A 259,512-nucleotide genomic window follows, 5' to 3' on the forward strand; every position below is an offset into this window, starting at 1 on the left:
AGGAAAACCTACGCATGTATGCACACAACTATATTCATACACACACACGGATAAATATATTGTTGCTGTTTAGTTGCCCAGCTGTGTCTGACTCTTTGTGACCCCATGGACTGTATATATATGTATATATATATAGATGTGTGTATGTATATGTCTCACTTTACTAGAAACGAAATAATGAATTAATGAAAAATAACCCAAAGGAAGTGTCAACAAAAGAAGGTAAAAACAGGTGGGAAAGATATAAAGCACTAAGTAAGAAAGTATACTTAAATCCCAATATAAGTTATTACACAAAATAAAGTTAACTAAGTATATCTTAAAAGAAAAGGCTCATCAGATAAAATTTTTTTGTTAATTTATTTATTTCTGGCTGTGCTGCGTCTTCGCTGCTGCTCAGGCTTTTCTCTGGTTGCGGGGAGCAGGGCTCCTCCTCTCGTGGGCCCGGCTCCTCCTCTCCTGGGCCCGGCTCCTCACGGCAGCGCCTCCTCTTGTCGGGGAGCACGGGCTCTGCGATGTGTGGGCTCGGAAGCTCCGGCTCATGAGCTTAGTTGCTCCATGGACCAGGGATCAAACTCTGCCCTGGCAGGGGATTCTTCACCATGGAAGGCCCCAGACAGGCTTCCTTAAAAATGCATCAGAGGCTGTTTTTATGAGAGAAACATCTAAGACAAAAGGGTAAATAAATGTTAGGAGGTAAAAGAAAAAGATTCCCTAGGTTAATACTAGTCCACGTGAAAGTTATAATAATTCCAGACAAAGAAGGCTTTAAGACATAAGAATTACTAGTGACTAAAGGGTTATTTCATAATGACAGTAGAATCAAGAACATACAAGAGCTTTCCATTTGTATGCAGCTAATAATATGGCCTCAAAATAACAAAAGCAAAAACTAACAGAACGACACGAGACACAAACCCACAGTGCTTGTGGGACTGCTTCACGGAGCTCCCTCCGTAGACGACAGTACTGGCTCGGGGGTCAGCGAGGACATGAAGTCTGAATAATGTGGGTGTGCAGAGGGCATACCTTCCCCCCAAGGACACAAGGAGGTCTTCCCAACAGCTTGACAGAGGTGAGTCTGACATGCAACAAACTGAACACATTTCTGGGGACAAACTGATAAGTTTATAAACATGTGTATGTCCATGAAGCCACTGTGATGAAGCTAAGTAAATGAGTCTGTCACCTCCAAAGTTTCCTTGAATCCCTCCCTCCCCCCACAACCACTGCTGTTATTAAAGGTAAGTTTGCATTTTCCAGTTTCATCTAAGTGGAAACATACAGAGCAAACACTTTTATTGGCTTCCACTCAGAAAAAAATGACCTTGTGAAGCATCTGTATTGTTGCTTGAATCAGTGGTCCATCCCTTTTTGTTGCTGAGAGATGGGAATACCAGACCACCTTACCTGCCTCCTGAGAAACCTGTATGCAGGTCAAGAAACAACAGTTAGAACTGGACACGGAACAACGGACTGGCTCCAAATTGGGAAAAGAGTACCTTAAGGCTGAATATTTAACTTATATGCAGAGTACATCTTCTGAAACGCCAGGCTGGGTGAAGCACAAGCTGGAATCTTGTGGAATATTGAATATTGCTGGAAGAAATATCAATAACCTCAGATACGCAGGTGACACCACCCTTATGTCAGAAAGCAAAGAGGAACTGAAGAGCCTCTTCATGAAAGTGAAAGAGGAGAGTGAAAAAGTTGGCTTAAAACTCAACATTCCAGAAACCTAAGATCATGGCGTCTGGTCCCATCACTTCGTGGCAAATAGATGGGGAAACAATGGAAACGGTGACAGAATTTGTTTTCTTGGACTCCCAAATCACTGCACATGGTGACTGCAGCCATGAAATTAAAAGACGCCTGCTCCTTGGAAAAAGAGCTATGACCAACCTAAACAGCATATTAAAAAGCAGAGACATTACTTTGCCAACAAAGGTCCATCTAGTCAAAGTCATGGTTTTTCCAGTGGTCATGTATGGATGTGAGAGTTGGACCATAAAGAAGGCTGAATGCAGAAGAATTGATGCTTTTGAACTGTGGTGTTGGAGAAGACTCTTGAGAGTCCCTTGGACTGCAAGGAAATTAACCAGTCAATCATAAAGGAACTCAGTCCTGAACATTCATTGGAAGGACTGCTGCTGAAGCTGAAGCTCCAATACTTTGGCCACCTGATGCAAAGAACTGACTTACTGGAAAAGACCCTGATGATGGCAAAGACTGAGGGCAGGAGGAGAAGGGGACGACAGAGGGTGAGATGGTTGGATGGCATCACTGACTCGATGGACATGAGTTTGAGCAAGCCCCGGGAGTTGGTGATGGGCAGGGAAGCCTGCCTTGCTGCAGTCCTTGGGGTTGCAAAGAGTCGGACACAACTGAGCGACTGGACTGAACTGCGTGCTTCGCGGCACAGCTGTACCAAGAATCGGTCACACGTCTGCCCATTGATGGGCATCTCGAGTGTTGACGGTTTTTCAATTCAGTTCAGTTACAGTTTTTACTGTGGCCAATAAATCTAGTTCATGTGGGTATTTACAAAAATTAACCAACTACTGGAGCACAAAGCAAGTTTCCATAAACAGAAGGATTAAAATGGAGGAGTAGGGGACCTCCCTGGTGGTCTGGTGGTTAGGACTCCACATTTCCACTGCAAGGGGTTCAATCTCTCATGGGAAAACTAAGATCCCACATTTGGCATGGCCAAAAAAAATTTTTTTAGTTTTTAAATGGAGTAAATGTTATCTGACCACAAAACAAACATAAATCTTCTTTAAAAAAATCTCTGCATGTCTGGTAATTAAGAAATGTTCTTCTAAGAACATTATAAATTACCTATAGTTCAGTTTTAAAAAAGGAAAAAATGAGGGAAAAAAAGTTCTTCTGAATAGTTGATGAGCAATTAAACAGGACATCAAGATGGAAATCAGAAACTGCTTTTATAACTTTATTTCTTTATTTTTGGCTGTGCTGGGTCTTGGCTGCCGCACAGGCTTCCTCGGTGTGGGGACCACTCTCTGGGTGCAGAGCCGGGCCTTGCGGCTCCTGGGCTCAGTTGCTCTGCAGCGGGTGGGATCATCCTGGACCGGGAATCAAGCTCCCGTCTCCCGCATTGGCAGGCGGATTCTTTACCACTTTAGCCACGAGGGAGGCCCTGAAGATATTTTCCACTAAACACGTTAGAAAACACTCTATGTCAAAGCTAGTGCCCCATCCCTGGGGCTGGCGGGGGCCCGCGGAGCCCCTGCCCGTGTTAGGGGAGCCGCCGGGGGAAGAGCTAACCGCCTCGGTCAGGAAGTGGAGAAATCGGCAGCTCAGCCCCGAGGGTGTCTCAGGAGGAAATAAGGCAGCGCGGCTACGACCCAGATGGAAAAACAGCAGAGCAGACAGCAAGGTCCCCGGCAGTTTCTGCAGCGGCTGGTCAGGTGGACAGACGACAGGCAAGGCTGCTTGAGGGAACGGCATGAGGAAGCAGGGAGGAAGGAGAGAGGCGGTGCCCACCGCCAGGCTGCACAACACTGCCTGAGACCATCCAGGGTCCCAGAGGGCATCACGGGCACCTTCACACGCCCAGGGGGAAATTTAGATGAAATGAGAAAATTCCAAAACAAAATACCTACTAACTGTCACACGAGAGCACAGAAAGCGGGAAAGGCAGAGACGCTGGCCACCGGGTCCCCCAGAACCGCAGACCAGACCCCCCACCCCGCGGCCGCTGCACTTGCCAGGACTCGAGGCGGGGGGGGGCTCGCCGGGAGCCCCGCTGCGGCTGGGCCAGGCTGCGAGGGCAGGACGGGGGAGGGGAGGGGCCAGCAAGGCAGAGCCCTCACCCCCAGCGCGATCCCGCCCGCGAACTAACGTCAGGCCAGCAGCAGAGACGACCTGCTGGAGGGCTGAAGCTCCTCCCAATAAAGGGCAGCGAGGGCAGACTCGCAGGAAAGGCCTCCACTGATCTGCAGGATCTTTCCGCTGCCTCCCAGGCACACGCGAACCTCTGACGGCAGTGGGGAAGGGCAATCTCCCCCGCAGGAAACCGGGGCCCAGCACAGCTGAGGAGATGCTGGGTCCCCGCAGAACCATCTACCATCTACTCCTTGCGCTCAGCCACAGGCCCACTGAATGCTCTGTTTAAAAAAAAAAAAAAAACCTGTAAAGTTAATCTCCAAGCACATGGGTGTAAAACACTAACAGGAGGAAGGAAAAACGCGAAGGCAGCACCAGCAAGGGCAGGGCCCCGGGGCGGCTGCCTGGTGCTCGGCCGGGTCTGGGCTGGGAGGCCCTCAACCCCGGGGGCCCTCCTTTCTCTGCAGCCGCTCCACCTCCTGCCCTCGGTCGGCCAGGTTTGCATCTGATGGACGAACCCGCCCCTCAGTGTCCAGGCAGCTACGTCTGTGCTGGCCCTGGTGCCACCCGCCTCTCCTGCAGGCGTGGACGTCCCGGGAGGCCCTCTGGGAGCTCCGTGCTTCCCCGCTGCCCTCCCGGCCGTTCTGTACAGAAACGCACTTTCGCCCTGACTGAGTCGAGAGCCCCATCCCTGGGAGGGCTGTCACAGTCTCCAGTTCAGTTACTCCCTGGCGGGGAGCCGGGCTGCGGCCACCCGGCCAGGAGGTGGTCACAGGAAGTGTTGATGACCGGGACCCCCGCACCCCTGCTCCTGTCCCCCGGCTCTGGGGGAGGTGGTGGAACACATCCCCCCATCCCTTAAGACAGAAGGGGTCCTCTGGGCGCTGCCCCGCAGTCACTGCCATCAGTCCCCACCCCCCCCACCCCCGGAAGCCAGCCCACAGATCCAGGCACAGGGCCTGTGGACGGGGTGTCCGTGGCAGGGCTGCCCTGCATGCTTTCCTCAGGGCAGGATGCCAGGGCCCGGGTAGGCGCCCCACGGGCCTGGACAGTGGACGTGGGCCCACTCGACATGGCCGGGTCACCAGACCCAAGCGGCTTTGGGGTAAGGCAGGAGGCAGGTGCCCAGCCCACTCGCCCCTTGTGTGGCCCCCACCCCGTGACCAGGCTGAGGGTGAGGAAGCGTCAGGCGGGGCGGGCCTGGGCGTGGGGCAGTGGCCGTGCGAAACTGGCCCCCCCTCGGGTCCCTGGGGCGGAGGGACGGGGAGGACAGGACAGGAAGGGCCTGTCCTGGAATGTTGAGCCCTGGGAGTGGCGATGGGACGTGGGAGCCATGCAGCTGGCCCGCTGTGGGCCCAGGCCCTGTGGGCGGCCAGATCAAGTCTCATGATCCTGGCCCCAGAGCCCCCAGCACCATCTGGGCCTGCTGGCCAGGGACCAGCCCCCTGGGGGCCTCCAGAGCTGACGCCGCCTGTTTTCTGAGACAGGAAGTGGGGGCGGGCGGGCTGGGGTGTTCAGGGTCCTGGGTGACCAGATCTGTGGGTACAGAGCTGAGTGGGAGCCCCCCCCCACCCCGCCCGCCCTCCTGGGACCATGCTGGTCCCAGGGAAGCACCTTTCCCAGTAGCCGCCCCCCAACAGAGTGTAACCTGGGCCTGGTTTCCTGACTCCCCAGGAGTCACCCCTCAGCCCCCCAACACACACACTGAGGACACGGGGCCCCCAAGGAGGATGGTGCCATGTGACTGGGGAATCCCAGTGTTGTGGGGGCACCCCACCCAGGTATGGCAGGGAGACCGTGGGGAGTCCTCCGGACGCCTGTGCTGGGAAGACAGGACCCGTGCAACCCCAGAGTGGTCATGGGACAGGTCGCTAGGGACAGGGCCTGGGTGAGGCCTCCAGGCCAGTCTTGTCCTGGGAAGGGGCCCCCACCATGCTGACCCTTCTGTAGACCCTCTGACCTGACCTGGGAGCCAGGCAGGGAGCCTGGACTCCAGCATGGAGGGAAGTGCGGTGCTGACAAGCCAGGCTCCCCCGCCTAGCCCCAAGCAAGTTGACCGGTTCCCAGGCGCCAAAGGGACGGACAGATCCTGGGGGGGAGAACAGGCCCCCACTCAGCAGGTAGAACCCTCCTGACCCCAGCTCCAGAGAACCCCAGAGCCATCACACCCCCCTTCTTTCCTCCCTGGGGGGCTTGCTGAAGGCTGGAGAGGCCAGGGTGCCAGGAGGCCGGAGCTCGGCCAGCAGGGTCCCCGGCTGGACATCAAGGTGTCCAATGTCACCCACCACCCGTGGCTGACTGCACAGCAGGGATCCTCCCGGGCAGCCATCTGGGGACCCCCCCCCCCGGCATTCTCCGGGCAGATGGGAAATGGGGGTGGGCTCGGGGAGGGTCATGGCTCTGGGCACCACGGATCCAGCCCAGGGAACTGCCTGCAGGACCCCAGGGTGTCTGATGCCCACCTCCCTTCCCTGGTGAGGAGGCCACAGTTCCCTGGGCTGCTGGGTGGGAGGCCACAAACACTGTTTCCGAGTGCACGCACCCAGACACGAGTGCACACGTGTGCACCAGCGTGCCTGCATCCGGAGGCTCACCATCTCTTGTGTCTTCAGGACGATCGCCCCGGGGGTTGGGCTGCTCGGGTGGCTCAGGCAGGAATGCTCTGGCGGGAAGCTGTTTTGTTTTGAAGGAAGTTATTGTATTTCTTAGGTCTGGGTGGATTAGCTGGGAGTCGGGTTTTTTCCACCCCAGCAATTACTGGAGCCCCTGGACAGCAGATGTCCCCTGAGGCGACTGTGCAGCCGGTCCCCTGGCCACCTCCCGGGGACAGCCAGGCGGGTGGGCTGGGATCAGTGTAACGCCGCGGTGGTCCCAGAAGCAGACCCCACTTTGGCGTGTCCAGCTGTCCTGGTCTCCGGAGCCCCACACCCTCCTTCCCCTCTGTCCTCACGGCTACAAGGCCCTTGGGGGTCCCTGTGTGCCCCCGGATGCCACAGCACCAAGCAGCATCTGTGCCCACCCTGCTCGGGCTGAGTGGACAGGGTGACTCCAGGGCAGGGAGCTGCCCCCACCCAGGGCCAGGCCTCCGAGACAGCTGAGCCCTGAGGGCGGGGCGTGAGCGCGGTGTGGGTGGGGCGTGGGCGGGGCGTGGGCGTGGGCCCGGGGTGCGGGGGTGTGGGCAGGGCATGGGGCATGGGTGAGGTGTGGATGCAGTGTGGGCGGGCGTGGGAGCGGGGTGCAGGGTGTGGGTGCGGTGTGGGCGGGGCGAGGGCATGGGTGAGGTGGGGGCGTGGGCGCAGCGTGGGCGGGGCATAGGTGTGGGCCTGGGGTGCGGGGGTGTGGGCAGGGCATGGGGCATGGGTGAGGTGTGGGCGCAGCGTGGGCGGGGTGTGGGGGTGGGTGCTGCCCTCTTTTCACCCCCGTGCTGGTTTCACAGACCAAGATGCTGCGAGCCCAGACCCCAGACTTGTTTGTTTCTGGGGGTGGGTAGGGGCACCCCACGCCTGTCCCGCCCCTGGCTGATTGGGGGGTAACCCTGGTCATCCCCTAGGGTAACCAGTCTGGTGGTGAGGAGGCACAGACACAGGCACACAGGCGCACACACGCATAGATGCACCCCCCAACACACACACAGGCGCACACACGCATAGATGCACCCCCCAACACACACACAGGCGCACACACGCATAGATGCACCCCCAACACACACACAGGCGCACACACGCATAGATGCACCCCCCAACACACACACAGGCGCACACACGCATAGATGCACCCCCCAACACACACACAGGCGCATACACGCATAGATGCACCCCCCAACACACACACAGGTGCACACACGCATAGATGCACCCCCCAACACACACACAGGCGCACACACACAGCTCCCAAGGGGGGGCGGAGGCGAAGGGGCAGGGTGAGGGGCCTGCAGCCCCCCAGGGGAAGGGCTGAGGGATGTGCACCCCAGACCTGCAGACCCCGGCAGCTTTGAGTGAAGGGCGAGCGGCCGTGCGCACCCAGGTGTGTGTGAGCAGGTGTGTGTGTGCCCACTTGTGGGCGTGAATATGTGTGTGTCTCCCCAGGACGGGGCGAGGGGCCACACCTAGCAGGAGGCAGGGCTGACCCAGACTGGGTTCCCAGCCCGGAAGAAGGGGAGGAAGGACAGCCCCTGAGCCCCGCAGCCCCTCCCCGGGCAGAGACGAGGGTCTTGCTCCGCCTGGGCTCCGGGAGGTCTGGCCGTCACCCTCAAAGGGCCCTGTGTTCTGAAGCCGTGTCTGCGCCCATCCGGTCAGTGTGATGGGACGGGGCCTTCCCTTGCCCTTCCCATGGCTGCTGCTGTCCAGGCCGAGGATGAACCACAGGGAGCTGGGGGTAGGCAGAGCCCCCCACGCCGACCCACCCTGGGGAGCCCAGGTCAGGGTCTCTCCCCCTGCATCAGGGCCTCGACTGGGCCGGCACCGAGGACTTTGGCCGGAGCTGTGGGCTGGGGAGGCCCCTCTGCATCCAGGACCACGACCTGAGTCCTTCCAGAAAGGCCCCTGTCCACGGCCCCACTGCACTCAGCCCTGCCTGAGGTCAGAGGACCTCAGGGCTGAGGGCCCAATGTGGCCGAGTCGGCCAGAGCTCTGAGCCCACATCTCGGCCACGGGGACCCAGCCTGGCGGTGAGGCCCCTGCTCAGCCCACCGCTCAGCCGCCCCGCTGGCCCGACCCCCCGGCTGGTCCAGCCTCCCTTAGGGCTGAGCCAGGGTCTCAGCCACCCCTGCGGCCAGGCGGGGTCCTGGCGTGACCGTCCGGGCAGCCCCGAGGCAGCTGGGAGCAGAGGCCAGGCTTCTCACTCAGGAAGGGCCGCCTGGCCAGGAGTCGGCAGGGCCTGGGTCCTGCTGCCCACAGCCCTGCTCTGGGCCATAACCCCTGACCTCCCTTGACCTCGGATCCCAGGGCCCAGTCTCTTTCTCGAGGCCAGAGCCCCGCGGTCCTCCCAGTCCCAGGGCCCGAAGCACACCTCGGCCTCCCCTCTCTGCAGCCTCTAAAGAACTGGTTCCTCTGCGTTGGGAGCTGGTGAGCCCCGGGCACAGGCCTCCAGCACCCCTCCACCCCACTCTGTCACCATCTGTGTCCACCCCGGGACCCCGCTGTCTCCTTTCTGCTCCTTCTGTGGGCCAAGGGAGCCCCAGCACCCCCACGGCCCCCTTTAGCTCCCCCAAGATCTGCTGACTGTGTCCCCCTAACCGAGGGTCCCCCAAGGACCTCATCCGAGTGCCACTGAGACAGGCCCTGGCTGACCCTTCCACGATGGCCCGTCCCACCTCACCTCTGCCGTGTGGGAGCCCAGCCAGCCGCTGCACGGGGAAGCCTGCCATGCCCCCAGCATGGCCTAGCCAGGGCCCAGGGTGCATGTGGAGGGCCTGATACCTGGGAGCCACGGAGTCACAGCCCAGAGACACTGACGCGCGTGGAAGGGGCGGACGGGTGTCCTGAGCGCCAGGCCTGCATGGCGTCTGGACTCTGGGAGGCCGGGGGAGGTGGGCCACAGAACACAGAGATCAGCTTCCAGGACCAGGGGCTGCCGGACCAGAGTGGGGGTGCTGGGCCCTGAGGCTGGGGGCCCCCGTCGACGCGGCCACGTCCTGGTGAGGCCCAAGTGAGCTGGCAACACAGCCACAGGGTGCAGACTGTGGCTCCTGGCTTTCTGGGCAGCTGGTCGTGGCCACATGGCTAACTCTGCACCAGAGATGCGTGCTGACTTCTGCACCTCCCTGGAAGTCTTCTGAGAGAGGGGCGCTCTGGCCCCTGGCCTCAGCGCTGGTGGGGAGACGACTGAGCCAGCAGCTCAGAGCAGAGGTCACCCACAGATGTGATGAGCCGGAGGGGGGGTCCCCGAGCCTCGAGGCACCACGTGGGCTCCGGCCGCCACCTCCGGGCTTTTACATAAGAGAGAAAACAAACTCGGGTCTCGTCTAAGCCACAGTCGTGCTGGGTTCTCGGCCGAATCCCAGCAGAGGAGCAGTCTACGAGACCCCTGCCCAGGCCTGCAAACGACAAGCTCGGGAGAGGCCAGGGGCGAGTGTGTGAACAGTCACAGCCCAGAGCGTCCAAGGAGCTGTGATTGTCAGCCATCATGTGTTTCCCGGGTGGGGTCCTGGGACAGGAAAGGAAGTTTGGGGAAAACTGAGAAAGTAGGATAAGCATGTCCGTATCCACGTCTCTGCTCAGCTGTGTCCAACCCTTTGGGACCCCATGGACTGTAGCCCGCCAGGCTCCTCTGTCCGTGGGATTCTCCAGGCAAGAATACTGGAGCGGGTTGCCATTCCTGCCTCCAGCGGATCGTCCTGACCCAGGGATGGAACCCTCGTCTCCTGTATCTCTTGCACAGCAGGTGGATTCTTCACTGCTCGGCCACGTGGGAAGCCATGGGATAAAGCATGGACTCCAGTTAACAGTGTTTCAGTGTTCGTTCATTACCTGTGACCAATGCTCTGCACTAGCGTGACATGTTAATAATGGGGGCTGGGGGCTCGATGCCCGTGAGTCTGAGTAAGCTCCAGGAGTTGGTGATGGACGGGGGGCCTGGCCTGCTGCAGCCCACGGGGTCGCAAGGAGCCGGACACGACCGAGTGACTGAACTGCACTGGGGGCTTTACGGGAGCCCTCTGTACCACCTTCACGGGTCTTCTGTAAATCTAAAACTATTCTAAAGCTTTTATTTTTAAAAATCTTACCATTGGAACACTGCCAACAGGCGCAGGAGGCATGAGTCAGCGAGCCGCCCCCCACGGACCGTCCGCGGGAAGGTTTGTGGACGGAGGCTGTCTCTGCTCGCTTTTCTTCTTGAATCCCCTTCGGTGGGTCTGCTGGGGAATTCCCCGTTTCTCCATGGAAGCTTCCTCTCGTTTTCCTCTGGATGTCTGCAGACTCTCTCTCCCATGCCCTGTTGATTTGTGCCTCCTCTCTGGAGCAATCATCCCGGGCTTCCACCTGCGTTCTTCGTCTTTCCTGAATCTCAGCGTTTGGCTCTCATAGTCTACCCTTTAATCCTTGGTCCTCACGGCCCCGCAGAGCACCCCGGCTGCCCGCTGCCCTGGGCCCACCCCTCCGGGCAGCAGCTCCCCCTCTCTGCTGGCCCAGAGCCCAGGGTCAGAAGTCAGCCACCCCCGCCCCCCTCCACTCCCGGGTTGTCTACAAGCCCCTGTGAGTTCTGCAGAGAAATAGGACCCACAGGATGTGGTCTAGAGGCCTCAGGGAGATCTACTCTGGGGACGAGCCCCCCAGTCTGCTCGCTGGGCCTGGGGAGTGGGGGTGTGACTCAGCCCAAGACCGAAGGCCTGGGAACCTGGGGGTGCGCGAGACCCAGGGTGCGGGTGTCTGTGGCGGGGGAGGGGAACACGGCTCAGGCCGGCCCAGTGACCCCCCACCTCCCACTCTCTCTGGGCCCTCAGGGCTGCTCTTTCCCAAACGCTCCCCAGACACAGCAGCAACGGGGTTCTTCCAGCTCTCTGGGTGCCCTTAGCTCGGGCAACTGGCCAGCATGGGGCATGGCCGAGCCCCCAGCCCCAGCCCAGGGGCTGCAGCTCCCTCACAGGCCAGGCTGCCCGGGGCCCCCGCTCCTCAGGGGGCCCCAGGTTTCTGGAGGAGGCCGGGGAGTGGGTGGCCGAGGGCATGGCCCTCGGGCGTGTGCAGAGACCAGGTGGGGCTCAGGGACACTCGGGTCAGTTCAGCCCGACTAAGCTGGTGCTGCGCCTGGGGCGGGGAGCAGGGGCAAGCTCTATGAGTGAGGGTGCCCTCCCAGAGTCCAGGCACCAAGCCCTGAACCCAGAAACTCCCAGGTTCCTCCCAGCCCCCAGCAGTGCTCTGCCAAGAGAGCGGCCTGTGGTCTCTCGGGGCCCCCAGCTGGGTCTGCCTCACCAGGGGCACCCATTTCAGGACTAGGGGAGGGGAAGGGGGCCTCCATGGCCAGCTGGCAGCCACCACGGGGCAGGGGGTGGGGTGGGGGCAGCGGCCCTCGCCACTCCGCTGGGCCTAGGGGCGGAGCTGGAGGACAGGGCGGTGGCCACAGGCAGCTCTGGCTGAGACTCGACCTCGGTGCAGAGCGGGCCAGTGCCCGGCCAGCCCGGCACAGTCTGTCTTCACCACCCACCCGCCCCCCAGGACCAGAGCACGGCTGGGCCGTCTCCCAGCGGGGGTGGCTGGGCCACGGCTGCGCCTGCCAGACCAGAAAGGGCAGGCATGTGTTCCAGGGTGGCCGTCCAGCTCTGGCGCTGCTGGTGAGGCCCCCCAGGCCTGGCTGGGAGCTCCCTGCTGCTGTCCTGGCCCACGAGGTCCGGATGTCCAGATGGGGTGCTGAGTGCTCAGACTGTGGGCGCGGGGGCAGGGGGCTCCAGAGTGTCAAGAGGCCAGGCCGGGGACCCTCCCACAAGCCGGGAGTCTCAGCAGGGGCCCCTCCCCACCCCCGTCCCCCCCATCTGGGACCAGGACCCAGAACGGGGCAGGCTGGGCGGAGGGACCCACGGCCCCCAACCAGGGCAGCCGCTGCCCAGGCCTCTTGGGAAAGGAGCCCTGGGCCCCAGTGGGTGGCATCATCCTGCCGGAAGCACGCAGAGCCAGGCCCCAGGCCCCGACCAGTTTCAGGGCTTCCATCACTCCGGGGCCCCAGCGGGCCTCTCCAGGAGATCTGTCCCAGGCACAAGCTGAGGAGGATGGGGCGACAGGGTACCCAGGCTGAGGGTCCTGGAGCAGCCGGGACGGAGGGAAGAGGGTGAGGGCAGGCGGACGGGGCCCATGGAGCCCCAGGGAGGTGGGACCATCTCTGCGCCTCAGCTCAGGGAGGCCAGGGTCGGCCTGTCCCGCCAACCCCGGGGAGCCTCTGGCCCCGGCCAGCACCTCAGGGCAGCCCCAGCAGGGCTCTGACGGCTGAGAGGGTCCCTGGCTCCAGGACTCCCGGGCGGGGTGGACGGGGCTTCCGGGACCCGGCCCAGCCCCAGCTCCCACAGTTTCAGAGGCAATGGTCCCCGCTTGGCCCAGCGGGCAGCTCCTTCAGGGAGGACCAGGCCTGATTCAGGACGACCTCCACCATCCTCAACCTCAAGGATGACCATCGCTTTCCCATCACTGCTCTCTGCTCGGAGCAGGCTGGATGCCAAGGGCCCCTGCCGAGAGGTGGGGCAGCCTGGGGTGACCCCCGTAAAGACAGGTGGGAAGGCTGACTGCCCCCGGTGGGGAGGAGCCAGGCAGGAGCTCGGCGGGATGGAGGAGGTGCCCAGGCCTGGGCTGGTGGCAGAAGGTGGGCCCAGTGACACAGGGACTTCATCCAGGGCACACCGACTTCATCCAGGACACCCTGACTTCATCCAGGACATCCCGACTTCAGCATCCACCAGGCTTCCCACCCTGACTTCACAAAGGACACCCCAACTTCATCCAGGACACCCCGACTTCACCCAGGGCACCCCGACTTCATCCAGGACACCCTGACTTCACCCAGGGCACCCCGACTGTAGCATCCACCAGGCTTCCCACCCTGACTTCACCAAACACACCCTGACTTCACCAAGGGCACCCCAACTTCAGCACCCACCAGGCCCCCCTGAGGGGCACAGTCCCTTGAGAAACATGTGGGCACAAGATCCTTCCTGAGGTGCCCAAGCCTCCCTGCCCCACTCACCCACCTTCACGCCGTCCCCAAAGCCCCTCCAGCCTGGAGCCTCACCCCTTCCCTCTGCCCACCTCTCTCCACTTCCCTCCCTGCAAGCACAGGGTCCACACCCTGCCCCCGGGGGCCTGGAAGGTGGGCCCCCACCCAGGAAGGACCCGGAGCTGCTCCCCAGGTCACAGAGCAGTCAGGGGAGGCCTGGGGGACACACAGAAGTGGGCGGTGGTCAGCAGCCTCACCGGCAGGAGGAAGTAGACAGGAGATGCTGTCAGCATCAGCCCAGCACTCAGTGTGGAGGTTGGGGCAAGTCCCCAAGGGCAGAAGGCGGGCTCTGGAGGGAGGGTCTTCCTAGGGCTCACCTCTCCTGCTCACAGGGCGGAGGGAAGAGCTGACCAAACTTGAGGGGGAAATTCATCAGGTTTGTCCAGAGCCTGGGCATCACCTGTGACCACGTTGCCTTCCTGCCCAAACCCTGCCCCAGGAGGCCGAGGTGGGAGGGGTGGGGGCCCAGGAGCCCGAGGGGCTGAGGCGCTCGGGTGGGGTGGGGTCCTTTGGGGAGGGACCGACAGTGGACCCCAGGCCCCCGTGGCCTGGCCCAGGCCCCCTGGTAAGGAGGTCATCAGGACCCAGGCTCGAGACTGGGTGCGGTAGCTCCAGCAGAGAGTCCAGGGCAGGACTGGGGCCCCTGGAGGCCCCAGAGTCAAGGACAGAAGGTCCCAAACAGCAGCCTGGGAAGGGCACCCGGGCGGGCGGCCTGGGGCGGGGGGCCGGGGGAGGGGCCGGGGAGGGCCTGGGGAGGGCCTGGGGGAGGGAGCCCGGGCTGGGGCACAGGAGGCCACCCTGAGGGCACAGAGGTCGTGTGTCTCTGAAGGAGGCACAGGCCCAGGGGACATATGCTGGGGGGCTGGGCAAGGGGCACTCTCGAGATGAAAGGTCAAAGCTACAAACGCAAGATTGGCTTCAGGGCCTCAGAAGAAACCCAGGAAGTGAGAGAGGGCCTGACCAGGCCTCACTGAGTGCATCAGGAATGTGGGGCGGGGGGCGAGGAGCCCCAGTTCGCCTGCCGCACCCTGCCCCGGGACCTGGGGCCTGTGTCTTTGCCCATAGGTCCAGATCCCCCCCGGGACGAGACCCCCCAGAACCCCCTCCCCAGCCAGGTCCCCCTGCCCCAGGGCCCCCTCCTGCAGGCCCCCTTGCCCCCCCAGAATCCCCTCCCACTGAGGCTCCCCTCCCATCAAGGCTCCCCTCCCATCAAGGCTCCCCTCCCATCAAGGCCCCCCTCCCACCCAGGTCCCCCTCCCCATCCAGGCCCCCCCACCGACCCGTTTCCTGCCCTTACCCGTGATAGCCACCAGCACACACCGTTCACACACCCACGCACGCACACGTGTGCACAGGAGGATGCCCTCAGGTACACACTCGCTCCCAAGCACATGCTCGCCCACCGCACGCCCACTGTGCCTGGACCCCAGGCCGGGCTGGGGGCAAGGGTCGTGTATCAGGGCCCTGCGCCTCTGACCAGAGCTCTGTCCCCAGAGGGGTGTGGCCCGAGCCCGGCCCGGGGGCTTCCAGGGCAGAGGCGGGACCTACTTCGAGGAGAGGGCGGCCTGGGCCCCCCACCCCCCAGGCCTCCTGTTCCCTCCAGGGCCTGTCTCCCCACCCCCGTCTCTTTCCAGCCTCCACCCTGTCTCTGAGGGGCGTCCGCTCCCAGATGGCCCAGGCGCGCCCCTCTCCTGAGACACTGGACCCCCACCTCTGAGCCCAGCCCTGGGCTGCCCCGCCCTCACCGCTGGTCGCGGCCTGGCCCTTGTCCTTCGCAGCCGTGGGTGCCCGCCCGCCCTCTGCGGCAGTGGGCGTGGTGCGGGGGGAGCGGGCAGCACCGCGCGACGGCCAACGCCGGGGTGGCCCTGGCCACGGAGCAAACCGCGGGGCCCCCGGAGCCCGAGCATCCTCTCCGGGCCTGTCCAGGCTGCCTTCTCTGGTCCCCACCCCGCGCCTGGGCATGCTCCCGGCTGTCCTGGGCTCTCGGGACCAGCAGAGCTGGGCCCTTCTTCACACACAGGCCACTGTCGCCAGCACCCAGCAGGAGCCTGGGGAATGGGGAGCTGGGGGCGACCCAGACAGAGCCCAGTGCCCCCCAGGGCCCCGAGTGGCAGGAGCACCCACCGCAGCAGTGTGTCCAGCCCAGGGCCCCGGGCCCAGACCTGAGTGCCCGCCTTGCAGCCCCTCCTGGCACCAGGGGACCCTGCGCACCCTCAGGTCGGCCTGACACGGTCAAGTTACGGAGGAGAGAAAAACGCCGGAATCTAGAGACTCCCCTGAGGCCCTGGAGGCGCAAGACCCCACGAGCAGTCTCGGCTTCAGGGCCCTTTCGGGGGTGGCCCAGGGGACGAGGTGCCCACAGGCCCCACCTTCCCGAAGACCACCCACGCGGCCTTCTGCAGGGGAGGAGACAAGCTTAGCTCCGACCACTCTCCACCAGGCTGGACGCTTCTGGAAGCCCGAACACTGAGTGTCACGCCCCAGGGAGGCCGGGACAGGTGGGGACGTGAGGGGCAGGCCGCGCTGCCGAAGCCCTGCCCACCCCTCTCTGGGGCAGAGCGCCGCAGCACCTTGGCCTCTCTGGCGGCAGCGGAGCGACCCTGGGCCCTGCTGGCCAGGAGTGTCCTTGGGCCCCCGGGCTGGGAAAAAACATGTGGACTGGAGATGTGGTCATCACTGGGGCCAGCGAAGGCCAGCCCAGGGCATGGAGCAGACAGAGACACAGATGGGACCGCCAGGGGAGAGTGGGCCCACGTGGTCGGGGCAAAAACTCAGAGACGGCCTCGCCTGGGGGCACCCTGAGTCTGAACTCTCCTCCTGAAGTCACATAGCAGCTGTGCTCTGGGGTCTGGGCGGGCGCAGCGGAGTCCTGAGCCCTCCGCTCGCCCGCCCTGGCGGTGCCCGGCTGCAGGCCCAGGGCCTTCGCTCCCTCCTTGAACGCGGCCATGCTGCGCCTCCGTCCACCTGGCCGCCCCAGGTCTCTCCCAGGGCAGCCTGGGGCGTGGGACCCATCCGGGAGCCGGGCCAGGGCTCAGGGAGAGGGGAGGAGGCCTACAGGCTTTTTCTGGAATGTTCTTTCTAGCAGTTTCTGGGTGACCCAGGGTTCTGCCCCTCTTCCACTTAAAATCTCTGTGCTGGGGACCCACTCACGGGAGGAGCATTTTGGAAGGGGGGAGCCCCGAGGGCTGTGAGCCACCTGGAGGGTGAGGGGCTGGCCTGAGGGGTGAGGTGGCGTCTGGGGGGGATGCCCCCTGCCCTTCAGCTCCCTCGGAGCCCCTTCCCGCAGTCTGGGTGAGGTGGGGGGCGCTGCTGATGGCCGAGCAGCAAGCAGGTGTGATCTACCAGGGCCCTATGAGTCCCCGTGACGTGGGTCAGCGAGGGGCCACCAGGGGTGGGGACAGCCTGGGCTCTGAAGGGCCAGCCATGTCAGGGGATGCAGTGCAGAGGCTGGGACCCGTCACTGCCCCCAGGGAGATCAAGTTGGGGCTGGGGCTTGGCTCCAACCTGCCCAGCCAGGAGGGGGATGGCGTCTGTGACCTCCCAAGGTCTAGGCCAACCCCTGGCATGCCTGCGGCCAGTGTCTACCCTCCCGGGCAGACGCCCATTCCCCCTCATGCCCAGACCCAGGGCTCCATGGAAACTGCAGCCTCAGCTCTGCTTATTGCTGACCTGCAGCTCACGTGCCCCTGGGGCCCACAGACAGCCCGGGTCCAGTCACGTCCAAAGCTACCGGGTACCGCGATGGGCCCGGAGGAGGGGAGGAGCCTAAGGGGGGCCCTGGGTCAGCCTCTGGGGGGCCCCTTCTGATGCCAGGGCTGGGGGTGGGCTCCTGAGAGGCCAGCTCCAGCCTCCCTGGCTCAGGGCAGCCACCCTGCCTTCCCGGGCAGGGCTGTGCCCTCTCAGCCGCCCCGCCTGCCTGTCCCTCGGAGAACCAGCGAGCGCGCCTGGGCTTCCAGGACTGGCGGCTCGACTTTCAGCGGGTGCCAGGAGGGGCCTTGCCCCCCTACGTCCCGCGCGCAGCCCCCACCTGGAGGGCAGAGGAGGCCTGGCCTGCAGGGCTGACCACAGGCAAGCCAAGCTCCGAGCAGAGCCACGGGAGCGGGACCGTGCGTGGGGAGCCCCGGTGCCCGAGACGCCCCCGCCCGCCCCTCCCCGGCCACCGTCCTGCACGGCCTGCAGGCGGGAAGGGAGGGGAGAGACCGTGCAGGCACCCCGGCGGGAGTCGCTGGCGAGGGTCCCACCTCACCTGGACCTGGCAGAACCTAGTCGCTGCCCCCCGGGGGGGGTTGGTGCCGTGTGCCCCCCATCAACAGCGCCCTCAGGGGGCCGCCTCCTCCCACTGTGGGGCCCAGCAGCTGCCCCGGCACTGCTTCCTGGGCCCTGAAATCATGCCCTGGGTCCTCCGGAGCAGGGCCAGGCCCAAGCCCCCACCCAACCGCACTTCGCTCAGGGTCCTGGAAGCCTGACTTCTGGGAGGACTGGGGAAGGGCCCCCAAGCCTCAGCCCAGCCCGGCCTGCAGAAGCCCCCAGCGCTGCAAAGAGGCTCCTGGAACAGAGCTGTCCAGGTCCACGCTCTGACCCCCACAAGGCCCACGGGCACAGCACACCGCGCTCCCGGGAGCTGCAGGGAGACCAGCCCACCCTGTCCTCCAGCCCAGGCTCACCCTGTCCACTCCCCCCGCCCCTCTCCTGGCCCCAGGCCAGGCTGCCCAGGGGTGCTGGCAGGGGCAGGGTGCAGGGCGTACTGGGGGCTCCGCCCAGCCCCAGCCCCTCTGCGGCCCAGCCTCTCTCTGGTGGGAAACGCATTAGGAAGACAGGCAGAAGCTCTTAGGCAGAAAGAGCTGCTCCTCCAGCCATCAGCCATCAGAGTGGCTGCCCCGCAGTAGTCGCTGAGCAGCCTGGAAGGGGGAGGCCACACTGGGGGATCCGCAGGGCTGGTGGGGGCGGGAGGGTGGGGCGCGGACTGGGGGACAGGGAAGGTGGGGCTGGTTGGGCTTGCGGAGGGGTCAGTAGCGCGGAGCAGACTAGGGCTCAGAGGGTCAGCCACTTGAGAGCGGACATGACAGGAAGGCATTGAGATGGGGGGCGGGGGTAGGGAAACCCCCCACCGCCCCGGGGAGCAGCCCGAGGAGGTCTGAGCAGGATCCAGAACCCAGGTCAGCAGGCCGGCCAGGCTCCGAGGGAAGACCAGGCCCATCTGAGCAGAGGGGGGCCTCCCGTGTCGTGGGCTGGGCGGGGGGCCCTCCAGCTGCAGCCCTGCCCCCGTCTTGCCTGGGCGGGCTCCCCCTCGCCCACCACCCTCATCTCGATCTTCAGGGTGAGAACTTTATCTCAAGGCCTCCACCGCCCAGATGGGCCTGGGCAGTGTGTGGGAGCCGAGCGAGGCGGCCTAAGTGTCCTTCCTCGCAGAAGCCCTGGCTGCTGTCGGCCATGGCTCTCGGGGAGAGGCCTGAGCAGGCAGATGGGGAGCCTGGCCTCCTGGCCAGACAGGGCTGAGCCCCAGCCGCCTGCCCCGCGGGGCCCTGGAGGGCGGCGTGCAGTGGGCACGGTGGCCGCCAATAGCCGGCGTTCCGAGGTGTTCCACGGGGGCCCTCAGGAGTCCTCAGCCCACCCCTGGAGACCCGGGGGAAGAGCGGCCACCCCCGCCCTGACCCCTGCAGACCCGGGGTTCCTGCTGAACATGGCCCACGCAGAAGGGGTCTGAAGCCCAGTTCCTCACTCCACAGTGTGGATGAGCCAGCCCAGCCGCCCACCTCCGTCTGGGCCACAGGGAGGCAGTTCCTGCTCCTCCAAACCCCCAGCCTCATCCAGGCTACGGTCAGCGGCAGTGGCCAGTCTGGGGGCAGGGGAGGAGAGGAGGGAGGAGGCAGTGGTGTCTGTGGGCAGAAGAGGGAGGCGGATGTACTCCTTAACCCTGGGCCTGGGCGTGAGCGCCCTGGGTGTCCGGAGCCTCTCTGCTCCCTTGAGAGGGACCCGGGGGACCCGGCCTGAGGGCCCCTCCTGTGGCGGGCGGGGCCTGCCCACCAGAGACGTGCAGGCCCAGGTCCGTGGTCCTCGCGTCCTGGGCCGCCTCCTCTGGCACGCTCTCTACCCTCCACCTGCATCAAGCCCCTGCCTTGCTCTGTGACACGTTTGCCGCTGGTGGAGGCGCCCTGGTCTTGGCGTGACAGGGGCTGGGCAGGCACGCAGCTCGGCCCCGCGGAGCCCGGAGCCTCTCCACGGCCAAAGAGCCGCCCGGCTCGGCATCGAATGGCAGGAGGCCTGGGGCCACACAGATGTCCCAGGCCTTCCACCCACGCTCCTCTTCCTGCCCCTCTGCCATCCTGAAAGGGGCCCCCTGCTCTGCCCCTGGGCCAAGCTACGGCCTGGGGCAGCCCCAGGGCGGTGCAGGGCCCAGGACCATCCCTCCAACTCCTGTCTGCTCCTGACAGACTGTCCCCCCACGGCCGTGAGCCTGCGGAGGGGCAGGGTGCATGGGAGGCCAGGGCAGAGCGGTGGGGATCTTAGGCCTGCTTGGGCCCGCCCCGACACCGCAGCCCTCCCCACCTCACCCCACCTCCCTTTGCCCCTGCCCTGCGCCCCCAGCCTCCTCTGCCGGCCCCACACATTGGCCTCTTCCGGGGACGGCCCCGCCAGCCCTGGCACCAGTGAGAAGGCAGGAGACCTTCATGGTGCCACTCAAAAAACCCGACTCTGCGCTCTGGGACCCTGGGCGGGGGCCCCCCCACAGCAGGGTCTGGCCGGGCCCAGGAAGCCGGGGGAACGAGGTGCAGGCACCCTGCCCTCATTAGGAACCCTGTGGGCCCGGGGCCCGCCATCCTGCCCCTGCGAGGTGGGTGGCAGGGCCCACGCCAGCTCCATTCAGGGAGCTGGCCCAGTCCACGCCTCCCCTTCCGCGCAGTTTCCGGACAGCCCTGGGTCCGGTCCAAAGCCAGAGGCCGGGCTGCCAAGTAGCCAGCTTCCGGGCGGACGGTGCCAAGCACCGGGAAGGGGCTGCACCCCGCGGTGGGCTGGGCCCCGGGGGAGGGCCAGGTCTGTGCCCCCAGCCACAGCCGTGTCCCCACTGTTTCTGCACCACACTCCACGCTCGGGACCTCCTTCCCCAGCCTCACCTCCCCAGCCCCCACCCCAGGTACGCGCACCCACCTGCTCACTGCTGCTCAGAGCTGCTGACCCCACTCGGTCCTGTGCTGAGGCCCCGGCTAGTCTGGGGTGGCCTTGGTCAGGACCAGAGGGACAGGGGACACTTGCCAGATTTGAACAGGGCCCAGGACCTCAGAGACAGCCCGTCAACACAAGGAGGCGGCCCTCTGTGCAGGGCGGGGGAACCTCACGTCCTCTGGCCCCTGGGGAGGCACCAGCTTGGCACCCCAGGTGATAGGACAGGCTGGGTGGGGCCACTGCAGATGTGCAGGTGTGGAGGTGTGCAGGTACAAGGAATGGGCCTCTGCCCAAGGCCAGAGGGTCCCAGGCTGGGAAGGACGCCCCGGGGGCTCCCAGCCAGACCCCGCCATCTGGCTCCGGGGACACTGTGTCGCACACCAGGCCCTCGGGCTCCACTCAGGGGAGCTTTGGCTTCCTTCCTTTGGCCCAAGTTTCCCATCACCCCCTGGCCTGCTGGGCCTTCCGGAACGAAACTCAGGCGGTGCAAACAGGGCCTTGTGTCGCCTCCCAGGGTTACCAGGCTCGGACACAGAACAATGGTGGGGCTTGTGAGGGGAGTCAAGTGACCAGAGACCCCAGAGGCAGGGCAGCACCAAGGCACTTGCCCCCTGCCCCCAACCAGGCTGCTTCCAAGGCTGGAGAAGGGGCCCGCCATGCGGGGGCCTCTGCCCCCCCCAGCTGGGCCTGGGGGGCAGGCGCAGGCTGTCCCAGTCGGTGCCTCTTACATAAGCAGCCCCGTGGGGGGCGAGGCCGCTGCTGCCCTGTCCTCCCCCCGCGTCACGAGCCTGCTGTGGGCTGTCCTTGGGCCTGGGTGGAGGCCAAGCCAGGCCCATAAATAGGGGTCTCCGGGTGGCCTCCCTGCCTCCTGCCTGCCTCTCTGCCTGTGCCGCCAGCCCAGTCCTGGGAGAATGGCCACTCTGAACAGGCTGTGGATGGGGCTGCTCCTGCTGGGGGTCCTGGGGGTCCTGCAGACCCCAGCCCCCGCCCAGGCCACCCTGCAGCCCAACTTCCAAGAGGACAAGGTGAGGGCTCCCTGCCTGGCGCAGAGACAGGACGGTGCCCATGGGGAGTGGGGTGCTCTCCCTGGGAAGGGGGAGCAGAAGAGAAGGAGGGCTCGCCTGGCGGGAGAAGGCTGACCGGGAGAGGCCTCCCCAGGAGATTCACCGACGGGCAGGGACGCGCCTGTGAGCGGGAGCGCGCGCTCGTCAGACCCGCGGGCCACCTGCGCGCCCGCCACCCCTAACCCAACACGGTGAGCCCAACGAGCTCACGACGCCCAGGGAAAATAGGCACACCTTCCACACCTGGGCTGGGGACACACCTCCGTGCGCGAGGGCGCAGATGACGGAGGAGCTCAGGGTGGCGCCAGGAATGGCGTCGGAACCGAGTGCGCCCCGGTGCGCGCCCCCTCCCCCCCGTGAACACGCGCGCAGAGGCCTGCGGGGGTTCTGCGGGGGCACGTCGGAGCGGGTCTTCCAGCCCCGCGCCCCGCGCACGCGCCCCGCATCCGACCCCCGCTAGGGACTGCCCGGCGCCCTCTACTGCCGGTCCCCGGGCCGGCGGGAGCGGGACCCCGCGAGGGGGCGGGGCCGGGGTGAGCGGGCGGGGCCGCGCCGGAGCAGGCGGGGCGGGGTGGGCGGGGGGCCGGGGTGGGACGCAGCCGCGCGGGCCGCCCACCCCCGGCGGGTCCTGGAGGGTTCCGGCCAACCGGGATGGGGTCCTCTCGCCGCAGTTCCTGGGGCTCTGGTTCACCTCGGGCCTCGCCTCCAACTCGAGCTGGTTCCTGGAGAAGAAGAAGGTGCTGTCCATGTGCAAGTCCGTGGTGGGCCCCGCGGCGGACGGTGGCCTCAACCTCACCTCTACCTTCCTCAGGTGGGCGGCGGGGCGGGCATCTGGGGCCCAGAGCTCCCGGCGCAGGGTCGCAGTCTGGGGACACCCCCAACGCCTGACCCCTGACCCCAGGATGACCTGCCCACAGGAAAGACCAGTGTGAGACCCGAACCTTACTGCTGCGCCCCGCCGGACCCCCCGGCTGCTACACCTACACCAGCCCTCGTGAGTGCGGCCAGCAGCGACACTTGCTGGCTGGGACTCTGGGCGCCGCCCTGCCCGGCGGTATGGGGGAGGGGGGGGTGGCCGCCCCGCCAGGGTCGGCCTGGGTCTGCCCAGCAGCCCCGCGCCAGGGCCGTGCAGGGCTCTCTGCAGCTGTCTGCGCCCCGTGCTCCTCTCACTCCTCAGGCAGCTCTGCACCCCAGGACCCCTGCCCTCCTTGCCCCTGCCTGGGGGTGACATCCCCCTGGCCATCTTTCCTCCTCCCCAGAGGGGTGTGGCTGTGGGGGTTTGTGGCGGTCCCATGCACCCCTGATTTTATGAGCCCTTCTGGTTTGGGGACACTGGGCCCCACGGGGCTGTCTCCCGGGTTTCCAGACTGGAGCAGCACCCACGAGGTGTCGGTGGTGGAGACGGACTACGAGACCTACGCCCTGCTCTCCACCGAGAGTGTCCGAGGCCCGGGCCAGGACTTCCGCATGGCCACACTGTACAGTACGTGTCCCATGCCGCGCCCACCACCCGGCCTGGGGCTCCACCCGTGGGGGTGTCTGGGGGCACCCCGGCCTCAGGAGCAGGGGCAGAGCGGGGATGCTGCAGACCAACGGAGGCTGAAGGCTTCTCCTCCCTGCCCCAGGCCGCACCCAGACCCCCAGAGCTGAGGTCAAGGAAAAGTTCACCACCTTCGCCAAGAGCCTGGGCTTCACAGAGGAAGGCATTGTGTTCCTGCCGAAGACTGGTGAGCACGCTAATCTGACGGGAGGGGATTAAGGTCAGGTTAGAGGCAGACAGACCGTCTCCTGATCCCTGATCCGGGGGAGGCCGAGGGGTGGAGTCCGTCCGGCCAGACTGCCCACTGACCGGGGCACGGCCTCCGGAGCGGGGGCAGTCTGTCCTCACACCGTGACCATGGCCTGCGGCTCCCGGGCCGGGCCCAGGAAGATGCTACCCAGGAAACACCCCCTCCCCGGATTCACCACGAGCCCACCGTGTGCCAGGCCCCGGGTGGGCCCCTGGGATGCGAAGGCCCCCAGCCTGGGAGGGGGCAGGGCAGGCCCTAGAAACGGAACCTGTGGACGGGCGTCCGCGTCGGGACATGGGGACAACCACACGGGGCTCAGCGGGCTCCCTGAAGCGCCCACGGCCTCCCTGCCAAGGCAGCCTGCTCTGGGCCCGGGGAGGGGACCGGATCTTCCTCTTGGAGGGGCGGACAGAGCCTGGGGGAGGGGCGGGAGTGATGGGGGTGACAGTCAGCAGTTAAGGGGTCATGAGATGCTCTCCACGGCTGCATCGGGGGCGGGAGGGGGCGGGCCTGGGGCACTGACCGCAGGCCTGGGCTTCTTTCTTGGCAGACAAGTGCATGGAGGAGCACACATAGGTGAGTGGGGGGCTGGGGGCCACCTTCACCCAGCAGGCCCCCCTCACTCGCTCATTCAACACGCGCTCACCAACAGCCTCCCATCTGCCACGAGGGCTGCTTCACGGAGGGGCCTCCGCTGGGGTTCAGCAAGGTCACTGGGAGCGGGCGGAGTGGTCGGCCGGGACAGGACTGGGGTGGGGTGACCAGGGGACGGCGGGGAGGCCGGCTCCCTCTGCTGAGAGGCCTCGGTGGACGGGCCCTCGCGACCTGAGACTGAGGGGCCGGGGTCCTGGGGTAGGGGGGCTCATGGCCAGCCCCACCCACAGGTCCCACTCTCCTGCCCAGGTGAGCCCGGCTTTCAGGACCTGGCCCTCCTGCCCTGCTCAGCCGTTTCCTGCAACACCCGAGACCCCAGCCCCTTTGCCATTCCCACCCTGCCTCAGCCTTTATCCCGGCTCTGAGAATAAACTCCGGAAGCAAATCAGCTCCTGGTTCACGACTGTCTGTCCTGCAGTTGGGCCTGGCTCTGGCCAGCTCTCCAGGGACCTGACTGCCCCCCACTTTGCTTTGGGCCTGGGTGTCCCTTCACCCTCTGTGAAATCTGCAGCTCTGCGGGATGCCCCAAGGGGGCGGGCAGGGACGCACTAGCTCGGCCCCTGAAGGCGTGGGAGAGGCGGCTGGCCGGAAGCCTGGACAGCCCAGGGAAGCTGTGTCCCCAACCACTCCACGCGGCCGGATCTCACCCACTGCAGCGCCTCCGGCCACCCCCTCCAGGCGCAGCTACAGCTGATGGCTCTGGGCAGGTGCCCACAGTCTGCCCCCACCCGGCCAGAAGAGGCCGAGGCCCAGGGCAGCTCTGAAGGAATGGGGTTAGCACCCTCAGACTGGGCAGAGAGAAGGGTTTGAGGGCGCAGAGAGGAAGGAGGCTGGAGTGTCCATGGACCCCAGACAGAACTGACCGAGTGGGCTGGAGACGGCCACCCCCCCATCTCCTGGGGCCGCCTGAGAGCCCCCAGCCCCCAGCCTCTGGCCTGGGCCTCAAGGGCACAGCCCTGCCCACTCACCCGCCTCTGGCACCCGAGCTAACCCAGAGCCTCATGCAAGGTCTCCCTCCCAGCCCGCCCTTCACCTCCTACTGTCCCCCAGGTCCTCCGCCTGTGTGACCGTTCTCGGGCCCTGTCCTGGGCCCTCCTGGCTCACAAGGTGTTACCCACAGCAACCTGCCCACCAGGCCCTGTCCAGGCACCCAGGTTGTGAGGGTCAGAGGTGAGGGTGAGCTTTTGGAATGGCTTCTCGAGGCTCTGCCTGAGCCCAGGGCTGGAGGCCACATCCCACAGGGCCTGCCAGCCTTCCCCTCCCCTTGCCCTGGGGCATCCGGCCCCCTCCCCAGGAAGGATGGGCGGGGTCTGGTGGGGACCCGCTGGGCCAGGGTGCTCCAGGGAGCAACCCGACCAGAGCCTATCACAGTGGGGCCTGTCCCAGGCGGGCAGACCAGCGCCCCAGGGAGCAACCCGATCAGAGCCTATCACAGTGGGGCCTGTCCCAGGTGGGCAGGCCAGCGCCCCAGGGAGCAACCCGATCAGAGCCTATCACAGTGGGGCCTGTCCCAGGTGGGCAGGCCAGTGCCCCAGGGAGCAACCCGATCAGAGCCTATCACAGTGGGGTCTGTCCCAGGCCGGTAGGCCAGTGTCCCAGGGTGTCTCAAGAGCATAAAGGCACAGTGGGAGAGGCCACCCCCACCCTCCTGTCCTGCTCCCGAGACCCGTGCCATCGACGAGAGCCACCTTCCAGGATGCTGCAGACGCTGCTGATCAGCGGGACACTCGCCCTGCTCACTGCAGACCCAGGCCAGGCCCAGGTCCCCATCCAGGCCGACTTCGATGCCAGCCAGGTGCGCACGGACGTGCCCAGGCTGGCCGCCTCTCTCTGATTGTGTTCTAGGAGACAGGCCAGAGGGCTGGGGGAACCCAGCCCAGCCCCCACTCTGGTTCAAGCTCAGCTCGAGGGGACCATCTGCCCAGCTGACTTGGTGGGGGGTGCTCTGCAGAGGACAGTAGGCCCCTCGGTCCCAAGTCTGACTTCTGTCCCCACCACTTGCCGGGCCACCAGCCAGATGAGTTGCAGCTGCCCCCCAAGTTCGGGTCAGGTTTGACGTGGCAGCCGGGGCTACCCCCAGCTCGCCCTGTTCCCCTGCAGTTCCAGGGCCCCTGGTACGTGGTTGGGGCGGTGTCGGACGACCAGGGCTTCCTGGATGCCAAGGACAACATGAAGATGCCCGTGGTCTTGGTGACCTCCTTGGCCAACGGCGACCTGGGCATCAAGTTTGGGTTTCCCACGTAAGTGATCCCAGGAGTCCCACCTTGGAATGGCCTTAGGCCCAGCCAGTGTGCGGTCAGGTGGGGGAGCCAGGAGGAGGCAGGGGTGTGCTCAACCCATCAGGGGTCAGAGCCAGGCCCCACCCGTGCTAGGCTGCAGGGCCAGCGAAACAGCAGCCCCGCCCACCTGCTCATCAGAGGGGCCCCACCTGAGGGCGTGGGGGAGCTGTGTCTGTGTGTGTGTGTGTGTGTGTGCACGCATGCAGGCATGCTGGTGTCTGGAGGGGAGACGGGGAGACCCCACAGGCCCCACGTCCCCTGGCTGTGTCCCTCTGCCCCGGGGTGTCTCCTCTCCTATAAGTGAATCATAAAGCACCTGTGTGATCAAGCGTTGCTCTGATGGGAGACAGGTGGCCCTGGGGCAGGCTGGATATCTCCCCCTACGTGGGGCAGTTGGCAGCAGCTAAGTGGCAGCCGTTTTTGTCGCGGTCAGGCAGTTTGTCTTCGGGACGCCCACTGGGGCTGGGCCGTGGGCGGGGGCTGCAGCTCAGGCCGCTGGGGTCCCCTTCCCAGGCCCGATGGCGGGTGCCAAGAGACGGAGAGCACCTTCACCAAGGGGGCCGTGGACGGGCAGTTCAGCAACGCGGGTGAGGCCAGCGCGTGGGGGGCGGGGCTGGGCAGCGGGACAGCTCTCGGGACCGTGGGGACGGGCAGGGGGCTTCCGGGCCGGCGCCCAGCTCAGTAGGCTCCCGCCCCCTCCAGCTATGGCGCAGACCGACATCAGGGTGGCTTTCACTGACTACAAGCACTTCGCTGTGATGTACTTCGAGACCCAGAAGGGGGGCGTAAAGAACGTCTGGCTGCAGCTCTATGGTGGGTGACGGGTGGTGGGAGACCCACCCGCCTGAAGGGCGGCACCACCCCGGCCCCATCCGGCCTTCCTCTGGGGTCACGTGGGCGGTGTGCCCTGCAGCGTCCCCCGTGCCTCCCCAGCGAGCCCTGGCTGGGAGGCAGGTGGAACCAGCATCTCCCAGCGCCTCCCTGGGCCCCTCCCCTGCCCCGGCCCCCCGCCCACGCCCGCTCTGCTCACGGCGCCCTGTCCTCAGCCCGGGCCCCGGAGCTGTTTCCTGAAGGCGCCCAGAGGATGCAGCAGCTGGCACCGCAGCTGGGCCTGAGCCCCGGCCAGGGAGTCCTGCTGCCCAAGTCAGGTGAGCACCATCTCCAGGCCGCCCAGCGCTGCAGGGGCAGGGGGACCCCCGACCCAGGCTGGGGTGTGGGGGGCGCGGGAGGCCCCGAGGCCCGCTCCTCTGGCGCTGGACGCACAACAGGAGCGCCAGAGGAGGGAGGAGGGGGTCGCAGGCGGGAGAGGGGCTTGGCCCCTCGGGGGAGGTGGGGAGGGGGCGCCGGGCGCTTCCTCAGGACCTGCCCTCTTCCACAGACCAGTGCGCGGAGGTCCTGGCCTAGGTGAGCGCGGGCCGGCCTGGACCACAGCTGCCCCGCGCCCCGCAGACCCGGGAGGCCCCACCCATCCTGGAGGCCCCGCCCACCCGGAGAGCCACGCCCACTACGGGGCGGGGCGGGCGAGGCGCGAGCACCACCCCAGCGGGGCCCCCGCGCAGGAGCTGGAGCGGGGCGGTGGTCCCGGGACCCGCGGCCCAGCCCTCCTCGAGGTGCGGCTGCCTCTCCACCCAGCCCCCAGCACAATAAAGAGTCTCCATAAGCCGGCGCGGCGCTTTTCTTGGACGTAGGGGCAGAGGGCCCGGGTGGGCCGCGGCGGGGGCGCCCCGCGAGAGGGGCCGCCTGAGAGGAACTGTGTGCGTCTCGGGTTCCATCCCCACCGGGGAGCGCTCCGCAGCTGGTTCCCGGGCCCTGGAGGGACAGGGCAGGACACTTGCCCGGCAACCCTGCCCACCGCCTGGGCAGACGTTAGGTCCGAGGGACGCGGCCTCTCTGGTGGCCGGACAAGGCGTCTCAGTGGCTTCCTTGAGTCCCCCTCGGACCCCAGGCGCCAGGTCAGGGGTGCAGACATGCAGCCGCCTGAGAATGTGACCCCCGACTCATGCCGGTTACGCACCTGGGCTCCTCGGTCCCCGGGGCCCCCACACCACAGCCCTGGGGGTCCCCCCACCAGGTCCCCACCACAGCCTGGGGGTCCCCCCACCAGGTCCCTCCCACAGCCTGGGGGTCCCCCACACCACAGCCCTGGGGGTCCCCCCACCAGGTCCCTCCCACAGCCTGGGGGTCCCCCACACCACAGCCTGGGGTGTCCCCACACTACAGCCCTCGGGGTCCCCCCACCAGGTCCCCCCCACAGCCCGGGGGTCCCCCCCACTGGGTCCCCTCCACCACAGTCCTGGGGGTCCCCCCACCAGGTCCCCCCCACCACAGCCTGGGGTGTCCCCACACCACAGCCCTGGGGGTCCCCCCCACCAGGTCCCCCCACAGCCCAGGGGTCCCCCCCACCGGGTCCCCCCCCACAGCCCAGGGGTCCCCCCCACTGGGTCCCCTCCACCACAATCCTCGGGGTCCCCCCACTGGGTTCCCCCCACCACAGCCCCGGGGGTGCCTGCACTGTATCCATCCCAGCCTGCCCTCTGGCACCCTTCTCCCTGACCCCTGCCCACAGGTCTCTGTCCCTCCATTGTGTTGATGAGGGAAACAGTGCTGTCCTTTCACGGCTGGCCCTGAATCGTCTCAGGGTGAAATGGCACGGCATCTGTGCTGTAACTCGTTCAAAAAACAATCGAGCAAGATGTAAACGTGAAAAGTGGACCGTGGTCCCGGGTGACAGCTAGCTATGCCACTGTTTCTGCTCTTCAGCTGGTTAGATGTTCTTCAGTAGAAACAGCCCGGTCCTACCAGACTAGCGTTCTCCCTCTGGGCCCTTCCGGGCAGCGCGGTCACTGGGAAGAAGAGCCCCCACGTCCCAGGGGCCCCAGACAGCCCCTCACCCCTGCACAGCTGGAGCCCCGCCAGTGCCCCTGCTGCCCGGCCGACCCGCCAGACTCTGGCCTGCTGTGGGCACCACAGGGTGGGACCTGTCCCGTCTCCCCCTGCCCCCAGCCTGACACCTGTCCCGCGGAGGCGGGCAGTAGGTGGGAAGGCCCAGAGAGCCAGCACCTCCCACCCAAGATGCCAGCTGCCCACAAGACAGGCGTCTGCAGAGGGACCAGCGATGAACCAGTTGATCTATTCAGCGTGCTTTCCGCCAGCTCCCTTGGTCGAGATGCACAGCTTGTGGGATCTTAGCTGCCCAGCCAGGGAGCACACCCAGGGCCCCGGCGGTGAAAGCGCCAAGTCCTAGACGCTGGGCCGCCAGGGAATTCCCAGTCGATCGGCTGATTCGTTGGTTGATATTTGGTTTCCACACAGACCGATAGAAGATGGCGTGGAAATCGCGTAAGAGCGGGATTCACCGTGGGGCGGGCGGGGGCCGCCTCTCCAGCAGGCTCTCGGCCCCTGCCCTCCCCGCTCACTGTCCCCTCCAGGGTCCCCGGGAAGGGTCTGGCGTGAGGAGATGCAGTCTGCCCTCACGGCCCCTGGCGCCTGCCGCTGGGCCCAGTCCTGCACGCCCGGCTCTGGCCACAAGGGGGCAGCCTTCAGCCAGCTGCCCACCCGCGTCCCAAGGCTGCACGAGTGACAGCGCGCCACTCCTCGGCCCACAGCCGCCCGTGGGTCCCCTCTCAGAGAGTAAAGGCCAAGGACCTTAGGTGGTCAGCAAGGGCCCCCTCCGCTGACCCCACCGGCATTGCAAAGAGCCAGATCATTGGGAAAATGTTCCACGCCTAGGCGCTCAGGGGCCTTCAGTTTCAGCCCCTCACCCGCCTTTCCAACGTCCTCCCGACCCCCAGCACCGGGCTCCGGGGAATCGCAGGGGCCCCTCGCAAACCTCCTCTCTGATCTTGGCCACCCCACATGGCATGGTCGCCCACCGGGGAGCCAGCCCATGCCCCCTGCTTTGGAAGCACCGAGTTCTAACCACTGGACTGCCAGCGGAGTCCCCCAACCCTCTCTCTCTCTCATTTTTTTTTCTTAAACTGTGTCTTTTCTTTCTTTCCAGCTGTGCTTGTTAATCAGCTCAGATTGGCTATTGATGATTTGCATTGACAATAGGAATAGAAAAGTTTTATTTGCGCCAAACTGAGGACTGTAGAGCAGAAGACCCAGATGGAAGAAGCACTGAGATATGCTCCGCAGTCTGCCGAATGGGAAGGGATGTGTATACAGGCAAAAACTGCAAAGACGCGTAAAGTGTCAGGAATTAGGACTGAAGCTGATAGGGAGAGTGTTGGTAGAGCAAGGTCATTTGGGGTCCAAATACATAGTTACAAGGAGAGACGGTGAGACCATAATGTCGCAGGTGGTGGTGACTAGCAAAGAACAGTTGGTGATGACCTTGAGTCTAATACAGTTTAAAAAATTCAAGCTCCCAGTGAACTGTCTGAAACCACATCCACAATGGCCACCCGGCTCCAATGTGGATGCCTGAACCACAGTTTTATATCTTGTCAGAACAACAAACACCAAACATGACAGGGATACATTTTCTCAAGGTTTGAAGACAGATTAGCAGGTTCACAGCAGGTCAGCATGACCTCGGTGTCTGGGAAGGGAACCTCATCTTCGAAGGAATATAGTGTCGTCACTGGGGAGGAGGGGGCAGAAGGTGGCATTTATCCCTGTATTCAGAGTGGACATTCTAAACATTCACGTAATGCATCTTCCCCCTTCTTCCTCATTCTGTAATGGTTAAAGCAGATGCACAGTTAATGTTGACAGGCTGCTCTAAATAGCCTAAAGTTTAAGTCAAATTATGTATAATCCAGAATCACTCCCCCATGCCTTAATTCCTGCATCAACTATGTCTCCCCAGAGTGCTGGTTTAATTCTCCCCGGGCCGAGCGTGCCCTTGCTGCATCCACTGTTCTAAGACACGGACTGCAGATGGGAGACTTCTGAGTGCTCCCTCCGACCCGTCCTTGCAGATGGAGTGTGACCTGAAGAGATCACCAGTATGTGCGTGCTCCCTTTCCCGAGGGACACAATATCCAAGAAGGGTCCTCCCTGGCATCAAGGGGAAAAGTTGCTGTATCTGGGGAAAAAAAAAAAAAAAACCTGCCAATTGATCAGCAATGCTTTCAGAGAAACATCTCCAAAGGAGGAAATGTAAAGATTAATAAATAGAAACCATATTTCAAATGGAGTCAGGAGGTTCCATATTAAGGAGAAGTGGCAAGAATACACAGAAGAACTGTACAAAAAAAGGTCTTAATGACCCAGATAACCACAATGTGTGATCACTCACCTAGAGTCAGATATCCTTGAATGCGAAGTCAAGTGGGCCTGAGGAAGCATCACTACAAACAAAGCTAGTGGAGGTGATGGAGTTCCAGCTGAGCTATTTCAAATCCTAAAAGATGATGCTGTGAAAGTGCTGCACTCAATATGCCAGCAAATTTGGAAAACTCAGCAGTGGTCACAGGACTGGAAAAGGGCAGTTTTCATTCCAATCCCAAAGAAACGCAATGCCAAAGAATGTTCAAGCTGCCTCACAATTGCACTCATTTCACACGCTAGCAAGGTAATGCTCAAAATGCTTCAAGCTAGACTTCAAAAGTATGTGAACCAAGAACTTCCAGATGTACAAGCTGGATTTAGAAAAGGCAGAGGAACCAGAGATCAGATAGCCAACATCCTTGGGATCATAGAAAAGGCAAGAGAATTCCAGAAAAGCATCTACTTCTGCTTCATTGACTATGCTAAAGCCTTTTACTGTGGAATCACAACAAACTGGAAAATTCTTTAAGAGGTGGCAATACCAGACCACCTTCCCTGCCTCCTGAGAAACCAGTATTCAGGTCAAGAAGCAACAGTTAGAATGGGCGTGGAATAATGGACTGACTCAAAATTAGGAGAGGAGGACATCAAAGCTGTATATTGTCTTATTTAACTTATATGCAGAGTACATCATGCGAAATGCCAGGCTAGATGAAACTCAAGCTAGAATCAAGATTGCTAGGAGAAACATCAGTAACATCAGATACGCAAATGACACCATCCCAGTGGTAGAAAGCAAAGAGGAATTAGAGATCCTCTCGATGAAGGTGAAAGAGGAAAGTGGAAAAGCTGGCTTAAAACTCAACATTCAAAAAACTATAATTATGGCATCCGGCCCCATCAGTTCAGTTCAGTTGCTCAGTCATGTTTGACTCTTTGTGACCCCATGGACTGCAGTATGCCAGGATTCCCTGTCCATCAACAACTCCTGCAGCTTGCTCAAACTCATGTCCATTGAGTTGGCGATGCCATCCAACAATCTCATCCTCTGTCGTCCACTTCTCCTCCTGCTTTCAATCTTGCCCAGTATCAGGGTCTTTTCTAATGAGTCAGTTCTCCGAACCAGGTGGCCACAAGTTTTGGAGTTTCAGCTTCAACATCAGTCCTTCCAATGAACACTCAAGACTGATTTCCTTTAGGATGGACTGGTTGGATCTCCTTGCAGTCCAAGGGACTCTCAAGAGTCTTCTACAACACCACAGTTCAAAAGCATCAATTCTTCGGCACTCAGCTTTCTTTGTGGTCCAACTCTCACATCCGTACATGGCTACTGGAAAAACCATAGCTTTAACTAGATGAAATTTTGTCAGCAAAGTAATGTCTCTGCTTTTTAATGTGCTATCTAGGTTGGTCATAGTTTTTCTTCCAAGGAGCAAGCGTCTTTTAATTTCACGGCTGTAGTCACCATCTGCAGTGATTTTGGAGCCCAAGAAAATAAAGTCTGTCATTGTTTCCACTGTTTCCCCATCTATTTGCCATGGACTGATGGGACCAGATGCCATGATCTTAGTTTTCTGAATGTTGAGTTTTAAGCCAACTTTTTCACTCTCCTCTTTCACTTTCATCAAGAGGTTCTTTAGTTCTTTGCTTTCTGCCATAAGGTTGGTATTATTTGCATATCTGAGGTTATTGATATTTCTCCCAGCAATCTTGATTCCAGCTTGTGCTTCATCCAGCCTGGCATTTCACATGATGTACTCGGCATATAAGTTAAACAAGCTGGGTGACAATATACAGCCTTGACGTACTCCTTTTCCTATTTGGAACCAGTCTGTTGTTCCATGTCCAGTTCTAACTCTTACTTCCTGACCTGCATACAGATTTCTCAAGAAGTGGGTCGGGTGGTCTGGTATTCCCATTTCTTTCAGAATTTTCCACAGTTTATTGTGATCCACACAGTCAAAGGCTTTGGCATAGTCAATAAAGCAGAAATAGATGTTCTTCTGGAACTCTCTTGCTTTTTCGATGATCCAGCGGATGTTGGCAATTTGATCTCTGGTTCCTCTGCCTTTTCTAAAACCATCTTGAACATCTGGAAGTTCACGGTTCACATATTGCTGAAGCCTGGTTTGGAGAATTTTGAGCATTACTTTACTAGCATGTGAGATGAGTGCAATTGTGCCATAGTTTGAGCATTCTCTGGGATTGCCTTTCTTTGGGATTGGAATGAAAACTGCCCTTTTCCAGTTCTGTGGCCACTGCTGAGTTTTCCAAATTTGCTGGCATATTGAGTGCAGCACTTTCACAGCATCATCTTTCAGGATTTGAAATAGCTCAGCTGGAATTCCATCACCTCCATGAGCTTTGTTCATAGTGATGCTTTCTAAGGCCCACCATGGTCCCATCACTTCATGGCAAATAGTTGGGGAAAAACTGGAAAATAGTGACAGATTTTCTTTTCTTGGTCTCCAAAATCACTGCAGACAGTGACTGCAGCCATGAAATTAAAACATGCTTGCTCCTTGGAAGAAACAGTGTGACCAACCTATACAGTGTATTAAAAAGCAAAGATATGACTTTGCCAACAAGTTCCATCTAGTCAAAGCTATGGTTTTTCCAGTAGTCATATATGGATGTGAGAGTTGAATAATAAAGAAGGCTGAGTGCCAAAGAATTGATGCTTCTGAACTATGGTGTTGAAGAAGACTGTTGAGGGTCCCTTGAACTGCAAGGAGACCAAACCAGCCAATCCTGAAGGAAATTAACCCTGAATATTCACTGGGAGGTTTATTGAAGCTGAAGCTTCAGTATGTTGGCCACCTGATGTGAAGAACCAACTCATTGGAAAAGACCTGATGCCAGGAAAAATTGAAGGCAAAACGAGAAAGGGGCAACAGAGGAGTCAATGGTTTGATGCTATCACTGACTCAGTTCATGGACATGAGAATGAACAGACTCCAGGAGATAGGAGAGGGCGGAGGAGCCTGATGTGCCGCCGTCCACGGAGCTGCAAAGAGGTGGACACGACTCAGCGACTGGACGACAAGGGGCTGGTGATGCCACACACACCTCCCGGCCTGATCGTCCAGACAAGAGCCTTGCAAGCACAGCAGCTTTCACTCACCTCCATCAGACATACAGTCAGGTCAGAAACTCAATGAACATGGAGAGGCCCCAGGTCTCCTCCAATCCTGCCCTGCTCCAATCATCTTGGGAAGGGCTTTTCTACCCTCCTGAAATGCAGGGGTCATCCGTGATCCATCCCCTCCTCCCTGCTACCTCTCTCCACTCCACTCTGAGCCCCTGGCCCCGCCTGCATCAGCTCTGCCCTAGGAACTCAGCCGCCCTCTACTATTCTCCCTGCTCTCCTCACCTTCATCCCTGCAGCCCTTGAGGCCACTGCCTCATGACGTTCAACATGGGCTTTATACACAAAAATCAGAAGTGCCACCTCCACCCCACCCCTGCTTAAATTGCCAACAGCTCCCCACTCTGCATTCATTCATTTGTTTAAAACATCTCTTTCAGTCATTAGAAAAGACCCTGATGCTGGGAAAGATTGAGGGCAGGAGGAGAAAGGGACAACAGAGGATGAGATGGTTGGATGGCATCATAACTCGTTGTACATGAGTTTGAGCGAACCCCGGGACATAGTGAAGGCGTGCTGTGGTCCATGGGGTCACAAAGAGTCTGACATGACTTAGGAACTGAACAGCAAAAATGTGCCAGCCACCGTTTAAACACTGAGAATACCGTGGCGAACGACAGGGACAGAAAGTCCTGCCTTTGTGAACCTCAAGTTGAAAATGGGCAAGAAAGAGAATAAATAACCCTATTAGTAACCTACTGCTGAAAGATTACCCCCAACACTGAGCGGCTTAAAGCAGCATGTACTGTCTGCCTGTTTCCGAGGGTGAAGAAGCTGGTCTCAGGTGCTCTGTGCCCTGTGGTGGGGCCGTGTTCCCATCAGAAGGCTCTGCCGGGAGACGGTCGGTGTCCGGGCTTCCTCGCTGCTTGTTGGCCAGGCCTTGGTCCTTTGCCACCAGGCTCCTCGTGCCGTGTGAGCAATTCCAGAGGAAGAAAGAAGTGACAGTCCATCACTTCTGCCACATTCTATCGGCTATCTGCGAGGGACTCCATCCAGGCAGGCTCAGGGGAGGGGTACTCAAAGGTGAAAACCTAGGAGGCACTCGGTTGGGGACCATCTTAGAGGCTGCTGTCACTGCACGTAAATCAGAAGGTACTTTGAATAGTGACAAGCTGGAAAACAAGTAAATTCAGAGAGAGGACTGAGATGTGGGGTGGGGTGTTGAAACCGGGTATAAAACAAGAGAAGGCCTCACCAGTGAGGGACCTTTGGGAGTGAGTCTGGGGAGGGGTGCCAGGCAGAGACAAGAGCGCATGCAGAGGTCCCAAGGCAGGAGCCTGGCGGGGGTGGGGTGAGGGTTGTGAAACAGGATGCATCAGCCAGGGGGCAGGCTTGGCTGCAGGTGAGCTTGAAATCCATCAGCACAGCTTACAAACCCACCTGCCAGCTACCCTCCGCAAGCCTCGTCCTGTCACCCTGGCCTCGCAAAGCCCTGAGCAGAGCTGATGTGCCCACAGCAGGGCGTCTGCAGAGGCCGCCCCCTCTGCCTGCTGCCCACTTTCCTGGCGCGCTCCATCCCTCTCTCCTTCCGGGTCGCGGCTCAGAGGACACTGGGCACGACCTGAGGACTTCACGCTTCATTGTCCCTTCCGTGGGCGCTCCCCAGCTCCAGGAGATCAGAGACCTGCCTACCGGTCAAGGTGAGCTCCGGGCCGGGACACCAAGGAAGGGGTGCTGGCTAAACACGGCGGAGCGAACGGACGAGGGGCGGGAGGCTGGCGCGGGTTACCATACTTTATTCTCTTTCGTATTTTGACTTGTTCCAGTTGACACAGGAAGCGGGGTGCGGAGGCCAGGGGGAGGCCGCAGGGACCGTCGAGCGGGGACAAAGCCATCTGAGGCCAAAGTGGTGGGCGGCCAAGCCTGCGCCTGCTCAGGGCTTGCGCCAAGGGGGGAACTCCGGACTCAGCGGGGACAGGGGGCGCGCAGAGGGAAGGTCCAAAGAGGCCCCCAAGTGTGCGCGGGGGGCCGAGCCCCGGACTGCGACCAGGTTCGGCGAGCGCAGCCCGGGAGCCGGAGCCGGGCACGTAGCCCCGCTCCACGGCGCAGGCTCCGCCCCGGGCTAAGCCCTGCCCCAGCCAGCCCCGCTCCGGAAGCCTTTCGCCCGCGCAGGCGCCCCAGGCACCAAGGCACCCCAGACCGGCAGGCGCCCGGGGTCAACAGGCGCGCCCCGGATCAACGCGCGCCGCGGGGCCGCAGCTCTGCCCGCCGGATCCCTCCGCCGGCCGAGGCGCCATGGTGCCGCCGCCGCTGTGGCCGCCTCTCTGCACGCTGCCGCCGGGCCCCGGGCCCCCGCGCTTCGTGTGCTACTGCGAGGGGGAGGGCGGCGGGCCCGGGGAACAAGGCGGCTTCAACCTCTGGTGAGTAGCGGGTCTCGCGAGGCGGCGAGGGGCGCGGGCGGCCCGGCGGGCGGCCCAGTCTGACTGCCTCTGTTCCTTAGTGTGACGGACGCCGCGGAGCTCTGGAGCACCTGCTTCACGCCGGACGGCCTGGCGGCCCTGGTGGGTAACGGGGCTCCTGGGCGGCTGGGAGCCCCCCGCACCACACACCTGCAGCGCGGACCGCCTGTGGGCTCGCAGGGGGCGGCCTGGGATTCGCCGGAAGCACCTGGGCACCCTTCCCACGGCCCTGCAGCTGTCCCGGGAGGCCCTGGTCGGGCAGATTGGGGGTGTGCCCAGAGGCTGAAGGATCTCAGGCCCCTGGTGACCAGCCCTTTTTCCCTGTAGAAAGCCCGTTTTGGCCTCAGTGCTGCTGAAGACATTGCCCTCCGATTCAGGTGAGCCTCTGAGCAGAGAGGCAGGGTGGGTGGGGAGCAGTGGATGTGGCCACGGTACTCAGCCCCGCTCCTTCCCCAGGGCAGCCTGCGAGCGGCAAGCTGTGACTCTCACCGTGCAGGAGGACAGAGCGTCCCTGACCCTTTCAGGGGGACCCTCGGCGCTGGAACTTGATCTGTCCAAGGTGCCAGGCCCAGAAGCAGCCTCCAGGTTGCAGGCACTGATGCTGGGCCTGGCGGAGCGTGTGTGCAGCTTGGAGCAGCGGCTGGCAGGTAGGTGGGGGTGGGCACCCCCTGCCTGGGCTCACTAGGGTCCCACGGCCAGGCCTGCATTCCTGCTTTCCACCCCCCAGCTGCTGCAGCAGAGATGGCCCCCAGCCCCAGAAAGAGCGCCTGGCAGGCGGGGCCTCATCTCTTCTTACCAGGTAAGGCCTGTCACAAGTGACTCGGGTTGGGGCCACGCTGACTCTGCTGGGACTCGGTTCCCCCAGAACAAGCCTCAAGCTTCAGAGAGAGGGTCTGTCCTTGTGGAGAGGGGCTCGTGGGCCTGGGATCTTGCTGGACTCAGGAGCCCCCTGCCCTCATCCTGTTTCCCCAGACCCAGATCCTCAGAGAGGTGGCCCTGGACCTGGGGTCAAGAGGCGGTGTCCAGGGGAGTCTCTCATCAACCCAGGCTTCAAGAGGTGCTCCCCCGCCCCCCGTCCCTCCTGTGCCCAGGGTCCAGCGTGGACCCCGCCCGCCCCTCCACACCCTGCAGCGTCATCCCCTCTTCTCTCCCAGTAAGAAGCCGGCAGGTGGTGTAGACTTTGATGACCCCTGAAGGCACTGCGGAAAGTGTGACGTCAGGACTGTGCCTCTGAGGGCAGGGCAGGGGCAGCCCCCAGGACCTCCCACCGGCACCTGCCCAGCCTGCTGCCAGGCTCGAACAAGGCCACTCCTCCAGCCCCTCGCCCATCAAATAAACATCTTCATCTGGCGAAAGTCACCAGGTCATGGCCAGGCACTGGCTCCCAGGCCCGCGGGCCAAGCATGGGGCCGTGTCAGGCTCTGGTTCCTGGTGAGACTGCCCGGCTCTCTCGCCCTGCCCACCTGTCTCACCCTGCCCACCTGTCCCTGCCTGGCACACCCAGGAGCCCAGCTGGCTGTGCAAGGTGGGGTGGGGCTCTGAGGCTAGAAATCTTGTTCCCGCCCCAGCGGGCACATGCCTGTGATGCAGACCCCACACGATGGCCAGGGAGTGGGGGGTGGCCTGCCTGCACCTGGGCAGAGCTGAGGAATGTGGGGCCCACCCTCTGGCCCGGAGTTGCTCAGATGAGGCTTGGCTCCACACCCTCCCCAGCCATCCTGCGGCCCCACCCTGGCCTGACTGGTTTGGGAGCCCAATCCAGTCCCGCCATCCCCAAGAAGTAGGGAGATGGACTGCACCCCGCCCACGGGCTTCTCTGCTGATCCTTGTGGGCTGTTGTCTGGAGCTGAGCGTCCCACGGTGGGCGTTTGGGAGTGGCAGAAACTGAGGGGCCTCTGATCCCTCTGATGCCCCTTCGCGCTCATTGGGGCAGAGGTGCCTTTATGGGGCTGCGGACGATTGGGCAGGTGGCAGGGGCGCTAGCGGGGGCGCACGACGGGCCTGTACGCCGCCAGGATCTCAGCGCTGGGCGGACACGTGTACTTGAACTCCTTCTCCTGCAGGGCGCAGTCCAGGTAGTGGTGGACGCCGCGCAGCTCAGCGGGGATGGGAGCCTGGCGGAAGTGCGCGCACACCGTCTACGGGAGAGGGGCGCCGTCAGGGTCTCCTGGAGAGTCTGCCCGCCTGGCCCCGCCCCGCCCGGTGCTTACGTTCACGATGTGCAGCTTGGGCAGCAGGCCGCAGTCGGCCAGCGTGAGCTGATCGCCGTCCAGAAAGCGGCGGCGGGACTCACGCAGCTGCGGCTCGCGCCCCAGCTCATGCTCCAGGGGCGCGCGCAGGTAGCTGTCTAACTTGGCGAGGGCGCGCAGCAGCTGCTGGTACAGGGCTGAGGGCGAGGGGCCTGGTGAGGACCGGCCAGGGCGCCTCTCCCGCCACCCTCGCCGCGCCTCCAGATCCTCACCGTCGTCCTGTGCAGGCACCGGGTTCTTGATGAAGGCAGAGAACTTGTGAAAGACGTCGTTGCCCGCCGCGGCAGACTCCCTGTATCTGGGCGCCAAGCTGGGGAATCTGGAGCGGGAGGGGGCTCGGGTCAGAGTGCGCTGCACCTTCCCGGCCCGCTCTGCCCTTCCTGGGCTCTGCCCCGGGGGTGGCCTGTCTGCAGGCCCCTCTGCACCCGGCCCTCACTCTGGGGGGCCCAGCGTCTCCTCCAGAAACTCCTCGATCTGCAGCGTGTCGGTTTTGGCGTCGCCGTCGCAGAGCAGGATGGGCAGCTGGGAGCCCGGAGCGAAGTCTTTCAGCACCTCCGGGGACCTGTGGGCACGAGGCAGGGCGGGAGGCGGCTGGCAGAGGAGTGTGAGGCCAGGGACTCGGGGCAGGGCTCACCTGCGGGTGTCCACGGTGGTGAGTGTGAAGGGCACGCCCTTGAGAAGCAGGATCATGAAGAGCCGCTGACAAGAGGGGCAGTGGCCCACGCTCTCGCCGTCCTCGCTGGCCTGGGGTGGGGGACACGGGGCTGCCAGGGCAGGGGGCACACCCAGGACCCCTGCGAGCTCCTGCTGCCCAGAGGCCAGAGCAAGCCCAGGGCTCCAGCTCTCTCAGGCACAGCCTCGACAAGTGGCTGGTGAGGGCCCTTGACTTGGTCCCTGGGAGGAGGGGTCTGCAGAGCTGCCAAGGGCCCGGAGGCTGGGCAGGGCGCCAGGATGAGGGGTGTGGGGGTGGGACCCTGGCTCTGGGGCCTGGCCCCTTGACCCTTCAGAGCCTGGGCAGAGGCCAGGCCCCTGGGCACCAGGCCCTGCAGGATGGTCACAAGGGTGGGTCGGGCCGATGGAGCTGTTTTCTGAGTGATTCATCCCGTTGGACTGGGCACCTTGCTGCCCTGGGCTGCAAGGGTGGGAGGAGGCCAGGACCTGGAAGTCCCTTCGCAGGGGTCACAGGTCCGGGCACTGAGCGGGCTGCCTGGCACAGCCCCTGAGCCCCGGCCTCGGGCTGTCTGCCTGGCACAGCCCCTGAGGGCTTTTTTCCCAGGAGAAGGGGGCCGCCGCGGCCCTTTCGGGGATGGTGCTCTCTCCCTTCTAATGCACCGCCCGCCCCCCCCCCCCACCCAGTTACACAGCCTCCAAGAGACAGCCTGAGCCCACCGCCTCAGAAGACACTGCTGCAGACCCCTGCCTCGGCCTGCCCCAGAAAGTAGAGCCCCACAGAGCACTCCTCCCCGGGACCGCCCCCCAGCCCAGGCAGCTTGGTACCTTGACGAACAGCTGGAGTTTGCCGGTCTCAGCCATGGTGGGGGCCGCGGCAGCAGGGCCTGGGCGGGCCCGGGAGCCCTCTTTAACGTTCTCCGAGCGCCCCGCCCTCCGCAGCCCCGGCCCGCCCTGTGGAGTCACCTCAGCCGGGACAGGCTGCCAGGCTCCTGCGGGGCGGGCACAAGGGTGCTCAGACCGGACCGCAGCCCCCAGGGGTCCCGGGGGAGGGAAGGGGGGCAGAGTGATGGAGGTGGAGGCACTGGACTGGGCGGGGGCAGCTCCGGGTCAGGGTCAGCCCCGCCGGGAACCCCACCGCCCTCCGTCCAGTGGACGCCCCGAAGGCCAGGGAGCGGGGGAGTTGGGAAGAGCCTGGCCACAGCCTCCATTTCCCCACCTGCCGACCAGGGCGCCGCAAGAGTGGGAAGCCACTTGGAAGGGACGCCCCCTTCCCACCTGTGAGCTGTCCCCGGGGCGTACCCACCCCACGCCCCTGCCGCTCCCCTGTGCGGTCGGGGTGTGTTTCTCCCGGTCCTTAACCTTTGAAAGGAAGAGCTCTTGGTGTTAGAAGCCGCAAGTTTCTGACCCTTGGGAACGGCCCTCCCCCCGGACTGGAAGGAAGGGCCAGAAGAGGCTGGGGGTTGGCCGCCCCCAGGTGCGCGCGCACCTGCCCGGTAGAGGCCGCTCGCAGCGCCCCCTGCCCGGGCCGGGCCTGGGGCGGAGCCTCGGGGAGGGCTGTGGAGGCGCCGCGCCACCTGGTGGCCACCGTGGGGTCTGCACGCGCCTTCCTCCAGGCCCAGGGCCCCGCCCCACCCGGACCCAGCCTGACAGCCCCTCTCCGGACCCAGAACTGGTCAGGGCCCCGCCACGAGCCGGGCTGACCTGGACGTACTGTGGCCTCGGGGCCTGGGCCTCGGACCCATATGCCGCCACCATGGGCAGCTCCGCAACCGCTGGTAGGGGGTCACCAGCTGGCTTCCTGCTTTGTCACACAACCCATCCTGGAGGAGGCCTGGGCCCTCCACACCTGGACCTGCTCACCAGATGGCCTGTGTGTAAAAACACCCTCACACGTCCGTTAGGAAAAGGGTGCAATGAACAGGTGGCTCAGAATAAAGGAAATAAAACACCCAGAAGAACACATGAGGGTTTCATTGCACACTTATTTCAGGAACAAATCAGAACAAGACAGATAATGGTTTGTGGTTCAACGGACAGAAATGTGGCAACCATATTCTTGGCAATGATGTGGGGAAACGCACTCCTGGGGCTGCCCCTGGTAAACAGCAGTGCCTCTGGGACGGCCCCGTAAGTACACGAAGGATGAATCAGTGGTCTGCAGTCCCCTGGGACTGGGAGCCTGGTGCATCCACGGACGCGGACAGAGGGCGGGTCCCACTAGCCCGAGGTTTCCTGGTGTTATGGCTGCCCCCTCTTAATTCACACGTTCGGGTCCTCCCCCCACCCCCCACCCTCAGAATGTGACTGGAGATGAGGGTGATCAAGATGAGGTCATGGCAATGGGCGTTAGCCCTGTATGACCATGTCCCCATAAAAAGGGCAGATATGGACACCTTCACACATGCAGATGGAGATCCCTGTGTGGAGCTGGAGGCAGAGAACCAGGCAATGCTCCTACTGGACACTGGAGACGGCCACAAGACCCCCAGCGGCTGGGAGAGCAGGGAGCTCTCACCACCCATGACCTCAGGAGGATCCAACCTGCCAGCACCTCGATCTTGGATTTCGGGCCCCAGAGGGTGAGAGAGCAGGTGTCTGGTGTTTAAGCTGCCTGGTCGTGGTTCTCTGTTAGGGTGACCCTAGCAAACCGGGCCAAGAAGGAGAGAGAAACCCAGCAAACTGAAAATACCATGCGTTCATACCTGTGACTCTGAACCTACGCGTGCATCCTGCAGAATGACCTCTGACACTAGAAACACAGACAGGCCATCTATGCTTTCTATCTGCTTGTGTTGTCTGAAATGCCTACCATGTTTTTAAAAAAGTGAAAACAAACCCATTTACCAACCTTAATAGGACCACAACCTCCCCGGGGCGCATGGATTGTCAAACCCTCCCCGCCACCCCTGCCACATCCGCAGAGCAGCCGCTGGAGGGGCCGGTGCAGCTGCCCACCTTCCCCTTCAGGGCCCCTGCAGGGCCTCACGTCTGGGGGAAACTTGTCTCTCTTGAGCCCCTGCCTGCGGGCCCTTCCCAGCAGCACTGACAGCTCTGCTTAGAAGGGACAGTGAGGGGAGAGGAGCCCAGCCCCTCCTCCAGGCTGACCCCGTCTTCTTCCCCCAGCCTGAGCCCGGTGCCTGCGGGCAGGTGCTGTGTCCTGGCATCCAGTGGGCCCCTTCACCCCGCACCCCACCCCTCACACACACCGGCTTGCATGGACTTTTTTTATTTATTTAAAACAAACATCTGTGCGCTATGTACAGGTCTGGCTCCCAGGTGGGAGGGCAGGGGGCGGAGCTGGGGGGAGGGCAACGGCAGCAGGAGGGGTGGGGAGGGGGTCAGGCCCCTCGCCTGGCCAGTGGGGCCAACTTCTCCACTCCTGCTGCCCGGCCCACTGCCCCTGGCAGCCCACTGCCCGGTCCACGACAACGGCCTCCCTGCAGGAAGCCAGGGTGAGGGAGCCTTATCCTAAAGCAAAATAAATAGGTGCCTTGGGTGGGGCCGAACCCACCCCTCCCCTCAGCCCAAGGCCGGCAGCAGCCACCATCCGAACTGGGTCTAAGAGCTCAGCCCGTGGAGACGCCAGGTCCCGCCAGGAGAGGTCGGACGGTCCTGGCAGCCCAGGGCACCCCGCGGCCCTGGGAGTGGTGGGCAGAGCTGGGCACGGGCAGAGGCCAGCGGCCGGCCAGAACCCAAGGCTTTAAGGCAGAGCAGGCTGAGGGTGTGCGCAGCCCAGGGCCGGGCCGGCCTTTGGCACGAGGGGAGGGCGGTGCGACGGCCGAGGGGGGCTGGAGGGGGCCGAAGCCCTTGGTCCTGGACCGCCCGCTCCAGGGCCTGGCAGGTGGGCGCGGGGTGGGGGTGGGGGGGCACACGTGGGGCCTCGGCCACCGCCTGACTTCTGTTCCCACTGCTAACCTCGACCCAACTCCGGCGGTCAGCAGAGCGTGTCCGTGTTGAAGGAGAGCTGGGCCTGGTGGACAGCGACAGGCTGGCTAAGGGGGTGTGAGCCCGCGCCCGCCCCAGGCCGGCCCTCTCGCCGGCTCTCCCGCCTCTGTCCGCCCCGAGCTGCCTCTCGGTGCTGCCGCCCCCGCCCCCGCCCCCAAACCCCTGGTCTGCCCCTGCCAGGCCGGTGGCTGCTGTTTCCAGGCTCTGCTCCGCCCACCTCAGCTCTGCCTGGATCCAAAACGCCCTCCGTTTCCAAGGTGCTAGGAGGTCGGTGTGGTCTGTCTCCCCTGACTGCACCCAGGCCTCCCAGGTCCACTCTACTCCGGACTATCAGGTGGGTCCCTCTGCCCCACAAGCTCACAACAGCAGGGATCTGAGGCCCCGCCCCTCCCGAGCCCGGCCCCCTGGCCAGCCCGCGGCCCTGACCCCAGCCCCCGGCTCACCCTCTCCTCCTCAAAGCTGATGAGGCCCTCGTCCTCCGTGTCCAGGTCCTCGGGTTCGTCGGCCACCAGCGCCCGCAGCTCAGTGGGGGGAGGCCGCGGCCGGAACAGGCTTAGCAGGCGGCCCAGCGGCGACTGCAGGCCCGAGGGCGGCTCCGTCTCCTGCTGCTCCAGGTTGTCGCTCTGCTTCTTGGCGAAGTTCACAAACACCTGGTGGGAGGGGCAGGGGGGTGGGCGGGGGGCCGGCCCGGGGGGAGGGTGGCCCCAGCCCGGGGCACTCACGTTGTCCAGGGTGGTCTGGCTGACCGAGTAGTCCTCGACGCCCAGCACGCCCACCACCTGCTCCATTTTGCTGAACACTTGAGCCAGCGAGATGTGCTCGGACTTGAGCTGGTACTGCACCTTCGTGTGGTGCCGCTCCTGGGGGTCACAGAGGTCAGAGGCCGCTCGGGCGGTGCCCCCTCCCACCCCCCAGGCCTTGCCCACCTTGAGGATGGCCTCCGGGAAGTTCCTGTTGAAGAACCGCACCACGTCCTTCACGTTCTGGCTGCTCTTGGTCCTCACCGTGATCATGTAGCCGTCCCCGAACCTGCGGGACAGGCTCGTGGCCACACCCCAGCCAGCAGAGGGGCCCAGTCTTGGCCTGGCTCGTCAACAGCCTGTGGCTCCCTGGTGAGGCCCTGTCTGCATGGGCGCCCACCCCTCCCCCTCGCCCCCCGTGCCCCCCCCCGTGCCCCTTCCCCAGACCCCGCCCCCCCGTGCCCCTTCCCCCAGGCCCCGCCCCCGTGCTACTCCCCCAGACCCCGCCCCCCGTGCCCCTTCCCCCAGGCCCCGCCCCCGTGCCCCTTCCCCCAGGCCCCGCCCCCCGTGCCCCTCCCCCCAGGCCCCGCCCCCCGTGCCCCTTCCCCCAGACCCCTGCCCCCAGGGCTCACCGGTTCTTCAGATGCTGGATGCTGCCCAGACAACGCAGGCGCCCGTTCACCATGATGGCCAGCCGCGTGCACAGTGCCTCACACTCCTCCATGCTATGGGCGAGACCCACAGGCTGGCACGGAGTGCGGGGGCCTGTGGGGGGGGCGGAGCGGGGGCAGGGACGGACCTGTGTGAAGTCAGCACCACTGAGCGCCCCGTCTTGATGAGGTCCAAGATGAGGTTCCAGAGGAAGCGCCGGGCTTTGGGGTCCATGCCTGTGGTAGGCTCGTCCTGGGGGTGGTGCCAGGCTCAGCCACTGTACCCCGTCCACCCCGGCTGGCCCCACCAGCTGCTTCCCACCCAGCTCACCAAAAACACAAAGATTGGGTACTGACCCTCATCCCACCCCCGGGCTCACCAGGAAGACGAAGGTTGGGGTACCTGACCCCCAAGCCACTCCATCCCCCATCCTCCCCCATCCCCCATCCTCCCCTATCCCCCATCTTCCCCATCCCATCCCATCCCCATCCTCCCCATCCCACCCCAGCCCTCATTCTCCCCATCCCCCATCCTCCCCCCAGTGCCACCCCTGGGCTCACCAGGAAGATGAAGGCTGGGTACCCAATGAGGGCGATGGCTGTTGACAGCTTCCTCTTGTTTCCTCCGCTGTAGGTGCCGGCAGGCTTGTCGGCGTATTTGGTCAGCTCCAGTTTCTCCAGGGCCCACTTCACCACCTGGGAGTGACGGGGACGTCAGGGGCCCCCTCCCCATCCCGACGCCGGCCGCCTCCCCGCCTCCCCGCCTCACCCGCGCCTCGTCCTTCCAGGGGATGCCCCGGAGCCTCGTGTACAGCTGCAGGTGCTCTCGGGCCGTGAGCTCGTCGAACAGGGCGTCAAACTGCGGGCAGTAGCCGAGGCTCTGCTGCACCTGGAGCAGGTCCTTGAGCACGCTGGGGACACAGCGCCGTCAGCACCAGGGCCGCCGCCGCCGCCCGCCCGCCCGCCGGCCCGCCCACACCTGTGCCCGTTGACGAAGGCCTCGCCCCCCGTCGTGCTCTCGTCGCCCGTCAGCATCTTGAAGGTGCTGGTCTTGCCCGCGCCGTTGACACCCAGGAGGCCGAAGCACTCTCCAGGACGCACGCCCAGGCACAGGCGGTCCACGGCCAGGATGCGGCCGATCTTCCGCGACTTGTACACCTGGTGGAGGTGAGGGGGTGGCCGCTCAGCAGGCCCCCCAACCTCCGGCCTGGGCCCCGGCCTACCCCAGGCCCCGCCCCCAGCTGCCCAGGGCCCACCTTGGTCAGGTTCTCGATTTTAACCATGTCATTGTCGGCGTCTCCCCTGAGAACTCGCTGCCGCTCGCTGGCCACGTCCACGTCGTCCTCCACGGGCTTTGTGGACACGGGCATGCGCCTGGGGGGCAGGAGGGGCAGCACGTGGCTGACGCCGCCCAGTGCCCACACGCCATGGCCACGCCGGAGGGCAGCGCCCAGCCCCGCCCCCACCCGCAGGGCCCCCGGCACTCACTGCGGCTGCCGCAGGAAGTTGTACTGACACATGATGGTCAGGAGGAAGCCCACAAAGCCCTCGATGGTCATGGCCACCAGGCCCCTGGTGACGATGTCCCACTCGAAGGGAGACTTCATCTTGTCAACCTGGCCTGTGGGGCAGCTGGCTCAGGGCCGGGGCCTCGGGAGCGCCCTCTCGCCCCGCCTCCCCAGGGGCCGTGCCGTCAGCCGCAGCCTCACCGATCTTGGCGTAGTACTCATTGATGTACTCGTTGTAAGCCATCTCCATGAGCCCATGGCCCAGGTTGTAGTTGGGGAAGATGAGGAAACAGCTCTTCAGGTAACTGTTGACGACCTTCAGGTCCTGGAGGGTCACAGGGGGGGTGTCAGGGCACAGCCTCAGCCCCGCCGCCCCCCACCCCACCACCCCGGGCCACCTTATCATGCTCAAAGAGCTGCAGCAGGAAGGTGGCCACGGTGGCGGTGATGCCGATGAAGAGGTTGATGACGATGAGAAACACGTAGGCCGAGCTGGGGACCTCGAACCAGAAGGAGGCCGGGTACATGATAGGGGTGATGGACCACCTGTGGGCGGCAGCCAGGCGGCATCACTGGGCCATCCGCCCCCCTGCGCAGCCCCGTCTGCCATCACCCCCCACACAGCCCCCGCCATCACCCCCTTACCCGTAGAGCAGGAACAGGGAGAGCACGGCCGGGAAGTTGGTGGGGGACGTGTAGGCCGGCAGGTCAAACACGAACAGGATGAGGACGCAGCAGGTGGCCGGGACCAGGTAGTTCAGCTACCAGAGCAGGGGTGGCAGGTGAGGGGCCAGAGGCGGAGAGGCCTGGGGGCAGGGGTGAGGGTCCCCAGGGCAGGACGGGGGGCCCAGCGAGGGGCGGGGGCATGGGGGGCGGCCGGGGGTCTGGGGGCACACCATGTCCCACACGTAGTTGGCCAGCCAGTAGATGACGGGGTTGCAGCCGCTGACAAACTGCAGATGCTTGGCCTTGGTGGACTTCTCGGCCACCAGAAAGACCACGAAGCTGGCCGGCACGAAGGACATGGCCACGATGATGAAGATGGCGATGACCACGTCGGTGCCCTGCAGCCTGGGGGCGAGGAGGCCCTCAGCCCTGCCCGGCACGCGGCCCCGCGGCGGCGCCCGCGCCCACCCCCGCCCGCACCTACAGGTAGTCCAGAGAGAGGCTGGCGCTCGTCCTGTTCATTGGGTGGTTGGTGACGCTGATGCCTGCAGCGAGGGGCGGCCTCAGGACTTGCTCTGCCCACCCGCCCAGCCCACCCGCCCAGCCCATCCCGCTCACCCACCGTAGGCCGCAGGGTTGCCCTTGCTCTTGGGCAGGTTGGCACGCAAGATGGCATTGTTGAGGCTGTTGAGGTAGGTGGGCATGCTGTGGTAGCCCTTGTTGTTGTAGAAAACCTGCGGGGGCACACAGGGACCCCCCAGAGCCTGTCGTCCCTGCAGACGTTGGGCGAGGGTGGGACGCGGCAGGGCCCGGGGCCAAGCGAGGCTCACCTGGGCAGCCCGGCGTACTGCAATTCTCCGCACCATAGCTGGGGCCCGGGCCCCAAACGAGGCTGGGATGGACTTCTGGACGTTGCCAAAGGTGATGGCCCCGTACCTGGGTGGCAAGCCAATCACCCATGAGGCCAGGCGGGCAATGGGGGTCTGCTCCCCATCCATGGCTGGCACGCCCCTCCCCTCTGCTCACCGGTGCAGCCGGAAGCGGTCAGAGGTGAAGAGCAGGTACTCAGAGACGTTGTGGCCGGTGATGTCGGTCAGGATGTCGCCCGTGACCACCCGCATCTGGGGCGGATGCCCACCCACACCGCCGGGGCAGGAGAAGCCGGTGCCCTGCCCAGAGCAGGTACAGCGGACGGGCTCCCGTACCAGGTGTGGAAGGGAGGGCGCCGATGTCCAGTTCTCTGCAGGCAGAGCACATGGTCAGCCCGGCCCCCGCTTTCCTGAGCCCCAGGCGGCCCCACTAGCCAGTACCTGGCCCGGAGGTGGGCAGCAGGTCCTCGTCCAGGGTCACGGGGGAGTCGGACGGGGCGGGCGAGGGCGGGGGCGGCACAAAGTTGGACAGCGGCAGCCCCTGTGTGAAGGACTCCAGGCACATGCTGTCGAAGAACCGCGCGGCCAGCAGGCGTGACTCACCGCTGCTCAGGTTCAGCGTGGGCCCCAGCGAGCCGTTGGCCGGAGACTTGAGCACACAGGTGGCGCCCACGCCTGACGGCAGCCGGAAGGTGCCCACCAGCTGCTGGGGGCCAGCGTCGGGGGACAGTCGCAAGCTGGGAAAGCAGACAGTGAGTCCAGGTGGGGGTCGGACCAGCCCCCAGCCCCCGCACTAGCCCCTGCCCCCCATGGCGGCCCCCACTGGTGGCTCACCGGTATTCCCGGCGCTCCTCGTTGGCGTAGGGGATGAAGTTGCCACGGGGCTGCGTGTAGTTGTGGTACTGGGAGGGGGACAGGACCAGCGGGGGCAGGTCGCCTGGTGGGATACATGGGGAAGCCTCAGCAAGTTCCTACAACCTGCCAGCAACCTGCAGGCCTGGGTCCCCTCTTCCTAGTACCCACAGGGGACCCAAGCTTGGGGTCTGCACCCCAACGAAACCCCAGAGTGTGCCCAACAGCCTCAGCTGCCACACCCAGGCCCCCCCGCCATGTGGCTCCCGAGCAGGCGGATGTCCAGGTGCCTGGCCAGGTAGCTGTACCGATCTCTGGGACGGAGAGTGCCACAGTCATAGCCACGCAGACGAAGAAGGCGGGGAGCAGGATCTGAGAGGACAGTGCCTTGGAGTTGCGCCGGGCGCAGTGGAAGCGCTTCACCAGGAGCCCATGGAACTGGCGCACCTTCAGCCACCAGCCCTCCAGCTTGCGGCTGCCCTGGCCAACCCGTGCGAGGGTCTCCGCCTCCGCCTCTGCATGGGAGGCAGGAGCTGAGCACGGGCCTGCTCCACCCTCCAGGGACCCTCCCAGCTGTACCCAACAGCCCCCACCTTGCAAGCTGACATTGTCAGGGTCCTGCAAGTTGTCGCAGAGGGGGCGGTAGTCGCCGTAGACATCGGTGTAGCCGGCCCCCTCATCACCACGGGCAGAGCCCACCGAGGACGCGGACTGCAGCGACGCCTGCGACTGGGCCAGCTCCGCGCACCGCGCCAGGTTGCCGGCAGGACCCTCCCCCGACACCGGGTCCGCAGCCCCCGGCAACACATCTTTCCTGGACTCTTTCACATCTGCAGAGGGGCCAGGGGAGACGCATGGGGACTCAGGGCAGCCTTCACTTGCAGGCCTGTTGGGAACCCCAGCCTCCACACTCACTCACCCACCCCAGGCCTCAGCCCCAGCCTGACCCTGGGGCATCCTGCTCCCTGTTTACACCTAAAACCCTTGGCCTCCAGAGACAGGGAAAGAGCGACAACCCCAGGCTCATGCTCAGAGCTGACGGGGCCAGGGGATGGGGGCAGAGCTGACCAGCAGCTCCGGAGTCCCACCTGCCTCACTGTTCTCCAGCGACTGGTCCTCCTCCGACACCTTGAGGAACACTTCCTCCAGCGTCGTATCCATCAGCCCGAAGCTGCTCAGGTGCAGCGCGTCCAAACTGAGCTCCAGGTGCTGAGAAAGAGCTGTGTGAGGCCCCCCTCTTGGGCAGCCCCGCCTCCTCTACTGGCCCCGCCCCAGACCCGCCCCCCGAGCCCAGTCCTGCCTCCTCCACCAGTCTCACCCCTCCGCTGGTCCCTCCCCTGCCACGCCCCCTCTGCTGCAGCCCCGCCCCCTCTTCTGGCCCCACCCCCGATCCCAGTCCTGCCTCCTCCACCAGTCCCACCCCTCTGCTGGCCCCGCCCCATCACGCTCCTCTGCTGGCCACGCCCCTGAGACCAGGGTTCTGGGCTCTTATGCTGAACACACCTCCTTGGCCGCCCCCATTTCCTACAGACCTCTGCCCAGAGTCCCACCTCCTCCATCAGCCCAGCCCGGACTCACGCACCTGAAAGAGGCGCTCAAAGGCCCCCTTCTTGGCGGCCTCGCTGGGCAGGATGTAGGAGAGCTCGGTGCTGGTGTCTGAGACCAGCAAGCAGGAGGCCACGTGTTTGCGGATGAACTGGGAAACCTGGGACTCGGAGCAGCTGCTCAGCTGGGCCAGACCTGGGGGGCTGGCTGTCAGCCCTGGCTCTGGGAAGTTAGGGAGGGCTTCGCTCAGGGGCTGGGGGAGAGGGTGGGCCAGGCCCAACCAGCACCCTGGGCCCACTGGGCAATGGTGGAGAGCCCAGCCCCTCAACCTCACTGGTCTTGAGGAGGGGTCTGGGGCAGGTGGCTTCCGCACAGACCTTGGGGGCCCCCGGGCTCGGCAGGCCGCTTGACCAGCGTGAGGCGATAGCCATCCCCGTAGGCGCCCTTGAGGAATAGCGGCGAGCCGCAGCACTTGAGCTTCCCGTGGGAGATGATGGCAATGCGGTCCCCAAGCAGGTCAGCCTCATCCATGTGGTGGGTGGACAAGAGGATGGTGCGGCCTGGGGGAGACGGGGATCAGAGGAGCAGCCAGGTGGGGCCAGGCAGGGGCCCACTCTCCCTACCCTCGGCATCCGCTCACCCGGCTTGTACTTCAGGATCAGGTCCCAGATGGCACGGCGCGCATATGGGTCCACGCCGGCCGTGGGCTCATCCAGGATGATGGCCCGGGAGCCGCCCACGAAGGCGATGGCCACCGAGAGCTTGCGCTTCATGCCGCCAGACAGTGTCTGCACCAGCGAGTGCCGTTTGTTGGAGAGCTCCAGGTCCTCGATCATCCTGAGGGTGGATGGGAGGTGAGCCGTGGGAGCAGCGGGTGCTGCTGCCTGCAGCCTCTCGACCCACCCAAGCCCCACCCACTTGTCCATCTCCTTGCGGATTTCCTCCTGGGCCATGCTCTTGAGCCTGGAGTAGAACCAGAGATGCTCCTCCACCGTGAGCCGGTCGAAGAGCACGTTGTGCTGGGGACACATGCCCAGGTTCTTGCGGATCTCGTCCATCTCGGTGCGGATGTCGTGCCCGTAGATGGTGGCCGAGCCCGACGTTGGTGGGAACAGGCCAGTGAGGATAGACCTGGGCAGACAGGTGAGGTCACAGCCCCGCCTCCTGCCGGGAGCCCTCCCTGCCACCCACCCACCAACACGCACATGGTAGTGGTCTTTCCAGCCCCGTTGTGGCCCAGGAAGGACACGACCTGATTCTCATAGAGGTTGAGGCTCAGCTTGTTCAAAGCCAGCTTCTTGTCGTTCTTATAGACTTTGGTGAGCTTGTCCACGCAGACCACCAACGGCAGGTGGGTGGGTTCCTCTTCCATGCCCCGTGTCTCCTCTGCACCGGGGCTTAGAGTCAGCACCAGGGCTGTCCCCAGCCCCCCCAAAGTCAGCAACTGCCCCAGTGCCCACCCTGGTGCCCACTCACCCAAGCGCCGGCTCTCCATGGCACAGGCTTGATCCTCCTCCATGACGCTGAGGCGGGGGGCGCGAGCCCACGGCCAGTTCCACTCCCATGCCTCCGTCCGCCCGCTGCCCAGCCAGTAGGACTTCTGCAGTGGGAAGTACCAGGGCCGGGGCAGCCCGTACATGCCTATGGGGAGAGGGGATTCTGACCCAGGGCCTGGGGTCACTGTCCCCCCAGGCCATGTGTCCCCCTAGAGGCAGCCCCCTTCTCCTATTCCCCTCCCCTCCAAAGGGCTCGGTACCTGGGTGTACAGCCTCTATGTACCACGTGAGCACCCCATAGACGACCGCATCTACCATCAGCATGGTGACAGCCAAGAGCAGGTTGAAGTCATCCCCTTCCACAGGAGACTGGCTGAACGTGTGCCACTGGATGCCCACGCCCGCCACCTCGTACAGAGCAAAGTACTTGGAACCCAGGCCAAAGGCCGTCGTGGACATCAGGGACTGAGGAGACAGCAGTGTCAGTGCAGGAAAGGAGGCCGGACACCCCCAAGCCTGGGCCACCCCGATGACCCTCACCGCGATGCACTTCTCGAAGGCGGTGATCTTGTCGTGGGCCACCTCCTCACGGATAGCCACGTACATGTAGGGCACGTAGCTCAGGAAGTAGATGATGCCACCGCAGGCCGAGGCCAGCTTGGCCTTGGAGTACAGCACAGACACCAGGAAGCTGGGGGCAGGCGGGGCCACGGGCCGTCAACCACCCCCGGTCCCGGATCCTCACTCGAAGCAAGCCCCCGCCCGCCCGCGCGGCCACACAGCGCTCACCAGAACATGATGGTGGCCACGGCGTAGACAGCCAGAAAGAGCCAGATGATGAGCACGTGGCTGTGCGCCAGGACCTGGCCGTACTTGAGGATGGCGGTCAGCGCCGTCACCGAGATGGAGAGCTGCACGAAGCCCGTGATGAACCAGGCCACCCAGTGCACCGCATTGTTCAGGCCCATGGTCTTCATCACCTGCGCGAGGGCGGCAGGGCACTCAGCCTGGGGAGGGAGGGCTGCCCACGCTGCCCCCACCTGCCCTCCTCTCCACCTCTCGCCTGTCTCCATCCCCCCACCGCCATCCCTCCCCTCCCCACCTCCCATCTCCCCCACCTCCTTCAGCCGGTGCTCCTTCTCGGCCACAATGTGCTGGATGGTCATGGCCACAGAGTAGACCCAGGAAATCACCATGCAGAGCGGCATCATGTGCTCGATGACAAAGAGGAAGCTGGGGGGAGGGAGGGGCGTGAGGCGAGGGAGGGGCGTGAGGCGAGGGAGGGGCGCGAGGCAGAGGCCCGCGGACGCGGCGCCCAGCGCTCGCCCAGCGCTCGCCTGCACTCACTCGTCCCGCGTGTAGCAGGGGTAAGGGAACATCTGCACGTAGTTGCCCGGCTCCACCACGTCGTGGCCCACGAAGGTGTCGATGATGGCGCGCTCCATCATGTCTGCGGGTGGGAGGAGCAAGAGGACGGCGGTCAGCAAAGGCTGCGCTCCGGCCCCCGCGGCCCCCCGTGGCCCCAGGGTCGGCCCTCACCCTGGATCCAGACGAAGCCATATAGAAAGTAGAAGCGGCCGCCGGTGTTGGGCCCCGGCCGCCAGTAGGCCCGGCGGATCTCGTTGGTTTTCTCCGTGAAGCTTGAATTCTGGCGGATCTTGTAGTGCACGTGGGGCGGCAAGGAACCGTCCTTGCGGGTCTGAAAGATCACACCTGGGACAGGAGGAGGGGTGGGGCGGAGGAAGGGGAGCTGAGGGGCGGGGCCGAGGAAGGGAGAGGGAGGGCGGGGGGCCGAGGGTGGGGGTGGGGCCGGGTGGGCGGGGCCGGGCCGGGCAGGCGGGGCGGGCCGAGGGTGGGGCGGGGCCGGTGACTGACCATAACGGGTTACTGGACGGGAAGGGGAGAGGCGGGGGACCCAGGCTGGGGACCTGCCCAGGGGGCTGGCTCACTAGCGAACACGGTGACATTATCCTGGTAGGCCTGGTTAAGGGTGTAGTTGACAATGCTCTCCTCATCTGGAAAACCCTTGAAGATGTCCACACTCACCTAGAAGAGCGGCGTCATGAGAGGCGACCTGGGCACCCGCAGGGCCCCGCGGGGCCCGCCCACCCACCTTGGACATGAACTGAATCCAGCCGCAGGCCGCATTGTCGATGGTGTCCAGCTGCTGCAGGAGGACTGAGCCGTTGGGCAGTGAGAAGTTGTCCTGGCGCAGGGCAGGCGGCAGCTCCTCAGGCGACAGCCTCAGTGCCTCCGGGTGCAGCCGCAGTTCGGCCACGTACTGGGGGAGGGGGAGACCGGTTCAGAGGGTGGCCTGGGCTGGCCAAGGTGGGTCCCTGCCACACCCAGCCCAGCCCCCCAGCACCTGTTGCAGCCAGCGCAGGTGTTGCTGCAGCCTTCCCTGCTCCAGGTAGCTGCGGATCTCTGCCGAGATGTTGAGCCACACCTGGGCGTAGTGAGTCACGTTGCCTACAAGGGCGAAGGTCTCATTGGCCTGCAGAGGGCGAGGGCAGGGCATGGGGCTCATGGAAGGACCCCAGCCAGCAAGGGGCGTTCTCACTCCTTACCTCCCTCCATGGCTGGAGGCCACCCACTGGCCAGTCCCCACCAACCACCAATCTAGGTCTGGCCAAATGGCCCCTGGAAGCTCCATGCCCTCCCCTCCCAGGCCCCTGCTCAGCGCCTCCTCTGAAACCCCCTCTGCCCGGCTCCCAGGAAAGCACAGCCTCCCCAGCCCCTGCCACCAGCGGTGTCTTGCTCGCCCCTTTGTGGGACCTCTCCACGTATCTCTTGAGTGGCCCTGACACTTGGCTTTTATCTTCCCCCGTGCTCATCCTAGAGACGCCCTCCACAGCCAATCCCCTTCCTGGGCCATCTCCAGCCCTGGTTTCTACTTCTTCCAGACTGCAACCTGGGAGGGCCACAGACACTGTGCCCTCAGCTGGTCCCAAACCACGCAGCTGCCCTGCCCTGGACAATGCTCTGGACGGTTTCTGCCTGTGGCCCTCCTCTCTCCTCACCAGTGCTGCCCAGCCCTGGCCATGCTCGGCCATCCTTCAAAGTGCCCCTGTACCTAGAACTTGCTCACAGGTCCCCTTACCCAGAGAGCCAAGCCCTGGAGTTCTCAAGAGCCACGGCTGCACCCCTCTCGTGCCAATTCTACCACCCACCGCCCCCCCACCGCCACCCCCAGCCTGCAGAAGCCTCTGCCCAGCTCCCTCAGTTCCCGCCCCAGAGGACACGGGCAGCCCGAGGTGCAAACCTTGAGAATGACACGGTCTGCCTCGGAGCCCGCGGGTGCGTACAGGATCTTGGGGTTGCTGGTCATGAGGTGCACGAGGAGGCCCAGGTTCCGCTGCTCCTTGCTCGTGAAGCCCAGGGAGCTCATGTTGCCCCTTCGCAGCGCCTCGGGCTCGATGGTGCTGGGGCAAGCAGGCGAGACTCGTGGGACAGGGCACCGGCAGGGAGGGGTGGGCGAGGGGCTTCCAAGCGGGTGCAGGTGGCAAACCATTGGCAGGGAGTGGAGGACCGTGGGCCGGGACCAGGGAGGGGGCGTCAGAGCCAGGCCTGGGGGCAGGCCCAGCGCCCCCCGCCTTCCTCACCCCTGCCCCCTGCCACCCACCTACCGGTTGTTGCCACACAGGATGGGCTGCAGGCCGGCCCAGAGCTGCACGAAGGCGGAGCACTGGCCCTGCAGCGCGTCCGAGGGGGCCGGGGCTGCAGCGGACGGGGCCCCCTCCTCGGCCGTGCTGTTGGAGCCGGGGCCCGCCCCAGCCCCAGTGCTGTTGGCCGCCCCGCCAGGGCCGCTGGCTGCGGGCCCAGGAGCGCGGCCTGCGCAGGCGCCCTGGGGCAGCAGCAGGGCCAGGGCCGAGAGGACGTCCACGTCCCGCAGCACCTTCTGGGCATCCAGCAGGTCCTCCAGGAGCGCCTGCAGCCGCGGCGGGGGTGGTGGCCGCTGCGGGTCGGCAGAGCCATTGGGGCCGTCCAGGCCCAGCTGCGGGGAAACAGGGTGAGTGGGCAGATGCAGGCCCGGGGGGGGGCGCGGGGTCTGGGGGCTGCTCTGCAGGGGTGGCTGAGGTCAGCGTGCAACAGGGAGGACACCCGCAGGAGACACAGGAGGCGAGCAGGGAAGCAGCCTGGGGGTCAGGGAGCGCCGGCCAGGCACAGGGAGAAAGGCCGGACTGAAGGCCCGGGGCGGGGGACCCAAGGACAGCCGAGCACAGCCCCAGGCCCAGGCACTCCCGGTAATGCCCAGGAGCCCTGGCACGCCGCCGCCCCCCTCCCCCCGCCCAGGTGCCAGATCCGCAGGCTGGCTGGCGGACAGGCCTCACCTGCTGGGCGATCTTGGCTGCATCCAGTTGGTTCCGGAGCTCAGCAGCCAGCTCCGAGAAGCGGTGGGCACGCGCCACAGCCTGCCCTCTGCAGACCGCGTCCCGATAACCCTGCAGCGCTGTCTGCTGACCCCGGGGCACAGTGAGGACCCGGCCCAGTTCCCTGGAGCCTGGCATGCACGTGAGCTGCTCTAGGAGGGCAGGAGCCAGCAGCAGCTCCTGGGGGCAGGGTGCAAGGGAACAGCTGAAAAGGCGCCCCAGCCAAGAGGACACCAAAGGCCTGGCCCAGACAGCCCAGAGCCTCACCCTGCCCCACCCAGCGGGCCGGGTTCGAGACCACCCAGGTCCTGCAACAGCAGATGGGGGCAGGGGGAGGGATAGAGACGCATTCCCACCCTGCCTCCCCATGACAGGCACCAACTCCAGGGGAGCCCTCATCCTGCTGGGGACCCCTCACCCTCCAGGGGACCCCTCACCCTCCTGGGGAGCCCTCACCCTCCAGGGGACCCCTCACCCTCCAGGGGACCCCTCACCCTCCAGGAGAGCCCTCTCTTCACCCAGAAGAAGGCAGCGTGTGCCCCTCACCTCCATCCGGAACAGGGGCTGCTGATTCCTGGGGGGCCCTGACCCTCCGTCCAGGCCAGGCGAAGGGCCGAAGAGCAGGCGGTAGACCTGAGCGCGAGGGGTCGTGGCTCAGCTGGGGCTCCAGCCCTGCACCCCCATGGGAGTCAGCAGAGCGCCAGGGCAGGGGGCCAGGTTGGGGGCTCCCCCAGGAGCAGACACAGAGTCCTGCACCCCCATGGGAGCCAGGGGAGGGCCAGGGCAGGGGGCTCCCAGGAGAAGACACAGGCGTCCCACTGAGGCTCGCAGCCCTCACCTCGGGCAGGTCCACCTGGGCGGCCAGCAGGGCTCGGGCCGCACTGTCAGGCAGCGACAGGTTCTGCGTCAGGAAGCGCCGCAGCTCCCGCCTGTCCCTGGCCACCGAGTCCAGAGAGAAGGAGGACACTGGACAGACAGATGGACGGGGCTGAAGGCCGGCCCCACCCAGGGCCAGAGTGCCCCAGAGGGCCTCCGAGCTGAGCTCCCAGCAGCTCCTACTGTGGCTGGGCCACAGTGAAGGGGAGCGGGCGCCTGGTGAGCGCTGGGCAGGGGTGTGGACGTGGGGCCTGCAGCAGGAAGCGCCTGAGCCCTGCTTCAAACCCTGCTGACCTCCGGCCCGCCCCGGGGCACACCTGCAGGTCGGGCAGCGGGGCCGTCCCAGGGGTCCGGGCCGGCGCTGAGGGCCTCCAGGTGCTGGCGCAGCACCTCCAGCTCCGAGCCCAGGCTGGGCCTCGCCGGGTCAAACAGGTTGCCCTCCTCCACCACGCGGTTGAGGCGCTCCAGCAGCTGTGTGACCCTGCAGCAACGCTGGCCGTCACCCGCAGGCCGCCAGGCCCGGAGTGGGCAGCCGGGGGTCGGGGCCCGGGGCGGGGAATCTGGGGGCGGGGCCCAGGCCCGGGGTGGGGCAGCCGGGGGCGGGGCACTCACGTGGAGTTGGCGTACTGAAGGAAGCCGAACTCGTCCCGCTGGCCGTCGGGGCACAGCGACTGCATGACCGGCAGGATGCCGGCGGAGGTGAGGGGCGCCGCCGTGTAGAAGGCTGGGGGGCAGGCGAGAGGGCCCAGGGCCGGGGAGGGACGGGGTCGGGGCGGGGGGGGGAAGAGACAGAGGCCGAGAAGAGAGATTTAGAGAAACTCAGAAAGAAAAGCAGCTGCAGGCAGCAGACAGGAAACAGACGGCTGAAGTGTTCTATTGCAGATGACCCCGGCAGGTCAGAGGTCAAAGGGCATCTCACCATCCCTTCCCCACAACTGCCAGAGCGTCCCTCTTCCCTCCGCCAGCCGAAATCAGCGCTGTGCTTCCCCCCCAGGGCTCAGGGGCCCCTCCTGGGCAGTGACCTCTGACCTCTCTGGCCAGCTGGTTAGTAGAGTGAATGCAGGAGCCCCCTAGGTCTGAGTGGACAGCGGCCAGGTGCTGCAGCCCTGCTCGGCAGGGCCAGGCAACCCCACCCTGGCTGACACCAGGGAGCCTGACCGGGGAGCCACTGAGGTCTAGGGGGCTCCAGCCTTGACCTCCCACCACCCCACCCCCACCCCACCGAGCCAGCTGTTCCTGACAGCAGGCAGGGGCCCTGCAAGACCCAGCTGTCCAGGAGACGCCGTTAGCACAAGCGAGGGGCGGGGGAGGGCGCAAGCTTCACCAGGAGGCCCCACAGGGCTCCCGAGGGTGCCCGGGCCAGCAGGGAGGCGACCGCACACTTACAGACTGCATGCAGGCCCGGGAGGAGGGCAGACACCATGCGGGGGGGGGGGGGGGGGCAGAACAGAACAGAGGAGACAGTGAGACCCAGCGCCGCAGTCTCCCCAGCCCGGCCAGGCGCAGGGTGTGGGGCCGCGGCGGGGGACGGGCACCCCTGTGCTGGGAGGAGCCGTGTGCACACGCATGGGTGTGCAAGACGCCGTGAGGGCCGCCTGCCCGCCCCTCCCGGCTGGGCCCCCAGAAGCCCCTCACCTTCCTTCACAGAGATGGTGGGCTTCTTCTGCCGAAGCCCCAGCAGGATGAAAAACAGGACGAGCGGGATGAAGATCTCGAAGGCCAAGACCCACTGGAAAGGGTGGGCGGAGTGAGGCCAGCTGCCCAGGGCACGACAGGACACACCCAAACTCCCCTCGCCCTCACAGACCAGGGCCAGCCCAGCCCCACTGGACCCTGCGTGCCCCCCCAGGGGCCACAGGTCCACCCAGGCCCCCCAAGGCCACAAAGATCACAGCCCCTTCCTTCCAGAACCTCTTTGAGGAGCAAGAGGATCAGTGTTCTCTGGCTCAAGCGACTGGGTCTCCACACCCAGTCCAGATGTGGTCACTGAAGGCTGGCAGGGACAAATCAAGCGGCTTGTGGCCCACGTGGACCCACAGGTCCGTCGCCCAGCTCCTCGCCTGCCTGCAGGGCCGCCTGGGCAAGATCTGAAAGTCTGGAGTGGCCTGCGACTCCCACCCTCCCCCGGACTCAGCCCTCCTCCCTGCAGCCGTAGCGTCATCAATCTCCCCGCCTGGAAAAGGCCTAGGAAGGTGAGGCCCCCTGTGAAGGCCCCCTGGCCCTGACACACAGGTGCCTTCTGCCCTGGCCCCCCTCCCCTAGGTGGCTCAGGTGGGTGCAGCCCTGCCTGCCTGGGGCCTCTGATCAGGGTTCCCAGGGCGACTCGGCTGCAGGCTGAGCTCCGAGGTGAGCCCTGCTGGGACCCGCCTGGAGCGGGAAGAAGTGCCCGGGGTCCAGACTTCCCTCTATTCCCACCTGCACCCCTCCTGGCTCAGGGAGGGCGCAGTGGAAGGAGGAGGAGGCCCTTGGGCTGGCTGCGCTTTGGGGGGCCCTGGCCCACCTGAGGGCACGTGCTGACCCCTCCCCTGCTGAGCCTCTGCAGACGCACCAAGACTCCTTCAGCCTCACCCCTCACCTCAAACACTCTGCAGAGCGCTGACCCAGCGGCGCACTCGCTGGCCCAGCGCCCAAGCCCCGGTCCCCCCGGGCGGGGCCAGATGCTGCTGTGTGTACTGGGTGGACAATAGGGCTCTGTGGTGTGGAACACCCTGCTGTGTGTCTGCACCCCATGCCCGCCCCAGCCCGTGCCAGCCTCCACCCCCGCCCCGAGCCAGCAGCCAGCCCGGGGCCAGCCCAGGAGGCATCATGGACCAGGACAGGCGCCTGCCGCGTGCACACCCAGCGCGGTTGGGGTCACGGCCGCTGAGCCGGCCCCACCCACCCCCGCCCTGCCACCGGGCACCTCCGCCAGTAACTGCAGCAGCAGGCCTGCTGCCTCCTCATTGCTATAGCAACGGCCGCACACGAGCTGCTGGGAGGAGGGAGGCCTGCCTGGCGGGCGGGTGGCCAGAGGGGCATCTGGTTACGACAGGCAGTGCAGGTTCAGCCCCACCTGGGCACCCCACCCAGCGGCCTGCAAGGTGGTCAGACCCCTGTCGCTGGAGATGGGCCAGTGCCCCGTGTGTCCCCACCGGGCCCCTCCCGCTGCATCCAGAAGAGAACAGGTGAGGCCTGAGGACGGAGGCGCTGCCCCTGACTCCAAGGACCTGGTCCCCCCACCAGGAGCAGCCAGAAGCCCCAGGACAGACTGCTATCCAGACCTAGGTCCACACCGACAGATGGAGAAACCGAGGCACAGAACTTGGGAAGATGGAGCAAGCCGGGCACAGAGATCCTTGGTTCCTATCCCCCAGCCCAGGCTTCCCCCAGGGTACATACGCACCCTCAGCGAGGCACGCAGCACACATGCCAGACCCTCTGCCAGCCAAGTCCAGGGAGCCAACCGTGACGCCCAAGACCCTCCTGGAAAAGTGGAGGAGTGCGCCTGCCACCTGGCCTGCCCCAGCCCCCGGCATGAGCGCAGCAAGGCCTCAGCCACCCTGGAGGAAGAATTCCTGCTGTCCTGTGGCCACAGGCCAAGGACCTCCACAAGCCCAGCCCTCTCTGGGGGCGCCATGGGGAGGGGCAAGGAAGGCTCTGGGGAGGCCCAGCCTGACATGCGGGGGCTACTCCTGGGTGAAGGTCAGTGGGCACCTCCCCCTGCTTGCCAGGTGCCCACGTCCCTGAGCCCTGGGGTGCCCAGGAGATGCTGGGGCCCTCACTGGAGCCTCTGCTCCCAGCTCCCATCCTCCCTGTCAGGAATTCGGGGGTGACAGTGACGCATGCCCACGTCCAGTCTCAATCCCTCCCCGGGCCCCGCCCTGCTGGCCCCGGTGACCCAAAACCTGCGGCGGGGAAGCAGCGCCAGAGGCTGCAGGTCTGATCCATGAGCCCAGCACCAGTCAGCCTGGGCGCCGCGGGCAGGGAGCAAACACAAGCCTGGCTCCCTGCCAGGGCCAGGTGCCCAGGGGAATCCTGCCAGGCCAGGGTGATGACGGCTACCCTGCCCATCTGCAGGTCTGGGTTTCCCGCTGTGCACTTTGAAACCCCTCTCGGGCAGGCAGGAGCTGGTCAGCTCAAGGGGCCCCAGGGCCAGGTGGGACAGGAGCCCCCAAACCCCAGAGAAGCAGGAAGATGCCGCCACCTCAGGTTCCATCTCCAGACCCCAACCCGCCCTGAGCCCCATCCTGAAAAATCCCCGGTGTCCCGTCAGGAACCCAAGCTGCCCATGGCTTGCTGCCTTGCTGTGATGTGGCTGGTGTCAGCTAGGCAGGCCAGCAGACGCCCCTGCCCTTCCCAAGGCCAGAGCAGTGGCGGTCAGCGTGGTGACACCCATACCAGCCCAGCCCCGCTCCTCACCAGAGCTTCAGCCCCTGAGTACAGGGCAGAGAGCTGGGGAGCATGGTGGTCACAGGACCCAGTCCCGGGGGGGAGGCCAAGTGGGGGGAGTGGAGAGTGGACCGCTTCAGGGAGGACGGCCCCAAAGGACAAAAGCGTGAAGCAGGGTCCAGGCTGGCCGAGGCAGGCACAGCAAGGACGCAGTGCAAGCCCGTGAGCAAGGGCCAGTGGATATGCGCGAGGAGAGGCGCCTGTCCAAGGACAGAGGGCTGCGCCCGGAGGAGGGACAGGGTCCCTGCAGGGGCGCCAGGGCTGGGCCCAGAGACTGCAGCGCCTCTGAGCCAGATCCAGATTCCCAGCCGGTCCTCTGCCCAGGGAAGCAGGGTCTCCCGCGCCCCCAGGGGCCTGGGGCCACCTTCCAGTCCTGAGGCTGGCCCGGGAGAGCGCGTTGCGGAGGGCGCCCGCCCCGTGACTCAGCCGAGCTCCACGAATGTCAGCGGACGCGGGCGGCGGGCCGGGTACAGCCGAGCCCCCTCTCCGGAGGCCAGAGCGCGGGCAGCGGCAGGGGCAGGCGTGGAAGGGGCGACCACCCGCCGCCCCGCCCGCCTGGGGTCCGCGCGCGCCCGGCCGGGACACCGCACGCGCGCGCGGGGAGCGCGCCGCCGGCCCCGGTGCGCGCAGACTCCGGCTCCCGCAGGCCCGCGGCGCGGGGGGTCGCTCACCGGGCTCCGGCGCTTCAGCGTCACGTTCTTCCAGAGCAGCAGCTGCAGCTGGTGCAGGAAGCCCATGGCGGGGCCGCGCTCCGGCCGCCTCCGCGCCGCGGCCCGCTCCTCTGCGCGCCCCGCCGCCCGCCGCCCGCCGCGCCGTTCGGCATCGCCCGCGCGGGGCGGGGTCTCGAGCCTCCGGGACGGGTTCGGCGCTGGCTCCGCCCCGGCGGCAGCGGCTCGCACCGCCCCCCGCCCGCGCCCTGCCCGCGCCCTGCCCGCGCCGCCCCCGCTTAAAGGGGCCGCCGGGTGCCCTCCGCCCGCCGCCCCTCCCCGGTCTCCTGCCCACCAGCGTTTGGGCGGTTCTCGGAGCTCTGACCCGCCACGAGAGGCTTTCTGCTTGCCCGCCTCTCGCTAGGCATTGAGGTGATGCGCCCAAGAGCCCACACGTAAACCGAGACCCCCGACTCAGTCCCAGGGCGCTCTTTTTCCAGAGACGCTGAGCCGAGGCGCAGCACCGCAGCCCCCTGAAATGGTCCTCCCTTAGAGGCGCTCCGAGGTCGACCCTGGCCCCGGCCCGTGGACCCTGGGGGGATGCTGGGGGCTGCTCGCTCCCCACCAGGTCCCCACCTCTGCCCGCCCTCCGCGCAGAAGAGCTGACGGCGGCAGGAATTTCATCTGAACCTGAGAGCTAGATCCCAGCGCCCGGGACACTTGGGGGCTGGAGGGGGACAGCCACCCACACTTGGGAGGGGGCGCGCAGCCTCGGATTCGGGTCCTACCTGTGCGGGGCGGTCACCTCTCTAAAGGTTCAAAGAGCTGGCTTTCCTGCCAGACTGGGGGCAACCCCACCTGCACCTTGGGGGGGGGGGCGTGCTGGCGAGAAGGCAGCAGGTGGACAGTCCTTCCCCTCTAAGACGTTGCTGTGCTCCTTGTGAATGAGCCACTCGGTGCCCAAGTGGCAGGGCGGCCCTGGCTGGGCTCAGCCGTGGGGAGAAGGGGCCCAGTGAACCACACCGGGCAGGCGAGCGGGCCGGTGCTCAGGGAGGCTGAGGCTGTGCCCTCTGTGAGGGGCCGCTTTCTCTCCCTGCGGGCGCGGCTGAGTGTGGCCTCTGCAGGGGGCGCCTGCGGCCGGTGCACCGCAGGCTTGGTTCAACGCCTGGCCAGGTCTGAGCCGGGTGGGGAGGCGCATTCCCGGGGAGGCCAGCAGAGAGCAGGCCCGCCCCTGCTGCAAGAAGCGTCCTGCCTTGCGCTTCTGTGGGCTCCTCCCAACCTCAGTTTCCCAGTTTGTGAATGGGAGGGGCAAACCAAGTGGTGTCGAGTCTGCGCTGCGGGGAGAAGGCTCTAAACTGAGCGCCGGGCCTGGGGCGCCCGCCGCTCCCCACCCCTCCCCCAGCGCCTTCCCTGCAGTGGGAGGGGGTGGGGCTCCATCCCCCGCCCCCCCCCCCCCCCACCGCAGCCTGAGGACACTTCCTTCTCCTCTGTCAGGACGCGGGGCTAGGTCAGGACAGGAAGCCACTGCCAAGGGGGAGGGCAGCAGCTTCCTGCTTCCACCTGCTGCCCACCCAACCTGGGGCCCTGGCCCCGCCGCCCAGAGGCTCAGCGCCAGCCCCCACCCCCCTCGCCTGCACACCAGACCCCCTGGTGCAGCAGGAACCTGGTGCCTCCCCGCGCCCACGCCGCCCCCAGTGAGAGGGAGCCCGCATCTAACCGGGCCTCCTCAAAGCCTGGATGCGCGCAGCCTGAGAATGAAGTCCCGGGGTGCCCACGTTTCTGAGCTGGGCCTCTGCTCCCCGCCCCGGGCCTTTCGGGGTGGGGGGGGGGGGCGTCAGGGCGGGCTCTCTGCTGCAGAGGCTTTCAGGACGAGCCTGGGGGCAGGGGGCAGGATCCGGCCGGGGCGCAAGGCAGGCAGATTCCACGCGTGCTCTGCTTGTGTCTTTATTGGTCGGTGTTCCCTCCCCAGGGGACGGCAGGCTGCTTGGCTGTCTGGGGTCTAGGCCACAGGGTCTGCATGCCGGGCTCCAGACTGCTCATCCGGGACAAAGGGACCCCAGCTATGGGCCGAGGGCCCGGTTTTTGTCCCCACAGATCTCAGGGGGCGTGTCGGCGGCCCTGAAGGCCCTGCCTCCAGCCTCTCTCAGCCCCTGCCCATCTGAGGGCAGCCCTAACCTGCCCGAGACATGATCAAGGTGGGGACGGAGGGCCTGTGTGGCCGTCCACCTGATGGACCTCAGCACCCCACACCCATTCCTCCCTCCCTGCTCTCGCCTCTGCCTCCAAAGAGTGACTCCAAGGCCCAGCAGCCTCCTCCTCCAGGCAGGCTGCCCAGCCGGGCCCTGCTACCCGGCCCCCCACCCCAGCCTCCACATCCGGCCAGCGGTTGCCTACGGGGGTCGGGTCAGATGCCGCTGGTTTGATTTCAACATTCAGCCCTCTACCCACATGTCTAGCTCCCCAGCCACCCTTCCCTGCCCCCCTCCGCAGGCGGAGCTCAGGCCTGGAACCAGCCCTCAAGGTCCTGGTAGACCTGGCCGCGAGGCAGCTGGGGGAAGCGGGTGCAGATGGCACAGAAGCGTTCTCGCCAGTCGCTGAACAGCCGCACACGGAACCGGTCTCGCCACGCGAAGTAGCGCCGATAGCAGCTCTCATTCATGCCAGCGAGAAGGCGGCCAGCTCGCGGGCCGAGCCGAAGTCGTCCACGTGCACGAAGGCGTCGGGCGGGGCGACGGCCTCGTAGGCGGCCCTCGGGGGGCCCAGCACCACGGGCACGGTGCCGGCCAACAGCGCGTTGCGCCAGAACTTCTCGGTGATGTAGTCCCGGTGCTCAGAGTTCTCGAAGGACAGGTAGAAGCGGTAGCGGGCCACGGCGCGCAGCAGGCAGTCGGCGCACAGGGGCTGCCCGACCGCCCGGCCGAACACATCCACCCGCAGGTGGGGCGCCAGCTGCCGGTACAGCTGCACACGCCGCTGCCGCTTCTGGAAGTTGCTGACCACCCAGGCGGCCACTCCACGCTTGGCTGGCAGCGGAGGCGGGGGCCCCTCTCGGGGCTCCAGGCGGCCGTAGGGCACGAAGATGTCCGAGTCACGCCGGTAGCTCAGCACCCAGTTGAAGACCCCTCGGAGGCGGCCGAGGCCGCGGGTGTGGCTGGGCGACTCCATGGAGGCCCACACCCAGGGCTGGCCCTGCGGCCGCTCGGCCAGGGGCAGGCGGGCCCGCTGGGTCTGCAGCTCTCGGTGGTGGAAGACCACGGCATCGGCGCCGGCCAGCAGGCTGCGGTTGGCGGTCAGGTGGCAGCGGGCCACCCCGTACCTGGCGCAGGTGTCCCCGGGCAGCTCTGGGGGCTGGCTGGCAAACGGCCAGTGCCAGACGAGGATGGTGATCGTGGGCTGTGGGGCCGGGGCTCCCCCGGGGGCCGCCCCGAGCCTCCACCAGAGCCAGACAGCCGAGAGGAGGGCCGCCACGGCCAGGCCCCCCAGAGCCCGGAGGCTCGGAGCGGGGCTGAGGCCTGCAGGGGACACGGGAAGAGAGGCTGTGTCCTCCAGCTCGCCACGGGCCCCGGGCTCCCAGCCCAGGCCTCCCCCAAGGCCAGAGACTCACCAGCATTCTGCATTCACGGCTCCTCAAATCACAGCCGCCACTCGGCAGGAACGCCCTGAAACCACAGCTGCTCCTCTGCACTGGGTACCGCCTGGAAATGCTCTCCTTTCATCTGCTCAGGAGGAAGGCCGCCAGAGTATCTTCCCGCTCCTGTCCCGCCCCCGCCCCCGGTGACCTTTGACACCGCCAGCATCCTAACCCCGCCTCCCCCGCGAGGCCCCTGGCTGGTGGGGGGCAGCGGCCCCCGGAAGGGCATCCAGCCAGGGTTCAGAGCCGTGTCCCCCACCCCTGCCGGCCTCTGGGAAGGCCTGGAGATGACCTGCCGGCAGGCCCGGGGGGAGGAGAGGGCCCACCTGGCCTCAGGGAGGGGGAGGCCATCGCGAGTGGAGGTGGCCCCCACCTGGAAAGGGCGACCCTGACGTCGAGGACCCAGTGGCCGCCTGCTGCCCTGCCAGGGGTGCCGCAGAGAGCAGGCGTGCTTCCTTGGGGCCGCCGCCTCCTCGGGCGCCGTGTCATCACCCACTTCCCCCGCTCCCCCCCTCGGCTCCGCGGTGGGCCCCCAGACCCTCTGGCTGCAGACGCGCTGTGCTCAGCTCCCCTCGGGAGGATGAGGTTTCTCCCATGCGTCGCTTCTAGCTGGGTCTCTCCACGCCACCCACCCCTACTGCCTCGAGGACACCTTTGTCCCGGAACCCAAATTCCCCGGGAGGGGCTCCGTCGCAGGGCCCACAAAGGGCCCCAGCGCTCGCCCTCGATGGACAGCGCCAGGCTGGGCCTGGCTCCTGGTGGGCTGTGGGGCTGCCACGCCTTCCTTCCCCACCAAGGGCGCCAGTCTGCAGGAGCCCCGGCCTGGGTGGCCTTGGGTCTGGCCAGGCCCGGAAGAGACGCGGGAACCTGGGCTGGGACGCTGCCCTTGGGGGCTCCGGGTCTCTTCCTCCAGGCTCCACAGCCCCGAGCGGGGGAGTACGGAGGGGGTTTTCCAGGCTGGAAAGGGAAGGAGTCGCTGTGTCCCTGACGTGGGCACCTGCGACAGGAAAAGGAAGGCTGCAGTCCAGAGGCCCTCTCCCCACCCCGCCGTCCGCCAACCCTGGGGCCCAGGCATGGAGGTCCAGTTCCTTCCCCTTTTGCCCTGGCTCCGGCCCACTCAGCTCTCGGTCACCAGCTTCCTTCACCCCAGCCGGATGTGGCCGGCAAGGCCCAGCCCTGGTGCTAGCGTCCTAAGGGCCTCAGGCCGGTCCAGTTCTTGGAGGCTGCAGGTTGGGTGTCATGAAAGGAACGCCGGCCTGGAACCTTCAGCAGGCCTGCCACCCGTGCCGTCCTGGGGGCTGCCCTTCACCCTGTCCGCTCGGGCTCCTGGCACTACCGGCCTGTCCCAGCTCCCGTCTCCCAGTAAGAACCAGACTGTATCCAGGACGGGAACTGAGGAGCCGTCAGCACACCCATGGGGGAGAGAGGCCGGTCCGGGAGAAGGGGGGCACTCTGGCCCCTCTGAGGCACCTCACCCCCAGCAGAGGCTTTGAGCGGTAGTGGTGAGGCTCTTGTGCAACGTTGGGGGGCGGGGGACGCGGGAGGAGGGCCATGGGAACTGTCGGAAACCATCTGGTGGCCGGTGGGGTGGATGCAGCATCGGGCCCCGGCCAGAGCGGAGGGCGGCTGGCACCTGCCCTTCCAGCACCCAGCGCTCAGGGAGATGACCACGGTGGCCCTGGACCTGGGTCCCACCCGGTGTCTCTTCCCTGGCAGGGGCGCCCCCAAGGACCCCACCCCTCTGCCTGTGGCAGGCGCCCAGAGGGCAATGGGGGAGGGCAGGAAGGAGCCGCCCCCCACAGACCGCTGGCGACCTGGCTCCTGGTGCCAGGGCCTCTGCCCTTCCTGTTTGCACTGCCAGGTGGCGGGGGCTCTGCCAGCGCCGCAGCCACACCCGTTGCCCGCTCCCTTCCTGGGTGGGCTCGCAAGAGCCGCCCCCACCCTTGCCTGGGGTGCCCCCCGGGGCCCCTTGCACACCTACCCGCTCAGGGAGCAGCCAGGGCCCCATTCATGAGAACATGCTTGCTGGGAAATGGGGCTCAGGGTTTGGCCCAGAAATGGGTCAGAATGAGAGATTCTCAGCGGAAAAAAGAAAGAGATGGGCAAGCCTGAGTCAAAGGGAAAGTGGGGCCTCTTGCCAGCTCGATGCCAGGCCCCAGGGTCAATGGGGCGCCGGCGGGCACTCACCTCCGGCGCAGCCGCCCATGAGCACCCGGAACACGCGGTCACCCCCGCAGCCCAGCTGCTCCAGGGCCAGCCTCCCGGGGGGGCCCGCCTGGAGGGTCCCTAACTGGTCTCCAGGGCCCAAGGGAAGAGGATCCCCCTTCCAGAGGCCTCTGCGGTGAAACCAGGGCTGGCCGCTGGTCAGGGATGAGGGAGCGGGGGCTGGGAGCGGGCCCCTCAGCCCACTCACCGGGCTCTCGGCCCCACAGAGCCCACTGCTCGCTCCCGCCACTGGCCCCGGTGAGCTCAAGCAGAGCAGCCAAACTCCTGCAGCTGCTGCTGGAACCAAGCCCCCTGCCAGCCCGTGGGGTGGGCGGGTCTGGAGCCCCAGTGCCGCACGCACACCTCTGCCGCCTCAGCGGCACCCGGGGCTGAGCCGGGGCAGGCTGTGGGGCAGGGCCCTGCGGGGGGCCCGGCAGGCCCTGGAGCTCCCCCTGGACAGGATGCGGCCAGGACCCCTGGCCAGGTGGGAAGGGCAGGAGGGCTGGAGGGGCTGGCAGCCTCAGGTGGTCCGCGGTGAGGCTGAAGGCAGCCGCTTGCTGTGACTGCCGCCCCCACAGCGCACCCGACCTGGGGCCCCCTTGGCCAACTGCCAGCCTCTGTGCACCCCTCTTCCCCAAGGGGCTCCCGAAAGCCCCGGCCTCACGCTCTCCCTGGAGAAACGCGCCCCCTGCTGCCCTCGCCCCCTCCTGCAGGAGCCCGCGGCCGAGCTCCGCCACCAGGGGGCGCGCTGGGCCCGTGGCCCCACTTGGCCGGGCTGGGCCAGCCCTGCGGGCAGAGAGGTGTGCTCTGGCCCTCCGGCCCTGAGGCAGCCCTCTGGCTGCGGCTGGGTGTTCCCTCCGCCCCGCCTAGGCGCTGCTGTCTGGAAGGAGCCGGTGGTCCGCCAGGGCACGTGGGTGGCCGTCCTCTACCCAGGTCAGAGCAGCACAAGGCCGCAGGGGCAAGTGCCAGGACTCCAGGGACAGAGCCCAGGGCTCCAGGGCAACCTTCGGTCCCGGGTCTGCAGGGTTCAGCCGGGGACTGGCCTTTACCCTTAAGGGAGGCCTTGACCTCTCTGTCCCCCTGTTTTCTTTGTGGCCATTCCCCCTCATGACATGGACTAAGTAACAGGGGTCCTCAACGCGCTGCCCACATGCCACCCTGCGCTCGTTCCCAGCTCCCTGTCCCCACCCCCTTCCATCTCCCAGATCAGCGCACCAGAGGGACACCGTGGCTTCCCGCTGGGGGCCCGCCCGAGGCCATAGCCCCAGAGACACACTGCTTCAGCAGAGCCACCAGCTCTGAGGACGGCCAACCCGGCTTCCGCTGCCCAGCCCCACCAGAGCGACCAGGCCGCCCCCAGCGGGCCGTGTCCACCCCCTGCAGGGCTGCCCCACCAGGAGCCAGAGGTCAGCAACCTCGGGACCCCGCCCTGAGGGGCTTCTGAGCCCCACCCACCCTTCCTCCCCAGGCTTGGTGGGGCAGACGGGCCTGACCCCCACCCTGTCTGCACCAGGCCCCCACTGCGCCCTGGGCCCCAGAAGCCCCTCCTTCCAGCCCAGTCTCATCGTCACTTCTGAGCACAAAACTTGGAGCCCACTCTGGGGCTTCAGCTGAAGGTCACCTCCCCCTCCACTGGCTTTCCTGCTCCTTGGCGGGGGGTTGGGGTCAGCTGAGAGGTGCCTCCTGACATTCGGGGACCCCACCACCTGTCGCCTCCGCTGCCCACCCTGGTCCACCGCCTGTGTCTAGGTTCCTCCGCCTGGCATGTCCCCTACACATGCTGCAGGGGTCCCCGTGGTCCCGCAGTAAGCCCACAGACAGGCTGCGCAGCCCAGCCCTCCCGGCCCAGGTGGACGCCGGGCGGGAGCGGAGGCCTCAGTGCCCACTCCCAGCCCTTCTCATCATGCACAAGATGGGGTGTTTGAGGGAAGAGCACCAACTCGACTGGCCTGGCCATGCACCCACACTCTCCCATCCCCAGCCCTCTTCCCCAGAGGGCAGGGACAGGGTCTTCCCAGGCTGGGGGTGCAGCAGAAGGCCCAAGGACCCACTCCAGGGTCCATCCACCATGGCCACCTGTTGGGGGCGAGGCCAGTCTCTAGCACACTCAGCCAAAGATTTGAAATGTACTTTAATTGGCTTGTCTCCAGCATTACCACCCATGCCTGGTCTCGGGTTCTCCTCCCCCCCTCGATCGGGGGTTTCCACACTTGAGGGGACAGGTGCAACAAGGGGGCACAGGCAGGCAGGAGTCTGCCCCGCGAGGAGTTCCTAGCCGCTGGGGCCCCAGCCACGAGCAGGCGCGCGTCAGGACACCCTCTCTTTAATGGGAAAGGCCGGGTGCCCTGCTCCTCCCCACCAGTGGGCATCACGTCCTCGAGAGGGTGAGCGAGAGGGTGGGCGTCAGCCTTCGGGTCACTGCAGCGGGGGCGCGGACAGCGAGGCATGGTCGAACAATGGGTTTCGAACCTCCATCTCTCCCGTCTGTGAACGCTGGCATTAGGTGGGCCCAGAGCAGGGGAGGGACCCCCGTCCGCCTCCCCCTGCACCCCTCCCCCCGCCCGTGCCCCCCACCCCCCAGCCCTGCACTCACTGGGGCCAGGCCTGGGCACTCGTACACCGTGAAGTCGCCGTCCTCGTTCTCCTCGTCGGAGGAGACGGAGTCCAACTCCTTGGGTGGCTCTTTATGCCTGGGTGGGGGGCAGGATCGCTGGCTGCCCCTTCACCCTGCAGGTGCCAGTGGCCCAGGGCAGAGGGCAGGGGCGGCGGCAGGCCGGCAGGCTGGGGTGGAGGTGGGCAGGGCTGAGGAGGAGGCAGCAGGCCCCGGAGTGGGTGGGTGGGCCGCGCTGGGCGGGGCTTCTTACCGCTCCAGGCATCGCATCTGCTGCCTCTGGTGTTGGTAGTGGTACATCTCGGCACTGTGTGCCAGGCGCTGATCCCCGGGCTGTGGAAGGGGGGAGGGGGGAGGGTCAGGCCCAGGACCGAAGGGAAGGGGCGGGGCGGGGCGGGGCCACGCACCGAGATCCCCGGCGGAGCTGGGGAGCTGGGCGCCTGTGGGGCCGCGTAGTCGGCCTTCTGGGTCAGGCGGATGTCTCGCTGCAGCCTGCGGGAAGCAAAGAGACCCTCGGGGTCATCCCCCTCCCCAGCCCCGCCCACCAGCCCCGCCCGTCACACAACCCACCCCTTTAGCCCCGCCCCTCCCCTTTAGACATCCCCTCCCACCCACCCGGCCCCACCCCGCCCCGTGCTCACCGCCACCAGAAGAGAGCCGCCACCGACAGCGCGGCCGCGCCGGCCACGGAGCAGGCCAGGATCAGCACTGCAGGGAGGGGGCGTGATGAGGGCAGCCTTCGCGGCAGGACCCCGCCTCCCCGCCCGGCCGCACCTACCAAGTGTGAGGCTGTCACCGCGCCCGCCCCGCGGCTCCAGGGGGGACACGTGCACAGGCCCGGACGACACAGCGGGGCCCAGGGAGGGGCGGGGTGTGGGCGCCGGGGCTCCCCGCGGGGAGGGTAGGCCCAGGTCGGGTCCCCGGCCTCGCTCCGAGAGCCCCAGGGTGGCAGCTGAAGAGAGACGGCAAGTCAGCGCAGCGAGACGGGCTGGGGCCCAGGGTGTGGGGAACCGGACAGGTGCACGGCTAAGGGTCTCACCCGCCTCCGGGGGCCGCTGTGGTCCCGCAAGCTGGGGTGGGGCCTTGAGCCCGGGGCGCCCCGCCTCCTGCCGGGCTAGCTCCTGGGCCAGGAAGTCGATCTCCTCCTCCAGTCTGGGCCGCGGCAAGCCCTCCCCTGGCGAGGGTTAGGGGCCATCAGCTGGAGAGGCCCTGAGCCCTTCCTGGCAAGACCAGCTACAGGTGGCCTTCCCAGAGAGAGCGGGAAGGCCCATCCGCTAGCCAGTCTCCAGGCCTGGGTCTCCTCCCCACAAGGCTCCTCCTAGGCCCCAGGAGCCAGAGGACCAGGTGCCAGCCCGCCGGCCCTGACCATCCTAGTTGCCATGGTGACAACTGTAGGAACTGTGTGTGCTGCAGTTCTCAGGAAAGTAGGCAGGGGGCAAGTGCCAGGGGAACACGCCAAGGCCAGGAGGTCAGGGCAGGGGTGCCGGCCCTCTCGCCACCCACTACCCACAAAGCAGGGACAGTGCATCACCGGGCCACGTGGGCCTCCTCGGCCAAGGGGGCAAGACTTCCCAAGGGATGCGGAGAAGCCCTGTCCTAACCCCCACCTCTGCCTGGTCATCAGGAGGAAGGGAGGGCAGCTGCCGGGGCGGGACTGTGGATGGGCCTCCCCGTCCCAGACAGAGACTCCCAGGAGACACTGGCGCTCAGCATCCGCAGAGCAGATCATGTGCCTTCAGAAACCATATACCTGTGGCTAGGAATGTGCTCCTCCGGGAAGCCCCTCCCACCCTGTCCAACTCTTCAGCCCCCACAATACCCTCTGTAATGCCCCATCACACCTGAAGTCACTCTGGCTGGCACCATCCCAACAGACACTGGGTCAGGGCAGCACCAGGGCATTCAAGCAGACAGGAGTGATGGAGAGAGAAGGGATGCTGGGCAAAGGGCAGAGGCAGTTCAGCGGGGTGGAGAGCTGGGTGCCTGACTCTGCGGAGACTCAGGCCTGGGGAACGCTGACCTTGTCTCTCCCGGGATCACCCTGGCACTTCATGCTGGGTACCTGTGGCCCTGGGAAGGGTGACTGCCCCAGGCCCCAGCCCACTGCCCAACTCCGCACTGGTGCCATTCAGAAAGGGTCACCAGGCCACTTGGAAGGAGATTGGCAAGTCCTGGCATCCCATAAGGTGCACGACACTCGAGCGCTGAGGAAGGGGGCAAATGTACCAGGTGGGGGGGAGGAGCCCGTACCCAGAGGCTGGCGCATCCTGGGCACACAGAGCCCCTGCCGATCCTCCTGGAAGGGCTGGAGGCAGGGCCCACAGACATGTGCACCCGGGGGGCACCGTGCCCGCCTCTTCAGGGCACAGTCCAGGCTCCCAGGACAGGCAGCTGCATCTGGAAAGGAAGCAGAGGAAGAAAAGGGTCTTGGCGGGCTTGACTCAGCCCCTGCCCAGAAGTGGTGCCGTCTTGGCCGCCCCGCCCCCACTCCAGAGCTGGCCAAGCCGGGCTCCGGCCATTGTTCTGGGCAGGCCCTGCCTCCCCCGCGTCAGGGATCAGAACCAGGAAGACAAACAGTACTGACACTTATCGGAACTCCCTCGCCCCACCCACTCCCCAGAGGCCACTGCCCAGGCTCAGGCCAGTTTTCTGCACGGAAATGTTCCTTCTCCTCCTGAGAGCACAGAGCTCTCCTGGGCCGTGCAGCCCTCCAAGCCCTGCTTCTGGCCTCAAGCTGACCCAGAGCAAGCCTCTCACCCAGCCAGGGAGTCCCAGACGGTGGGGCCCTGGTCTGTCTCTCATCCCCTCAGAGCTGCCACTCAAACCCCATCACGACATCCTACAGCCCTAGAAAGCCTGGCTGGGAGACGGCCCAGATCCAGTCGCTCCCACCACATCTACCTTCTGGCTCGTCCCGACACAGAGAGGGGCTGCTGGGCGGGGGAAGCCTGGGGTGGAGTCTGCCGGCCTCACTGGCTTCACAAACAGAGACCAGGCCAGGGCAGGCCTGCAGCCAGCGCTGCCAGGGGCTGGGGAGCCTGGACTACGGCTTGGAGGATGCTTCTAATTCGGGGCCCAGACGTGTGCCCTGTACACACAGCCGTAGCTCCCAGCCTGACGCTGCGGAGTGGAGGGTGGTGGCCCTCTCAGTCTCAGTCTCCTCTCTGGATGCAGAAGGTGAGGCATCTCCACACCGGGGAAAGTCTCAGGCCTGGACACTGGCCCCAGTCACTAGACAGCAGAGCCTGGGGAGCCACAGGGAGACCCAAGAGGACAGTCAATCATGCCTGGGGAGGTGGGGGTATCTTGGAGGACCAGGACTGGTTCCCTCTGCCCAGCGCCCCCTGCAGGAGGGTGACATGCCAGCCTGTCCTCCAGACTTCAGCTAGCCTGACTTGGTTCCCTCGGTAATCTGATACAGCCCCTTGGCTGTAGGTATTTCTTGGAGGAAGTTCCAGCAGCTTCTACAGCAGGTGGGCAAGTGGGCTGGGGCTCCCCTCCCAGGGATCCCTCCTCCTGCACAACCTGGGTCGGCAGCGCCAGTATCAGTGCGCTGGACGCAGGGCTGGGGCTGGTTAAACATTAAGCCTGCGCCAGCAGGTCTGTCTAGACCCCACCCACCAGCTGGGTCCCCGGGGAGCCAGGCAGTCCCAGCCCCTGGTGCTGAGAACCCGGGGTACACTGACCCGGGCTAGGGGCCTGCAGTCCAGAGCTGGCTCTCGGTTCTGGGCTCCAGGGGTCTCCCTTCACTCCCCGCCCCCCCGCCACAGGAAGCCACCGGCACTGGCTGCTGATCCTGGGAAGGCCCCCGCTCTTAGAGTGTGGGATGAGGCCCCAGGAACAACGGCACCTGGAGAGTGGCTGGCACGCTGCCCTGCATCTGGGCGAGCACAGGGCTGATGAGCTGCTGGGGCAGCACCCGGCCTCCCCGTCTCCTCGGGGGCCCCATGCTGCACAGCCTGGAGCCAGGCTGCCAGCAGGCAGCCTCCACCACTCCTGGCCCTCAGGCCTCCTTGGGCGCGCCTCTGGTCAGGCCAGGCCCCTGTCCAGTGGTGCTGTGCCCAGGAAGAAGCCTGCCCTGCTCTGGCCTCTTGATGCCACACATGCAGACCACACCGCCCAGGTTAGCATCCCAGCCGCATCACATACTGGTCACTTCACCTCTCTGTGCCTCAGTTTTCTCATCTGTGATATGGGCTAAAGGCAGCACCTCTCCCATGGAGCTGCTAGGAGAAATGGGGCCTGGGTACAGAGCCCCCCAGTCCTGCCTCCTGGGAGGGTGCGATCGGGATTCTGGGTTCCTGCAGAACTCTGGAGCCTCAGTGCCATCTGGGAAGCTGGCAGGGTCTCCCAGGACCTGGGCTTATCCCTCTCTGCCTGAATCTGCCCTGGGGGGTGCGCCCACCGCCAGGCACAGAAGACGGAATGCAGGGGCCCTGCAGGGCAGAGGCTGTGAGTTCCTCCCGCCCCCAGTGAGGCCAGAGCAAGCCCCAAGGCCTGGGACGAGCGAAACTTCAGACGCGGCCACAGCAGCAAAGCAAGGTGCGTGTCCACCACCCGAGCGGCAGGGACAGACCAGCGCTGCGGCTCCTGCTCCAGGACGGCCACCGGCAGGAAGGCCAGCAGGCACCGGAGACGCGCGCACAGAGAGACGCCCGTGGGACCGGCTCCAGGCCGCGGCCCGCTCCGAGACAGCCCGCCTGCGACACCGACCCACCGGCTCACGAACCCAGACAAAGACAAGAAGCGGATGGACTTCAGGTTCGCCGCCAAGGAGCCCGGAGAATCCCCGTCCAGAGGAGTCCCTCGGCGGTCCGGCGCCGCGCCCTTCCCGCCGGGGACTGTTTACCCGAGCAGGGCCAGGCGAGGCCGGCGCGGCGGCTCGCGGGCTGGGCCGGCGGGGCCTGCGAGGCCTGCGGGCCCAGACCAGGGCGGCGGCGGTGGCGGCGGGGAGGGTGAGCGTGGCGCCGCGCGGCCGAAGCCCCACCCGGCGACCCCCGACCCCGGGGCGCCCCGCAGCCGGCTGCCCAGGGCGTCGCTCACCGGAGCGGCCGGCGGCCGCACCGCGCAAGGCCGCGCCGAGGACGAGGCCGGACAGCAGCAGCCGCAGCAGCCGCAGGTGCCGCGGGGAGGGCGGGGGCACAGGCGTCGCCATCCTTCAGCGCCGCGGCCGGGGCAGCATGGCACCGCGCGTCCCAGGGCCGGGCGCGGGGTCGGGGCGCCGGGGTAGGCGGCGGCGAGGAGGGGGCGGAGGCCGGAGGCGGACGCCGAGGAAAACAGGCGGCGGCGGCGGCGGAGCTGACGCTGCGGCAGAGGATCCGGGCGGGGGCGGCGAGGGCGCCGAGTCGGAGTGCGCCTGCGCGCCCCACCTGCGGAGGCGGGACCGCCGTCAGGCTGCGCCCCCCTCCGATTCCGAGCCCCTCCTCGGCCCCCGGCCAGCCCTCCGGGCGCCTCCGCCTCTGCGGCCTCTGCAAACCAGACCTTCTCCAGGCGGCGCACTGGCTGGGGCTGGGTCCCCCGGGATGCGCTTCCCCAGCCTGTCCCTCTCGGGCTGATAACTCCCACCCACCGCCCCCCACCCTCCTGGGGCGGAGGATCCGCCTGGGTCTGGAGGGACACCAGGCGCACACAGCTGGGCAGGCGCAGGGGGACGCGCAGGTGTACCCGGAGGCCGACCGGGCATTCAGACGCGCGGCCAAGGCACACACAGGCGCACAGGGCTAGCGCGGTGCCGGCGGCCACTAGGACTGCAGTGGGGCGGCCTCTCCCGGTGAGGCCACCAGGGGGCAAGAGTGACCTGGAACGGCTGCTGACAGCCAGCTGGGAGCTGTCCACGGTGCCCAGGTGACAGCCTGTTAGCTCCGGGGTGCCCCACGACGGCAAGCACTGGGGTGCACCCCCTAACCCCACCTACTGCCTCCTAGGAGCGCAGCCTCCGCGTCCCACCTGGAAACCTCCCAGGCTCCCGTCCCTGAGAGATCAGGGCGGCCCCCCGCCCCCGCGCGGTGCTCCTCTCGGCTCTTTGAGTCTCAAAACTCCGAAGATGGGGCTGGCGGCCCTCAGGTTTGTGAAATACTCAGAATCTGGCAGACGTGTATGTGGGGTGTGCGGGTGTTGTGTGTGTGTGTGAGCAGAGCAAGGACCACCCCCGTCCCTTATGAGGCACTGATCAGACAGAAATAGTGTAGAGCTCACTTCCCAGAAAGTGGGGGGGAGGGGGGCGGAGAGATGCAGGCAAGACCACGCCTGCCTGCCACTCGCAGGAGACAGGGCCTGGGGAGGGGCTGCCCGAGGCAGCGAAGTATGTGCGATTATGCGGCTTGACCAGAGCCAGGCTCTCTGCAAGGCTCATCCTCCTGAGCAATGGAGCCCTGCGTCCCTCCTGGCCCTGGCTCCCCCCACACCACCCGCTCCTGTGGAGGGTTTGCCCCCTCCGTCCCCCCACCTCCCTCAGTGTCTTGAGCACAGCCTGTGAGGCCTGCGTGTTCAGTCATGTTCATGGGATTTTCCCTGGGCACGATTACTGGAGTGGGTTGCCATTTCCTCCTCCAGATCTTCCCAGCCAAGGGATTGAACCCACGTCTCCTGCATTGCAGGCAGATTCTTTACCACTGAGCCACCCGGGAAGCCTCCTTGAGCACTGCCTGCAACTTAGGCAATCGCTTGGCCCCATCACTCCCTCGTCTGCCACCCCCCCCCCCACCCCACCCCGGCCAACCTGAGACCAGGGTGCAGGCTCCAGTCTGGCAGGAGTCTCAGGGACTCTGTATTAGAGCCACCATCTGACAGCTACTCTAGGCCACGGTGGTGCAGCAAGGGACCAGAGTCAGCACTCCCCCAGCCTGAACCCAGAGAGGAAGGAAGTAGGAAGATCCAGGGTCCTCCCCAGGGACGGGGGGGGGGGGGGGGGGGGGGGGTGGGGGGACCTGTGCGGCCAACACAGCTGGGGTGGTGGAGGGAGAGAGGCAGCAGAGAGGCTCCGCCCCTTGGACATTCTCTCCACTGCTCTGCAAAAATCCTTTTATTCAATATTAAAAAATGTGTACAAGTAGGCCCTGGGCTGTGACCCTGACCGTCCCCCTAATACCCAATCCTGGGGTGGGAGGGGTCCTCAGAACTCCACTCCCGGGGACCAGACTCTGCTCTCACAGCCTGAGGACCCCCAACCTCAGTAAGAGGGGGAGCAGGAGGCCTCAAGGTGAGACCAAGGCTGGAGTTGGGGGGGTGGGGCTGGGTTCCATTCCCTTTGCCCATCCTGACCAGATATCGGTGTCGGCACTGTCTTGATTCTGGGCTGCATTAGGGACAGAGATGTTGGTGGCGGGGTGGGGTGAGGGATGAGGGGATGTAGAGATGGGGGGCTTGGTGCTGGGGGCCCCTAGATGGTGCCCGCCGACTTGGTGGCGCGCGCCTGGTGCAGCAGGAGGGCAAACGCGGCCAGGAGCATGGCGGCGAAGAGCAGGAGGAGGGCGACCCAGGAGCTGAAGTCTGTGCCTTTGCGCAGCCCAGGCGGGTCAGCGGGAATCAGGTTGGTCAGGTTCAGCATGTAGCCAAGTGCCCAGCCGACCGCAGTGTCCCCAGCCTGCGGGCCACAGGTACGGCCTGAGCTTCTGCACAGCCAGGGCAGCCCCGCCCCTCCGCTCGTGGGTTCCCACCTTTTTCTGGAAGGTCACGTCTCCGAAGGAGCGCTCGTCGAAGCCATATCCGCGGCTCAGCAGCTGCTGCACAAACATGGCCCCGGCACAGTAGTCGGGCAGGCGGGCCCGGTCGTCTGGCGCCCGAGCCTGCAGCTGGGATGCAAGTGGAAGACTCTAGGGCCAGCGACCACCCGGAGGTCTCTGCCCCAGCAGACACAGAAGGGCAGTGTGGGGCTGGAGACGGTGCTGCAGGTCCCAGAAAGAAGCAGGAGGGGCTCCCCCCGGGGAGGAGCAGCCTGACCTCTGGATGGCGCCGTGCCTGTGAGGCTGAGGCCAGGGGACAGCGGCATGGCCCCTGGGAGCAGGGCCTGCAGCGGGCGTGGAGAGGTCAGGGGAGCAGAAGCTCCCGGCTCGGCCCTGGGCACTGGGCTTGCCTTCTGGGCCCACTTCCCCACCTGCCCGAGTCTGCCTGGGACTAGACACAGGGAGGACAGGACGAGCCCTACAGACACGCGAGTGTTTCTCTGGAATCACCTCCTCCCCCGCGGGCCCAAACCCCTCCGTCTTACTTCACGTGGGACCGGCACAGCTGTTTTCCACTCCTGACTCCCCCAAGTCGTGCCTGTTCTACCTGCTGAGTCTCCTCGGGTCCTTCTACTTCTCCCCGGGTTGTCTGTTCTCCCCGACGCTCTCCCAGCCACACTCTTCCCTGCCCTGTCCACTCCACACTCCCTGCTGCCCCAGGGCCTTTGCACTGGCTGTCCCCTCCACCCTCCAGATCCTGGATCTGGAGTCAGGCCTCAGAGAGGCTTCTGTAATCCCATCTCATCTGACTGCTGGGTTCCCGGCTGTAGCCTGGCCACTTTTCAAGTCTGATTGGCACTGTGTCCCCACACCCTTCTACTCACAGAGCAAAAGAAAGACCGGGAGGCCTGATGCTGGCTGGCAGAAACCCCAGCCCCACCCTGCACAGCCCTGGTGGAGTGGGGGGGAAGGCCTCACCTCACTCCATGTCTGGCTACAGATGGTGACCACAGCCGCCTCTAGTTGCTGCAGAGTTGCTACGGGCAGCCCCATCACCGTTCTCAGGAAGTCCACCGTGTAGAAGAAAGCAGAGAAGGCCTGAAACGCGGGGACAGTCACACTGTGGCCAGACCCCAGGCACCTCAGGGCACGCCTCCCCCCCCCCCCCAACGCTTCCTGTCCTCCTCTGGACTCACGATAAACTTCCCAGCCACAGGGGGCTGGAAGACGCCGTTGAAGGAGCATCTGGAGAAGCGGCAGGAGGAGGAGTTAAAGAGCTGGGAGACGAGGCCGCGGCACAGGGCAGGGTTGCTGCTGCCCGCCAGGCTGACCCTGGCGCTCCTGTTGAAGGCCTGGGGCCGCTGGGCGGCGGTGCAGGGCGACTCATAGACGTCCTGGAGCATCACGTGGGCGGAATAGCCCTGCGGCCAGCAGGGGTGGGGCCCACGGGTCTGGGGAACGACGAGGGCGTGCATCAGTTCCGCTCGGAGCGTTACCAGCCACGCCCGCCCTAGGACCCCAAAGGACAGCGTTTCTTCTCAACACATGAGCTATCCATGGCTCCCCCTTGCTTGCCGGACAAAAACCAAAGCGCTTGGCCAGGCAGGTCCTCTGAGAGCTGGCCCCAGCCCTCCTTACTCACCAGGCCCACCCCCAGCCTCTGGGTCTTTGCTCATGCTGTATTCTCGCCCACCTGCCCTTCCAGCTGATCCAAGCATGACCTGGGTTCCTGGAGAAGCCCCGCTCTGGCCACACTTCAGGCTCTGCTCTGGGCCCTTGACCCCCACTTTCCCCGAGCCCTACTTCCAGGAGGACTCAGTAGAGGGTACCTGGACTGCACTGGCTAGCAGCGTCCTCAGGACCTGGTCACGGCCGTAGCAGAGGAAGCTGTGCGTGTACACTCGGTAGCGCTGGCCGTAGAGCCGGAGCTGAACCTCGTTGGCCGGATCCTCCGCGGGGCTGGCCGTCTCGAAGGTGATCTGTGTGGAGGCGCCCCCCAGGTCCATGGCCCCCAGCGTCCCCTTCCTTGGCCGGAACCACCGGCCCACCCAGCCGTACTGTGGGAAGTAGAGATTGGGGTCAGCCAGCGGGTGGTGCCCACACCCCCGGCTCATCGGGCTGGCCACTGGGCCCACCTTGATGAAGTTTTCCAGCAAGTAGTTGGTGGTCACCCAGCCAAACACACCCTCATCCTGGCCTGAGAGGATGCGGGCACCGCGGAAGTCAAAGGGGTACTGGGTCAGCGTCTGCGTCACGGCAGCGAGCACGTTGGCTGAAGCCTCTGGACTGGTCAGGCTGTGACACAGGGAGGACTTCAGAGTCCTCCCCAGGTGGCCGTGACCCTACTGCTGGGGTGCTCAGTGTCTGCCCAGCCAGCTGAGGGGCCCCAGTCCAGGGCTGCTGCTGGCGGTGTGCAGGGCCCACCCTGGGCTCAGGCTGCCGTGGTCCCCAGGGCCAGGAGGTCAGCAGCCAGGGCAGGACACTCACTTGAGCAGGCGCATGCCCGCTGTGGCTCCTAGGTAGAGCGGCGTGCCCACGTGTCTCTCCTTGGGCACGTCCCGAAGTGCCTGGTTCAGGCATTCCACAAGGCTCTGCCCGGCCCCAGAAGGGTTGTCAGCATAGCTAGAGATGCCCCCACCTGGAGGGAGGCAGCAGGATGGGCCTGGCGGGCAGCCTCTAGGTGGTCCACAGGCCAGCAGGACTGGGGGGGCTTGTGCTCCCAAGCCAGGTGGCAGCTTAGACCAAATTTCCCAACTTCAATTCTCAGAGACGCCCAGCTCAGAGATAAAAGGGCTGCCTGTGGGCCACCCGTGGTCTCCGAGCTGCCACACCCACAGCAGTGGGTGCGCACACAGGTGCTCGGACAAAGCCCCGGGTGTTGTCCGCCCGGCCCGGCCTCCCCAGGGGCCTGCCTGGGTGTGCCCACCAGCTCCTCCCGCTCTACCTGGGGTGTGGAGCCAATCTCGGGCCAGGCAAAGCCCAAACCTTCCAGATGTTCCCTGGGGCTTCTTTTCTGGGACCTGTCCACAGCCATTCCGCGGCCCAGGGATGCAGCCTCCCTTGGGGGGCTCCTGCAGCTCCTGCCTGGAGTGGCCCCCTGGCACCACGCAGAGGGGTCTGACGGCTCGAGTCTGCAGAAGCTGAGAGCGGGGCGGGCTCCCGAGGCCCCACAGGGAGCGGGTATGCAGGTCGGGGGTGTCCAGCGCCCAGGGGACTCTTACCTCGCACGTCACAGGAGCTGTGCTGGCCCACGATCCCTGTGTCGTTCTCTTTGTCCGCCGGCCACTTGTAGATAAACATGGACGTGTGGGAAGAGCCCGCGTCCAGGACGATGCCATACTGCGGGTGGGGTGGGGGTCAGCCTTAGGAGTGGGGCAGGGCGTGAAGCCATGCTCTGTGGCTCTCTCAGCTATCTGGCCCACCTTGCCCAACCCTGTGTCCAGACTGGAAGCTTCAGAATGAAGTTCTGAGGCTCCGAGAAGGCTGGGACAACTGCCGGGACACGGCTTGGTGGGCAGAGATGGGGGTGGAGGGCCATTGGCCGTGCCCCCGCTGACTGCAGGAGGCGCAGTCAGAGTCAGGGGTCGGGGGCTACCCTGGGAGCCCTGGCCGGGGGCCTGAGGTCCTCAGGCTGCAGTAAGAGCCCCTCAGACTGGCCCTTCCTTCCTTCCCGCCCTCCGTCCGGCCTCTCTGATCTCTGCCGCATCGCATCCGAGGAAGTGAAATGGAGGCCCCAGGGAAGCCAGGACCAAGGCTGATCACTGGCCAATGAGCAGAGGCCCCATCCCTGGGCCTCAAGGGCAGGGTCAGGGGAGCGCAGGGGTCTTTCCTGAGGGTCGGAAGATGACAGCACCCAGCTTGCCAGAGCTGCTTTCCTGCACCTGCCCCAGGGGCCTGCATTCCAGCAAGGGGAGCCTGCTGGGGAGCCTGCTGGAGTCCCTGGAACTCCAGGAGCAGAGCCAGCCAAGGGTCCGGCCTCGCCCCACCCCACCCCAGCCGGGAGTCTCCCCTGGCAAGAGAGCATTCACCCTGCATCTGCATCCCCAGCGCCTGGGTCTCCGAGTACCCGCCTCCACTCAGGCACCAGACTGGCCCTCAGTGCAGTAGAGGGTTAAGGGAGCCCAGGCTTCCGGAGGTCGAGTCTGGCGGGGGCGGGTGGGGGAATCAGGCCCAGTCCGTTCCAACTTTTTTTTAGGATCGGCCAGGGCTGCCCCCGCACCGTGAGAGCCAGCGGCGAGGCTGGGGAGGGGTCGCTGGGCCCAGCGCCTGTCGCACCCCATCTGGGCCAAACCCTGAGGGAGGCCGAGTGTGCTGGGGACGCAGGTCTGGCCACGGCCTGGGCGCCCTGGGGGTGCGGAGAGACTCTCCGTCTGCTGCTCCCAGACGGCTCCGCGGCGGGCGCAGCGAGCAGAGATCCCGGCACTTCGGCCTCCCGCACCGCGTCCCCGGGAAGCGCCGCTGCAGCGCCCTGGGCCGGGGCCGGAGCGCGGATGAGGGGCCCGGACCCCACCCCGCCGGGCCGGCTGCAGAGCGCGCGGAGTCCCGGCTGCCACGCGGGCGCAGCCCGGCCCAGCTCGGTCCAAGTCCCCGCGGACTGCGCTGGGCTGCCCGGGAGCTCGAGCGTGCACCTTGAGGGCGGGCGGCTCCCGGATATCGCGGGTGGGGACGCACAGCAGCAGGAGGCCGGCGAGGCCGACGGCGGCCAGCAGCAGCGGCGGCAGCAGCGACAGCGCCTTCCCGGCCATGGGTGCGCAGGCGGGCCCGGCGTGCACGACGCGGCGGCTGGCAGCCGGGAGGCCGAGCGAGCTCGGGGGACCGCGGGGTTGGCACCCGGGGCGGGGACCGGTCCGCGGAGGCCACGCCCACGGCGGGATGGCCCGCCCACCTCCAGCCCGCCCCGAGCGCAGGTGAGAGTCTCGGTTGTTGAGTCACCCGCGCCGCACAGGCGCCCGGCTCGCTGCCCCCTTTCCCCTTCCTGTCTGCTCTGCCCCAGAGCAATCCCTCCTGATCGGATCCCCACCCCAACCTCTAACAGCCTGCCAGCCACGCTGGGCCGCTGGGCACTCCCGCAGGACCCGGAGAACACCCTGCCCTCTGAGGCCTTGGCTTGGGGGCCTCCTGGGCGCGCTTGTTTGGAGGGTCGTTCTCCTGGAGAGCCGGCTCTCCCCTGGCCTGATCCTGAAGGAAGGAGGCACTACCCCAGCTACAGGAACCACGTGGGCTCCTGGCTGGGTCCCTGCAGGGGAGGGCCGATCTGCCTGCGGTTCCCACTCAGTCCTGGGCTCATGGCAGGGCACCGTGCCAGTCAAGCCCCAAGGCGCTGTGCTGACCCAGGCTGGGCCTGCCTGCCCTGGAGGTGCTGAGAGCTGAGAGCTGGGGGCCAAGCAGGGGGAAGCCAGACACATTTCACACGGTTCCAAGGAGACGGGTGAGGGTGCAAGCAGAGAGCAGAGCGGGGAGCCCTTAGTCCCACGGAGCCTGGAGACAGGGAGCCCTGTGCAGGGGCCTGGGGCCCCGCCACCACTCCTGCCCAGCGCAGGGCCCTCGCCCAGGGGCCCAGAAGCCTGGACCGGGGAGGAGGGGCCTCTGCACAGGAGGCCTCATCCTGTCGGCCGTGGGGCAGGGGGGAGACGGGCTGCAGGCTGGCCGGTGGGCACACTGGGGTGGGCAAGTGCTTGACTGGCCGAAGCCCCACCACATGTCTGGTTGCTATGCTCTGAGTCCCTATGCCACCCTGCGTGCCACCCTGGCCAAGCATCACCCCTTACCCGGGCCAAGGGCCACCCCCACTTTGTGCAAAATGGGGATTCCCACGGCAGGGAGCTATGTGGCAAGGCCACCCAGGAGTGCCAGCAACAGTGGAGGGGGCAGGGGGCCCAGAAGGAGAGCCTTTGATGGGCACAGGGTCTGGGCAGTGGCGCGGCCGGCTGGAACCGGAGGGGACAATCGGGATTGCCGGGCCGGCTGCCCAGGCTGAGGGTCTGGTGTCTCGGGCCCAGCAATGGAGCCTTGTTCCCAGCTCAGGACCCGGCGGGAAGGGTGGGAGCCCCAGGACCTCGCTTGGCCTCCCCAAACCCTCCTGGCTGGGGCCCAGCGGAGAGTCACTGGGTGCGGCCAACTCAGGGCTCCATGCCCTGGTTTCCCGCCAGCTCCCCCACCAGCCCTCCCACCCCAGGCCCTTTCTTCCACCCCGGAAGGTTCGGAGGAGGGAGAGGCCGGCCGTTTAGGCTGAGAAGGAGGAGACAAAGGCAGCCCAGAGGGAGCCTGGCAGACGCTGGTGTGCCGGCCGGCCGGCCCTGAGCGCCCCCAGCCCTCGAGGCCCGAGGGGAGGGGGCCGCGGGGACGCAGGCCTGGCCCCCGCGCTCATGCCAGGGGCCCAGACCAGCCTGGGGAAGAGCTGATGGGAGGAAGTGGGGGCATGAAACGGCCACGGCGAGACGGGAGGGTGTTCTCCCCACAGCGGCCGGGGCAGGACCACCTTTTGGCCCAGAGACTTCATTTGACCACGACCACTGGACTCCGGAGGGCGGGCTGGGGGCAGGCAACAGGGAGACCCTAGCAGGGGCCCGCCGGGCGGAAGGCGGCTCCGCCCTCCCCCGGGAACCTCGGCAGAGGTGGGGCTCCAGATGTTCTGCACATGCTTGGCCCTGGCCCCAGGCAGAGGAATGCGGCTGCAGAGAGGTGCCGGGAGAGGGCCTGGGGGAAGGTCCGCAACCCGCCGCCCTCGCAGGGCCCAGACCTCCCGGGGAGGGGTCCCGGCGGTCAGGGCCGCCACCGCCCCTGCCTCCGGCTCCTCGTGGGGAGTCACCGCCTCCTGTGGCTGAAACGCGTCGCCACTCACTGTGCTCGAGAAGGCACTCAGCAGGACGTGTGCGGGACCTTCTGAGGAGCAGGCGCAGCGGGCTGTGTGGCGTGCGGGAGGGCCGCCGCCCGTCGCGGAGGAGCGCCTCGCGAGGCGCCGCAGACACGGCGCAGGTGCGGCCCCGGGCCGGAGGCGGAGCGCCGTTTGGGGGCCGGCGTCTCACGGAGCCCGACCAGCCCGACCCGCCCGACCTTTGTGCTGCGGACTCGCTTGCTTTTGTTTATAGCTCTCCGCCCCTCGGTGCGTCTCTAAGTAATCGGTTATGCTGTTTTTCCCGTGTTTTTAATGTATTGGAATGCTCTTCTGGAGTTTGCTTCTTCCTCTGCCTTTGGATTTTTGAGATTTGTAACGCTGACAAGCGAAACACTGTCTTCTGGTACGAGGGTCACAAACCTCACATTTCATAGTGTGTTCGTGGTCCTGGCGTCAGGCTGTTTTCACTAAGATTGCTGCTACACACACTTGCACACGGGCCTTTCCCTGGGGAAGAGCTTAGGCGCTGGGGACCAGAGCCCGCGTGCGTTCGGCATCGCCCGCCAGTACCGCCGTTTACAGCATGGCAGCGCCACCTGGTGGCCTCAAGGGCGCGCGCCACTGTTTCGGTTGGTATTCTGCAACTCTTGGGGTTTTTTTAAAAACACTTGTGTATTTATTTATTCGGCTGCGTCGGGTCTCAGTTGCAGCATGTGGGACCGTCACTGTCATGAGGGGGTCTCCCACTGTGGCTCATGGACTCTGGTTGAGGCGAGCGGGCTTCAGGAGCTGCAGTCCGTGGGCTTAGTTGCCCGAGGCATGAGGGGTCTTGGTTCCCAGACCAGGGATCACACCCGCATCCCCAGCATTGCAGGGCATTCCTAACAAACATCATTTTTAAAATTTATATCTTTTATTCTTCACTAATCCAGGCAGATGTTTCTGCACTGCACTTTGCGAGCTTTCTCAGTCAAGTTTTTGCCCCTTTGTGGATGTTTTATATCACACACGTAAGAGCATGGGTCCCCAACCAGGGATCCAACCCGCACTGCCTGCACTGGAAGCACCAGGTCTTGACCCCGAGACTGCAGGGAGGTCCTTGGATGCTTGTTTTCTATTCCACTATTTCCTGCCTTATCTTTATTGTTTATACTCAGATATGACTTTACGTGAGCAGGAGTTTTCGTGTCTCTTTCAGGTGTTACCCAGCATCAAGAGAAATGTCAGGTCCATGTGCTAAGTCACTTCAGTCGTGTCCGACTCTTTGTGACCCCATTAGCCCGCTGCTAATGGGCTGCTCTGCCCATGGGATTCTCCAGGCAAGAATACTGTGGTGGGTTGCCATGCCCTCCTCCAGAGCATCTTCCCCACCCAGGGATCGAACCCCGTGTGTGTTATGCCTTCTGCGTTGGCCGGCGGGTTCTTTACCATGAGCGCCGCCTGGGAAGCCCTGTCAGGCACATATGTACACTCAACAAAAATGTTTTTAACTGACGTGTTACAATTTCTTCTATATTCTGTGCATTGGTTCCTTCTTCTTCCAGAATCTGAAGTTCAGCGCTTAATTCATGTTTTACAAGGCTTCTTCTTTTCTAGTGTAAATGTCTAAATGTCTCTGTACATTTCCCTCTGGTTTCTGCTTTTGATGCACTTTTTGTCTTCATTTACAATTTTTTTCCCAGTTTCATTGTGATTTCTTATTTGACACATGAATTGCTTAGATATGGGTGTGTTTTTTAAATTTCTTTTTTCATGTTTTTTCTTTTTTCCTTTTTTGATTGTTTCTTTTTGCTTTTGCTTTGTTTTGGATTTGTTTTTCTGAGGACGTGTGTGTGTCTTAAAACCCAGAAGTCTGGGCTTTTTAAAAAAATTATTTATTTGGCTGCACTGGGTCTACGTTGCAGCACGCGGGACCTAGTTCCCTGACCAGGGATTAAACCTGGGCCTCCTGAATTGGGAGCATGGAGTCTTCCCTGAATTGGGAAGTCCCTGGGCTTTTTTCTAAGGTACCTGCATCGTGGTTACATCATTTAGTCTGCTTGCAAGCAGTCTTCTGGTATCTGTTGGATTGGGTTTTGGGCCCAGTGTGTGTCATAGATATAAATGTTCCTCGTGTGCTGGAGAAGAATGTATGTTCTCCAATTAGTGAGTGCATTGGTCTGGATTTGTACACTACATCACCATTACCAATAACGTCCAAATCTACTATATCCTATCAATTATGAAGAGATATGCTAAAACTTCTCACTGTGATGATGAGTTTGCTAATTTTTCTTTACAGTTCTGACAAGTGTTGCTGTAAATATATATGTATAATATATATATGTATTATATATATATATGTATATATACACATATAAACACATGGTACAATAGCAAAAGGAGAGAGACGAGGGCAGCGGAGGATGAGATGGTTGGATGGCATCACAGACTCAATGGACATGAACTTGGGCAAACTCTAGGAGATAGTGAGGGACAGGGAGGCCTGGCATGCTACCGTCCATGGGGTCGCAAAAAGTCAGACACGATTCCCGTTGGCACAGGAATGGGTCATGCGTCACGTGTCCTTTCGAGTTTGGGTCTCACCACCTGGCATCGCTTCCCTGAGGCTCACCCACTTTGCTGCATTACCAGCAGTCCCTTCCTTCTTGTTGCTGACTTGCATCCTGTGGTGTGGATGGACCAGTGTCTGAACGGACATCCGGAGAAGGAAGGACATCTGAGCCGTGTCTAGCTGGGAGCGATGACCAGTGAAGCTGCTGTGAATCATCTTGTACATGTTCCTGTGTGAAAACAAGTCTTTGTTCCTCTGGGAAAAACGCCCAGGCATGCCATCACTGTGCATATGATGTATTAGTCAGGGTGCCCCCGAGAAAGGAAGGGAGCCAATAGGAATATATATTTGGGAAGGGAGAGGGGGAGAAACTGATTTTTATTTTAAAGAACTAGCTCACGCAGTTGTGGGAGCCAGCAAGTCTGAAGTCTGCAAAGCTCGTCAGCAGGCTGGAACCCAGGAAGACGTAATGTAGCAGGCTTGAGTGCAGAGGCGGCCTGCAAGCAGACCTCCTTCCTTTTGGGGGATCGCAGTCTTTTCTCTTAAGGTCTTCGACTGATTGGATGAAGCCCACCCACATTACGGAGGATAGTCTGGTTAACTCAGAGCTCACTGATGTAAAAGTCAGTCACGTCTAAAACATACCTTCACAGCAACCTCTGTGTTGTAACCAAAGGACTGGGGATCATACTCAAGTCAAGCTGACACGTGAAATTAGCCATCACATGTGGTGATTTCAGCTTTGAAAGGAATGACCAAATTATTTTCCAGGGTGGTTGTATCATTGGACATGCCTACCAGTAATGTGTGAGTGGTCCAGTCTCTCCAGATTTTCGCATTAGCCACTCTAATTGGGGTGTACCCATTCTCACTGTAGTTTTAATTTTCATTTTTCTAATGGCTAATAATGTTGAACATTTTTTCACATGCTTCCACGCTATGTCCTCCTCAGTGAAATGTCTGCATGTCTTTGTGAGTTATATTTTAGTTGGGGGAGTACAACTTTAGGGTTGCTGTATCTTCCTGGTAAATTAAGCTTTTTGAGATTGTTACTCTCTTCAATGTTATTAACATCTCTTGCCTTAAAATCTATTTTGTTTTAGATTAATACAACTGCTTGAGTTTTTCTTTGTTTTTGTTGTTTCGGTATCATTATATTTCAGGTGTGTCTCTTAAAACAGCTTATATCTGAATTTCTAAAAACCCAACCTGATAACTCACCAGAGTTAATCTATTCACATATTACTGTGAACAGTAATGCATTTCTTTGATCTTATGTGTTTTCTGATTTTTACATTTTTTTCTTCCAGATTTGAATTTCTTTTCCCTTTTCTCCTCCATTTTCCTGTCCCTCTTTTTTGAAAGGTATACTATTAGCTATTATCTTACCTGGTTCTCCCAGTTATTGTAACTTACAGACTTAATAAAGTAAATACAGTTGGTGTCTTTTCCCGCCTTGTAAACAATTATACTTGAGAATGCCTAGGCTCCCCCCACATTTGGGTTCTACTTGACTCCCTGAGGTCAGCACCCTCGTCCTCATTAGAATTACTGTCACAGCAGACGAGAAAGGGAGGAGGCCCCTGACGCGTGTGGATGCACCATCTCGGGAGCGAGTCCCGCCCCCCCCCCCCCCCCCCCACCCCGTCACTCAGCATCCGGGAAGACTGCAGTCCCGAGGACTGCCTCGCCGAAGCCTCGTGCAATTCCAGGCCAACGCCAGCGGTTCCTAACCCACAGAAATGGCAAAAAATGTGTTGCTTGCTCTGTGGTAAAGAACCCACCTGCTAATGCAGGAGGCGTGGGTTCAATCCCTGGGTTGGGAAGTTCCCTTGGAGGGGGAAATGGCAACCCACTCCAATACTCTTGCCTGGAGAATCCCATGGACAGAGGAGCCTAGCAGACTATTACATACAGTCCATGGGGTTCCAAAGAGTTGGACACCAGTGTGCATACATGAGCCACTAAGTTTTGGGTTTTAAAAAATAGTGACTTTGCTGCACATGGGATCTTTCAGCTGTGGCTACGAGATCTAGTTCCCCAACCAGGGATCGGCCCCAGCCCCCTGCGCTGGGGGCATGGAGTCTTAACCACTGGACCACCAGGGAAGCCCCCACCCTCACTCCTGAAAGGCAGAGTTTATGGGTGTAGGCGTCTGCGTTAGTAACATCAGCCTCTGATGGCTTTCCAGTCTCTGGACTTTGATATCACTGTGGTATCTCCTCTGAAGGTAATTGGCTTTGTCTCTGGATTCTTTAATGATCTTGTAAGAGAAAATGTCCTTTTTTTAAATTCATCTTTGCCTGGGACCCACTGGGAGCTCTGGACCTAAGGATGGGTTTTTTAAGATGATTCTGGAAAAATTTAAGCCATTTTAACTTCATATATTGTTCCTCCTCCCCATCCTTTCTTTCAGGAAATTTAATCAAACAGCCCTCCCCTTCTCAAGACCCTCCTGCCATTCATAGTTCCTGACTCTCTTAACTGAATGGTCCTCAAATCATTCCCTAAGCTCTGTTTCAATTCATTGTCTCCTTTCAGCTGTGCTGAAATTTTCCATGTCAAGCCCAGTCAAGTTTTAAATTTTATTTTCAAATTTCTAGTTCTATTAGATTCTTTTCATTTTATTGGCCACCTTTATCGAGCCAAGGTTGACATCACTGGAGTAAGAAACTACAGGCTATTCCATGTTCGTGTTTTCAAGCATCTCTTATTTCTCCAGCTATATGAAACATCGGTGTCTTCTCTGATCATCCCAGTATCTGAAATGGTCAGTCTGTTTCCTCCTGGCTCTCACGGTGGCTCCTTCCCTTGTGTGGTTTTAAACTGGAGATGCTCCTTTTCCTTGGGCCTCAGTCCACAGGGAATCCCCGAGGCCTAGTGTAGCTGCTCTGGCAGGGATGCTCGGCTAAGGGCGACTTCGCCCCTGCCCCCAACCCCCGTGCTGGCATCACACTGAGTATTGCTGGCATCTAGTGGACAGATGCTACTAAACATTCTCCAGGGCACGGGCAGTCCCCAGGACTCCCCAGCCCCAGACGCTGCCCATGTGGCTAACACTTGCTGCTCTGGAAAGGCTGTTTTGCTTCTGCCAGCCACCTGGGCTCACCAGCCTGCAGGCACTCACAGTTCTCCCCTTGGGGTCTCCAGGGCAGTCTCACTGCAGGCTGCAAATAAGGAGGGTGCATCTTCCGTCCTGCGTGAAAGGCCAGTATCATCACTAAAGGCCACTCTGCGAGTCACGGGTTTCTCCCACTCACCCTCCAACTGCAGGGACCGCCTGCAGTGGGTGGTACCCCTGGGGTGAAACACCGAGCTCTCAGCAGGGATGCAGAGCCCCTCAGGGCAAAGGCTGCCACCTCTGCTGTTCCGGCCCCCGCAGGCTTGGGCAGGGCTGGTCAGGTGAAGCGGGGGAGGGAGCTCCCAGAGCCAGGATGGCTTGCGGCCTGGGGCCTGGGCTAGCCTGAGTCATTCATGGGTGGAGGATTCGGAGCTGGGGAGGGCTATTTTCAGTTCTGGAATTAAGGGGACTCCTAGTGAGGGGCTCAGGGCCTGAGCTGGTGTGCGGGCTGGTCAAGGGCTGGCAGAGGGGGACGACCAGGGGAACCAGGAAAGGGGCAGCCTCCGGGCGGTCCTGGTGGGGCCTGGCCCAGTCACCGCGTGGCAAGCTGGCCTGGATGCTGGAGACCCAGTGCTGCCCTTCGGGTCCAGCTCCCCTTCTGCCTCACATCCCAGGGAACCTGCCCAGGTCAAGCTCAAGCAGCCTCCGTGCGGACCTGAGACAACCACCTTCCTCCACTGGCTGCCGGTGATGGGGAGGGCTCCAGCTGGCACAGGCAGAGCTGGGCCCCATGGGGGCAGCACCCTGGACCCCTCCTCTCTGGGCAGGCTGCCACGCCCATGCACGTGAGGCTGTGCAGTCAGCCCTCAGATTCCGGTTCTGTAAGCGCCCACGCGTGTCCAGGCCCCTGACCACACGGCCTGCCTGCGAAGCCTGGGCACCCTCAGCTCCAGGGGAGGGCCCTGGGGGCGCTCGGAGCCCCTCCTGGGGTGGCGACAGGCCACCTGAGCAGGTGGTCTCCCTGAGAGCAGGCCAGGCGTGGGGGCACAAGCAACAAATGACCCCCGGCGGGATCCGCTGCCAGGCTTTTCCAGCGTCCTTCAGGTCCCCCTTCCTCGGACCTGGACCCAGGCCCAAGCTGGGGGTAAGAATGGGGCAGCTGGTCTTCATTCCCTAGGAAGCGCGCATCTGGTGGGAGTGCTGCTAAGTCTGCTGGGTCTACAGGGCTTTCTGGGGCACGCCAGGGGGCTACCACCCGCCCTGAGGACAGGGCCCTCCCCGCGGAGGGGCACCCTAAGCCGCCCTGGTGACCATGGCCCTGGCCTGGTTACCTGTCAGGCCCAAGGAAGGCTCTGGGCCTGGGTCACAGTTTGCTCAGTGGAGTCTGGGCCAGCAGGGGTGACCGCCAGCCTGTCCGTCTTGCGTCTAAGGTCCGCGAGGAAGGGAAAGCAGGCCAGCTCTGGCTCAGGCAGGAATCCAGTGAACCTGAACACCATGCCCCAGGGCTCCCCTGGAGCTGGACACCAGTAGAAGCCCCTGGACTCCTGGCTGAGGTGGAACCCCTCATCCTGAGGGAGGAAATGTGCTGGTGGACCTGCGGGGCCAACCACCACTGGGTCTGAGGTGTCCCACCCCAGGGTCACCTACTCCAGGCCCCACCCGAGACACCCAAATGCGGGCTCCAAGGCCAGTTAGCAGCACAGTGAGCAGGGCCATGGATGGGAGACCCCAGGCGGAGGGGACACAGGCCAGCAGAACACGGAAGCAGGCCTGCCCAGAGCTGCTGAGGCCGGGGTCCCCACTCCCCACTGACATCAGTGGCTGCTCCAAGCTGTGTGCCAGTAAGATGGAGTCTCCCGCCCCACCAGCCCCGAAGCCCAGATGGAAAGGGAGGAGGGAGGCGACATCCAGGCACCTCTGCCTCAGAGCGGGGGGGCCAAGGAAGTGCCCCCCTGCCCGGAACTGAGAGACCGGCCAGGCAGCAAGGTCCCATGTCCGTGCCCAGGGCCGGCTACATGAAGGTGGAGTCCAGGGGCCCAGCGTCCTGCTGGCTGAGAGCACGGGCCTCAAACAGCTGCTTGATGAGGGCGGACTTCTCCTGCTCCAGCTGTGTGATCCGCTCGCTCTTGTCGGTCACCTCCTAGGCAGGTGGGAGGGCGGTCAGGGCCCCCGCCTGCACCCGGCCTCCAGCCCCCGCCCCGCCCCCGCCCCCAGCCCCACCCCGCACCCCAGTCCCCGCCCACACCCCGCCCCCAGTCCCGCCCCCGCCCCGCCCCCAGCCCCCGCCGGCACCCCGCGCCCCGCCCGCGCTCACCTGGGTCAGAAGCCGGTTCTGCTCCTTCAGCATGAGGATGGTCTGCTGCTGCCAGTCGGGCGCCGAGGGCGACTCAGGGCCCTGGGGCCCCGAGGAGGACGAGGGCAGAGCCTGCAGGAGGGCATGGTCAGGCGGGCCTGGCACAGCCTCTAGGACAAGGGTGAGGGTGGCACGAGCTGGTCTGGGAGACACTCACCCTGGCAGCACAGGCCGCAGTCAGCAGCTCCCCCAGGCACCGGGCCACCTCCTGCACTTTGGGCAGCAGCTGCCCCAACAGGCGGGGACTGCCCTCAGCCCCGAGGTCCTGGAGGAGAGTACGGAGGGGCGGTCAGGGAGCAGGGCCGGCCCAGGAGTGCAGGGGGGGCCCCAGGTGGGGAGTATCACGGCAGGGAGGGGTGGCCCAGCACGCTGGGTAGGGAGACACGCACTGTCCTCTGTCCATTGCTGCACCACCTGGGCAGGGGGCACTGTGGGGGGAGGGTCACTGTCCCACCCGGGCAGGGATCCCTGGGGGGAGGGTCGCTGTGCCCGGGGGTGGGGTGGTGACGGGCCCAGGGGGCAGCGTCACTCACCGAGGTGGCCCTGCTCTGGCCCAGGCGGCGCTGGCGCTCCTGCAGGCGCTGCAGCTGCTGCTGGTACCATTCCCGACCCCGCGCCATCATCTCCAGGCCCTGCAGCAGCACTTCCTGCTCCTGCTGCAGCTCCCTCATCTGCTTCAGCTGCCGCACACAGGCACGTGCCACGTCACCCGCGGGCACCACATGGGCACACACGTCACCCACGGGCACGTGCCACATCACCCGCGGGCACCACACAGGCACGCACCATGTCACCCACGGGCACACACGTCACCCACGGGCACGTGCCACATCACCCGTGGGCACCACACAGGCACGCACCATGTCACCCACGGGCACACACGTCACCCACGGGCACGTGTCACATCACCCGTGGGCACCACACAGGCACGCACCATGTCACCCATGGGCACACACGTCACCCACGGGCACGTGTCACATCACCCGCGGGCACCACACAGGCACGCACCATGTCACCCACGGGCACACACATCACCCACAGGCACCACATGGGCACACCATGTCACCCACGGGCACACACGTCACCCACGGGCACCACATGGGCACACACCATGTCACCCACGGGCACACACGTCACCCACAGGCACCACACAGGCATGCACCATGTCACCCACGGGCATACACGTCACCCACAGGCACCACATGGGCACACCATGTCACCCATGGGCATACACATCACCCACGGGCACGCACCACATCACCCGCGGGCACCACACAGGCACCACACGGGCACACATGTCACCCACGGGCACCACATGGGCACACACCATGTCACCCATGGGCACCACACGGCATGCAGCAGGACAGGATGGCCTGCACGGGCCTGTCCCTGGAACTCACTACCGGCCCGCGCGCACACCCCCGCTCACACACCCCGGTACCAACAGGAGTCCTTGTGAGCCTCTGCACTGGGAACACAGCCCTGCTCCTCCTCCCGGGGCTGGGGGCAGTCTTGGTCTTCCTCAGCCCCTCCACACAGCGTCCCCAAGGGAACCTTCCCCCCTCTTTATGGCACGTGGTCACTCTCAGCGAGTGGGCTGGCCTGATGTGCCAGGGAAGCAGGTAGGGGCCAGTGCAGTGCCGGGGAGGGGCTGACCAAAGGACTTGACCTGACCATGGGCCAGCTCCCAAGCGGGTTCAAACCCAGGATGGGAACTGAGGTTTAGAACCGCCAACATTCCTGCCACAGGGTCCCCCCCAGGCAGAGGAATGGCCTAGGAAACCACAAGTGTGGGGGCCAAGTCCAAACCCAGGAAAGATGGTAGAGCTCCCTTGGGCCCCGACTCACCAGGTCGCAGTCCACACCATTGGTGATGGTGTGTCTCCGCCGTTCCCCTCGAGCTCGGGGCCCCCAGGGGGCATCCCCCATGCCAAGTTCCCGGGCTCTGCAGGTCACCGCTCCTGCAGCAGAGAAGTGAGAGCCTGGCTCACTTCCAGGCCTGTGAGGCAAGCTTGACTCCACCAAGTCCCCAAAGATCCATCCAGGAGCCATGCCCCAACCAACCCTGGCTGCACAAAGCCAGGTGCCCAGGCCTGCGTGCCTCTGGGATCCTCAGCGATCCAGAGCCTCTGCTGGGGCTATGCCCTGCCGGGGCCTGGTGGAGTCTGGCCCTCTCTCAGCCCTCACACCTACTTTGCAGACAGCGTGCAGGTCCGCACTCACACCATCTGCGCGAGCTCCTGGGGCAGGGGCTCCATCTCATTCGTCTCTGCACACCCAGGGCCCACACCTCAAGGGCTCAAAAGCTGCTGGACTCGGAGCCAGCAAGGTGACTTCTGGCCTCCACTCCTCTCTCCTTGTCCACCCGGGCCCTTTAAGGGTGACTGGGGCTTCCCAGGTGGTGCTGGTGGTAAAGAACCTGCCAGCCAATGCAGGAGACACAAAAAGACTCGGTTCAATCCCTGGGTCAGGAAGATCCCCTGGAGGAGGGGATGGCAACCCACTCCAGTATTCTTGCCTGGAGAAATTCAGGGACAGAAGAGCCCGGTGGACTACAGTTCATGGGGTTGCAAAGAGTAAGACATGCCTGAAGCGACTTAGCACGCGCGGAGTTCAAGCAGGAGGGATGTAGGACATATAGGCAGCAGAGCCCAGCGTTCTCCCAGGGAGACCGCAGCACGGTCCCTGCACACCTGCACCAGCGGAGCCCCAGCAGTAACTCCTACGCACAGGCGGCCGCCCGCAGAGTTGGCGTGCGGCCAGAGAGCCAGGGGCTTCCCTGGGCAGACCTCCTGGAGGGCCACGAGCTTCCCTGGAGGACAGGGGGGTGAGCAGAGCCGCCTGTGAGGGGGAGTGGGGTGCAGGTGAAGAGGGCGCCCTCCCTGGGCTCCCGAGCCCTATACCCTGCCTGGCACGGCGGTGGGCAGGTGATGCAAGAAGCAGGCACAGGTATGGCTGACAGGGACACATCCGGAGGGCTGGCACCAGGTGGTCATGTGGGCCACCAGCCAGCCCTGGCACACAGGCTCCAACCAGCCAGCCCCGGCAGACCAGCTCCAGGCAGGCTGAGTTCACGTTCCAACCTGCCGAGCTGCGCTACAGGCAGAGAAGGCACAGCAGAGGGGTGCTGGGGGCACCCCGGAACATCTGGGCTGGTCTGCACCATCAGGTCTGCAGCCCAGGGCCCCCAGATGACAGCAGGCTGGAGGCCCGTCAGGGAGAGGCATCCCTGACCCCGCCCCGCCCCACCCCACCCCACCCCACCCCACCCCATACGAGCAGGATCTAGCAGCCTGTACCTATGGGGCTCAAGGCCAGCTTGGGGTGCATACTGAACCCCAACAGGGAGCAGGAAGGAGGGCCTGGATGGCGGGGAGGGCTTGGGGGGCTGTGAACATGGGGCAGCTTTCTCTTCCTGCGGTGCTAAGGATTCTCGGTCCTCCAGGTTTTGTACCCAAACAGTATGTCATGAGCTCCATCTGGGCCTCGGCCAGTGAAAGCTGACAGTGGACGCCGGAGCTGGACCTTAGAGCACTGCAGTGATGGACCTGGTGTGACGACAGGCCTGAGGCTGCAAACCCCAGTCCCATGGCGGATTCCCAACCGCATGCAACCACGCGGGCGGCACGGGCCGCACTCAGGGCTGCAGGCCCAGAAGCCCGCTTCCCCTTCACACCCGGGGGGACGCGGAGGCTGGGCAGCGAGGAGCCTGGATTCAGGAGCCCCTAGCCAAGGATCTGATGGGCTCGACAGGGAGGCGGGGGCCACCGCAGCTCCAGCTGGCAGTCATGGGGTTGGGCAGTATGTCTGAGCCTGGGCAGGGGGTCCAGCGAGGCTGGCAGAGTGGTGGGCAGTATGGAAATGGCAGCAGCTGCCCAGCAGAAGGCCTGCACCTGCCCAGGCTGAATGGGCCGAGGAGCCCCGCCCCCCTCCCCCATAATGCCAGTCTTGTTCCCAGGGCAGGCTCTCTGGGGGATAAACAGGGGACCATTCAGTCATGCCCTGTCCCTGCCAACTGGACCGGAAGCTGGGCCATCCCCAGGGGCTGTGGTTGATCCCTCCCAGGTGTCAGAGGCGCCAAGGCTCCAGGCCTGGAAGACCCGGCTGGAGACCCTCCACTCTCTGCCCTTTCTGGGGCCAGGTCCTCCTGCACCACGCCTGACAACTCCAGCCGGCCCTGGCCTCACGGGGGCGGTCCGCCCAGGCCCCTCCGCTGAGCTGCTAGACCGAGAAGGACCCAAGGAGGCGGCAAAGGCCCTTCACAGTCTGGGGACCCTCCCTCGACACCAGTGAGAACTGCCTATGCCTGACTCACCAGATGAGCCCAAGGGCCCGGGTGTGGACAAGTACTGAGGTGGAGAGCCCTCAGACTGCAACGGCTCCCCGCTCGGGTTTAGCTAGAAGTGGAATCCTGGTGGGGTCTGCGGGGGCTCCCACCAGCTCCTTGGCCGTGTCCCCGAGCACCCGAGGTGCGGAGGAACTTCTTTCCCTCCAGGAAGCCGGGGTGACCCAGGTTCACAAGCCTGCGGGGAGCTACGGGGCGGGCCCGTGGGCCGCCCCGTACTCACCAGAGTCCTTGCTCGGGCTCCGCTCCAGCGCCGCGCCCTGGGGCCGCTCGGGCTCCGTCGGACCGGGCGCCGCCTCCGCCGGGCCGCACGGCTTCTCCAGGTTCCGACTCGCGACGCCTGGGCCAGCCGGCGGGAGGCGCGCGCCCAGGAGCAGGGGCTTCCTCTCCAGGACCGTCCGCGGCTCGTCGGCCGGCGCGAACACCAGGCGCTGGGGCGGCGGCTGGCCCGCGGGCGGCGCCAAGCAGCCTCCCCGGGCCGGGGCGCGTGCGGGGGCCCGCGTGCCGCCGTCGGCGCTGGGCAGCGCGGTGCGCAGGCCGGCCACGAAGCGCTCGAAGGTTAAGTAGCCGCTGGCCGGGGCCACCTGGCGCAGGCCCTCCAGCACGCCGCGGGGCAGCTCGCGCGCGTCAGCGCCCCGCCAGCGGGACTCGATCTCCCGCAGGTGCACGAGGCCGCGCCGCCGGTCATCCAGGATGTCGAAGAGCGTGCGCAGGCTCTGCAGGAAGGCGCGCGGCAGCCCCTCCGTGCCGGGCGCCGGAGGCGGCCCGCCGCCCGTCTCGGCCATGGCAGCTCCGGCCATGGGCGCCCGCCCGCAGCGCTCGGGCCTCGGGCCGCCCCGGGTCGGCCTCCGCGCGGCCCGACGGCGGGCCCGGCGGCGCGCGACCCGCCGCGACAATAGCGGCGACTTTTTGAATGGGCCTCCCCATGGCGTCAGCGCTTATTAGCATTCTCGGCGGCCATTGGCCGAGGCTAGCTCGTCTCCTCTCTGATTGGCTGAGAGGCCGGCAGCCCCGGTTTGATTTTCCGGTGGAGGGGCCGGTGGCTCGCGCGCTCTCGCCGTGCCCAGAGGGGCCGGGGGCGCGCGGAGGCGCCCGGCGGCGCGGGGCGGGGTCCCCCAAGTCCGCCTCCCTCCCGAGCTTGCGGGTGGGGGCGGGACCCCCGAACACCCCCGTAGACACCCCAGTCCCCACCACGCCGGCCGCTCCCTCCGCGGTCCCGACCTCGCTGGCTTTGGCCGCCCAGCCCACCTTCCGGAGGGCGGGGCCCGGGGCCGGCGGTAACCTGTCCCCAGATGGCCTCCCGGGGTAAGGGGGAGAGCAGCCCTCCAGGGACCCCCCCCTTCCCCCTCGAGCTGCCCTGCGCGCTCTTCGCTGAGTGTCCCTCGGCGCAGCCCTGGGGCTCCTTTCTCTTGCGCCAGGCGGGCCCCGAGGGGATTGTGGGCTCCAGCCAGCTGGGCGCTTCCGCTCACAGAAGCCTCTCTGTCCCCGCCAGTGCTAGCTCCTCCGCCGGGCCCCTTGGGACAGCCTGGCTTTTCCTGCCGGCCGCAGGACAAAGCCACTTCTCCTGTGTCCCTAGATTCCTGTGTGCTCACAAGGGCGTCTGCTCTGGCCCCTTCCTCTGGCTGGACACCTCCTCCGGCTGCAACCAGAGTGCTTACGCCCCCCTGAAGCCAGCTAGGCAGGCCTGTGCACCCCCTTGCATCCGACCCACTGCCCCTGCTTCATTCCCTGGTCACTCTGGGAGGGGCTCATCTCAGGGCCCACTGATGGGACCTTCCCCAAATCAGGGAAGGACCCAAGATGCTGCCTGCTTGGGACCCTGCCCTCCCTGTAGCCTGACCTGAGGCTCTGCCCTGCTCCCTTTCCTCCACTGATGGTCTTCTCCATGTAACTGATACCCCACTTTGCCACTGAACAGAGCACTTGAGTTATCTGCTGCTTTAGAAGAAGACTGTTTACCTCGGCAGGTAAAAGAACAAAGAGTTGACCACCTCCTCCAGACAGGCTCCTGGTGCGGGGATGGGCTCCACCCTGTGGCTGGCCTGCCTACCTGTGCCTCTGTGTCCCTGGGCCCCAGGCACTGGTCTGAGTCTCAAGCTGTTGTAAGGGCAGCTGCCCTGGCCAGGGAGTGTCCTGGGTCCACTTCTCCCTTGGGGTTACCCCTCAAAGTGAGGACTCTTTTATGGTGAGGAATTTGGGGGGTACCTAGAAAGCTGTGAGCCTAGAGTCACCCCATGGAGACTGGTCTGTCCCTGCCTTTCCCTTTAGTGCCAGGACCAGCCAAAGTCCCCAGAGGCATTCAGGTCTTTTGTCCTGCAGTCCATCTCCCCTTCCTTCTCTGCTTCCAGCAACCATCCCTGCACCCCACCCCAGTCCCCTGTGCTCAGGGTCCTGGCGTTCCTTCAGCTCTGAGTCTCTGCACTCGGGGGCTCTTCTGCCAGGAACGCCCTTCTGCACTCCTGGCTGGGCCCTGTGCTCTTTGGTCCACAGTGGTGCTCAGTGGAAACCTTCCTGGAGGTTGCAGTGGAAAGAGCATCTTTGGGTGGGACGCTGAACCAGGGCGAGGCCTGTGGGGGGGCGGCCTGGGGACAGCTCTGTGGGGTTAGCGTGGGTGTGGAGGCCGGCGACTGGCAGTGGGCAATGTTGCTGCCTCTCAGACAGCATGCCCAGCGGGACCCAGGCTAGGCCATGGCCCTTGTGAGCCTGAGCCCTCTGTGCCAAGGAGGCAGAAGCCCCGCAGGGCTTAGAGCCGTGAGAAAGGTGAGCCCTGCTGGCTCCCGGTCCATGGGTGTTCGGATGGCCCCTCACTAGGCACTGGAGAAAGGCATGGGGAAGCTGGAGTCAGTGCCAGCTCTGGACGTGGGACTAAGGCGTGGTCCCCATGTCTTTCTGATCCTGAACTCTGATCGCTTCCTCCTTCCGTGTTGCTTTCCAACCTGCCCAACACCTTCCCACCTGTAGCTTTCAGGCTTGCTGTCACCCTGGTGGGGGATGGGGGAGGCTTCCCAGAGGCCCAGGCCAGGCAGGTCCTCTGCGGCCTTTAAACTTGTGAGGTACCCACCCTCGTAATTTTCTCTGTGGCAGCCAGGAGCTCTTTGGAGCGGGCAGGGGCACTGACCACGCCATCCTCTGCCGCCCTTGGCAGGTGGCCCAAAAAGCTGTCACCCACCTGCGCCTCCTAGGTACCCCTGTTTGTCAATGCCCCCTCTGCCCAGGTGGGCCGGCCCTGCTACTCTTGGCCCTGCAGGTGCCTCCAGCTACGTGGCCTCAACTCTCCAAATCCTTCTGACCTCAGCTGAGTCCCAGCCTCCCACGCACACTGTCCACTTGAAGCACCCACCACAGACCCTTCAGGGCCACAGACTGACGGAGCGGACCAGCCCCTCACGCAGCACGTGCACCCGCACAGCCGTCCGGCCCAGTCACGGTGCTAGGCCTGGGGCCCAGCACGACCATTCCATTAACACGCATTGGCTGACTGTCCACTGTGTGCTGGTCATGGATCAAGTGATGGCACGCAGCAGTGAACCAGACAACAGCCAGCTCTCGGGGGTTCAATTCCCATGGGGAAGCCGGGCAGGGGAGGGTGCAGAAAGGCAAGGAGGAACAGAAAAAGATAGAAGGGTCTCCCCAAGTGTGACTTGTGAGCAGAGATCTAGCAAAGTGGAGCAGGGAGTCCTCTGACTTTCTGAAAACAAGCCATTCAGGTGCAAAGGCCCTGAGGCAGGCCCACTTCTTTCAGGTCCCAAGCAAGTGCAGGGGGCCCTCAAGAGGCTGTTAAGCTCTGCTTCCTAACTCAGGAAGGGTACTTGGAAGGGATGGGGCTCGTACCTTAACAGGTGTTCGCTGGACAGGATGGAGGAGGTTTTTCTTTTCTTTTCTTTCTTTCTTTGTCTGTCTCATTCCTGCTGCACTGGGTCTTAGTTGCGGCATGCAGGATCTTTCATTGTGGCATGCGGGATGGTACAGGAGGCAGTGACCAAAATCATCCCCAAAGAAAAAGAAATGCAAGAAGGCAAAGTGGTTGTCTGAGGAGGCTTTACAAATAGCTGAGGAAAGAAGAGAAGTGAAAGGCAAGGGAGAAAGGGGAAAATATGCCCAACTGAATGCAGAATTTCAGAGAATAGCAAGGAGAGATAAGAAAGCCTTCTTAAATGAACAATGCAAAGAAACAGAAGAAAACAACAAAATGGGAAAGACTAAAGATCTCTTCAATAAAACTGGAGACAGCAGGAAAACATTTCATGCAAGGATGGGCACAGTAAAGGACAAAAATAGTAAGTACCTAAGAGAAGGAGGAAAGATTAAGAAGTGGCAAGAATACACTGAAGAACTGTAAGTTGGAAAACCATGATGGTGTGGTCACTTCCCTAGAGCCAGACACCCTGCAGTGTGAAGTCAAATGAGCCTTCAGAAGCACTACCATGAACAAAGCTAGTGGAGGGGATGGAATTCCAGTTGAACTACTTCAAGTCCTAAAAGATGATGCTGTGAGAGTGCTGCACTCAATATGTCAGCAAATTTGGAAAACTCAGCAGTGGCCCCAGGACTGGAGAAGGTTAAGTGTTTATTCCAGTCTCAAAGAAGGGCAATGCCAAAGAATGTTCAAACTACCACACAATTGCACTCATCTCACATGCTAGCAAGGTAAAATCCTTCAAACTAGATTTCAGCAGTATGTGAACGGAGAACTTCCAGATGTACAAGCTGGATTTCCAAGAGGCAGAGGAGCCAGAAATCAAATTACCAGCATTCATTTGATCATGGAGAAAGCAAGTGAATTCCAGAAAAAACATCTACTTGTGTTTTATTGACTATGCTAAAGCCTTTGTGTGGATCACAACAAATTGTGGACTGTTCTTAAAAGAGATGGGCATACCAGAACACCTTACTTGTATCCTCAGAAACCTGTATGCAGGTCAAGAAGCAACAGTTAGGGCTTCCTTGATGGCTCAGTGGTAAAGAATCAGGCTGCCAATTCAGGAGACTCCGGTTCCATCCCTGCTCTGCGAAGATCCCACATGCTGCAGAGCTACTAAGCTTGCGCACCACAGCTATTGAGCCTGTGCTCTAGAGCCTGGAAGCGGCAGCTACTGAAGCCCGAGCACCCTAAAGCCTGTGCTCCGCAAGAAAAGCCACCACAGTGAGAGACTCATGCACTGCAACTGGAAAGTGGACCCTGCTCTCTGAAACTAGAGAAGAGCCCATGCAGCAGTAAAGACCCAGCACACCCAAAAGTAAATAAATAAAATTATCTAAAGAAAAGAAAAGGAAGAAGAAGCAACAGTTAGAACCAGACATAGAACAACTGACTGGTTCAAAATTGGGAAAGGAATACAGCAAGGCTATATATCGTCACCCTGCTTATTTAACTTAAATTCAGAGTACATCATGGGAAGTGCTGGACTGGATGAATCACAAGCTGGAATCGAGGTTGCCAGGAGAAATCAGCAACCTCAGATATGCGGATGATACCATGCTAATGGCAGAAAGTGAAGAGAAACTAAAGAGCCTCTTGATGAAGGTGAAAGAGTGAAAAAGCCGGCATGAAACTCAACATTAAAAAACAACAGAAACAAAAGCTAAGATTATGGCATCTAGTCCCATCACTTCATGGCAGATAGAAGGGGAAAAGTGGAAGCAGTGACATATTTTCTTTTCTTGGGCTCCAAAATCATTGGGGATGGTGACTGCAGCCATGAAATTAAAAGATGCTTGCTCCTTGGAAGGAAAGCTATGACAAACCTAGACAGTGTATTAAAAAGCAGAGACATCACTTTGCTGACAAATGTTTATACAGTCAAAGCTATAATGGTCATGTATGGATGTGAGAGTTGAACCACAAAGAAGGCCGAGAGCAGAAAAAAATGATGCTTTTGGGCTGTGGCGACGGAGATGACTGTTGAGAGTCCCTTCAACTGCAAGGAGATCAAACCAGTCCATCCTAAAGGAAATCAACTCTGGATGTTCACTGGAAGGACTGACGCTGAAGCTGAATCTCCAATACTTTGGCCAATTCATTGGAAAAGACCCTGATGCTGGGAAAGATGGAGGGCAGGAGGAGAATATGGTGGCAGAGGATGAGATGGTTAGATAGTATCATAGACTCAATGGACATGAATTTGAGCAAACTCCAGGAGACAGTGGAGGAGAGGAGCCTGGCGTGCTGCAGTCCGTGGGGTCACTGACAGACGCGACTGATGACTGAACAACTATCTGGGATCTTTAGTTGGAGCGTGTGGGATCTTAGTTCCCTGCCCAGGGATTGAACTCAGCCTCCCTGCATCAGGAGATCAGAGTCTTAGCCTCTGGACCACCAGGGAAGTCCCAGAGATCTTTTCATTTCAGGTCCCAAGCACCATTTTAACTTGTTTTAACCATGGGTACCTATGACTTTTAGACTTAATGAAACTAGTTTCTAAAAGAAAATTTTGTCCCCTAGTGCCTGAAGCTACTCTTTCATATTTTTCACCAAGGAGGCTGTAAACAGCAAGAGGTTTAAAACCTGGTGGTTAAAGTGAAAAGGCAGTGCGAGGGGCAGCCCCTGCGTGCTTCCGGTCACACGGCAATGGGAAGGAGGAGGAATGAGAAGGAGGGGGCCCACTGGCGGGAAGGTTGGCCTTCTGGGGGGCCCTGCTGGTGATCTGGCTCTGTCCGCCCCGGCCCAGCCCTCAGTCTGCCGGCCCTGAGCCCCCGGACTGTGGTCCCTGGCGCGAGGTGTCCTGGTAGACGCAAACATGGCCACTGGCAGGGACGGACCCTAGCCTCCCCTGGGGGCTGTGGGCTAGGAGGTGTACTAAAAGTGAAGCCCGCCCTCCAGCGCCAGCGCGGGCAGGGGCGGGGTTCGGAGCGGCCTCCGGGGCTGAAGAGTGGCGGGGTGGGGCGGGTCGGGGGCGGAAGAGAGGATAAGTGGGCCGGGGTCTGCGACCCGGCCGGGCTGGTCCGGGGCGGGGTCAAGGCGGGGCGCCCCGGGCCCGCCCGGCTGGAGTCGGGGCCGCCCGCCGGGTCCCGTGACACCGGCCGGAGAGCGCGGGTCACAAGCGCCAGCGCGGCCGGCGGGGGCTGTGGCGGCAACATGGCCTCGGAGGCGGACCTGCGCGCCCGACTGCAGCGCGCCGGCCAGCAGCACCTCCTGCGCTTCTGCGCCGAGCTGGCGCCGGAGCCCCGCGCCGCGCTGCTGGCCCAACTCGAGGCCCTGGAGCCCGAGGCGCTGCGCCAGCACTGCCAGCGCGCGGCTGCTGCCTGCGCGCGTCCCCCGGGCCCGCCGCCCGACCTGGCTGCGCGGCTGCAGCCCCTACCTCCTGAGCGCGTGGGCAGCGCGAGCGAGGGTGACCCGCAGACCCGGCGGCTCTGGGAGGAGGAAGGTAGGCGGTGGGGGTCCGGGCGGCGGGTGCCGCGGGCGGCCGGAAGGGGCCACGCCCACGGAGCGGGCCGAGCGGGGAAGCGGAGATTGGAGCTCAGTTTGCCTTCTTCGTGAAACCGCCTGCCGTCTCGCGAGTACCGGCTCGGGCTAGTTCTGGGGCCGCCGCCCCCAGGCCGAATTCCCGGGGGCTGTGCTTCGTGCTGGGCGCCCCTGGATGGCCAGCTGCCGCTAACTAACAGCAGGGGATCCCTGGACGCTTGCACAGGCTCCTTTTCACAGCAGCGTTGGCGAGCTGTGCTCCTTGCCTCTGGGCCCGTAGCTGAGGCTGTTGCGCTTGGAGGGGAGTCGGCCCGGGTCCTAACAGGCCCGCGGGGTGTTTCCTCTGAAGGACTCAGGAGGGCGTGGCCAGAACCTCGGCGGGGTCGGGGTAGGGTTAGGGGTGGCTAAGGCCCCGGCCCAGGTCAGAGTGTCATCTGGAAAGTTGTGCGCTGTGGCTCGCAGTCCCAGGCTCGTTCGGTTTGCGCTAAAATGAAGCGGTGGTTGCTTGCTGGGTTTCAGGAACCCCTCATGGTGCCCCCTGCCTCCAGGTCTCCATCAGATCGCCCTGAACAAGGTGGCCGTGCTGCTGCTGGCCGGTGGGCAGGGCACCCGCCTGGGCGTGACCTACCCCAAGGGCATGTATCAGGTGGGGCTGCCCAGCCAGAAGACCCTGTACCAGCTGCAGGCAGAGCGGATCCGGCGGGTGGAGCAGCTGGCCGGCGAGCGCCACGGGACCCGCTGCACAGTGCCCTGGTGTGCCCCCGCTTGCACTCCCTGGGCCCTAGAGGGATTCCCCATCCCCCACCTTGTGTAGCCCCAGTCCTGCTCCGCACCGGGACTTGAACCCCAGCACAGCCCCAGACGGAGCCCAGCCCCCACCCAGAGGGAGGCCTGCCAGCCCCATCTGCCAGGGGGACCAGGCCCTCTGCAAGGCTGGCTCAACCTCGCCTCCCTTGCAGGTACATCATGACCAGTGAGTTCACGCTGGGGCCCACGGCCAGGTTCTTCAAGGAGCATGACTTTTTCCACTTGGATCCCAACAACGTGATCATGTTTGAACAGCGCATGCTGCCTGCTGTGACCTTCGATGGCAGGGCCATCCTGGAGAGGAAAGACAAGGTCGCCATGGCGCCAGGTACGCCCCCGTCTCTGAGGCAGGAAGGGTCTGCTTGGCCGAGAATGTGGAGCTAGCTCGGAGTCAAGAGGCCCGGCACAGAGGCCAGAGTATGCTGCCCAAAGGCTGTGTAGTCCTGAGCAAGTGAACTCCCTTCTCTGGGCCTTGATTCCCATCTGTCACGTGGAACAGTCACAGGGCTACTTGGATAGCGATAGAGCGCGTCCTTAGGCGCAAGGTCCAGCCCCGAGGGGCCTCCCCTGTCTCTAGCACACCATCAACTGGAGGCCGGCCGGAGCCCGTGCAAGGCCCTTTCTTCTCCGTTGGCAGATGGCAATGGGGGCCTGTACAGCGCGCTGGAGGACCACCAGATCCTAGAGGACATGGAGCGGCGAGGAGTGGAGTTCGTGCACGTGTACTGTGTGGACAACATCCTGGTGCGGCTGGCCGACCCGGTCTTCATAGGCTTTTGCGTGCTGCGGGGCGCCGACTGCGGAGCCAAGGTGAGCCGGCGCGCGCCCCGCCCTGCCCTGACTCCTCCTCCGGCCCTGACCCCGCCTCCTCCTCCAGCTCCGCCCTCTGCCCAGCCCCGCCCTCCCTGCCCGGTCCCGCCCCAGTCAGTGAGTTTATCGGCCCAGCCAGGCATCTATCCCCGTGTCGCGGCTGCAGGTGGTGGAGAAGGCATATCCTGAGGAGCCGGTGGGCGTGGTGTGCCAGGTGGACGGCGTGCCCCAGGTGGTGGAGTACAGCGAGATCAGCCCCGAGGTGGCGCAGCTGCGCGCGCCAGGTGGGGGTCTGCTGTACAACGCAGGCAACATCTGCAACCACTTCTTCACCCGAGACTTCCTCCGGAAGGTCACCAGGTGTGCGTGGCAGGTGGCTTCCCGGCCAGCCTGGCTGCAGGGCCTGGGGGCAGACCTGAGCTGCTGTGGGTTGCAGTGCAGAAGGGCTCTTGAGTTTAAACAAGCTGGAGGCACCAGAGAGCTCGGCAGCCAGTGCGGCCGAGTGGGCCTGGCCCTCCTGTGGAGAGGCTGTGCCGGCGGGTGCCGCCCACCCCGGGGCTTGCCCACCTCCACCCTGGGGCTTGCCGCTGCCTCTGTGCCTGGGCAGGGGTGAGGCTGATGGTGGCCGGCTCTCTGGCTCTGCAGAGACAGGGCTCAGCTGGGCCCTCAGAGCCCTGTGTCCGCTGTGTCCGCCTGTCCAGGTGCCCCGCCTGGCCAGGCGTGCGGGAGGCAGGCTGGGGCCCCGAGGCGTCCTGTCTGAACTGCGTCTTACCTCCTGTGGGCCTCGCGTCCCCAGGGAACTCGAGCACCTGCTGCAGCCACACGTGGCCGTGAAGAAGGTGCCCTGTGTGGACGAGCACGGGAACCCGGTGAAGCCGCTCCAGCCGAATGGGATCAAGATGGAGAAGTTCGTGTTCGACGTGCTCCCGTTTGCCAAGTCAGTGCAGAAGCCGTGTTTGTTCCTGCCCCCCGTGCCCGACTTGTGGTGGTTCTGAGGCCCAACAGTCAGGAAGATGGAGATGCCCCTTCACAGGGGGGCTGGGGGGCTGCAGGCGGGTTTTAGTGCGAGAAGCCTAGAGGAAGCAGTCCCTGGGGCGGGAGCGGAGGGCACATCTAGGGCAGTCGGACCCTCGGGGTTGTGGACTTGGGGAGACACCTGTGCTTCCTCATGAGCCCCCCTCTGCCCTGGCCTGGGGCCCTGAAGTTGTTTCCAGGGGAAATAGCTGGAGCTCCCAGGGTAGGTGGCCCCCAACTGGGGTCCCAGGTTCTGGGGGTCAGGCTGGTGGGAGGGGAGGGAAGATAGGACCAAAGATGGCTCCAGGGTCTTGGAATAAAGACTCATGTGTGACCGGGGGCCCAGAGAACAGACCCCCACGTAGTCTGCGTCACTCCGGCCTGGCTTTCAGCTGCTAGGGCCCAGGCTGTCTGGGTCAGCACGTCGGGTCTGCAGCTGTCTCCCCCGCCCCCCAGGAACTTCGTGGCCTTCCAAGTGCTGCGGGAGGAGGAGTTCTCCCCCCTCAAGAACGCCGACTCGGCCGACAGGGACAGCCCCTCCACGTCCCGGCGGGCCCTGCTCGCCCAGCACTGCCGGTGGGCCCTGCGGGCGGGCGCCCGCTTCCTGGACGTGCACGGGGCCCGGCTCCCCGAGCAGCCCAGGTGAGTGTGGGCTGCGGAGTGTGGCCCGGACAGTGGTGTCAGGGTGTTACAGGCCAAGCCTCACCCCGGGGCCCTGCTGGCGTGGCTGCTGAGCTGGGGTGGGAGCTGCTACCCTGGTACCACACTGAAAGCAGGTGGCCGTGTGCCCGGCCCTCGAGGTCTGCTCAGGGCCCCGGGGACGTGAGGGTTGCACCTTCCCAGGCGGGGCACCCAGAAAGCAGCAGGCAGGCCACTTGCCAGGGTGGGGAAAGAACAGGAACTTAGCTTCCACCCCAGTGCCCACAGCCACCTCCTGAGTCTGGCTATCCAGGCTGTGAGATGCCTGCAGGGGGCAAGGAGGGTTTTCCAGACCAAGTCAGGGCCTGTTGTTCTGGGGCGATGCCCGGGGCTGGGTGTTTAGAGGAAGAGGAGGTTGCCTGGAGGAGGGCTGTGGGAGGGCATGAACTGGCCAGCTCCCTGGTGGGTGGGGCCAGGGAGGGTGCTGGGACAGGACCCTGAGCTGATGCTGACGCATGCACCCCCCAGCCTGCCTGGCAGCACGGAGCCTCCGGCCATCTGTGAGATCTCACCCTTGGTGTCATACGCTGGAGAGGTAAGAGCCGGCCAGCCAGCAGGGGCTCCCCTGGGGTTGGGTTGGCGGGGTCAGACGGGGCAGGGTGAGCTGGGCGCTTGCCTGGGAAGTCACAGCTCTGCCATGGTCGACTGGCAGGGTCAGCGGTCCTCAGTGGCAGAGGACTGTCCAAGACCTGGCATGCAGCGAGCTGTCAGAAGCCTGGAAGGGTTGGGGAAGGCAGAGCAGGTCCATCTGGGCCTGGGGTTTGAGCCAGTGGGAGCCTCTCAGTGGGAGGACAGCTGCCCTGCCTCCCGTGGGCATTTCTGGCTGGCCCTGTGGGAGGGCCGCGTGGGCCCGGGGACCCAGGTGGCATCCAGCCCTTGCTCTCAGAAGCCTCTCTGGCCCTGCCTCCCGCTGGCTCCGGGCCGACCTGGGGCCTCGCCCGGTGGACCAGGATGTGGGATCCGGTCATCACGACCTGCTTGTCTCCAGGGGCTGGAGGAGTACCTGCGAGGTCGCGAGTTCCGGCCCCCGCTCATCCTGGACGAGGCCATGGCCAGGGAGCTGCAGCCCTGACCCCCGCCAACCCTGGGGCCCAAGGCTCAGGATGCAGCCCCGCCTGGGCTCCGGGCAGGAGAGCTGCTCTGAGATTCTGGCTGCAGACCGGGGAGCCCAGAAGGGAGCGGGCCCCCTCCACCAGGGTGGGAGGCCTCCCGCCACCCCGTCCCCGGGAGCCAGGTGACCTCAGGCCTGCGGGGCCCCTGGGGTGCTCTGGCTTCACTCCTGCTGTGGCATCCAGGCTGGAGGCAGAGGGACTGAGGGCACTGGGGTGGGGCCAAGACGGGTGCGGAAGGAACTGAGAGGCGCACGGGCCCGTCAGCCGAGGGGGCTCCTGGGCCCCTGCACACCCGTCTGGCGGGAGCAGCAGCAGCCACGCTGTGCTTTTCTGCAGAGATGAGGGGACGGCAGTGCCTGCAGGGCTCCATGTCGGGAGGGACAGCTGAGCCTGTGGGTCACACCCTGGCACGCCTTCCCTGCCGGCTGAGGCCCACAGCAGCTCCGGACCTGGCTCTCTGGGAAGCTTGGCCTGAATGCTTGGCGGGGTTCTCTCAAGTTCCGTCCAAGGCCTCAGCCCCCAGAAAACAGTGGAACCCATGGAGGGTGCCCCACCTCGCCGCCACCCCATGCTTATAGGGAGCTTCTGACAACTCAGTGCTCACACTCCTTCCCCCCACAGCCCCTCACTGCACACCCCCAGCCTGCTCAAGGCGGGGAGAAGCCGGCTGGCTCTGGTCTCGGGCCCTGCCTGCTTCCCGCCTGGAGAGCAGCACGGGGCACCTGCCCCCTCCTCCTGTGAAGAGCGTCCTAAGTGCGGCCGCAGCTCGGCCAGGCCCGCCCCGCCCCTCCCCGCTCCTCCAGCCCACGTGCGGCCGTCTCCCCCAGGAAGGGTGCTGTCCCGGGAGCTTCAGTGGCAGTGGCCCTTCCAGGGGCCTGGAGTGGACGGGTGGCTCGTCCACGCCTCCCACCCCCGGTGTGACGGCGGGGCCAGGGCCAGGCCCAGGGCCCGGAGGATGACTGCGCCTCCACCCATCCAGGCTCTGCCATCAGTCCTAACTTGTGCCTTACTTGCCTTCCCCCAGCTGCTCCACAGGCGAGCAGAGGGCCTGGGGCAGAGGGTCACCAAGGAGGAGGTTGAGGGTCCCGCCTGGCTCCTCACTGCCACGACGGGGCAACCTCTACCACATCGAGCTCGTTGGGTAAACTATTAAAACAGCTTGCTTTCACAAAACCTTTTTATTTGCAAATAATTGCACCTTCACGTGAGGTCTCGCTCAGCGCAGAGAGGTCCCTGGTACACCTCGCCGTCTCCTGCAGTGTCTGTCCCACTGCGATGCGCGAACGCCGTGACCAGGAGACCCTGGCCGTGCGGAGTCCTCTCTCCCGGCTGAGGCTCCCTGTGGGCCGCGGCGTCCCATGGCTACAAGCACCTCTGTCCTGCTTCCTTAGGAGCCACGTGCCCCCATTGTCTCTCACCGACAGCTGCTAACTGAAGCAACTGAGTTTTGAGAGATGGACAAGCTGTTTTCCCAGAATGCCGGGCTTTCCAGTAAACACAAGGTGCTGTGATCCAGCCCGGGCCTGGCGGGTGTGCTGTCTGACCAGCGAATGTGGTGGGAGCAGCGCTGGGTGTCCCAGGTCTGCGTCCGTCCAGGGGCTGCAGCCTGCTGGCCCGCAGGCTGATCTTGGTATCAGGAGACTGACTATAGTGTGTGGGCAAGTGGACCTGAGTTTGGTTTCAAAACAGATTCACTGAGGCAGCCTTTAGCTCTGTGTTCATTAACTGACTGAAAGAAGATCCTTCCCTTTTAGTTCAAAGGACTGGGATCAAACAGGAAACCATGTCTACTCCAGATTTAGCTAATTTAGCCTACATTATTCAACCAAGCGAGACCTCTCAAATCCTTAACCTTCAACTCCGGTGAATAATGGTCCCTAACAAAACCCTTTTAGTTTCTGCTAGTGTTGCAAAAAGCCAGGACACTGGAAAGAGACTGTGACAAGCTTAAGTACTTCAAGTGCCTTCAGGTTCCAACCAGCCTTTCCAGCGCCCTCCTAGCCCCCAGAGATGAGGCTTTTTCTAAACCTTATCATCAGCTCAGAGAAACAAGTTTCCAGTTTGGGAATGAATCTCTTACCACACTCAGCTCAACTGTGGTAAAGTAGCCCCTGTCTTGGAAAACTAAAGTGGTCCAAATGGTGGTGGTCCCTGATGAACCTCAACCTCTCTGAACCTGTTTCTTTTTGCTTAGGCTCACCAAGATACCCACCACTCCCTCTCCTCAATTCTTCCACCTCCATTCATTAGGCCAAGACATTCTAGAAAATACCATGCTGGAATTTCTTTCTTCCAAAAGGGGAAGTAATTCTAGGAATTCACAGTAACAATCAAAATAGCCAACAATGTGAACTGACTGTTCACCGCCTTTGCTTTGCTTTGTCCCACAGCCCTGGAGCTGCTTCTGGAGACACTGCCCATTTGTTCCTATTGAATCAGCAACCACCCTCCCTTGTGGGCAACATCTCCACCTGATACTGACAAAAGCCACAGTGCTCTTCCCGTCAAGACCCAAATTTAAGTCCCTCAAATCCTCTCCCCAGAACGAACTAACACCCTAAGTGGAGAAGCCCCTCCAGGTTTGAAGCCCGTGACAGGGTTCCAGGGCTCAGGGCATAGTGCCTGTAACACGGCTAAGCGGAACTCGTGAGGAAGCCCAGGGGCTGAGGGTGGAGGTCTGTCCAGGACCTGCAGGCCATAATCAACGCTGCTGCCCCTCAACAGCCTGTTGTTCTTAACCCCCACCCTCTGCAAGCACTCCTGCTGAAAGCAAAAATTTTCACTGTAGTTATGTTGTGCATTCTTTAGCACAGGAACACTGTGGGTCTCATTCAGGACCATTGAAAACAAGGACTCACAACAAAGCAAGTCAAATGAACCTTTTGGTACCAGTGCATATAAAAGTTGTTTATACTCTTCTGTAGTTTATTAAACATGCAAAGGCACTGTGTCTAAAAAACCAATGTATGTACTTCATTAAAAAATACTTCATTGCAAAAAACTGCTCACCATTAACAAGTTATAACATTTTAAAGTAACATCAAAAAAATAAAAATTAAAAAAAAAATAAATAAATAAAGTAACATCAAAAATCACTGACCACAGATCACCATAACATATAATAGTGAGAAAAGTGTCTGAAAAGTTGCAAGAATTACCAAATGTGACACAGACAGGAAGTGAGCAAATGCTGTTGGAGAAACGGTGCCCATAAACTTGCTCAATGCAGGGTTGCCACAAACCTTCAATTTGAAAGACACAGTATGCACAAAGTGCAATAAAGCAAAGTATGATAAGACGAGGTTCGCCTGCATGCCAGCTGATAAGGCTAGCCAAGACCTCTGATTCCACTTGGGAAGGACAACAACGCATCTGGACATGAATGCCCCGAGGTTTCACTGAAATTCCTTCTTTTCACAAGCCTTAAAGGCTGATTTGGATGATACAAGGTTTCCTGCACGCTCCACGCTATGACAGCATTGGGACGACTTACTACTCTGCTCTTCTCAAACCTCTTCACAGGAAGCCATCACCAATTTGTTAAAACTGTTCGGTTTTACAGGGACATAAAGTCTCCATGAAAAGCTGCATTTGATCAAACTCAGCATCGATACTTAGGCCGCCAGATCTTGGAAAACACCAACAAAAGTAATATTCCTCTCCTGGTCTCGACATAGCTATTATTTGCTAGAGTTGCACGTTCTTAACTGCAAACCCTTCGCCATGCCCGAACAAAATCATTTTGCTGATCAAACAGCTGGCTACTTTTACGGCTGACAGGTCCGACAGATGAAAATCCCCGGGCTCCTAACTCCGCGGCGGCCCAGCGTCTTCCTGCCCACCCAGGCATCAACTGGGTCACATCCACCCGGGGCGATTGGGTAGGGCAGGGTCCAGCCCTGGGGTCCGCAGCTCAGACGCTCCCGGCTGACGTCGTGGAGCAGGGGGACACCTGCCCGCGGCCAGCACTGCCGTGAGAAGCCCTGGCTGATCCTCGATGCCCACAGGCCCCGGGGGAGCCGCGCGAGGGCACAGGACCGCTCAACAGCCCTGAACGCCTCAGGAAGCCTATCGCAGCGCCGGGCAGCCATGGCAGTGAGCTGCGCGCAGGCGCGGCCGTGTGGGCGTGACGTCACCGCGCACGAGCGGACGCAGGAGGCGCAGGACCCGAGTCTGCCTTCAGCGGAGCCGCGACGACGGACGCAGGCGCAGTGGGGCCCCGGAGGCGCGGCAGAGGCGCATTGGCGGCGCGGCGCGATGGGCGGGGAGTTGACGGCGCCGCTATGGCCGGACACCCGACTCAGACCGACTGGTCTTTCAGCCCGGCTCGAAGTTGGGCTTCCTGACGCCGCCGGAGGGCGAGGCCCTTCGGGCCCCCGCGGCCGTCATGTACCCGCCGCCGGCGCCAGCGCGTCGGGACTTCATCTCGGTGACGTTGAGCCCCGGCCGGAGCTACGATGGCGGCCAGGGCCTGAGGCGTCGCTCGTGCTGGCGGGTGAGGGGCGGGCCGGGCGGCCAGGTCGGCGCTTCCCCGGCCCGGCGTCTAGGGTCCGGGCGCGAGCGCGGCCGGCTTCGTGGGGCCCAGGCGAGGAGGGCTGCGGGTCCCTCTCCGCCGTCCACTGTGGGCACAGACGGTCTCTGCGCGGGTTTCCTTTCTCCAGCTCTGACCAATGGGGCTTCACAGGTGGCTCGGCGGCAAAGAACCAGCCTGTCGAGAGGAGACGCGGGTTCGATCCCTGGGACGGGGAGACCCCCTGGAGAAGGAGGTGGCTCCCCACTCCAGGGTGCTCGCCGGGAAATCCCATGGACACAGGCGCCTAGCGGGCTACAGTCTATGGGGTTCCAATGGAGTGGGGCGCTACTAGCCAGGAGCACCCACGAAGCCGGTGCGGGGTGTCGACTGCACTACCGCTCCAGCCTGCTGTCCCCGCTTGGAGGAAACGTCCCCAGTTTGGAAGCATCAGAGCCCCACGCTGGGCCTCGGGAATTGCTCCTCGTCCTCCCGGAGTCTGAAGCGGCGGGAGAGAATTGCTCCTTGTGCCCCTTTCAGTAAAAAAGTCGTTTTGTGTCCCTCAGAAATGGAAGCAGCTGTCGAGGTTACAGCGGACGGTGGTCCTCTTCCTGCTGGTGGTCCTGATGCTCTTCGGCCTCTTGTCCTATGTCCACGTGGCCGATGAGTGGACAGGTACCAGCTGCGTGATCCTCGGGGGTCCTGAGGGCTGACTAAGGGGTGGCACAGCGATCTGGCAGCGGCGGGAGGTGTACACTTCAACGCATTGGCAGGAAGCGAGATGAGGAGATGCCTAGAATGTTCCCAGTCCCCCGCCATAAGGTGGCTGTTAATCTGCCGTGTGTGACTGTTTCCCAGACGTCTGCTATGAGAAGCGGCGTGTGGTCCCGGCCGTCTCGCACCGAGATCCAGGTCTGAGGGTACACGCGGAGTCTGCACGCACTGCGCTGCAGGCACTTCCTGGCGTGCACTGCTGTGCTGGGAGGCTAGCGCAGGTGCCGGGAGGAGGGGCAGCTCCCTCCTGGCTTCTCGGAGGAGGAAAGCTGCAGAGCCCCCGCGACTTGCTACGGTTAATGGCCTGTGTGCCATCGTGGGCCCTCCTTGAAGTGGAAAAAAGAAAAGCCAAGTGTTTGGGTTGTGGGCGGGGATAAAGACAGAAGCTGCCAGGAGCTATGGGCAGGGTTTGCTTCCATGTGACCACTCTGGAATTCCTTGACCTGCCCGTTTTGGAGGTCCCAGCCTGTCCTTTTCCAGGAGTGCTGGCTGTGTAGGTGCTGTTTCCGGCACCCTTTGGCTCTCCTCTGGGCCTTGAGGCGTATCTGAGATAAAATAGACTCTCCTGTTTAGCTGTGGACAGCAGGTCGGCGGCAGCATGGCAGGTGAGACCAGCAAATCCTCCCGTCTTGCCAGCTCCTCGGAAAGCAGCTGAGAACCCAGAGACCGTGGCGGGGCTGTCACCTCAGGTACTTGGAGTAAACTCAACGTGGAGTCGTAACTGGGGTCCAGGCCAGAAGTGCTTCAGCACAGCGTGGACTGTTTGAGAGGGACTGGGAAGAGTTCTGCTTCCTGCCCTGTGTCTGAGGTTTTAACCTGAACCTCCTTGCTCTGGGCTGGTGGGACGGAGGAGACGTGGGGAGAGGAGGAGGGCCGTTCTGCCCTCCGTCCTCTGCCCGTGTGGCGCTCCGGGTCCTTGGGAGGTGAGACAGACCGAGCCTTTTCTCTGGGAGCTACTGGCCGGGGGCGGTCAGGCGGGGGCTCCACTCTGGACCTGCCCAGATGGAGGTGCTGGGGCCTCAGCATCACAGTGGGGTCAGCAAGGAGGACTGGGAGTTGGCAGGTGCGTGCTGCCTGCCGTCCACAAAGCGTGGGGCGGGGTGAGGCCTCGTCCTGGGGGCCCGGAGCCGTCCAGGGTGGGAGGCGTGGGCGGGGAAGCACGTGGAGCCTAGAGGGTGATGGGGTCAGCGAGAGCCGGGGCGAGTCCCCCCCCACCGCCACCAAGGGAGCCGGCCTTTGAGAGCCCGGGATGCTCCGTGCGGGGACACACTCCCGCGGGCTGGGGTGTCCAAGTGGGCCCAGGCGCCCCCAGGGAGAGGCTCTGGGACTGAGGCCGGCCTCACGCCCCACAGCGTGCCTGGGGGGGACGGGAGGCTGCTCTCACCCCGTCTCTCTGGAAGGCCTGTGTGTGAGAGAGCAGTTCTCCCTTTAGAGCCAAGCGCATTCCTTCTGTCACTTCTGTGGCCACTCTCTTGTGTATTGACTTCACGGTCTGTGACACAGAACGTGGCTGTCTCCCCACCGAGAGACAGGTTTCCACACCTCAGCCTCCGTGACCTGGACTCTGGTGTCCAGGAGGGGCCTGGAAATGAAGGCGTGAACATCCACGTCTCCTGTGGAGCGAGTCTTGGGGCCCCTGCGCATCCTGAGGCCGCCGGCACCTCCTCTCTGGGTCCGATGCCGGCACTCGTCCCCGAGACCTGCTTCATCCGTGGGGCTGTTTTGGCCGCACCTGCTCTCGTGACCCGGGGGCCCGGCTCGGTGGGGTTTCAGTCTTGGAAGGGGGGTGTCTTCTCGGATCCTCCTCCAAGGTGTCCATGGGTGCTGCAGCCAGAGGCTTTTCCATTCACGAGTCTGTCCTTGTGAGCTGGAGGAGTCGCTGTCACAGCCCCTGTTGGGCGGCTGGAGCCAGGACGAGTGCGCCCTCCCACAGCGCTTTGCCACTGACCGGCTGCCTCTGCCGCAGCTTTCCGAGGCTGAGGTGGGAGTCCCGGGCGCAGGCCTGGGCAGGGTCCTCTGTGGCTCCATCGACGGGGATGGGGTGGCTCACCCCTGCCCTGCTACCCTTAGGGTCTGACTCCCAGACACGCTCTGGCCAGGGGCTTAACCAACCCTCCAGGGCTACGCTCGCCCGTTGGCAGAGCCTCCGTCAGGTAGTCAGAGCCAGGAGCTGCTGAGAAAGGGGCCCCTCCTGAAGCTGCGCATCGTAGGAAAAATGGAAATCATTTCCTCTAGGAAACTGCAGCTGCTCGGCCAGTCCACAGCGCTCCCTGTGTGGTTCCAGGTCTGACTGGGGAGGGGGAGCGTCCTAGAAGCAGGATGGAATCACTGCACAAGTGACCCTTGTCTCTGTTCAGAAGCCCCAAAGGCATCTCCGACGAGGACCCCCCAACCTGCAGATGAGAGCGCCCGATGGAGACGCCCAGGAGAGGAGGCAGGCCCAGGCCCAGAGGAGGGCAGAGGTGGTGGGAGAGGCTGGCTGGGGATTGGAGGCGCAGAGAGACGGCCTCAGGTACCGGGAGCTTCAGAGATTGTCTGAATGTGGGAACCAGTGTTTTCTGGTGGTGTTTTTTTTTTTTTTACAAAGAGAAAGTGCTAACAAGTGTTTTCCTTTGTTTCATCTGCGCACCCTGGTGGAGCAGGGCATCTGCTGGCTCGTTCACTCGCAGCCACCCGGGTGGCGTTCGCGTCTGAGCCTGAGCTCGGTGCAGCCTGCGGCATGCACACCCCTGCCCCTGCTCTGAGCATTCTCGTTTCTCTCCCTGCAGCTGGAGGGGCACGGGGACCAAGCCACCACAGGGCACTGAACCTCCTGGCAAGAAGGCCGAGCGCCCCCCCAGGCCTTCCCCGAAGGCAGTGAGGATGCAGGCCAGCCCAGGTAGGGTCTGCCTGCCCCCTCGGGCCTCAGCTGGGTGCGCTCCGAGGGTCACGGCGAAGGACACGTGCGAGAGCTGGGCTGGCTGTGCAGCTCCTGCTGTCCCTCTGAAGTCTGCTCAGCCGTGGACAGCCAGGTGGACCAGGCTCCTGTGCGTCAGGCACTCTCTTTAGCTTTGGTGACGACGTCTGGCTCCTTGACAGACGTCTTTCAGTGTCCAGTGCTACAGCTATTTTAGCTTTTATTTTGTATTCTAATATAGATGATTAATGGCGAACGCAGTGGCAGCCCACTCCAGTGTTCTTGCCTGGAGAATCCCAGGGATAGGGGCGCCTGTGGGCTGCTGTCTATGGGTTCGCACAGAGTCGGACACAACTGAAGTGACTTAGCAGCAGCAGCGTAGATGATTAACAGTGTTGTGAGAGTCTCAGATGAACAGGGAAAGGACTCAACCATACATATACATGTATCCATTCTCCGGCAAACTCTTCTCCCATGTAGACAACTATGTAGCGCTGAGCAGGGCTCCGTGTGCTGTGACGCAGACCCTTGTTGATCCGTTTAGAGTAGAGCATCATAGGTGTCTGTCCCAGACTCCCCGTCTCCTCCCCGGTTGCACTTCCCCGGCAACCGTAAGTTCATTCTCAGCCTGTGGGTCCCTTTCTGTTTGGCAAGTAAGTTTATTTGTATCATTTTTCTTAGCTTCTGTATATAAGGGATATCATAGGATACTTCTTTGTCTGAGTTATTTCATTCACTGTGACAATTTTTAGGTCCATCCATGTTGCTGCAAATTCCGTTACTTCATTCTTTGGAGTGGCTGAGTAATGTTCCGTTGCATGCATGCAGCACATTTTCTGTATTAGCTGACGGACATTTCGGCTGCTTCCTTGTTCTGACTTGTAAGCGGTGGTGCAGTGAACACTGGGGTTCTTGTCTCCCTCAGTCACGCTTTCCTCCAGATGTAGAGCCAGGAGGAGCTGGCTGGGTCATATGGTAGCTCTGTTACCAGCGTTTTACGGAACTTCTATATTGCTCAGACAAGGTTTTCTTGTCTGGGTCACCAGCGCCTGGCACGTTTGATGTCCACAAACCAGACTGCACACTCAGGCTTACTGGTTCCTCTGCTTCCGCTCCTTCGCTGTTTCCTGGAGGGTGGTCCCTGCCGGGACCTGGCGGAGGCTGACGAGCCTGGGCCGGGTGCAGTTTCCGCTTGGGCCTTCACTGCAGCCTAAGGTGCCCCCGCGACAGCCTCACTCACTGTGGGGCCACAGGGCAGCTCTGTCTGGGTGCCCATGCCCTGCGTTCCTCCTGCCAGCCTCCCAGAACGAGCGCCAGAAGGCCGTGGTGGATGCCTTCCTCCACGCGTGGGCTGGATACCGCAAGTTCGCCTGGGGCCACGACGAGCTGAAGCCCCTGACCAGGTCCTTCAGCGAGTGGTTCGGCCTCGGCCTCACGCTGATCGACGCCCTGGACACCATGTGGATTCTGGGGCTAAAGAAAGGTACCTGCTCGTCCCTGCGGTGGGCTCGAACTCGCCAGGCGTGACCCTCGGGCCCGAGTGAGCCTGGTCTGGGAGGTGACCACACGCCGCGTCCTGCTGAGCTGTGCTTCCCCCTGTCCCGGCTGCCAGCGTGGCTGTGCTGGCCGCGGGCAGTTCTCTGTCCTCACACGTCCGTGTGCCTTGCGCCTCCTGCAGGGCGCCGAGTGTGGCAGAGGGCGGAGTGCAGGGATGTTTGCAGCCCGTGTTTCTGTTGCGGTCAGGGGGCCCTGTGGTGGGAGGTGACACGTGCGCCGCTGCAGCGGCCGGCAGCGCCCTGAGCCTCCCTCTCAGTCCTTGTCGGTGCAGACAGGGTGAGCCAGGTGACATGCCCCAGATGTTTCTGAGCTGGCGCGCTCACGGCCCTGTCCGTCTTCCAATCGCACTGCAGCCTCCACCACTCACTGTCTTGGGCTCCTCGGTCGTGTGGCTTTGCCGTCGAGTGCTTGTGCTCACGCTGCACGGCCTTCCCCCAGCTGCCCTCTGGGCCCGTGTTTCCTGTGCGGTTGGAGGACTCCTGGGCTCCCCCTCTTGCATGAGGAGGTGATGCCGAAACCCTGCAGGGGATGTGCGTAGCCCCGGAGGGAGCGGCCAGGGAAATGCTGGGCTGTTAATTTGTTCTTGTGCCTCTGCTGTTCCACGTGGTAGAATTTCAAGAAGCCAGGAAGTGGGTGTCCAGGAGGTTATTGTTTCAGAAAGATGTGGACGTCAACCTGTTTGAGAGCACAATCCGGATCCTGGGGGGGCTGCTGAGTGCATTCCACCTGTCTGGGGACGTCCTCTTCCTGACGAAGGCTGTGAGTGTCCCGGCCTCAGGGCTGCTCGCCTCCGGGGGGGGCTGGGGTCTCAAGTGCTCAGCAGTCAGTGATTTTCTCGCGGGATTGGGCTGCGGCAGACGTTTATTTCCAGTTCTGCCGCCTCCCGCTCTTGAGTCTGCTTCCGAGCACATGGGTGGTTGAAGTAGTGTTGTGTCAGCCTGCTGCCTGCCCGTGAGGTCATTCTGAACTGATTGAGTCCACCTCGGGTTTTGTAGCTGGCAGGGTTAAGGTCAGGTGAAGCCAGCATACTTGGGTCTGTCCGCTGAATTACATGAAAATGGGTGTTGGGTTTACTGTCGTGTCATGGAACAAGGCCGCTGAGCAGCAGGAATCGTTGACTCATCGCTGTGTTGTGTATCAGGAGGATTTTGGAAATCGGTTAATGCCTGCCTTCCGAACACCCTCTAAGATTCCATACTCCGATGTAAACATCGGCACCGGAGTTGCTCACCCACCCCGATGGACCTCTGATAGCACGGTGGCTGAGGTGACAAGCATTCAGCTGGAGTTCCGAGAGCTCTCTCGTCTCACGGGGGATAAGAAATTTAAGGTATGGAGGGGCTTCTGCTTCCGGCTGGTGCGGGTTTTCTGCGGGGCCATCTCTGGCTCTTGGAGGCACGTGCAGGTCTGTGTGGTCATGGGTCCTGGGCCATGAGAGTCATGTCGGTTTTGGTTCTTGTCCCACGTTCTCCTGGAAAATCACGTTTTCTGGTGATACCAGAGGTGCAGACAGGAGACGTCCTGACCGGAGGCCGAGTCCTCTGCCTGGCCCGCCCCCGTGCAGTCCCGTGTCCTCAGGGCCCCGACAGCTGCCGGCTTGTCCTGCTGCGCTCGGCGTGGCCTGGAGTCCACTTGCCGTTGTCCTGGCCCTCCTGCAGTGGCGAGGCCCTCGTGCTCTGTTGTGGCTGAGTGCCACGGGGTGTGTTGGAGCTCTGGGCTTTGTAGTCAGATCAGTGTAGGTGACGTGCTTGTCCCATTGTGGTGCCCTGACTGGGCCCCGCATGCTGTCCTGGGGGCAGTATAGTGCTGTGCCGGCGTGGCCCCTGTCCCGCGGTGCTGACCGTGCATGTGGCGCCATGGCAGGCCTGTGTGTCTGTCTGGCTCTGCCTCTGTGTCTTCAGCAGCGTCTGCCACCTTCCTCCCCAGGGCCGCTCCTGTGGCAGGTCTGTCTGCGTGTCGGCATCCGTTCAGGTTTCCCTGTTCTCTCTGCTCATCCCCATCTTTTTTGTTGAGATGCTTGTGTTGAGAGGTCCCGCCCTCTCCAGTGACCGTGGCTGTCTGTGCTCACATGTCTGGCCGTCATCACCCCCTGGATCTGTTCCCTCCACCCGATCGACCGCAGCACTGTTCGTTACCCCAGAGCCCCGGGCACAGACACAGGCTGCTGTCCGGAGCTTCCTGCGCCTCGCAGGCCCCGCCCTCTCGTGCCCTGCCTGCAGTCTGGGCGCTCAGTGAGTCTGGGCTGTCTCAAGGGGCCGGGGCCGGCCAGGTCCTTCCGTTCTCAGCTTGGAGAACCCCTGACGTGGTGGACGCATTTATGGGCTGGCCACTGCCAGGCTGCAGCCGCTGTGCTGCTGGGGACGTTGGCAGGAGGGCTCCAGGCTGGGCCCACCTGTCCAGACGTGCCTTGGTTCACCATCCAGCTGTCAGCTGTCTGTCCACATGGGTGTGTGACAGTGTCTCCAGTGGGATTTGATTTTTTAATCAGTGGTATGTTGCTGTGTGTGTGTCCGTGTCTGTGTGCTGTGTGTCTTCCGTGTTGTGTCCGTGTGCCATGTCTTCCGTGTTCTGTGTCCGTGTGCCATGTCTTCCATGTTGTGACTCTGTGTGCCGTGTGTCTTCCGTGTTGTGAGTGCGTGCCGTGTGTCTTCCGTGTTGTGAGTGTGTGTGCCATGTGTCTTCTGTTTGTGAGGCCGTGTGTGTTCCACGTTGTGAGTCCGTGTGCCGTGTCTTCCATGTTCTGTGTCCGTGTGCGGGGTGTTCCGTGTTGTGAGTGCGCGTGCCATGTGTGTTCCACGTTGAGTCCGTGTGCCGTGTGTCTTCCGTGTTCTGTGTCCGTGTGCCCTGTGTCTTCCCTGTTGTGAGTGCGTGTGCCGTGTGTCTTCCGTGTTGCGAGTCTGTGTGCCCTGTGTCTTCCGTGCTGTGAGTGTGTGTGCCTTCCGTGTTCTGTGTCTGTGTACTGTGTGTCTTCCGTGTTGTGAGTCCGTGTGCCGTGTGTGTTCCGCGTTGTGAGTCCGTGTGTCGTGTCTTCCATGTTCTGTGTCCGTGTGCGGGGTGTTCCGTGTTGTGAGTGCACGTGCCATGTGTGTTCCACGTTGAGTCCGTGTGCCATGTGTCTTCCGTGTTCTGTGTCCGTGTGCCCTGTGTCTTCCCTGTTGTGAGTGCGTGTGCCGTGTGTCTTCCGTGTTGTGAGTCTGTGTACTGTGTATCTTCCGTGCTGTGAGTGTGTGTGCCTTCCGTGTTCTAGTGTCTGTGCCATGTGTCTTCCGTGTTCTGTGTCCGTGTGCCCTGTGTCTTCCCTGTTGTGAGTGCGTGTGCCGTGTGTCTTCCGTGTTGTGAGTCTGTGTACTGTGTATCTTCCGTGCTGTGAGTGTGTGTGCCTTCCGTGTTCTGTGTCTGTGTACTGTGTGTCTTCTGTGTTGAGTCCTTGTGCCGTGTGTCTTCCGTGTTCTGTCCGTGTGCCGTGTGTCTTCTGTGTGCTGTGTCTGTGTGCCGTCTTTCTTTTGTGTAGGAGGGCGCCAGTAGATCCCTGGCTGCCACGCACTGACTTGGGGGTCCTGTGCTGTCCTGTCGTTGGGACACGGTCACACCATGCAGGCCACTTGCTCCTAACCTGTCCCCCCTGCTCGGGGCTAGGAAGTGTCTCGAGGACGGGTTCAGTCCCGCGGTCGGCCATCGTGGCGCTGTGTCGGAGGGCAGCCCCCCTGCCCAGCCCATCTGCTCACCACCCCCTGTCATCTGCCCCAGGAGGCCGCAGAGGAGGTGACGAGGCGCGTGCACGCCCTGCGCGGGAAGCTGGACGGGCTGGTGCCCATGTTCATCAACACCAACAGCGGCAGCTTCACCCACCTGGGCGTGTTCACCCTGGGCGCCAGGGCCGACAGCTACTACGAGTACCTGCTGAAGCAGTGGATCCAGGGCGGGAAGAAGGAGAGCCAGTGAGGCCTGTTTCTCTGCCTTCGGGGTGGCCCCCGGGGCTCGGGGTGGCGGGGCCCTCTGCGGGGAAGCTGTTTCTGTCCATCCGTGTGCCGAGCCAGGACCGGCCACGGCGCACGGCTCCTTCTCGCTGGGCAGCAGGGTCTTCCTTGGAGTTGTGGCTGCTTGGTCACTGGCTTCAGCGGGAGGCAGCCGGGGAGATGTGGGCCTCCTTGTGCTCAGGGCTTGGACACTGAACACGCAGGCATTCCCAGGGAGCAGCCTTGTCCAATTATAAAACAGGGATAAACCCCCGTGGGGTGCTGGGTCCTCTCAGCCTCAAGCCTGGGGGTGACTGTGGCCCAGGAAGTGTTACTGACTGGAGAGCCCACAGGCTGGTTCCGGGTGAATCAGGCTGGCAGAGGCTGGTCTCCAGTGGCGCCTTGGGGCTGGTTGGGAGGCACTGGCCTCACTGGAGTGGGGGCGGCCCAGAAGTCCGTGAGGGTGACCCCCATGGGGCTGGCAGGGCCGGGCCTCATAGATCCCAGAACGGGGACCGCAGCTTGGGGTCACGCCCTGTTTGTGGAACTGAGGGCTGTGTGCCCACCTGGCCAGAGCACACAGGCCCCGCTGGTCTGCACAGGCTGCTGGAAGACTACCTGGAAGCCGTGGACGGGATCAGGAAGCACCTGCTCGCTAAATCTGAGCCCAGGAAACTGACCTTTGTTGGGGAGCTCAACCACGGCCGCTTCAGCGCCAAGATGGTGAGTGGGAGCATATTTCCCCGATCCGGCCTCAAGGCAGCTTGAGGACCCAGCCTCTGTGCTTGATGTCTGATGGCTCTGAGAGTGGGGATGACCCGGGGAACCTTGTGATCCTGGCCGTGGAGTGTGAGCGGTCCCGGGTGGACGTGGGTGTCCCGTGATAGCAGCAGGAGGGGCTGAGGTCTGTGAGGTGCCAGGGCCCCCACCACAGGGCCCCCACCTCCTCCGGGACCCCTGCCCTGCAACGAGTCTCCTTCCATGCTCTCAGGGAACCCCCACTCCCAGTTGCACCCCCTCCTGCAGCCAGGGCTCCATCGACCTTTGAGGTGGTCCTTCCAGAAGCTTCTCCCTGCCCGTGTGGGGCCCCAGGTGCTTGGCCTGCAGCTCCGTGCCCTGTCTGAGGCCTGAGGGTGCTGGACCCGCTGATGAGGTGACCCCGTGGTTTCAGGACCACCTGGTGTGCTTCCTGCCGGGGACACTGGCTCTGGGTGCCCACCACGGCCTGCCTGCTGAGCACATGGAGCTGGCCCAGGCGCTCATGGACACCTGCTACCAGATGTACCGTCAGATGGAGACGGGGCTGAGCCCCGAGATCGCACACTTCAACCTGCACCACACGAAGGCTGTTAAGGACGTTCAGGTCAAGGTGAGCTGGGCTGGGTCCAGGGCTGGGGCCAGAGGAGAATGCTGGGAAGCACCTCCTGAGTCCACGTGCCTCCCCAGGTGGCCGACAGACACAACCTGCTGCGGCCCGAGACCGTGGAGAGCCTGTTCTACCTGTACCGCCTCACGGGCGACCGCAAGTACCAGGACTGGGGCTGGGAGATCCTGCATAGCTTCAACACCTACACGCGGGTGAGCCCCCTGAGTGTTCCCGGGCCTCAGTGTCGCCTCCCAGGGGCTGCATGGGGAGGCCCTGCTCTGCCGTGAGGGCCCGGGGGGTCGGGGCGTCCGTGTTTCCTGTCTGGGGGACAGCTGTGCCGGGAGGGTCCCTGCAGTGGCTTGAGGCACACAGAACGTGTCTCTCCTGGGTCTTCTGTGCGGCTTGGGCAGCGTGTTTCCACCCAGCGGGTGGGTGACCTCTGGGCCGCTGTGCCCCAGGCCGGGGGCCACAACCAGCTCCATCCCCTGCTGTGCCCAGGGCCCACTGTTCACCCTGGTAGGGCTGAGATTTGACCTCCGCCCTGTGGCCCCTGAGGTGGACTCTACACCCCTCGGGTAGCCTTGGGGCCTTTGTGAGGCTTGCACAGGTTTTAGAGGTGGCACTTGGCATCTGATCACTGAAGGGAACCATGGCTGACCTCCAGGGTGGCCATTCCCCCTGTCGGCTTTGGTGTCCTCCCCGCCCCAGACCCTGCCCTGGGGGCCGTGTGTTCTGGGGCGGGCCAGGGGCCGGGGTGGGTGGGGGGCGGCACCTCTGGCCGGCAGCCCTCCAGAGGGCTGAGCCAGCATTGTGATGCTGCGGCCTCGGCTCTCGAGCAGGTCCCCTCGGGCGGCTATTCTTCCATCAGCAACGTCCAGGACCCCCGCCACCCCCAGCCCAGGGATAAGATGGAGAGCTTCTTTCTGGGGGAGACACTCAAATACCTGTATCTGCTCTTCTCCGACGACCCCGACCTGCTGAGCCTGGACACCTACGTGTTCAACACAGAGGCTCACCCCCTGCCCATCTGGGCCCCCTCCTAGGGCGGGACGGCTCTCGAGTAGGCGCTGCCCAGGAGGCTGACGTGTGCTGTCCGCAAGGATGCCTGTCGGCAAGACCCGGGCCCTGACCTTGGCTGCTTGGTGTCCCCCCAGCTGGCGGCACGTGGTCCGGGCCTGGCTGGTGACAGAGGCCAGCGGGCCACAGGGCCGGGATGTTTCGGGGCCTCATAGCTGCTCGGGGTGGCCACTGGGCATCCGGTGCTCTGCCGCTGGTTCTGTGCTCCTCGCCTGGTTCCTGTTGGATCACCGTTTGGAACACGTTGGAATAAATGGGCGGTGTGATTCTGGGGATCCTGTCCACTCAGCAAGTTTCTTCCTTCTTCCTAGAAAATCAAATCATGACTACATTCCTGAAGCCTGAACACTCCCCTGCTGCCCAGCAAGGGCTTCCTCGGGGTCCTGGGTGTCTGGTCACCCCAGGCCACTTTGGCCCAGAGCCCGCAATGTGGTCAGAGACGGGAGCTGAGGGGACGGCCTGGTGCAGCCCAGCCTCGGGGCCACAGCCTGTGAACACGCCCGACCCAGGGGCTCGGGGCGTCCTGACCTCACGGGAATTCGGGCTCCTGGCTGGCTGCGCTGTTTACACGTTGGACTCAGGGATCCGCTCCTGCCTTTGCAAGGCTGGGCAGGGCTGGGCGGCATGTTCACCGGCTCCCAGCCCAACAGACAGACTTCTAATCCATGATAAAAGTACACTTGTTCTGAATGGCATCTGCTTCGTCTATTTTCTGATTTCCAGTGTGAGGTCAGGGCAAGGGGCAGGGGCATGGGGAGGTCCAGGCTCCCCTGTGTCCAGACGTCGGCTTTGGCTCTGCCCGGGGAGTTTGGAAACGTCCTCCCACAGCACAGGTGCTGGGCGAGGCGGCCCCAGGGTGAGGGTGTGAGATGCTGGCTGTGGGCCTCAGTGGGCCTGTGCTCTGCCTGCTGCCCTAGGTGTGGGGTGTCAGCGCCTGTTGCTCCTCTCAAGGTGCCTGTCACGGTCCTGTGCGGCCGGCAGCACCCATTCCTTAGGGCAGCCCAGGCTGTGAAAGTGAAATTAAACGATGCCTGTGCGTTGGAAGAAAAGCTGTGACCAATCTAGATAGCTTATTAAAAAGCAGAGACGTTATATTGCCAACAAAGGTTTGTCTAGTCAAAGCTATGGTTTTTCCAGTGGTCACGTATGGATGTGAGAGTTGGACCATAAAGAAGGCTGAACACCAAAGAATTGATGCTTTCAACCTGGTGTTGGAGAAGACTCTTTTGAGAGTCCCTTGGTTCTGCAAGGAGATCCAACCAGTCCATCCTAAAGGAAATCAGCCCTGAGTATTCGTTGGAAGGATTAATGCTGAGGCTGAAACTCCAATGCTTTGGCCACTTGATGCGAAGAGCTGACTCATTTGAAAAGACCCTGATGCTGGGAAAGACTGAAGGCGGTAAAAGGGGACGACAGAGAATGAGATGGTTGGATGGCATCACCAACTCAATGGATATGAGTTTGTGTAAACTCCGGGAGTTGGTGATGGGCAGGGAGGCCTGGTGTGCTGCAGTCCATGGGGTTGCAGAGAGACACGACTGAGCAACTGAACTGAAGCGACAAGGGTGTGGCTTTCCAGCAAGAAGCCAGATCCCTGGGCTGGGCCCAGTCCCAGCCCAGCGCCCTTGTGGGCCGGGCTGACCCTTTCCCCGGGTGTGTGAGGAGACATGTTGCTGTTGCTGGCAGCCTCTGCATCGGCCGCAGCCCCCCGGCCTGCAGGGCCTCCCCCGCCTTGGTTCACCCGCGGTTGGCACTTGTCCTGACGGCCCTTCGGTGTCCATCCTGTGAGGCTGACGGCCCCCTCTTGCCCACGGGCCCAGCAGGGCTCCTACTCAGCGCCGTGCAGGGCCTGCCCTTGTGGCTGCTGGCTGCCTGTGTGCAGAAGGCCAGCCCAAGGGCCCACGGTGCGCCCCACCCCCACGCCGCAGCCCAGGAGCCGCTCAGGCAGTGGTTCATCCGAATCCGGACCGCAGGCTTCCTCCTGGACACTCCGCGGCCTGGTGGGGACAGTCGGCCCAGGGAAGCAGATTGCCCTCCACCCTGTGCAGGCCTGGCCCCGAGCACGGGGACTTGGGGGTTGCGGGGCCCCTGCAGTGGTTGGGGGGAGAGGACGGCTGAGGAGGGTGGAGGCTCGCTGGGGTTGCCGCAGGTCGTGTCCCGGGTTTTCCTGTAGTGGTAAGGGCCCCGCGCCCAACACGCAGGACCGCACGCGGAGCCAAGGACTCTGCTTTATTCAACAGCCGAGTTGAGGAGGTGGTGTGAGCCTGCCAGGGTCCTGGGCCTCAGACGGCACGGGGGTAGGACCCGGCATGCCTGACAGGCCAGCAGTGTTTGTCCAGCACCTCCTTGGGCAAGGCCCTGCCCACGAGGCATGGCTCCGGCTGCAGGAGCTGGGGCCTGGCGCCTGCCCCTGCCTCACCTCAGGCCCCAGCTGGTGGTCTCTGGCCCTGCGGCAGGCAGCCTTCATCCCCGGAGCCGCGTGCCCCTCGCCGCCTCCACCCACTTGCCGATGAGAGCGGCCTCCAGCCTGCGGGCCTCCACCACGGATGCAGGGTCATCTGGGTGGGAGGCTCTGGGGGCGGGCAAGGAGGTGCTCAGCTGGGCTGGCCAGCCCTGAGCCCTGCCACCCTCGCCCGCCCAGACCAGGCACCGCGCCCCCTCCCCAGGCGGGCCTCACCTGAGGTCAAGGTGGTGTGCCCCCCCGCGGATGGTGATGGCGAGCACAGATGCACTCAGGTTGCTCTGGATCTGTCGTTGGAGGAGACTGTGTTGGGGGCATGTGCTCTGGGCTGAGCCCCTGGCCCCCCAGCTGCTCGTCCCGGCAGGTAGGATGTGGCCCCCGCAGAGGCTTGAGGAGAGTGGCTCCGTTATAAAGGAAAGGTGACTGTGAACGAGTAGACGCCAGGCCACCGGAAGAAGAAGGGGAACCAATGGAGGGAGAGGAAGCAGCGATGGGTGGGGAGCGCGGCCAGGAGCCATGCCCGCGGCCTGGCTCCTGTGTGACTCACCCCGCCCCGCGCCCAGGGGTCCAGGTCTCCGTTGGAGAAGATGATGTTGCTGGCAGCTGCGAGGTCTGAAAGGGACGGAGGGAGCGTGGTGGGCACCGGGGGGCCCCCTCAGCCTGACCCAGGGGCCGGGTCCTGGAGCCTGGGAAACAGCCTGCTCAGTGCAGGGGGTGGAACCGCGCCCCCACCCCCGCCGTGGGCCTCACCGCCCCCCCCAAAGCTGGTCTGCAGCCAGTCCCGCCGGGGCCACACGCCCCACGTGTCCAGGCAGTACTGCTGGCGCTGGGCTTCAGTGAAGGGCAGCTCAGGGAACAGGTCTGACACGTTGTTGCTGGAAAACGTCAGGCTGATCTCAGTGCAGGCCTGCGGGATGCCGCACCATGATCAGGCTGGCCCATGCAGCCCCAGGCCCCCAGCACCCCCCGTACCCGGCCGCCCTGGACCCCCAGCCCCCCCGTACCCGGCCGCCCCGGCCCCCCAGCACCCCCGTAACCCGGCCACCCTGGGGCACCCCCCGTACCCGGCTGCCCCGGGTCCCCAGCCACCCCGTACCCGGCCACCCTGGGCCCCCAGCACCCCCGTAACCCGGCCGCCCCGGGCCCCCAGCATCCCCCGTACCCGGCCGCCCTGGACCCCCAGCCACCCGAACCTGGTAGTCCCAGGCCTTGGCGTCGCTGCCCCAGCCGCAGCCCGTGGGGTCGGCGCAGGCCTGGTACTGCAGGTAGATCTCATAGCAGGGTTCTGTGCCAGACGAGTTGTACACCAGCCCTGGGGGAGAGGGCTGCTGGGGCCGGGTGCCTGGGTGCCCACCCTGTCCGCTTAGAGGGGCTCTGCAGGGCCCCGTGGGCCCAGCGCGGAGTGGGGTGGTGGTCCCGGGGGGCGGGCTGTGCTGTCCGCTCTGTCTGGGTTGCTCAGGGCTGCGGGACAGCCCGCCTGATGTGCCCCTTGCAGCAGGGGGCCCTGGGGCGGCTGTGCCGCCCTTTGCGCTGGGGGCCTTCCAGAGGCCGTGCTCTGCGGGGGGATGGCCTCTTCCTCCCCAGGGGTCAAGTGCCGGCCTCCGTGTGCCCCGCCCCACACCGTCCTCCCTGGGCCTGGCTGCCCCCCACCAACTCGGGGCCCCTGTGCTCAGCAGCGGCCCGGGCAGGGGGCAGACGCACCGGCCAGCGCGCGAAGCCCCGCGATCCTCGAGCTCTCGCTCAGCAGCCGGCTGCAGCCAACCTGGGGAACACAGCACCTCAGCAGCCGCGCCCCCCCCCCATCCCGGGCAAGGCCCCGGGGCAGCCCGCTCTGAGCACCCAGGGTGGCCGGGCCCCCTACCCACACCCCCCCACCCCGGTCCCAGGGCTGAGCGGGCGCAAGGGCCCAGGGCGGCCCGCTCTGAGCACCCAGGGTGGCCGGGACCCGCCCCGGGTTCCAGATGGCAGGAGCAGGCGCCGTGCCTGGACGGGCTGGGCAGGAAGGTGGCCCACAAAGTCAGTGGCGTATGGGTAGTCCATCATGGCCAGCACAGTGAAGGCGTTCCGAGCAAAGCCAAAGAGCTGGGTGAGGTCCTTTGGTCCAGAGAGGGGCTGGCAGGTACCGAACTCCTGGCTGACAATGTGCGGGGCTGCGGGGGAGTGGGGGGGATGCGGGGCTGTGGGGGCTGCGGTGGGGGGGACGTGGGGCTGCGGGGGAGTGGGGGGGACGCGGGGCTGTGGGGGCTGCGGTGGGGGGGACGCAGGCCTGTGGGGGCTGCGGTGGGGGGAACGCGGGGCTGTGGGGGCTGCGGTGGGGGGGACGCGGGGCTGTGGGGGCTGCGGTGGGGGGGACGCGGGGCTGTGGGGGCTGCGGGCCCACGCAGGGAGGCGGTATGGTGGCAGGGTGGGGAAGCCGCCTCACCTCCCTGCTGGAACAAGTCCCTGATCTGCCGGAACGCGTCCTGCACGGCCCGGGCACATTCAGGGCTCTGGCCTTGGAAGTCCTGGAGGGAGGAAGGGTGTGGCTGCACCCACCAGCGGGGCTGCCCAGGGTAGGGAGGGGCCGGGGCCTTGGCTTACTGCGGAGACGTCCTGGAAGAACTGGTAGGGGTCGCCGAGGCCTGCCGCCGAGATCACAGGGGCACTGGCCGCCAGGGCACCCGCCACAAGGTGCGGGTACTTGATCCTCAGGTAAGCGCTGAGCATCCCCCCGTAGCTGGTGAGGTTGCGGAGTTAGCTCAGGGCACCCCCAGTGCCCCACCGCCTGCAAGGGAGACTCGGCGGCCCCTCAGCGTGCAGGCTGTGCCGACACCCACATCCTGTGCCTTCTCAGGGCCTCCCACCCTGTGCCTCCCAGGACCCGATGCGTCCCAGACCCACAGAAGCTCTGGGCGGGGCCGAGCATGCTTGCTGGAGGGAGAGAGGAGACACGGACACACCTGCCGCCAAAGGCGATGGCCGGGGCATCGGGGGCCTCGAGCTCCTGCCGCAGCGCCCGGAGCAGCTCTGCGAAGTCAGCCAGGGCCTGCTCCACCGTCAGCAGCTCCGTGTACCCGCGCCCCGTGGACTGCTCCCCGAAAGGCAGCGACTTTCCGTAGTAACGCTGCAGGCAAGTGGGCGGACTGACTCTGAGCCCCCAGGGCGACCCCCCCACGCCCCCCAGCCCGGCCGGTACCCACGTGCTCGGCAAAGACGACCAGGGCCCCCTGCTGCTCTGCCAGCTCCAGGATGAACCCCGAATTGTTGGCGAAGGACCACACGTCCCCCTCGTTGCCAGTGTAGAAGAATATGGGCCCCTCGCCCCTCTTCCAGAACTTCTCTGTCGGGTGGAGGCGGGTGAGGTGGGGGAGGATGCCCCCTCACCAGCAGTGGGCGCTGTCCCCGGGGCCACTCACCTGTCAGCAGGAACCGCTGAAGAAAGGTCTTGTTCCCAAACCTCTCAAAATTGAAATGGTCCAGAAGCTGCTCGAAATAGGCCTCCTGAAACTCAGGGTCCCTGAGTCTGTGGGCTGGAGGCCACCACGCTCAGCGGGGGTGGGGGCAGCCAGCAGGCCGCAGGGGATGGGGTGGGGGGGCCCGGGGGGCGATCAAGGTGGATGGGAGGGAGTGGGGGGGCCACAGGGGATGGGAGGGAGCCGGGTGGGGGGCGTGGGGATTGGGGCCCAGCAGGGTCTCGGGGGGATGGGAGGGAGCCGGGTGGGGGGCGTGGGGATTGGGGGCCCGGCAGGGGTCGCGGGGGATGGGAGGGGGCCCAGCGGGGGTCGAGGGGGATGGGAGGGGGCCCGGCGGGGTGGGGGCGTTGGGCCACACTCACCCCTGGCCTCCAGGCCTCGCAGCTGCAGTCCCAGCAGCAGGACCAGGGCCCAGGGCAGGGTCGGCCAGGGATGGGGGCTCATGTTCACCTTGCCCCACAGCTTCGGGTCAGGCGGTTGGGGTCACATGACCAGCGGGAACCCCTCACGTGACGGCTCGGGCGGGGCTGTGAGCAGCGTACCCGCCCTTCCGTCTGCGTCACCGTGGAGACAGTCACCGTGGGGGCAGGGGAGTGGGTTGAGGGCTGCAAGGTCCGTGCTGGGGCAGGGGTGTGCCTGCCCAGCCTCCCGTCCTCCACGGCCGCTGCGAGCTCGGGCGCCATGCCACGCGCGTGTGGCTGGGAGGGGACCTCCCTGCCGCCCGGCCTCCTCCCGGCCCAGCCAGTCTCCAGAGCCAGGCTGGGGAAGGCCTGCCCTTGAGGGGGAGGAAGGGAGACTTTGGAAGACGGGCCGGCGGGAGGACAGCTCTCGGCCCTGGGGTGAGGGGTGGGGTCGGCGGCCCTGGGTAGGGAGCCCAGCGCCTGAGAGACCTCGAGGGCCTCGTGGCGGGCAGAGGGCATGGGCCGGGCCTCAGAGCCCACGCAGGAGACGCCGCGCAGGAACCCGGGACCCTCTCCCTCCCCCTCAGGCCAGCCCCTCTCTGGCGCCCGGTACCCAGAGGACAAAAGGGCCCCCACTGCCCTGGTGCCAGTCCAGGGCCTGGAGGGGCCAGGCAGGCTGAGCAGGTGGCCTGCTAGGTCTCAGGCGGGGCTGTGCTGACCGCAGTCCTGCTGGGGACGCAGCTCGTGAGCCGGCCCGGAGCGGGTGAGTGGGGGGTGGCCCCGCACGAACGGCAGAGGGGAGGAAGCCGCCCGTCCCCACTCCCAGGATGGTCCCTGGCCCACGGGACCCTGGTGTCTGCCCAGGCTCGGGTGCTGGACCCGCTGGAAAGCAGCCGGCCTGGGGCTGGGCCGGGAGGGAGCCGCGTGCCCCACCCGGCAGCCCGGCCCCCCTCACAGCCCCAGGCCCCAGGCTGCGGCTCAGTGTGGTGACAATGACTGTCCACCATGTGACTCCGCCCTGTGGGTGTGGCCGCCCTGAGGTCACCCAGGGCCACAGCACAATCACCCCAGTCCCTTTCCTGTGTCCCCATCCCTACACACCCTTGGGTCCCTCGCACCCCTGCGCCCCCACCCCTGTCCCCATGCCCCTCTGCCCCTGCGTCCCCATGCCCGTCTGCTCCCGCCCCTGCGTCCCCACGCCTCTCTGCTCCCACCCCTGCGTCCCCGCACCCCTCTGCTCCTACCCCTGTGTCCCTGCACCCCTCTGCTCCCACCCCTGCGTCCCCGCACCCCTCTGCTCCCGCCCCTGCGTCCCCGCACCCCTCTACTCCCGCCCCTGCGTCCCCACACCCCTCTGCCCCCGGCCCTGCGTCCCTGTGTCCCCCACCTCTTATCTCTGCGTGCCAAAGTGGCCCTGCTCCCGCGTCCCCTTGGGCCTGTTCCTGTGCTCCCGGCCCTGCATCTAGGGGCGCCTGTCCTGTGTTGAGAGGCCTGCCTCTTCACCGAGGAGTCCCTTCCCATGGACGGCAGCCCCTCCTCTGTCAGCTAAGAGGCTGGGCCCCGACCCACCGCAGGCCCACCGCATACCCCCTGCAGATGCTCCAGGCAGCTCCTCCATGCCTGGGTAGCAGCGGGAAGTCCCAGAGAGGAGCATCTGATTCCTCTGAGACTCCAGCCATGACTTGTGGTCTTGGGCACGCAGGTACGTCTGGGGGACCAGATCCCTCTCCCCAACTGCCCGGGGCCACTGACTCTGGGGACAAAGCTGGGGCCTGATTCCCCCTCCACAGCCCCTGGATCTGGGAGCCAGGCCCAGCCCCTTACCAGAGCCTACCCTGCCCCCTTCAGACCTCAGAGCCACCAGGAACCAGAGGTGGGCACTTGGGATGCACAGAGATTCCCAAAGTAGGCCCCAGGGCGCTCAGCTCTGACCCACACAGCACCTGCAGTTAAGGCCATGCTCATCTGTGTGTGTGAAATTATACACTTTCAACCACATTTAAACACATCAGCTGTGAGTTCATCCATACTGTTGTGCAGCCACCATCATTGACTCTCAGACTGTTTCATCTTCCCAAACAGAAACTCCTCACTTATTAAACAGCACCTCCCCCAGGCTGCTGACGGTTCAGTCACCAGTCGTGTCTGACTCTGAGACCCCCAGGGGCAGCAGCCCGCCAGGCTCCTCTGTCCATGGGGGTCTCCAGGCGAGAACACTGGTGTGGACTGCCATTCTCTTCTCCAGGGATCTTTGTGACCCAGGGGTCGAATCCGTGTCTCCTGCACTGGAGGTGGATTCTTTACCACTGAGCCCCCTCCCCCCAATCCCGGGATGACCTCTGTCGTCCTGTCTCTATGAGTCTGCTTATTCTAGAGACCTCATACAAGTAGAATCATACACAATTTATCTTTGTATCTGGCTTTCACTGAGCATCAAGTCTTCAACGCTCATCCATGTTGTAGCCTGTGTCAGGATTTCCTTCGTTTTTTCCAGATAAATATCAATTATATTCCGTTTATGGACAGACCGCATTGTCATATCCATTGATCCATCAGTGGACACCAGATTGTTTCCACCTCTCACCTGTGTTTAAATCGCGGCTGTGAATTCGGGTGTGCGATGATCTCTTCAAGACCTTGCTTTCAGTTTGGGGGCGGGTACGCCTGGAAGTGGGAGTGCAGGACCACGTGGTAATTCTGTTCACTTCCGAGGAAGCTCCACTCTGCTTTCCACAGTATTTGCATCGTTATACATCCCAACCAGCAGTGCACAAAAGTTTCAATTTCTCCACATCTTCTCCAACACTTGTTTTGTTTAGAGATAGCATTGCCGCAGTGGGAGTGGTCTCTCACTGTGATTTTGATTGGCATTTTCCTGACTAGTGACATCACCTTTTCATGCACTTTATGAGCATGTTTGAGTCTTTGGAGAAACGTCTGAAGAGGCGAGGGGCGTCTCCAGGCAGGGCTCACTGCTCTCAGCTCTGACCCAAGTGGCGCGCGCAGGTGTGTCAAAGTTGATGTGTGTGTGCATGTATTAAATTATACATATAATGTGCCCTTTTAACATAAAAAGTGCTTCCACCGTTTATTCATTGTTGTATTTTTTTGTTGTTTAATTTGGGGGTTTTTTTTTTTTTTTAGTTTTTTCGTTTGTTGTTGAGTTTCAAGAGTTTTTGTTCTTGAGTTTTAGAGGTTTTAAAAAGTATATTTTGGTTATTAAACCCTTATTGGATTTGTGGTTGGAAACTATCTTCTCCCGTCTGTCCCGTGGGGCCTGTGAACTCCTGACAGTGTCCTCCAGCGCGCAGAGGTTATTTTGATGACAGCCAAGCAAACAGATGGGGGGAAATGGAAACAGGGACAGACTTTCTTTTCTTGGACTCCAACATCACCGCTATGACAAACCTAGACAACGTATTAAACAGCAGACACATTGCTTTGCTAACAAAGGTCTGGTCAAAGCTGTGGTTTTTCCAGTTGTCAGGTATAAATGTGAGGGTAGGACCATAAAGAAGGCTGAGCACTGAAGAACGGATGCTTGTGAACTGTGGTGCTGGAGGGCTCCTGAGAGTCCCTTGGAGACAAGGAGAGCAAACCGGTTAATCCTAAAGGAGATCAGTCCTGGGTGTTCATTGGAAGGACTGATGGTGAAGCTGAAAGTCCAACACTTTGGCCACCTGCTGCAAAGAGCCAACTCACTAGAAAAGACCCTGATGCTGGGAAAGATTGAAGGCAGGAGGAGAAGGGGACGACAGAGGATGGGATGGTTGGATGGCATCACCAACTTAATGGACATGAGTTTGAGCAAGCTTCAGGAGACAGTGGAAGAAAGGGAGGGAAGCCTGGTGTGCTGCAGTCCATGGGGTTGCAGAGAGTCGGAAACGACTAAGGGACTGAACAAAAACAACGACAAAAATCACTGCTGACGGTGACTGCAGCCATGAGATTAAAAGACGCTTGCTCCTTGGAAGGAAAGCTATGACAAACTAGATAGTGTATTAAAAAGCAGAGACATCACTTTGCCAACAAAGGTCTGTCTAGTCAAAGCTATGGTTTTTCCAGTAGTCATGTCTGGACGTAACAGTTGGACCATAAAGAAGGCTCAGTGCCGAAGAATTGATGCTTTCAAACTGTGGTGTTGGAGAAGATTCTTGAAAGTCCCTTGGACAGCAAGGAGATCCAACCAGTCCATCCTAAAGGAAATCAACCCTGAATATTCATTGGAAGGCTGATGCTAAAGCTAAAGCTCCAATACTTTGGCCACCTGATGAGAAGAATTGACTCACTGGAAAAGACTCTGATGCTGGGAGAGATTGAAGGAGGTGGAGAAGGGGATGACAGAGGATGACATGGTTGGATGGCATCACCGACTTGATGGACATGAGTTTGAGCAAGCTCCAGGAGCAGGGATGGACAGGGAAGCCTGGTTGCTTCAGTCCATGAGGTCACAAAGATTGGACATGACTTAGTGATTGAACAACAGCATAGCTCTTGTTTTCCGTGATCCAGGTGTCTATCCTAGCCTTATGAAAACACCACAGTTTTGAATACTGTGCCTTTGTAGGAAGTCTTGACCTTGGGAAATGTGTGTCTTCTTTTTTCAAGATTATTTTGGCTATTCAGGGCCCCTTGTAATCCCATATGAATTTGAGTATTGACATTTCAACTTCTGCAAAAAAAAAGTTGGAATGTTGATAAGGATTGCACTGAACCTGCAGATCGCTTTGGGTAGTACTGGCATCTTAAAATTAAGCCTTCCGGGGACTTCCTCGGTGGTCCAGAGGTTAAGACTCTCCACTCTCACTTCTGGGGCCAGGTTTGATCCCTGGCTGGGGAACTAAGATCCTGTAAGCTGAGTGTTGCAGCCAAAAAAAAAAAAAAAAAAAGCTTTCTACCCACGAACAAAGGATATCTTTCCACCTATTTAGGTCTTAATTTCCACTTTTACAGTTTTCAATGTACAGTTAAATCACCCCCTTGGTTAAATTGATTTTTAGTTATTTTATTCTTTTAGATGCGATTTAAAGTGAAATTGCTTCCTTAATTTCCTTTTGAATTGTTCATTGCAGGTGCATAGAAACGTAGCTGATTTTTTGTCTGTTGATCTAATACCCTGCAACTTTCCTGAACTTATTACCTCTAGTAGCTTTCTTAGAGACTCTTGTGTATGTATCTCACAGGTATTTTCTTTGGTTGCCAGGGAGATTACACTTAACATCCTAAGTTTATAACAGTGTACTTAAGTAGACAACTTCACTCAATCACATACATACACTATGCTTCAAAACAATTCCATCCTTTCTGCTTTATGTTGTCGTTGCAAATTATATATTCACACATTTGTGCACAATAACATAAATCTGTAATTGCTGTTCATGCATTTGTCTTTCAAATCCTATAGTAAATACAAAGTGGAGTCATAACCAAAAATACAATGCTGGTTTTTATACTTGCCCACAGTCTTGCCTTTATCAGAGATCTTTATTTCTCCCTGTGGCTTGGGAGGTACTATGTAATGTCCTTTCACTTAAGTCTGAAGGGACACGTGAGTAGTTCTTGGGGGCAGGTCTGGTGGCAACAAACTCCTCACTCTTGTTTGCCTGGGAATGCCTTTGTTGTTTAGTAGCTCAGTCATGTCCGACTCTGTGACCTCATAGACTGAAGTCCACCGGGCTTCCCTGTTCCTCCTCATCTCCCAGAGCTTGCTCAAACTCATGTCGATTGAATCAGTGATGCCCTAAATTCTTCACACTTGAAGGTCAATTTTGCTGGATATAGGATTCTGGTTGACAGCTTTATTCACCCATCACTTTAAATATGCCATTGCCTTCTGGTTTCTATGGTTTTCTATTTTAAATTAATTATTTTTGGTTCTGGCGGGTCTTAGGTGTGCAGGTTTGGTTGTGCACAGATCCCCTACAGCTACTGAATCTCAGCTCCTGGACCAGGGAACAAATCCACGTCCCCTGCATTGGAAGTCAGATTCATAACCACTGGGCCACCAGGGAAGTCCATCTCTATCATTTTCTGATGAGAAATTATCTGTTAATATGAAGATGGCTTGTATATAACAGTCATTTCTCTTGTGCTATCTTCAAGGTTCTGTCAACAATTTGATTATTAAAGTGTCTTGGTGTAAGTCTCTTTGACTTGATTCTTAGAATTCACTGAACTTCTTGGATTTGTAGATTCATATCTTTCATCACATTTGGTAAGATTTTAACTATTTTTTCAACTATTCATTTTCCCCTGTTCTCTTCCCACTGAAGCTACCGTACGGCATGTGTGGGACCCACCAGGATGGGGCCCCAGAGCGCTCTGGTCCCTGCTCACTGGTCTGTGCTGCTTTCTGTGGTTCACATGAGCTCCTCTCGTCGCGCACCAACTCCAACCCCTTCTTTCCCCTGCCAGCTTCAGTCTGCTGTTGAACCCCCGAGTGAATCTTCTAGTTATTGTGCTTTTCAGTCTGAGACTTTGCTTTCTTCTCATGATTTTTCCGTATTCTCATTCTCCGTATTATTTTTGGATTTCCTTTACTTCCATGTGCATGTTTTCCGTGAGCTCTCTCAGCATTTAAATAAAATCATGTATTTTGGACGGCACGAGGTCTTCGTTGCTGTGTGAGGGCTTTCTCCAGTTGCGGGGAGCAGGGGCTGCTCTGCATTTCGGTGCACAGGCTTCCGTGGTGGCATCTTTGTTGCAAAGCATTGGCTCTAGGGCACACAGGCTTCAACAGCCGTGGCACGTGGGCTTAGCTGACGCTCAGAAGGCGGCGCCTCCCAGACCAGGAGTCGAGCGCATGTCCCCTGCAATGGAAGGTGGACTCTCAGCTGCCAAACCACCAGAGCAGTCCTCTCCTAGCACTTTTAAACAACTCTCTTAGAGGTGCTTTCTAATCATTCTGATGTCTGAAATTCTTCAGGGATGGTTTCTATCAACTAATTTTGTTCCTTTGGGTAGACCACTTTCCTGCTTTTAAATTTCTCCTTGTGATTTTGCTGCTGCTGTCATTGAAAGCAGGCTGTGATTGGTTCTCTGTGTGTGCATGTTCCTCTCGGGGAACAAGAGCTGGGAGTTGCCTCCTCTGCCTTGTGGCTGACAACTGTCCCTTCTCTTAAGGTTTGCTGAGTTTTTTGCTGACGTTTTTCATTATACCTAACAGAATTAGGATTTCCAAAGTGGGGGAAATATGACTTTCAGTGGGCAGAAAATGGAGTTGGGACCTAAAAGCCTGGAGTCTCTCAATCTACCCCCAGTGTTTCAGAGACCAGTCCATCCACATGGAGATCCTCACAGAGCACATGTGCTTCTATCCCGACTGAGTCCATCTACTGGGCTGGGCGCCGGGAACTCACAACCGAGCCCTGCCCAGCCTTGCAAAGGCATGGGCGGATCCCTGAGTCCAACGTGTAAACAGCGCAGCCAGCCAGGAGCAAGAATCCCCGTGAGGTCAGGACGCCCCGAGCCCCTGGGTCGGGCGTGTTCACAGGCTGTGGCCCCGAGGCTGGGCTGCACCAGGCCGTCCCCTCAGCCCCCGTCTCTGACCACATTGCGGGCTCTGGGCCAAAGTGGCCTGGGGTGACCAGACACCCAGGACCCCGAGGAAGCCCTTGCAGGGCAGCAGGGGAGTGTTCAGGCTTCAGGAATGTAGTCATGATTTGATTTTCTAGGAAGAAGGAAGAAACTCGCTGAGTGGACAGGATCCCCAGAATCACACCGCCCATTTATTCCAACGTGTTCCAAACGGTGATCCAACAGGAACCAGGCGAGGAGCATAGAACCAGCGGCAGAGCACCGGATGCCCAGTGGCCACCCCGAGCAGCTACGAGGCCCCGAAACATCCCGGCCCTATGGCCCGCTGGCCTCTGTCACCAGCCCGGCCCGGACCACGTGCCGCCAGCTGGGGGGACACCAAGCAGCCAAGGTCAGGGCCCGGGTCTTGCCAACAGGCATCCTTGCGGACAGCACACGTCAGCCTCCTGGGCAGCGCCTACTCGAGAGCCGTCCCGCCCTAGGAGGGGGCCCAGATGGGCAGGGGGTGAGCCTCTGTGTTGAACACGTAGGTGTCCAGGCTCAGCAGGTCGGGGTCGTCGGAGAAGAGCAGATACAGGTATTTGAGCGTCTCCCCCAGAAAGAAGCTCTCCATCTTATCCCTGGGCTGGGGGTGGCGGGGGTCCTGGACGTTGCTGATGGAAGAATAGCCGCCCGAGGGGACCTGCTCGAGAGCCGAGGCCGCAGCATCACAATGCTGGCTCAGCCCTCTGGAGGGCTGCCAGCCAGAGGTGCCGCCCCCCACCCACCCCGGCCCCTGGCCCGCCCCAGAACACACGGCCCCCAGGGCAGGGTCTGGGGCGGGGACGACACCAAAGCCAACAGGGGGAATGGCCACCCTGGAGGTCAGCCATGGTTCCCTTCAGTGATCAGATGCCAAGTGCCACCTCTAAAACCTGTGCAAGCCTCACAAAGGCCCCAAGGCCACCCGAGGGGTGTAGAGTCCACCTCAGGGGCCACAGGGCGGAGGTCAAGTCTCAGCCCTACCAGGGTGAACAGTGGGCCCTGGGCACAGCAGGGGATGGAGCTGGTTGTGGCCCCCGGCCTGGGGCACAGCGGCCCAGAGGTCACCCACCCGCTGGGTGGAAACACGCTGCCCAAGCCGCACAGAAGACCCAGGAGAGACACGTTCTGTGTGCCTCAAGCCACTGCAGGGACCCTCCCGGCACAGCTGTCCCCCAGACAGGACACACGGACGCCCCGACCCCCCGGGCCCTCACGGCAGGGCAGGGCCTCCCCGTGCAGCCCCTGGGAGGCGACACTGAGCCCCGGGAACACTCGGGGGGCTCACCCGCGTGTAGGTGTTGAAGCTATGCAGGATCTCCCAGCCCCAGTCCTGGTACTTGCGGTCGCCCGTGAGGCGGTACAGGTAGAACAGGCTCTCCACGGTCTCGGGCCGCAGCAGGTTGTGTCTGTCAGCCATCTGGGGAGGCACGTGGACTCAGGAGGTGCTTCCCAGCATTCCCCTCTGGCCCCAGCCCTGGGCCCAGCCCAGCTCACCTTGACCTGAACGTCCTTAACAAACATCGTGTGGTACAGGTTGAAGTGTGCGATCTCGGGGCTCAGCCCCGTCTCCATCTGACGGTACATCTGGTAGCAGGTGTCCATGAGTGCCTGGGCCAGCTCCATGTGCTCAGCAGGCAGGCCGTGGTGGGCACCCAGAGCCAGTGTCCCCGGCAGGAAGCACACCAGGTGGTCCTGAAACCACGGGGTCACCTCATCAGCGGGTCCAGCACCCTCAGGCCTCAGACAGGGCACGGAGCTGCAGGCCAAGCACCTGGGGCCCCACACGGGCAGGGAGAAGCTTCTGGAAGGACCACCTCAAAGGTCGATGGAGCCCTGGCTGCAGGAGGGGGTGCAACTGGGAGTGGGGGTTCCCTGAGAGCATGGAAGGAGAGACTCGTTGCAGGGCAGGGGTCCCGGAGGAGGTGGGGGCCCTGTGGTGGGGGCCCTGGCACCCCACAGACCTCAGCCCCTCCTGCTGCTATCACGGGACACCCACGTCCACCCGGGACCGCTCACACTCCACGGCCAGGATCACAAGGTTCCCCGGGTCATCCCCACTCTCAGAGCCATCAGACATCAAGCACAGAGGCTGGGTCCTCAAGCTGCCTTGAGGCCGGATCGGGGAAACATGCTCCCACTCACCATCTTGGCGCTGAAGCGGCCGTGGTTGAGCTCCCCCACGAAAGTCAGCTTCCTGGGCTCAGATTTAGCGAGCAGGTGCTTCCTGATCCCGTCCACGGCTTCCAGGTAGTCTTCCAGCAGCCTGTGCAGACCAGCGGGGCCTGTGTGCTCTGGCCAGGTGGGCACACAGCCCTCAGTTCCACAAACAGGGCGTGACCCCAAGCTGCAGTCCCCGTTCTGGGATCTATGAGGCCCGGCCCTGCCAGCCCCGTGGGGGTCAGCCTCACGGGCTTCTGGACCGCCCCCACTCCAGTGAGGCCAGTGCCTCCCAACCAGCCCCAAGGCGCCACTGGAGACCAGCCTCTGCCAGCCTGATTCACCCGGAACCAGCCTGCGGGCTCTCCAGTCAGTAACACTTCCTGGGCCACAGTCACCCCCAGGCTTGAGGCTGAGAGGACCCAGCACCCCACGGGGGTTTATCTCTGTTTTATAATTGGACAGGAGTGACCATGCAGCTCTCTGGGAAAGGGTGCACTTTCCATGTCAAAGCGCTGAGTTCAAGAATACCTGCATGCCCCGGCTGTAGACACCCTTCCCCAAGCCCAGGGGGCCACCCCGAAGGCAGAAAAACAGGCCTCACTGGCTCTCCTTCTTCCCGCCCTGGATCCACTGCTTCAGCAGGTACTCGTAGTAGCTGTCGGCCCTGGCGCCCAGGGTGAACACGCCCAGGTGGGTGAAGCTGCCGCTGTTGGTGTTGATGAACATGGGCACCAGCCCGTCCAGCTTCCCGCGCAGGGCGTGCACGCGCCTCGTCACCTCCTCTGCGGCCTCCTGGGGCAGATGACAGGGGGCGGTGAGCAGATGGGCTGGGCAGGGGGGCTGCCCTCCGACACAGCGCCAGGATGGCCGACCGCGGGACTGAACCCGTCCTCGAGACACTTCCCAGCCTCCACCTGGGACAGTGTCTGAGGCCACAGCTGTGGGCCTGTCATCTCCTCTTGAAGATTACCCTGCGCTCCCACTTCCTGCTGGGCTGGCAGGCACATCTGTTTCCCAGCCCAAGGTTGCTGCTCATGATAACTGCCCCAAAGTCCTCAGCCAACAGGAAACATCTATTCCCTTCAAGACCCATCCCACCTGGGCTCCGGTCGAGCCAGGGCGGCACGTGTGTCTGTGCCCGAGGCTCCGTGCACGCTTCCTCGCTGTCCTCCGGGCCCAACAGTCACACGCCCATCAGTGTGCACACTTCCCTGGAGTCAGCTGCTTTACTCCTCTGCGGTCTCACAACCGCCGAGACATGGCAATACGTGTGTTTGCAAGTGACCCTTATGAGCAAGTGGCTCATTCCAGCCAGAACTGCCCTCGGGTGCGGGGACCTCACGTGAACGGTGTGTGTCCCCCCATTGTTAGCAGGGTTCCCGGACCTCGGGCGGCACCTGACACTTCATCCAGTGACTGGAACAGAAGACCTGCTTCGCAGGCGGCAAAACAGAGACTGACTCCTTGAGAATGAAAATCTCTTGTCCATCTAAGGACACCATCCACGCGGGAAACATGCAAACTACAGATGAGAGAAAAATATTTGCATGCACAAATCTGATTCAGGATTACTGTCCAGAATGTATAGAGAATTCCTACAACACAACAACAAAAATCCCAACAACCTGATTCACATGAGGGCCGAGGATTTTCATAGACAGTTTGCCAAAGACGACAGACAAATAAGCATATGAGAAAATGCTTACATCACTGATCTTTAATGAAATGGAAGCAGATACCATGAGAATCAGGTATCACCTCACGCTCACCTCAGTGGCTACTACGAAAACAAAAAACAGAAAACAGGTGGTGCAAGGATGTGTAGAAATTGAAACACTTGTGCGCTGCTGGTGGAAATCCAGACCGGTACGGCTTCCTGGGACAATGGCATGGCGTTTCCTCAGAAACACTGAGCACTGGTGGCCTCATGCTCTCATAATTTCAGTTCTAGGGATTATATCTAACAGGCTGGTATTCCAGCCATGTTCAGAACTGCACCACTCACTGTGGCCACAGTGTGGAAGCAAACCAGTGTCTGCTGATGGATGGATGGAAAAGCAAAGTGTGGTCCCTCCGTATGATGGAGTATTACTCAGTCTTCAAAGGGAAGGAAACTCTGACGTCACTCTGTGGGTGAACCCTGCGGACACTGCGCTGCATCAAACGAGGAGAGACACTGTTGGCCCCACCTGTGTGACAGACCTTCCGCAGCACGCTTCGTGCGAACAGAAAACTGAATGAGACGCGTCAGTGAGTAACGTGTGCAGAACTTCTGCGCGTCAGATGAGAAAGTTACGGGGATCCATGTCACAGCTGTCTGAGCAGACGGAACACTTATGAACTGGATGCTTCAAGATGGTTTTGCGGTGGCAAGTTCTATGTTCTGTGATTTTCTTACCACGATAAGAAAAGAAAGAGGCGAAATTTTTAAAAATGAAAGTATTTTTCATGGAGACAGAAGGTAGATGTTAGTGTCCAGAGAGAGTGTCCCAGGACACTCTCCAGTGTCCTGGGAGAGTGGGGAGTTACTGTCTAGCTGAGGACAGGGGTCAGTTTGGGGAGGTGGCGGTGATGGTCGCTACGCCACGGTCTGAACGTGCTGAGGCCACACGGCTGTTCACAGAGCGCAGTCGTTGTGCCCTATTCCGTGCTGTGTGTGCGTTTTAAGAAAGCGATGACAGGTAGAGCACCTTCAGATTTGGTATTCACTTTACATTCAATTTAATATTAAATACTGATATGGATAAAAAATAGAAGAAAAAAGACTCAAGGGTAGATCCTGTGGGTCTGAATCCCCCATCTCCCACTACCTCTGATCTTGCACAAGTAACCAGCACCCTTCCTGCCTCAGTTTCTCCAGTTTCAGCTCGGAAGGGCTATGGTGATTGCAGCAGGAACTACATTAGCTGAAGCCTCTCACTGTGCCAAGCTGCTCTACAAGGCAGAGTGGGGTGGGTAATGAAAGTCAAGAGGACTAGTGTGGGTCCCACCCACTCAGGTGCTGTCTGTCCTCTGGGCTCAGATGGCAGGGTCCCCGGAACACTTGAGAGAGGCATTTGGACACCAAGGAAGCCCGTAATGAATAGGAGCTCACGGCCTTGCAGACTGCTGTGACCACAGCAGTCCCTGACACACCTGAGGCCTTTTTCTGGTCCGGGTCTTCAAATTAGGACTTTTTCCCTGGGAGGAAGACTCAGGGGTCAGCATTGCCCCACTCCCCCATACCAAGAGCGATGCCACACACCACCCCAGCTGCCCACCCAAGACACTTGTGTGCAGGGCCCAGTCAGGGCACCACAATGGGACAAGCACGTCACCTACACTGATCTGACTACAAAGCCCAGAGCTCCAACACACCCCGTGGCACTCAGCCACAACAGAGCACGAGGGCCTCGCCACTGCAGGAGGGCCAGGACAACGGCAGGTGGACTCCAGGCCACGCCGAGCGCGGCAGGACAAGCCGGCAGCTGTCGGGGCCCTGAGGACACGGGACTGCACGGGGGCGGGCCAGGCAGAGGACTCGGCCTCCGGTCAGGACGTCTCCTGTCTGCACCTCTGGTATCACCAGAAAACATGATTCTCCAGGAGAACGTGGGACAAGAACCAAAACCGACATGACTCTCATGGCCCAGGACCCATGACCACACAGACCTGCACGTGCCTCCAAGAGCCAGAGATGGCCCCGCAGAAAACCCGCACCAGCCGGAAGCAGAAACCCCTCCATACCTTAAATTTCTTATCCCCCGTGAGACGAGAGAGCTCTCGGAACTCCAGCTGAATGCTCGTCACCTCAGCCACCGTGCTATCAGAGGTCCATCCGGGTGGGTGAGCAACTCCGGTGCCGATGTTTACAAAGGAGTACGGAATCTTAGAGGGTGTTCGGAAGGCAGGCATTAACCGATTTCCAAAATCCTCCTGATACACAACACAGCGATGAGTCAACGATTCCTGCTGCTCAGCGGCCTTGTTCCATGACACGACAGTAAACCCAACACCCATTTTCATGTAATTCAGCGGACAGACCCAAGTATGCTGGCTTCACCTGACCTTAACCCTGCCAGCTACAAAACCCGAGGTGGACTCAATCAGTTCAGAATGACCTCACGGGCAGGCAGCAGGCTGACACAACACTACTTCAACCACCCATGTGCTCGGAAGCAGACTCAAGAGCGGGAGGAGGCAGAACTGGAAATAAACGTCTGCCGCAGCCCAATCCCGGAGAAAATCACTGACTGCTGAGCACTTGAGACCCCAGCCCCCCTGGAGGCGAGCAGCCCTGAGGCCGGGACACTCACAGCCTTCGTCAGGAAGAGGACGTCCCCAGACAGGTGGAATGCACTCAGCAGCCCCCCCAGGATCCGGATTGTGCTCTCAAACAGGTTGACGTCCACATTTTTCCGAAACCGTAACTTCCTGGACACCCACTTCCTGGCTTCTTGAAATTCTACCACGTGGAACAGCAGAGGCACAAGAACAAATTAACAGCCCAGCATTTCCCTGGCCGCTCCCTCCGGGGCTACGCACGTCCCCTGCAGGGTTTCGGCATCACCTCCTCATGCAAGAGGGGGAGCCCAGGAGTCCTCCAACCGCACAGGAAACACGGGCCCAGAGGGCAGCTGGGGGAAGGCCGTGCAGCGTGAGCACAAGCACTCGATGTCAAAGCCACACGACCGAGGAGCCCAAGACAGTGAGTGGTGGAGGCTGCAGTGTGATTGGAAGACGGACAGGGCCGTGAGCGCGCCAGCTCAGAAACATCTGGGGCAGGTCACCTGGCTCACCCTGTCTGCACCGACAAGGACTGAGAGGGAGGCTCAGGGCGCTGCCGGCCGCTGCGGCGGCGCACGTGTCACCTCCCACCACAGGGCCCCCTGACCGCAACAGAAACACGGGCTGCAAACATCCCTGCACTCCGCCCTCCGCCACACTCGGCGCCCTGCAGGAGGCGCAAGGCACACGGACGTGTGAGGACGGAGAACTGCCCGCAGCCAGCACAGCCACGCTGGCAGCCGGGACAAGGGGAAGCACAGCTCAGCAGGACGCGGCGTGTGGTCACCTCCCAGACCAGGCTCACTCGGGCCCGAGGGTCACGCCTGGCGAGTTCGAGCCCACCGCAGGGACGAGCAGGTACCTTTCTTTAGCCCCAGAATCCACATGGTGTCCAGGGCGTCGATCAGCGTGAGGCCAAGGCCGAACCACTCGCTGAAGGACCTGGTCAGGGGCTTCAGCTCGTCGTGGCCCCAGGCGAACTTGCGGTATCCAGCCCACGCGTGGAGGAAGGCATCCACCACGGCCTTCTGGCGCTCATTCTGGGAGGCTGGCAGGAGGAACGCAGGGCATGGGCACCCAGACAGAGCTGCCCTGTGGCCCCACAGTGAGTGAGGCTGCTGCGGGGGCACCTTAGGCCGCAGTGAAGGCCCAAGCGGAAACTGCACCCAGCGCAGGCTCGTCAGCCTCCGCCAGGTCCCGGCAGGGACCACCCTCCAGGAAACAGCGAAGGAGCGGAAGCAGAGGAACCAGTAAGCCTGAGTGTGCAGTCTGGTTTGTGGACATCAAACGTGCCAGGCGCTGGTGACCCAGACAAGAAGGTCTCGTCTGGTGGTGCCTGTGTTCTGCCCAATCACCTGAGGGTGCTACCGAGGTGGAGAAAACAGGGAGCTGACACCCCAAGGCTGATCAGACCCCTCCCGGGGCTCAGAGCACATTCGAGGTGGTTCTTGCCGCATGTGAGGGAACCACGTGTACACACAGGGCTACTTCGCCTGGGGGGATCCCCGAAGGATAGACGTGCACAGCACCACCCAGGCCTCCATCACCGGGACACGGGTGGAGAGACCGGCCTCCTGCGCGTGTTAATTCTGCAGCTGTAGCACTGGACCCGGGGAGACAGCCGCAGAGGGGCTGGTGTCACCAAGGCTCTGAAGAGTCCCTGAGTCCCAGGACCCCTGGTACCCGTGCTCCGGGATGATGGGAGCTGCACGGCCAGCCCAACTCTCCAGCGTGCCCAACACTGCGCCCCTCAGAACAAACACCAGCTGAGGCCTGGAAGGCGCAGGCAGCCCTTACCTTGACTGGCCTGAGTCGTCAGGGCCTGCTGCTGAAAAGGCCAGCGGGGGACCTCTGCCTTCTTGGGAGGGAGTCTGGCACCCTGCTCCGCCTTGGTCCCTGCTCCCCTCCAGCTGGAGGAAGAGAATCAGACTCAGAGCAAAGGAGGATTGCTCTCCCTCCCACTCTACCCGAGGAGCCTCAAGTGAGCAGGCACTGACCCTGCCGCCCAGGGGCACAGTCGGCAACAAAGGAAAGTTATCCGCAGGCGTCAGGCTGGTTCTCTTTGTTTTTCAGGGGAAAAGCCACCAAAAGACGCCTCTGGGTTTCCCACGTTCAGACCATCTCTGAAGCTCCCAGTACCTGAGGCCGTCTCTCTGTGCCTCCGATCCCCAGCCAGCCTCTCCCACCACCTCTGCCCTCCTCTGGGCCTGGGCCTGCCTCCTCTCCTGGGCGTCTCCATCGGGCGCTCTCATCTGCAGGTTGGGGGGTCCTCGTCGGAAATGCCTTTGGGGCTTCTGGACAGAGACAAGGGTCACTTGTGCAGTGATTCCATCCTGCTTCTAGGACGCTCCCCCTCCCCAGTCAGACCTGGAACCACACAGGGAGCGCTGTGGACTGGCCGAGCAGCTGCAGTTTCCTAGAGGAAATGATTTCCATTTTTCCTACGATGCGCAGCTTCAGGAGGGGCCCCTTTCTCAGCAGCTCCTGGCTCTGACTACCTGACGGAGGCTCTGCCAACGGGCGAGCGTAGCCCTGGAGGGTTGGTTAAGCCCCTGGCCAGAGCGTGTCTGGGAGTCAGACCCTAAGGGTAGCAGGGCAGGGGTGAGCCACCCCATCCCCGTCGATGGAGCCACAGAGGACCCTGCCCAGGCCTGCGCCCGGGACTCCCACCTCAGCCTCGGAAAGCTGCGGCAGAGGCAGCCGGTCAGTGGCAAAGCGCTGTGGGAGGGCGCACTCGTCCTGGCTCCAGCCGCCCAACAGGGGCTGTGACAGCGACTCCTCCAGCTCACGAGGACAGACTCGTGAATGGAAAAGCCTCTGGCTGCAGCACCCATGGACACCTTGGAGGAGGATCCGAGAAGACACCCCCCTTCCAAGATTGAAACCCCACCGAGCCGGGCCCCCGGGTCACGAGAGCAGGTGCGGCCAAAACACAGCCCCACGGATGAAGCAGGTCTCGGGGACGAGTGCCGGCATCGGACCCAGAGAGGAGGTGCCGGCGGCCTCAGGATGCGCAGGGGCCCCAAGACTCGCTCCACAGGAGACGTGGATGTTCACGCCTTCATTTCCAGGCCCCTCCTGGACACCAGAGTCCAGGTCACGGAGGCTGAGGTGTGGAAACCTGTCTCTCGGTGGGGAGACAGCCACGTTCTGTGTCACAGACCGTGAAGTCAATACACAAGAGAGTGGCCACAGAAGTGACAGAAGGAATGCGCTTGGCTCTAAAGGGAGAACTGCTCTCTCACACACAGGCCTTCCAGAGAGACGGGGTGAGAGCAGCCTCCCGTCCCCCCCAGGCACGCTGTGGGGCGTGAGGCCGGCCTCAGTCCCAGAGCCTATCCCTGGGGGCGCCTGGGCCCACTTGGACACCCCAGCCCGCGGGAGTGTGTCCCCGCACGGAGCATCCCGGGCTCTCAAAGGCCGGCTCCCTTGGTGGCGGTGGGGGGGGACTCGCCCCGGCTCTCGCTGACCCCATCACCCTCTAGGCTCCACGTGCTCCCCCGCCCACGCCTCCCACCCTGGACGGCTCCGGGCCCCCAGGACGAGGCCTCACCCCGCCCCACGCTTTGTGGACAGCAGGCAGCACGCACCTGCCAACTCCCAGTCCTCCTTGCTGACCCCACTGTGATGCTGAGGCCCCAGCACCTCCATCTGGGCAGGTCCAGAGTGGAGCCCCCACCTGACCACCCCCGGCCAGTAGCTCCCAGAGAAAAGGCTCGGTCTGTCTCACCTCCCAAGGACCCGGAGCGCCACACGGGCAGAGGACGGAGGACAGAACGGCCCTCCTCCTCTCCCCACGTCTCCTCCGTCCCACCAGCCCAGAGCAAGGAGGTTCAGGTTAAAACCTCAGACACAGGGCAGGAAGCAGAACTCTTCCCAGTCCCTCTCAAACAGTCCACGCTGTGCTGAAGCACTTCTGGCCTGGACCCCAGTTACGACTCCACGCTGAGTTTACTCCAAGTACCTGAGGTGACAGCCCCGCCACGGTCTCTGGGTTCTCAGCTGCTTTCCGAGGAGCTGGCAAGACGGGAGGATTTGCTGGTCTCACCTGCCATGCTGCCGCCGACCTGCTGTCCACAGCTAAACAGGAGAGTCTATTTTATCTCAGATACGCCTCAAGGCCCAGAGGAGAGCCAAAGGGTGCCGGAAACAGCACCTACACAGCCAGCACTCCTGGAAAAGGACAGGCTGGGACCTCCGAAAAGGGCAGGTCAAGGAATTCCAGAGTGGTCACATGGAAGCAAACCCTGCCCATAGCTCCTGGCAGCTTCTGTCTTTATCCCCACCCACAGCCCAAACACTTGGCTTTTATTTTTTCCACTTCAAGGAGGGCCCACGATGGCACACAGGCCATTAACCGTAGCAAGTCGCGGGGGCTCTGCAGCTTTCCTCCTCCGAGAAGCCAGGAGTGAGCTGCCCCTCCTCCCGGCACCTGCGCTTGCCTCCCAGCACAGCAGTGCACGCCAGGAAGTGCCTGCAGCGCAGTGCGTGCAGACTCCGCGTGTACCCTCAGACCTGGATCTCGGTGCGAGACGGCCGGGACCACACGCCGCTTCTCATAGCAGACGTCTGGGAAACAGTCACACACGGCAGATTAACAGCCACCTTATGGCGGGGGACTGGGAACATTCTAGGCATCTCCTCATCTCGCTTCCTGCCAATGCGTTGAAGTGTACACCTCCCGCCGCTGCCAGATCGCTGTGCCACCCCTTAGTCAGCCCTCAGGACCCCCGAGGATCACGCAGCTGGTACCTGTCCACTCATCGTCCACGTGGACATAGAACCGGAGGCCAAAGAGCATCAGGACCACCAGAAGGAAGAGGCCCACCGTCCGCTGTAACCTCGACAGCTGCTTCCATTTCTGAGGGACAGACAATGGCTATTTTACTAAAAGGGGCACAACGAGCAATCTCTCCTTCCATGTCAGACTCCAGGAGGACGAGGAGCAATTCCCGAGGCCCAGCGTGGGGCTCTGATGCTTCTGAACCGGGGACGTTTCCCCCAAGCAGGGGCTGCAGGCTGGAGCGGCACTGCAGCCGACACCCCGCACCTGTGCACTTGGAATGAAGCCCATGGGGAGACCTTTCTGGCCCTGGCACGGGGTTGGAGAAGGCCTGGCCGCTGCGTGTGCTGGCAGTAGCCCCCTCCCACCTTCCCTCGGCCCTGAGCCCACTAGCTGGGCGCAGGCCCCCACCTCTCCATAGGTACAAGTTCCTTGCTTGGCATTAAAGGCCTCCTGTGAAAAACAACTTTTTAAAGGCCCAACTGGGCAATCCTTGGCAGTCCAGTAGTTCAGACTCCAAGCTTCCACTGCGTGGGGCCCAGTTTGATCTCTGGTTGGGGAACTAAGCTCCTGGGTGCTGCCTGACTCAGTAAAAAAAAAAAAAAAAAACACCTCAGGAAAGGCAGGTCCACAACAAACTAAAGAGGATAAAGGGACTATGGTAGTGGCTCCTGGATACTCCTGACCCATCAGGCCGTGTAATAGGAAGACATTGACCCCAGCAGGCATATTTTATTGAAGTGAGATCAGGTTCACAACTTAGGTTCTGGATCAGTGATGTGAAGGACTTAAAAACCACAAGGTCTGTCTGGTGTGAGACATGAGTTTTGTTTTTCTTTCACTTTCATGAGGCCATGAAAGTCAGAAGTCACAGAATTAAGGTGAGGGAGGTCACATTAGTTTCGTGTGTGTGTGTTTTTCCTTTTGGTTTCCTGATGTAGCTGGACAAAAACCTCCTGATTCCTGGCAGAAGTAAAAGAAAAGCACCTCTGGGGACCTATGCCTGAGTCAGAGCAAGAAGTTGTTATAAAGTTTTAAACGATGATGGGACAAAGTTTATCCAAAGGAAATGGGTTTCTGAATGTCTTAGCTCAAGAGGCCAGCTTGAGGAGGGAGTGACAGACAACACTGAAACCTGAGAAAGCAGACAGACTCTCCAATATTAGCAAGTAGATGTCCGGCCAGAAAAGAATGCTCCCTGACCAAACCACCAGTCTCATCAGATAAATGAAATCCCACCGAGGACTCCTTCCTAGGAACACACACACACACTCAATGCTGCGGGTGTCGGTGAAGCGCCAGAGTCAGTTCTGTGTGACCTTCAAGAGTCAAGGGTGGGCGATTCCTTCGAGAGACAGAGGCGCAAGGGGTCTCAGACGGGCCGCTGCTACCGTCTGGGGGCCTCAGACGGGCCGCTGCTACCGTCTGGGGGTCCCCATCCAAGCCCCTTGCGCCAGAGACCTCTAGAGACACTGGTCAATACAGCGGGCCCTAGCGCAGGCCCCGCGGGGACTAGCGGGGCCGGGGGCCACACGTTAGGGGTCGGCGCCCAGGTCGGGCTCTGGCAGGGTCTTGCGCGCGGAGGGCGGGCCGAGCCTCTGACTGGGCCTCCGCCGCGCCACCGCGACCCCCGCACCCGGCGTCTGCTGGCGCGGCTTCCGGGGCCGTGTTCGAGGCCGGGTCGCAGCTGTCCCACCCGCGGAGGCTGTCTCACGCCGCGCTCCGTGCCCTCCCGGCCCCTCAGGCTTGAGCCCGGCGCCGGCGGACGCTCACCCGCCACGGCCAGCAGGGGCCCCGGGCTCCGCTGCCGTCCGGTCTCCAGCCGGGGCTCAGCGCCAAGGCGCCCCCGGGCGGTGCGGGCCGCGGGGGCATGCCGGCGACGCGGCGCTGGCGCCTCGGGGTCGGGCGGCGTTGGTTGCCAGGTACGGCGCGAGCGCAGAAGCCCGCCCGACCGTTACCCGGCTCTGCCCCGCGGACGAGGATCCAGCTCTGGTCAAGCCGGTCCCCGCCCGGCTCTCCCGCGAAGGCCTGTGGGGACCGAGCCTTCCCGGGCGGCTCCGCCACGTGCGCGGGGCGCCCTGAGTCTCGGGGTGGACTTGACCCGGGTGTCTTCCCGGAGCCTTGGGGTGGGGCTGGGCTCAGTGAGGTCAGAGGGCTGCAAAGTCAGGTGGGCCCTCGGGGTTTTCATCGAGTGTGTGCGCGCGCGCGTCAGGGCGCACGACACTCAGTCGTATCCAACTCTGCGACCCCATGACTGTAGCCCACCAGGCTGTGGGCTCCTCTGTCCCTGGAATTTTGCAGGCAAGAATACTGGAGTGGATTCTATGCCCTTCTCCAGGGGATCTTCCTGATTCAGGGATCCAACCCGGGCCTCCTGCACTGCAGGCAGATTTTCTGCCCTCACCAGGAAAGCCATTGGACCTATACGTCTGAAAGTCGCTCAGTCGTGCCCGACTCTTTGAGACCCAGAGTCGGTATAGTACATGGGATTCTACAGGCCAGGATACTGGAGTCGGTAGCGTTCCCTTTTCCAGGGGATCTTCCCGACCCGGGAGTCGAATCCGGGTCTCCCGCGTTGCAGGCGGATTCTTTTTGCGATCTGAGCCACAAGCGAAGTCCACTGGACTTATTAAAATTAGTAAAGGGAGCCCTCAGTGAGTGAAAATCAGTCAAGGGTGGCCTCAGGGAGGCGCACTCAGGAGGCCAGGAGCGGGAGCTCGCTCGCTCTGCGGCGCAGCCTCAATTGCAGACCCCACAGAAAGGGGCTAACCTAGCCCCAGGCTGAGGGAGATTCCCCCCACCCCGCCCGGGAATCATTCAGCCAATGAGAGACAGCGCAGCAAATAAAAAGCCGCCACACTTCCGGCTCCCGGTTTCCTCCAAGGGACCCTTTGTTTAGAACAGGCCCCTTTCTCATCTACGAAAGGGTTTCTTTTGTTCTCAGCACTTGCTGGAAGGCCACCTTAGTTTGTTTGTCTTGGATTCCGGTTCTTAACTGTTCCAGAATAAACCCAAGTTGCTGGTAATGTAACTGGCTGATTTCTTGTTCCAGGTCAACAGCCAGTTACCAAGTACAATGGAAGAAGCATAACAGGAAAGAACCATCCATCACAGGCCCCCACCGGACAAGCGCATTGCTTCTTCTAGAGGAAGTCACCTACCTCAACAACTCAGCCGGCGAGAAACTATCCTCACCCTGAACGCACAGTCTTTCCCAGGAAGAGTTCATTAAAAAAAAAAAAAAACTCTCAACTTCCTCACTTTTCTCTATAAAGTAACCATTCCTCTCCTTTGTTTGTTGGACTTACCTAGGTCTTTTGCTATAGCCTGCGTGACCCAAATTGCAGTTCCTGTGATGTTCCAAAGTCCACTTCTGCTGCTAAAATAACTGTGCTTATTCTTGAGGTCAACACACTCCATAGTCTTCAGGCTGCGGCAGAGAGCGCTGCATCTTGCTGTGAGCTGTTTCCCTCGGCAAGCCAGGCACAGGAGGCCCGGCCTGCCCCGGACCGCTCCATCGGGACCTGCCCAGCGCTCTCTGCAGCCCCTCCCTAGGGCTTTCCAGGTCCCACTGCCCACTCCCCCCATGGGGGAGCCCACCGCTTCCTGCCATCCCAGCTGCGACCTTCCTGGGCTCAGGAGGTCTCCCCAGCACAAGGCCCCTACTGCTCAGCACCTAGGCCTGTCTGCCCCTGACCCAGAGACCTCGCTTCTTCCTCCCCTTCCTCTCTAGGGGTCATCTCGGGGTCTCTGCAGGTCTTCCACACACAGCTCTGCTGGTAGTTCCAGCCATGCCCTCAGGACTCCTCCCTGCACAACCAGTTACCAGGGAAACGGTGGCATCTGGAGGAGGGTTTTGTCATGGTTTCTCACAGCCCACCACCCCCGCCCCAGGAAAGCTGGTTCAAGGGACAGCTTCTGGACCAGCCCTGAAGGTGACTGATCCACTAGATCTTCCCAGGCTCCCCTGCAACCCTAGGAAAGAGCTGGATGCAGCACAGGGAGATTCCTGAGCAGCCCAGATTGGATTCAGCTCAGCCTGTGGGCTCTCGTTTCCGCAGGGCCAGCAGGCTGCAGCCCCTGGACGGACGCAGACCTGGGACACCCAGCGCTGCTCCCACCACATTCGCTGGTCAGACAGCACACCCGCCAGGCCCGGGCTGGATCACAGCACCTTGTGTTTACTGGAAAGCCCGGCATTCTGGGAAAACAGCTTGTCCATCTTTCAAAACTCAGTTGCTTCAGTTAGCAGCTGTCTGGGTGAGAGACAATGGGGGCACGTGGCTCCTAAGGAAGCAGGACAGAGGCGCTTGTAGCCATGGGACGCCGCGGCCCACAGGGAGCCTCAGCCGGGAGAGAGGACTCCGCACGACCAGGGTCTCCTGGTCACGGCGTTCGCGCATCGCAGCGGGACAGACACTGCAGGAGACGGCGAGGTGTACCAGGGACCTCTCTGCGCTGAGCGAGACCTCACGTGAAGGTGTAATTATTTGCAAATAAAAAGGTTTTGTGAAAGCAAGCTGTTTTAATAGTTTACCCAACGAGCTCGATGTGGTAGAGGTTGCCCCGTCGTGGCAGTGAGGAGCCAGGCGGGACCCTCAACCTCCTCCTTGGTGACCCTCTGCCCCAGGCCCTCTGCTCGCCTGTGGAGCAGCTGGGGGAAGGCAAGTAAGGCACAAGTTAGGACTGATGGCAGAGCCTGGATGGGTGGAGGCGCAGTCATCCTCCGGGCCCTGGGCCTGGCCCTGGCCCCGCCGTCACACCGGGGGTGGGAGGCGTGGACGAGCCACCCGTCCACTCCAGGCCCCTGGAAGGGCCACTGCCACTGAAGCTCCCGGGACAGCACCCTTCCTGGGGGAGACGGCCGCACGTGGGCTGGAGGAGCGGGGAGGGGCGGGGCGGGCCTGGCCGAGCTGCGGCCGCACTTAGGACGCTCTTCACAGGAGGGAGGGGGCAGGTGCCCCGTGCTGCTCTCCAGGCGGGAAGCAGGCAGGGCCCGAGACCAGAGCCAGCCGGCTTCTCCCCGCCTTGAGCAGGCTGGGGGTGTGCAGTGAGGGGCTGTGGGGGGAAGGAGTGTGAGCACTGAGTTGTCAGAAGCTATCAGCAGCCTTTTGCCTTCAACCTTTCCCAGCATCAGGGTCTTTTCCAATGAGTCAGCTCTTCACATCAGGAGGTAAAAGGACTGGAGCTTCAGCTTTAGCATCAGGCAAAAGGAGAAGAGGAGGGCAGAGGATGAGATGGCTGGATGGCATCACCAACTCAATGAACATGATCTTGAGCAAACTCCGGGAGACAGTGGAGGACAGGGAAGCCTGGCGTGCTGCAGTCCATGGGGTCTCAAAGAGACGTGACTTAGCTTAGCCACAGAACAACTATCGGCCAGCTGGGCAGGGGATGGTGCCCTCTCCTGGTTAGGCTCCAGATTTATCAACCAGCACAGAAGACTCATTGGAAAAGACCCCGATGCTGGGAAAGATTGAGGGCAGAAGGGGTGACAGGATGAGATGGTTGGATGGCATCACCCACTCAATGGACGTGAACTTCAACAAACTCCGGAGATAGCGATGGACAGGGAAGCCTGGCGTGCTGCAATCCATGGGGTCGCAAACAGTCAGACATGACTTAGTGAAGGAACAACAGGAGGCTGTCGGCATGGGTCCCACTGTTTTCTGCGGGCTGCAGCTTTGGACGGAATTCGAAAGAGCTCTGCCAGCTGTGCAGGCCAGACTTCCCGAAGAGCCAGCTCCAACCTGCCGTGGGCCTCAGCAGGGCAGGGAAGAGGGGCTGGGCTTCCACCCACAGGCTCAGCTGCCCGGGAGGGACGAGCAGCCCCTTCAAACACATCGCCGTGCAGGGGTTTGGATAAAATGGAAAAATTCCTAAAAAGATACAAATGAGCAAAACTGATGCAAGAAGAAATAGAAAATATGAATACATGTATAAGAAAATTGGATTAGTAATTTAACCTCCCTCCGAAAGAAAGCCCAAGCCCAGGTGATGTTGCTGGTGAATTCTACTGAACACTTAAAGAAGAATTAACACCAATATTCACAAACTCTTCCAGGAAACAGAAGAGGAGTCAACACTTTCCAGCTCATTCTATGAGGCCAATATTAACCTGATACAAAAACTGGAAAGAGGAATCACTAGAAAACTACAGACCAATATCTCCCATTAATATAAATGCAAAAATTCTCTACAAATTGTTCACTAACAGAATTCAGCAATATGCAGAAAACATTGTACATTTTGACCATTTTTTTTCAGGAATGTAAGCTTGGTTTAACAACCATAAGTTGATGTCATACACCATGCTAATAAAGCACCAAAACTGCACGATCATTTCAATAAATGCAGAAAATAAACATTTGAAAAATCCAGTACCTATTCACAATAAATACTCTCAACAAATTAGGGAAAGAAGAGAACTTCCTAACCTGCTACAATTGCCTGCAAAACCCAATAGTTGGAGAAGGAAATGGCAACCCACTCCAGTACTCTTGCCTGGAAAATCCCATGGATGGAGAAGCCTGGTGGGCTGCAGTCCACGGGGTCACAAAAAGTAGGACACGACTGAGTGACTTCACTTCATTTGACTTCTTTAGCTAAGAAAGTCCGCACCACAACAAAGACCCCACGGAGCCGAACGCCGCCCCCTGCCCCACCCCGCCCCCTGCTGTCCCCAACCAAAAGACTTCTCACCTGCAGACCTATGAGATAATAAATTAAAAAAAAACCCAATAGCTATTATTGTACTTGATAGTGAAAAATCAAATACTTTCCCTCTGAGATCAGAAGTAAGGCACAGATGTCTGCTCTAACCATTTTAGTCTTGGAACCAGAGGTTCTGTCTAGTTCATTCTCCCAAGAAAAGAAACAAACAGCTTCCAGACTGAGAAGGAAGAAAGGAAACTGTCTATTAACACACAGACAACATGATTTCTACAAAATGCTCGGGAGTCGAGAACAACCAAAAAAACCTACTAGCACTAATAAACAGGTTCAGAAAGCTTACAGACACAAGATCAATGCTGAAAAGTCAGTTTTATTTCTACATGCATATTACTGATGACCAGGCTAAAAATAAAGAAAATTTCATTCAAAATTGCAGAAAAAAAAACTTGGGGATAAATTTAATGAAATAACTGTAAGCTTTTGTACATTAAAATCTACAAAACACTGCTGAAAATAAAGATGTTCTAAATATTAATAAATGGATTAAAAGACTCCATTTTTTAAGACTGCAGTTGTCTTAATATATAAATGTGTTGCAATCTCTTATCAAATCTTAGCAGAAATTGACAAGATGATCCTAAATTATATCTGTAATTACGAAGGACCCAGACTAGCCGAAACAATCTTGAAAAAGAATGAAGTTGGAGAATTAACACTAGCTGATATCAAAACCTAGTGCAGAGGTTCAATAATCAAGACAGTGTGGTCCTGGCATAACAAGACACGTAGATCAACAGAACAGAACTGAGATTTTAGAAACAACTTTACATTCGTGGTCAATTGATGTCCTACAAAGATAAGAAAATTCAGTGATTAAAGGATAGCTTTTTTCAACAAATGGTGCTGTGTCAATTAGATACCTACATAAAATGAATGAATTTACACCTGGCCTTATACCATATAAAAAAAAGAACTCAAAATGGATCATAGACCTAAATGTGAGAACCCAAACTACATAACTCTTGGATGAAAATATAAAATAAAATCATTGTGGCTTGGATTGGGCAAAGATATTTTAGATATACCAGAGCACGATCAACTACCAAAAAATTTGATAACTGGACTTCATCAAAATGTAAAACTCTTACACGTTAAAGACAACATTAAGAAATGAAAACACAAGTCACAGACTTGGAGAAAATATTTTAAAACCTTATCTGATAAAAGAGCTTTATCTAGAATATAAGACACTTATAACTCAATACGAAGAAGAAAATTAACCCAGTTAATATGGGCAACATATTCAAATAAACATTTCTCCAAAAAAAAATATACAAAAGGCCAATAAGCACAAGAAAAGTTGCTAAATATAATCAGTCATTAAGGAAAAAATAAAACCACCCTGAGGAACATTTGCATTTATTAAAATACTGCATCCAACAACAGCAAAATGCACAATTTCCTCTAGGTTCATAGAATATTCACCAAGAAAAACCATCTTATGAACCATAAAGTAAGTCTCAATATATTTAAGATCATATAACATATATACTCTGATCATTCTGAAATTAAAATAAAAATCAGTAGCAGAAATACATTCAGAGAATTTCCAAATATCTGAAAATTAAACAACAGATTTCTAAATAACCCATAAATCAAAGCAGAAATCACAGGAGAAATTAGGAAAATATGCAACTTAATGAAAACAAGAAACACAGCATATCAAAGCATGCAGGATTTGTGGCTTAGTAGGAACTTTATAAGAAAATGAAAAATCTTGATTCTTGCTTCAGAACACCTCCTAGACCTGCATATGTCCATTCTTCGTGGTAGTACCGCCATTCTCTCAGCTGCTCAGGAGAAAAACTCCAGAGTTATCCTGGCTCCTCACCTTCTCGTCCCACGTCTTGTCGCATCCGTATCTCTTGACCAGAACATGAAACTTCCTGGGTGGCCTACCCTTCCGCTCTCATTATCCACATAGCAGCCGGATGGTCCTCTCTAAAAGGTAAACTGAGCCATGTCCCTCTCCTGCTCTAATCCTTCTGATCTCACAGAGAATAAAGCCGGGCCCTCATCGGGGCCCGACACAGGACCGCGCTCCCCACCTCCACGGCCTCCTTCCTGCCTCCCCCATCGTTCTCCTGCTCCAAGCTCTGGCATCCCCGCCCCTGGGACACTCTTTCCTCAGATATTTGCATGGCTTGCTCTGTCATTTCATTCAGAAAAAAAGCAACCTGTATTGATTATTTAACCATCCATTGATCAAAAGAACAATAAACATGTATTATCTCTTGCAGTTTCCACCGTCAGGGATTCTGGAGCAGTCTGCAGAATGGCTCAGGCCCCAGGTCCCTCACGAGGTGACAGTCAAGACATTGGCCCTGCTCGAAGGCTAGATGGGCCCAGAGGGTGCCTGGAGTTTCCAAAGGGGTTCATGCCCACAGCTGGCGAGTTGGTGCTGGCCACTGGCAGGGGGCACTGGCGGGAGCACCTGTCCACGCTGGCCTCCCTCAGAGCAGGCGACCCCGAAGGACGGCGCCCAAGCACAGCTGTTCCTCGGACCTCCCCTGGAGAGCCACACGTGTTCCTTCTGCCACACCCTTCTCGGAAGACGTCCTCCAGTCCAACCACATACAGAGAGAGGGACTGGGCGCCCTCTCGAGGGGTGCGTGTCAAAGCCGTTGCGGTGCGTGGGAACCACTGCAGCGTCCTATCCAGCCCTGCCCTCCCCTCCTGTGCTTCTTTTCCTCGGAGCACGCAACGCTGCAGGAAATGGTTTGAGATCCTTATTTGCTTGCCATGTGCTGAGTCAGGAATCTCCCTTTCCCACTGATGTCCTCCAATAATTTCGAGCAGTGCCTGCCACGCCATGGGAGCCCAGCAAATGTCTGTGGGTGAATTAAATGTGAAAGTCTCCCTACAGTGGGACCTGTGGGGACGTTGTAATGTTGAGAAGATGCATGAGTGCATGCTCAGTCGCTCAGTCGTGTCCGACTCTTTGCGACCCCATGGACAGCAGCCCACCAGGCTCCTCTGTCCACGGAATTTTCCAGCAAGAATGCTGGAGTGGCTGCCATTTCTTGCTCCAGGGGATCTTCCTGACCCAGGGATCAAACCCACATCTCTTGTGTCGCCTGCATTACCACTGTGCCACCTGGGAAACCTGTTGGGAAGATGGGCTTCCCGGAAAGTTAGGGTTTGGAAAGTCAGTGAGGACAAGGACAGGAGGATCTTGTGGGGGAAGCCGGCAGTAGAACCATCTGGAGGTGGTGTGCATTGGAAATCAGCGTGAGGGCAAGCAAGATGGCACCATGGGCGCCTGCAGCCACGGCTGCTGAGGGCGCGCGGGCTCCCCCAGATGGAGGACAGAGTCCCAGTGGCCGGGCCCGCAGACGGCCAGCCCCAGCTCCCCAGTCCAGGTCTGGAGGCGGGCCCTTGACTGGCCTCGGGCCAGGAGTCTGGACACAGCACTTGTACAGAGGCTCCGCCTGCCTGTCAGCGTCCTCCTGACAGAAGAGAGTCCACAAGTGACTCAACTTTCAGAGATCGGTTCTCATCCCCGGGGTCTGATTTGGTCAAAATCCTAGGGAAAAGCCCTGAGCCAGCCGCTTGAGCCACGTGATCCCCTCTCAGCCAATGGACCAAGGCCCAGGAGGGGCTGTGTGTGTGATTGACAGCCCTCGCCAGAGGCCCTGGGTTGGCGTCAGGGAGGAGGGGAAGCAGTTCCCTCCACGTGGGGAACCGGGTTGGGCTCGGGTTGAGCCCCGGGCCCGGCGGTGCAGCTGGAGGCTCCCCCGCTCCCCCTGGGATAGACAGGACCTCACTCCCACTGGGGGCCAGAGGCAGCACCCCAGCATTCCTCCGTCCTGACCACAGGATCTGATGCACCGTACTCAGGGGTCCAGTCCTGGCAGCGTCTCTGGGTGTCTGTGTGAGTCACAGGTACATTTAATCGCGCCCTAGGGCAGCAGCAGTGCTGCGAGTCAACACCACGTCCCACGTTCCCACAAGCCAGCCAGACCGACGTCCCACCTAAGTGAAGCCGGTTAGTGATGACCATGAGCAGACGCAGGCCTGGACGCTTTCAAGCCTTTATTTTTACGTTGTTTTTCTTCTCCTCTTTCTTTTTTTCCTTTTAAAATGTACTTCTTTGGCTGCACTGGACCTTCATGCAGCGCAGCGCATGGGCTGTCTTGTTGCAGAGCTCAGGCTCTCATGGGCTCCGAGCGTGGTTCCCGCTGGCTTGTCTAGCTGTGGTTCCAGAGCTCTGCTCCGCAGCGTGGGATGTGGAGTAAGCCTTCCCCTGTGTTGGACGGTAGACTCTTAACCATCGGGCCAGCAGGGAAGCCCCAGGCTTCACTCCTTTTATCAGCGCTCCTGATTTTATAAGCTGCTCTGCTGCTTAGTCACTCAGTCCTGTCCGACTCTCCATGACCCCGTGGACTGTAGCCCACCAGGTTCCTCTGTCCCTGGGATTTTCCAGGCAAGAATACTAGAACAGACTGCCATATCCTTCTCCAGTGCATCTTCCCAACCCACGGATCGAACCCCAGTCTCCTGTGTGTCCTGCATTACAAGCTGATTCTTTACCACTAGCGCAAGGAAGCCCATTAACCCCATTCCCACCCAAATCTCCTGGTAAGCTTGGATATAGTAGGACTTCATGGTGATCCAAATGTTCTTAATAAGGCTTTGAAGCATCTTGGCACAGGCAGGCATCTGCTCAGGCAGCCTCAACCCGCGGCAGGATCTTTCACAGCAAGAAGCAGGGTCGAGCCCTTCTGTAGCTGCACCCCTCTTGCTGGGGGTGTGGAAGAAGCCCATGAGGTGAAAGGGGGTGCAGAGCCCAGGAGAGACTCAGTATGGGAAAGACTGACCTGGCACATGCGAGGGCCTCTGGGCAGAAGCTTGAACGCCGACGGCCTGGGGGAGGCGGTGCTGGGTCGGTAACCAGGCCTCAAGGGCAGAAAGAGCCCTGATGTGCTTCGGATGGCACCCACGGTGTGTGTGCTCCAGCCGTGGCCATGTTCACGCTCCCAGCTGTGGAACCGCCAGCCCTGGGTCAGGGAATATTTAGAAATTCTCTTTCCAGGCCCCACAGGAGTCTCTCCAGCAACCCCTCCTGGGGGACTGATGTGGGTAGGAGGAGCCAGGCCCCTAGGGGGCTTTGGCCCCTGTTGAATTCCTTCTTCCCTGCACTGACCTGGAGCTGTCGGGGCCACACCAGAGCCAGCATTGCTGGCTGCCTGTCCCCATGCACCTGTGCAGACTCCAAGCTCTGAACCACCAGAGGCCACAGACCCTGTGAAGATGGGACCGGCTCTGGGCCCCTAAGCACACCCCCCAAGCCCTCCTAAGGCCACACGGCAGGCTGTGGACCTCACCCTCAGAACAGAGGGATGTGTGGGTGCAGCTGCAGGCGGGCACATTAGCCCCCAAGCAGCGATTTCCTCGCCTTGAGAGAGAAGGGGCAAGAATGAGAGCATGCCAGGCGCTGCAGCCCTCGTCTTCCAGCCAGGGTTCCCGCAGCGTCTGTGTTGAACTGGGGGCAGGCCAGTCAGAACAGGGGTGAGAGAGGCAGGGGACGGGGCCAGGATCCTGTCTGGAGGGACTCGGCCCCTCCCCTCTCCGCCGATTAGGACATTGCTTAGGTGTAGGGACCACCCTGCTTTGTCCCCACTGGGGGCTTCTGCTGTTGGATCTGCAGAATCCTCGGTTGCTATTGGAAACGGTGATGTCACTGGTAGTGGGCGGAGCTTCAGCCATCCTTTGCATTAGGGAGAAGGACGCACAGGGTGGGGGTTGAGGGGGTGAGGACAAAGAATTGGGATCTTGAGGACTGGAAGGACAAGGAGGTTTGTCAAGGGGCAGGAGGGGGTGCTGGGCGCCGGGAGTGCGCTAGGAGAGGGGAGAAGTGGAAACGGTGCACACAGGGTGTCTGCATCAGCAAGGCCTCCTCACCTCCAGACCTCCTCCCACCTGCTGCAGACACGACCCCCTCTGGCGTGTCCTCGCCACAGCTGGCTGGGGTTCAGACCCTCAGACTCTCCTGGAAGATGCAGCTCAACATGGGGCGGTCACTATCACCCTCCATTCTTCTCAGTTCTCTAGGAGGGAGCCCGAGTCACATGGCCAGGAGGCCGGGGCCTCGCCCCCATTTTTGAGCCTTCTGCCTCCCACAGGGGCGCGGCTGAGGGCCTCTCCGCAGGCCTTGCTTTCCAGCCGACAGACTCAGGCCCCGAAATATCACTGGCTGTGGGTGAGGACTCCTGCACGCTCGTGCGCGCGCGCACACACACACACACAAACTGGCACGAACACATTCGGTCCTATTAAAGGACACAGGCGGCCGCCCGCAGTGACACGAACTCTTCTCACCTCCTCATGCTCGACTCCCTACAGGTGCGAGACAGCCCAGGTCTCATAGTCTCAGCGACCCTCCGCACGCGCTCACACACGCGCACACGCGTGCGCGCACAGGCGTCCCCGTCTGGCGCGCGCTCTGAAAAACGCTCGCACGAACGCAGGCGCACAATCTGGCGCGGGGGGCGCCCCCGCTCCGGCTCCGCGTTGGGAAGCGGGGGCGGCAGGAGGAGCAGGCGACGCTGGCCCCGCTCGCCGTTCCGCAGTCGCCGCAGCCGCCGCAGCGTTGGGACCGGGACCAGCGAAGCCAGCGGAGGAGCTGCCGCCGCCGTGTCCTCGCGGCGCGGGGCACCCGGAGCGGCAGCTAGACTCGCTTCAGCACCGCGGACAGCGCCCGCCACCCGGGCCTCCGGCCCGGGGCCGCCCGGCTGGTCGAAGCCTCGCAGCACGCGTCCCTCTCGCGGGTGTCGCAGGACTAAGGCTCCCGGGGAAGACGCGGCGCCCTCCGTCCGCGGGATCGGGCGCGCGCAGGACGGCCGGGGCTTCCCGCTGGGGATGCACCGAGGGCCCCGTGTTTGCGCTGCCCAGAGTCAGGGCGCTGCCCGGAGCCCATGAGCACCATGCGCCTGCTGACTCTAGCCCTGCTTTTCTCCTGCTCCTTCGCCCGCGCCGCCTGCGACCCCAAGATCGTCAACATCGGCGCGGTGCTCAGCACGCGGAAGCACGAGCAGATGTTCCGCGAAGCTGTGAATCAGGCCAACAAGAGGCATGGCTCCTGGAAGATCCAGCTCAACGCCACCTCCGTCACCCACAAGCCCAACGCCATCCAGATGGCCCTGTCGGTGTGCGAAGACCTCATCTCCAGCCAGGTGCCCGCCCCCCCCCCCCCCCACCGCTCACGCTGTGTCGGCCCCTCCCCCTCCCCACCCCTCCCCCATCCTCCCTGCTTTACCCTCCGTCCCTGTCGCTGTCCCCCTTTCATTCCATCCTTCCCTCGCCCTCTCACTCCCCTTGAGAAAGGACCCAGAGGGCTGGTCTCGCCAGCAGCTGAACACCGGGGGCCGTCAGCTCTGCATATTAGCCCCAGACCAATCGCCTGCCACCGGGGCTTGTCCTCACCAGGGGTCCAGCTGGTGTGTGAGGACATGTGGCCGTTTTTCTGGGCACTGTGTGTCAGGGTGGTGGCGAGCATCCCGGGCCACCCGCGAGGTGCCAGCCCAGCCACTCGCAGCACGCAGGGCTTTAAACCGGATGGGGCCCGGGGCCATCTTTATTCCGTCTTGGAGACCTCCATCCCTTCACCCTCCCCTGCCCCCATCCACAGGACTGCCTGACAGGGGAAATGGCCCACGTGTTGAAGCAGGGTGCTCTCTAGGGTGGGGATGGGGACGATGTGTGTGGGAGGCACCAGGGCTCAGCGGCTGGCAGCCCGCACTGCGGGGGGGAGGACACGACTCCAGGGTTTTGCCTGCGGAGCTGTCCGCCCCCGGGCTCTGCGCCTGCTGCATCCCAATGAGGCAGCCCTGATCACTGCAATGCAGCCCTTTATGTAAGAGGCGGACCGACCCGGGTCCAAGTGCTGCTCACACACACTCACCTGACAGGCGTGCCACATCCACGGACACTCATGCTCACATGTGCGCACACATCCATCCATGTTTGTGCAGTGTTGCGTAGACTTAAACTAGCACTCACTCATGCATGTTGGCATTGCGCAATCCACTGCACACTCATTAACACAGACGCCCACCCCCGTGCATCTCCATGGGCACATGCATTCCTGTGCCACATATGCGAACATGTGCTCACACACGCTCAAACAGGCACCTACATGTACATACACAAGTGGACATGCTGGGGCATGCTGTATACATACACACACCCAGCACACACTCGTGAGCACCAGCATGGTCACACATATGCACATACATGCTCAGGCAAAGACTGACCAGCCACCTCTGGGTGCAGATGGGGGCAGGGAGGGAGAAGGGGTAGGGTGCTTTATGGGGATCCCTCCTCCAACTTACAGTTTTGCTGCCTGGGGGCACCGTTCTCCCAGGGAATAGCCAGTGCCGGGAGGCATGGTGACAGCAGGAGCTGTCACTCACTGTCACACGCTGTGGGCCAGGCATGGGCATGGTTGCCATCACCCCCACCACGTGGGGTCAGCACTCTCCCCATTTGCAGAAGCAGGCGGCTCTGTGGCTCAGACAGGGGAAGGCACAAATGGGACAGACAGGGCCTTCTAATCTGAGGGCAGCTCAGAACTACCAGGCCATCTGCCCCATCTCCCTGCCTTGGGGCTGAGCCACTGGTCCAGGTGGGAAGTCCAGGCCTCCTTGAGGATACGGTTGGTGCCCAAGTCAGCACTGCGTCTCGCTCAAACCAAGTGGGGCTCAGTCTGCCGCTGGTAGACACCAGCAGGAGCTCCATGCCTCTGGGTGACTTCTTGTCCAGCTTCTCCCACCAATTCCTAATTCTCAGTCTGCAATGCTCCATGCGGGCCTTCTGGAGACACCCTCCATCTCTGGAGCATTAGCCTCTGTCTCTGACCCAGGATGGGGGTCAGTGAGGGCTGTGGGTGTGGGTCTCCCCAGCCCACGGCGCGGCAGCATGTACAGCCCCAGACAGGACAAAGACTGGCGGTTCAGGGCAGCCCCCCAGTGTGAGGGGCAAGAGGGGAGGCCCCAGACAGCAGGAGCGTGGGGAAGGGTCTGCCATCTCCCTGTGTGTCTTCTTAGCCCTTGGAGTCTTGTTTTTAAATTATTTTTTGGTTTGGCTGTGCTGGGTCTTACCTGTGACACTGGGAATCTTTAGTTGCGACATGTGGGATCTGATTCCCTGACCAGGGATTGAACCCAGGCTCCCTGCACTGGACGCATGAAGTCCCAGCCACTGCACCACCAGGGAAGTCCAAGTCCCTGGAGCCTTGCTCTCTCTCTGCCTCCAGACGAGGCGCAAGTGCCCCCAGACAGCCCCTGCCTGCTGCGTTTTGCCCCTGCTGCCGCTGGCCGGTCGGCTCTGGGGCAGGGCCTCCCGCCCCCCGCTCGAACTGACTGTGTCCCCGTTCCTGCAGGTCTATGCCATCCTAGTTAGCCACCCGCCTACCCCCAACGACCACTTCACACCCACCCCCGTCTCCTACACAGCCGGCTTCTACCGCATCCCCGTCCTGGGGCTGACCACGCGCATGTCCATCTACTCAGACAAGGTAAGTCTGACTGCTGTGCCCCCGTGGGCAGACCCAGGGCCACCAGCAGCTGCCTGGGGAGGGGGCACGGGGCGCAGGCAGAGGGGCTCAGACCACGGGCTCTGGGCTCCAGATGATATATTCAGGCACACTCACAACTCACACCGGAATGCAGTCTCACAGAGACACACGAACTCACCCACACACCTGCACACCGGTACACACGCATAACACTCACACTCACACAAACTCAGATGCGAACATATCTGTCCACTCACGCCTACACACACACAGCCACACACAGCCACAAGGACATCCACATGCTCTTACACATACTGATGTCCACACGTATACTCACACCATCCCCCACACTCACGCCCCATCACACACTGTACCAGGCCCACACCCACGCACACTCTGACACATGCCCGCACACACTCAGGCACACAGCCCACTGACAGGTGCCAAAAGCAAACCCCGGGAAGCAGCAGAGGCCCTCATGGGTCAGAAGAGGGACAGACGGGGCAACTTCCCGGACAGCGAAGCAGGGGCCCTTGGAAAAGGGTGTGCTCCAGGAGGAGGAGCCGCCTAGAGGGGCCGCGACACCAGGGACCAGTGAGGGTGTAGTTTCCAGCCCCGCCACTAGAGGGCGCAGCTGGGAGAGGATTGCACTTGATGCTGGGTGAACCCAGGAGGCAGCTCACGGCGGGGCGGTCTCGGGGTGCGGCCCTCAGGGTGGCCTCCTGGCTCTCGGGCCGGGGTCTGGCTGGAGCCGTCTAATCGTGGAGCAGCAGCTGGGAGAGTCGAGAGGTCCCCGAGTCAGGCTGGCAGGAAACTCGCCCCCAGAGCAGCGGGGCCGTGCCCTGGCTCACACAGCTCTCCCGCAGCGTCTGCCCCAACTCTGGGAGGACTGGTCAGCTGGGAGCAAATGCCACCAGGAGGCTGGGGGGTGGTCAGCCCGCCGCATGTGACCCTCCAGGCCTGGGGCCACCTGCGTGCTCAGTCGTGTCCGGCTCTGCCGCCCCACGGACTGCAGTCTGCCCGGCTGCCCTGTCCACGGGTCCTCCAGGCGAGAACACTGGGGCGGCCACCTGCAGACAGACTGTGGACTCTGGCTCGGCGTCTGAGCCGAGGGGCAGAGGGCTGGGCTCTTGGGGGCCTTCCAGCTCTCCCCATCTTCTCCAAATTCATCCTGTCTGGAGCCCCGAGCTCTAGATAACACCGCCTGAGTCACAGAGGTCATCTCAGCCAGGCCCAGGGTGTCCAGGGAGGCCAGGGACGACGGCAAAGAGAGAGCAGAGTGAGGGGTCCCCCGGGATGACCCCGCGGGAGGAGGCCAGCGGAGGCCGGGGCAGCCCCTCTTCCCGAGGCTCTGGGAACCCGTCACAGCAGACAGAGCCTCCCACGCTGCTCAGAGGCGCTTACACCTCAACCGTGAGTGGAGGGCTCCCTCCTGCACCTTCCAGCCTCTGCCTCCCTCACCTCTCTGGGCACCAGGCCCGAAAAGTGCCTCCAGGGAGGACAGCAGCCGGGAGCACGGAGAGGCTGGGGTGGGGAGCTCTCTCCTAGGCAGGATGCGGGCCATCACCAGCCCCCACCCCAGATCCAGACCGTGGCCCGGCACGAGGGCACACCTAGCAGCCAGATCTTAGAGCTCCACCTTGACCCTACTCCTAGAATAAACCCCTGACCATCTGTGCCCAGCAAGCGGACCAGACCCACCTGGGTCAGAGCCAGCCCGACACCCCAGCCACAGTGCCCCGGCAGCCGTGCCATCTGCCGGAGGACAGACAGAGGCAAAGGCATTCTTGAGCCCAGATTCCAAGGCACGAAGAGGGAGCAGACGAACCCCTGGTTCGGGGTGGTCCCCAGGAGCCCTGCTCCCTGGACAGACACGGAGGAGGGCGGAGCCTGCGCAGCCCCCCGCCCACAGGTGGTGCCCTCAGAGAAGCAGGCAGGGCCAGGGCGAGGGTTAGAGCAAACACCAGACAAGGCCAAGAGACAGGAACGCAGCCCCAAGAGGGAGGTTTCCTCAGAAAGACTGGCCATTTAAATTCGAGGACCCGTGCGGGTCTCTGAGATGCTGCACTTCAGCAAGAACTTTCTGAGCCAGAGTAGCTGAGCTGCGGTGTCTGCGGGGAGGTGGGGGAGTCACCCCAGTAAAAATTCCACAGCCCGCCCCCCACCCCCGTCTCAGTCAGGGCAAGCCCAGCCTGTTTCTCAGATGAGATGATGTGGTGTGGGGAGAAGTCACAGTGGGCCGGGAGGAGTCGGGGAAGCTGAGGGTCCGGGGTCTGTACGCCGAGAGCTGGAGCAGCGCCCTGGCGGGGTCTGCAGCGCGCGCGCCTTGGCCGAGGTCTCTGGCCGCGCACTCAGCCTTCCTGTGCCCCGCAGAGCATCCACCTGAGCTTCCTGCGCACCGTGCCGCCCTACTCCCACCAGTCCAGCGTCTGGTTCGAGATGATGCGCGTCTACAGCTGGAACCACGTCATCCTCCTGGTCAGCGACGACCACGAGGGCCGGGCGGCGCAGAAGCGCCTGGAGACGCTGCTGGAGGAGCGCGAGTCCAAGGTGAGGCCCGGGCGGGGCGCCGCGCGCAGGAGCCGGCGAGCCGCCGCTGTGTCTGTGGCCCGTGTGAACACCCTTCTCTTTCCATCGTGCATGCTCAGCACCACTCCGTCTGGCGAGCGCCCGCCCCAGCCTGTCCTCGGCTCATCTCACTCGCTTTTGCCATTAGTCGAAATCTCCTTCGTGTCAGTCCCTGCGGGGCGAGGGCAGGACCACCTGGAGCTCCGCAAACACCCCGCCCCGCCCCCTCCCCTCCCCCAGCCCGCTCAGGCCCCAGGCTCGGCCCTCACTCGGGGCGCCGCCACGTCCCCTGCACGAAAGATCAGTCCCCTCTGCTGTGACCCCTCCCGTGTCCTCTTGCTGGCCTCACTGAGCAGCCGCCCTCGCCTGGCCGCTGCCGGTCAATCTCACAGAAGCCCCATCCAGGGACGTCTGCCAGCCCCACTCCCAGTCTTGGCCCTGCCCCTCTTTGGCCCCTTCTCTCCTCCCCGCTCAGGCTCTGGACCCCTCCTGGGGACCAATTAGGTGCCTGGTTCTAACTGACCATTCTTGTCCAGCTGACCCCCATCCCTGGGGCGGTGGAAAGACCAGAGTGGTGTTTCTGGGGGTCCAGGTGACCCCCACCCCCTCCTCACCCACCCCCACTATCAGAGGAAACCCAGGGTCCCGCTTCCAGCCAGCCCAGAGCCCCGGGCGCTCTGCACCCGGGCTGTGTCCCTCCCCGGGTTGGGTGGTGGCCAAGCCGGGCAGGGAGGCCCAGGCTGGGGAGGCCCCAGGAGGCCAGACCCAGGGGTGGCGGGAGCACGCGCTGTGTGCAGAGGCGGAGTTGGCTTCAATAAGCTGAGTGCCAACCCAGGCCCCCCAAGGTGCCATAGGCCCTGAAGGGAAGAGCGGCTGGGGGAAGCAGAGGGCAGACCCAGAGGGCCCTGGGGGTCCTGCCTTAGGGGATGGCCTAAACCTGGGAGGGAGGGCTGGCTCCCAGGACCTCAGGGCCCCCTCCTGAGACAGCACCACGCGGGCACGTCCCCTCCCGGGGTGGCTGCACATGTGCACACACACACATGCCCACACGCCCAGCCACACACTCCCTCTCACAGGCACATGTGGTTGCTCCCAAGAACATCCACTCCCTCCGTCGCAGACTCAGGACCCAGGCTCCCTCCGCCCCCATCTGCCGTGGTCCAGCAGGCTCACAGGTGGCCCGTGCCCATGAGCGGATTCACCCCGAATTCACACTCAGGTGCCTGCACGCACACATGCGCTCAGACGCGCTGACCCTCATCCCCCACTGCAACATGTTCACGTAGGCTGACACTCGCATGCGGACACCCACAGATGCGCCTGTGCTCACGAACTTCCGTCAAAACCACTCAGTGCACACGGGGGTGGCAGGGGCATCCGTCACACCCATCAGCGAGGGCAGGACACTGGACTTCCAAGAGGGGCAGAAGGGGGTGCTGGAGGGGAGGGAGAGGGGACAGGGCTGGGGGAGGGGACGCCACCCCATTCAGGGCTCACGTGGCTGGGGGGGTATGGTGGGCACCCCACGGCAGGTGCATGGCCGGGTTGGGGGCAGGTGGGATCCCCAGGGGGTGTGTTTCACTTGGAGGCAGACAGGGCCTCCCTCTCTCCTGAGTGTGACCATTTCCACGAGCGCAACTCCAGGCAGGCAGGGAGCCTCAGTGGCCCCGGCGCCGCACACCCCTGCCCTGTCCCGGCCCCGGCCCCGGCCCCGCCCCGGCCCGGCCCCGGCCCCGCCCCGGCCTAGGTGTTTGCGAGCTCCAGGTACGTGCCCGTCTGCAGACGTGCCGAGGAGGTGGTGTGATTGCTTTAGCGCCGTCATTTTCAACCGTTTATAATCTTCTTCTGTGTCTGCATATTTTCTCTGTGCACATTATTCATCAGAGTAAAAAAAGGAACTATGAAAACCTCGACCAACTGTCCTATGACCACAAGCGCGGACCCAAGGTATATATGCATGGACGTGCACGCCACCCACGACTAGGGAGCCCCGGCCGGGCGCCTCGGCCACCAGGGCTGCCGTGGGCCCAGCCGCGCCACGCCGCGGCCGAGCAGAGAGGAAGGAGAGCCAGGTCCAGAGCAGGCAGCCTAGGCAGGAGAGGCCGGTGCCGGCCGCCGGGCCCCCGCCCGCAGGTGGCCCGCAGGAGGAGCGGCTCTCTGGGGAGTGCATGTGAATCTCCGGGCCCCCGGGTTTCCTCGCGGAACCCAGGAGGGAGCCCGCCCGCCCGCCTGCAGTCCAGTCTGGGCCGCTCCCACAGGGCCGGCGGACCAGGCCCCGGAGGACCTCCCGAGGTTTTGGAAAAGGCGGCCCATCTCCGCCTTTTTGGATTGCATTCCAAAACTCTTTTCTGTTTCCTGTCCGCTGCACGCCTCTTTCTGAGTCTCGGTCCACTTCAACTTGCATGCTCAGTGCAAAAGTGAGGCCAGGAGTGAGAGGAGGAGAGAGCGGAGCGCAGAGAGCGAGCAGGAGAGCGAGCAGGAGGACGCAGGAAGGCCGGCGCAGCAGGGCAGGCAGCTGGCAGTGCAGGCGGCAGGCAGGCCGCGGCGGCCCTAGGGCGCGGCCTCGGGGTTCCTAGCGGCTGCAGCTCGACTCTCGCCCCTGAGGCGCTATGTCCCCCGCCCCAGCCTCCTGCTAACACTCCCGCTCGCACTGCAGGCGGAGAAGGTGCTGCAGTTCGACCCGGGGACCAAGAACGTGACGGCGCTGCTGATGGAAGCACGGGAGCTGGAGGCCCGGGTCATCATCCTCTCCGCCAGGTGAGGCCAGGCTGGGCCCTCCACCACCCTGGGGCCAGACCCAGGGTGTGCCCTGCTGATGCTGGGCCTTGCCTCCCAAGTGCCCCCCGCCCCCCGCGCGCATACACAGGGCCTTGGAGACGGCAGAGGGGTGAGCCCCTGCCCTTAACAAGGCAGAGGTGGCCCCGGGCAGTAGTGACTGACTGGGGTTCTGGGAGCTGGTCAGGGAGAGGGCCCCGAGAGGGGGCGAAGGGCCTGCAGAGAAAGCCCATGGCAGGAAGAGGGCCGGGGCCCTGGGGTGGGAGGGCTGGAGCGGCGACTGGTTAGGGACCCGACCCCCTGGTTGCTGCTTGAGGGGCCTGGCCCCACTGCGACCTTGGAGCTGAGCCCCAGTAAAAGCCTCCCTTTATGCAAATGGCTCTGTCCTCCTGCGAAGGGAATGGCTAGGCCGGAAATAGGAAATGGAAGCACCCTGCCCCATGGGACATGGGGGTCCTGGGGAGACCCACCCCACTGTCTGCCTGTCCCAGAAACTTTGCAGGCTCCAGCAGGGGTGAGACCCAGGGGTGCCCCACCTCCAGTCTCCCCGGGATAGAGCCTAGTCCTCGGGCTGGAAGACAGCAGGCACTAATCCCCTACACAGGCACACACAGCACACGTACTCACACGCATCCACTGAACACACATCACCCACAAGCTGTCTATACATGTACTGTACACATACGTGTGCATGTGACATGCTTCTCCACCCTTGTGTACACATGCATGTGCCATATACACAGGACGTTCATATACATACACAGGCACACCACCACACACAACACACACATGCACTCACAAACACGTGCTCACCTAGATACCTGAGCAGACACACCACACTGGCACACACATGCTCATGAGCATAGACATGTATGCCACATACTACACAGTGCGCAGGCCCCACACATGTACATTCACTGTTCGCAGAGGCACAGCATTCATCAACCACATGCCCACCTCTTGAATCCACTCACGGTCTCTGAATTTCAAGTGGGAAGGAACCCCTGCCCTCACACACAGGACCTCGGAGCAGAGAGGCCAGTGTCCCACCACAGGAGGAGACCAGCCGGCCTGGCACAGTCCACTCCTGGAGCCCAGGGGCGCCAGCAGTCCCCTGGGCAGGGCAGATGCAGCCCTAGGTTCACCCTGTCCCCAACCCGACACCCCCTGGCTCCTCCTCATGAAGCCTGTTGAGAGCATTTTGCAGAGAGACCTCATTAAGCCAGTCTTAGCTTTTGACCAGTTTTCTATTGAGCATGTCAGAATTTATGATTTGTTTCCAAAATTTGTTTTAAAGTAATCCTCCTGAAATTGTCTTTACTGGGATCAGTTATTTCCATAAAACAGTTTGATGTTGATCAGGCCTTTTCCACAACTGCTTTACTGAAGGTATCGATTCACACAGACACAAGCATGGGAATGTGCTCACCACCAATGCCAACCTCACAGACCTGGATGGTGTCAAGCAGATAGGCCTCTCCACCAGGCTTTGGGGGTACCGCGTCCCGATATGCACGCACTGGTGCTGCCGGCCATCTTGGCTGGATACAGCCTGAAGCACCTCTATTTTGGGTTGCGTTCTTGTTTAAAGCAAACACTGAAGGTTTGCATTTTTCCCTGAGAAAATTGGGGGCCAACCCCTTAGGGTTCCTAGGGCTGCCTGGGTTTCCCGCATCAGCAGTTGTAAAATAACCCCGCCCTCAGACCATCTCCCGAACTGCATTGTCCCCTGCTGCCTATGCATTAGAGAAGCAAAGTGTCCGTTGTGTCCTGGGTCAAGTTCCACCCTGCAGGGAAGAGGAGGTGGGAGTGCCATCAGGCCCAGGGTGCTTGTCCTGACCAGGGGGGGACCAGCCCAGGGGGGGCGGAGTCCACAGAGGCTCAGCTGTGACTCAGTCCACCAAGAGCTCAGGACAGCGTGTGCCTGCAAAGTGAGGCCTGTGCTCTGTCCTGCCAGGGGCTCTGCCCAGGGTGGCAGGGAGAGCACCCAGGGCTGGGCACCCAGAGATGCTTGTTCAGACTCCAAAAGGGAGAGCAGGTGCCCTCATCCCCCCAGTGGCTTCTGCTGCGAGGCTCAGGGCAGCACCCTGGCACTTGGTCCCAGCAGCATTCAGAAAGGCCCCAACCTCTCAGTTCACAAGTTCAGGCGTGGAACCAGAGGGGTGTGGCTTGCCCAGGAAGCTGTAGGAGCACGGGCTCAGGGGTGGATTATCAGGCACATACCCGACCCTCCGCTTCCCACCGTGTGCCCTGGCTCCTCCGGCCCTGTCCTGACAGGGATCATGTTCTGCCTGCCTCTCAGGGAGGTTGTGAGAATTAAATACAAAGGTGCATGGAAAGCATTCAGAATAGTGTCTGGGGCGGATGAGCAAGTTATCCATCAATAATGATCCATCACCATCCGTGTCACCCTAACCCTGTCCACAAGGGCGGGGGGCCAGCGAGAGACCTCTGGCAAGCTCTGGGGGTCTGGGCCCCACCCCATCACTTCGTGGCTGGTCTCCTGGCCCAGGTGCAGTGCCGGCTGGGGGAGGGGTCGGGGTAGGGGCTGCCCCCCATCTCTGCAGTGCCTCCAGAGCTCCCTGCAGACCAGGGGCTGGGGAAGAGGCAGGGGAAGGCCACGCTGTGGAGGAGGACCTGGGAGTCGAGCAGCCGTCGCCGGCCGCGGGTGGGGAGAGCTGGAGTCCTGGCCGTCACCCCGCTCTGCCCCACAGCGAGGACGACGCTGCCACCGTGTACCGCGCAGCCGCGATGCTGAACATGACGGGCTCGGGGTACGTGTGGCTGGTGGGGGAGCGCGAGATCTCGGGGAACGCCCTGCGCTACGCCCCGGACGGTGAGTGCTGGGCTCCCGGGTCCGGTGGGCAGGGGTCCCCCACGGGCTCTAAGCCAGCCCTCGCCCCAGGCATCATCGGGCTGCAGCTCATCAACGGCAAGAACGAGTCGGCGCACATCAGCGACGCCGTGGGCGTGGTGGCCCAGGCCGTGCACGAGCTGCTCGAGAAGGAGAACATCACCGACCCGCCGCGGGGCTGCGTGGGCAACACCAACATCTGGAAGACCGGGCCGCTCTTCAAGAGGTGGGCGGTGCCACTCTTCCAAAGTGGGCGGGGCCGCTCTTCCAGGGTGGGCGGGGCCATTCTTCCAAGGTGCGCGAGCTGATCTAATGAGGACAGGGTCTCTCTCTGAAGTGGAATCGCTTCTCGGCCTTTTGGCTAAGATCAAATGTAGTATCTCTCTGAGGTGGACGTGACCGCTCCGTCTGAGGGCATGGGGCCGCCCTTCCAAGGTGGGCGGGGCCGCTCGTCATGCGGCGGGCGTGGCCACTCTTCCAGGGTGGGCAGGGCCGTTCTCTGAGGTGGGCGGGACTGTTATTCAAGAGGTGGGCGGGGTCACTTTTCCAGGGTGGGCGGGGCCGCTCCGTCTAAGGGGGTGGGGCCGCCCTTCTAGGCGGGGCGGGCCACCGTTCCGGAACCGGAAGAGTCGCTCCAGCCCAGCGTGCTGCGACTACAGACACAGCCTCCTTCCCCTCTCCTCTCTGTTCCCACCTCGTCTCCATCCTCACCTCCATCCCCGCTGTGATAACCATCTGGTCCATTTCCAACGCTGACACCATCGCCTCGAATGTCACAGAAGCATGGCTGCCTCCATTGCCCCGTCCCCACCTATAAACACTGCAGCCAACCCTGAGAGCCCACCCCAATCCCCAGGATGACTGACAGCCCTGGGGCGGGGGGGGGGGGGGGGGCAGAATCCTGCCTCAGGCGGGCAATGGGAGCTTCCTCAGGCCCAGGAGGTCAGACGAGGATTTTGGGGATGGCACCATGCCTGCTTCCCTGGTGACTCAGATGGTAAAGAATCCGCCTGCAACGCGGGAGACCTGGGTTCGATCCCTGGGTTGGGAAGATCCCCTGGAGAAGGGAATGACAACCCGCTCCATTCAAGTATTCTTGCCTGGAGAATCCCCATGGACAGAGGAGTCTGGAGGGCTACAGCCCGTGGGGTCATAAAGAGTCAGACAGGACTGAGTGACTAAGCACATCCAAGCCTGCCAAGAGCCAGGGTTGGCCAGAGACACAGTGGGTGGCTGCAGCAAGGCAGGAGTTAACACAGAGAACCCTGGACACCAAGCCACTAGTATGGGGAGGTCCAGTCCATCACCTACACCCACCCCCAATTAGCAGGTGCAGAGTCCTGGTCTGTGGTGCCCACAGCAGGAGCACACACAACTGCAGACACGCAGCATATGTGCACACAGGTGCATGCGTGTATATGCAGATTCAGAGAGGCTCATGGAACATCACACCTGTGCCACAAGTACATGCACAGGGCTGCACCCCATACAAAGATGTTGTGTGTGCACACATATATGGCCCAGTGGACACACCACACACACACACACACACACACACACACACACACACACACACACCTGTGCACACCCAGGAAGATGAGACCTCAACGCAGCCTCCTCCACTTGCTGGTGAATGGGACACCGCGTCCTCCCTGGCCTTCTGGCACCTCATCTGTAAAGCTGTGAGAATCAAATGTCCCAGCCCACAGGAAGCCCTCAAAACAGGGTCTAGAGCCGAGGGGCTTCTTGGCTGACGTGGCTGTGCTGTCCATCTGGCACTGGCGGCTCACAGTGGGAGCGGGGACTGCATCCCTGATCGTTCCAACCACACTGCCCTCTCCAGGGTGCTGATGTCTTCCAAGTACGCAGACGGGGTGACCGGCCGTGTGGAATTCAACGAGGACGGGGACCGGAAGTTTGCCAACTACAGCATCATGAACCTGCAGAACCGCAAGCTGGTACAAGTGGGCATCTACAACGGCACTCATGTAGGTGGGGGTCATGAGGGGGTGGGGGCTGGGGCCTTAGGGTCCTGGGGCCGAGACCCCTGCGTGGCCACCTCCATCTCATACTCCCACCCCCAGGTCATTCCCAATGACAGGAAGATCATCTGGCCAGGCGGAGAGACCGAGAAGCCACGTGGCTATCAGATGTCCACCAGGCTGAAGGTGGGGGCCCCGCCTCCCTGCCCCAGGCTCCGCATGCTGTAGCCTCCATCCGTGCCACGGGTGCAGAAGGGACAGTGAGGGCCCTGAAAGTGACTAAAAGTCCTGGGACCTGCCCAGCACCCACGGCCACTGCACACACCTGGTGCGGCGGAGGGGAGGAGGGGAAGCCCTGCTCCCCAGCCCCTCCTGACCCCATTCCGCTTAAGCCTGGGGCAGCCATGTGGACCTGGGCTCCCCTGGGGACAAGGGACAGAGGGGTGGTCTTTCTGTGGACTTCAGCACTTTGAGTCCTGAGCCCCGGTCCTGGAGATGATGCCCCCACACTCTGGCACTCCTCCAGGTGGTCCCAGCCCAGCGCCCACCCTTGGCCTTCCTGGCTTCCTGCTGGGACTGGCTCAGACTGTCCTTCTGAGCCTGGTCTCCCTGTGCTGACCAGCCCCTCTGTGACTCACTGGGCCTTTGGGAGCCCCTCCCCCGGGACCTCATCTCTCACAGCTTCTCTTCCTTGTCCCGACTCTGCTGTGCTCCTTTGGGCTCATCCCAGGGTGCCTCCCAAGAGTCCATCCCACAGTGACCCACACCAGCATCAGGCTGGTACCTGAGCTCACCAAAGGCAAGGAGCCTCACACCATGCTTCTTGTGGTGTCTCCAGGTCCTCTCTTGACCTCCTCTGCTTTTTGAGTTACCCAACCCCCATGGCCTCTCACCTGGACCTCTTTGTCTGCACCTGCCCACAGGTCATCAACCCTCTCTATGGGCAGAAGGGAGTTTCCCCAAGCCAACGCTCAGGACAGATGCCTTGTGTTGAAAAGTCTGAGTGTAAAACAGACAGAACAGATGGCCAAGATGGTCCCCTATAGGCTTTGAGAGCCAGAAGGCCTTTGAGAACTTTTTTTGTGTGTCACTTATTTTTTTGACACTAAATTGTTTATTTCAGATTAATTTTCTTTGGAGGATAGTTGATTGACAATGTGTTTGTTTCTTCTGTACAGCAAAGTGACTCAATTATACACACACATATATCCACTCTTTTTAGGTTCTATCCCCACACGGGTCACTGAGTAGTCTCCTGTGCCATGCAGTAGATCTTAGTTATCTATTTGATGTGTCGTAGTGTACGTATATGTCAATTCCAATCTCTCAATTTACCCCTCCTCCGTCTCACTGATTTTTTAAAAAGCATGAGCATATTACTTGTATAATAGAAACTGTGATGAAAGTTTTAAAGGCAAATAAGCCTCTTCAGGCGCTCCCAATCCCCTGCCCTTGGGTGGGCTGGTCACCCTGCGGGAGAAGGGGCCTCTCTCACCAACCCCATTCACCTGGTAGACTCAATCCCAGCACTGTGTCCCCTGGGACCCCTCATCCCGTGCAGTGATTGGTTCAGCTCCTCTGCCTGTGTCTATCCTGCCTACTCCCAGCCTTCAGGGCTCTGAAGGAAAGAGAGGAGAGAGTGCCCAGCATGAGCCCCAAGGATCCCCTGGATTGAAGAGGCCACGGCAGAGAGGGCAGCCTCAGCGGGGGAGAGGCAGGGAGAGAGGGTAGATGATCAGACAAGGACTCCCTGTGGGTGGAGGCTGAGGCCAGGAGAAGCTGACAGAGCCGACAAGGGCAGCCCCTGTGTGTCCCTAGTCCTGGGCAGGCTCTGAGTGGACATGCCCCTGTCTTCACGGCAGGGGTGGGGGCAGGGGGTAGGCTCTGGGCTGGGACAGGGAGGTCCTCAGCCTCAACAAGTCAGAGAAGGAGCTCAGGGCAGACTAGATGTTCTGGCAGGCTCCAGTGACCGAGGGACTGTTCCCCAGGCCAGAACTTGAAGGAAAAGTGGCCGAGAGAGGGCACGGTGTTCCAGGAGGCCAGGCACCCTCTACGACCTGGGCGAAGCCTTGGGGTCTGGCGCCCCTGCTGGGGGCAGCAGGCTGATGGCTGCCTGAAGGGGGCCATGGCGAGGGGGTGGTGCAGGAAATGTCAGGGATCTGGGGAGGGGGGCTCCAGGGAAGTCTGGGTGCTGAGAAGAGGGCAGTGCCCAGGACAGCCCAGGGCTGGTGGTCCAGGCCATGTGTCCTCTTGTCCCCAGATTGTGACGATCCACCAGGAGCCCTTTGTGTATGTCAAGCCTACGCTGAGTGACGGCACGTGCAAGGAAGAGTTCACCGTCAATGGGGACCCGGTCAAGAAGGTGATCTGCACAGGGCCCAATGACACGTCGCCGGGCAGCCGTGAGTGTGGGGCGGGAGCCAGGGGCACTGGCTTCGGGCGGGAGGGCAGGGACCACGCGCCTGCGAGCCCCTCGGCTCACCGCGCCGCCCCCTCGCCCAGCGCGCCACACTGTGCCCCAGTGCTGCTACGGCTTCTGTATCGATCTGCTCATCAAGCTGGCGCGGACCATGAATTTCACTTACGAGGTTCACCTGGTGGCCGACGGCAAGTTCGGCACGCAGGAGAGGGTAGGAGTGGTCCCTGGGAGCCAGCGCAGGACCGGGTCCTGCTCCCCGGACGGTCTTCGGTGGGCGGGGCGCGAGCCTGGGAGGAGTCTGGAGTGGATGACCCCTGAGATGGGTCGGGCCTGGAGCCTGTCTGGGGAGTGGTGTCCGCGGAGTCCGCGTCCCCACCGGCGGGGTCGCCCCGCAGGTGAACAACAGCAATAAGAAGGAGTGGAACGGGATGATGGGTGAGCTGCTCAGCGGGCAGGCGGACATGATCGTGGCCCCGCTGACCATCAACAACGAGCGCGCGCAGTACATCGAGTTCTCGAAGCCTTTCAAGTACCAGGGCCTGACCATTCTGGTCAAGAAGGTGCGCGGAGGCCCGGCGGGGCGGGGCGGCGTCCCGGGAGGGCTGCCGTGGCTCTAACGGCCTGTGGCCCCGCAGGAGATCCCGCGGAGCACGCTGGACTCCTTCATGCAGCCCTTCCAGAGCACGCTGTGGCTGCTGGTGGGGCTGTCCGTGCACGTGGTGGCTGTGATGCTCTACCTGCTGGACCGCTTCAGGTGAGTGCGGCCCGGGGGCCGGGCTCCTCCCCCCGCGGGCGGGCGGAGCGGGCGAGGGCCGGGGCAGGCTGCCCCTCCCGCCCTCTCCCGCCCGCCCTTTGCGCCCCCGCAGCCCCTTCGGCCGGTTCAAAGTGAACAGCGAGGAGGAGGAGGAGGATGCGCTGACCTTGTCTTCGGCTATGTGGTTCTCATGGGGCGTCCTGCTCAACTCAGGCATCGGGGAAGGTGAGGCGACGCCCGGCCAGGGCCCCGTCCCGCCCCGCCGCCCGCCCCGAACTGACGGTCCTCTGCCTGCAGGCGCCCCCAGAAGCTTCTCGGCGCGCATCCTGGGCATGGTGTGGGCGGGGTTCGCCATGATCATTGTGGCCTCCTACACCGCCAACCTGGCGGCCTTCCTGGTGCTGGACCGGCCCGAAGAGCGCATCACCGGCATCAACGACCCGCGAGTGAGGCCGGGCCCGGCTGGGGGCTGGGGAGGGAGGTGCTCAGGCCCTCTGCCGCTTGGGGTGGGGCCGGGGAGCAGCCACGAGCCTGGCTCTCTGACCCCGCAGCTGAGGAATCCCTCGGACAAGTTCATCTACGCGACGGTGAAGCAGAGTTCGGTGGACATCTACTTCCGGCGGCAGGTGGAGCTTAGCACCATGTACCGGCATATGGAGAAGCACAACTACGAGAGCGCGGCGGAGGCCATCCAGGCCGTGCGAGACAAGTGAGGGGCGGGGAGGGGCGGGGAGGGGGGGAGGGGCCGGGAGGGGCCAGTGAGGGGCGGGGCCATAGGGGGAGGGGCCATCCAGGCCGTGCGCGACTGGTGAGGGGGCGGAGGCCAGTGAGGGGCGGGGAGGGGACCTGTGTGAGGGCGGGGCTATCCAGGCCGTGCGCAGCAAGTGAGGGGCGGGGCGGGGGCAATGAAGGGCGGGTAGGGGCCATCCAGGCCGTGCGCGACGAGGGGGCGGGGCGCTACAAATGAGGGGCGGGGCGGGGGGCAGTGAGGGGCGTGGCGGGGCGGCGAGGGCGGGGCCATCCAGGCCTTGTGTGACAAGGGAGGGGGCGGGGCCAGTGAGGGCGGGGCGGAGCCATCCGGGCCGTGCGGGACAAGTGAGGGCGGGGCCACCCAGACCTTGGGCGACGATTGACGGCGGGGAGGGCGGGGCGCGAGTGAAGGGCGGGCTGGACGAGCTGGGGGCGTCCACATCCACTGTCAGTGTCCCGGCCGTGTGGGAGCCACGGGGAGGGGACAGACAGCGGGTCCCCAGCTGGCAGGAGGAAGGCTCGCGGGGAGCTAGGGCCACCTGGAAGCGTGGCCCCCGTGACCCCGCCCCTGCCCTTAGCAAGCTGCACGCCTTCATCTGGGACTCGGCCGTGCTGGAGTTCGAGGCCTCGCAGAAGTGCGACCTGGTGACCACGGGCGAGCTCTTCTTCCGTTCGGGCTTTGGCATCGGCATGCGCAAGGACAGCCCCTGGAAGCAGAACGTCTCCCTGTCCATCCTCAAGTGAGCCGGCCTCACCCGCCCCCTCTCCGCCCCGCCCCGCCCCGCCCCGCGAGCCCCGCCCGGGCTCACACGCCCCGCCCACCCAGGTCCCACGAGAACGGCTTCATGGAAGACCTAGACAAGACGTGGGTTCGGTACCAGGAGTGCGATTCGCGTAGCAACGCCCCTGCTACCCTCACCTTCGAGAATATGGCAGGTGGGCTCCCTCACCCCCTCCCCCCCGTCAAGGCCCCTGCTGACCCTGGATGGGCACCCCTGGGGACCGCGGCCGGAGCAGCCACAGCTGAGGCACTGGGTGTCGCCCCCAGGGGTCTTCATGCTGGTGGCTGGGGGCATCGTGGCCGGGATCTTCCTGATCTTCATCGAGATCGCCTACAAACGGCACAAGGACGCCCGGCGGAAGCAGATGCAGCTGGCGTTCGCGGCGGTGAACGTGTGGAGGAAGAACCTGCAGGTAGGGCAGGCCGCCCTCCGAGGCCTGGTGCCCACGGCCCGGCCCGGCCCGGCCCTCCTCCATCCCCGCAGGCGGAAGCGCTGGCTCTGGCTCCCAGGAGCCCAAGTGGCGAGGACTGGAGCTGGGAGCCACAGCCAAAGCCGCAGTGCTGGGGGCCACTTGTGGGTGGCTGCCTCTGTGAAGCCGGGCTCCAAGCGTCCACCTGGCCCCTCTGTCTCCAGAGTCGCCCACCGAGGCCCATTCCATAGGAAGGCAAACTGAGGCAGGGTAAGACAGGGACCCAGCTGGGTGTAGCATGTGAGTCCAAGGCGCAGTCCGCCATCCCTCGCCGCCCCATGCCCCTCCAAGGACCCGGTTTCCTGCCACCGTGCTGTGTCCTGTGCTCCATGTAACGGCAGTCTGAGCTGGTCAGCTGGTCCTGCCGGGCACCCCAGGCTGCACCCGAGGGGCTTTGCCGGCAGCAGGGGACGGGCTGCCCACAGCCCACCTGGGCCACCAGGCTTGTGCCCCACAGTCCTGCCCCAGGCTGCCCCATCTCTTCTCTTTCTCTGGGTGCCTCCCCAGAGCCTGTGTCCTGGGAGGGAGCCGGTGTTATAGAGAGGGAGGGCCGGGGCAACGGGGTCGCCAGTGTACCCACACCTCTCATCTGCCCACTCTTGCTCTTGGGAACTGGCCGCTGCTCCCAGTGGTGGGCGCAGGGCCCACCCTGGCCATCAGACCCAAGGCCAGGGTCCCAGGAGCTGCCTCTGTCTCTCTGTCACCCCAGTCCATCTCGCCACCTGCCTTTGGCCCCCTCAGCCCCTTCCTAAATCTCGCTGCACTTCCTCTGGGGTCAGAGTGGCTGGTGGGGCCTGTGGGGGCAACTCACCCAGTGTTTAGGGGGCTCCTCCTCCCTGGGGCACCTGTACACCAGGGGCACCTTGGAGCCAGGGAACCAGGCGGACCTTCCTGGAAAAGAGCCACCTGAGGACCCTGCCCCGCCTCCCCGAACCCAGTCCCAGCACAAAGAAGGTCAGGCCGGAGACCCCGGCAGCAGCAGAGGCCGCCTGCGAGTGTGGGGCCAGCGGCTGGCCCATCCAGCACAGGGAGGCAGGCAGGAACGAGGGCCCAAGCGGCCAGCCAGGCTGGGCAGCAGCCCCCAGGAGCAGGCGAGGGCAGGTGTGGCCGCCACCCTCCGCCGTCTAATCACTTATACATATTCATTTTAGGATAGAAAGAGTGGTAGAGCAGAACCCGACCCTAAAAAGAAAGCCACTTTTAGGGCTATCACCTCCACCCTGGCTTCCAGCTTCAAGAGACGTAGGTCCTCCAAAGACACGGTAAGGGGAAGAGCGCCCCGTCCCACGTGTCCGACTCTCTCCTCGCCCCCGTGTCTGTGTCCCGTGCATCAGGCCCGCCCTCGCCCTGTCCTTGCCATCCCACCACCTGCCTCCGCCCGCTGTGGCCCTTCTGCCCTCACCGCTGCCCGCCCAGCACACGAGGGCCTCTCTCTCTGACTCTGGACCTCTCTCTGTCGGTCCTCTATCCCGCGGGCCCACGCCGGGTCCTCTTCCCCATGTGTCTCTGCGTTAGTCTGCCCCCCATGCCATGATGCCATGCGCCATCTTGAAGCTGTGTCCTGTCGCCGGTCAGCCTCCCTGCTCGAGGCTGTGCCTGCAGCCCTGGGTGCCCGGGGCCACCCCGTCCCGGGCTCCTCAGCCGTCAGGAGGCTACACTCCTCTGTCACGTCCGTCCCTCCAGCCTCTTCCAGGGAGAGGCCCGCTGCCCTCGCTCCCTCCCTGCGACGTCCGTGGAGGGGTCCCTGTGATGTCCCATCCGTCCATCTGTCTGGCCGCCAGCCCCGCCACCCAGACGCCTGTCTCTCGTGTCTCACCAGAGCCATGCCTGTTGCATCCCCTTCATGTGGTCTCTGTGTGGGCCGGGGCTGGGGGGCCGGGCCCGGCTCCATCTGGGTGGACGGCTGGGGCCTGGAGTTGGCACAGGACCCTGGCCACAGGGGCCGTCAGATGGGGAACGGGTGGGACCAGAGGCGGCAGCTCCCCCCCCAGGCCGAGCAGGGGCCCTGCAGGAGGCGTGCCGGCAGCACCTGGGGGTCTGAGAACGGGGAGAGGGGGGTGGCCCCGAAAGCTGTGGCTGGCAAGCCTTGGGCACCGAGGCTCAGGAAGGGGAGGCCCCCACGGAGGGGAGGGGTGCTTCAGCGCCTGACCCCCAGGCCCTTCAGAGCCTGAGCCAAGGATTCCCTGTCCTCCTGCCTGAGCAGCCTGTCACTGCCCCGGGTGTGTGTGCTTGAACCCCAGGCTCCCAAGACTGGCCTAGCCCTGCTGGGAGCGTCCCCAAGTGAGGAGGGACCGCCCAGGGCCAGCACAGCCCTCAGCCCAGCAGCCTCCCTGCGGTTCAGGGGTGGCTTGTCCTCCCATCCACAAGGAGACCCCAGTTCACAGGCAGCATCACCCCCCAGTCTTACGATCCAGGTGGAAGCAGGATTTGTAGCCCCCGCCCACAGCACAAGGGAAGAGGGGCAGACACAGGACAGACAGGGAGCGGCAGAGCCACCGAGTCCGGGGTGAGGCCGCCACCCGCCCCAAAGGGGCCTGTGAGGCCTGGCCACTCCACTCCTGGGGCTCAGCACAGGCAGAGTGGGGGGACGGGGACCCGAGGGGCTGAGAGCACAGGCCTGGAGCCGTGCGGCCCGGGAACTGGGTGGGGCCTGAGTCAGGGGCTCCACCAGGGGCTGGGAGAGCCAGCGAGGAGCAGCGGTGGGGCAGCGGGGGAGGAGGCGCCCGGCAGACAGAGCTCTGGGGACAGGCAGGCGAAAGGAGGGTCAGGAGAGTCACGCAGGCAGTGGGCCACTTTTCCAGGGCAGCAGAATCCCACCCCCGATCCCGGCCCAGAGCCCACTCACAAGCCCCTTAACTGGCCTGGGTGCAGCTCAGAGACCCTCATGGTGCCTTTCCCGGGACACGCTCCCAGCAGACTCCTTGCCCGAGCCTCCCCGGGGACCACCCTCCAGGCCAGCTCTGGTGCCACGTGGCATCTGGGGCTGGCCGGCCCTGCAGGGGTGACTGGGAACACTGCCAGCTGGGGGCTGGGCGGGGGAGGGCAGCCCAGCCCCCCACTGTTTCAGGCTGGGCACCTGCTCGGAGGGAGGCCTGGGTGGGGGGCTCTGTCGGGAGGGGTGGGGTCAGTCCGGCTGCTGAGATGCGCTGCCCCTGTCCCGCGGCTGGTCTGGGCCAGGGCGGCACTGGGCGATCAGGGCTGGGGTCCCTGGCGGCCGGCGGGGCCAGCGGGTATTGATTGTTGGTTCTTATTTATAGAGCACCGGGGGTGGACGCGGCGCTTTGCAAAACCAAAAAGACACAGTGCTGCCGCGACGCGCTATTGAGAGGGAGGAGGGCCAGCTGCAGATGTGTGCCCGTCATAGGGAGAGCTGAGACGCCCTGCCCGCCCTCCTCTGCCCCCCTCCCCCGCAGACAGACAGACAGACGGACGGGACAGCGGCCCGGCCCACGCAGAGTCCCGGAGCACGACGGGGTCAGGGGGAGGAGCGCCCCCCAGCCTCCCCCAGGCCGCGCCCGCCTGCCCGCCGGTCGGCCGGCTGGCTGGTCCACCCGTCCCGGCCCCGCGCGTGCCCCTGATGGCCGGGCTAACGGGCGCCTTGTCTGTATTTCTATTTTGCAGCAGTACCATCCCACTGATATCACGGGCCCGCTCAACCTCTCAGATCCCTCGGTCAGCACCGTGGTGTGAGGCGCCCGGAGGCGCCCACCCGCCCCGTTAGCCCGGCCAAGGACACTGAGGGGTCCTGCTGCTCGGGAAGGCCTGAGGGAAGCCCACCTGCCAGAGACTGCCCACCCCGGGCCTCCCGTCCGTCCGTCCGCCCTGCTGCCGGCGGGCAGCTCCTGCTGGACTGAGGCTCGGACCAGAGCCGCTGAGGACGGGCCAGAGCTGAGCTGGCTGGGCAGGGCCGCAGGGCGCTCCGGCAGAGGCAGGGCCCTGGGGTCTCTGAGCAGCGGGGAGAGCAGCTGACTCGGCCCAGCAGAGGGGCTTGGCGCAGAGACTGGAGCCCCATCCTTCCCGGCCACTCCCAGAGCCACGGTGGGCCTTGGCCCCGGCTGGCTGGGCCACCCCTCCCACACCCCCGCGCCTCACGGCCTCCACCCCACCTCCCCCTTCCTGCCTGTACCCCTTCTCCGCTTCACCCCATCCTCTGAGCTGGCCCTGCCCTTCCTGGACTGCAGACCCTGAATCCCACCCGATGGCAGCGCCTCCCTGGGGCGCGGTCGGGCCCCCCACTGCCTCCCACCTTCTCCGGACCCTGCGAGGGCTGAGCCTTCTCTTTGCCTCCTCCGCCCGCCGCCCAGGGCAGGCCTCGCAGACGCTGGCTGGCTCAGAACTGTCCTCAGCTCCGCTCGATGCAGGCCCGGCCCTTCCGCGTCCGGGCGCGCCGACCCCCGCCCCTCCCGGTGTGTGCAGTGGTGATGCCAAAAGGAATGCCACGAAAATTTCGAGCTGTGTCGCTTGTTGACGCCTGTCAGGGGTGCGGAGGGGGCAAGCGGGTGGGGGGAGGTTCGAGGGCGGCCGCAGCCCCTCAAGCTTGAGCGGCGGTGGCCGCAGGCGAGGCCGTGCCGGGGCCAGGATCCGGCGGCCTCCTCTGCTGGCGGCGGGCGGCGGCGCGGCGGCGGCGGCGGTGGCGAGCGCCGCAGGCGGTGAACGCGGAGCCCAAGGCCAGACAGGCGGCCAGGCTAGCGAGGAAGGAGACGGGCCCGAGAGCGTAGACCACGGCCAGATCCCGGGCGGCAAGGGACCGCGCGCAGTGGCTGAAGGCGGCCTCCGGGAAGGCGGTCAAGGGGCTGAGCGTCAGGCGCCCCGGCGACACGCAAAGCAGCGTCTCGGCTTCTGCGGGACACGGGCGCTGAGTCAGACGGTCGTGGGGGTAGCGGCCCGCCCGGCCCGCCCGCGCCCCCGAGGGCTCACCTGGCGCGTGCCGCGGGTGCCCGCGAAGCCAGGCGCAGAGCGGGCGCAGCGCGCAGCCACAGGTCCAGGGGTTCCCGCGCAGGCGCAGCGTGTTGAGATTCGGCAGGCCCTCCAGGAGCCCGGACGCGAGCGCAGGCAGGTCGTTGTCTTGCAGGCTGAGCGCGCGCAGCAGCGGGAGCGCGCCCAGCGCCGCGGGCTCTAGGCGCGCCAGCCGGTTCTCAGCCAGAGAGAGGGCGCGCAGCGCGCGCAGTGGCGCGAAGGTGCCGGGCAGCAGCGCCTCTAGCTGGTTGGCGCTGAGGTCGAGCTGCTCCAGCGCGCCCAGGCCCCAGAAGGCCCGCGCGTGCACCCAGCGCAGCCCGTTCTCGCGCAGGTCCAGGCGGAGCAGCGCGCCGGCGTCCGCGAAGGCGCCGGGAGGCAGCGCGTGCACGCGGTTGTGGTTCAGCAGCAGCACACGGACGCGCCAGTTCAAACCCCCCGGCACGGCGGGCAGCGCTCGCCCCGAGCAGTTTGCCTGGCCCCCCGGCGCGCACACGCACGCCTCGGGGCAGTCTAGGGCGCCCGGGGTTCCCCAGGAGGCGGCTGCGGCGGGCGCCTGGGCCCAGACTGGCCACGGCAACAGCAGCAGCAGCAGCTGCAGCGGCGGCCCCCACGAGGGAAAGGAGGGACTCCGCATGGGGAGAGTCGTGGAGGTCCGCTGTCCGCCTGTTACCGGAGCGGGTCGGTCCCTGCAGCTCCCGCACAAGCATTAACTCTCCGGCCTGAGCACAGGCAGTTCCTGTCCCACGGCTGGTCCCGCGCCTAGGGCGGAGGCTGGGCAGCCAGCCAGAGGCAGGGCACTGCCAGCCACCTGTCCCGAAGCTCTGGGCTCCACTTGGCTCCGGGCCAGCAGCGCTATAAAGACCACGCCCCTTCCTCACCTGTGTGGTGCGCCATCCCGCGACCCCAGGAGGCCTGAGCAACAGGACCACGCTATCCCCCACAATCTCTTTCCCGCTGAACTCACCACAGCGACACGCAACGTGAGAGCCAGTGCGCCCTGCTGGTACCCGCCCCCGCCCCCCGCCCCTGTCTCCATTCAGCGAGTGGTTCCAGGGCGCACACAGCAGTCCTCACCTAGAACGGCCCCATCCCTATGGTGGACGGTTGAGGGGCCCCTGAGCCTGGGGTCCAGGAGATGTGGTGGGGGGCGGGGGGAGGGTGGCACCCCTGAGGAAGCGGAGGCAGTCACCTCCCCCCCGCCCCCCAAGGGCTCTCCCGGAACCTCCAGGAGACAGGTGGGTGGGGCAGGGGCACCAGCCCAAGTCCTCTGGTCACATGCTGCTTCCCTGGACTCGGCCGAGTCACAGGTCCTGTCCTGGCGTTTTCCTGGGGTGAGGCGGGGGCGGGGGCCTGAGGGCTTCACTGGAAGAAGCCACAGGCAGAGGCAGGCAGCAGCAGGGCTGAGGCATGCAGGAAGTGCAGACACCCAGAGTGTGGACCCCTGCCCGGAGGGTGGACAGTGCGAGCCTAGAGCAGGCACCCCACTGAAGAGAAAGGTGTGTGCAGGCCCCCCTCCCCGGCAGACGCCCCCCAGAGGGGCCCAGGGAGGACTGCACAGAGTAACTAAATACTGTTTAATCCCCCTCCCCCCACGCCCGAAGCCCTACTCAGGCTGGGGGGGCGGCTCCTCCAGGGTCGAGTCCATGGTGATGGTCATCAGGCCATGCTCTTCCAGGGGCCGCATCATGGGGACCACCATGTCGGGGTCCATGAGGTGGGACTCCACATGCACCGTGCGCAGGTCCATATGGTCTTCCTGCACCCCGAAGTGCCCCACCATCCTGCGCACCACGGCCCAGTTCAGGCTGGCTGCGGGTAGCGCCAACCACCCAGGCCTCTGCCTCCCAGGTGGCCTCCGCCTCCAGGGGCCCAGCTCACCCTCGGGGCCCTCCCCTGGGGTCACTCACCTGCTGTCCATGTGCTCAGGGCACGTTTCACTGGGGTGGGGGGGACAAAGGTAAGGCGTGAGTCTGTGACCAACGTGGTTGCCTCCAGAGGTGCCCCCACACACCTTTCCCCATCCCAGCCTGGGAGACGTCCTTCCCAAGCCCCTGCTGACTTCACGCGGTGAGCCCGGGAGCCCGGGGGGACAGCCTGACCCACAGCCCCCCCCCACCTTGCCAGTCGGCCCTGGACTCACGCACCCCTTGGCTCGAATGACACCGACAGCCACGATGACGAGGGCACAGAAGCAGCTGGCGCTGATGCCCGCCAGCACCACCAGCAGGGCGATGAGGGCCTCGCGGCTGAGGCCAAGGCTGCACTCGCAGTAGGTTCCGGCTGCAGAGACACGGCCGGGCAGCCGAGGGGCCCGCGTCACTTGCCAGTGGCTGACCCCTGAACCCTGCCCCCGTGGCCCCTGGGCCTGGATGGGTGCGGGCGGGGCCCGGGCCGGGGCGGGGCTGGGGGAGGCCGCACCTGCAGCAGGGATGAGCAAAAGGGACAGACATATGAGGCCGAGGGGGCCGCTGAGCAGGCAGGAGTCGGGCTGGGGACAGGCGGCCATGTCCAGCCCGCGGCCCGCCGCACAGCTCTGGCCGGAGCTCGGCGGAAGGCGCTGACCTCACAATGGAGCTGTGAGGCAAGGAGGGTGGGGGCAGGGCCTCACATGGAGCTTCGCTGCCCTGGGTGCTGGGGGCCTCAGGGAGCCCCGGGTGGGCGGCCCCAGGATGGACAGGGCTGGTAGGGCGGCCTGGAGTGCCCTGGCCATCTGAGGAGGGGCGGCAGGGGGCTGCCCTGGCCTTGGGGGAAGACCACGGGAAGCGGTACCACCTGTACTTGGGCCCCTGGGGTCAGGGAGGCGGCAGCCTGGAAAGCCAGAGGGCCACAGCAGGCAAGCCCCAGCCTCCGTTTGTCAGAGGGCTGCAGCAGCTTGGTGGCGGGGGAGGGCAGTGGCCTGGGGTGCAGCTGACTGATGTCACCACTCTCCCCCCAAGACTGAGACAAGCAGGAGGCCTGGGCCTGGACCCGGCAGTGTGTGCAGAACACCCTTGAGGAGCAGGCAGCTCTGAAACCACTACGAAGCGTCTGGAGCTCTGGGTTATTTGTGTCATTAGTTAGAACTCATGGCCAGCTCTGCAGTCTGTTCCCTGTGTGACCTTCCCACACACTAGGCAGGTGCGGCTTGTGGGAGGTCAAGGTTAACCTCAGCCCTCCCCCTCTTCCCCTAAGGGCCTGCCAGGAAAACTCAGGCTGCAGGAGGAAAGGCCTGTCCCACACCTGACCTTCCAGGGCACTGGGGGCTGCAGCCAAGCCCTGGTCGCCGGGGCCCTCCCTGACCCTCGCACGGTGCCACCTCCTGGGGGCGGCTCCTGGCACACCTCTGCGCCCGATGAGTGAGGCAGGGAATTGAGACGCTGGGTTTCACCACACTCATCCACAAACTGAGTCCAGAGGGACTCGGGGCAGGTGTGTCCACGCCCAGGGGCCGGCAATGCCACCTGCCACCCTGCCAGGCCGGTCCAGCCAGTTTCACCCAGTCTAGGACGAGGACAGGCCCAGCCCAGTGCCAGGCAGGAAGTCCTCTTCCCGTGACCACAGCACAGCCCCCCAGCAGGCCGAGTCCAAGGGGGACACCTGCTGGCCTCTCAGAGTCCGCAGACCGCTCAGGCTCTGCTAGGCCCTCCACGTCCTCCTTCAAACCCCGCGGGAAGCCCCACCCTGGGGCATAAGGAGGCGTCCTAGAGCGAGCTCCTGGTGGCCCAGCAGTCAGGACTCCGGGGGCCCCTGCCACAGCTGGGGTTCAGCCCCTGATCGGGGAACTGAGACCCCAGATGACTCTTGGTGTGGCCAAAAAAAAAGAGAAGAGCCCTGGAAGCAGAACCAGCACTTGGCCCTCGAGCAGGACAGGATGGGTGGGGGCGCCGGGGCGCAGACTAAGGGAGCCAGGGGGTCCTGGGGGCCGGGGGTGCCCTGTGGAGGAGGGGGCAGTGGAGACACTTGTCCTGAAGGGCCTTGGTCACCTGGGGAACAGTGCCACCAGGCTTGAGCGAGTCCAGCCAGATAAGCTGGATGGATGAAGGTTGGGCTGTGGTGGCCAGCACAGCTTGAAGGCCTCGGGCCTGGCACCGCCAACACCCACCCCACCGCCTCCCGGGAGCTGGGCCCCCAGAGTGGCTGGAGAGGGCCTGTGCACAACCCTGGGGGTGGCTGCCTCCCTGGGCCCAGCCTCTCCAGAGGGGAACAGCCAGGCCCCCGGGTGCCCCCGACCACACCTCAGGGGTGTGGGAGGGGTGGGTCTTTCGGAAAGCACGCCTGTCAGACCCCAACACTGCCTGCTGGACCACAGCGGGGACACTGGCAACCGCTCATGCTGCAGACACGAGTTCTCGGCTTCCCAGGGGCCGCCTGTCTGCCCACCCACCTCACACGTTCTGACAGCACCCCGGGGCCACAGGAGCCACCCTGGGGCTCTCAGCCGAGCACTGGGGGGCTGGACCCTCAGGCCGGGTAGAGGGAGGGGGACCCCGAGGAGTTCTCTCAAAGGCCAGAGCTGGGGACCCTTGGGGGGAGATCCAGGAGGTCTGTTTCCCAGTTGGCCAGCCTCCCGTTGGCCAGAGCCACGAGCCTGACGTGGGCCTCCACTGGCCACGGTGACCAGACAATCACATGCCAGGACTCCTCCCGGCCTGGAGCCCACACAGGTGTGCAGCCCCCACCTGCTGGGGGAACCCGCTCTGCCTGGCTGCAGGGAGGCCAGTGTGCAGACCTGGAGCACACGCCCAGAGTCGGTGGCGGGGGAGGGCCTGAGCACGCGTCCCTGGGGCCACAGAACCGACAGGACACTGGAGGATGAAGAACCATCTCTTTACTCGCAGTCTGGGGGTGGGTGGGGCCTGGCGCGGCTCAGCCGCAGCTCTTGGGCAGGCGGTAGACGCCGGCGGAGTAGACAAGCTGCTGGTCGCGCACCTTCCTCTGCAGGAAGCCCTGGAGCTCCTGCAGGTCGATCTCGGCCAGCGCGGGGCCGGTGACCACGAACATGCGCAGCATGCTGTAGATGCGTTCCAGCGACAGGCTCTCCAGGTTGGTCAGCATGGCCTGGATGTAAGTCCAGAAGAGCTGGGGGAACAGCCTCGGTTAGGCCGACCTGCCCCGCCCCCCCCCACCCCCCCGCTCCAGCGGGCGGGCCAGGCGCACCAGCAGCTCCTCCTCCTTCTGGTCAGCCTGCGAGGCCAGGCCCGAGTCGCTCTCGTCATCGCTGTCGACCAGCACCATGCTGTCCCGGTCCTGCGGCCGCTCCTCCTCCACCACCGAGAAGATGCCGGCCGGCTCCTCGCGCAGCACGCCCTGCTGCAGCCACACGGACAGGCGGCGCCGCAGCAGCGCGGCCGGCATCTTCACCGCCTCACTCAGCTCCTCCAGGCCCCAGCTGGCTGCGGACAGGCGGCGTGGTGTGGGTAGGCGGGCTCGACTGTGCCCCTCGGCCTCACGGGCCCAGCTTGGCGGGACGGGCAGGGCCTCCTCCGGAGGCGGGGCGTGGCCGAGGGATGGGGGTGTGGCAGGGCTGGGGAGCTCACCTTGGTCCTGGAAATACAGCAAGACAACAGCCTGCACGGGGGTTACGGCAACGGACAGGGTGCGGTCAGCCAGCTCCACATCCATCGTCACCAAGCCCAGCGTGTGCTTCCAGCTGAGCGTGCGCATGGCCTGCGGAGGGCGGGGTCAGCGCAGGTCGTTTGGCGGGTCCGGGAGCAGGCGGGGAAGGGCTCCAGTCCCCACCCGGCAGGTGGCAGCTGCACTGGCGGCCAGACGAGCACCCGGTGGGGGTCCAGTTCCCTCCCCTCTGCCAGCAGCACCCAACAGCCACGCCACCTTGTCCCCATGAGACATGCCCACGTCTTGATCCCAGGACCTCAGAATGTGACCTGACCTGCGGATGTCAGTAGGGAAGACGAGGTCTGGGAGCGACGCGGCACCTAACCTAATAGACCGCTGTACCTGTCAGAGGGAGGGTGGTACGCAGACACGGGAAGCAGAGTGGAGGTGGAAGATGGGGGAGGGACTCCCCTGCAGCCGCGCCCCGCCCTCCATCGTAGACCGGGCCTGTGGGGCCAGGAGCAGGTCCTACAGCTCTGCCACCTGGCAAGCAGGCTTTGTCACGGCCCCACAGGACGGCAGTGGACTTCAGCGCGGGCGGAGGGTGCCACTGGAGCAAACACCTTCCCCAGAAACACGGCTGTGGTTGTGGTGCTGGAGGAGGGGAGGACTTGGAACGTTCTGAGCTGCGTGCTTGTGAAAGCTGGGTTTGCCCCGGGGAGACTACCGGGAGAAACACGACCAAATAGGCCCTTCCAGTGAGGCCTGTTGCAGTGCCACTGGAAACGACTGCAAGGCGACCGCTGAAAGAGCGGCAGAGACGAGCTCTGCTGGGGCGAGCAGGGCTGGAGGGAGACACGGAACGCTGGGCTGAGAGTTCCAAGAGAAGTGTGAGAGGTGCAGCCTGCGGCTTCCTCACTGCTTGTGTGAATCGAGGGAGAGACTGAGGAGGACCGGCAAGCCCAGAGGAGCACACCACGCCACGCCCTCTGCGGGCCACGGGCCCGAGAGGTGAGCTGTGTCAAGGCCACGCCCTCTGCGGGCCACGGGGCCCGAGAGGTGAGCTGTGTCAAGGCCACGCCCTCTGTGGGCCACGGGGCCCGAGAGGTGAGCTGTGTCAAGGCCACATCAGCCCATGGTGTCCCGGAGCCAGCACAGGGGCCCAGGAGAGGCGTGGGCGCCCCGGTCCGGGCGCTGGATGCAGACACCTGCATGGACACCCACAGGCTGAGGCCTCAGCAGCAGGCCAGGGACGCCAGCCTGGGTCCCTAAAGGCAGCTCGCTAAGGAGCGGTCACACGGAATGGGGCCTGGGGTCCTCGGAGGAAGAGGGAACTCTGCACACAGACACTGGGGAGAGGCCGGGGGACAGAAGCCGGGCTCAGAGTGACACACCCACAGCCAGGAGCACCTGGCGCTCGGCCACCGCGAGGCCAGAGGATCCTCTCTCGGAGCCTGTGGAGGGGGCGCGGCCCTGCTAACACCCTGACTCGAGTTTCTGCTGGCATCACAGATGCCCTCGACAGATGCCACCACTGAGGAAGCAGGTCTCCGTCATGTTTAAGGCACCTGTCTGTGGGCTCTGTCGCGGCTGCCACCGGGGACACCGGTGGGGTGACTGGGCCAAGCGCTGCCTACAGCCCCCACGGCTCTGAAGGGGGCATGACGCTGAAGCTCTCCACGGTCGGCAGCTAGCCAGGTCCTAACCAGGCGCTGCGGCTCCAAACCGTACCTTTTCAACTCCAGCTAGGGTCTGCGCGGAGCAGCTGTGTGGCCAGCAGCAGAGGGCACAGCACCCCCACACGTGCGGCACCTCAGGCAGGAGACCCGCTGGGGTGAGCAGAGGCCCCGTGGCATCGCCCCAGCTCCCCTCAGGCGCTCCAGCATCCAGCTGCAGGGCAGCCGTCTCATCAGGCGCACCAGCCTGAGCAGGGGCCGTGTCCGAGTCCGCCTTCAGAGCCAGGGGGACGCCCTGGAGGAAGCCGGCGGGGCCTCCCCTGACAGGTGGGTTGGGGCACAGAGGGAGGCTGGGGAGGGCCCCTCAGACGTCTTCAGCCAGGCAGGGGTGTGCGGGGCTGAGGTGGGGCGCGCAGGCGGGCTCCCCTGGCTCTGGAAGGAAGCCCCTGGGATCAGCTCTCCAGCGCTGAGCCTGTCCCCACTCAGGACCTCGGGTCCTCAGCCTCAGCAGCTGCACCCAGCCCTCCTTGGCGCCAGCTCGCAGCAAACCTGGAGGAGCCACCAAACACCCCAAGAGAAGCCAGGAGACTCCCTGGAGACACCCACGGAGGGGACTCGGCGGGTGTCCTGGGCTGAGCATGGCCGCCAGCCCCGGGTTCTGAGAACAAGCGGGTGGATGCTGCAGAGGCAGCGCAGGGTCGAGCCTTGCGCTAGCGTCAGGCACGGCAGAGCGCAGAGCGCGCACACAGACGGGCAGGCACACACGGAGAGGCGCGCGCACGCACATGCGGGTCCCGGGAGAGAGCAGAGGGCATGGGTCCCAGAGCACAGACAGGACTCCCAGCGGCGCGGCCCTACCTTCAGCTTCTCGTACTTCCGGCAATAGACCTCCAGGGCCTCCCTGATGTCCTCGGGGACCTCCAGCTTCTCGTCCTTGAAGGGCGGCCAGAACTCACTGGACAGGATGACAGCGTAGACTCCGAAGGGCGGCTGCTCCTCGGCGGGCCGCTTCTCGTCCTCCTCCCGGATGTTGGCATTGATGCGGCGCGAGTCCGCCATGTCCTGGGGAGACGGGCCTCCTGAGGGTCTGGGCGGGGGTGGGGACCAGGTGGCTGCGTGGAGCCCGGGCGCCCACCTTGAGCATGACCTCACAGAAGTGCATCGGGGCCTCGCCAAAGCGCAGCTTCAGCAGCTCCACGTTACGGATCTCCCTGCAAGGATGCATCTCTGAGGGGCGCAGCACCTCTGCCCCAGCCAGCCCCTGCAGGTAACACCCGCTGCCCTGCAACCCCGTCCCCTGAGCAGGGAGGTCCCCAGCCCAGGAGGCCAGGCGGGAGCCCCAGGAGCGGCCACTCCACGTTCCTGGGCGGTCCCCAGGCACCCGGGGCAGTGGTCGAGCACAAGCTGGTCCCTGCCAGGCCTGGGGACCGTGACAGAGGACAACTGTCTGGAGACAGGGCCACGCCTCCCTCGGACGCTGGTCACCCCCCACAGGCCTCACCGCTCGGGGCTGAAGCTGAACTGGTGCAGCAGGCGGTCGGCCAGCAGCGAGCGGTACTCGTTGATGAAGAGGTCCTTGCTGCCATAGATGCTGACCAGCAGGCTGATGATGTCCGAGGAGCGCCGCTTGGAGCTGGACTTCCCTGGAGGCCGGGCACACGGGCACCTCAGACACGGAGGCGGCACCATCTGCACCACTGCACCCCCATGTGAAGCCTGGCTCTGGGTCCCTGGTGCAGATATGCAGAAACCCACCCCTCCTTCAGCGGAAGCAGCAGGGCCGGGGCGGGGGGGTGTGGGGTGTGGCGTGGCAGGCAGGGCAAGCCCTAGGGCTCTGATGGGGGCACCGCCCACGTGGGCCCAGCTGGCCAGGGGAAACCCCTGGGGAACCAGGCCAGGTCGGGCACGGACCAAGGACCTCCTCAAGCTCAAGATATGCAACGACAACCTGGAGGCCAGAGCTCCAACCCGACTGGGTCCCCCAATGACCCCGGGGTTCGCAGGGCTGCCCGCCGCTGACCTGGATCTGCGTCCACGGGGTCAGGGACCCAGTCCTCCGGCTCGCCAGAGTCATCCTCGCTGTCCTGCCCGGTCTCCAGGCTCGCAGGGTCCGTCTTGGACAGCTCAACAGCCAAGTCCCCCGTCCCATCCGAGTCCCCAGTCAGCCCCGCCACGATTTGCCGCACCGTGTCCTCCCGCGTCCTGGTGGACACGAGCCCTCGCTGCCTGCTCCAGCTAACCCCGTGACCCCACCAACCCCCGCAGGCAGCACCCAACAGTCACGTGTTAAAGGCAAGACCATCATTCCATTGCCAACCCCAAAATTAAAAGGCCACTGTTTCCTGCATCTGGGGCTGAGACGACAGGACAGACCCGGGCCAGGCCACGCAGGGCCAGGGGGCGGCAGGCTCGTCTCTACTGCCCCCCAGGGGCTCCTGGCTGGCTGCGCTCCCTGGCCAACAGTCAAGAGGCTCTGTTCCTCGGGTTGAAAAGGCCAACACAAGACTGATCCTTCCTGTCAGCCCTGGGCCAGCTTGAAACTAGGGAAAGTTGAGCCTGTGTGTCTGTCTGTGCTGACCTGGCCCTGGGCCTGCATACGGTGTGGTGACCCTAAGCTGCAGGCCCAGAGCCAGCAATGGCAAAAGGAAGGTGCCCAACTTGGGCTGCCCGGCCCGGGAGGGCACCTGGCGCCCAGAGGACCACGTCCTCTCGCTCCACCAAGGCCTGCAGGGGGCTCAGCTGCACAAGTGGGGTTCCCTCAGCTGCCCCGCGCTCACCGCAGGTACCGGCGAATGGGCTCACAGGCCACCTCCAGGACAACCATGGACGGGTCCAGCACGCGCAGTGCCTTGATGGCGGAGATGTATAGGGTGATGATGTCACACGTGTTCACGCCTGCAGTCGGGATGGGAGACCCCGAGCAACACAATGACGCGGAGGTAGACACCCCAGTCAGGTGACGCGCAGGTCCCGGGTCTGGGCCCTGAGGGCGAAGGTGGGTGGGCCTGCTGCAGCACCTGGGTGGAGCAGCCGCGTCTCCAGGGCAGCCCTGAGGGACACAAGCAGCTGCGGCCTCTGGTCAGTCCTCTCCAGGCAGTACTTGAGGTCTTCCACAGCAGGCCTCGAGTCCGGGAAGTCTGTGGGCAAGAGCTGGTCCTGGTATGTGCACATGTGGTGTGCCCAGAGACAGCTGGATGGAGGTCTGGAGGGTGAGCGGCCACACCTCCACAGGCCACAGAGAGAGGCCCGGCGGGGGGCCTGGTGTGGCCCTGTGCCCTCAGGGACCCACACACTTGAGCACAGCCACCCCGAGGGGCAGAGGGGCGGAGCAGAGCCCAAGGGCCAGTGCAGAGTGAGGGGGCAGACACAGCGCCTCTCCTGCCCGATGCGGACGCTGTGCGGGGCCCGTGTGTCCCTGACCCCCAGCCCAGGCTGAGGGTGGAGGCGAGGGAAGGGGCTCCCGGCGGGCGGGCCAACCTCGGATGATGCTGAAGAGCTCCTCGATGCGCAGGCCAGCATAGATGCGGTAGAAGAACCTCTGCACGTGGCAGCGCCATCGGCGCAGCGTGGGGCCCGGCTCTGGGGATGCAGGCCTGCTGGGGCCGTCCTGCAGGAACACCCTGCCCAGCCAGCCGACCACTCTCTCGATCCACTGTCGGGAGAGCACAGGGGTGGGGCTCCAGGGGCCAAGCCCAGGGCAGAGGTACAGCTGCCCGCCGCGGGCTGGGCCTTGGGAACCCCAGGCCACCCGTCCGAGACCAAGAGCACAGTGACATCAGCAGCTGGGGGCCTAAAGGGGCCTCCCAGGGCCTCCCCCAACACACACCCAGGCCCCCCATGCACACTAGCAGGCTCATCTCCGGCCGCAGTACCTCTCACAGAGCGCTCTCAGCCGCGTCTGAGTGGATGGACGGCGCACCCAGCCACCGGCAAGATGGCCTGGACAGTCTGCCGCCCAGAACAGCACAGCTATCCTGGGGCCTCCAGGCGTGCGCTACACCCCACTGCAGGGACCCTCACACTGAACACCACCCCCACCCTCAGCATCGCAGTGCACCTGCGTCCTCAGGAGACAGGCGACAGGACACAGCAGAGTGGGGCGGGTGGCAAGCAGGGCAGGCTCAGAGCCCCACGGTTGGGCCCAGCTCTCCCACCAAGCTGTGCAGCCCAGGGCAGCCCCCAGGCCACGCCCCAACAGCATGGACACCCCAAAGCCCCTCGCTGGGACATCCCAGACCTTGGGGCTGCCTCTGGCCATGTGACCCTGCACAGATCTCACGAAGCACGTCACAGGTTCTTTCTTGCTGGTGCCAGGGTGGGCCCAGGATGACCAACCTCCACCCAGCACCAAGACAGCTTCAATCACCAGCAGCGTCCTGATTCACCCAGGTCACCACACTGCGCCCGCTTCTGAAGCAGAGGCGTCTGGTCGGCTGCGCCAGCAGCCCCTCCGCTCGCCCGCGGGCAGCGGGGCCTCACCTTGTGGAACTCACGCAGGAAGGAGCGTTCGTACTCGCCCCGACAGCGGTCCTCCATCCGCTCCCGAGTCACCTGGTGCAGGGTGCTGGTCACAGCCTCGGCGCTGACCCGCTCCAGCAGACTGAGCCTGTGCCTGGAGGAGAGGCCTGCCAGTGGAGTGCACAGCGCACGCACCCGCCCCGCACCCTCAGCACACGCCTCCTGCAGCCCTCCCGCTGGAGCAAAACTGCACCGGGGAATTCAAGGCAAAGCCGCTGAGATGACAAAGCACCGATAAGGCACCTCCCACTCTCCCCAAGGGGTCAGCATCTCTGGCTACTGAGGCCAAGGCCTCGTTCATCTCCTAACAACGGCCCTCAAACAACAGCTAAAGACGTCACTACTCCAGCCACGTGGACACAGATGTAGCAGTCTCTGCTTCTCAGTGCTGATCTTGACCTGTGATGGCAGAAAATCCCGAGAACAAAGCTTCTGTGGACATGCCCCACCCTCAGTCCCGGCAGAAGACTGACAGTTGCGCGGCTGCCACTTCACTCAAATTGACAAAATCATCATAAGGGGCCACGGGATGTCCCGATTGGTCCAGGGGTTAAGAATCCTCCCAATGCAGAAGATACAGGTTCAATTCCTGGTCAGGGAATTAAAATCCCATATGTCATGGGGCAACTAAGCTCCCATGTCGCAACTACTGAACCCCCATGCCACAACTAGAGAGAAGTCCATGCATCACAACAAAAGATCCCATGTGCTGCAGCCAAGACCCAACACAGCCAGATAAATAAAAGGAAAATAGATATCTTACAAAAGTAAGCACCCACGGAGAAATCAGGGACCCCCTACGACAGGATCTGGGTCTGACAATAGAATCCTTCCCTCCTCAGAAGGCTAGAAGGGCCAGCAGTTTGCCCAGCACACTGGTCTAATCTCTGACTTGCTCTACAGAGCAGAAACAGCAAGCGTACTTTTCTCAATTCCAAAACAAACATCATTCCACTTCTGAGAGCCTGCAGTAGGCACAGCAGAATTCTGCACAGTCCGGAAAACTTAGAATCATGGAATCTTAGCGTAAGCAAAGTACAAAATCCTGAGCCAGGGTGAATGACAGATCCACCTATGGCAAGGACAAGAGGTATAAACTCAGAGCACACACATCCTGAGAACTGGCGACCAAGGCGAGTGGCAGAGACCACCCCCAGCCAGCTCACCAGCTCTTTGCAGGGACCGGCTGGACTCAGAGGGGCAAGCAGGAGCCAGGAGGGACAGGGACACAGGACACGCAGGCCAAGTACTCACAGGACCTGGCTGAGCTGGTGGAACTGCTCCAGCGCTTGGCGGCACCAGCACTGCTGCTTGTCACTGCCGCACCCTGCGCACAGAGGGCTCTGCAGAAGGCGGTAGTACCGGCGGCGGGCATACCTGCTGTCCAATTCCCCCTCCAGTTCGGGGTCTGTGCCTCCTTCCCCCTTTCTCTTACTCTGCATGTAAACTCTCAAAAAGCGCCCATAGAGGCGCTGGATCATCTCCTGAAAAGCTCTGGGAGTGGAAAAGAACAGGACGCCCCGCAACGTGGTGTGGACCTTTTCCCGAAGCCCCTGAGCACCGGTGCCCATCAGCAAGCCCAGGCGAGTCCATTTCTCCAGGAGCTCTAGACTACGCAAGTAGGGATCCAGGCGGCTCTCCAGCAGACCGAAAGCATCGAGCAGCAACAGAAGGCACTGGGGTTCGTCCGCACAGTTCTCGCGCTGAGAGATGGCATTCCAGAACTCGAGGGAGATGTTGGCCTGCAGATCGTTCTGCAGCACCTCTACGAACCACTCCTCCAGGACCGAGTGCAGACCGTGGCCCCTGAGCACCTCCACCGCCGCCCGGAGCTCCTCCTCTTTTGGAGGGACGGCACCACTAGTCCGGGAGGACGCCTGCAGTACAGAAAACCGTGAGGAGAAGAGGACGCAGCGCAGAGGCGGAGAGGGTGGAGACAGGTGAGAACAAGCGGGAAAGGGACAGCGCGGATGGAAGGCCACGGGAACCCCGCCGCCATTGGTCGCAGGGACGCAGGCCCACGTGAGGGAAGGGCTGTGGAACACAGAGGGAAGCCAGGACGGGCGCCGGCGGGCTCGGGGCCCCAGGCACCCCGCGCCGGCCCGTCGCCCTCTACTCGGGCCTCACCAGTCCCAGCGCGGCCGGAGGCACCAGGCCGGTGCTCACGGTGTTCCAGGCCGCCAGCAGCTCCTGCGCAGGCCCCGCGTCACTGCCCGCCTCCTCCTCCGCCGCCGCCGCCGCCGCCGCCATCTGCGCCCACCAGCCTTCAGAGCAGCTCGCTGAGGCGCGCCGCGATGACGCCAGGCTGAGCGCGCGCGCGCGACGATGACGCACACGGTGCGCGGCGAGAGGCGCAGGGTCGGTGACGCGACTCGGGGGCGGGGCGAGCGGAGGTCGTGCGCAGGGGCCCAGGGGGGCGGCAGCGGCGGTTGGAGCGGCGGGGTCTGGCGGCTAACATGACCCAGCAGGGCGCGGCGCTGCAGAATTACAACAACGAGCTGGTCAAGTGTGAGTGGCCGCGCGGCGAGGCCGGCGGGCGGGCTGGGAGGGCGGCAGGGTCGCCGGCCTGTGGGCCCGGGCCGGCGCTGGCCCGCCGCGCGCGGCTGTTCCGGCCGAAGCTGCTCGGACGCTGGGCGGAGCCGCGGAGTGGCCGCCCCGAGAGCCGGCGTCTGTGGCGCGAGCAGGGTGCGTGGGCCTGGGCGCTCTCGGCCCCTCAGACTGTACTGGGGCTCGCGCGGGGCCTTCTGAGACGCCAGACGCCTCGGGACGCCGGACGCCGGCCTGGTCTGGGCGCCCGGGCCTACGCTGGCCGCTCGCCTCGCGCGCCGGGGCCGGCACTCCCGTTCCCGCCTCGGCCCCCGGCGCCCACTGCGCCCACTGCCCGCCCGCCCCAGGCATCGAGGAGCTGTGCCAGAAGCGGGAGGAGCTGTGCCGGCAGATCCAGCAGGAGGAGGACGAGAAGCAGAGGCTGCAGAACGAGGTGAGGCAGCTGACGGAGAAGCTGGCCCGAGTCAACGAGAACCTGGCGCGCAAGATCGCCTCTCGGAACGAATTTGATCGGACCATCGCGGAGACAGAAGCCGCCTACCTCAAGGTGGGGCTCGGGGTCCGGGTGCTGCCCCGGGGGCGCCTGGACAGGCCGTAGGCCCCCGTGGAGCGACAGCGCGGCCTGGGTCCTACTGTGGGCGCCTTGTCACCGTGTCGCTGGCTCCAGACTGAGCAACAGCAGGACCGGAGCCTACCTGGGCCTGGCTTCCCAGGGTGTGAGCAGTGGGCTTTGGGCTATACTCAGAGGGGAGCAGGGCGCCAGGCCATGGCAACTTTCTGATGAAAGGAAGAGTGTTAACTGGCTGATGTCTCTGTTCGCAGATCCTGGAGAGCTCGCAGACTCTGCTTAGTGTCCTGAAGCGAGAAGCGGGGAACCTGACAAAGGCCACAGCCTCAGAGCAGAAGAGCAGCGGAGGCAAAGAGAGCTGATGAGGCCCCAGGTGGGCGTCCTGCCTGTGGTTCGCACCCCCAGCAAGCCCATCTTCAAAGCATCTTTGTTCTTCAGGGAAGCAGCTTTCTCCGTTTGTTGTGTTTGGTGCCAAGAGAGGCAACTGCCAAGCTCCAGTGGCTCTGGGTGACAGGATGGCCCTGGGTGTGGCCCACCAGGTGGGGGTCTTAGTCCTGCACTCACGCAGGCTCTGGGGAGGGTAGCTCTGTGCAGGGCCCCCACACCCCCTGGGGCTGCAGGGAAGGCCCCGAGTCTAAACTCAGCACCGCGGGAATCCCGACTTCCTCCCTCAGCTGGTAGGTGCCCAGGCAGGTGGGGGAGGGGCTGGGGCCCTTCTTCACCTCAGAGCTTGCCCTGGAGGCCTGTGACTGTCAATAAAGTTTGTTTTTGTAAAGATGCATGCCACACTGCTGCCTGTGTAGAGTGTAGGGCTGCCAGATGCAAACTGCACCCCTTGCTCAAGTCAGAACACAAACCCTTCCCAGCTGTCATATGGCTCCTTTGAAGGAGAGAAGAGGGCCTGGGGTGACTTTCCCTCTGTCCAGGGTTTTGGCTTTAGGGACAGAGGTAAGGGTGCCCCTGAGCATTTCCTGTGACCCTCTGCCACACCCTTCCCCTGAGCCTATCATACAGGCCACACTTCAGTGAAGGTGCTGCTGGTCTTGGCGTCTAGCATAAGGCCGGGCCCAGGGGACTTGCTTGGCCTTAGAGCCCCCGGGAAGAGCTGCTTTCCAGCCCAGTGACTCCGAGTGCTGCCGGGCAGCACCTGTGCTTCCCAGTCCGGTCACGAGCGACCTCCGTGCAGCCTGGGGCCCAGCCCTCCATCCTGAGTCCTCTCCGGGCCCATCTCCTTGGCCTGTCAGCCCACTGGGGTCCCCACAACTGCTGTCTCTTAGGGCCGGGCCGATTGGGAAGCACGTGTCAGTTGAAAAGGTCTACAGAAGCCTGGGCCCCCTCCTCCAGGAAAACACCTTCCTCCTTCCCAAGCCTAGCCAGGTGGCATTTCTCTTGGGCTTTAACACTCCAAGAGGAAAAGACACGCCTTCGACTGCTGGATTGAGTGGCCTGGCTTCACAGGCAGCCAGTCCAGCCAGGAGCCGCTCCCGTTCCTTGTCACCTCTTGTCAGTTTTCCCTGCGGGCAGGACCCCAAGCGAGTGGTCAGCTTGCCACGGCCTTCCTGGTGGGTCCGAGAACCTTCCAGTCTAAACAAGCAGCAACGCTGCCTGCCCGGCCCCTCTCTGTGCACCCCCAGCCCTTGGCCCTTCAGGAAAACCTTCAGAACCGACAGCCGTAGTGCTCCCGCTCCCAGGCCCATGGAGTTCCAGCCCCCAGAAAGCTCGCCTGGCGTCCCGCCTCCCACCACAGCTCTCACTGAGCTGCTTCTAGGGGGCAGGGGAGCCCTAGAGCCCGGGGGTACTCACAGGGCAGGCACAGGGAAGACCCTTGCCCAGCCAAAGGGTGGCTGGGAGAGGAAGCGGGGCGCCAAGGGCCACAGGTGGGGAGGAGCCTGGGCCACACTACGCGGTGTGGGGTGTCACTCAAGGCCACCTCCCTGGGCACATGAGTCCATGCTGCTCCTCCATCCGAGCCCGGATGGGTGGCCTCGCCCATGCTGCCTCGATGCAGCCTTGCAGACCGCACCCCTGCGCCCCCTCTCCCCAGCCCAGGACCATGTAGGAAGGTAGAGGCGGCTCATCCAGTGTTGTTTATTGAGTCCGTCGTCAGAGGCGGGGAGAGACTTGCTGATCATCAGAAACAGTGGCTGACGTGGGGGTGTGGGCTGGGGAAACCCAAGTCCCGTCGGCCTCCACCCGGACATACCTGACAGGACCTACCCCTCCCCACAGGCAGTGGCCGCAAACCAGAGTCAGGAGTCCCGGGTGCCCCCCAGCTCAGGCCCTGAGCACCGGCCTCCTTGTGAGGCCCCAGGCAGCGCGTGCGGCACGTGGGTGGGCACAGCCTGGCAGGCTGGAGGGCGTCAGCCTTGGCCGTGCTGGTCGGGGGGCGGGAGGTCAGAAGTAGAGGGCTGGCTCACTTCGGAAGTCCGATAGGTCGTTCTGACCGGCAGGGGTGAGCTGAGAGCGGTGTGGAGGCAATCAAGGGCGCGTCCAGGCGTTAAATTCCCCCATCTCTCCCACCTTCCCTGGGTGCCCATCCACCACCCGGCCCTGCTCACCATGACCTCCTTGGGCGGGGCCTCCTCCACGCTTGGAGTCCGCTCCAGCACCTGCTCCGGCCACTTGCTGAAAGCCACGGAGTGCTTCGGCGTGTAGCTGGACAGGCCTGCAGGCCAAACGGGTGGACATGTGGCTGTAGTCCGACGACCTGGGCAGCCCCACCCCCCCGCCCGCCCGCCCTGACAGGCACTCACTGGAGCTGCCGTCTGGCAGCCGTGGGCTCTCGGGCCCCACGCTGCTCACGAATGTGGCCCGGGGCAGGAAGAGCATGAGGTGCTTCTCCGGCACGCCGTCGGGGCCGGAGGCCTCCGCATCCTCCTCCACGTCCCCCTCCTCCTCCTCCTCCGCCTCCTCTTGCAGGGAGCTCTCGGGGGGGTACTCAAACGTGGTCTGCAGGCTCTTGTCATTGAAGGAGATCTTCATCTGGGGGCAGGGGGCGCATCAGCGAAGGCCCCACTGCGGGCCTTGGGGGTCCTCCAGCTGGATGGAGCTGGGTGCAGGGGTCCCCCAGGGTACAGTGGGATGTCAGACCAGAGCAGGAGCCCAGCACTCCATCGGCCCCGCGGTGGGGGCTGCTCCTCATCAGAGAAGACCCTCCACTTGGACCCTCAGTCCGAGGGTGTCGCTTGCAGCCTGAGCCCCGCCCAGCCCTTCCCACGCCCCAGGGTCCCCTCACTCCTAGTGACCACCGCTTCCAGGGCCCAGACCCCAGCTGCACCAGGAGCCCTAAGCCAGGGGGTCTCCAGACAACTCCAAGGCAGTTCCCAGGGTCGCAGGTCTGCCTCCCGAGGGAGGCAGGGCACCAGCCACATCTCCCAGCTTGAGATTCCCAGCAGGAGCAGGTCCAGCTGAGGCTACACCTGGAGCCCACCTCTGTGCTTCCAGCAGCCCCTCCTGTCGTCTGGGGCCTTCCTCCAGGCCTGAGTTCATGTCCCAGCTTGCCAGGCACCGGGATGATCCTGCCTGCCCTGCTCAGCACAGACCACCGCTGCTGGGCCAGGCCCCCAAGGGCCCAAGTGAAGTCAGGCAACTGCCCTGTGCCAGGCCCGGGAAGGGGGCACCGAGTGCCGTCACCATTTTGCAGACAGAGGCAGCCAGAGGCTGCGCGGAGTGGGGGTCAGCGGCCCTCTTCTCTCACTAGGACTGCCCACACGGTCTTCGCCCACCCTGTCCACGCAGCAGGCCCCAGGAGTCCACGCCCAAGCAAGTCCTATCCTTTCCGCCCACAGGCCTCCGAGCCCAGTCTGTGCTGTGGGCGGGGAGGGGCCGTGGGGTCCGGACCCTCCCTCTCTGGGGCCCAGGGCCAGGCTCCCACCGCCTGCTCGTGGGGCTCGGCCGGCCAGGCAGGGTGGTAATGAATACGGGAGCCGCCTGCCTGCGGCAGATGCGAGCAGCCCTACTGGAACTCGAAATATTAAACTCCAGGGCACAGGACACCACAGTCAGCTCAAGTTCCTCCTCTTCCCCTGGAAGGAGCCAAGGAGGCAGCCAGGCCCCCGGGTGAAGAACACAGGGCCTGGGGACAGCAGGAGGGGAAGGGGTCTCAGAGGGTCGGGCCTGTGATCCTGGGCAGCAGAGGGTCCGGCCTCGGGGGACATGCGCGGGGCTGCCCAGGAGCAGCCGGCACTGCCCTGCTGAGCCAGGGTCCGGAAAAAGGGGTGGGGCTCTTGCCATCGCCTGTGGGCACACACAGCTGTGGGCAGCCTTGCCTGCCTCTGCCTGGCCCGCAGACACCAACTGGGCAGGTCCTGAGTCCAGGAGCCGCTGCCCTCGCCACAGCCGTCCATACAGATAAGCGGTCAGGGAAACGGGCAGACCACCACCAGGGCCGGGTAAAAGCAGGATCAAGGTGTTCTGTCCCCAGACGGGCCCCACCTGGACCTTCAGCTGCCCCCCTCCAGCCTGGGAGGCCAAACGGAACAGAGAGCTGGCACAAGGGTGGTTGCCAGAGTCCACAAGTGCCCACCCACTGCCGGGGACACTGGCGCAAACCTGGAGCCTCCTCCACTCAGCTTCCCCACTGACAGGGGTCTGCCCTGGTTGGGGGCTGCCCATGACTCGGAGCGTCCCACCTGGACAACTGTGTGCGGTGATTCCGTGGCCCCTGTGGGGATGGAGTCAACTGGCCACCCCTCCTCCACCACCCCCCTGAGACCTGGGGCCAAAGACCCCAGGAGGAGTCCAAAGCAGGAAGGGGCTTCTGGCACAGGGGCTGCCCGGCCCAGGCCCACAGGGAGCGTGCCCCTGGACACACCGTCCCCGAGGACCCGGGGCCCTCTGCGCCCATCCCCCCTCGCTGGGGACAGGGAAGGGCCCACTGCCAGGGCCCGGTGGATTAGCATGCTCTCATTAGTCCGCGTGACCAGCTGCCAGCGGGACACCGAGGGGGCTGGGCGCAAGCAGGCCTCGAGCCTGGCACGGCCTGGCCAGGCAAGGGCCGGACGGGAGGGGTGGGCCCACAGGCCTGGCTCAGACAGCTGGGGTGTGCCGCAGGGCACGTCCCACCCCCCTTCAGTCTCCAGGCTCCGCGTGAGCTCAGGTCTGTGGGTCACAGGACACCCTGGGGGGACCTTGTCTCCAGACCCCAGGCGGACAGAACAGGCAGGGGCTGCAGCCAGAGGCACCCGCACAAGCCCGGTCAGCTGACCGGCGAGGACTTTGCCCCGGATCGCCAGCGGGTGGGCCCTGGCTCCGCCTACATCACCCTCGCCACACCCAGTCCGGCACGCCCAGCTGGTTACTGGACGGTGTCCACCCTGCACTGTCTGGGCTGGGAGCTGGGCTCCAGCAGTCCCAGCCGGGGGTGAGCACCCACCGCACCCCACACCCCTGCACCCACCGTCTCCCACTCAGCCCAAGCTCCAGGGGCCCACAGGACCACCCCGCACGGCCCCAGAGGAGTTCCCACGATGGCTCAGGAGAGACCCCCGAGTCAAGGGCAGCCTCCCCCGCGACCGCCATCAGAGGAGGGTCCAGGCCTGCTCCAGCAGTCCCAGGCTCTAGAAAGACCACACGGAAGAGTGGGGGGTGGGGGGCAGTGGGGGAGCAGTGCCCCAGGGCAGTGGCACCTGGGGCCTGAGAACCAGAGGGGTGGGTGGTTGGAGGCTTGGGCCTGGACACGGAGGCTGAGGCCCTGGGGGCATCATGCTGGGCTGGGCAGGCAATGGGCAAGTGAGGAGGTCAGAGGGGAGGGGAGAGGCCCGCAGTGCCAACCCCAGGAGGCTGCCCCACCCAGGGAGCCTGGGCTGGGGCAGGGGTGAGAAGGGCGTGGCTGCCCCTCCCCCAGCAGCCAGCGGGCCCTGGGCCAGAGGTAGGCCTCTGTGCCTCTGCCCAGAGGCAGCTAACTGGGGGCCGTGTGCGCCCCCCGGGCACGGCTCCGGGTGCACGGCTGGCTGGGCGCCAACAGCCCAGGGCAGGGCTGCACCCTCCACGGACGTGTCACCGGCAGCCTCTGTCCCCTGGAAGAGGTGGCGATCTAGCCCCCACCCCGCCCGGGAGGCCCCCGGCATCTTACCGGCCTCCGGACCCCCACGTCCCTAGACTGCGGGGTTGGGGGGCGGGACAACGATGAAGTCCCTGCTGGCTGGAGCGTGCGAGCTGAAGCCAGGGCGCAGGGGCAGCAGGCGGGCGGGGCCACGGGGGCGGCCACGGCTGGGGTGGCCCAGCTCACTCTGAGGGGCTGGGCGGCCCCACGCCTCCGTCCCAACCGACGGGCGTTCCGCTCTTCCTGGAAAGGGCAGCTGGTGCTTGCCCAGGCAGAAACCGCCCGCAGCAGCGCATGCTGCTCTGACAGGGCCCAAGCCAGACTGCTCAGCCATGCGAAGCACCATCCATCTGGACCCCCAACCCCTGAGGCTGGCACCGGGGCAGGGACCAGGCTGGTCCGAGGGCCAGGCCAGGCCGGGGCCTGCTTCCTCCCATAAATCCTCCCATCCTCCTCACCCCAACTCAACCACCGACGACCCCCACAGCCCTGCCGCAGGCTTTGGGCTGCAGCCCTCCGGACCCAGGAAGCAGCAGGCAGGCTCCCAGTGTGAGGGCCGTGGGGCTGGGACGGGGGCTCACCAGAGAGCTCTGTGGCCTCCACTGGCCTCAGGCCCACCCTCTGCATGGCAGGGCGGGAGCTACTGCCTCCACCGCCTGAGGCCAGCCGGGGAAAAGAGCCTCCAGCAGCAGTTGGGGCCAAGGGTCAGGACAAAGGAGCAGGAGCAGACGGGGGAGAGGACAGGCATGGGGGTGGGGCTGTGACCGTGGCTGCCGGAGGGCCCGGACAGAGGGTGAGGCCAGGTCAGGCGGGCAGGACAGGGCAGGCGTGGGGGGCGCCGGAAGCGCGGCGGGGGACGGGCGCGGATGCCTGACAGGCAGATGGAGCGGCAGGAGAGGGTGATGCAGGGAGCAAGGGCAGTGCCAAGGCCGACCCTGAGGCAGGAAGTGGAAAGAAAGCAGGCAGGCGAGGAGCCACGTCTAATGAGACAGCACCATCAGGACAGCGGGCAAGGGGGCTCCGGTGACACCGCGTCAGCGCCCCCCATGGAAGACACTGAGGCGAAGGGCAGAGGCGGCCTCAGGACGAGCAGAGAAGGAGAGGCCGACCCGGGGAGAGTGCATCTGCCCGCAGCACCTGCGGACCACAGTCCTGTGGAGCTGGCCTTGGAATCCGCCCCAGGGTAACACACTGCTGCTGGAATGACTGGGAAGAATATGAGGATCATCTCCCTGTGCCCAGAGGGTGCCAGGCCACCAAGAAGCCGGGGCAGTGAGGCTCAAAGAAGGCTCCTGGCCCTGCACCTGGCCTCTCCTCCCCAGTGAGGGCAGCCTTTTCATTGCTCCCCAGCAGCTCAGCCCAGGCTCAGACCAGCCTGCCACATAGCAAGGGCTCAGTCAACCCTCACTCAAAGCCAAGTCCTGCTAAGCGCGAAGCCGATATGCTCTCTGGGGAGCTGAGAGTAGGAGTCCCACCCCATCCAAATCAAAGGGCTTCCTGCCCCTTCCCACTTCCACCCTGGCCCCTGCTACCTGCATAGGCCAGGACACAGGCCAGGACCCGAAGAACATGCCAGGCTACTCCTCGAAGCCAGGGCCCACCTGGGACAGGACTGCCCAGCCAACTCCAGAGAAAAGCCACGAGAGTCAACAGGAAGACACGGCCCTGGCTAGACCCACCGTCCCCACCAGCCTCTCAGTGTACAGAGCCCCTGGGTCCCTAGGATCCCACTGGAACCCGTGCCAGCGACTCCCCCAGCCCAGACTCTCCTGGAGTGCACACAGCCACCAGACCCCTCTGGTCCACGTAGACGCCATCCCACACCCAGCCCAGGTGTCCTGGAAGCAGGCCACGTGCTACACCCACAGATCTGTGACCTGCCACCTCTCCCCCTCCCTCTGTGGACTCTGCCCCCCACCACTCACCTTCTTTCTTGAGGAGCCGGCCTTGGTGAGACAAGACTTTTGCAGGGCCAGGTAGCCGCCGATCACCTCGATCTCATGCACAGTGGGGTAGCGCTTCTTCAGTGAGGTCCCTGCAGCAGCAGGGGGCTCCGAAACTCTGCCTGGCCCCTCTCCCTCAGCCTCCCTTGGCCCGGCCTCGCCGCTGGCCGGCACGGCCCCTGGCCTCCTCATAGGCACCACTGTGAAGGTGTTACCGCCCCGATGCTGGAGCTCTGACAGGTGCCCAGGCCTGGTCGGATGCGGGCGGTGCTGGGGAGGCGCACCAGCCCCGGAGCAGGGCAGTTTGGCTTCTTGGGGGGCCTCGTCCTCCGAGTCCACCTCATCAATGAAAGTGACGGGCAGCCCTGGCCGCCTAGGCTCCTTGCCGCTCTTGGCCAAGCCAGGAGTCTGGAAGCCCTGGGCGGGCTCAGCTTCAGCGGCGGCCCGTGGAGACGGGGGTGGTGAGGGCGGCCCCTGCCACCTGACAGCAGGGTCCACAAGGGCAGCGGCTGGAGCAGGGATGCCCCCCTCTACGATTCTGGGGGGGCTCCTCCCACCTGCAAACACACCATCCACTCCAGGTACCTGCTGGGCTTCATGCTCTGGGTGCTGGGAGGCCCAGCCAACTTCTTCCTCTGGAGGCGCCACGGACTGCCTCCCTTCCCCAGGAGGAGCCCCAGATGTCTTGCGCTTGGGGATGACTACGAAGGAGTTTCGAGAGTTCACTCGAAGGCTAGCCAGAGCCCGGGCCTGGAGGTTCTCGGCAGGGATTCTGCCCATGTCTGGCTTTGAGGCCGGCCGTATCTCGAAGGAGTCATTGGCGCTGGTGGCCGCGGAGACCCACTGGCGCTGGCTGGGAGTGGCACTGGAAGAGCTGAGCGTGGGCAAGGCCGGAGCCGCGGCTGGAGTGGCACTGGGGGTCCCCGGGCTGAGGGACTGGTGGGCGGGGGCCTCCCCCGACTCCACCTTTGGCTTCCACTCGCCTGGCTCAGGCGCGGAGCCCTCAAAGCCGTTGGCGGCGCCGGCCCGGGACTCCGGGGCCAGGGGCCCGTTGGGGAGTGGGCGAGTGCCCGCACTATGGCGCAGGCCCCGCGGGTGGACAGTGAAGGAGTTGCTGCTAGTCTTGTGCAAGAAGCCGCTGCGCCGGGGCCCGGGGCCAAGGCCTGAGCCGCAGCGCTCCGGATCGGACTGGAAGCAGGCGGCGCGCTCGCCCACGCGCGGAAAGGCCGGGCCCGGAGAGGGTGGCGGCGCGGGGCGGACGCGCTCCGGGCTCCCACGGCGGTGCGGCGCGGCCGGCGGGTCGAACTTCTGGAGCAGGCGGCTGACGCGGCCGGGCGTCGGCGGTGCCTCGTACACAAGCACCTCCGCGGCGCGGATACGGGCCGTCCCTCCGGGACCGAGGCCCGGGCTGGGCGCGGGCGCGGGCGGAAAGCCGGGCTCTGACTCGATGATGAGGATGTTGTCGGCGCGGATGGTGCGCACGCCGGGCACGCGGCAGTACAGCTCCAGCAGCTGCTCCGCGGGCCGCGCTCCGGGCCCCGCCGCGCCCGCGCCCCCGGCGCGCCGCGCCCCGTGCCGCCGCTCCGACTCAAGCCGCATGAATGGATTTTCGCGCAGCGGGCCCAGGCTCTCGGCCAGCACCAGCGGCTCGGTCACCGGCCCAGCGGTCTCCGTCGCGCCCGCCCCAGCGACCGGCGCCGCGCCCCCGCCCAAGGCCGCCAGCTTAGCCCGCTTTCGCTCGAGGATCTCTCGCTTCCAGGCAGGCATCGCGGCGCGGGGCGCTGGGCCCGGCCGTCCCAAGCCGGCCATGCTGCGGAGTGGCCGCCGGATCCAGCGCGCGCCGGGGACTGCGGCCGCCGCCCGCCGCCGGCCTTCGCGCAGCTGCCACACCCCCGGGCCACCGCCCATTGGGGGAGAGGCCCGCTCAGGCCCGCCCCAGCCCCGAGGCCCCACCTATGGCAGGGAGGCTAGCCGGCCACGCTGATTGGAGAGCGTTCTCCTCGACCCCGCCCTCCCGCTGACCTCAGTGGACATGGCCCAGCCCCGGAGTGGGTCCCTATTGGGGAGTCCCTTGGACACGCCCGTGACGCCTCATGCCCCTCCAGGGAGGCCCACACTTCCGCCTCTGCTCCCTGGGCTCGCCGCGCCCGGAAGGCGGAGCCACGAGGGGGCGGGTTCTGCCCCGCAGGCTGGCAGGCCAGCCGGACCCCTGGGCCCCGCGTCGCGGTTGACCTTGGCTGCTCTTGGTCTGTCCTCCTGTTATCCCAGGGAAAGCGCAGTGGAAGAAGCGCCAACCCAAGACTGGAAGGCTGTCCCGCTCCGTGAGCGGTACGCCGGTTGTACGCCAGCCTCCCTCTTCCTGGCCCAGGTGCCTATGGGTCTAAGGACTGCCCACCTGCGGTCCTGGGTCTCCCGCGGGACTTAGCGGAGATACCAACGGCTGAAGCCCCACCCAGTGCGGAGTAATCGGTTTCTCAGGAATTTCTGGTTTTTGCTGTCCCCTAGAATCCACTCTTGTTGCCCAGACAAGTAGTGGAAACTATTCACCCTTGGTCATCCAGGGCCCACCAAACACGAATGGGAGTGTGGAAGCCCGTAAGGCACATGAGCAGGCCCACAGCGCTCCAAGGCAGACAGGGCAACAATAGCCGGGACACATTCCATTCCCCTGATGAACCACCCCCATCCCAACGCTGCCCTTGAGGGCACACCTTCTCTGTGTACTTGCCATGAGGAAGTTCACCGCCCCTGGAGAGCTGCACAGAGTTCTTTCAGGCCTGCTGGAGCCAAGGAGAGGAGGGCAAATTGGGGGCATGGGCAAGGACAACCGTCCCCTGCCTTTCCATCACCTGCCTACATCAACAGATGTTCACAAATGACACCACTGCCTCCCGCTACACTCACTTTTCAGAGACCAGGCTCCAAGAGCACCTGGGCCTCTGCAAAGACCCAGGGCAGGTTTCAACTCTGAGGCCCTTCTCCACTTCTGTGCCCCGTGGCAGTCTGCAGCTATCACTGCAATAACAGTACTTGGAACAGCCCAGTCTATCCAGCTGGAGAAAAGAAACTGGATTTCAGCCTTCCAGGGCTCAAGTGTTCCGTCAGGACTCTCCTCAAATCACCTTCCCAGAAGGAAGCTGAACATTCTTGCGCTCATCCCTTGTATGCTGACAGGATTACCTAAACTACCAGAATTCAACAGGGCAGTGATAAAATACACAAACTAAAAATAACATTAAAAGGAATCCCAACCCCAAGGGTCAGTTTGTATCTGGTTTTGACACAGGTTATGCCGATGCTGGGTAGGAGACATTTCTGCAGCTGTGGCACAAACTAGACCAGCCTCCAACTCAAGCATCTCAGTGGTTCAGGCCATGAGGCATCCGTCCTAGAACAAGAGTCCAGAAAACATGGGCAAGACAGGGGGTAATTTAGTCCAGTGGTTCTTACTAGGAACAGCTTTGTCCTCCAGGAGATTTGGGAATGTCTGGAAACACTGGGCTGTCACGTGTGAGGGGCGCTTCTGGCATCTGGTAAGTGGGGATCGGGGGTGCCATTGAACACTCTATGATGCCCAGGACAGCCTCTCCCTGCACACACACACAACCAAGAGTGATCTGACCCAAAGGCCAACCGTGCCAAGATTGAAAGGCCCTGTACACTGCAGGGCACATTCATTTCTGTCATATTGCTTTTACAACCCTTTGAAAATATGTTATTTTTAGCTTAAGGGCAGTATAAAAACAGGCCCCGGGTCACAGTCTGCTGACTCCTGCTCTGCAGATCAGCGAGGCCTACAGAGACTCTGATATCACACAAGCTGCCTGTTAAGTCCTCAACATGGGTCCACACCCGGGGGGTTGTCTTCACTCTGGCTCCCCAGGGAGGAAGCAGGGATTCTCCAAGGGAACTACCCTCCCATTCACCCAGAAGGCTCGAGCCAACTTCCGGCCCTCTCTTACAACCTCAGCTCTGTAACCATGTACACCACACAGTAGGAAGCATCTCAGCATTAACCCTCAAAAGGTCAGGCAACCACTGTGTGTTTCAGCAAAACATTCTCTTATTTTATTTTCATCTCAGCAAAATGTTCTCATTTGGCACCTAACTGGCATCAAACCAAAGCCCTCAGAGTGACAAGTGTGGGCTGAGACCAACTGCAAACTTCCCACGTGTAGGTCTCAATGCCTATTCACATCAGAACACCTGTTCCTCTCTCTGGTCCCTTAGTGGCCTAAATGTCTCAGGTGCACTAACACTGCCGGCCACAAGGTGGTGGAAAAGCTGGGGACAGGAAGCCAAGCAGTGCCTTGAAAGCAAGTTCTTTTCTCAGGCGACAGATCTCTGGATAGGGTCCCGTCACGCTTATTCAACATCCTCCTGTCTGCCTGGACTGGAATGAAGAAAAAGCCATCCTCCCCAGTGCCACTGGGGAGAAAACACAAGCTGGTTTACACTTTTTAGAGCTCAAGCATCTAAGAAAGTCTTGTCTGGGGAGACAGGGACAGCAAGCACGCAGGTCAGCACTGCTGGCCAGGGCAAACCCCGGGGCCGGCTTTGCAGCCTTTGCACGCGGCGTACTTTGCCAGGATCCATGAAAATTCTCAAGAACCCATCAGGATATTTTACTTATATGCAGTTTCTGTCAGGAGTTCAGGATTGTCTGGCCTTCTCAGGATCCTTCTAGGGATCTCAGTTCAAGATTAGCTATTCAAAGCATGAAATAAGAGAGAATACGCTTTAAGAATCAAGGCTGCTCTTTTTAGCCCAGCTGAGGGAACAACTTCAGACATGACTGATCGAAAACCAGGCACGCAGCAGGGCACAAGCAGGCTCTCAGACTCAGATTTCTCCTCTGGTGCGGTAGACATGGGGACTCGGCGTGGGTCCCAGCATTCCAGCCTATCTTCTGCGAGGCTAGTTGACCCGGCAGGCACGGATCATGAGCAGCTGCAGGAGAATGAAGACCGGAGACGTGATCAAGCCGAACCAGAGCTCTCGCGTTTGCTCCACCAGCTTCTGGCACAACAACATCTCGAAGACGAACTTGAGGCTGAGAACTGTGAGGACCCAGAAAAGGCGGAGCACGGCCAGCCGCTTCTCTCCATCCTGGAAGAGTCGCACGGAGACGATGGTGGTGAAGTAGGTGCTGAGCCCGTCAGCAGCAAAGAAGGGCACGAAGACGTTCCACCAGGAGAGGCCAGGAGCCAGGCCGTCCACACGCAGGGCCAGCAGCACGGAGAACACCAACAGGGCCAGCAGGTGCACGAAGATCTCGAAGGTGGCGAAGCCCAGCCACTGCACCAGCTCCCGGAGCGAGAAGAGCATCGCGCCGGTTGGGCGCGGGCCGGGGCCCGGCCGAGCGTCCCAGCTGCCGGGCTACGCGGCCGCGCCCTCCTAGCCTCGCTGGCGCTCGCCGCCGCCGCGGCCAACGAGAGGCAGCAAGCGGCCCCACCTGCCCCGGCCCTCGGCCCCGTCGCTCGGCCGATCCCCCGGCCCCGACCTGGGACCCCTCACAGACCACCCGCTGACGCCCGCCGCGCTCGGACGCCATGCCCCGCCGGGCGCGGCCCTAGGGCGTCACTTCCGGCTAATGCCGGAAGTCGGAAGTCGGAGCCGGTCGCAGCGGCCACGGGCTGGCGGCGAGTGCTGTGGGTCACGTCAGGAGTTTGGGGTTCCCCGGGATCAGCCCATGCCGAGCGCACGGCTCCTGGTGCTCTTCGGCAGCCAAACGGGCACAGCCCAGGATGTGTCGGAGAGGCTGGGCCGCGAGGCCCGGCGCCGGCAGCTCAGCTGCCGGGTGCAAGCCCTGGACTCCTACCCGGTGGTGAGGGCTCCTCGGACCTCGGCGGGGACACCCGGCGGGCTTGGGGCGCCGACACCCAAAGCGCTCGACCCCAGGGGGCTGCGTTTCGTCTGAGAGCGGGCACTTCCGTTACGGCAGATTTAGGGGCCGGGAACGCTTGGGAGCAGCGGCCAGTTTAACGCATGGAGACGGGAGCGGTAGGAGGGGAGCCTGAAAGAGAAGGCAGGCCGGCCGCTCGCGAGCGCTGAGTCCCTTTGCCCCATTCCTCTGAGAGAAGGAGGGGAGCCAGGCTGCTGGGAGGATGCCTGGCCATTACAGCCCGAGGCCTTACGTGTGTGTCTTTTTGTTGAGGTGAACCTGATTAATGAGCCCCTGGTGATATTTGTTTGTGCAACTACAGGCCAAGGAGACCCCCCGGACAACATGAAGGTAAGGCTGACCTGAAGTGTGCTCAGGGGCTCAGATCCTCTCATTGCCTGGAAAGACTTGAGAAGCACAGTGAATAATTGTTCTCCTCTGGATTTTGGAGGAGATCTTTGGGTGGAGCAGGGGGTTCTGGGTATCCTTCCTAATAAACTCTGCACCACTTTAACTTTTCATGTTTTTTCCAGGGCTGTATGTAAATATGGTATGGGTCTCGTGTGTATTTCAAATCTCACTTCAGGGAACATTCTGCCATTCTTTGACCATCTTTTGAGCACATATTGTATTTCAAGCATAATCTAGTGCTGGGAATCCAGCTATGAACCCAGTAGTCACATTTCTACCCTCGTGAAACGCAAAACATAGCAAAAGTAAGAGTTTAATGGGCAGCTACAATGCCAGAAAAATGCATGCTGCAAGAGAAAGTGCTTGATGACAATGGGAGCATTAGTTAGGGCTGCCTTCCTCAATCTGGAGGTTCAGAGAGAGCTTTCTGGAACAAAAGAGGCTAGGCTAAGTCTTGAAAGATAATCAGGGCCAGCCAGGCACCAGGCAAGAGGGAGCAACCTCTGCAGAGAAGAGCCCAGCCGTGGAAGAGTGGAAAGCGGTTCAGGATGGTCGAACCAAGGAATGAGTCAGGCTTGGAGGGAAAAAAGAGGAGCAGGCAGCCAGGTTGGATCCCAAAGAGGTCAGCAGCCACAGGGAGGCAGGAGGATTTGAAATGAAGGGCCATGGAACCCATGGGGTGATGCAGTCACATGTGTATTCTAGCAAAACCAGCCCTTGTCTGCCGGGGGAGCAGGCTGCAGGAGAGCAGGCACCAGGGTGGTGGTGGTGGGAGGTGGGCACAACGCAGCCAAGAGCTTGAGGCAGGATGGTGGCAGAGCAGAGTGGAGCAGACGCCCTCCAGAGATGTTAAGAAGGTAGAGTTGATTGAACATGGAATTGTGGGATCGAATCTCAAAGATGAGAAAGAAGGTAGAATTAAGACAAGGATTTAGGCCTAGGTACTAGGATGGATGGTGCTTCCACACACAGAAGTAAGAGAATCAGGAGGGTAAGGTGCCCAGACGTTGTCCAGGTGGAGACGCGCAGTCAGCCTGGAGCTCCAGTGAGGATCCTTAGTGGACGCACATGTCGCAGTGGCCAAAATATGGAGGTGAGAGGAAGGAAGTGCCTCCCTCCCCCAGGACAGGCTGCCCTTAAACACAAAGGCGTGGAAGGTGGAGAAAAGCTGGTGAGGGGCAGGAAAGTGGCCCCAGCAGCGAGAAGAAGGAGTGGACCATCTCCAAGGTCGAGGGCAGAGGGGACTGTCTCCAGAGGATGGTCTCTGGCGCTCAAAGCTGCAAGGAAATGAAGTAAGGTCAGCAAAGGGACGGCTGGCAACCTTGAGCAGGGAAGCATTTAAGGACGTCTGCACATGAAACAATTGAAAAACGCTTAGGCTGTGAGTGGGGTTAAGGGGTTAAAAAGAATAGTTGTGAGATGGAGAAACCCAGGCGTGTTTAAATGCTGGTAGGTGCAAAAGGCAGAAGATTGAAGAATAGGCTTGGAGTGGGCATGCCAGCACAGGAGGAGGTGCAGGAGAAGAGGCAGTTCTGGGGAGATCAAGGCAGGAGGCACGTGGTGGGTGCCAGACCAGGGTGTGGGAGGGGCGGGGGATAAAGACCTCCATCAGGTCAGCTGGCAGAGGTCCTGACTTTACAGTGGAAGCTAACAGCATCAACGTGGTGATAGTCACACTGGAACGAGGGTGGTTACAGGAGGGCCGGATGCCAGGATGAATACCACTGAGGGAGTCAGGATGGGGCCCTCCCAACCCAGCACAGAACAGGACTAGGAGACCCCAGCCTCCTTGTCACCATCCTGGAGGACACTGGCTGGGCAAGCCCCTCCAGGCAGCCGAGCCTCGCCCCCTCTCTTGGCCAAGAAACCCACTGGTGACAGGCCCGAACTTGGGGTTTTCTGTCATCTTCTGAAGCACAGATAGACCATGAAGAATGACCACGTGCTTGAGGAAAGACCGCTGTGAAGGACGGGGACCACGAGAAGCACATGCAGAACCAGAGGAACAGGCAGAGCAGAGCTCCATCTGTGAGGGGTGGGCGAGCCTGGTGCCCTGGTGCCAGAAACGCAAAGCCTGGGCAGGGCAGGAGCTGAGGAGACCACCTTAAAATGATACCAGGTTAGAAGATAATGTTGAGAAAATCTCCCAGGAAACATAACAAAGTTAGGGAACAAGAAAGATGACATCAGGAGCCCAAGATTTTCCCAGCAGCCCTGCGACAGGAACGAGAGTGGTGAGGAAATCACCACGGAAAGTGTCAACAGGACTGAAGGCTGGGTCTCCAGCCCACACACCCGCCATGTGCCCAGGAAGGGCTGGCAGGGTGGAAACCGGGCTCCCGCTGACAGCCAACTCATGTGGGTTTCAGCTGTTGAAAGTGCAGAGTGCCCAGGTGTCTGGGGACAGGGCAGGGCACCGAGGGACACTGGCTTCCCAGCAGCGCCCACCCAGCTGGACCAGCTCAGAGCAAAACTTCAGGGGCCTGAAGAGGATAGTGTCAGCCTGAAGTGTGCCCCACTGTCTGCCAGCAGTGCAAGGGGAAGCCCAACATTTTCACACCTAAGCCATGAGAAGCTCATCGTCCCTGGACCCTTTCTCAGGAAGTACCTTGAGGCTTTCCACAGCCTTCAGGAGATAAGGTCTAAGCAGGAGATCTCAGAAACACCTCTGGGCCTGCAGGAAGACCAGGCCAAGGCGTGGAATGGGCGGTGCTCCCGCACAGGCTGCCCAGTGGTGACCCTATGGTCAGGGAAGGAGAGGGACTCGGGCGCCGACCTGGGGGCCAACCTGGGATGAGTGGCTGCATGGAGGTGAGGGTGCCCTGGGGGAGGGGGCAGTGTGGGACCTAGGCTGGCCCTGTGAGGGCAGGGCGTGGGCACAGAGCAGCCTGATGGCCGGCAGCTCCAGGCCCAGAAGGGAAGATTCCCCTGAGGGGGAGAGCCAGACCCAAGAGGGGCCTGGGGGTCTGCTGTGAGGCCCGAGGCGGGGCTGAGAGCTGCCCGGCCGTGCTGCCCGCACGCTGGGCAGTGGGGGGCAGGCCAGCAGCTGTCCCGCTGGTGACAGCCCTGCCAGGCTCCCCCAGCCCTCTGTGGGCAGCACTGGAGCCCAGCTCTGGCACTGGTGCCAGGGTAGCATTCTTCTGCTTTACCATTTTCTGCCTTTCCCCAACTTTTTCACTACTACAGTAGAACAAGAAGAAGCAGTCTTGTTGTAATAACAAAAGCATTAGGTAGGAGAGCAGAGCCCTGGGGAAGCCTGGGCCCTGTTGGCCAGGAGAGGCCTTGAGCTCCCCTCTCCCGCTGCAGAGTTTCTGGAGGTTCATCTTCCGGAGGAGCCTGCCGTCCACTGCCCTCTGTCAGATGGACTTTGCTGTCCTGGGTCTCGGGGACTCGTCTTACACCAAGTGAGTAAGGGAGGGTGGGCCTGACCCCGCATCCACACGGTGTCCTGGCGGAACGGTGCGTGACCCAGCCCCCAGGGCGCTCCCTCGAGGCCGTGGCCCTGGCCACACGTCCTGGCCCCACAGATGCTCCTTGGTGGCACCTTCTTCATGGCCTGAAGCCCTGGGCTTGAAAGACAGGCTGGTTCATGCAGAAAGTGGGCAGGGCAGCCGGTGTGGGGGCGGGGGGAGCCTGGCTGGGGCCACGCCCGAGACAAGGTCCAAGCAGGACCAGAGCCGGACCCCAGGGCCTGAGCCAGCATCCTCTGTCAATACATGATGTAGGGCAACGGGACCCTGGCTCACCCTGCCTTCATAAGCGGCCTTTGAGGAGGGATTCGAGCTTACCACAAGCACAGAGAACAGGGAGATGTGAGCAGGCAGGGCGCAAAAGAGCCCGGCTGCTGGGAGCCATTCCGTGGCCACCTCTGCTTTGCTTCCTTTCACCATTGTTGTGGCACGCCTGTGTCCTGAGCAGAGTGCTGTCGCTTTGCACTATTCCCAGGGAAGTACTGAGGGCTTTGTGTTCAAGGGTACACATAGCGTGGGGTTCCTGAAACATGAAAACCCCTAAGTCTACAGCTCAGAGCTGAGGGAGGGGTTGCTGGGTACAGATGCCTCCAGAACCAGACGCAGCCTGAGGCCTGCAGTTGTCCGGGTGGAAAGGACGGAAAGCGGGTGGCCTTGTGACCCTCGTCTGGGGAGGGTCTGGGGGTTTTGTTCAGTGCATAACGTAGACGTCTGTTCCCACTGCCGGGCACACCCATGGGGCGGGTGAGAGACGCTTCTGCTCCTCCCAGGGAGGCGCTGTCCTTCAGGGAGCCAGCGAAGGAACCTGCGGAGCCTTGGGAGCCTCCACCCTGTGCAGTCCTCTGGGCGTGTGCCTCCCGTCCCTGCGGGCCCGGGGCCAGCACCAGCTCTGTCTTCTCTGTAGGTTCAACTTCGTGGCCAAGAAGCTGCACCGCCGGCTGCTGCAGCTCGGGGGCAGCGCCCTCCTGCCCGTGTGCCTGGGCGATGACCAGCACGAGCTGGGGTGAGTGGGTCGTGGGGTGGGGGTGCCCTCCTGTGGGCCCGGACGGGAGCAGGGTCCCCAGAGGGGTGTGCACCTGCTCTCTGCAGGCCCGACGCCGCCATCGACCCCTGGCTGCAGGATCTGTGGGAGAAGGTGCTGGGGCCGCACTCTGTGCCTCTGAACCTCGACCTGAGCCCTCCTGGAGTCCCGTAAGTGTAGCCTTGGGGTGGCGCCCACCGGCACAGCCGACCTGGCCAGCGGTCTGATGAGTGTCCGCCCCTTCACAGTTGGCCCTCCAGGTTCACCCTGCAGTTCCTCACGGACACCCCCAGCTCGGGCCCCGAGGAGCTGTGTGTGGCCGGAACAGACCCTCAGGGACCCCCTTCAGAGCTCCAGCCGTTCCTGGCACCCATGGTCAGCAATCAGAGGGTCACGGGGCCCTCGCACTTCCAGGATGTGCGGCTGATTGAGTTCGACATCTCGGGCTCTGGGATCAGGTGCGGGCCGGCCCCAGGGGCCCGTGGAGTCAGGGCTGCACGAAGGAGCCACGGTCCAGAGTTGAGCCGCTCCTCTCCCAACGCGGGTGCATGTCGGGCTGAGAGCAGAGATGACAGCTGGGGGGCGGGACCCACCCGTCCAGGGGCCCCCTGGCCCCCCTGGTCCCCCGCCTCCTTCCTCTGCGGTTTCCCAGAGCCCCCAGCGTCCTCCCCACGCAGGCGGGCCCCTCCCCAGGCCCTGGGTGTCCCTCCTTCACAGCTTTTCAGCCGGAGACGTGGTGCTGATCCAGCCCGAGAACACAGCCAGCCACGTCCAGCAGTTCTGCCAGGCGCTGGGCCTGGACCCCGAGCAGCACTTCACGCTGCAGCCCCGGGAGCCGGGTGAGCCTCGGAGGCCGCGGTGCTCGCACACTGCACTCCCCACTGCGCTCCCCCATGCCCCCCCCCCCCCCCCCGCGCCCTGTCCCCGCGTCCCCGCCCCACAGCGTCCCATCCCCTGCAGGTGTCGCCTGCCCAGCACGGCTGCCACAGCCCTGCTCCATGCATTGCCTGGTGTCCCAGTACCTGGACATCGCCAGTGTCCCCCGCCGCTCCTTCTTTGAACTCCTGGCCTGTCTCTCCCCCCACGAGCTGGAGCGGGAGAAGCTGCGTGAGTTTGGCTCTGCACGGGGCCAGGAGGAGCTGTGCGAGTACTGCACCCGACCCCGCAGGACGGCCCTGGAGGTGGGCAGGAGCTGGGGGAGTGCCTGGGCCTGGGCCAGGGCCCGGGGGAGCTCCTGGGGCCCACAGGACAGCCCCCGGGGAGGCCCTGGAGGTGGGCAGGGGCCAGGGGAGGATCTGGATCTGGGGCCAGGGGCCAGGGGAGCGCCTGGGGCCCGCAGGACAGCCCCGGGGAGGGCGTCAGCTGGCGAGCGGGCTGGGACCCCCGCTGCAGCCACGGCTCCCTGCTGCTGTCCCCCCAGGTGTTGTGCGACTTCCCCCACACGGCTGCTGCCGTCCCCCCAGACTACCTGCTGGACCTGGTGCCCCTGATCCGGCCCCGGGCCTTCTCCATCGCCTCCTCTCTGCGGGTGAGAGAGGAAGGGCCAGCCTCGCGGGGGCGGGGGGACCCCCAGGGCCGGGCACCCACTCTCCGCTCCCCCAGGCCCACCCCTCGCGGCTGCAGATCCTGGTGGCCGTGGTGCAGTACCAGACCCGCCTCCGGGAGCCCCGCCGTGGCCTCTGCTCCAGCTGGCTGGCGTCCCTGGACCCTGCACAAGGTGACCCTGGCTCTTTGGGGTAGGGGGTTGGGCCCTGGCCCTGCGAGCCTCTTCAAGCCGCCTCCCTCATGCCATAGGACCTGTCCGGGTGCCCCTGTGGGTGCGGTCTGGGGGCCTGACATTCCCAAAGACGCCAGGCGTGCCCGTGATCATGGTGGGGCCCGGCACCGGTGTAGCCCCCTTCCGAGCGGCCATCCAGGAGCGAGTGGCCCAGGGCGAGACCGGTGAGCGGAGTCGGGCAGGGAGTGGCCGGCCGAGCCCCGCGAGGGCAGCTCCAGGCTCAGGCCCTTCTCCCCGCCTCCCCCCCAGAAAACGTGCTGTTCTTCGGCTGCCGCCGGCAGGACCAGGACTTCTTCTGGGAGGCCGAGTGGAAGCAGCTGCAGGCAAGGGGCTGCCTGACTCTGGTTACGGCCTTCTCCCGAGAGCAGGTGTGTGCCAGGCGGGGGCGGAGCGGGACGCCCAGGGCGCAGACTCAGACCCGCCCCCGCCCTGCAGGAGCAGAAGGTGTACGTGCAGCACCGGCTCCGCGCGTTTGGGCCGCTGGTGTGGGAGCTGCTGGAGGGCCGGGGCGCCCACTTCTACCTGGCAGGGTGAGCCTGGGCTGCGGGTGGTTGGAGGGACAGCCCCCTGGGGACGCCACCTGCGCTGAGCGCTGTCCCTCCTGCTCCTCCAGCAACGCCAAGTACATGCCGGCCGATGTGTCCAACACCCTGCTGTCCATCTTCCGGGAGGAGGGCGGGCTCTCTGGCCCCGATGCGGCCACCTACCTCGCCCAGCTGCAGCGGACACTGCGTTTCCAGACTGAGACGTGGGCCTGAAGGGCCATCCTGCTGTTGGTCGCAGCCACCCTGCCCGACGCTCTCTGGGGGCTATTGTTGGCTCTCGCCCTGTCTGCTCCCAGCTGGGAGGGTGGTCAGCTCGCCTGCACAGACTTCAGCAGTAGGAGGTGGCCCTGGGCAGCACACACCTGCCCTCCCAGTTCCAGGAAAGCCTCAGCAATAAACGCCGGGCTCTTGGTGGCTGCTTCCTACCTGCTCTTTGTGCAAAAGTGGGCCTCGGGTGGTGGGTGTTCCAGAGAGGGTCTGGATGGAACAGCCAGCCCCTCTGGGCACGGGCACCGTGGCTCAGCCCACACTTTGGTGCCTGAGTCTGATGATGAGGGTGCCGGCCGTTTGCCCACCTTGTGCAGACTCTGCCCTTGCCCTCAGGGCCAAGCAGGAAAGGCACCCGGCCAGGCTGCTGTTGACCATCCCTTACCAGCTCAGGGAACAGCTGCCCAGAACCCCCAGGAGGGAGGGAGGGGGCGTGGCCTGGGTTGGAGAGAAGGGGTGTGGCTCAGACTGGTAGGGAGGGAGGTGTGAGTGGAGTCCCCACCCCTGGGAGGGGAATTCCTGTTGGAGGAGTTGGACTGGCCTGCCCACACGGCCACCGCCTGGAATCCAGCTGGCCGTCCCTGGCTAACACAGGGACCGCCGTGCCTGTGGCCGGGCTTGGGCAGATCCTGTCGGAGACGGCACGCTGGGCCTGTGAGCCTCCGGGGCACGGGGGCCCCAGTGAAGTTTCTAGTGGGGCCCGCAGCCAGAAGGAGGCGGCAGTTGCTGCAAGGTCAGTGCCAGAGCCTGCCCCAGCCGCGGAGGGCCACACTGACCTTCAAGGCCCCAGCCACCCCGCCGCCACCCTGGGGTCCCCACCCACCCATCCCGGCCTCTGCCCTGGAGGCACCACCCCTGAACTGTGCCCTGGGGTCCCCACTGGTGGCCCTGCTGACCTCAGCTCTGGGCTCACCTGTCTGCCTCCGGGCCCTGAGCACTTGGACCCACCACACCAAGTGCTGGGAGAGGATGGGTCGGGCAGCGGGGCCCTGGGGAAGCCCCAGGGTGCCAGGACTCCGGACAGTGAGCCCCTGCTGGGGGCCACAGCCGCGGCCCCACCCTGGGCCAGGCACACAGAGGACGAGCAAGCGCAGCAGGAGGTGGAGGAGTGCCCCATCTGCATGGAGCCCTGCGGGCCTGCCCACCGCCTGGCCCTGCTGAACTGCGGCCACGGCCTGTGCACGGGCTGTCTGCACCGGCTGCTGGCCACCGCTCCCGGCGACCTGGGCCGCGTGTGCTGCCCGCTGTGTCGCCAGAAAACCCCCATGCTCGAGTGGGAGATCTGCCAGCTGCAGGAGGAGCTGCTGCGGGCCGACAGGCCCCCGCGCCCCCCGCCCCCCACCCCGCCTCTGCCTGCCCGCCGCGGCCGTGGGCCCTGGGCCTCCCTGGAGCACCGCTACCAGCTGCGCTTCCTGCCAGGGGCCGTGGGAGGCCGAGGCTGCCTGCCCTTCCTGCCCTGCCCGCCCTGCCTGGGCGCCTGGCTCTGGGCCCTGCGGGGACGCGGGCCCTGCGCCCGCCGCCTGGCGCTGCTGAGCCTGCTGGCGCTCGAGCTGCTCGGCCTGCTGCTCGTCTTCACCCCGCTGCTGCTGCTGGGGCTGCTCTTCGTGCTGCTGGATGGCTCCCGCCGCTGACGGCCACACGCCTGCCGCCGGCACGGCCTGGGCCTGGGCCAGCCTGAGTGCCGGGGCCCCGGGAGCATCCTGCCCTGAGGCCCGATGACCAGGACTGAAGAACCCAGGGCTGACCAGGACGCTAGCCGTCATCCTGGGGCCTGGACAGGGCTGCCCTGCAGCCTGCGTTCAGACTCTGACCCAGCCCAAGACGTCTACTGTCCAGACACGAACTGCCGGCGCCCAGCACAGCACTGGAGGAGGTCCGTGGCCAGGGCTTCAAGAGCCCCTCGATGGACAGGCCCCACCCCACTGCTGGGTCTCCTGCCCGGCTGGTCTGCAGGGGGGGGCGCCGTGGACCCAAGTGTTCCCTGAAGGTCAGGCAGCCTGTGGGGCCCCTGCTGCACAGGTCCAGGCCACAAAGGGCCCCCTCACCTGGGCTGTCGGGAGCCCAGCGGACCCGAGCAGCCTGGGTGTCAGCACATGCCCCTCCACTTCGAGGGCCCAGGGCCCCGCCGGGTCCTGCAGCCAGAGACTGCCAACCGTGCCCCAGCTCTCCCAACCCCACCGGAGCGCCCCTCCCTGAGCCTGCAGCCTGCGCCTGATGGACACTATCACAGCCCCACCTCATGGGCTGGTCGGTACTAGGGGCGGCTCTCAATAAACAGGGACTGCGACCAATGCTGTCGTTTCTGCATCGCCCTCCCCTCTCCCCTGCCTTCACCAGCCGGGCGATGGTTCCTTCTCCAGATGCAGTCGTCCAGTGCCAGCCAGGAGGCCCTGTACCCCACTGTAGCTGTGGCCAGCCTTTGTCCCAGCCCCAGCTCAGACAGGCCCCAGGGCTGTGCCCACAGGGAGTCAGGCGGGCTCTGGGGCCCAGGTGGGCTGCCTCGTGCCCCCGGCTGCACTCACTCCCAGTGGCCAGTGCAGAGAAGGTGCCCTCCCTTTGTCCAGCTGGCCCTGCTCTGCCCAGCCGCTCCCACAGTCCTGCCCGGAGCACATAGGTGGCTCACGCACATGCACACATGTGCACACACAGGTCCTGCCTCGCCCACAGTGAGCAGAGCAGGCTGACCCCAAGTACTGGGCCTCCCTCTGGCTGCTCAGCCTGGGCCCCACTGGGGCTGCCGCTCTGGGTGCCCATTCCCCCCGGCCCGGGCCTGTGAGCAGGCCTCGGCTTCAGTGCAGGGCACGAGGTGCAGGCTTTGGCAAAGAGTTTTAATGGCAGAGTTGGCTGCAGCGACAAAGCCACGCGGGTGGGGCCAGAAGCTGTGGTGGGCACGGGGTTAGCGGGCAACAGGGCAGGGCCAGACCTCTGAAGCAGCGGCGAGCAAGGACTGGCGGGCGGTGGCAGGCAGGCTGGTGGGCGCTACATGATGGAGCAGGCAGACAGCGGGTTCCGCACGTGGCAGGTGCACGCGGCCCCACAGTACTGCCGGAAGGTCTGGTAGCAGCTGCCCTCGGGCTCACCACCCCACTGGCCACCCGACGGGGCGGTCAGCGCCTCAGGCGGCAGGCGGCTCAGGATGGATGTGTTGATGGCCAGCGCGGCCAGGCCGTAGTCAGTGAAGAGCACAGTCTCGCGGCGGCACGTGGGGCAGGAGATGAACTTATACTTGGGGCAGGACTCGTAGAGAATCTGCAGGCACTGCTCACACACGGAGTGCAGGCAGGACAGCACGCGGGGCCGCCTCTGCGTGGCATTGTACGTGTGCCCACACGTCGGGCACTCCAGAGGCTCCCCTGCAGCCGCGGCCACCGCCGCCGCAGGGGCCCCCGGGGCCGCAGGGCCAGGCCGGATCACGTACTGGTTCACGATGACCTCGTCCGCTGGCGCCACCCGGGGGAAGCCTAGCTCGGCGCTGCCCTTGCGGGGCCGCCGTGGCAGAGGCGGGGTGCAGGGCGCCCCTTCCAGGGCGGGCATGTCCCCCCCACAGGCCTGGTTGACGATGATCTCTGTGTCTGAGGGCCAGGCTCGCTTGGGTGCCAGAGCCGGGGCGGGCCGGGGCGCAGGTGGGAAGCAGGGGGCGGCCGCCTGCAGCTCGGGGAACTTCTCAGGGTGGACCATCTTCATGGCCTCCATCTTGAGGATGACATGGGGGCCCTTCAGGCAGGACATGAGGAAGCCTGGCCAGCCACCGCCCGCCTCGGGCCCCGGGTCAGCCGGCATCCGGCTGTCTCCAGTCAGGCTGGGTGCTCGGGTGGGGGGGGGAGTTGGGTGGGGCCGGGGGGGTGGCGAGGGGACAGCATCCTGGCTGCCCTGTGGACTCCTGGGGGAGGCGGGCAAAAGCTTGGGGGGAAGGGCCCCCCCCAGCGGCCACAGTGGCTTCTCAGGTCCGGTCCTCGGAGGAGGAGGAAGGGGCGGGGGAGGAGGAGAGGGGCAGGGGCAGGGGGGTGTGGGCAGCTGCCCTGGGCCTGAGGTCGGGCCCAGGGGCTCACCCAGGGTCTCTGGCCTCTGAGGCTGGCCAGGGGGCGTTGCAGGAGATCCCCCTGCAGCCGAGATCAGCCGTCCCGGGGCCCGGACATCCGGGCAGGCAGAGGCTAGGTGGGCCCCATGGCTCCAGGACAGGGCGCCCAGGGAAGGCAGCTAGCCTGAGCGCGGGCCGCCAAAGGACCCGGGCGGCAAGCTTGGGGTTGGCAGCGGAATCGCAGGAGAGGCCGGGGCTGGGCCGGAGCTGCAGGTGAGAGACGGCGTGAGGTCAGCGCCCGGGCCCACCCCTACCCTGTACAAAAGACGGGGCGCCCGACCTCTGACCCCGACCCTCGCCAGACTCGGAACCCAGCCCCTTCCGCAGCCCCCCGCGCCCGAGGCCCGACCTCTGCCCAGGAGTGGGGGCAGGCGAGCGGCGACCCCGCGCTGTCCCGCCCCGCCCGCACTCACCTGCCCCAGCCTGGCGTCCCCGGGCCGGGCCGCGCGCCGCCGCCTCCGCAGAGGTTGTCTCAAAGGCAGGCCTGGATGCGGCGCCCGAGCCTTGGCCCGGCGGCTCCGGAGGCTCCGGCGGCGACCTCGGGCGATGGCCGGGCCTCGGCGGCTCGCAGGGGCGTGGGGCGCGGGCGCGGGGCTCGGCGCGGCGGCGGCAGCGGCGGCGGCAGGTGCGTGCGGAGCGTGGCGCGCTCTGCGGCGGAGGCGCGGGGACCGCAGTGCGCGCGGCGCCCGCAGCGCCACCCCCCGTCTGGGGACCCGCGCGGGGTCCGCGGGGCGGGGCCAGTCTCTCTGCCGCCCCTCGATCCGCCGCGGGCCTGGCGCCCGCTCTGGGGGTCGCCCTCCCTTCCCCCCGCGGACCCCGTGGGGGTCGGGATCCCTACGGCAGGCCCCCTCCCGTCTCCCCCACCTACGGCCCCGCCTGCTGACCCTGGGTCCTGGTCAAGCCCCCTGCCCCGATTCTGGAAGGGAAGGAGTGCTCTGAGATCTCACAATACCAGAGGGAGGAAGTGGAGAGGGAGCCCTGGGGTGGTCCCAGGAAAGCCGGCCCCCAGCCCCCATCGTGAGACCATCATGTGTCCTCTGCAGAGGCAGGGTCTCTGCCAGTCCTTCCCCTCGGCCCCCAGAGAATGCCTCCGGGCTGTTCCGGCTCACAGGTGCCCAGCTCAGGTCGGCTGAGGGCAGAAGAGGGTGAGCAGGAGTGGGCAAGCGCACATTGGAGGAGTGGATGGAGGAACGATGGCTGGGAGAGTGCTCCAAGGACAGGACAGTGGAGCAGAATGGGTGGTGTAAGGGGCGCGCAGAAGGTCAGACCGACGACAGGACAGGCCCCATGGGGCAGCTCATGGAGGACACGCACCTACACAGACGGGCGGGGTGGCCTTTCGGGCACCCTAGCAGGTCAGCAGGTGCCCCGTCGTCACACAGCTGTGTGCTAACCTGACCCCACCCAGCAAGGTCCCATTCCTTTCTGCTTCTTCCTGGGGCCATACTTCCCTGCCCCCCAGGATACACCCTCTGCCTGTGAGGAGCTGTCAGGTGAGGGGGAGGGCAGGGAACTGGGGTGGCCTGGGCCTGCGGAGTGCCTTTCCCTAGCCTGCTGTGGCCACTACGTGGCTTGCTGGCATTCCTTTGACCAGCACTGGGCCCTGCTTCTGACCCTGGACAGACCCAGCTCCTCTGGCCACAGAGGCTCTGCTCTGTTACAGGCTAGGGTGCCCCTGGCTATAGACCTAAGCCCGGCTCCTGCAGGGCAGCAGAGTCCAGCGCGGTCGGCATTCCTTATGAAGGGCCCCCCGTGGGCAGGAGCCTGGAAAGGCGTTCTGCGCCCACAGGCCTGACTTTGCTGTCTCTGAGACCTCAGTTTAGTGCCTGCCCTTCAGTGTCACCCACCACTCGGGTGTGAGAGCTGTTCACGTGAGCAGGTGCCCAAGGGAGGGGCAGCGAGGGGCCCTGGCCTCCGGAAACTGAGGCAGCCTCGTCCAGGCGAGGGCTGGGGGCCTAACCTGGGCAGCCGCTCTGCTCAGGCCCCTCCTGCCCCAACTCGAGGCCCCGCCCCAACTCGAGGCCCCGCCCCTGGGCTGAGGCCCCGCCCCGCCCGGGCCCGGAAGCGCAGCCCCCGGGCGGCCCAAGCCCGGTTCTGGCGGGAAGAGGCCCGCTGACCCCGAGCCTGGTCTTTGGCAAAACCTTCGAGCGCGGAGGCTTCTGGGGACTACAGTCCGCACCAGCCGCCCGCTTCCTTCCAGGCCAGGTTTGCGCACGCGCCTGCCCCCGCCCCTCCGCCGAGGCGGACGCAGTGGGGCGGCGGGCGGGGCCCGCGGAGCCTGCGCGGTGGGCCCTGCGCGGTGGGCCCGGCCCTGCGCGGTGAGCCCTGACCTGCAGGTTGGGCCGTGCGCGGTGGGCCCGCGCCATCGGCCCCCCGATTCCGGCTCTGGCCCGGTTATCCCCCGCATTCGGTGCCGCATCGGTAGAGCTTGTGCCCAGACCGGTCTGACTGGCCCCACACCGGCCGCGCGGGTCAGCTGGCCTCTGGGCCACGTCTGATTGGACCCCGCCCTTCCCGGAGGCGCTCCCTCAGCCACCCCCCCATCCCCCCACCCAGAGCGCGAAGGACGAGGGGTGCGGGCCTGGCCGCCCCAGGCGGAGCTCGGCAGTGCCAGGGCCGAAAGCGCACCTCCACTGTGACCCCGCACACAGCGGCCCCAGGGCATGGCAGGCGCCAGGCGCCACCTCAGACATGAAGCTGGGGGAGGTGGGAGGGCCGAGGATGGGGGCCCTGAGAGACGGGGGGCTGCCCACAGGCCCCCGGACCAGAGCGAAACTGTAGTTTCAAAAATGAGCCTAAAATGTCACTTGTGTATGAAACTCATGTTGCCAATAGTGAAATAAGTTTTATCGGTAAAGGTATGCATACCAAACATTTTTTATCAGTTAAAAATACAGTAAACCTCCGGGCAGAGCGGCGTGCTCACTAATACCCTGGTCTCTGCCTGCGGGGAAGAGGCTCAGGTCACCGTGCAGGCCTCTCCCTCCGCTTCAAAGCAGTGGCTTTGAGACTGTGGGTGACGGCCAGGCTCCAGACCATCTGCGGCCCTGACCCAGGCTCCTGTCCTGCATTCTGGTGACCTGCTGGCTCCCCGAGGGCCAGGACATGCCCCAGATGGGTCAAGGCTGAATCAGCCAGGCTGGCAGGGTCCCTGGGAGCCCAGACCTGGCCACCGCCCATCCAGGAAAGGAAGGGTGGGTGGCCGCTATGCTGCAGGACCTGGGGCCTCCTGGCATCTTGGGAACCCCGGCTTTGAGCCCCGCCCGAGGCCCCGCCCCTCCCCAGGAGGAAAAAGGCAGCTACCAGAGGCTCAGCTCACACGCGCGGGGACCGGGACAGGAGGACAGCTCGCCGCCATCTCCGCTCCAGGTGGGTCCTGGGCTAAGGAACTTCCCCACCCTCAGTCGGACCGGCTTAGCTGCGTCTCCCAGCCCCCCCACCCTGCTTCCAGCTCCATCACAGGGCCCTGCCACTCAGGGAGGGCGAAGGATACCTGGGGACAGCTGAGAGATGCTGGCCCTCACGGTCCCTACACTGCAATCTTGCACACACACACACAGGCCTTGCACTCTCAGGCACTTCCATGACCTGGCTTATCTTGGGATGCAGCTGTTGCCCTCCATGGAGCTGACTTTGTCTCCTTTGCTCACCCTTGCCAGGCAGGGCCATGGACCCCCATGAGATGCTCGTCAAGAACCCATATGCCCACATAAGCATCCCGAGGGCTCACCTGCGGCCTGAGCTGGGGCAGCAGCTGAAGGCGAGCCCCTCCTCTGCAGAGTCGCAGCCTCTGCCCGTGCGGTCCTGCACCCTGGAGCCTCCAGAGGAAGCCCCGGGGCCCAAGGGCGCCAAGGGGGCTGCCTCCATTTGGGGCCAGCCGGCCTGTGAGCAGCCCTGCAAGCCCTGTGGCAGCGGGCAGCGCCCAGCAGGACTGGCCTACGCCGGCCCGCCGCCCATCGGGCGCGGCGACGACATTGCCCATCACTGCTGCTGCTGCCCCTGCTGCTCCTGCTGCCACTGCCCCCGCTTCTGCCGCTGCCACAGCTGCTGCTGTGTTGTCTCCTAGCCCGGCCCCCACTGGCCCCGAGGCCCGGCGCTGCCAGTGGGCCTCTGCTCAGGCGGCCACGCAAGTGCCTGGACAGTTGGGACCACCACTGTGATGTTGTCATGGGCACTGGCCGCTCCCCTCCCTAGACAGCTGCACCTCACCCACTGGGAAGGCTAACAGGTCAGCCCAGGCCCCTGGAACGGAGCCCTGGGCACTGCCTGTGCTGGGGACACCCTTGACTATCTCTTCGAGGCCCAGGCCCAAGCAATAAAGCCATGCGAGCTCTGTCCTGGACCCTTCTTTCTTGCCACCGTCCCCTTTGGGAGGGTCCCAGGCTAAATGCCAGCCGAGACCACCAGCCTCTGTGGGACAGTCAGGGGCAGGGCAGCCTCAGGGCATCCTGACCGGCCTCAGGTTGGCCCACGGGCTGGACAGGAAGGCCAGTCAGGGGCAAGTCAGACGGCAGGAGGATGCTGTGCGTGGAACCGGGCCCCGAGCCCGAGACAAGCCTCCCGGAGGAGGGCCCGGGTGGCAGCACCGTGGTGGGTGGAACCAGCACGGGCAGGTTTCTGGGGGTGGGAGCCCGGGGCCTAGCGCGTGGCCAGCCCACATGTGAGTCAGCGCCCTGCCTCGGCCGCTGTGTCTTCCTGCTTTCCCACAGAACACCCCGGTCCCTGACGTCTGCTGTGTGCTGCTCCCCACTGCTCTGCCTCTGGGTCCCGGGCTTTGTGGAGGTGGGCAGACGGTGCCGGGCCAGACCCATCTCCCAGCTGTCTGAGCAGCTCGGCACACCTGCGTGGGGGGCCTGGGGTGAGGCAGGGAAGCGCATGTGCAGGGGGAGCATCCAGGCCAGCACCAGGCACCTTGACACTCTCGGGACAGGGCAGAGAGCTGGAGGAGGCAAGCTGGCCTCGCAGGACGGACGGGTCCTGGTGACAGCCCTCCCCTGACCCCTGGTGACTGGCCGCGTGGCAGGACCGGTCTCTGGGTGTGGGCAGACATGTCATTGACCTGACTACACGGGGACTCAGACATGCCAGGTTCCCAGCCCCTGCCCCCTGGCTGGCCTCCACAGGAAGGTAACCCCACCCGGGGCAGCCACAGAAACCCGTCCAACCAGCCCAGGAGGCCGAGGATGCCAGGCTGGTGGGACTAAGGAGGGGCCCTCTGGCCCTTGGTCTCCTCCAGCGGGGGAGGTTCTGGGGTCTGACCCCCTCCCAATCCTCCCTGACACACCCCATCCTGCTATGCCACCGGGCTGGCCCCGGGGCCTCGGCCAGGTGTATACCGGGGGGTGTTGGCCTCTGAAGGGGCGTTTGGGGCTTTCCACAGCGCCCTGCGCCTGGGAGTTTCTGGGTGGTCTGTCCACTCCTGTGCTCACGGGCCTCCTCGTGGGGCTGGCTTGTGATGGGAACACCGAGGGGATGAAAAGGCTCTGCGGCAATTCAGCACGGACTCACGCACAGTGCCCGAGCCATGGGGTGGCGGGGCCTTCGGGGCTCTGAGCTGGTGGGGGTCCTGGCAGGGTTCCTGGAGGAGGTGACGTCTGACCTGAGTGCTGAAGAGCAGGCAGCACCCAGGCAGAAGCCAGGAAGCTTTCCCGTCGTGAGTGGCGGTCGAGTATGAATGGGCGCAGGTCCAGGTCGCGAGGCAGGAGACCGGGCTGTGCTGCCGGCGTGGGGGGGAGCTGGGCAGGCGGAGCAGGGGCGCCCCGGCTCCAGCCCCGTTGGCGGTGCTGGTGGATCCAGTTGCAAGCGCTTTGTGGCTGAAAGGGGAGCCCACGCGGCCCGCAGCTACCACCTGCCTCCCCGCTGACTGGTCCACGTTCAGCCAGTAACGTGAGCCCCAGGCGCCCCGGGTCCCCCCACCCAGTCCCCGGTCACCCTCGGTGTGGACACGGCCGCCCGGCAGAGCAGATGCAGGTAAGACAGACCTGGGGCTGGAGCAGGCTGGGGGTGGGGGGTGGGGGGCACGAGCCTGGGACGGTGCCCCAGGGCCACCGAGACCGGACCACAGGCCAGGCCACTGCCTGACCGGCAGTCACAAGGACTGAGCCTGCGCCCAGGCCCTGGTGCTGGCCAGCCCCACCGGCCACCGCCCACCTCCGAGGTCTGCAGAGGCCTGGGCTCCCGTCCTCTGGGGCCGGGGGAGCACTTCCTGTGCTGAGCCCAAACCTGGGGGACGCTTGCAGAGGCTGTACCGCCCCCCATCCCTCCCCAGGATGCTGCTGCCGGAGGGGCCCCCAGCCTCTGAAGAGGCCACGGCTGCTGGGCCCCAGCGCGGCGACTGCATCGTCTGCTACTCGGCCTATGACCTCACCGGGCACCTGCCCCGCCGTCTCTACTGCGGCCACACCTTCTGCCAGGCGTGTGTGCGGCGGCTGGCCACGCCAGCCCCCGAGCAGTGCTGGGTCCCCTGCCCGCAGTGCCGCCAGAGCACGCCCGTGCCCCGCGGAGGGGTGGCCATGCTGGACCTCGATCTGGCCGCCTTCCTGGCCGTCAGGGCCGGGCGGGGGCTGTCTCGCCTGGAGCTGCAGCCCCCGGGGCCCCACAAGGGCAGCCCCACCATCACCCAGCAGCCGGCCAGGCTCCTCCCCATGTCGAGCCCCCCGCCCCACTTCCCCCAGCCCGGAGGCTGCTGCCCAGCATGCCGTAGCCTCTGCTGGGATCCCCCAGGCAGTCCCCAGCTCTGAGCTCTGCTGGGCGCCGCCCCTTGGAGGGGAGCCTTGGCCTGCAGCACAAGGCACGGCCTTCCAGAAACAGCCCGGCGGCGGGGTGCCCCAGTTGCCGCCCCGCGTGTTCGCTGAGGGGCCACCATCTAAGGTCGTGAGCTATGCCCACAGCGCAGTGCGCCCCTGCAGGAGCTGGAATCTGGGCCAGGACCCCCAGGCCCCACGGTGGTCTGTGTGCACTGCCGGGGCACTGCTGTCAGTCGCCTGCGAGCCCAGCCCAGGTCTGGACGTGGCTCAGAGGCGGCTCCTGAAAGGGTCTGGGGGCCAGTGTCTGGGCCTGGGCTGCAGGCTGGGGGAGGCAGGCAGGGCCCGCAGAGGCTGCTCCTGGCCCTGTTGGAGCAGGCCCCCTCCTCATAGAGCCCTGAGCCCGGCGGGAGGTGGCTGCCTGCACCCTGACCTGCAAGGTGGCTCTGTGAGGCCCACCCGCTCACTGCCCCAGGCCTCCGCTGCATCAGGCACTGTTTGGGAAGGGTCCCTGCAAACACGGTGGCTGCTACTGCAGTAGGTGTGCAAGGAAGTCCAGGCCGGGGGGTGACTGCTGAGGGGCGCTCAGGACAGCTGCCCCCTCCCCGGGCCCATGGCAGCCTCTGCCTCCTGGGGGTGGCCACACAGACCCTCAGAGGGACTGGAGACAGACCCCACCGGTCAGACTGCTGCACGCCCACCCCCGCGCGGGAAGAAGGGGCTGTCACTCAGGACCCCTGGAAGGGCGAGGGGCCCGCCCCAGCCGTGGGGGGCAGGATGGGAGGGACGGGCCAAAGAATGTGCTGAGAGGACACGAGGAAGCTTCCTCCTTCCCAGGGACAAAGTCCCCCCGGCACCGGCGGTTGGTGGACAACAGGCAGGGGCTCGAGACACCAGCTAGCCGGGGCGGGGCTGGCCCCCGCGGGACCGCTCACCCTCCCTGCATCCCTGGAGTGGGAAGGGGCCTGACTCCAGAAAGAGGCGCCCGTGAGCGAGGGGGCCGGACTCAGCTGGGGAGAGAGCCGGGTGGGCTCGGGCGCCGCGCTGAGCAGCAGTGTGGCCTGGGGTGAGCCCTCCCACCCCCTCCCACTTGCAGAAGTCAATGACACCTGTGACTGTGACCGTTGCTGGTCACCTCTGGGGCTGCGCCACTTGGGATCTCTGCCAAGCCCTGAACTGGATGATCTCGGGGGTTGCTGCCCTCCCCGCCCACCTGGCACAAAGAGCTTCCTTCTGGCCATGTGACCGTGGCAGGACAGGCACGAGAAGGCCTGCAGAGATGAGGGCAGACTTCCTGAGGGGTCTCCAGGCCAGCCGGCCAGCATGCCAGCATCCTGCCTGCTGCAGGCAGCCAGCATGCAGCATCCTGTCATGTCTCTCAGACGTCCACGTGCGGGAGCCCAGCTCTGGGGGCCAGCTGCCCAGCCCCACTCACTGCCGGGTAATGGTGGGGCCTGGAAGAGGCAGGCACCCAGGGCTGCGACAGTACCCCTGGGGGGCCCTGGCTCCTGGGTAAACATTAATGGGCTCAGTACACAGCAGGTCATGTGTGCACCCAGCCGATCTTTGACCTGCAGCTGCTCTCAGCCCGTGTCTCCTCCCCGAAGGTGCCCCTCACTGCCCACACAGGTAGGAGCTTCTAGGACCAGGTGGGGGCCCAGGACACTGGGGTCAGGGCTGGGTGACCTCCAGGCCCAGTGAGGCCCACCTCACTCTCCAGCAGCTGAGGTTGAGAGACCAGCTTGGGGGCAGCCAGAGGGAGAGGTTACGGCAGGCTCCCCAGGACCCGGGCCCTGGGGGCTCCAGGCCCAGCAGGCTGAGGAAGGAGCCTTGAGGCGGGGTGGGGTATCAAGCCCCTTGTCCCGCTCCCCATCACTGGGAGTGGGCCCTTATCAAGTTGCTGTTTGGTACCAAATGCCAAAGTCTAAGCTGTGACCGTCTGCAGTGGTCTCTATGACACCCGATAGGAGACGCCCCGGAGTCCTGACCACTTCCGGCTACACCCTAGCACCAGGGTCACCCACCAGCCCTCCTTCCAGCCAGAATCAGCGGCGAGCCAGGGCTCCCTCCACCCTGTCCCCTTAAACTGGACTGCGCTCACCTGACAGCCACCTGGGGTCACTTTAGCCATCCCCCTGCGGACGGAGGAAGGGGGAGACCACCGAGGCCAACAGCAGGTGGGAAGGGGGGCCGGTGGGAAGGTCTCGGGCCAGGGCACCCCAAGAGCTGGCAGGCAGGGGCGACGTTGAACTGCCCTTCTCCCTGGCAGATCTGGGTTTGGGCCTGGGTCTGTTCCTGCCTGAAATCCATGCCGCATCCCCTCACTGGTGGCCCGGCCCCTCCTGCCCCTCTGGACACAGTTGGCCTGGTGGACCAGAGGCTGGGAAATGCAGGTACCAGAAACTCAGGTTCCCAACCTCCACTGGCATCCCTGCCCACCCACCTGGTCCCTGACCCATCGCTCTGGGGAAGCTGGGAGAGGGGTACCAGCCGGTCCCCAGGAGAGCCCACAGGCCAGATCCCTCCTTCCCACTCCCGTCCCTCACCCCAAGCCCTGTGCTGCGCCCCCCCACACACACACACTTGAAGGTGTCCAGGAAACAGCTAGGTCCCTGGCCCTAGCTGACCCCGACCCCTACAGGGATCTCTGGTTCTGCCTCCATCCTGGAAGACAGAGACATGGACCCCTGGGCCCTCCCTCAGCTGAAAGACACCAGCCAGTCCTGGAAAGGTATGTTCGGAGGCACCGGGCAGCTAGTCCAATGTGGCTCCACCTCGCCGGGTGTGTCTGGAGAGGGTTCTTGGGGAGAGAGCGAGGAGGGGCTTTGCTCCAAGAGGCCACATGGAGACGCGCTGCAGACCCCAACCAGGGTGCCCGGGCCTTCAGCGGGACTGCTGCCCGCCACACTGGCACTCCTCCTCCGTCCTGTGGGCAGTTAGGCTCCCAGGAGACCCCAGAGGGCTGTCGGCCTGAGCATTGTGCCAAGGGACAGAGAAGGGGCGTTGGGGCTCTGCCTGGGAAGGGGGAGAAAAGGGGCCTGGGAGGGGTGCACGGGAGGGCGGGGCCCGCCAAGGACCGCCCTGCCCTGTCCTCAGAGCTCAGCGCGGCTGGCAGGGCGCTGCGGGTGCTGGTCGGCTTCCTCAAGGCCTGCGGGCTCCTGGGCGGACTCTACCTCTTCATCTGCTCCCTGGACATCCTCAGCTCCGCCTTCCAGCTGCTAAGCAGTGAGTGACCCACCAGGTGGCTGCTGGCTGGTGGCCAGCCCGCCCTCCCCACCCTTAGGATACCTATCTCCTGGGCGCAGGCAAAGTAACCGGAGACATCTTCAAGGACAACATGGTGCTGTCCAACCCCCTGGCTGGACTGGTCATTGGTGTGCTGGTCACAGTCCTGGTGCAGAGCTCCAGCACGTCCTCCTCCATCGTGGTCAGCATGGTGGCCTCCAAGCGTGAGTGCCCCTCCCCTCCCGGGATGGTGGGGGGGTGGGGGCAGCTGGCTGACGCGGCGCCCCCACAGTGCTGACCGTCCGGGCCTCTGTACCCATCATCATGGGTGTCAACGTGGGCACATCCTTCACCAGCACCCTGGTCTCGATGGCACAGTCGGGCGACCGGGACGAGTTTCGGAGGTGAGCGGGGTAAGGAGTGGGCAGGGGCCGGGGTGGCAGTACGGGTGGTGGCCGAGACCAGCACCCAGCTGCCTCTGTGTGACCCCAGGGCCTTCGGCGGCTCAGCCGTGCATGGCATCTTCAACTGGCTCACGGCGCTGGTCCTGCTGCCGCTGGAGAGTGCCGCAGCGCCCCTGGAGAGGCTCAGTGTGCTGATCCTGGGCGCCGCCAGCCCGCAGCCCGGGCGGCATGCACCCGACATCCTCAAGGTGCTGACCCGGCCGCTCACACACCTCATCGTGCAGGTGAGGCTGCTGGCTCCTTTCCGGCAGGACCCGCAGGCCAGGGCCTGGCTGGGAGGGCTTTGCTGGGGAGACGGGTCTGGGCCCGGGGTCGGGCGGGGCAAGAGAGGGGTCCAGCACGGTGGACTGGCTGCAGTCCTCTGAGCCCCAGGCCAGTCCTGAAGGACCGACGCCAGACCCGGATCCTCTGTCCCCAGCTGGACGCTGATGTCCTTACGGGCAGCGCCACGGGCAACACCACCAACCGGAGCCTTATCAAGCGATGGTGTGGCACCAGGGAGCAGACGGTGAGGGGCCGCTGACCCCTGAACCCCACCCCGCCTACTCTGAGCCCGTTCTGAGCCCCACCGCCTTGCCTTCCCAGACCGCGGCGAACAGCAGCCACTGCGGAGGGGTGGCAGGGGGCCCCTGCCCTGGGAAGAGCGGCTCTGCGTCTGACGAACCCTTGCCCTGTGAGGCCCGGTCCCGCGCGCCCCCTCCCGCCCTGCGCGCCCCCGCCACCCCCCGCTGGCCGCGGCTCATCTGCCCCTGCCCTGCCCCAGGCGGCCACCTGTTCGCAGGCACGGCGCTCACGGACCTGGCCGTGGGCCTCATCCTGCTGGCCGCCTCCCTGCTCCTGCTCTGCTCCTGCCTCGTCCTCATCGTCAAGCTGCTCAACTCCACTCTGCGGGGCCGCGTCGCCCAGGCCGTGAGGACCGTCATCAACGCCGGTGCGGCGGGAGGCGGGGCGCCGCGGGGGTGGGGGCAGGGAAGCCGGGCTCGGGGTCACTGGCTCTTGCTCCGCAGACTTCCCCCGCCCGTTTGGCTGGCTCAGCGGCTACCTGGCCATCCTCGTGGGCGCCGGCCTGACCTTCGTGCTCCAGAGCAGCAGCGTCTTCACCTCGGCCATCGTGCCACTCATAGGTGAGCGGGACCCTCAGCACCTGGAGGGTGGGCTCAGGGCCCGTGACGGCCCCCGGCTCCCCCAGGGGTCGGGGTGGCCAGCCTGGAGCCAGCGTACCCTCTCTTCCCGGGCGGTGGGGTGGGTGGGCTCAGGGCCCATGACGACCCCCGGCTCCCCCAGGGGTCGGGGTGGCCAGTCTGGAGCTGGCGTACCCCTCCCCGGCTCCCCCAGGGGTCGGGGTGGCCAGTCTGGAGCCAGCGTACCCTCTCTTCCCGGGCGGTGGGGTGGGTGGGCTCAGGGCCCGTGATGACCCCCGGCTCCCCCAGGGGTCGGGGTGATCAGCCTGGAGCGAGTGTACCCTCTCTTCCCGGGTCGGTGGGCTCAGGGCCCGTGATGACCCCCGGCTCCCCCAGGGGTCGGGGTGATCAGCCTGGAGCGAGCGTACCCTCTCTTCCTGGGCTCCAACACTGGCACCACCACCACGGCCCTGCTGGCGGCTCTGGCCAGCCCCTCGGACAGGCTGCTCAGTGCCGTCCAGGTACCGCCCTCTCGCACCCTCCCGGGCCTGCAGGCCTCTCCACTCCCAACGTGGGCCTGGGGCTTCCACTCTGGGTCAGTCCCCCTCCTGTCCGGTCTTGTAGGCTGGCGGTGGGATGTGTATCCTGGGGCCTCAGGCCCCGGTTCTCCTGGACTCCACCTCTGGCTGCCCACTCAAGCCCACAGTCTCGCCTCCTGGACCCCAAGGGCCCTGTGGGACTTCCCCTCTTCCCCTGCAACCTCGTCATTTCCAGGACCCTGTAGCCCCAGGCGTTCCTCCCAATTCCAGCTGGCAGCTCTCCTGAGAGACCGCTGTGGCCTCAAGCCCCTGCATCTCATCACCTCTGGGATGCCCCCCACACCCAGTGGCCTAAATGGCACAGGTCCCCACTTGGACGACGCCCCATCTCCCTCCGCACACCCCTACCCAGTCCCAATTCTGCCTCCAGGACGCCTCCTGCCAGCCCCCCAGCTCTGAGCCTGACTCCCAGTCCCATTCAGTCTCCCTGATTCTCTTCAGATTGCCCCTTGGGCCCCACTGCCTCCATCCCAGCACCCTGATAGGTGCAGCTCTGGAAAGCCTGGGTCTCACTGGACTGCTGCCCCCGAGAAGAGATGAACCCCAGCGCTCCCAACGCCCACCTGCTCTCTTGCCTCGGCTCTGTCTCTGTCCATTTAGAACCTCCCAGTGCAGGGTCCTGACCCCTTCCTCCAGGAAGCCCTCCGGACTGTACCCACCACAGCGACTCCTCGACTTCTCCAGGAAGGCCCTGGAGAGAATTGTGTTCCCTCCACGTGTAGCCCTGCAACTCCTCCTCGCAGGAGCCAGGCCAGAACCTGGGGCTGGGTGGCTAAGCCCACTGAGGGATGAGCATGAGTGGGGTTGCTGTGGATGAGGCATCGGCAAGCGAAGCCAGCTCAGGGGAAGGTGGGACCCACGGGGCGACAGACACGTAGTTACCGCGTGGCGATGCCACGCTAGGCTCCTGACCCGCAGGGCGCTGTGGGGTGTGGGGAGAGCGTGCCCACCACAGCTGGCCAGAATCTGCCCTCCCAGGTGGCCATCTCAGACAGACCTGGACGCCTCGCCTTTCTGTCAGGACGGGGAGGGGTGAGCCTTGCATGGAGCCCAGGCTCCCGAGTCCTGCCCGCCCTCCTGCCCTCCCTCCAGGTCGCGCTCATCCACTTTTTCTTCAACCTGGTGGGCATCCTGCTGTGGTACGTCGTGCCCATCCTCCGGCTGCCCATTCCGCTGGCCAAGCACTTTGGAAACCTGACCGCCAGCTACCGCTGGGTGGCCATCGCCTACCTGCTGCTCTGCTTCCTGCTGCTGCCGCTGGCCGCCTTCGGGCTCTCCCTGGCGGGGGTCGCAGTGCTGGCTGCGGTCGGCGGGCCCCTGGTAGCGCTGGTGCTCCTTGTCGCCCTGGTCACCGTCCTGCAGCGGCACCGGCCGGCCTGGCTGCCCCGCCGCCTGCGCTCCTGGGCCTGGCTGCCCCCCTGGCTCCGCTCTCTGGAGCCCTGGGACCGCCTGGTGAGATGCTGCTGCCCCTGCCAGGCTTGCAGCCCCTCTCAGGCTGCATCCAAGGAGGCCCACTGCTATGAGAACCCCCAGGTTCTGGCCTCCCAGCAGTTGTGAAGGGTGGACGCCCCCCCCATCCACCACCACCACCACCCCCCCCCCCCCCACCCCCGCCCCATTGACCTCTGGCGGCCCTGGGGGGTCCCAGTAGCTTCAGGCTTCTGAGTCACCTGGGGCGCCTTCTTTGCAAATAAAAAAAGCCTGTACCCAGGTGTGGGCGGTCTTCTCTCCCCAATCGCAGGCAGCATGGGGAGGGCCCCCCTCGACCCCCAACTTCCCCCCACCCCGCCTCTGCCCGGTAGGGAGTGGGGGTGGGGCAGTGCCTTTGCCGCCATCCAGCGGACACTCGGGGGCTAGCGCCGAGCCCGAATAGGAGCTGGAAGTTCCCGGAGGTATGGCCAAACAGCGGACCCCGAAGCTCGAGCTCTGACTCTCTCCGCGGCCGCTGGCGGCAGAAGGCCCTGAGTGCGGCCTATCCAGAGCGTGGAGACTCCCCGTAGCAAGAAGCTCGGGGTCCAGGGAGGCTGGACACGGCCGAGGCCTTCTCTGTCGGTGCAGGGAGGGAGGGCGGACGCGCGCGCAGCTCGGGCGCCCTCCAGCCCCTGTCGGCGGTCGGCCTGGAGGGCGTCACGTGGCCGCTGCGGGGCCCCGAATTCCGCAGGTGCGTCGCAGAGTGGGGACCCAGTGAGGACCGGGTGGCCCCAAGACGCCCCGCTCCCCCGCGTCCCCGCTCTCCCGCGGCGCGGCACGGGGCTGCGGGGGTGGGGGCGCGGGGTCGGCGCGGGGCCGGCGGACCAGTGCGCGGTTACCCATGTCCGCCGGCCTGCACCGGGGCGGCCAGCGGCGCCACCCCGCCGACCTGGGAAGAGCAGGTGCTCAGCGCCCCCACCCCGGGGAGTGGGTCCTGCCCGCCACGCCCGGCGCCGCTCGCCCCTGGAGGCCGCGCCTACGTGAAACATCTCTGGGCCAGGTGCCCACCCGGCGGTGGCTCCCCTCCCCCTCCCCCTGCCCCTCCTGGCTGCGCCGTGGGTTTTCACATAGGAAGGCTTTTGTCTGGAGCCCGGCGCTGGTAACCGGACACCCCTCCGGTTCAGGGCTGCCCCCAACACCGGCCGGACCCTGTGCCTCCGCAGCCCTGGGAGGAGAGCGTTGGTGGATGCAGCCTCTCCCCCAGAATCCTGGCACCTTGGGGCGCCCTGTGCAGACCGCTGGGCAGCGCGGACCTGGGGAGGGCTTGGGGCAGGGTGTGTTGCCTGCTTTCTTGGTTTGTAGCTGCAACCGGTGACCGCCTTTTGATCCAGGAATGGGGGCCACATTCCTTTCTCGCTCCCCAGGTGTGCCTAGCCAAACCCGGTTGGGGGACAGGTGTGAATGGCCAGGAAGATGAGACGGGGACCCCAGAACCAATTACCGTCCACAGTGGCGGCCTGTCATTCATGCTCGGGTTCTCACGGACTCCTCTTCCCGTGTCCCCCAGCCCCTCTCAGCTCCCCATGTCTCCTGTGCTCCCAACAAGCTCCTAGATCTCCCGGGGCTGGGGCTCACCTTGGCCTCCAAAGGAGCTAGCCACCTGCTCTGAGACCCACAAAGGGCCTCGTGGGAACAAGACCCCTGAGGCAGGTCCATGTACCCGTCCTTGGCTTCCCCCACTTTTGTGACTCCAGGACACACCTGCCCTTCTGACGTCAGCCTGACTCCCATGGAAGTCCCTCAGTAGGGGCTGGGCCTGGCTGTTTCCCAAGGGACAGGGGGGCTCCCCTCCCCGTGGTGGGAAGGCAGTGAGAGGGGAAGCAAGTATCTCTCCTTCCGGGGGCGGGTGAGGCCGCCCACAAAGGCTGACTGCTGGGTCCTTTGAGGCCGTGAACCCCTGTCTGCCTGCTGCTCCCGCCTGGCGGTAATGCAGCCTCCCACTGGGACCATGGCCACCAGTAAACAGAGCGGTCGTTGAGGACGCCTTCGACAGCTGCAGGCTCAGGCGGGAGGGCCAGGCGCCCGGCACTCCCACAGCCCCGCCCACTCTGCCCTGTGTCCCGCTGGGCCACAGATCCCCCCTGGGCCTGGACCTCCCGCCAGCCCGGACCTGGTGGCTCGCTGAGCCCACCTCCAGCCTGCGGCAGGAACACCCTTGGTTAAGGGTGGGGACCTGCAGGGCCGCCCCCGCCACCGGCCCTGTGCACCAGTGCCGACGGTGGCCCTTGGCTGAGGGCCACGGGGAGGCCTGCTGCCTGTTCCCAGCCAGTGTCCACTTTGGAAGGGCAAGGGGGACAACCTGGTGCCACGAGGGCCCCTGGGCTCTCGCCTGGGTGGGTGACACAACCGTTTTGTTACCTGCAAAGTAGGGGTGCCACGCTGAACTCCCGGCCCTGTGGACACTGGTCACAGGAAGCAGAGACTTCTGCCAGTGAGGATCTCAGCCCAGGGTGGGGGGCAAGGACGGAAGGCTCTGACAAACATTTCAAAGTGCCCCAACTCACTGGCTCACTTGGAGCAAAGTCTGAACTTTTCCCTTTCTTGCTGATTTGTGCGCCAAGACCCTGCACATTTCAAAGTGCCCCAACTCACTGGCTCACTTGGAGCAAAGTCTGAACTTTTCCCTTTCTTGCTGAGCAGTGCTGCAAGACCCTGGAGCCTCCCTGCTGCAGTGCCAGGGCCTCGCAGGCCTGCTTGGGCAGCTAAGCTACTTTGCGGGGCCTATGAGAACCCTAGATACCAGGCAGGGACCCTGCACACCTGACACGCCACTGCCTGTGGCCAGCACCAGCTGGGCCCACCTTCCTGGTGTTGGCGAAGGGGCTGGTCCCCTAGGCTCTTCCGGGACCATTACTTTGACATGCTGACTCACCCTCCAGGTAAGGTTCAGGACTGCAGCAGCAGGCCACTCAGGGTATGGAAAGACTCATCCCTATGCCAGTGTGCTGCTTCCCAACAATTTCATCCCCAGATTAAGCATACTGTGAAGTGCCCTAACGCTGCAGCACGCCAGGAAACAGCGGTGTCATGAAGCACACGGTGAACAGCAAGCACAATCTCTCTAGGTAGAAATGACCAGGTATTGCCCAGATGTTGTGGGCTGGGGAGCAGAGGAGGGTAAGAACATCGCTGAGAAAACCAGAATCTAGAGAGGGCCCGTGGCCACAGCGAGAGAGACTGTCCATGGCGGACATTAAGAAAATAGAAGGCAATGGTACTGTTTTTAAAGTGATTAAGTGTGACTACATGCAAGTTAACTGTTCTTTTTTAATAAATTTTTTTTTCTCCAAACAAAATTCAAGGAAAAGCACAAGCATTGTTCAGCCAGGTGTACCGATCTGTGGTTGCCCAGAGGCCTGGGCGCGGCCCTCGTGTCTCCACGCAGCTCTGTGCGCTCCTGGGGCCAAGGCACCAAGGCAACGGGCGCCAGGCCAGCGCGGTCTCCACAACAAGCTGCTGCCGGGCAGGGCCGCGTTCTGCCCCGTCCGCCCCGCGCCCACCTCTCCCCGGCCGGGCGCCGCGGCCCCACGCGCTCGCCCACCTGCCCACGACCCGTGCGGGCCTGAGGAACGAAGAGGGGGGCAGGCGGCCCCAAGGCCTCCAAAGCTCAGGGGGCAGGCCCGGCGCCGCCGCTCCTCGGCCCCGTGTCCCCTCGGGCGTTCGTGTGAACGGCTCTGCGCCCCTCCCCCGCTCCAAGACCCCGCAAGATGAGCCCGGCCGCCCTCGAAAAGGTGCAAGGCGAGGCCCGGGCTCGCGAGAGGGCCACGGGGCGCGCCCCGCCCGCCTGCCCCGGGCTCGGCCGGCCCCCGCAGCGCCCCGCCCGCGCCGGTCCCCGCGGCACTGCGGCGGTTACCAGGACGCCGGCCCCGCCAGCCAATAGCGGTAGGCTGTTGGCGTGCTCTGCGGAGCCGGCCAATGGAAGCACAAATCAATCATTTGAAACAGCCAATGGTCAGAACACCGCAGAGCGAGGGGGGGGGACTTGGATAGGGAGCGCAGAGGCCGCGACGGACCAATAAATGGCGAGCGGCGTCGGGAAGGCGGGCGCTGGGCGGCTCGATTGATGGGGCTACAGCCAATCAAACGAGGCCGCCTGCCAGCCTCGCTCCGGACGCCCAATAAGAGGCTGGCGGGGGCGGGCGCGGCGGGTATATAAGCGCCAGCGCAGCGTCGGTTGTAGCACTCTGCGCGCCCGCACTTCGGCTTTCGCTCAGGTCTTTCCTCCGCAGCCGCTCCTGCTGCCGCCGCCGCCGCCGCCGCCGCCATGAGGGAGATCGTACACCTGCAGGCCGGCCAGTGCGGCAACCAGATCGGCGCCAAGGTGAGCGGGGACGTCTGGGCCGGCGCGGGTCCTCCGGGCGGGGCGAGCTGGCGGCGGGAAAGATGGCGGCATCCGGCGGGCGGCGCCCCCGCATTGCGGCCCCTCGCGGCGCCGGAACCGGGGTCGAGGCAGCTGGCAGCGACTGGGGCCCGTGGGGACGGCCGGGCGGCGGGGGAAGGGAGGGCCGCGCCGCGCCGTCCGGGGCGGGGCCGGCTCCGGGCAGCTCCGGCGTGACTCAGCCCCGGACCGGCCCGCCCGCGTCTCCCGCAGTTTTGGGAGGTGATCAGCGACGAGCATGGCATCGATCCTACTGGCACCTACCACGGGGACAGCGACTTGCAGCTGGAGCGAATCAACGTGTACTACAACGAGGCCACCGGTGAGACCCCGCGCCCCTTCCCCACCCCCGTGCCGCCCCACGGCCCTACCCTCGCTGACGCCCTCCCGCCCCCCAGGTGGCAAGTATGTGCCCCGCGCCGTGCTCGTGGACCTGGAGCCGGGCACCATGGACTCTGTGCGCTCGGGGCCCTTCGGGCAGATCTTCAGGCCGGACAACTTCGTCTTCGGTGAGCCGCGGATCGGGGTGGGTGGCGGCTGATAGCCAGCACGGCGCAAAGGTCGGGGGGGGGGGGGGGGGCCAAGGTCGCCATCTTCAGGATTCGCAGAGCCGACGTTCTGATCCACTCTGTATTCTCAGTAGAAGCTGGGTTCCAGGACGCCCTCCTCCCCTCTAGAGTCACTCAATCCCCTCACCTTAAGCGGCTTTGCCGAGAAGGCCCAGCTGTCTGCCGGGAAGGAGCAGGCAGATGTAATCTCCACGCCGGGAAGGCTGAGCTGGAGGCAGTGGCAGCTCTTCTGCTCTTGGGGAGTTGGCAGAGGCTGCCCGTGGGAGGGGCTGGTTTGTTGTTTAACTATGTTAGCTTACCATCTTGGTGTTTCGTCGGGTAGCTCTATCTTATCAGTTTGGGGGCCCGTCTGCTGTACCCGCAGGGTGGGTTTTGGGTGTTAACCTCCCGCTGTGTCGTTTGGCCTTTGTGGCACCAGTGACCAGTGGTGACCACATGCCTGGCTGAAGAGCACCCGGCTGCCCTCTCTCTTGCAGGTCAGAGTGGCGCCGGGAACAACTGGGCCAAGGGGCACTACACGGAAGGCGCGGAGCTTGTTGACTCAGTGCTGGACGTCGTGAGGAAGGAGGCGGAGAGCTGTGACTGCCTGCAGGGCTTCCAGCTGACCCACTCCTTGGGTGGGGGGACTGGGTCTGGGATGGGCACCCTCCTCATCAGCAAGATCCGGGAGGAGTATCCAGACAGGATCATGAACACCTTCAGCGTGGTGCCGTCGCCCAAGGTGTCGGACACTGTCGTGGAGCCCTACAACGCCACCCTCTCCGTCCACCAGCTTGTAGAGAACACGGATGAGACCTACTGCATCGACAACGAGGCGCTGTACGACATCTGCTTCCGCACCCTGAAGCTGACCACCCCCACCTACGGGGACCTCAACCACCTGGTGTCGGCCACCATGAGTGGGGTCACCACCTGCCTGCGCTTCCCAGGCCAGCTCAATGCTGACCTGCGGAAGTTGGCTGTCAACATGGTCCCCTTCCCCCGCCTGCACTTTTTCATGCCCGGTTTCGCCCCGCTGACCAGCCGGGGCAGCCAGCAGTACCGGGCGCTGACGGTGCCCGAGCTGACCCAGCAGATGTTTGATGCCAAGAACATGATGGCCGCCTGCGACCCGCGCCACGGCCGCTACCTGACCGTGGCTGCTGTCTTCCGGGGCCGCATGTCCATGAAGGAGGTGGACGAGCAGATGCTTAATGTGCAGAACAAGAACAGCAGCTACTTTGTCGAGTGGATCCCCAACAACGTGAAGACGGCCGTGTGCGACATCCCGCCCCGCGGCCTGAAGATGTCTGCCACCTTCATTGGCAACAGCACGGCCATCCAGGAGCTGTTCAAGCGCATCTCGGAGCAGTTCACGGCCATGTTCCGGCGCAAGGCCTTCCTGCACTGGTACACGGGCGAGGGCATGGACGAGATGGAGTTCACCGAGGCCGAGAGCAACATGAACGACCTGGTGTCCGAGTACCAGCAGTACCAGGACGCCACGGCCGAGGAGGAGGGCGAGTTTGAGGAGGAGGCCGAGGAGGAGGTGGCCTAGAGCCGCCAGAGCCGGGAGGCCGAGGCCGTGGGAACTCTTTATTCACTCACAGCCGCTCTGGTAGTCTGTCTCACTGTGTGTGTGCTTTCCTGTCCCGACATCACGTTCTGTACAGCCGCCACCATTAAAGCGTTTTCATAGTGTCTGGCTGCGCCTCTCCAGTTCCTTCCCATAGGCCTTGCGGGTGCTGTTGCCGAAGGTCAGTGCGTAGTTGTCCTGCATGGCTGAGGGGCAACGCTGCTGCTGAGCCCCTGGGCTCACTGCACGCATGGGGCACACGGGGCTGCTGCGGGGGCAGCGGCCTGCGAACATGCAGGCTTGGGAGCTGCGGGCTGCCTCCCGGAGGTGGGCCCAGCCTGTGCACCGCAAACCCCCAGGAGGCCAGCGAGGTGTGGAGGCACTGGGCCTCTTGGCTCTTAATCAGGGCTGTCGGGCGAGCCCCTTCCACACTGGGGACGGGGGCACTGAGGGAACCTTGGCTGAGAGAGCCCCACCCCCGGCCCCGCACAATGGTGGCCTGTCGCCGCGACGTCTTGTAAGAGGAGCCCGCGTCACTCACATGGTATGAAGCCCATGTAGAAAGGTATCAGGCCCTGGCTTCTGTAGATAGTGTTGCTGGGCCAGTGTGTTCGGGGCAGCCTCTCACCCAGGGCACAGATGGGATTTCTGAGCAGAAACTGAGGAAACAGGCAGGTTGGTGCTGCCATATCCTGCCTCTCTCAGCTGGAAACCACTGAGCAGAATGGCCCGGGGGAGGGGGGGGGGTTAAGGCTGGCATTTTGGGAAGTGAGTGGTTCAGGGGTCTTCCCTCCCCATGACACTCCAGACCTGGGAGCCAAGACCTAGTCAGAAGGATATGGCTGGGGGCAGGAAGGGGATAGCCTCTTTGGGCTGGCAGAGCTTCCTCCAGGGAAGCCAGAGGGTGGAGACAGCCTTGCTCACCCAGGGGGGGTGGTCACACACCTGGCTCTTGTCGAACTCGTCCATAGCCTGTGTGACCCCATCGCGATAATTCATCCCCATCACCCAGGCAAACCGAGGGACAAAGCCTGCGTAACCTGGGGAGGGAGGAGGTCAGGGTCCCCCTGCAGGTCCCCACTTGCCCCCAGGGGTGTCAGGGCAGTGTGTGTGGGCTCCAACCCCTTCCGGAAGAGGAGTGGGCCCTCAGTGCGCCCACCCTTGGGAAGGGCCCACGGGCAGCCTCCTCACTTGCTCTCCCCCCGGGCCCTTGGTGGGGAGGGCACGCACCTGAGATGGCCTTGCGCTGGATCAGGTTGGGGTGGTCCAGCTGGGGCAGCCTGTGGAACCTGCCCACGTCGAGTGTCTCCTGCCAGTGGGCAAGGGGTGGGGACCGGTCCCTCCTGCAGTGGTACAGCTGAAGTGGGGAGGCGCAGGTCACTGCCCAGCCCCTGCCCAGGTCTGGCTGGGGTGGGGCCTGGGGCCCATGTTCCCAGGGTGTCCCTCAGTTACCTGGTACTGCCCGGGGGCCTCGCAGGCAGGGGTGGTGCTCTTCCAGGCCTCTTCCCCGAGTGCCAGCCGCAGCCCCGGGTGTCCAAGGTCCCTGGAGTCCCCCTTCCTGCCCGGAGGGCAGGGGGCATAGGGGGGATAGGGCATGAAGCCTGCAGGCAGTGATTCTTGCCTGGATACATTCTCACCCCCCAGGGACCCCTGGGCATCCGCCTCCTGGGGTGGGAATCGGCCCAGCATCTCAAAGTTCTTGTAGGGCTTCAGACCTGTGTAGACAGGGCAGACTTGAGCCACAGCAGGCAAGAGGGCATCCTGGGGCGTGGTAAGGCCAGGGTTGGGGGGGCAGGTGGCTTACCAGTGTAGTGGGGTATGTAGGGCTCGATCAGGTCACGGCAGGGCACAAAAGGTGGCTTGGGCTTGCTGAAGTCCTCGATGAACTTGGGCTTGGCGATGGGGGCCAGCACGGAGCAGGGGCTCTTGTGCACACTGGGGTCTGTGAGCAGCTGTGCCGTGGTGCGCCCATAGGTGCTGCCCACCTGGTAGCGCAGCTGCGGGTAGAAGCCAGCGTAACTGCAGGCGAGAGGGTGAGGCAGGGCCCCACGAGCAGGTGTGGGTCCGGTCTGCTGGCTGCAGACGGGCGGGGCTCTGGGCAACTCAGGCCAAGCGCTGAGAGCAGGCCTGGCCCGTGGCAGGGGAGCTGCGTCGTCTTCCCCACCGTCCGAGTGCCATCCGCCAGCCATTTTCCAACAAGGGGCTGAAAGATGAGAGAACGGGGAGCTCTGCCTCCCGAAGCATCGCAGGGAGGAGACGGGCTGGGCCTTGGGCAGAGGCACAGGAGAGCCGGCAGGATACTGGGAGGCTGTGGGGGACGCTGCTGGTGGGGTAGGTTCAGGCCTGTGGGGAAGTGGCGTGGGCGCCACGGCTAAGCCCCGAGCCGTGGCCTGTGTCACAGCAAGGAGTGTGCGCTGTTTTCTTTTTAAAACCTGCCTGGTGGTACAGTGCAAGGGAGACGGGCTCAATCCCTGGTCTGGGAAGATTCCACATGCCACAAAGCAACCAAGGCCGTTGTAGTAGCACCCACAACCACTGAGCCTGCCTGCTGCAACTCCTGAAGCCTCTGCCCCTCGAGCCTGTGCTCCGCCAGACGCCACTGCACTAGAGGCCGAGCACCGCCGTGAGGGGCAGCCTCTGCTCGCCACAGCTAGGGAGAGCCCGTGCACAAAGACCCAGTGCAGCCGGGGTCATGCAAAATAAAATCTATTAAAAAACTGCTCAAGTGAATGCAGGTTTGTTAGTCAACCAGCTGAGTGAGGCTGAGGCTGAAGGTCAGGGACTCTTCAGTGTCACCAGAGTTGGTTCTGCTCTAACTAGCCTTTTTTTGCACGTGGTCTGAGTGTGTGTCAGTGTGCACACACGCTGTTGAGGCCCATTTCTGTTCATTTTTGGTCACGCTGCGTGGCAGGCAGGATCCTCGTTCCCCAACCAGGGATTGAACCTGTGCCGCCTGCATAGTGTCTTAACCGTTAGACCCCCAGAGAAGTGCCCATTTCTGTTTTTGACATGGGGACACCTAGCAAGGTGGCCTGAAGGCCATGCCCGTCGGTTCACTCTCATCTTGTCTCTATTTTTTCATTTTACTTTTTCATGTTTTGGGGGCACAAGTCACGCAAGGTCTTAGTCTCCGGGGCCAGGGACCGAATCCTTGCTCCCTGCGGTGGAAGCAGACAGTCTAATCCCTGTCCCAGCTCAGCTCTTCTTTAAAGCGGGACGCACACTGGAGGGAGAGGCCAGCGCCCCCCACTGTCGCACTGTCCCTGGTCTCTGCTCCCGCAGACATGCGGGCCACATGGCAGGGCTGCACCAGCAGGGTGGGCCAGCCAGGCCCCTGCAAACCTGCCCCTGCCCTCCTGACCGGCCCGTGGCCTCACCCCGCTCCCCAGGCACCCTGGTTCCCGACTCCTGCCCAAGAGCCCCTGCTCTGGCCTCAGCTTCCTGGAGACCCAGCTCTGGGGTCCCCTCACCCCTCAAGGCCCCGGCCATGCTCCACCGCCCCCGGGGACCCCAGGCCTGCCCCAGGGCTGTGATGCTTACCCAGGAATGTAGTGAGGTTCTGGTGAGAAAAGGTTGTGCTTCTGAGTGGCTGTCATTGCACCTCAGTTCTGTGGGGCTGCCTCCAGCCCCGTGCCTGCGCCTGCCTCCTTCCCAGAAAGGAGCCCTGTTGCCTGGCAACCATTGTGAGGAGGCCTGACTGCTGGGCAGCCCTGCCCACACCTGTGAGCACTCCCGCCTCAAGGCGGGGCCACAGGCTGGGGGCATCACACTGGGGACCTAGCACTTGGAGAACAGGAACCCCAGAGGCAGCCCCGCTGGGCAGTGAGGAGCAGGCCTGGGCCAGGGCGCTTGCAACGCATGGGAGGCCGGGAACCCAGTGAAAAGCAGCCGCTAGGGGTAAGGCTAAGGGAGCCCCCCCACCCCAAGCCCCCTCCTCAGACACGAGGCGCAGGCCACTCTGAAGGCACGAGGTTCAGCAAGTGAGCCTCCTGAGGCCCGGAGCCTCTGGGACTCTGTCCTCGAGGGTCACTGCCTGGAGCTGGCATTGCTGTCTTAAGTCACTAAGTCACGTCTAAATCTCTGCGACCCCACGGACTGGAGCCCAGAGGCGCCCTGTCCATGCAATTCCCCAGGCAAGAAGATTGGAATGGGTTGCCATTTCCTTCTCCAAGGGGTCTTCCCGACCCAGGGGTCGAACCCACGTCTCTTATCTGTCACTATTTTCCATTTAAAACAAATCCTGATTTTTTTTTTTTTTTTTTTGGCGTAGGGAGGATTTTCTAAGCATAAAAACGAAGAAAGGTAGCATAAAGGGGACAGTTAGCAGGTTCGAGAACATGTCAAAAACCAGTACAATCAATACCAAGAGACCAATGCCAGACTGGGGGAAGCGTCTGCACCAAGTGTCGCGTGCAGATAGGATATCAGCAGAAACAAGCTCATGAAGCAAACCTAGGAGAAGGTGACAACCAGCAGAAAAGCACATGAAACGCGCCCAGAGTCAGCGAGGGCCGAGCCTCGGTTAAACCAGGAGGGCGCTGGCGGCCCGACGTGCCTCCCCAGCACGGAGACCGCCTCTCACGTGGGGACACAGGTGGCCGGGCCTTGACCTGTGGCTTCCACTCGGCACGTCGGTCCCGAGCAGACGGCCCACAGAGCGCAGCTGTGCGTGTCATCTGCTGTGGCAGGGTTCATCCCGGGGAACCCGAGCTGCTCCCCGGGGAGCGACCCAGGAGCAGGCGGGGAGCCCCTTGCCCTGATGAAAGGTGCATTTCCTCAAGCGAGTCGCTACCGACAGGAGCTCCAGGCAGGCCCGGCGGTGCCGGATGGGAGGGCCTTGGAGAGGGAGAGACGGGCGGGCGAGCGTGGGGGACAGGACATCCTTGGCTGTGCTGCCCAGGTGAGGCCAAGGCCAGGGCCGGGGCTGGTCGGCTCCAGAAGGCACTGCGGGGGCCTGGCGCCCACCTGGACTCCCGTTCACCCAGCCTCATCGCGCCTTCGTGTTTCAGCCTCAGCAGCCCCTGTGTCTGTGATGACGTCCACAGCTGCGCGCCCCAGAGGACAGTGCCCCAGCCTCGCCTGAGCCGCCAGGCCTGCCTCCCCGTGTCTCCTTCAGCTGGCCCTGCAGGCTCAGCAGCCCACAGCCCCTGCTCCCTTCTGCACCCTCTGTCAGGGCCTTAGTCCTTCCTCAACGCTACTAGAGTGGACCCTAGGGCCCTGGGAGACCCAGAAGTCCAGGAGATCGGAAGGACTGGGACAAGAAAGGGGAGCAGGGAGGAAGGGCAGCGGGGAGTCAAGAGTCACGGGGGCCTCCCGGGGGCCTGCTGGGCGCGGCTGATCCCAGGGCAACCCACCTCGCGGGCCAGGGGAGGGGCGCTTCAGGGCTGGACAGTGCTTCCCAGGGAGTCCCTGGCAATGGGGGGACCCATGTCCAGTCAGTGAGGTCACAGAGCCCTGTGATGTCCCTAGGGGAGGGGAGCCAGAGACCCTGATAATGAATTTTGACCAGAAGGCAGTGAAATTCCTGGCAAATTTTCACATCAATGGAGGCAGACACTGGACCCATGGCTCCCTGAAGCAGAAGCCACCTGTGACTTCCCAGTAACTGCCCGCGCGGTGGGCTGACTGGGGGGCAGCGGCCTGGGGTGGTCCCCCGGCTGCGTGGATGGTGACTGCTCGTGTCTCTCGCAGGCTCAATGCTACTGTGCTGTTGTCAGGCCTGGAACCAGGGCTGGGGGCCTCCAGGGGGGAGATGTGGCCCCCAGCGGTGCAGGAGCTCCAGGTGGGGCTCAGGACGCAAACCAGCCCCCTCCAGGAGCCCCTTACTCGGAACCTGAGGGAGCTGTGTGAGTGAGGGCTCGGGCTCCCCAACCCCAGGCCGGTCAGGGGAGCAGGCAGGGGTGGGCGGGGGCTGCTGGGAGGACCCAGGCCCAGGGCTTGTTCCACCAGTGCTGGAGCAACGCCCTCCCATCGTGACGGACCTGCATGTTCCTGGCCCCACCAAGTACCAGGTGCCAGACGCGTCAGTGCGAGAGTCCTCCCCACACCCCCACTTCAGCATCGGCCGCAGGCACCCCACCCACGGTGCGTGCCCCTCCCCGCACCCCCACCGCCCGCCCTCTCACCTGGAGAGGGACCCTGGCCAACGGCACCCCTGTGACCCTGTCCCCACTGCAGAGGGTGGTGGCCGCAGGGCGTGGCAGACTGCGTGGTTCCAGAGTGAAAGCCCCTTCACTCAGAAAGCTGACTTCAGTCGAGAGCAGAAGGTGGGGGCCGGCCTGGCAGGTCCTGGGCAGGGTGGGCCACCCTGAGGGGCGGGCCTGCAGCAGCCACGTCTCCCCACAGTGGCCATCGCCTGCGGACTACCAGCTGCCCAGCCCGCCTGCGTGCCCGGCCTTCAGCTTCAGGGGCCGCCCTACCTCCAGGCCGCCTGAGGTCCGAGCCCGCCAGGGGGTGCTGCAGGCCTGGGGCACGGGGCCCCAGGGCCAGCCCCTCCTGCAGGCCCCTCCGCCCACAGGGGACAAGACGGGCCCTGGCCCCAGCACCTACAACATCCTTCCCGGCTGCCGACTGAAGGGCCCGTGCCCACCTGCCTTCTCCATGGGCCGCTCGCCCCTGCTGGCGTCCTGGGTGGGCTCCTGTAAGGGGGTGGAGGCGGGGGACGGGAGGGGTGGGCCTGGGCGGCACAGGTGGGCACAGTGACTGGACCTGCCTCCCCTCTGCAGCCTGCACCCCAGGCCCGGCCGCCTACAACGTGGAGGACTGCTACAGGTCACGGCTCCCCTCGGCACCCGGGGTGGTCATCCAAGGTGTGCGGAGGCCCAAGCGCCACGACACTGGCCCATTCTGTGCGCTCTAGAGCCCGCGAGGTGCGCCCAGCCTCCGGGTTGGCACATGAAATCCTGCCCCGCTGGGGGCCTTGTGGAGCCTCCCTCTGTAACTCAGCGCCCCCCGGCCTGGCCTTCCGCCTCTGAGCCCCTCTGACCCACCCTCCCGACCAGCCAACCCCTCTGAGCTGCGGACGAGGCGGGCCCACCCCCTCGCTACATACCGAGGTGCTGCTGGTTCGTCCGAGTTCTGTGTGCTTGCTGACCGCTGGCCCTCCCCCCGAGGCGTCCTGCAGATGTGGCCTGCGGCTGACCCGTCACGTCTGCTGTGCCCTGGCCAGGCTCTCTTCTCTAGGGTGGCGGGGGTGGCAGCCTGAGCCTGCCTGGCCTGGGGCGGGGGGGGGGGGGGGGGTGGGGCCCTGTGGGCTGTGCAAACGCCCCCACCTAGCTGTGCCAGCCAGTGGAGGGGTCCAGCTGCCGGACTCTCCAAGGGTCGGGCTGCTTGCTGAGCTGAGGAGTCAGCTGCTGGGGTGGAGATGGGGAACAGTCAGCTGCCATCCTGAGTGGGGGGTCAGCGTGCTCCCTGGCCAGGTAAAGCCCAGAGGACCCGCTCGTTAGGGCCTGGCTCCACATCTCCCTGCAGCTGCCCAAAGACCCTGTGAGCTCAGCCAGAGTCATGAAGGCCAGGCTGCGGTCAACAGACGCCCTGGGCTTCACCGTGAGGCCCTGCCTTGCCCACAGTTGCAGCCTGGCATGGGCTCCTCATTGCCAGCCATCAACCCGCCCTCCTGCACAGGGGTTGGCCCCAAGACTGCCTCCCTGCAGGGGCCTCCTGCAGCTTGCGGTGACTCCTGTCACTGCACCAGTTCCTCCAGGGGCCCTCCCCGTGTCCCCCAAGCCCTCGGCCAGACCCCCTCCTCTGTTTCTTCTGTCCAAGCTCAACCCTTTCAACAGGTACCACGAGAGCTACTCCCACTGTGCTGGCATCATCCCTTTCCGCAGGGAGGCCAAGGACAAGGGAGGGTGAGTGCTGTGCACTGGACCCTCCTCCAGGGCTGAGCCAGCTGGCGGCCAAGCCTCAGCACCCCAGGACTCAGAACAGTGGGACAGCAGGCCACGGGCACTGGGCCCTGGGCTGGCCAGAGCTATGGAGCCCTGACCTTTCGAGTCTGGCCCGAGGTCAGGGCACTAGGAGCCCTGTATGGGCTTCTTGTGTTGCAAGGTGGGCTGTTGAGTGGGGCGGGACCTCAGCCTGAGGGCCTGGCACTTTGGGTGCGTCAGGGGATTAGACGCTCAAGGCAGTGAGAGGACAGCCATCTTTGTCACACTGCCACTGCGTGCCCGGGTCTCTGCTAGGGACTTCCTACTTTGAGGCACTTCCCATTAGAGTCGGGTCTTTGCGACAGTTCTGTGGCGTGAGCTTCTTCGGGTTGGACAGGGAGGAAAGCAAGTTCCAGGATGAGAGGGTCCTGCAGCTGGTGGGCGCTGAGGTCAGCAAAAGGATTTTTCACGATTATTAAAACGCAGATCCCGCGAGCCGCAAAGACCCGGCACAGCCAAATAAATATTACAAAAATAAATGCACTTGGCGGTACAGTGATTAAGACTCCACACTTCCACTGCAGGGCGATGCGGGTTCAATTCCCCGGCGCGCGGCCAAAAATTTCTTAAGTCAAACGCACTCGGCTAAAGCATCAGTTCTGAATCTCCTGAAGCAGGCCAACCCACCGGCGGCACCGACCCCCGGTGTTCCAGCCCAGTTCTGGTGTTCGCTTCCCAGGGGCCCGCCCCTGAACCGCGTTTTACTCAGCGAGGGGAAGCTGGCCCCGGGAGGTTGGGCGGGGCCGCGCAGGAGGGCCGGGCGGGACCGGTGGGCGGGGCTTCGGCGGCGACCCATGCGTCATCCGGGAACCGCCTTCGCGCTCTGTCTCTGCTGGGCGCGGGGCGCGGCGTTCCTCCCGGGAACCCCTGCGCGACGGCGGCGGCGTTTCCGGGGAGCCCGTTGGCGGGCGGACCTGGCTGCGAGGAGCGGAAGTGGGCGGTTGCGGGGAGAGCGGAGCGGCGCTGCGGGAGGGACCTGGCCGAACTGGAGGGCGCCGGGGAGCGGAGCGCGGGCGGCCCCCGAGGCCCGGGCGAGAGGACCGCTGCAGGGCCCGTGGCGAGCGCGGCAGCGCCGGGGGAGCGCGGCGGGGATGGGGCGCCGGGCCGGGTGGGGACCGGGGCCTCGGCCCTGTTTGCGGGGCTGCAGGATCTGGGTGTGGCCAACGGGGAGGACCTGAAGGAGACGCTGACCAACTGCACGGAGCCGCTCAAGGCCATCGAGCAGTTCCAGGTGAGGCTGCGCGAGGGGCCGGGCGCGGGCGCGCGTGTGAAGTGGGCGTATCCGTCTGCTCCGCGACTCGCCGAGCTCGGGCCGCTTCGGCCGGCGGGCGGCTCCCAGCATCGGCTGCTACAGCCGGCGCGGCGCGGACGCCCTTCTGCCTGCCTCCTCGCGCGCTCGGGGCAGCCGGGGTGCCTGACCACGAGTGGGTGCGGCTGAGGTCTCTATTGCGGCCCCGAGGAAGCAACGCCGACCTCTGCTTCCTTAGACAGAGAACGGCGTGCTCCTGCCTTCCCTGCAGTCCGCCTTGCCTTTCTTGGACCTGCACGGGACGCCGCGGCTGGAGTTCCACCAGTCGGTTTTTGATGAGCTTCGGGACAAGCTGCTGGAGCGTGTGTCCGCCATCGCTTCAGAGGGGAAGGCCGAGGAAAGGTCAGTGAGACAGGCAGCCCCCTCCCCAGCCAGGAACCCCCAGTCAGCAGCGCTCACCTCCCCGTGGCTACACATCCTTCCTGAAAAGGGGGCCGCCCGTGACACCACCGGTCTGGGGACCCGCAGGTGGCTGCTTCCTCAGCAATGTGAGTTTTCCCAGGTATAAGAAACTGGAGGACCTCCTGGAGAAGAGCTTTTCTCTGGTGAAGATGCCGTCTCTGCAGCCAGTGGTGATGTGCGTGATGAAGCACTTGCCCAAGGTAACGGCTGCCTGGCCGGCTCCCTCTGGGCAGCGTTCCTGAGCTGCCTGCCCGCGAAGGGTGGCTTCGGAGCACGGTTCCCTGTGCTGGCTCTTCCCTGAGCCGAGCAGACACTGGAGCTTGGTGTGAGCTCCGGGGCGTGGAGCCCCTTCTGGGAAAAAACCTGTCTGTGGTTGCTGCCTGTGCCACAGCCTGGGGGCCCGGTCCCAGCTGTCCCTGTCAGTTGGGCTGGGCTGGATGTGGTCTCTCCCGTGGGGGGGCTGAGGCCTGCTAGTTGTCTTGAGGGAGACCGCTGGGGCAGGGTGCTGCTGACGGTGGCTTGTGGGTTATGTAGGTTCCTGAGAAGAAGCTGAAGCTGGTGATGGCTGACAAGGAGCTGTACCGGGCTTGCGCGGTGGAGGTGAAGCGGCAGATCTGGCAGGACAACCAGGCGCTCTTCGGTGACGAGGTCTCCCCGCTGCTGAAGCAGTACATCGTGGAGAAGGAGAGCGCGCTCTTCAGCACGGAGCTCTCTGTCCTGCACAACTTCTTCAGCCCTTCCCCCAAAACCAGGCGCCAGGGCGAGGTGAGGTGGGGCGGGGCTGTGTGCAGGCCTCCCTGGCCAGCCCCTTCCCGCCCCCGTGAACGCCGGCCTGTCTGCTCTTGGAGGCCTGGGCCCATCTGCGGGGCTGGCCAGGGGCATCTCAGCACCGTCCCTACGTGTGGATCTCGTTGGCCTTTTCTGAGCGCTTCGTGCTGGGTGACTTGGCTGGCCTTTTTGGCCACCTCTGTCTGCTCGCAGCCCTGGGGTCTCCCCCTGTCTGGCTCTGATTTGTTTCTTGTGCAACCAGTGTTTTTTGGATACTGACTCACTGCCACGGGTGCCTGGACCCTTTAGTGACCCCAGGGATCAGGGCACCTCCTGGGGTACTCAGGCTCCCAAGGGGTGGACCCCACACGTTAGATGTCACATGTCAGTCACAGAGAGAAGGTGGGAGCGGGGTGGCCACAGCAGGCCCAACCGATGTGCAGTCTGGGGCCAAGGCTGACACCCTCAGAGGAACCTTGGGGCCTGATGGTTCACCGTCCTCCAAACCAGAGACGTTGCCCCCAGTGTGAGCCGTTGTTCTGTGAAAGAGGAGCCCAGCCCAACGGGTCGGGGGCGCGGGGCCAGGGGGCGGGCGGGGTGCGAGGCCTGGCGTCCCGGCAGGTGGTGCAGAGGCTGACACGGATGGTGGGGCGCAACGTGAAGCTCTACGACATGGTCCTGCAGTTCCTGCGCACGCTCTTCCTGCGCACCCGCAACGTGCACTACTGCACGCTCCGCGCCGAGCTGCTCATGTCCCTGCACGACCTGGACGTGGGCGACATCTGCTCCGTGGACCCCTGCCACAAGGTGGGGCCCCTGCGGCGCTGTGGTCCCGCCTGCCCTCAGCGGGGGGGGGCCCAGTGTCGGACCCCTGACCCCGAGCCCGCCGCCCTGCTCTCCCCGGGCTCTGTCTCCCCCGCTCCAGAGCCCTCCTGGTGAGCTCCGTGTTGTGGAACAGGGCTTTCCGCACTGCCCCGTCCTGACGTGGACGCGGTGTGACCCCCCCCCACGGCGTCCCTAGGGGCTTCGTGGCGTTACACTCTGAGCCGGC

At 63.6% G+C, this 259,512-nt stretch overlaps 30 protein-coding genes and 1 long non-coding RNA gene across 64 annotated transcripts in view; 16 read left to right on the forward strand and 15 right to left on the reverse strand.

Moving 5' to 3' along the window:
- Positions 1–21,548: 21,548 nt before the first annotated feature.
- Positions 21,549–24,599, forward strand: PTGDS (prostaglandin D2 synthase). Of its 2 annotated transcripts, none has more exons than XM_020888397.2 (7): positions 21,549–21,728; positions 22,439–22,578; positions 22,685–22,761; positions 23,134–23,250; positions 23,393–23,494; positions 24,108–24,133; positions 24,442–24,599. In XM_020888397.2, exons 1-6 carry the CDS (start codon positions 21,615–21,617, stop codon positions 24,131–24,133), a joined length of 576 nt encoding a protein of 191 aa, XP_020744056.2. In that variant the 5' UTR covers positions 21,549–21,614; the 3' UTR covers positions 24,442–24,599. The 2 variants fall into 2 exon arrangements, with proteins under 2 accessions (XP_020744056.2, XP_020744054.2); XM_020888395.2 differs by having other exon boundaries at positions 24,461–24,599.
- A 92-nt stretch (positions 24,600–24,691) lies between these two features.
- LCNL1 (lipocalin like 1) lies at positions 24,692–28,149 on the forward strand. The gene is made up of 6 exons (XM_070456158.1): positions 24,692–26,006; positions 26,312–26,451; positions 27,004–27,077; positions 27,193–27,303; positions 27,537–27,638; positions 27,869–28,149. The coding sequence occupies exons 1-6, from the start codon at positions 25,908–25,910 to the stop codon at positions 27,892–27,894; spliced, it is 552 nt and encodes a 183-aa protein (XP_070312259.1). The 5' UTR covers positions 24,692–25,907; the 3' UTR covers positions 27,895–28,149.
- An 8,078-nt stretch (positions 28,150–36,227) lies between these two features.
- PAXX (PAXX non-homologous end joining factor) lies at positions 36,228–42,137 on the forward strand. Of its 6 annotated transcripts, none has more exons than XM_070456170.1 (7): positions 36,228–36,495; positions 36,622–37,215; positions 37,296–37,356; positions 37,582–37,631; positions 37,711–37,901; positions 37,982–38,053; positions 38,227–38,609. In XM_070456170.1, the coding sequence occupies exons 2-7, from the start codon at positions 37,091–37,093 to the stop codon at positions 38,409–38,411; spliced, it is 684 nt and encodes a 227-aa protein (XP_070312271.1). In that variant the 5' UTR covers positions 36,228–36,495; positions 36,622–37,090; the 3' UTR covers positions 38,412–38,609. The 6 variants fall into 6 exon arrangements, with proteins under 6 accessions (XP_070312271.1, XP_070312279.1, XP_070312261.1 ...); XM_070456178.1 differs by having other exon boundaries at positions 36,968–37,215; XM_020888516.2 differs by lacking the exon at positions 36,228–36,495 and having other exon boundaries at positions 36,562–37,215; positions 38,227–38,311; positions 38,409–38,609.
- On the reverse strand, positions 36,576–41,079 carry CLIC3 (chloride intracellular channel 3). Its single transcript, XM_020888398.2, has 6 exons — positions 41,001–41,079; positions 40,138–40,247; positions 39,940–40,065; positions 39,716–39,822; positions 39,465–39,640; positions 36,576–39,392 (listed from the first exon to the last, which is right to left on the reverse strand). The coding sequence occupies exons 1-6, from the start codon at positions 41,034–41,036 to the stop codon at positions 39,234–39,236; spliced, it is 714 nt and encodes a 237-aa protein (XP_020744057.1). The 5' UTR covers positions 41,037–41,079; the 3' UTR covers positions 36,576–39,233.
- A 1,248-nt stretch (positions 42,138–43,385) lies between the features above and the next one.
- On the reverse strand, positions 43,386–62,959 carry ABCA2 (ATP binding cassette subfamily A member 2). The gene is made up of 48 exons (XM_070456159.1): positions 62,792–62,959; positions 59,328–59,421; positions 58,305–58,416; positions 58,010–58,173; positions 57,655–57,782; positions 57,363–57,449; positions 56,778–56,996; positions 56,073–56,440; positions 55,709–55,868; positions 54,812–54,940; positions 54,560–54,727; positions 54,396–54,492; positions 53,986–54,159; positions 53,794–53,896; positions 53,565–53,679; positions 53,236–53,426; positions 52,987–53,137; positions 52,707–52,911; positions 52,427–52,591; positions 52,156–52,336; positions 51,869–52,081; positions 51,591–51,787; positions 51,328–51,510; positions 50,988–51,172; positions 50,494–50,614; positions 49,999–50,235; positions 49,714–49,920; positions 49,388–49,490; positions 48,995–49,290; positions 48,711–48,924; positions 48,515–48,620; positions 48,307–48,418; positions 48,169–48,229; positions 47,915–48,089; positions 47,664–47,779; positions 47,417–47,564; positions 47,220–47,343; positions 46,999–47,131; positions 46,767–46,884; positions 46,490–46,668; positions 46,280–46,421; positions 46,072–46,206; positions 45,660–45,763; positions 45,493–45,585; positions 45,047–45,149; positions 44,843–44,980; positions 44,564–44,770; positions 43,386–44,145 (listed from the first exon to the last, which is right to left on the reverse strand). Exons 1-48 carry the CDS (start codon positions 62,855–62,857, stop codon positions 44,110–44,112), a joined length of 7,263 nt encoding a protein of 2,420 aa, XP_070312260.1. The 5' UTR covers positions 62,858–62,959; the 3' UTR covers positions 43,386–44,109.
- A 1,736-nt stretch (positions 62,960–64,695) lies between these two features.
- FUT7 (fucosyltransferase 7) lies at positions 64,696–68,367 on the reverse strand. The gene is given in 3 exon segments (XM_070456206.1): positions 64,696–65,434; positions 65,437–66,279; positions 66,372–68,367. Coding segments are annotated over 3 exon segments (1,026 nt in total). The 5' UTR covers positions 66,385–68,367; the 3' UTR covers positions 64,696–65,264.
- A 2,122-nt stretch (positions 68,368–70,489) lies between these two features.
- NPDC1 (neural proliferation, differentiation and control 1) lies at positions 70,490–76,464 on the reverse strand. 2 transcript variants are annotated; one of them, XM_070456263.1, is made up of 9 exons: positions 76,258–76,464; positions 73,465–73,611; positions 72,254–72,388; positions 71,993–72,166; positions 71,856–71,922; positions 71,622–71,706; positions 71,468–71,547; positions 71,197–71,293; positions 70,911–71,087 (listed from the first exon to the last, which is right to left on the reverse strand). In XM_070456263.1, exons 1-9 carry the CDS (start codon positions 76,367–76,369, stop codon positions 71,019–71,021), a joined length of 966 nt encoding a protein of 321 aa, XP_070312364.1. In that variant the 5' UTR covers positions 76,370–76,464; the 3' UTR covers positions 70,911–71,018. The 2 variants fall into 2 exon arrangements, with proteins under 2 accessions (XP_070312362.1, XP_070312364.1); XM_070456261.1 differs by lacking the exon at positions 71,622–71,706 and having other exon boundaries at positions 70,490–71,087.
- Positions 76,465–78,217: 1,753 nt separating this feature from the next.
- ENTPD2 (ectonucleoside triphosphate diphosphohydrolase 2) lies at positions 78,218–84,076 on the reverse strand. 3 transcript variants are annotated; one of them, XM_070456249.1, is made up of 10 exons: positions 83,902–84,076; positions 82,097–82,214; positions 81,820–81,972; positions 81,363–81,513; positions 81,011–81,170; positions 80,705–80,932; positions 80,072–80,326; positions 79,854–79,973; positions 78,870–79,004; positions 78,218–78,796 (listed from the first exon to the last, which is right to left on the reverse strand). In XM_070456249.1, the coding sequence occupies exons 2-10, from the start codon at positions 82,173–82,175 to the stop codon at positions 78,593–78,595; spliced, it is 1,485 nt and encodes a 494-aa protein (XP_070312350.1). In that variant the 5' UTR covers positions 82,176–82,214; positions 83,902–84,076; the 3' UTR covers positions 78,218–78,592. The 3 variants fall into 3 exon arrangements, with proteins under 3 accessions (XP_070312350.1, XP_070312333.1, XP_020744137.2); XM_070456232.1 differs by lacking the exon at positions 83,902–84,076 and adding an exon at positions 83,504–83,888; XM_020888478.2 differs by lacking the exons at positions 81,820–81,972; positions 83,902–84,076 and adding an exon at positions 83,504–83,885.
- Positions 84,077–90,835: 6,759 nt separating this feature from the next.
- SAPCD2 (suppressor APC domain containing 2) lies at positions 90,836–99,100 on the reverse strand. Its single transcript, XM_070456265.1, has 6 exons — positions 98,247–99,100; positions 95,527–95,639; positions 94,212–94,358; positions 93,836–93,943; positions 93,640–93,750; positions 90,836–93,465 (listed from the first exon to the last, which is right to left on the reverse strand). The coding sequence occupies exons 1-6, from the start codon at positions 98,821–98,823 to the stop codon at positions 93,337–93,339; spliced, it is 1,185 nt and encodes a 394-aa protein (XP_070312366.1). The 5' UTR covers positions 98,824–99,100; the 3' UTR covers positions 90,836–93,336.
- Positions 99,101–104,604: 5,504 nt separating this feature from the next.
- On the forward strand, positions 104,605–111,040 carry UAP1L1 (UDP-N-acetylglucosamine pyrophosphorylase 1 like 1). Its single transcript, XM_020888479.2, has 9 exons — positions 104,605–105,387; positions 105,974–106,178; positions 106,385–106,560; positions 106,870–107,042; positions 107,209–107,402; positions 107,839–107,979; positions 108,513–108,698; positions 109,224–109,290; positions 109,744–111,040. Exons 1-9 carry the CDS (start codon positions 105,099–105,101, stop codon positions 109,825–109,827), a joined length of 1,515 nt encoding a protein of 504 aa, XP_020744138.1. The 5' UTR covers positions 104,605–105,098; the 3' UTR covers positions 109,828–111,040.
- A 3,098-nt stretch (positions 111,041–114,138) lies between these two features.
- On the forward strand, positions 114,139–126,693 carry MAN1B1 (mannosidase alpha class 1B member 1). 2 transcript variants are annotated; one of them, XM_070456216.1, is made up of 13 exons: positions 114,139–114,362; positions 114,944–115,052; positions 115,725–115,840; positions 117,509–117,663; positions 117,920–118,029; positions 119,345–119,530; positions 120,215–120,363; positions 120,746–120,934; positions 123,352–123,542; positions 124,163–124,283; positions 124,732–124,929; positions 125,007–125,138; positions 126,315–126,693. In XM_070456216.1, exons 1-13 carry the CDS (start codon positions 114,255–114,257, stop codon positions 126,327–126,329), a joined length of 1,779 nt encoding a protein of 592 aa, XP_070312317.1. In that variant the 5' UTR covers positions 114,139–114,254; the 3' UTR covers positions 126,330–126,693. The 2 variants fall into 2 exon arrangements, with proteins under 2 accessions (XP_070312317.1, XP_020744058.2); XM_020888399.2 differs by having other exon boundaries at positions 114,140–114,362; positions 125,766–126,693.
- Positions 126,694–128,217: 1,524 nt separating this feature from the next.
- On the reverse strand, positions 128,218–132,457 carry DPP7 (dipeptidyl peptidase 7). Its single transcript, XM_070456254.1, has 13 exons — positions 132,279–132,457; positions 131,860–131,973; positions 131,644–131,783; positions 131,404–131,567; positions 131,045–131,180; positions 130,887–130,968; positions 130,448–130,614; positions 130,166–130,226; positions 129,658–129,776; positions 129,215–129,371; positions 129,012–129,076; positions 128,681–128,751; positions 128,218–128,575 (listed from the first exon to the last, which is right to left on the reverse strand). Exons 1-13 carry the CDS (start codon positions 132,358–132,360, stop codon positions 128,467–128,469), a joined length of 1,467 nt encoding a protein of 488 aa, XP_070312355.1. The 5' UTR covers positions 132,361–132,457; the 3' UTR covers positions 128,218–128,466.
- Positions 132,458–132,647: 190 nt separating this feature from the next.
- On the forward strand, positions 132,648–155,605 carry LOC139031408 (uncharacterized). The gene is made up of 3 exons (XR_011483865.1): positions 132,648–134,019; positions 139,991–140,430; positions 154,139–155,605. It is a non-coding gene; the product is annotated as an uncharacterized lncRNA (long non-coding RNA).
- Positions 140,023–152,991, reverse strand: LOC110134183 (endoplasmic reticulum mannosyl-oligosaccharide 1,2-alpha-mannosidase-like). The gene is made up of 13 exons (XM_070456225.1): positions 152,860–152,991; positions 151,056–151,164; positions 150,268–150,383; positions 148,443–148,597; positions 148,101–148,213; positions 147,166–147,351; positions 146,333–146,481; positions 145,764–145,952; positions 142,639–142,829; positions 142,020–142,140; positions 141,372–141,569; positions 141,163–141,294; positions 140,023–140,535 (listed from the first exon to the last, which is right to left on the reverse strand). Exons 1-13 carry the CDS (start codon positions 152,956–152,958, stop codon positions 140,332–140,334), a joined length of 1,962 nt encoding a protein of 653 aa, XP_070312326.1. The 5' UTR covers positions 152,959–152,991; the 3' UTR covers positions 140,023–140,331.
- An 8,760-nt stretch (positions 155,606–164,365) lies between the features above and the next one.
- GRIN1 (glutamate ionotropic receptor NMDA type subunit 1) lies at positions 164,366–187,140 on the forward strand. 8 transcript variants are annotated; one of them, XM_070456271.1, is made up of 21 exons: positions 164,368–164,996; positions 167,204–167,338; positions 169,712–169,888; positions 171,791–171,853; positions 172,563–172,663; positions 175,396–175,517; positions 175,587–175,761; positions 177,379–177,523; positions 177,620–177,703; positions 179,778–179,919; positions 180,020–180,147; positions 180,332–180,496; positions 180,572–180,690; positions 180,803–180,915; positions 180,988–181,136; positions 181,242–181,399; positions 182,019–182,180; positions 182,267–182,376; positions 182,489–182,634; positions 183,843–183,953; positions 185,949–187,140. In XM_070456271.1, exons 1-21 carry the CDS (start codon positions 164,739–164,741, stop codon positions 186,063–186,065), a joined length of 2,880 nt encoding a protein of 959 aa, XP_070312372.1. In that variant the 5' UTR covers positions 164,368–164,738; the 3' UTR covers positions 186,066–187,140. The 8 variants fall into 8 exon arrangements, with proteins under 8 accessions (XP_070312392.1, XP_070312397.1, XP_070312372.1 ...); XM_070456273.1 differs by having other exon boundaries at positions 186,313–187,140; XM_070456291.1 differs by lacking the exon at positions 183,843–183,953 and having other exon boundaries at positions 164,366–164,996.
- Positions 186,499–189,110, reverse strand: LRRC26 (leucine rich repeat containing 26). Its single transcript, XM_020888524.2, has 2 exons — positions 187,609–189,110; positions 186,499–187,530 (listed from the first exon to the last, which is right to left on the reverse strand). Exons 1-2 carry the CDS (start codon positions 188,279–188,281, stop codon positions 187,223–187,225), a joined length of 981 nt encoding a protein of 326 aa, XP_020744183.1. The 5' UTR covers positions 188,282–189,110; the 3' UTR covers positions 186,499–187,222.
- A 97-nt stretch (positions 189,111–189,207) lies between these two features.
- On the reverse strand, positions 189,208–190,184 carry TMEM210 (transmembrane protein 210). Its single transcript, XM_020888404.2, has 4 exons — positions 190,066–190,184; positions 189,792–189,927; positions 189,555–189,584; positions 189,208–189,428 (listed from the first exon to the last, which is right to left on the reverse strand). The coding sequence occupies exons 1-4, from the start codon at positions 190,151–190,153 to the stop codon at positions 189,251–189,253; spliced, it is 432 nt and encodes a 143-aa protein (XP_020744063.2). The 5' UTR covers positions 190,154–190,184; the 3' UTR covers positions 189,208–189,250.
- A 2,253-nt stretch (positions 190,185–192,437) lies between these two features.
- Positions 192,438–201,663, reverse strand: ANAPC2 (anaphase promoting complex subunit 2). Of its 4 annotated transcripts, XM_070456314.1 has the most exons (14): positions 201,504–201,662; positions 200,631–201,253; positions 199,338–199,470; positions 198,336–198,510; positions 197,876–197,995; positions 197,636–197,753; positions 196,879–197,060; positions 196,360–196,501; positions 195,994–196,069; positions 195,717–195,920; positions 193,164–193,293; positions 192,987–193,019; positions 192,784–192,907; positions 192,576–192,705 (listed from the first exon to the last, which is right to left on the reverse strand). In XM_070456314.1, exons 1-14 carry the CDS (start codon positions 201,624–201,626, stop codon positions 192,675–192,677), a joined length of 2,214 nt encoding a protein of 737 aa, XP_070312415.1. In that variant the 5' UTR covers positions 201,627–201,662; the 3' UTR covers positions 192,576–192,674. The 4 variants fall into 4 exon arrangements, with proteins under 4 accessions (XP_020744064.2, XP_070312415.1, XP_070312424.1 ...); XM_020888405.2 differs by having other exon boundaries at positions 192,438–192,705; positions 192,784–193,019; XM_070456323.1 differs by lacking the exon at positions 192,576–192,705 and having other exon boundaries at positions 192,890–192,907; positions 192,987–193,015; positions 201,504–201,663.
- An 87-nt stretch (positions 201,664–201,750) lies between these two features.
- Positions 201,751–203,268, forward strand: SSNA1 (SS nuclear autoantigen 1). The gene is made up of 3 exons (XM_020888482.2): positions 201,751–201,884; positions 202,271–202,470; positions 202,746–203,268. The coding sequence occupies exons 1-3, from the start codon at positions 201,833–201,835 to the stop codon at positions 202,851–202,853; spliced, it is 360 nt and encodes a 119-aa protein (XP_020744141.1). The 5' UTR covers positions 201,751–201,832; the 3' UTR covers positions 202,854–203,268.
- A 1,297-nt stretch (positions 203,269–204,565) lies between these two features.
- Positions 204,566–214,421, reverse strand: TPRN (taperin). The gene is made up of 4 exons (XM_070456326.1): positions 210,460–214,421; positions 205,245–205,473; positions 205,050–205,156; positions 204,566–204,948 (listed from the first exon to the last, which is right to left on the reverse strand). The coding sequence occupies exons 1-4, from the start codon at positions 212,383–212,385 to the stop codon at positions 204,886–204,888; spliced, it is 2,325 nt and encodes a 774-aa protein (XP_070312427.1). The 5' UTR covers positions 212,386–214,421; the 3' UTR covers positions 204,566–204,885.
- Positions 214,422–214,522: 101 nt separating this feature from the next.
- On the reverse strand, positions 214,523–216,051 carry TMEM203 (transmembrane protein 203). Its single transcript, XM_020888483.2, has one exon. The coding sequence runs from the start codon at positions 215,803–215,805 to the stop codon at positions 215,395–215,397; it is 411 nt and encodes a 136-aa protein (XP_020744142.1). The 5' UTR covers positions 215,806–216,051; the 3' UTR covers positions 214,523–215,394.
- Positions 216,052–216,059: 8 nt separating this feature from the next.
- Positions 216,060–223,996, forward strand: NDOR1 (NADPH dependent diflavin oxidoreductase 1). 3 transcript variants are annotated; one of them, XM_070456348.1, is made up of 14 exons: positions 216,060–216,304; positions 216,635–216,712; positions 220,079–220,176; positions 221,147–221,245; positions 221,332–221,433; positions 221,512–221,721; positions 221,981–222,102; positions 222,224–222,444; positions 222,684–222,791; positions 222,866–222,980; positions 223,058–223,204; positions 223,290–223,408; positions 223,476–223,570; positions 223,654–223,996. In XM_070456348.1, exons 1-14 carry the CDS (start codon positions 216,071–216,073, stop codon positions 223,796–223,798), a joined length of 1,893 nt encoding a protein of 630 aa, XP_070312449.1. In that variant the 5' UTR covers positions 216,060–216,070; the 3' UTR covers positions 223,799–223,996. The 3 variants fall into 3 exon arrangements, with proteins under 3 accessions (XP_070312449.1, XP_070312454.1, XP_070312458.1); XM_070456353.1 differs by lacking the exon at positions 216,060–216,304 and adding an exon at positions 218,688–218,891 and having other exon boundaries at positions 216,311–216,712; XM_070456357.1 differs by lacking the exon at positions 216,060–216,304 and adding an exon at positions 218,693–218,891 and having other exon boundaries at positions 216,311–216,712.
- A 236-nt stretch (positions 223,997–224,232) lies between these two features.
- Positions 224,233–226,143, forward strand: LOC139031433 (ring finger protein-like; the record flags this gene model as incomplete). The annotated part of the gene is made up of 1 exon (XM_070456421.1): positions 224,233–226,143. A coding segment is annotated over one exon (1,251 nt), but the record flags the coding sequence as incomplete, so codon positions are not given.
- Positions 226,144–226,666: 523 nt separating this feature from the next.
- Positions 226,667–228,578, reverse strand: RNF208 (ring finger protein 208). Its single transcript, XM_070456415.1, has 2 exons — positions 228,344–228,578; positions 226,667–228,137 (listed from the first exon to the last, which is right to left on the reverse strand). Exon 2 carries the CDS (start codon positions 227,630–227,632, stop codon positions 226,832–226,834), a length of 801 nt encoding a protein of 266 aa, XP_070312516.1. The 5' UTR covers positions 227,633–228,137; positions 228,344–228,578; the 3' UTR covers positions 226,667–226,831.
- Positions 228,579–228,742: 164 nt separating this feature from the next.
- CYSRT1 (cysteine rich tail 1) lies at positions 228,743–232,265 on the forward strand. The gene is made up of 2 exons (XM_070456455.1): positions 228,743–231,299; positions 231,590–232,265. Exon 2 carries the CDS (start codon positions 231,598–231,600, stop codon positions 231,994–231,996), a length of 399 nt encoding a protein of 132 aa, XP_070312556.1. The 5' UTR covers positions 228,743–231,299; positions 231,590–231,597; the 3' UTR covers positions 231,997–232,265.
- Positions 232,266–233,954: 1,689 nt separating this feature from the next.
- On the forward strand, positions 233,955–234,670 carry RNF224 (ring finger protein 224). The gene has a single exon (XM_020888486.2). The coding sequence runs from the start codon at positions 234,200–234,202 to the stop codon at positions 234,668–234,670; it is 471 nt and encodes a 156-aa protein (XP_020744145.1). The 5' UTR covers positions 233,955–234,199.
- Positions 234,671–235,996: 1,326 nt separating this feature from the next.
- Positions 235,997–241,792, forward strand: SLC34A3 (solute carrier family 34 member 3). Of its 4 annotated transcripts, none has more exons than XM_070456330.1 (13): positions 235,997–236,302; positions 236,943–237,066; positions 237,315–237,404; positions 237,770–237,898; positions 237,979–238,122; positions 238,191–238,302; positions 238,391–238,586; positions 238,781–238,870; positions 238,948–239,035; positions 239,126–239,293; positions 239,370–239,486; positions 239,880–240,004; positions 241,175–241,792. In XM_070456330.1, exons 1-13 carry the CDS (start codon positions 235,997–235,999, stop codon positions 241,637–241,639), a joined length of 2,154 nt encoding a protein of 717 aa, XP_070312431.1. In that variant the 3' UTR covers positions 241,640–241,792. The 4 variants fall into 4 exon arrangements, with proteins under 4 accessions (XP_070312431.1, XP_070312436.1, XP_070312434.1 ...); XM_070456335.1 differs by having other exon boundaries at positions 240,683–241,263; XM_070456341.1 differs by lacking the exon at positions 235,997–236,302 and adding an exon at positions 236,764–236,850.
- Positions 241,793–245,723: 3,931 nt separating this feature from the next.
- TUBB4B (tubulin beta 4B class IVb) lies at positions 245,724–248,181 on the forward strand. Its single transcript, XM_020888407.2, has 4 exons — positions 245,724–245,873; positions 246,144–246,252; positions 246,329–246,439; positions 246,976–248,181. Exons 1-4 carry the CDS (start codon positions 245,817–245,819, stop codon positions 248,034–248,036), a joined length of 1,338 nt encoding a protein of 445 aa, XP_020744066.2. The 5' UTR covers positions 245,724–245,816; the 3' UTR covers positions 248,037–248,181.
- On the reverse strand, positions 247,505–253,470 carry CIMIP2A (ciliary microtubule inner protein 2A). Of its 3 annotated transcripts, XM_020888422.2 has the most exons (8): positions 253,409–253,470; positions 251,595–251,725; positions 249,859–250,073; positions 249,507–249,769; positions 249,285–249,411; positions 249,000–249,094; positions 248,596–248,713; positions 247,505–248,260 (listed from the first exon to the last, which is right to left on the reverse strand). In XM_020888422.2, exons 2-8 carry the CDS (start codon positions 251,648–251,650, stop codon positions 248,172–248,174), a joined length of 963 nt encoding a protein of 320 aa, XP_020744081.1. In that variant the 5' UTR covers positions 251,651–251,725; positions 253,409–253,470; the 3' UTR covers positions 247,505–248,171. The 3 variants fall into 3 exon arrangements, with proteins under 3 accessions (XP_020744081.1, XP_020744080.1, XP_020744082.1); XM_020888421.2 differs by lacking the exon at positions 253,409–253,470 and having other exon boundaries at positions 249,859–250,051; positions 251,595–251,904; XM_020888423.2 differs by lacking the exons at positions 247,505–248,260; positions 249,000–249,094; positions 253,409–253,470 and having other exon boundaries at positions 248,599–248,713; positions 249,859–250,051; positions 251,595–251,904.
- On the forward strand, positions 251,866–256,481 carry STPG3 (sperm-tail PG-rich repeat containing 3). Of its 7 annotated transcripts, XM_020888416.2 has the most exons (9): positions 252,440–252,820; positions 253,064–253,655; positions 253,746–253,900; positions 254,004–254,138; positions 254,232–254,320; positions 254,400–254,694; positions 254,780–254,863; positions 255,836–255,904; positions 256,288–256,481. In XM_020888416.2, the coding sequence occupies exons 2-9, from the start codon at positions 253,549–253,551 to the stop codon at positions 256,341–256,343; spliced, it is 990 nt and encodes a 329-aa protein (XP_020744075.2). In that variant the 5' UTR covers positions 252,440–252,820; positions 253,064–253,548; the 3' UTR covers positions 256,344–256,481. The 7 variants fall into 7 exon arrangements, with proteins under 7 accessions (XP_020744072.2, XP_020744075.2, XP_020744068.2 ...); XM_020888413.2 differs by lacking the exon at positions 252,440–252,820 and adding an exon at positions 251,866–251,951 and having other exon boundaries at positions 253,524–253,655; positions 255,836–256,481; XM_020888409.2 differs by having other exon boundaries at positions 255,836–256,481.
- A 29-nt stretch (positions 256,482–256,510) lies between these two features.
- NELFB (negative elongation factor complex member B) overlaps positions 256,511–259,512 on the forward strand; it is an 8,400-nt gene continuing 5,398 nt past the window's right edge. Inside the window, exons 1-6 of the mRNA XM_020888526.2 lie at positions 256,511–256,516; positions 256,662–257,213; positions 257,470–257,633; positions 257,794–257,893; positions 258,228–258,458; positions 259,083–259,268. Of these exons, the coding sequence (XP_020744185.1) occupies positions 256,511–256,516; positions 256,662–257,213; positions 257,470–257,633; positions 257,794–257,893; positions 258,228–258,458; positions 259,083–259,268 (1,239 nt within the window). The remainder of the gene's footprint in view (positions 256,517–256,661; positions 257,214–257,469; positions 257,634–257,793; positions 257,894–258,227; positions 258,459–259,082; positions 259,269–259,512) is intronic.

Source organism: Odocoileus virginianus, chromosome 2 (assembly GCF_023699985.2).
Source record: "Odocoileus virginianus isolate 20LAN1187 ecotype Illinois chromosome 2, Ovbor_1.2, whole genome shotgun sequence".
Classification (NCBI taxonomy): Eukaryota; Metazoa; Chordata; class Mammalia; order Artiodactyla; family Cervidae; genus Odocoileus; species Odocoileus virginianus.

Bases quoted from the DNA above. Each gene is read 5' to 3' on its own strand.
- CLIC3 (XM_020888398.2), bottom strand. From the start codon at position 41,036: ATGGCTGAGACCGGCAAACTCCAGCTGTTCGTCAAG. The intron at 39,823-39,939 runs GTGAGGGCCGGG...CTCCCGCTCCAG, and splicing joins GAGACGCTGGGCCCCCCAGA to ATTCCCCAGCTTGGCGCCCA. The intron at 39,393-39,464 runs GTAAGCACCGGG...CCTCTCCCGTAG, and splicing joins CCAAGCTGCACATCGTGAAC to ACGGTGTGCGCGCACTTCCG.
- DPP7 (XM_070456254.1), bottom strand. From the start codon at position 132,360: ATGAGCCCCCATCCCTGGCCGACCCTGCCCTGGGCCCTGGTCCTGCTG. The intron at 131,974-132,278 runs GTGAGTGTGGCC...GGTGGCCTCCAG, and splicing joins GCGAGGCCTGGAGGCCAGGG to CCCACAGACTCAGGGACCCT. The intron at 129,077-129,214 runs GTGAGGCCCACG...CGTCCCTTTCAG, and splicing joins GACCAGCTTTGGGGGGGGCG to ACCTCGCAGCTGCCAGCAAC.
- ENTPD2 (XM_070456232.1), bottom strand. From the start codon at position 83,620: ATGGCCGGGAAGGCGCTGTCGCTGCTGCCGCCGCTGCTGCTGGCCGCC. The intron at 81,171-81,362 runs GTGAGTGTCCTG...CCTGTGTCACAG, and splicing joins GCGGGCATGCGCCTGCTCAA to CCTGACCAGTCCAGAGGCTT. The intron at 80,933-81,010 runs GTGGGCCCAGTG...TACTTCCCACAG, and splicing joins TGCTGGAAAACTTCATCAAG to TACGGCTGGGTGGGCCGGTG.
- CIMIP2A (XM_020888421.2), bottom strand. From the start codon at position 251,819: ATGCCCCCAGCCTGTGGCCCCGCCTTGAGGCGGGAGTGCTCACAGGTG. The intron at 250,052-251,594 runs GTAAGCATCACA...TTCTACCCGCAG, and splicing joins GAACCTCACTACATTCCTGG to CTGCGCTACCAGGTGGGCAG. The intron at 249,095-249,284 runs GTGCGTGCCCTC...CTCCCTCCCCAG, and splicing joins CCAGCGCAAGGCCATCTCAG to GTTACGCAGGCTTTGTCCCT.
- GRIN1 (XM_070456271.1), top strand. From the start codon at position 164,739: ATGAGCACCATGCGCCTGCTGACTCTAGCCCTGCTTTTCTCCTGCTCC. The intron at 177,704-179,777 runs GTGGGGGCCCCG...TCTTGTCCCCAG, and splicing joins AGATGTCCACCAGGCTGAAG to ATTGTGACGATCCACCAGGA. The intron at 182,181-182,266 runs GTGAGCCGGCCT...CCGCCCACCCAG, and splicing joins GTCTCCCTGTCCATCCTCAA to GTCCCACGAGAACGGCTTCA.
- RNF208 (XM_070456415.1), bottom strand. From the start codon at position 227,632: ATGCCGGCTGACCCGGGGCCCGAGGCGGGCGGTGGCTGGCCAGGCTTC.
- ABCA2 (XM_070456159.1), bottom strand. From the start codon at position 62,857: ATGGGCTTCCTGCACCAGCTGCAGCTGCTGCTCTGGAAGAACGTGACG. The intron at 58,417-59,327 runs GTGAGGGGCTTC...CCTGCCCCCCAG, and splicing joins CACCATCTCTGTGAAGGAAG to CCTTCTACACGGCGGCGCCC. The intron at 53,680-53,793 runs GTGAGTGCAGGC...CCCTCCCCCCAG, and splicing joins CCCTGCTACACGCGGGACGA to CTTCCTCTTTGTCATCGAGC.
- NDOR1 (XM_070456348.1), top strand. From the start codon at position 216,071: ATGCCGGAAGTCGGAAGTCGGAGCCGGTCGCAGCGGCCACGGGCTGGC. The intron at 220,177-221,146 runs GTGAGTAAGGGA...TCTTCTCTGTAG, and splicing joins GGGGACTCGTCTTACACCAA to GTTCAACTTCGTGGCCAAGA. The intron at 222,445-222,683 runs GTGGGCAGGAGC...CTGTCCCCCCAG, and splicing joins CCCGCAGGACGGCCCTGGAG to GTGTTGTGCGACTTCCCCCA.
- SAPCD2 (XM_070456265.1), bottom strand. From the start codon at position 98,823: ATGGCCGGAGCTGCCATGGCCGAGACGGGCGGCGGGCCGCCTCCGGCG. The intron at 94,359-95,526 runs GTGAGTCGGGGC...TGTGTGCGGCAG, and splicing joins ATGGTGTGGACTGCGACCTG to CTGAAGCAGATGAGGGAGCT. The intron at 93,751-93,835 runs GTGAGTGTCTCC...GCCCTCCTGCAG, and splicing joins CTGCGGCCTGTGCTGCCAGG to GCTCTGCCCTCGTCCTCCTC.
- TMEM203 (XM_020888483.2), bottom strand. From the start codon at position 215,805: ATGCTCTTCTCGCTCCGGGAGCTGGTGCAGTGGCTGGGCTTCGCCACC.
- STPG3 (XM_020888413.2), top strand. From the start codon at position 253,549: ATGAATTTTGACCAGAAGGCAGTGAAATTCCTGGCAAATTTTCACATC. The intron at 253,656-253,745 runs GTAACTGCCCGC...TGTCTCTCGCAG, and splicing joins AAGCCACCTGTGACTTCCCA to GCTCAATGCTACTGTGCTGT. The intron at 254,695-254,779 runs GTAAGGGGGTGG...TCCCCTCTGCAG, and splicing joins GGCGTCCTGGGTGGGCTCCT to CCTGCACCCCAGGCCCGGCC.
- PAXX (XM_070456170.1), top strand. From the start codon at position 37,091: ATGGTGCCGCCGCCGCTGTGGCCGCCTCTCTGCACGCTGCCGCCGGGC. The intron at 37,216-37,295 runs GTGAGTAGCGGG...TCTGTTCCTTAG, and splicing joins CAAGGCGGCTTCAACCTCTG to TGTGACGGACGCCGCGGAGC. The intron at 37,357-37,581 runs GTGGGTAACGGG...TTTTCCCTGTAG, and splicing joins CGGACGGCCTGGCGGCCCTG to AAAGCCCGTTTTGGCCTCAG.
- LRRC26 (XM_020888524.2), bottom strand. From the start codon at position 188,281: ATGCGGAGTCCCTCCTTTCCCTCGTGGGGGCCGCCGCTGCAGCTGCTG. The intron at 187,531-187,608 runs GTGAGCCCTCGG...CGTGTCCCGCAG, and splicing joins GCACCCGCGGCACGCGCCAG to AAGCCGAGACGCTGCTTTGC.
- NPDC1 (XM_070456261.1), bottom strand. From the start codon at position 76,369: ATGGCGACGCCTGTGCCCCCGCCCTCCCCGCGGCACCTGCGGCTGCTG. The intron at 72,167-72,253 runs GTGAGACCCTTA...GTCTCTCTTCAG, and splicing joins ACAGCGGCCCCCGGAGGCGG to CTGCCACCCTGGGGCTCTCG. The intron at 71,294-71,467 runs GTAAGAAGCCCC...CCCCCCACCCAG, and splicing joins CAGATGCGATGCCTGGAGCG to GCATAAAGAGCCACCCAAGG.
- ANAPC2 (XM_020888405.2), bottom strand. From the start codon at position 201,626: ATGGCGGCGGCGGCGGCGGCGGCGGAGGAGGAGGCGGGCAGTGACGCG. The intron at 198,511-199,337 runs GTGAGGCCCCGC...CTCTCCCGACAG, and splicing joins TCCTGCGTGAGTTCCACAAG to TGGATCGAGAGAGTGGTCGG. The intron at 192,706-192,783 runs GTGCGCCTGGCC...CTGTTCCCCCAG, and splicing joins AGAAGGAGGAGGAGCTGCTG to CTCTTCTGGACTTACATCCA.
- SLC34A3 (XM_070456330.1), top strand. From the start codon at position 235,997: ATGCCAGCATCCTGCCTGCTGCAGGCAGCCAGCATGCAGCATCCTGTC. The intron at 239,036-239,125 runs GTGAGGCCCGGT...GCCCTGCCCCAG, and splicing joins GTCTGACGAACCCTTGCCCT to GCGGCCACCTGTTCGCAGGC. The intron at 239,294-239,369 runs GTGCGGCGGGAG...CTTGCTCCGCAG, and splicing joins GAGGACCGTCATCAACGCCG to ACTTCCCCCGCCCGTTTGGC.
- RNF224 (XM_020888486.2), top strand. From the start codon at position 234,200: ATGCTGCTGCCGGAGGGGCCCCCAGCCTCTGAAGAGGCCACGGCTGCT.
- SSNA1 (XM_020888482.2), top strand. From the start codon at position 201,833: ATGACCCAGCAGGGCGCGGCGCTGCAGAATTACAACAACGAGCTGGTC. The intron at 201,885-202,270 runs GTGAGTGGCCGC...CGCCCGCCCCAG, and splicing joins CAACAACGAGCTGGTCAAGT to GCATCGAGGAGCTGTGCCAG. The intron at 202,471-202,745 runs GTGGGGCTCGGG...CTCTGTTCGCAG, and splicing joins CAGAAGCCGCCTACCTCAAG to ATCCTGGAGAGCTCGCAGAC.
- LCNL1 (XM_070456158.1), top strand. From the start codon at position 25,908: ATGCTGCAGACGCTGCTGATCAGCGGGACACTCGCCCTGCTCACTGCA. The intron at 27,078-27,192 runs GTGAGGCCAGCG...CGCCCCCTCCAG, and splicing joins CGGGCAGTTCAGCAACGCGG to CTATGGCGCAGACCGACATC. The intron at 27,639-27,868 runs GTGAGCACCATC...CCTCTTCCACAG, and splicing joins AGTCCTGCTGCCCAAGTCAG to ACCAGTGCGCGGAGGTCCTG.
- PTGDS (XM_020888397.2), top strand. From the start codon at position 21,615: ATGGCCACTCTGAACAGGCTGTGGATGGGGCTGCTCCTGCTGGGGGTC. The intron at 21,729-22,438 runs GTGAGGGCTCCC...CTCTCGCCGCAG, and splicing joins CCAACTTCCAAGAGGACAAG to TTCCTGGGGCTCTGGTTCAC. The intron at 22,579-22,684 runs GTGGGCGGCGGG...ACCTGCCCACAG, and splicing joins CTCACCTCTACCTTCCTCAG to GAAAGACCAGTGTGAGACCC.
- TMEM210 (XM_020888404.2), bottom strand. From the start codon at position 190,153: ATGGCCGCCTGTCCCCAGCCCGACTCCTGCCTGCTCAGCGGCCCCCTC. The intron at 189,585-189,791 runs GTGCGTGAGTCC...CCCCCACCCCAG, and splicing joins GGTGTCATTCGAGCCAAGGG to TGAAACGTGCCCTGAGCACA. The intron at 189,429-189,554 runs GTGAGTGACCCC...CGTGGTGCGCAG, and splicing joins CCTGAGCACATGGACAGCAG to GATGGTGGGGCACTTCGGGG.
- MAN1B1 (XM_020888399.2), top strand. From the start codon at position 114,255: ATGTACCCGCCGCCGGCGCCAGCGCGTCGGGACTTCATCTCGGTGACG. The intron at 118,030-119,344 runs GTAGGGTCTGCC...TCCTCCTGCCAG, and splicing joins GAGGATGCAGGCCAGCCCAG to CCTCCCAGAACGAGCGCCAG. The intron at 120,364-120,745 runs GTGAGTGTCCCG...GTTGTGTATCAG, and splicing joins TCCTCTTCCTGACGAAGGCT to GAGGATTTTGGAAATCGGTT.
- UAP1L1 (XM_020888479.2), top strand. From the start codon at position 105,099: ATGGCCTCGGAGGCGGACCTGCGCGCCCGACTGCAGCGCGCCGGCCAG. The intron at 106,179-106,384 runs GTGTGCCCCCGC...CCTCCCTTGCAG, and splicing joins ACCCGCTGCACAGTGCCCTG to GTACATCATGACCAGTGAGT. The intron at 106,561-106,869 runs GTACGCCCCCGT...CTCCGTTGGCAG, and splicing joins CAAGGTCGCCATGGCGCCAG to ATGGCAATGGGGGCCTGTAC.
- CYSRT1 (XM_070456455.1), top strand. From the start codon at position 231,598: ATGGACCCCCATGAGATGCTCGTCAAGAACCCATATGCCCACATAAGC.
- LOC110134183 (XM_070456225.1), bottom strand. From the start codon at position 152,958: ATGCCCCCGCGGCCCGCACCGCCCGGGGGCGCCTTGGCGCTGAGCCCC. The intron at 150,384-151,055 runs GTACCAGCTGCG...TCTCCTGTTTAG, and splicing joins CGTGGACGATGAGTGGACAG to CTGTGGACAGCAGGTCGGCG. The intron at 148,598-150,267 runs GTACTTGGAGTA...GTCTCTGTCCAG, and splicing joins TGGCGGGGCTGTCACCTCAG to AAGCCCCAAAGGCATTTCCG.
- TUBB4B (XM_020888407.2), top strand. From the start codon at position 245,817: ATGAGGGAGATCGTACACCTGCAGGCCGGCCAGTGCGGCAACCAGATC. The intron at 245,874-246,143 runs GTGAGCGGGGAC...CGTCTCCCGCAG, and splicing joins GCAACCAGATCGGCGCCAAG to TTTTGGGAGGTGATCAGCGA. The intron at 246,253-246,328 runs GTGAGACCCCGC...CCCGCCCCCCAG, and splicing joins GTACTACAACGAGGCCACCG to GTGGCAAGTATGTGCCCCGC.
- TPRN (XM_070456326.1), bottom strand. From the start codon at position 212,385: ATGGGCGGTGGCCCGGGGGTGTGGCAGCTGCGCGAAGGCCGGCGGCGG. The intron at 205,157-205,244 runs GTGAGTGCCTGT...TTTGGCCTGCAG, and splicing joins GCTGCCAGACGGCAGCTCCA to GCCTGTCCAGCTACACGCCG. The intron at 204,949-205,049 runs GTGAGCAGGGCC...CACCGCTCTCAG, and splicing joins CCCCGCCCAAGGAGGTCATG to CTCACCCCTGCCGGTCAGAA.